Source organism: Dama dama, chromosome 17 (genome assembly GCF_033118175.1).
Source record: "Dama dama isolate Ldn47 chromosome 17, ASM3311817v1, whole genome shotgun sequence".
NCBI classification, from domain to species: Eukaryota; Metazoa; Chordata; class Mammalia; order Artiodactyla; family Cervidae; genus Dama; species Dama dama.
This window is the reverse complement of record NC_083697.1, coordinates 9478413-9766770: the sequence shown is the minus strand read 5'-3', so window position 1 is coordinate 9766770 and position 288358 is coordinate 9478413. Positions and strand designations below refer to the sequence as shown.

The window sequence follows — 288358 nt, the reverse complement described above, 5'->3', positions numbered from 1 at the left end:
GCAGGAGGAGAAGGGGAGGACAGAAGATGGCTGGATGGCATCACTGACTCAATGGACATGAGTTTGAGTGAACTCCGGGAGTTGCTGATGGACAGTGAGGTCTGGCATGCTGCAGTCCATGGGGTCGCAGAGTCAGACACGACTGAGCAACTGAACTGAACTGAACATGCCAATGAAACTGAAGCAGAGAAAATTGTATGACTGACAAATCTCCCCAAAGTAGCAAATGAATACAGAAACAATTTTCACAAAGTGTATTTGCCTTGACATTGAAAAATGTGGCAGAGGCTGCTGGAGGTCCATTAAAACACTGTCCTCTCCTCTTGGCAAGAATAAGACTCCATTTCCCTGAAGTCAGCTTTGGCTGTGTGAGCTGGGTTCTACCCAATGGGACATGATTAGAGGTTGCACATTCTTTTCTCAGAGAGAGCTCATAAATTCTCCCACATATGGTGGGCCATGTCCCTTTCGCCTCTGATAAGGATGGCAGTGCCCTGTGTGACCTTGGTTGTAACATTTCAAAAGTGGCAGAGGGGCTGTCAGCTGGTCAGTGAATAATCACATAAAAGTAAAGCACTCTGCTGACCTTGATACCAACATGTATTGTTAGAGAGAAAAGTAGTTGGTCTTCTTATTCTCTAAACCATGGAATTTAGGGGACTATTCCTTATTTTAGCCAAGTCTACCCTAACTAATCTTAACCTCAGACGTGGTGTGAGATAAATGTGTCTATGAGGATCTCATGCAGTCCTAATCATAAATTGAGAAGAAATCTAATGATTATAACGGTTCGGTGCAGTTCAGTCACTCAGTCGTGTCCAACTCTTTGTAACCCCGTGGACTGCAGCATGCCAGACTTCCCTGTCCATCTCCAACTCCTGGAGTTTACTCAAACTCATGTTCATCATGACAGTAATGCCATCCAACCATCTCATCCTCTGTCATCCCCTTCTCCTCTTGCCTTTAATCTTTCCCAACATCAGGGCCTTTTCAAATGAGTCATCTCTTCACATCAGGTGGCCAAAATATTGAAGCTTCAGCTTCAACATCAGTCCTACAAATGAACACCCAGGACTAATCTCCTTTAAAATGGACTGGTTGGATCTCCTTGCAGTCCAAGGGACTCTCACGAGTCTTCTTCAACAACACAGTTCAAAAGCATCAATTCTTCAGCACTCAGCTTTCTTTATGGTCCAACTCTCACATCCATACATGACCACTGGAGAAATCATAGCCTTGACTAGATGAACTTTTGTCAGCAAAGTAATGTGTCTGTTTTTTACCATGCTGTCTAGGTTTGTCATAACTTTTCTTCTAAGGAGCAGCATCTTTTAGTTTCATGGCTGCAGTCAACATCCACAGTGATTTTTGAGACCAAGAAAATAAAATCTATCACTGTTTCCATTTTTTCCCCTTCTATTTGCCATGAAGTAATGAGACCAGATGTTACTATCTTAGTTTTTTGATTGTTTAGTTTCAAGCTAGTTTTTTCACTCTCCTCTTTCACCTTCATCAAGAGGCTCTTTAGTTTCTCTTCACTTTCTGCCATTAGAGTGGTATTATCTGCATATCTGAGGTTATTGATATTTCTCCCAGAAATCTTGATTCTAGCTTGTGCTTCACCCATCCTGGCATTTCACACGATACACCCTGCATTTAAGTTAAATAAGCAGGGTGACAATATACAGCCTTGATGTACTCCTTTCCCTATTTGGAACCAGTCTGTTCCATGTCTAGTTCTAACTGTTTCTTCTTGACCTGCATACAGATTTCTCAGGAGGCAGGTTAGGTGGTCTGATAGTTTCATCTCTTGAAGAATTTCCACAGTTTGTTGTGACCCACACAGTCAAAGGCTTTGGTATAAAGTGAAAGTAGATGTTTTTCTGGAGCTCTCTTGCTTTTTCAATGCTCCAGAAGATGTTGGCAATTTGATTTCTTGTTCCTCTGCCTTTTCTAAATCTAGGTTGAACATCTGGAATTTCATGGTTCACATACTGTTTAAGCCTGACTTGGAGAATTTTGAGCATTACTTTAATAGCATGTGACATGAGTGCAATTGTGCAGTAGTTTGAACATTCTTTGGCATTGCTTTTCTTTGGGATTGGGTTCAAAACTGACATTTTCCAGTCTTATGGCCACTGCTGCATTCTCCAGATTTGCTGGCATATTGAGGGAAGCACTTTCACAGCATCATCTTTTGGATTTGAAATAGCTCAACTGGAATTCCATCACCTCCACTAGCTCTGTTCATAGTGATGCTTCCTAAGACCCACTTGACTTTGCATTCCAGGATATCTGGCTCTAGGTGAGTGATCACACCATCGTGGTTATCTGGGTCATGAAGATAATTTTTGTAAAATTCTTTTGTGTATTTTCCCACCTCCTCTTAATATCTTCTGCTCCTGTTAGGTCCATACAATTTCTGTCCTTTATTGTGCTCATCTTTGCATGAAATTTTCCCTTGGTATCTCTAATTTTCTTGAATCTCTAGTCTTTCCCATTTTTCCCTCTATTGTTTTCCTCTATTTCTTTGCATTGATTACGTAGGAAGACTTTCTTATATCTCCTTGCTATTCTTTGGAACTCTACATTCAGAAGGTATATGGGTATATACATGGGTATATCTTTCCTTTTCTCCTTTGTCTTTAGCTTTTCTTCTTTTCTCAGCTATTTGTAAGGCCTCCTCAGACAACCATTTTGCCTTTTTGCATTTCTTTTTCTTGGGGATGGTCTTGATCACTGCCTCCTGTACAATGTCACAAACTTCCATCCATAATTCTTCAGGCACTCTGTCTATCAGATCTAATCTCTTGAATCTATTTGTCACTTCCACTGTGTAATCATATGGGATTTGATTTAGGTCATACCTGAATCATCTAGTGGTTTTCCCTACTTTCTTCAATTTAAGTCTGAATATGGAAATAAGGAGTTCATGATTTGAGCCACAGTCAGCTCCCGGTCTTGTTTTTGCTGACTGTATAGAGCTTGTCCATAATTGGCTTCACAGAATATAATCAATCTGATTTCAGTATTGACCATCTGGTGATGTCCATGTGTTGTTGGAAAAGGGTGTTTGCTATGACCAGTGCATTCTCTTGGAAAAACTCTGTTAGCCTTTGCCCTGCTTCATTCTGTACTCCAAGGCCAAATTTGCCTGTACTCCAGGTATTTCTTGGCTTACTACTTTTGCATTCCAGTCCCCTATAATGAAGAGGATATCTTTTTTGAGTGTTAGTTCTAGAAGGTCTTGTAATCTTCATGGAGCCAATTTCAGCTTCTTCAGCATTACTGGTCAGGGCATAGACTTGGATTATTGTGATATTGAATTGTTAACCTTGGAAATGAACAGAGAGACCATTTTGTCATTTTTGAGATTGCATCCAAGTACTGCATTTTGGACTCTTTTGTTGACTACGAGGGCCACTCCATTTATTCTAAGAGATTCCTGCCCACAGTAGTAGATATAATGGTCATCTGAGTTAACTTCACCCTTTCCAGTCCATTTTAGTACACTGATTCCTAAAATGTCAATGTTCACTCTTGCCATCTCCTGTTTGACCACTTCCAATTTACCTTGATTAATGGACCTAACATTCCAGGTTCCTATGAAGTATTGTTCTTTACCGCATCAGACTTTACTTCCATCACCCATCACATCCACAACTGGGTGTTGTTTTTGCTTTGTCTCCGTCTTGTCATTCTTTCTGGAGCTATTTCTCCACTCTTCTCCAGTAGCTTATTGGGCGCCTACCAACCCGGGGAGTTCAAATTTCAGTGTTACAATAATAGGAACTTAAAATGTAAGATCCAGAAAAAGAGAAATTACCTACTCTAACAAATTATTTAGTCTTACATAACAATTAGAAATAACAAAAAGTGTGGCTTATAGTTGTATGTTTTGCTTAGCATAAACTAATCTAGCTGCTGCTGCTAAGTCGCTCCAGTCATGTCCAACTCTGTGCGGCCCCATAGACGGCAGCCTATCAGGCTCCTCTGTCTCTGGAATTCTCTAGGCAAGAACACTGGAGTGGGTTGCCATTCCCTTTTCCAATGCATGAAAGTGAAAAGTGAAAGTGAAGTTGCTCAGTCGTGTCCGACTCTGTGCGACCCCATAGATGGCAGCCTATCAGGCTCCTCTGTCCATGGCATTTTCCAGGCAAGAATACTGGAGTGGGCTGCCATTGCCTTCTCCAAAACTAATCTAACAAAGGTCTAAATTAAAGGTTTTAGGAATTAATCACAAATTCTCTAAACTGTACCTAGACATTTCTAAGAAATTTCAGGTTTTTATCATTATTTGGAGTTCTCTGTTTTCTTCCTATTATGGATCCATTAAATGTGGCAACTGGCCAATATTTGATTACCATGACTATATCTCACACAGGCTCAAGTAAGAACGTTTTGACTTACTACCAATTCCAAATGAGTAAATTTGCCATTAGGTAATAATGATAGTGATAATGATAATGTTAAGAACAGCAGTTGGAACTTCTTTGGTGGTCTAGTGCTTAAGACTCTGCACTTTCAATGCAAGAGTGCAAGTTCAATCCCTGACTGTGGAACTAAGATCCCACATGATACAGCCAAAAAATGATAAAAAAATAAATTAAAATAAAATAAAATTAGGCTTTAAAAAAAAAAACTGTCATTGTTCTCAGTACTTACTGTAATATAAATTTAATCTTTACATCAGATTTGCAGTTGGTATTATTATCTACATGCTATGGATGAAAAGCTGAGACTCAAAAAGAGTTAAATAACTTGCCCAAAGCACTGAAAAATACAAGCTGCTGGAAGCCGGATCTGGACCCAGTTTTTGACGCTAGTGTTTGTGCTTTTTGCTCCCCACCGAACCATCTTAAAAAAAAAAAAAACAAAAAAAAGCAGAGTACTCAGCTCAATAGCTTTCTGATTTTCCTTGGGTGTTACTGTTTTACAAACAAGTTCATATACTAGGAAGACACAGAGACAATTCTGTACTGTAGCTCAGAACCAACTCCTTAAATCCTAGCTTTGTATATAGAACAACTCTTTTGAATCAAGCACTGAATCACATAATTTAAAAACAATGGAAAAACATTGTCTTCAGAACTAAAATAATTACATCTCTCAAAATGTTAGCATTGTATAGTAACATCTTTAGTCCTTCTATGTCTACAACAGATACCACAACTGATATCATACCCATTTTCATTCTTACAAAAACAGTCTGAAATGTGACCTTAACTCCTTATTCTGACTTGGGTTTCATAGCATAATTCCAAGTATTTAAAAGACAATTCTCCTTGGACTTTATATTGAAATGTTTAACTCAACAGTTAAACACAGTGCACAATTCCCTGCAGAACTTAGCTGCCCATAGTACATTCCTATTTTGTCTCCAGTGAAGGAATTCTTTTCTCACTGCTTTGTGCCTCTATATTACTTAGCTTGTACTGTATGTCACCATTTATCAAAATCATGAATTATAACTATTTTTCTACATGATCTACCTGCCCTAACTGCTTGTAATACAAGCTATTTTACAGATAGATCATCTGTTTAGAAGAAACTGATTCGAAGTTCAGTGGTTTATTAATTCAACCACACATTTAAGAGATAGTGTCCTTTGAACTAAATGGGAACCATACCTTTATAGTCATTTTTGTGCTTCCAAAAAGATCTGCTGTAATGCCCTTATTTTGACTGGTCATGACAAATATGTGAGTAATACATCACACATAAATACATTAATATAGAACTTTAGTTCTAACAGATAAAATAAGTTCTGAAACATGAAAGGGCAATTATCTGAGACTACAGAAATGCCCAGTGGACAGGGAATAAATAAAATCTAACTTACATCATGATTCAGAGAAATCTCTATTTATACTACTGAGGTGATGAATAAGCATCTACCAAAAACATAGCTAATGTACACAAGAACATCTGTGGTGGCTCAGACAGTAAAGAATCTGTCTCCAATGGGGGAGACCTGGGTTTGATCCCTGGATCAGGAAGATCCCTTGGAGAAGGGAATGGCAACCCACTCCACTATTCTTGCTGGAGGATTCCATGGACAGAAGAGCCTTGGCGGACTACAGTCCAGCAGCTGCAGAGTCAAACAGGACTGAGTAACTATCACATCATAATGTACACAAAGATGCAATCTTGGGAACTGTAACATTCTACAAACATGATATTTTGTAATGAAAGGAGTTTTGGGAAATTAACAAGGAATAGTGAAAATGATGTTGCTCCTGCTGCTAAGTCGCTTCAGTCATTTCCGACTCTGTGTGACCCCATAGACGGCAGCCCACCAGGCTCCTCTGTCCCTGGGATTCTCCAGGCAAGAATACTGGAGTGGGTTGCCATTTCCTTCTCCCATGGTGAAAATGAGAACACTCAAATAAGTGTTTGTCAATGTTTATCCAGAAGCAGGAACAAGAGACACTCTGACTTATTTGACAGACATGAGTATTCAAGTCATTTTTAGAAAATATTCTCTAAAGAGGAGTAAGACCAATTGTCCAGACTCAAACAGGTGAGATTACTCACATCCTTTAGCCCAACTCTCTCATCCTATCTTCTTTCATTTGCCAGAGACATGAATGTTGAGAATTAGGTATTGTAGTCAGTGAATTTGAATATTAGGATCACTGGAAACATAAAAGTTATCATCTTTAATTTATTATTTTTTTGAAGGAGTGCAATAAGCTTTTTATTGAGAAGATGTGCAACGGAATCACAATTTATGTGAAATCCTGATTTTATCACTAAGAAACCTAGAGACTGCCATACAGTGAAGTAAGTCATAAAAATAAAAACAAATATCACATTTTAACACATATTTATCATGCATTATCACAAGTGTGATAATGTTTACACAAATGTGATAACATTAACACAAACATGTTAATGTTTATCACACATTAACACAAATATGTGGAATCTAGAAAAATGGTATAGCTGATCTTATTTGTAAAACAGAAATAGGGACACAGATTTAGAGAACAAGTGTATGGACATCAATGGGGAAAAGGGGATGGAATGAACTGAGAGATTTGGATTAACATATACACATTAACACTATGTACAAAATAGAAGACTAATGAGAACCTACTCTATAGCACAGGGAACCCTCCTCAGTGCCCTGTGGTGGCCTAAATGGGAAGGAAATCCAAAAGAGAGGAGATTATATGTACATGTATGGCTAATTCACCTTGCTGTACAGCAGAAACTAGCACAACACTATAAACCAATCAGACAATAATAAAATTAATTTTTTAAAAAAGAGAAAAGCTAAAAAAAAAAAATAAAGGGAAAAAATTTAGGAGGTTTATTTTAAGGCTTTACAGTATAGTTAAATAGAGAATTCAGCATAGGAAAAGGTATCCATCTGGGAGATCTTTTCAAGTTAAAATCTAGAAGATTTTTTTAAGTTAAGAATTAGGAGACCTTCCATGTCCAACCAAAATATCTGCTCTGAGTGAACTCAAGAAAATTTAAAAAAAAAAAAAAAAAACCTGAATAATAAGTTTTCAGTAAACTACGGAAAAGAATATTTAAAACTATATAATTTTTGCAAGTTCCTTAACTTCTCTGGTTTCCACTTTTTTAAACACCCACAAAGTGAAGACACGGGATTAATACTGTTCTTTATTGGTTTAAAAAAATCTGTGATTAGAAAAGACTGTGCCATTACGTACTGTTATTACCCCCACCAGTCAAGATCTCTGGAAAACCACATCTTTATGGTGATGAGAAATTTCCATGGGAAAACTGAACATTTCTTAACAGGAACTTTTCCTTAAAAAATTTCAACCACTTGTCTCTTGTTTACATGGACTTAATTTGATGCTTACAGTCAGGGAACATATTTCATCAAATTAAGTTTTCATTCAAAATATTAATTTTGAATGATAATTAATTAATAATTTTAATAATTAATTAATCAAATTAATTAATTTTCATTCAAAATTAATATTAGTTAATTAATATTAATAACATAGCAAATGTCCATCAGAATTTAAGACATGAATGGTGGTTATAAGGAATTGTTAACAGCTGCCAAAGCTGTGGTTTTGTCTTTTTTCCACATACTTCTCTTAAAGAAAAATCAGGAAGATCCCATTCATTTTTAATGGAGTCAGAAATCTGGTTCTGAATCTGACTTAGTGTAAAGTCTAGCTCTATTCCAGTATTTCCCTTGAATTTAGGGTAATCCAGAGTTCATTTTAGGACTTTTGGATCTATCGTACTTTAAAATAAACCTGAATTTCCAGGAATTCCCAAACTAAGAACCAGATGATGGCAAAAAAACATCACAATATTGTAAAGTAACTATCTTCCAATTAAAATAAGTAAGTCAATTTTTTAAAATGAATAAAAAAAAATAAAAAAACAGATGAAATTGAATTACACAATATGAATTTCCCTTTTTTTCAGACCACTTCTTAACTAAGTTTGTTGCTACAGATTTCATACCAGAGTAGCTCGTTTCTTGGGTTATTCCACCTATTATAAAGGGAAAATAAGGAAGACCAAACTTAAGTATGGAAAAGGGGGAACCTCAAGGCAGTTATAACCAACCTAAGAAGTTCCCTAAAGAGGAGACTTCCTAATCATTGTTTCTTTTTGATGAGCAAAGGCAATTTAACTGTATTTATAACTATTAAAACTGGCAAGAAGATTCCTCTGTATCTTCCTCTATTTTTAACTGAGACCAACATTATCTTTCATGCCAGTTTACCCCAAAATATAACAACATCACTATAAATCCAGCAAAATTGAGTTCCTACATTATGAGCCAAATATGTCTCAATACAAATGGAAGCTCCCAAATCTGTTAGCTACACGTAGCTAGTTTCTCATGAAGATGTGTAGTTGAAAATGGCAAATGTGAGTAACTTAAGAAAGCTATTCATCAAAGAAAGGTACAATTGGCACCATTAAATTACTCCTTTGTCAGTGAAGAATCTTTTAGGGGATATTTAAATTAGAATTTCCTGTAGTGAATCATAAGGAGTGTTTGAACAAAACTGTCTGTGCTTTAATAGCTATTCATCACAATTTTTAAAACATTTTTATGATACGTATTATGTAACTACCCTGTATCTGTATGAGATGAACCAGTAATACCAAATGATTCTAGAGAATATTTCATTGAAATCAATTTAGAATCATTTCTTCTCTTCCTCCAGTCATAAAATTATACACTTTGAGCATTTGCTTTCCGCTTTCCTTATAAAGGGACAATATGTAAAGATATATCTGAATTTTCCTTTAGAGACAGACAATTTTCCAAGTTACAGACAAGATAAACATACTCAAAACTCCAATCTTAGTTTCTCAGTTCTTTAGTGTGGATCTCAGCTCTGGTTTGAATTCCTTGCAATTCAGGAGATCAAACCAATAAATCCTAAGGAAAAAAACTCTGAATATTCATTGGAAGGACTGATGCTAAAACTGAAGCTTCAGTAGTTTGGCTACCTGATGTGAAGAGCTAGCTTATTGGAAAAGACCCTGATGCTGGGAAAGATCGAAGGCAAAAGGAAAAGGGGGTAGCAGAGGATGAGATGATTAGATAGCATCACTGCTATCTAATGACTCAATGGACATGAATTTGAGCAAACTCCAGGACATAGTCATACCAAAGGTATACCAAAGAAGTTCTCACACTTTTTCAAAAGACCCCCACAAGATTTCCCAACTTAGGGGGGTGGCAAAGGGACTGAAAAGCCCAGGAAATTTGACTTTGAAGGCCAGCAGGATTTCATCACAGAATTGCACAGGACTTGGAAACAGACTCTTGGAGGGATCAAACAAAACCTTGTGTGCGCCAGGATAAAGGAGCAGTGACCCCACAAAAGACTGGGCCAGACTTGCCTGTGAGTGTCAAGATGTCTCTGGCAGAGGCCTGGGTCAACAGTCAGGGACACTGAATACAACAGTCCTGGGAGGTGCAGCTTGCTGGCATAAGTCCTTTTGAAGGAGTTATCATCATTATCACCATTATATCACTACCACAGTTTGACCTCAGGCCAAACTAAAGGGAAAGAACACAGCCACAAGTATAAGCAGAAAATGGATTAAAGATGAACTGAACATGGCCACACCCACCAGAGCAAGACCCTGTTTACCCCACAGCCAGTCCCTCCCATCAGGAAGTTTCCACAAGACTCATATCCTCATCCATCAGAGGGCATTTCTGTTCAGTTCAGTTCAGTTGCTCAGTCATGTCCGACTCTTTGCAACCCCATGGACTTCAGCACACCAGGCCTCCCTGTCCATCACCAACTCCTGGAGTTTACTCAAACTCATGTCCATTGAGTCAGAGATGCCATCCAACCATCTCATCCTCTGGCATCCCCTTCTCCTGCCCTCAATCTTTCCCAGCATCAGGGTCTTTTCAAATAACTCAGTTTTCCACATCAGGAAGCCAAAGTATTGGAGTTTCCGCTTCAGCATTAGACCTTCCAATGAATATTCAGGACTGATTTCCTTTAGGATGGATTGGTTGGATCTCCTTGCAGTCCAAGGGACTCTCAAGAGTCTTCTCCAACACCACAATTCAAAAGCATCAACTCTTTGGCACTCAGCTTTCTTTTATAGCCCAACTCTCACATTCATGCATAACTACTGGAAAAACCATAGCTTTGACTAGATGGACTTTTGTTGCAAAGTAGTGTCTTTGCTTTTTAACAAGCTGTCTAACTTGTTGGTCATAACTTCTCTTCCAAGGAGAAAGCATCTTTCAATTTCATGGCTGCAGTCACATCTGCAGTGATTTTGGAGCTCAAAAAAATAAAGTCTCTGGCTGTTTCCACTGTTTCCCCATCTATTTGCCATGAAGTGATAGGACCAGATGCCATGATGTTAGTTTTCTGAATGTTTAATTTTAAACCAACTTTTTCACTCTCTTCTTTCACTTTCATCAAGAGGCTCTTTAGTTCTTCTTTGCTTTCTGCCATAAGGGTGGTGTCATCTGCATATCTGAGGTTATTGATATTTCTCCTGACAATCTTGATTCCAACTTGTGCTTCATCCAGTCCAGCATTTCTCGTGATGTACTCTGCATATAAGTTAAATAAGCAGAGAGCAGACAGTATGAAAACCACAATCACAGAAAACTAATCAAACTGATCACGTGGATCACAGCCTTGTCTAACTCAATGGAACTATGAGCCGTGCCATGTAGGGCCACCCAAGATGGGCAGGTCATGGTGAGAGTTCTGACAAAACCTGGTCCACTGGAGAAGAGAAAGGCGAGCCATTTCAGCATTCTTGCCTTGAGAACCCCATGAACAGTATGAAAAGATAAAAAGATATGACACTGAAAGATGAACTCCCCAGGTCGGTCGGTGCCCAACATGTTACTTTAAGAAAGCAGAGAAATAGCTCCAGAAGGAATGAAGAGGCTGAGTTAAAGCAGAAACAACACCCAGGTGTGAATGTGTCTGGTGGTGAAAGCAAAGTCCGATGCTATAAAGAATAATATTGCATAGGAACCTGGCATGTTAGGTACATGAATCAGGGTAAATTGGAAGTGGTCAAACAGGAGATGGCAAGAGTGAACATCAGTATTTTAGGAATCAGTGAACTAAAATGGATCAGAATAGGTGAATTTAATTCAGATGACCATTTTATCTACTACTGTGAGCAAGAATCCCATAGAAGAAATGGAGAAGCTCTCATAGTCAATGGAAAAGTCCAAAATGCCACACTTGAGTGGAATTTCAAGAACAACAGAATGATCTCTGTTCGTTTCCAAGGCAAACTATTCAATATCATAGTAATCCAAGTCTATACCCTAACGACAAATGCTGAAGAAGTTGAAGTTGGACTGTTCTGTGAAGATCTACATGACCTTCTAGAACCAACACCAAAAAAAGGATGTCCTTCTCATCATAAGAGACTGGAGTGCAAGAGTATGGAGTCAAGAGACATCTGGAGAAATAGGCAAACTTGACCTTGGATTACAAAAAGAAGCAAAGCAAAGGGTAACAGAGTTTTCCCAAGAGAACGCACTGGTCACAGCAAACACCCTCCTCCAAAAACACAAAAGGAGACTCTACACATGGGCATCACCAGATGGTCAATGCCAAAATCAGATTGATTATATTCTTTGTGGCCAAAATGGAGAAGTTCTATACAGTCAGCAAAAACAAGACCAGGAGTTGACTGTGGCTCAGATCATGAATTCCTTATTGCCAAATTCAGACTTAAATTGAAGAAAGTAGGGAAAACCACTAGACCATTCAGGTATGACCTAAATCAAATCCCTTCTGATTATACAGTGGAAGTGAGAAATAGATTTAAGGGATTAGATCTGATAGACAAAGTATCTGAAATATATGAATGGAAATTTGTAACACAGTATAGGAGGCAGTGATCAAAACCATCCCCAAGAAAAAGAAATGCAAAAAGTCAAAATGGTTGTCTGAGGAGGTCTTACAAAGATCTGAAAAGAGAAGAGAAGCAAAAGGTAAAGGAGAAATGGTAAGATATATCCAACTGAATGCAGAGTTCCAAAGAGTAGCAAGGAGAGATAAGAAAGCCTTCCTAAGTGATCAATGCAAAGAAATAGAGGAAAACAATAGAATGGGAATGACTAGAGAGCTCTTCAAGAAAATCAGAGATACCAAGGGAACATTTCATGCAAAGATGGGCACAATAAAGGACAGAAATGATGTGGACCTAATAAAAGCAGAAGATATTAAGAAGTAGTAAGAGTACACAGAAGAACTGTACAAATAAGGTCTTAATGACCCAGATAACCACGGTGATGTGATCATTTACCTAGAGCCAAACATTTTGCAGTACAAAATCAAGTGCGCCTTAGGAAATATCACTATGAACAGAGCTAGTGGAGGTGATGGAATTCCAGTTGAGTTATTTCAAATCCTAAAAGATGATGCTGCGAAAGTGCTGCACTCAATATGCCAGCAAATTTGGAAAACTCAGCAGTGGCCACAGGACTGGAAAAGGTCAGTTTTCATTCCAATCCCAAAGAAAGGCAATGTCAAACAATGTTCAAACTACTACACAATTGCATTTATCTCACATGCTAGCAAAGTAATGCTCAAAATTTTCCAAGCTAGGCTTCAATAGTACTTGAACTGAGAACTTCCAGATGTTCAAGCTGGATTTAGAAAAGGAAGAAGAACCAGAGATCAAGTTGCCCACATCCACTGTATCATAGAAAAAGGAAGAGAGTTCCAGAAAAACATCTACTTTGCTTCATTAACTATGCCAAAGTCTGTGACTGTGTGGATCACAACAAATGGTGGAAAATTCTTAAAGAGATGGGAATACCAGAACACCTTACCTACCTCCTGAGAAATCTGTATGTAGGTCAAGAAGAAACAGTTAGAACCACACATGGAATAATGGGCTGGTTCCAAATTCGGAAAGGAGTATGATAAGAGTGTATATTGTCACCCTACTTATTTAACTTTTACTCAGAATACATCATGAGAAATGCCAGGCTGGATAAAGCACAAGCTGAAATCAAGATTGCTGGGAGAAATATCAATAATCTCAAACATGCAGATGACACCACCCTTATGGCAGAAAGCAAAAAGTAAATAAAAAGCCTTTTGTTGATGGTGAAAGAAGAGAGTGAATAAAAACTGGCTTAAAACTCAACATTCAAAAAACTAAGATCATGGCCTCTGGACCAATCATTTCATGACAAATAGATGGGAAACAATGGAAATAGTGACAGAGTTTACTTTCTTGGGCTCTAAGATCACTGCAGATGGTGACTTCAGTCATGAAATTAAAAGACACTTGCTCCTTGGAAGAAAAGCTATGACAGGCCTAGACAGTATATTAAAAAGCAGACATTAGTTTGCCAAAAAATTTCCATATAGCCAAAGCTATGGTTTTTCCAGTAGTCTTGTATGGATGTGAGAATTGGACAATAAAGAAGGCTGAGCACCAAAGAATTGATGCTTTTGAACTGTGGTGTTGGAGAAGATTCTTGAGAGTCCCTTGGACTGCAAGGAGATCAAACCATTCAATCATAAAAGAAATCAATTATAAATATTCATTGGGAGTATGATGCTGTAGCTTAAGCTCCAATACTTTGGCCACCTGATGCGAAGAGTCACATCTTTAGAAAAGACCCTGATGCTGGGAAAGACTGAAGGCAGGAGGAGAAGGGGATGACAGAAAATGAGATGGTTGAATGGCATCACCGATTCAATGGACATGAGTTTGAGCAAACTCCAGGAGATGGTGAAGGAAAGGAAAGCCTGGCGTGCTGCAGTCCATGGGGTCGCAATGAGTCAGATACAACTGAGCAACTGAACAACAGCAACCAGGAGATAGCGGAGGAAAGAGGAACCTGGCATACTGCTGTCCATGGGGTTGCAAAGAGTTGGACATGACTTAGCGACTGAACAACAATAGCTCTGGTGGAAGGGTGAGATAAGACCCGTGTCAAGCAGGTCTTGTCCCTGCACTTTCTGTCTAAAGTCAGTTTTAAGTGCTTGCTCCAAGTTTCTGAATCATATTACTGTGTGCAGATCTTCTGACCATAACATGACTTATATACTAAACTCCACTTTACTTATTTCAAATGGAGGGGAAGCTAATATTACCCTGACCTGATAATCAGAGACAATTTTCTGAAGAGGTCAGTCCTTTCCTGATGGTTCTGGAAAATAGATGTTATAGAAAAATGTTGTTTACTGAGTTTATTATTATAACCCACAGATGTTCCAAAGGCACATCCCCCAAGCTTTGGTTCTCTCCTAAATTGATTTTCTGTATTTTAGAGATTTTCTGTATTTTGGTTATATGCAACCAACCAGAACTAAATGTTTAGGATCACAGTCCCTTTCTCTCGTCCAATTTCCACTCTCCTCATTGCCTTCTTGAGCTTATCAGTTACTAACATTTTGTCATTTTAACATTCTTTCATGATCAGGTTAACCTTTCTAAGATTAAACTTTATCTTCAGTTTCCAGGATTCATGTCTCCCTGGCTTGTTGATTTAATCAATGAATTATTTCATAAGCATGACCCAGGATAAATTATTTCTGGTAAGTTTCCTAAAAATAATTAAATCTATCTGTAGTTTGTTGGCTCTGGTACTTTTTATGGAGAGTACATATTTTCTTGACTTTTATCTGTTGACTTCAGCTTCTATCTGTATTGTTAACCAATATTTTTAATGCTATGAAATACAAAATAAGCTAGATTCATAAATATGTATGTGCAGCATGAAATAATCATCTGTCATCTAATATTTGAGAAATTTTGGCATTAGTACCTGTTTTTTAAAAAATGACAAGATTTTTATGTTGTTAGATGAAAGAACTATTATAAGAATACAGTAATTTGGGCCTGCTAGTATTATTTCAATGAATGATAGACATGATTCTCTTTCAAAGTGCCTGTGTTATGTTCTTTCCTATCTAGTTCATTTTCCCACCTATTTTAAACATCATCAAAATGCTTAATATAAATAATATAGACAGTACAGCAAAAGAAACAAAATATTGAACCTCAACTACTGACTTCCTCTCTACTATATCAGAAAAAAAATACCTGTTGATTTTGTTTAACATATATTTGTACACATTAAGCATATATATCAGTATATGATTATATCATATAGTTTTAAATTCCATGAAATAAAGATGAAGAAAGTATGGAGAAAATTTCAGAGACTTTGAAATCATACCCCACTAGCTTACAATAGTTACTTTTGTTTTCACTGGGTCAGTCTTTGACAAATCCTTCTGAGCCTTAATACTTGGCTTCCATGTAAATAGTGGCTGCCTTGATAAGTCATTTGGGGATTGGAGATGATGTATACAAATACAGTAATCCCAATTGATTTTATGAGATTAAATTGTAATAATGTTTAGCATATTATAGGTGTTTAATGGGTAGCATCAGTCATTATTCTTGAGAGAAATTAACCTGAAAGCATATAGACAGGCAGACTCTTACTGTAGACTATCAACAATAAAGACGATAGTTTTGGACAGATAACTGTAAGTGAACAAATTATTGCATAAAATTGGACTGGATAGAAAGAAATTAAGACCAAAATTTGGAAATTATATTAATATATGCTGGTGTCATGTTTCTAACTTTTCAAATAATATGCAGATCAATGGTAAGAAGGAACTTAGTCATTAGGAACTAAACTTTCAACTCATGCCCAGCATCAAATAATGATAGAGTGTGATAAAAAGACATATATGGTATAATTCTTGCCTTTTTATTACTTGCAGACATGCTAGGAGACATTTTTTTGAATGGAGACATTTTAAACTCTAAGGAGAAAATATAATGAAGAACAAAAATAATCATAAAAGTAGTAGATGTGAAAGGAATTTAGGAAAGCAACACATCATAAAGTAGTCAGAGAAAGAAGCAGGGAGAGATGACCATGAAGGTAGGTGAGATGTGACTATGGATAAAGTGGTGTGGTAGGGAGCCCTGAGCACAACCACTGTGGCAGAAGGAGCACTGTAGGTGTAGGGAAGATTAAATGTAGGAGGGGATGAGTGGAGATAATCAGGGTCAGAATTAACATCATGATGAAACCAAACTGTGGAACCTCAGTGCTCATAAGACACATCTTGTTTAGAGCTGATAAGCAATAAAAACAAAGAAACAAAAGCAACAATTTCAAGTTAGATCTGAGTTCAGATGCTTGCTCTGATATTTCTGGACTGTATGACTTTTGAAATGTAGACAGACCTCTCTGACCTTCTTTTCTTCATTCATCAAATGTGGAAAAGATTCTTAAGTCAGAAGATTGCTATAGATACAATGCTAGTATAAAGCCCAGAAAACTATGGTTCACAAAAAAGTTCTTAAAAGGAAGCCAGGGACCAAAAATTTTAAATCATAAGCCTCATTTCACAAAGCAAACTTGAAAATCAAGAAAGCAAATTGAAATGGAGCAGGACTTTATAAAAGTAGTAGATGTGAAAGAAATTTAGGAAAGCAATACGTTGTGAAGTAGTCAGAGAAAAAAGTGGGGAGAGGTAACTGTACTGTTTCTACATGTGGCTTCCTCCCTCTGTCTATAAAAGTTCTTGCCCACTGGTTGTCAGCTGTGGGGTCGGGTGCTGTGGGAGTCAGCCTGGAGTCCACCCTCCCCTCATCTCAGTTGCTGGCATCCAAAATATAGCAAATTTTCCTTTCCATCAACCTCGCCTCTTTACTGGCTTTGAGTGGAAAACACCCAGACTGAACATTCAGTCATGAAATAACTGAAGAAACTCTTAAAGTTGAGTGATTGCCACTGGCTCTCATGGCTCTCAGCCCTGTGTCCCTTCATTAAGCTACATTTATTTTCCAATTTGTAAAGTCCCAAGTATCCATGGAGCAACTTAGAAATCACTGACCTAGTAGGAGATTACACTGAAAATAATTAAAACTTTTATTATCCACTATTTTATATACTATGATTATATTATATGTTATTAATAATGTGTATAAAGACTCACAAACCAAGATAAGAACTTGAACATATGAACAGTAAATTAGGTAAGAGTATTATGTCAATGATACATTTACTGAAGCTGGAAACTGTCCTATGATTGTATAAAAATATAGTATCTTATTCTTAGGGAATCACACTGAAATATGTAGAGATAAAGGAAGATAATGATATCTGCAACTTACTCTCAAAAGATTCTAAGAATACATATATATATTAACTCTCTTCCTCTCCAACATATGTGTATGTATGTAAATATGTATATAAATATAAGTATATATAAGCATATAGGTGTTCTTTGCACTATTCTTGCAAGTTTTACTTTATATAATAATTTATATTAATAATTTAAACTTCCAAATTAAAATTTAAGAAAAAAAGCTGGGGAACGAGAAACACAAAATCTAGCCAATATGAATAAGGTAGAGAAATGGGAAGGAGGGCTTGGTAAAGTGTTCATGTTCTCATGGCTGTTCCTCTAATCATCACACTTTTGAATTACATATATGTTACACACACACTTGTGTACATAAAATGTTATATGAGAAAGGAGATTAAAGGAAAAATAAGTCTCTCTAAAAAATAAGGACTTCAGCAAGAGGAAACACAGAATAATTCTGCCCATAATCTTGGACAAATGACGTAATGACATACAAAGAATATACTTAGAAAACTCAAGGCAATTAATGTGGGATGATTGAATATTTGAGAGAGAATTTTCAAGCCACCTGAGCTGTAAATAGATTTTCAAGGTTAAGGCTGGTATTTATCACGTCAGAGGTCTGGCTAAGTCAAAGAGAACTGAGGAACTCATTTGCTTCACAATGACGAATTCCAAGACCTTGAAAGATAACGCTGTACTGAACTGAGATTTGCACTGTTCTGAGAAAAAATATATATATATTTTAGGAGTTAAAGGCTTTCATATTCATCTGATTCTCAAAACAAAAAAAAAATGTAGATTGACCAGCATTCAGGGAATGATTACTTTATGAGAAGAACTGTATTAGGAGATATGGGAAATAAATAAAGACAAAGTCAGCATGATTAAGGAACTTGCATTATAAACAGAAATAACTGTGTCATGAGGGAGAACATGAGATGTCATAAAAGAATAAACTCCATAAAGATTTCTTAGGAGGGAAAAGTATTTGAGGGTCCTAAAAATCAGTGGGTCAATAAAGGATGATGAAAGTTGCTTATGAGTAGAGATTGAAGGTTAGGCAGATACGCTTTACTGCAAAAAGTTCATAGCAAACAGTAGGATCAACATTAAAATGATGAAGTTAAACCACAGATGGATGAGAAATTGTCCAGCTGATTTAGAAAAGCCACATGCTTAGAGTTCACTGCTGGTGGGTTGAGTGAGGAGGATTTCCCAAATGTGGATGGCATAGACTCCAGCAGGACAGGCAGACAACTCAAGGGTGAGATGTGAAGTGCTCTCCTTCTGCATGACATAAATCACCCCTGCTCAACACTGCAGAAATAGAGGTGAAGAAGAGTTTCTCCATTCCAAGCAACACCCACATCCGCTACCCAGACTTCTTCCAGCATGGCTCTCAGTGGGGTCTTTCATGAACTTCCTCATTTCCATCTGGTTGCTCTGGACTCAGAATTAGAGATCTACATCGTATCTCAAAGCTGTATTCCACTTTGGTCCTTATTATTTTGTATAATAACAATTATAATTATATAATTGTTAATAATTATTATTTGTATAATAGAGGCAGATTTTTTTTAAGATGTACATATGAAATTGCAGTTGTTCATTAATTTCAGTATAGAAAAAGTTTATTTTCCAGTTGTCTTTTCTTTTTCTTCCTTTTTTTTTTTATTTTGTTTACTTTTGTTCAGTTTTTGTTTTACTTTATTTGCATGTGGGATTTTTTTATTTGAATTTAAAGTTCAGCTAAAGGAGTTGAACAAACATGCATGCACTACTTTCCCACCTTACCTGGAAGTCACCTATCTTCTTCTTTGATTAAACATCATAAGAGTCTGAGAAATCTTCTTAGTAAACCTCTGGCTAAAATTTAATTCTATCAGTTCCAGAGCATAAAAGACAATTTCCTTCTTGGTGTGTTACTGGGTGTGGAATGAGGCATTCCCAGAGTTTCTAATTTAAATCAAGCATTCTTTTCTCCCCCTGCATTAGGCTAAGGGTGTTTAATAGATTGCCTGTTGATCCAGACAGGAACTACTCCAACCTTTAGTTATCCAAATCCTATCTTCACAATTTAGAATACCCTAATTCCCACCAAAAGTACAGGACTTAACAGAACATCTCAATTTAGGGTAGGACTCTCCTTTAAAGAAAAGGAAGTGATATTTCATTAGTCCTGATAGCATTTTGCAAGGTTTTGTGATTGTCCCAGCATGAAAATCTCTTGGTAGCAACCCCAGCAACTGGGTCAAAAGAAAATACTCACACTTTGCTTAAAGTAAATTTCCTGCTGAAGCAGGCCTCAAGCACCATTACTAAAACTGTTGCTGAGTTATAATCATAAAATGGTATGTAAGAGGGGCCACGCAGATAATCATCTGGTTTAACTTTTGTTTAGCTTAACTCAAGAGAAATTGAATAAACAGACCAAGGTTAACCAGAGCTAAAGTAAAGAGATAAGACTCAAAATCAGGCTGCCTAATTTCCTAACCATTTTACTTCACCATCACAACTTCTGAGAGGAAATCTCCTGTTCCTTGGTGAGTTCCTAAAAAAGACTAAAAATCAATTTTTAAAAAGTCAACCATTTTTTAATTGAAGTGTAGTTGATTTACAATGTTGTGTTAGTTTCAGGTGTATAACAAAGTGATTCAAATATAAATAATCTAAATTCATAGATATATGGATATATTCTTTTTCAGATTATCTTCCCTTACAGATTATTACAAAATATTGAATATAGTTCCCTGTACCATACAGTAGGGCCACATTGTATATCTATTTTATATGTAGTAGTGTGTATCTGTTAATCCCAAACTCCTAATTTATCCCTCTCCCACTTCTTTGGTAGCCATAAATTCACTCTCTAAGTCTGTGAGTCTGTTTCTGCTTTGTAAATAAGTTCATTTGTATCACTGTCCACACATAAGTGATATCTTATTATATCCAAGATTCAAAAATCAAACATCTTTCACGAACTCAGTAAGTGATAGAGTCAGAATTCCAATCTTGCTATATGCTTCAATGAAATGTAATTCTATCTTGAAAGGTTTTGTAAATATTTTAAAATTAAAACTATGCTTCACTCTCTGCTTTCAAAACACTTTATATGTGTATCTACTTTGCTGCTTTATGGAAGATATCATGGCTTTGGTTGGTTCATTTGTAACCTTCTTTACCAAACTATGAGTTTGGAGAATTGTGGCGTGTTCATCTTTTCCTTACCTAGGCCCAGCATAACGAATATTTGGAAAATGAACACTAAATGCAGCAAATAAAAATAAGTATATTGTCATGTCTGTAATTTTTTAGGCCTGTAATTTCTGACTCTTCAAATCATACTGTGTGTGCGCACTTGGTTGCTCAGTTGTATCCGACTCTTGCAACCCCATAGACTCCCAGGCTCCTTTGTCCACGGGATTCTCCAGACAAGAATACTGGAGTGAGTTGCCACTTCCTTCACAAAATCATACTACTCAAATTTTATATTTTATTATATGCAATCACATTTGATATCTTTGGCAGATCACTGCCAAAATTTTTAATATTTAGTGGCAAATAATAAAAAAATGACATTTCTCAAGTTGTGCTCAGTTCCTTGATTCTAATCATAACATTCCACTTGGCAAATGTCACTTATGACTCCCAGAGTAGGAACTTGAATTTATCTCATTCTCTGATCAAAGGAACATATTATCTCATGTTTTTTTTCATAAGGACTTTCACAGCAGTTGGGATTTTGAATGCCTCAGCTATTCTGTGATAATTTAAAGCTGTAACTCATAAAAAATAAATAAAAAGAAAGATGTATAGAAAAAGATTTCAGTCAAAAAAAAGTAAAACATTGATTTAGCTGATCTTATTAGACTTTTTCAAATGTTCTCAAACTTGTCCATCATGACAATTTTCTGTTTTATGTAAATTGTACAGCACACAGATACACAACACAACACAGTCAGATACACTCAAAATTATAGAACTTGAGATCACAAAAAATGAAAGGGTTGACTCCCTGATAACTGGAGGAATGAAGTAGGGACCATGTAAGTGGGGACTTACACATTAATATGAAATGTTTCAGTGCTGTAACTTCTTATTCTTATTACTACTGCAGAACATTTCTTTTTCTCGAATTGCTTGCCATGTACACAAAAGCTATAATAATGTTTTAGAGGGATTTGACACTGAAAAATTCATCCCTGTGTGACCTTTTCTGCCTGTGAATCTGCTTTCTTGGTTAAACACTTGCACTTGGCCTACAGTTTCCTACTAACCAGAAAGATGTGCTCATTAGATAGTCAAAATATAAGCATGATTATTATAAAATAATCCATGATTAGAAATTGCAAGCAGGTTCCACAACTAAGTGGAACACGCTGATTATTTTAAAGTGAAGCTATAAAGAACTTTTAAAAACATTACAAGTCCAATTCTCAAATGTCCCCATATTAAGATAAGGCTTAATATTTTGGCCTAAATTTCTGAGACAGCAAATGCTGGAAGTATTAAAACTAACCATAATGCAAAGGAATAGGAAAAAAGGATATATATATATATATATATATATATGTGTGTGTGTGTGTGTGTATAATATTGTGTATAATATATATACATATATATAATTGAATCACATTGCTATACAACAGAAATTAACACAACATTGTAGATCAGCTGTACATCAATAAAATAAAATTTAAAAAACACATTTCAATCTTTCCTAGTTAGTCAGACATACATGTTTAGTAACTGTGTAACTGATCATATTATACTTATATATTAGGCCTTATTAAAAATGAAACATTAAGAAATAAAGCCAAGTAAAAAATGAAAGACTTTTGTTTTATTGGGCCAATCTTTTGAAAAAAAAATTGTTTTTGAAGGTAAACTTTCAGCCTTTATAGTGTATAACTCTCTTACTTTGCTTTGAATTGTGAGGACATAAGCTTGCTTATTATACACAAGTGTAGAGAAAATTTTATCTAAAAAAATTCATAAATGATTAAACCATAACACACATTTGGATAGTTTTCACATAGCAGAATATGTGTGTTTTATTATACTAAATTGAGTGCAAACTCCTAGACAACACAGAGATCTCATTGCTTAGTAAATATTAAAATCCCTCAGGATGACATATTGAAATTTGAATACATACAGAAGGATTTGCCATGTTTCTGAATACCTTAGTGTCTAATGTTGAACAGAAGGCAAATCTCATAGTATAGATTTCTAATAAAGAATTGTCCATAATTATTTTATTTGTCTGCTAGTAGCTGACTCATAGGTAAATGCAAACACAGTTGAAGAAATGTTGAACAATAGCATGCTTTTTGGCGCATACTTGTCTTGTCGGTGGGAATCATATGCACACACACACACATGAACATTAACAAGTCATAAATTCTTTCTGCTATGTGTATAAGGGTTCTTAACTTGCAGTCCAAGATTATGGGTAGAAATAAAAATTACATTTTTTGCCTTAACTTCTAATTGAAGCTGAATATTTCCTACAATTATTAGTGTACAGGGAAAAAAATTATAATCCCACTATTAGTAGTACAATAGAAGTTAGATATTTTCATATTACACAACAGTGGTTGCAAATATTATGTCCATTATTACTTTGAAATTATTAGAATTATTATTAGTTATTATTAGACATTAAAATAATGATGCAATAGCTTAAAAAGCACACATATTGCTATAGTACACATTTATTTTTTAAATATTTTGATTATTGCATTTTAGTATAATTTTTTCCATTGTGTAATTACAAATTTTACCTTTTGCCCTTAAAAATGTTATTCTGGGAAGGAAACCATAGACTTTATCAGATACAAAGAACTCTGTGTCAAAAAAAAAAGAAAAGAAAAATGTCACCTCAACGATCTCATGTCTTATCCCCAGAATCCTTGCACTGGGTACCTCACATGGTAAAAGGGACTTTGAAAACGCGGTTAAGGACACTGAGGTGGGGAGCTTATGCTGGAGAATTATCTGAATGGTCCAAATGTAACCATAGGATCCTTATAAGAGAAAAGTAAGCGTGAAAATCAGAGAGAGGAGGAGGGATGCTGGCGGCAGAGGCTGGAGTGATGTGCTTTGAAGGCAGAGAAAGGGGCCGTGAGCCCAGGAATGCAGCAGCCCCTGGGAGGTGGAGAAGGCACATGAAACCGATTCTCCGGAGCCTTCAGGAGTGCAGCTGGATGACAGCCTGACTGTCGCTCAGCCAGGCTCATCCTGGACTTCTGACTCCCACAACTACAAGAGTAGAATTTGTGTTGTTTAAAGCTCAGCATTCGGGAAACCCTGTTAGAGCAGCAGCGGGACACTCGCGCATTGTGGCATCAGAGTCAGGATACCTGAGGTGATGCTGATCACGTGTTCTGCTAGTAATACAGATGTTCCTGTAAGTAAGGGGAAGTGCTTTCCATTTTTCATATAGGAACATGGTCTTGGTAAACAGACTATCACTAAGAATGAGTCCTTTGCTTTCCTAGAAATAACCCAGTACTAAAATATTTTTAAGGTTTTGGCAGTTATATTGGCCTTACACCGAAAACAGGAGTGGACATGTTTTCTGTTATATGGAGAATAATAATCACTTTTCAAATCTCAAATTGAATATATTTGAGACCTAGTACTGACACAAATAACATTCTTCACTCAAAGGCAATTTATTTTTTTTTTTAACAGAAAGTAATTTTAAAAATCTTGATAGTTATTTGAATACAGTTATAGCAATTTTTTTCAGCTGGGAAAATTCCACAGTGTTTTGATTCTTTATACATGTCCACACAGAATTGCAATAATAACTTACTGGAGATCATAACCTGAACTGCCCTTGTCAGTCTTCACCAGAGCACATTAACCAATACAATGACCATGATCTAAGACTATATAATCAATATAAGTCAGCAGACACCCCTTTGAAATGACATATTCCTTGCCCTCACCACTGTGATGTACATGAGATAAATCCACACTGGTTGATAACACTGAATATTATTTGCATTTATAGATTATTTTGCACTAAATTATACTATTTCTATTCACCTACTAGTATCAAAAACTCAGCTATCTTTTACAAAAGCAGCTGGAGAAAATAGCATAATTTTGATAATGAGGCCTCATATTCTGAGTTAATGTAGCTCTTTGTTGCAACAGTTCAAAGGCAATTCAATCATTTGTAAACATCATCTTCATAATGTTAGAACCACTGTATTGCTTATGTAGCAATACATACTGAATTGCTTATGTAATTCATTTGAAATCATATTGTTTTGATAACTGGTTCCTGGCAGTCAGTTTTTTAATGCAATATGTGGAAAAGAGATTATTCTTTAATGACATGGTTTAATTGTATGTGTATAAGCTTTTAAGTCATTCCAGTAAATCACAGGTTCCAAACTGCCCTAACAATGTAATCCTTTTTAAATTCAACATAATGCAATGACTCCAAGTTCATTGCATGAATTCTATATAGATAAAAGCTTTATAAATTACACTACTGTTTGTTTTTAGGTCATTGTGAGAGATCTCATAGCTTTGGGAAGTGTTCAAGTGTTCATGGCCAAATATCCTAGTTAGCTCTTAGTGCTTGAGCAAAAGCCTTATTTCCAGTGATCACATTAACTTTCTGTGCCTAGGAATGCTGACTGCTGTTCATTAACTGATGAAAACTCAGTTAAAAAGGTCAAGCATAAGGAATATCAATCTGAATCACTGTAGTGATGCTGAAAGTGATGTTAGAGATTCAACCAATACCTTTAGTTTACACTTCAGGAAATGAAAATGTACAGAGGTTAAGAACATAGTGTATTCATTTGTACAAATAAATGTAGTCAGCACAGGTGGATCTGGAAGCTGGGGTTTCTACTTTCAGAAGCCATATTCACTCTATTAGATCACATTAGTTTATTTTCAAATCAACTCAGTATTTGATTCAGTATAATTAAATACCTTTATGTGTTATAAATTGTGCTATGTGATAGAGACAAAAGAATAAAAGATATTATGTAGGCTTAAAAAGAAAGAAATATGTAAACAAATAAATGGTATTAATTTGAGAGTGGTGCTGTAATAAAAATAGTAGGAGTTCAAAAGAGAAGTCAGTTTGAGTAGGAGATAGATAGGTCCCAGGCTGAACAGCTGTAATTGATTTTCTGCTGCCCTTTGACAGACTAAACATAGGCACAAGTGAAAGGATTGGCCAGAGACAACCTGGAAAACTGCCCCCATATAAGGAACTTAAGCCACCTCTCTTGCACACAACTCACCCTGAGTTCACCCATGTGATCTTCCACACACACTTGGCTTCTAATAAACGCTGTCTCTAGTTCACAATCTTGGTCTCTTTGCTGAATTCTTTCTTCAAAGCAGGCAAGGGCTGAAGTCCTTCTTCCACCATTACACCACTGGAATCAAGTTCAATTCAGGAGTCAGTGAAGCCCTCACCAAAGAGTTAATTTCTGAATTGTGTTTGAAAGGAGGTCAGTTACTTATTAACCAGGTAGGAGAGTATTCCTAGGAGAAAGAAAGAGAAAGAGCATGGGTGGTGAAAGCAGGAAAGAATACATCTTTTTCTATGAGCTTCCCCCAGCCACAACACTACCAGCAGAAGAAATTGTACAAGGAAAAGAGGAACTTCCTGTATTCCAGGTGAGACAGCCCCTTTCTGGCCTGTATGACTCAGTTGGCAGGAATTGAGTGGGCACCACAGAGTATTTGCTGTTGCAGAGTTAGAAGAGAGACCCACAGATAGGGGATCTAGGGAAGACTGGCCCCTCCCTGGCATCCACCTTGCTGTTAGACAGAGTGAACTGGGTACCACTGCTCTGCGTGCTTCTGGCAGGAGATGCCCCAGCCTCAAATCTCAAAGTCTTACTGCTATATTCTACTTGAGACAGGGTCAATCATGTCACAAATCTCATGTACTTTATCCCTGATTAGTTCACTTACTATACGTAGCCCAAGTTGTCCAGATCCACTCTCATCCCCCAGATCCTCATCCTCATAGAATTCTATACATTCTCCCTCTGGAACTCATGCTGAGTCTACAGCAAACTCTTCCTTGACCTAAAGAAAGCCATAGCCAAGTCATACTAAGAAAGTCATGCACTTTCTTAAAGGTACTCCTCCCTACCAGCCTGAGAGCACACAGTTTGGGTAAAGGAGCCCAGTCTGGATATTAGCCTCCCCTGCACCCTGTGCATAATCCCTTTGGCAGAATACAACCAACACAGCTATAAGCAGTGACTTGGATCCTCAGCTGTTTTTCCAAATATTCCCTTTGCCTTCTCCCCCTCAACCCTTTTTAAGATACTAGACACAAACTTCAATAATTATTTTCAACATGTTCCAAAAATTTTTAAATATATATATATGAGGAAAAAAACTGAGAATTACAAATATCAAATGGAAATTCTAGAACTGAGAAAAACCAATGGAAAAAATTGAACATTCATGGGTATATTTAACAGTAGGTGTTTGTTTGTTTGTTTAATAAATTGAAGTATAGTTGATTTACAATGTTGTGTTAGTTTTAGGTGTACAGTAAAATGAGTGAGTTATACATATCTAGAGAAAATCATAGTTCAAAAAGATACATGCACCCCAATGTTCATTGCAGCACTATTTTTTTTTCAGCACTATTTACAATAGCCAAGACATGGAAGCAACCTGAAAGTCCATCAAAAGAGGAATGGATAAAGAAAATGTAGTTCATATATACAATGGAATGTTACCTTCTCCCTTTAAGTGAAACCTATATCTGCCTTGGGGATACTGCTTCTCCTTTTAAGAGAATCTGTTTTTCTCTCCATTTTTAAATAATTGCCATAAAGGAGTGTAGATACTCACCAGCCAAAGACCAAAAGAAATAGCAGAATCAGAGTTTGGTTTACTTGTTGCAAGGGAGACAGAATGCCATAGGAAACAGTGAGATGTCTCAGCAAGAGAATATTATGATGGAATTGTTAAAGGACTGAGGCTTCGATCATATCATTTTGAAGAGGAATAGAGAAGTGCATTTTGCTCTGGATTCTATGATTTTTGTATCTTCATATTTATCTAGAAGGTAGTTGGGATGGAAGGAGTTAAATCTCTAATTGACCATAGAAATAGCAGAGGGAGATACTTGGCTGTTTTTGTGATTTGCACAGTGTTCTTCTATTTTCCTAAGCTCAGAAATGATTAAGGAATAGTCTTGGTTTTGCCCTCTTTACTACAGTCATTCACAGAGTGACCTTGGCAAATATGGATGTTCTATGAAATTGTTTTTACTAAGGAACAAAAAGTGTATCTTTGTCATGAGCATCAGGTCGGTACACAGCTGATAGCTGTCAGAATTTCTTCTTTGCTTTCTCGGTAGGCATCCTTGTCAGATATGTGTTCTTCCCTTAATGGAAATACTTTAATGCTTCATCATTAAGTATGATATTTCCTGTATTTTTCAGATACTTTTAAGAAGGTTAAGAAAATTGATTTTTATTCTTATTAAGAATTTTTATCTTAGATGGGTATCAAGCTAACTCATTACAAAGCATTTGTTGATGGACATGAGACTAGCATGAAGACCTAGTGACTATCTCTAACTTGTTCTACTTCCTAGGCCTCCCTATCTTCAGGCTCTTCACCTTCTAAACCATCCTCCACTTAACATTTGAATCATATTTCTAAAATATAAATCACTTTAAAGCTTATTCAATAATTCCCTGCTACCTACATAATGAATTCCAAAATCCTCTCCATAAAAATGCCTTCAGTTTATAAAGATATAAATCCCTTATTTATATCTTTAACTGCATCCCTTGCAATCCCTTCATAGACCTTTCAATTTACATATAAATATTAATTAAACAAATATTTAATCAAGTGCCAAGTAGAATTCTAAGTATAATGAATACAGCAATGAAAAAAATAAAACTCTTTGCCCTCATGGACCTTACAATGCCCAGGAAAGGGGAGATGATAAAAGATAACTCCCATCATATCTCTCTTTAATGTTTCTTTTAACCAATGTGAAAAACTTATGAGTACCAGAGAATGACAGTGGATGTAATGAGTTTAATCAGACAGTCACACTCCAACTGCTGCTGTCTTTATGGGGGCACAGAATCAGAGCCTCACACCTTTTACAAATGATTTTCTCTTAACTAAGAAGTAGAGAACTCTAGAAGTAATTTGCTCTTACCTGGAAGAAACAGCAGGATGTTGCAGCATTTTACGTCAAAATTGTCAATTCTGAATCTTTGTTGCCATTTAATAAATAGGAACATGAATCATCTCACAATTTCAGGGACATCACACTATACTAGTGACATCATATTAATTGGACCTGGAAAGAAAGCAATGTAAACATTTTAGATGCTTTAGTGAGATATAGAGGATGAAGGATAAATTCATGGAGAACACAGGGGTCTGTCACCTCACTGAAGTGTTTGGGTGAGGAGGTGGTGAAAGGGTCTACAATATATCAAATGAAGTACAAGTTTCTACTTTACTGAAGACCACAAAGCTTGGTATCATATTTACTAAATAAGCTAAGGATTTGTCAGCTTTTACTGGAGTCTAAAAGAGAAGACTTTCCAAATGATACAGGCTAAAATTTAAGCAATTAAAAAAATATATTTTTTAATTGGTAGAAAATTGCTTTACACTTTTGTGTTGGTTTCTGCCATACAACAACACTAATCAGACATAATTTTATATATATACACACACACACACATACACATACATACATGGGTTTCCCAGGTAGCTCAGATGGCAAAGAATCTGCCTGCAATGCAGGAGACCCAGGTTTGATCCCTGGGTTGGGAAGATCCCCTGGAGAAGCAAATGGAAATCCACTCTTGCCTGGAGAATTCCATGGACAGAGAAGCCTGGCACGCTACAGTCTTTGGGGCTGCAAAGAGTTGCACACAACTGAGCAACTAACACATAGATAGATAGATAGATAGATAGATAGATAGATAGACAGATAGATAGATAGATAGATATTCCTTCCCTTTTGAGCCTTCCTCCCTTCTCTCCATCACATTCCCTCTAGCATTCCCCCTAGGTCATCACAGACTGCCAGGCTGGGGTCCCTGTGTTATTTAGCCACTTCCCACTAACTACCTATTTTACACGTGATGGTGTATATATGTCAATGCAATTTTCTCAATTCATCCTATCTTCACTTTTCCCCACTGTGTCCATAAATCTGTTCTCTACTAGGTTCATGCATGTCATTTTCCTAGATAGATGGAAGAGGAGTAAGCAATTCATTTTTGCTCTATGATCCAACAGATCCAGTGATGATTCAATGCTCTATGGAGACTCTGACTGGTTAAGTTAGGAAAAAAATCACAACAATGTCTCAGAATTCTGGAGGAAATTCAAGCCATTTTGGAAATGTAATTCTTCTGAGAGACAGTTCTTGGCTTCAACATTTGATCACTGGACACTGGGGAACATTAAGAACTGAGAACTCATTAGCTGAGCTTTATGAGATTAATTGAAACCATAGATTATACACAGTAGCATTCAATGTTCACCTGGAATATATACTTATTCAGAGCATCTCCTGAAAACCCAAGGAAACTGCAAAAGCAGAATGCTCACACTTCAGTTGATCCTGCTTTTCCCTTATATCCAAGCCTTCATGGAAGTTCTTATGACCAATTTTTATGAGAGAGAAAATAATTGGAGTTTGGCTTACAAATGATACTGCATGATATGCTGGCATTAATTAGAAGCCAACAACTGTAACAGTGAAGATGTTGGTGGTATGAATAACAGTATCAACAGTGAATAACAGACATTTCTATTCTGCACCCAATAGAAAATACATTCTTTTCAGTTGCACATGAAGGATTCATCTGATTAGACCATAGAAAAGGTTATTCAAAAATCTCAAAAAATACCATAAAAACAAAGTATTAAAGTCAAATGTATGTTTTTTGATGAATAGGTATTAAATTAAAAATAATAGGACATATCTATAAATTTTTTTGATATTTGGAATTTTAGAATGCATGATATCAAAATCTGTAAGAAGTAACTGAAGTAATGCTCAAGGGGAAAAAAAGCTTATATTACATAAGTACTTACTACAAAAGATTATAAAACACTTAATATAAAGATGCAAAGTCAGCAATCTAAGCTAATACCTTAAACTATGAAATAAGAGCAAGTTAAAAGTATAGTATACAAATATATATATATATATATATATATATATATATATATAAGTATGAAAACAATGGAGAACACAAAGAAGAGAAAAATCAATAAAATTAAAGCTTGATGGTGGTACATATACACAATGGAATATTACTCAGCTATTAAAAAGAATGCATTTGAATCAGTTCTAATGAGGTGGATGAAACTGGAGCCTATTATACAGAGTGAAGTAAGTCAGAAAGAAAAACACCAATACAGTATATTAACTTATATATATTGAATTTAGAAAGATGGTAATGATGACCCTAGATGCAAGACAGCCAAAGAGACACAAATGTAAAGAACAGACTTTTGGACTGTGTTTGAGAAGGTGAGGGTGGGATGATTTGAGAGAATAGCACTGAAAGATGTATATTACCGCATGTGAAATAGATCTCCAGTCCAGGTTCAATGCATGAGACAGGGTACTCAGGGCCAGTGCACTGAGATGACCCTGAGGGATGGGATGGGGAGGGAGGGTCAGGATGGGGGACACATGTACACTCATGACTGATTCATATCAATGTATGGTAAAAACCATTAAAAGATTGTAAAGTAATTAGCCTTCAATTAAAATAAATTAATTAATTAAAAATAAAGATTCTTTGAAAAGATTAATAAAATTGATATATGTTAATAGCAAGATTGAATAAGAAAAAGATATATTATCTCTTTATTTGTATAAACACAAATAATAAATTTTAAACAGTCTAATTATATATTCTACATATGTTAAAAGGATGTTAAGGGTATATTGTATGCCAAGGCTGTGTATTGTCACACTGCTTATTTAACTTCTATGCAGAGTACATCATGCGAAATGCTGGGTTGACTGAATCACAAGCTGGAATCAAGATTGCTAGGAGAAATATCAACAACCTTAGATATGCAGATGATAACACCCTAATTACAGAAAGTGAAGAGGAACTAAACAGCCTCTTGATAAAGGTGAAGGAATAGAGTGAAAAGGGTGGCATAAAAATCAACATTCAAAAAATGAAGATCATGGCATCTGCTCCCATCACTTCATGGCAAATAGATGGGGGGAAAAAAATGGGAACAATGGCAGATTTTATTTTCTTGGGTTCCAAAATCAATGAGGATGGTGACAGCCATGAAATTAAAAGATGCTTGCTCCTTGGAAGGAAAGTTATGACAAACATAGTGTATTAAGAAGCAAAGACATCACTTTGCTGACGAAGGTCTGTATAGTCAAAGCCATGGTTTTTCCAGTAGTCATGTACAGATGTGAGGGTTGGACCATAAAGAAGGCTGAAAAGTGAAAGTGAAAGTTGCTCAGTCATGTCCGACTATTTGCAACCCAATGAACATATAGTCCTCCATCTCTGGCTGCAAAGAATATAATCAATCTGATTTCGGTGTTGACCATCTGGTGACATCCATGTGTAGACTCTTCTTGTGCTGTTGGAAGAGGGTGTTTGCTATGACCAGTGTGTTCTCTTGGCAAAACTCTATTAGCCTTTGTCCTGCTTCATTCTGTACTCCAAAGCCAAATTTGCCTGTTACTCCAGGTGTTTCTTCACTTCCTACTTTTGCATTCCAGTCCCCTATAATGAAAAGGATATCTTTTTTGGGTGTTAGTTCTAAAAGGTCTTGTAGGTCTTCATAGAACTGCTCCACTTCACCTTCTTCAGCATTACTGGTTGAGGCATAGACTTGGATTACCGTGATATTGAATGGTTTGCCTTGGAAATGAACAGAGATCATTCTGTCATTTTTGAGATTGCATCCAAGTACTGCATTTTGGACTCTTTTGTTGACCGTGATGGCTACTCTATTTCTTCTAAGGGATTCCTGCCCACAGTAGTAGATATAATGGTCATCTGAGTTAAATTCAACCATTCCAGTCCATTTTAGTTCACTGATTCCTAGAATGTTGACATTCACTCTTGCCATCTCCTATTTGACCACTTCCAATTTGCCTTGAATCCTGGACCTAACATTCCAGGCTCTTATGCAATATTTCTCTTTACAGTATCGGACCTTGCTTCTATCACCAGTCACATCTAAAACTGGGTATTGTTTTTGCTTTGGCTCCATCCCTTCATTCTTTCTGGAGTTATTTCTCCATTGATCTCCAGTAGCATATTGGCCACCTACTGACCTGGGGAGTTCCTCTTTCAGTATCCTATCATTTTGCCTTTTCATACATGGCAGAAAGTGAAGAGGAACTAAAAAGCCTCTTGATGAAAGTGAAAGAGGAGAGTGAAAAACTTGGCTTAAAGCTCAAAATTCAGAAAACTAAGATCATGGCATCTGGTCCCTTCACTTCATGGGAAATAGATGGGGAAACAATGGAAGCAGTGTCAGACTTTACTTTTTGGGCTCCAAAATCACTGCAAATGGTGATTGAAGCCATGAAATTAAAAGATGCTTACTCCTTGGAAGGAAAGTTATGACCAACCTAGATAGCATATTAAAAAGCAGAGACATTACTTTGCCAACAAAGGTCCATCTAGTCAAGGCTATGGTTTTTCCAGTGGTAAAGTATGGATGTGAGAGTTGGACTGTGAAGAAGGCTGAGCACTGAAAACTTGATGCTTTTGAACTATGGTGTTGGGGAAGACTCTTGAGAGTCACTTGGATTACAAGGAGATCCAACCAGTCCATCCTAAAGGAGATCAGTCCTCGATGTTCATTGGAAGGACTGATGCTGAAGCTGAAACTCCAATACTTTGGCCACCTCATGTAAAGAGTTGACTCATTGGAAAAGACCCTGATGCTGGGAGGGATTGGGGGCAGGAGGAGAAGGGGACGACAGAGGATGAGATGGCTGGATGGCATCACCGACTCGATGGACATGAGTTTGAGTAAACTCTAGGAGTTGGTGATGGACAGGGAGGCCTGGTGTGCTGTGATTCATGGGGTTGCAAAGAGTCGGACATGGCTGAGTGACTGAACCGAACTGATTACAAAATTACTTTTGCCCCAACCTAATACAAAAACCCTGAAGCTAACACTGTGCCTGATGTTAAACTATTAAACATTTCTTCCCCCAAGGTTAAGGACAAGGCTAATATGTTTATTCTTACCACTTCTATCCAACATTGTGGTGTTCATAGCCCATGCCATAAGATTAGAAAAATAAATAAAATACATAAATATTAGAAAAAGAAAAATGATAGTGTATATAAAAGCCCTTTGGAATTGACTAATTGTTAGAATTGTTATAATATTTAGCAAGACCTCAGGATACAAGGCGGAGAAGGCAATGGCAACCCACTCCAGTACTCTTGCCTGGAAAATCCCATGGATGGAGGAGCCTGATAGGCTGCAGTCCATGGGATCGCAAAGAGTCTGACATGACTGAGTGACTTCACTTTCACTTTTCCTTTTCATGCATTGGAGAAGGAAATGGCAACCCACTCCAGTGTTCTTGCCTGGAGAATCCCAGGGACGGCGGAGCCTGGTGGGCTGCCGTCTTTGGGGTTGCACAGAGTCGGACACAACTAAAGTGACTTTGCATCCACAGCAGCAGAAGCAGGATACAAGGAAAACATACTGGCAATAAATATGGACATAAAGCTTTAAAAAAATCTACATCATTTACAACAGTACCAAAAATATATCAAGTATCTGAAACAAAATCAAATGTACTTCTCAACTGGGAGCAATTTGCCCTGCAAGGACTTTTAACAAAGTCTGAAAATATTTTGACTGTCACAGTTTATGTGGTACTTCCGGTATCCAGTGTGTAGAGGCCAGGAAGCTACTAAGCATTCTACAATGCAAGATAGCACCCCATAACAATGAATCCTTAGGTCAAAATGTCAATAAAATGAGGTTAGAGAACCCTGATCTAGCATAAGATAAGAAAGATCTCTGCACAAAAAAACCTGTCAAGATTCAACTAAGAGAAAGTTTAAATTAAATAAGTTGAAAGCTATAACAGTTCATGCATCGTTATGATGAGCATTCTCCCTAAATTAATTCCTAAATTCAACATGAAAGTGAAAGTGAAAAGTGAAAGTTGCTCAGTTGTGTAGACTCTAGGACCCCATGGACTGTAGCATGCCAGGCTTCCTTCCTTGTCCTTCATTACCTCCCAGAGTTTGCTCAGAGTCACAGCTGTTGAATCAGTGATGTTATTTAACCTTCTTGTCCTCTGTCACCCTCTTCTCGTTTTGCCTTTAATCTTTCCAAGCAACAGGGTCCTTTTGAAATATAAAATAAGTTAAAAAAACAAAAAACAAACAAACAAAAAAAACGAAAGCTCTCTCCTCAACTGTAACTGTAACTGGCATTAGCTCAGTTTCAACATATTGTTGTTGTTGTTGTTCACTGGCCAAGTCATATCGGACTTTTCTCAACCGCCTGGACTGCAGCATGCCAGGCTTCCCTGTTCCTCATCATCTCCTGGAGTTTGCTCAAATTCATGTCCATTGAATTGGACAGTCAGTTGTTCGATACAAGGTTCTAACTGTTGCTTTTTGATCCGCATACAGGTTTAATCAGGAGAAAGGTAAGATGGCCTGGTAGTCCCACCTCTTTAAGAGTTTTCCAATTTTTTTTATGATCCATACAGTCAAAGGCTTTAGTATAGTCAATGAAACAGAGGTAGATGTTTTTCTGAAATTCTTTTTCTTTCTCTGTGATCTAGTCAGCAATTTGATCTCTGGTTCCTCTGTCTTTTCTAAACCCAGTTTGAGCATCTGGAATTTCTCAGTTCACATAATGCTGAAGCTTAGCTTGAAGGATTTTGAGCATAACCTTACTAGCATGGGAGATGAGTGCAATTGTCTGGTGGTTTAAACCTTCTTTAGTACTGCTCTTATTAGGAATTGGGATGAGAATTGAACTTTTCCATCCCTGTGACCACATTTATCAAGATATCTCTTTTGATAAATGTCATGTGTATACATAAAATCTTTTTAAAAATCGTGCTGATATTTTTTGCAACTCCTTTGGAAGAAATAAAGCTCAACCCCCATTTTAAATATTTTTAAAAATCCAGAGGGAGATCAAGATGATGGAGGATATGGAGCTCACCTTCCTCCATGAACACGTCAAAAATATATCTACATGTGGGACAATTACTACTGACAATTAACTGGAAACTGGGAGAGGACTCCTTGCAAGGCTGCAAGAAAGACCCAGGTACAATCAGGTAGAAAGGAAAGAAAAGTTATCAGTTAGAGACCTGTGTCCCTGAGAGAGGACTCAGAAGAGGAGGGGCATTAGATGGGGAGAGATCTTTTCTGGGGAGTGAGCAGTTCAACCTACGTATTGCGTGCTCCAGCTCTGGGGTCTGACACCAGGAAAGTGAGTCCACTTAGCTGATTAGAGAACCAGTGACTGGGTTCTCTAGAGATCTAGGGACTGACAGTATGTTTGTAAGAAACCTAGACTCCACTTGAGAATTGTACACATGCTTGCTTACTCCTGAACATGGTTGATGAAGCAGACTGAAACAGCCTGGGACTCTGACTAGCTTCCTGAAACCACCCCAGCATGAGACCCAGCTTGAGCTGAGCACCTGCTCTGGTCACATTTGCTTTCTGGAAGAGCAAATTTTTCATCCGAAACTTTACAGGCCAGAAGGGAGAGGTATGATATATTTAAAGTGCTGAAAGGAAAAAAACTTACAACCCAGGATATTATGCCCTATCACTCAGAACTGAAAGATAAGTAAAAACTAAAAGGTTTCATTACTAAATCACCTTAAAATAAATATTACAGGGATTTCTCTACATGGAAAAGAAGTATCAATAGGCAAGGAAAAAATCCCACTAGTAAAGGAAAATATATAGTAATGGTTGAGTACCATGTAAATAAGCTGATATTAAGAGTAAGTTCAGCTCGATCACTCAGTCATGTCCAACTCTTTGTGACCCCATGGACTGCAGTATGCCATGCTTCCCTGTCTATCACCAATACCCACAGGTTGTCCAAACTCATGTCCATCAAGTTGATGATGCCATTCAACCATCTCATCCTCTGTTGTTCCCTTCTCCTCCTGCCTTCAATCTTTCCCAGCATCAGGGTCTTTTCCAATAAGTCAGTTCTTTGCCTCAGCTGGCCAAAGTATTGGAGTTTCAGCTTCAGCATCAGTGCTTCCAATGAATATTCAGGACTGATTTCCTTTAGGATGGACTGGGTTGATCTCCTGCTGTCCAAGAGAAATTCAAAAGTCTTCTCCTAAGAAGAATGGAACTGGAGGAATCAACCTGCCTGACTTCAGACTATACTACAAAGCTACAGTCATCAAGACAGTATGGTACTGGCACAAAGACAGAAATATAGATCAATGGAACAAAATAGAAAGCCCAGAGATAAATCCACACACCCATGGACACCTTATCTCTGACAAAGGAGGCAAGAATATACAATGGAGAAAAGACAATCTCTTTAACAAGTGGTGTTTGGAAAACTGGCCAATCACTTGTAAAATAATGAAACGCAAGCACTTTCTAACACCATACACAAAAATAAACTCAAAATACATTAAAGGTCTAAATGTAAGACCAGAAACTAGAAAACTCATAGAGAAAAACATAGGCAAAGCACTCTCTGACATAAATCACAGAAGGGTCCTCTGTGACCCACCTCCCAGAGTAATAGAAATAAAAGCAAAAATAAACAAATGGGACCTAATTAAACTTAAAAGCTTTTGCACAATGAGGGAAACTATAAGCAAGGTGAAAAGACAGCCTTCAGATGGGAGAAAATAATAGCAAACAAAGCAACTGACAAAGAATTAATCTCAAAAATATACAAGCAGTTCATGCAGCTCAATTCCAGAAAAATAAATGACCCAATCAAAAAATGGGCCAAAGAACTAAACAGGCATTTCTCCAAAGAAGACCTACAGATGGATAACAAACACATGAAAATATGCTCAACATCACTCATTATCAGAGAAATGCAAATCAAAACCACAATGAGGTACCATCTCATGCTGGTCAGAATGGCTGCTATCAAAAAGTCTACAAACAATAAATGCTAGAGAGGGTGCAGAGAAAAGGGAACCCTCTTACACCGTTAGTGGGAATGCAAACTAGTACAGCCACTATGGAGAACAGCATGGAGATTCCTTAAAAAACTGGAACCAGAATTGTCATATGACCCAGCAATCCCACTGCTGGGCATACACACTGAGGAAACCAGAATTGAAAGACACATGTACCCCACCCTTCATCACAGCACTTTTTATAATAGCTAGGACATGGAAGCAACAGAGACGTCCACTGGCAGACAAATGGATAAGAAAGCTGTGGTACATTCACACAATGGAATATTACTCAGCTATTAAAAAGAACACATTTGAATCAGTTCTAATGAAGTGGATGAAACCGGAGCCTATTATACAGAGTGAAGTAAGTCAGAAAGAAAAACACCAATACAGTATATCAAAGCATCTATATGGAATTTAGAAAGATGCTGACGATGACCCTATATGTGAGACAGCGAAAGAGACACATATGTAAAGAACAGACTTTTGGACTCTGTGGGAAAAGGCAAGCGTGGGATGATTTGAGAGAATAGCATTGAAACATGTAACCATATGTGAAATAGATCGTCAGTCCAGGTTCGATGCATGAGACAGGGTACTCAGGGCTGGTGCACTGGGACGACCCTAAGAGATGGGATGAGGAGGGAGGTGGGAGGGGGGTTCAGGATGGGGAACACATGTACACACATGGCTTATTCATGCCAATGTATGGTAAAAACCACTAAAATATTGTAATTAGCCTCCAATTAAAATAAATTAATTAATTTTTAAAAAAGAGTCTTATCCTACACCACAGTTCAAAAGCATCAAATTTTTCAGTGCTCAGTTTTCTTTATATCCAGCTCTCACATCCATACATGACTACTGGAAAAACTATAGCTTTAACTAGACAGGCCTTTGTTGGCAAAGTAATGTCTCTGCTTTTTTAATATGATGTCTAGATTTATTACAGATTTTCTTCCAAGGAGCAAGTATCTTTTAATTACATGGCAGTCACCATCTGCAATGCCTTTGGAGCCCAAGAAAATAAAGTCACTGTTTCCATTGTTTTCCCATTGTCATGAAGTGATGGGACCAGATGCCATGATCTTAGTTTTTGTTTCGTTTCTTTTTTTAATTTGTTTATTGAAGGAAATTGCTTTACAGAATTTTGTTTTCTGTCAAACTTCAACATGAATCAGCCATAGGTATACATATATCCCCTCCCTTTTGAAACTGTCTTCCATACTCCACCCCATCCCACCCTTCTAGGTTGATACAGAGCCCCTGTTTGAGATTCCTGAGCCATACAGCAAATTCCCGTTGGCTATCTATTTGAATGTTGAGTTTTAAACCAGCTTTTTCACTCTCCTCTTTCACTTTCATCAAGAGGCTCTTCAGTTCCTCTTCTCTTTCTGCATAAGGGTGGTGTCATCTGCATATCTGAGGTTATTGATATTTCTCCCAGTAATCTTGATTGCAGCTTGTGTTTCATCCAGCCCATCGTTTCTCATGATGTACTCTGCACATTAGTTAAATAGGCAGGGTGACAATATACAGCCTTGACATACTCCTTTCCCTATTTGGAACCAGTCTGTTGTTCCATGTCCAGTTCTTCTTGACCTGCATACAGATTTCTCAGGAGGCAAGTAAGGTGGTCTGATTCCCATCTCTTTAAGGATTTTCCAATTTGTTGTGATCCACACAAAGGCTTTGGCATAGTCAATAAAGCAGAAGCAGATTTTTTTCTGGACCTCTCTTGCTCTTTTGATGAAGACTAAAATATGAAGAGTAAAAGGTAAAACAAATATAAGATAAACTATATAATAAGCAGTGATGGGATAAACATGAAGATAGAAAATATGACATCAAAAACACAAGTATAAAAAGGTAGATCTTTTAGAATGTGTTTGCCATTAAATGACTGCCAGTTTAAAACAAGTGGGTATATTTATAGGGCACTATATATGAAAGTGAAAATGTTAGTCATTCAGTCATGTCTGACTCTTTGTGACCCCATGGACTGTAGCCTACCAGGCTCCCCTGGGATTCTTCAGGCAAGAATACTGGAGTGGGTAGCAATTGCCTTCTCCAGAGGATCTTCCTGACCAGGGATCAAACCTGGGTCTCCTGCATTTCTGCAGGCAGATTCTTTACCATCTGAGACACTGGGGAATGTGCTTGCATTTAAATGACTGCCAGTTTAAAACAAGCAGATACAGCTATAGGTCAGTATATATGAACCCCATTGTAAACACAAATCAAAAGCCTATAATAGATATCCAAAGCCTAGAGAGAAAGGAACATAAGCACACTGAGAGAGTCAATTCTTAGGCAGGTTGATAAGAAGTCTAAGGGTCCCCAAGGAGAGAAGGGTTTGGAATTCTCAAGGAGGAAGAAAGGACAAACTACATTCCTTAGGATTATTATATAGCATATAATAATAATTATTATTGTATAATATTAATATATATTATTTACTTATTTATTATATTTAATATATTTATATATAATTATTTATAATAATTAATATATTTAATTTTTACAATTACTTATTGTATTATAGTTAATATTTATTATTACTATATATTATATAATATTATATATTATATATAATATATTATATATATATATATATATAAGGATATATAATGTATCCTGCTTGAGGACAGTCTCTGAAAAAACCTTCTGGCTAATTCTGTTATCTCAAAATGTAAATTATGGGAGTAGGTCTGGTGAGGTCTTTACAACCTCTAGACATTCTTTTGATTCACTGTAATAACTAATTTGAGAGTATATAATTCCAGTGCTAAGACTAGCAAGGGGGTACTCTTTCTACTCCCTTCTGATGTATATGTCAAAAGCTTTCTCTATCTCCTTTATACTTTAATAAAACTATTTCACAAAAGCTCTGAGCGATCTAGCCTCGTCTCTGGCCCCAGATTGAATTCTTCTCCTCCAGAGGCCAAGAACCGCAGCGTCTTCGTGTGATTCAGCAACAACCTTTCATCTTGGGGGCTCCTCCTGGATCCTTCAGGACAAGGTAAGGATGCTTGGAGCTCTAGTTCTTTGTTCTCTGAGCGAACACATTTTCCACTGTACTTTACTAACTCTACGGTGTGGTTGTGTGAATGAATGAAATGCTCTGCATGAAGCAAGTGAGGAGCCCTGCTCTGCGGTTCTGCAGCGACCTCACACGGCTTATGGCAGAAACCTGTCGGGGGTTTATACTGACCTGCCAATGCCAAGAGGCACCCAACATCTCCTTCAGGAAGCGACCAGAAACAGGCAAAGTGTGTGGACCGAACTCTCCTTTTTCCGTCAAACGTTTTGGTCTCTTTGACCATTTCATACCTCTTTGGGAATTAGAAGTACAACCTAATCTATCGGATCATAGACTTTCAAGGGACTTGTAATCTATGTTGCTAATGTGTACTGTGGCCTAGGTCCCAAACTTGGATTGGTAGTCAGGAAGCGCCTAGCCTCGCTAGGCGTGGAAAGCTAGGAAGCTAGATGGAGCTCTAACTCCAAGAGCATCTCTGAGGTTAAAGGTTACTCAGATTGGAACTACAAGGGATTTTTTTTTTTCCCCTTTGGTAACGCTGGCTCTTAGTGGATAAGAGGAGGCTCATACTGGTGTGGTGACGCTTAGAAGAAACATCTCAGTTTCATGTTTGTATCGGTCTTACTGTGGTCAGGAATATACTCCGGGTCGTGCACAGGCACTCAGGTGACGAATGTTTCCCCCAGCCGTTTAGCTTGGGAGGCATTCCGGAAGGTTACTCTGGTTGCACCCCGGGTGGCATCAGAGGTAAGCGAGATAAAGAGCTGGACATCAGTCAGGGATGCCGTCAGGTCTACCCCTGGTGCATCCCCACCCCATCTTGGTGGTAGAACCAGGAGGGACGAGTGTGACGCCTGCATCGGTAAGGGACAGACTAAGTCCGACCAGGAAGGAAAAGCTTTTGGTGTAAGGTCTGTCTACACTCCCATCTAGAGCAGGGAGGGACGCCTCTGGTAGAAAAGCAGCGCTGGTCGCTTTTTTTCTCTCTTACAGATGGGAGCTAACAATTCCAGCCTCACTCCTTTGAACTGTATCCTGAAAAACTGAGATAGATTTGATCCCCAGGGCTTAAAGAAGGCACACCTGGTCTTCCTATGTGATACTGCATGGCCGCGGTACCCACTGGAAGACGGTGAACGGTGGCCACTTGGAGGGTCTCTTAAGTATAATACTGTTTTACAGTTAGACCAGTTCTGTAGAAAACAAGGGAAATGGGTGGAAGTAGCATATGTGTTGCCCTTTTTCACTCTGCGAAGTATGCCAGACTTACATCCTAAGGGTATAGATTTGGGTGTGAAACTTTCAGCTCCCCCCTGCCCTCCTACTTTGCCCGCGTACCCGGGGCTCCAAACGGATTCAAACTGCCTCAGTCTCAGTGGAAACCCAAATTGAGATTCGAACTGTCCACGTAGAGGCTCAAACAACTCCTGTCTCAGTAAGACTTCAGACTACTCTGGTTTCAATAGAAACTGAGACCATCGAAGTAAGAGATGAGATGGAGGACAGGAGACAAAGAGATAAAGAAAAGCAGGTTTCTCCAATCTATCCCTGGGATGTGCGCAGAGCAGCCAGAGAGACTGAGGGACAGCAACACAAGCTGTTGCCTCTTCATGAAGTACCCACCGGGAGAAATAATCAGTCTATGAGAGTTAATAAGCCTTTTTCTTATCAAGAAATACAAAGAATCAAGGAGGATCTGGGAGACTATTTAGAGGACCCAGAAAAGTATATTAGAGCTTTTAAAGGTGTTACTCTGCATTATGACCTTACTTGGAAGGTTGTGATGTATATCTTGGGACAAACGCTGACTCTCGACTCAAAAAGTCGAGTTTTGGGAAAAGCAGTTGCTTATGGAGATGGATGGCTGGTAATGAATCAATAGGAAAGAGGGAGGACGAGATAACCATCCTCCCCACTGGGAATCAGGCGGTCCCAGCTACAGAACCAGACTGGGACTATAACACAGCGAAAGGAAGATGGGATCAGAGTCATTTTGTCAGATGTATTCTTGAAGGACTCAGGCAGGCGCGTTCTAAGCCTTTAAAATATGGCAAACTGGCAGACATAGAACAGGAAGAGAAGGAAGCTCCTGGTAAATTCCTAGACAGACTGAGAGAAGCCCTTCGCAGATTCACTGAGATTGATCCCGAAAGTGAGGAGGGAAAAGTGATCTTAAAGGATAGATTTCTCACTCAGTCGGCTCCAGATATTCACCATAAGTTGTCAAAACGGGCATATGGACCAAATCAGTCTTTAGATAATCTGTTACAACTGGCTCAGACAGTCTATTATGGAATGGAATATGAGGAAAAGAAATAAAGGCAGAGAAAGACAAAGGAACAGGTGGAAGCCTTCGCAATGGCTATGAAAACCCTTCTTAAACAGCCTGAGAAAAATGTCCAGAGGGACCCAGGTGGAAAGGGATGGGCTTGCTATTACTGTGGAAAGGAGGGGCACCTCAAGGGGGATTGCCCTCAGGCATCTAAGCCTCCTCTGGCTCCATGTCCCATCTGCAAAGGACCACACTGGAGGAGAGACTGCCCCCAGAGGGGTAGGTCTCAGGGTTCAGACTCTCAAGACCATCAGGACTGAAGGTGCCTGGGGGTCCCCACACAAGCTCCCATCCTAATTACACCTGAGGAACACCGGGTACTGATAACGGCGGGAGGCCAACATGTCAATTTCCTTTTAGATACTGGGGCAACTTACTCCGTGCTTACTGAAGCCCCTGGCCCACTTTCTTCCCGATCCGCTTCCGTAATGGGACTGTCTGGACGAGCCAAAAGGTATTATTTCAGTTATTCTCTACCTTGCAACCGGGATTCTGTGCTATTTTCACACAAGTTCCTGATTGTGCCAGAATCACCCCCACCCCTTTTGGGGAGGGATATACTGAGCAAGATCCACGCCTCTGTTTTCATGAATATGGAGCCCTCCCTTTCCCTCTCTTTAGTTGAACAAAATGTAAATCTTAGAGTATGAGCTGATAGAAAATCTGTGGGTTGAGCACAAAATACTATTCCTGTAGTTGTCAAACTCAAAGACCCAGACTTATTCCCACATAAGAAGCAGTATCCACTGAAACCTGAGGTTAGGGAAGGGTTAAAACCCATCATTGAGAATTTAAAGGAGCAGGGACTGTTAGTTCCCTGTAACAGTCCATGCAATAAATACTCCTATTTTGCGTAAAGAAATCAGATGGTAAATGGAGACTAGTTCAAGATTTACAAATAATAAATGACGCTGTAGTTCCTTTACACCCGTGGTGCCTAATCCTTTTACTCTATTTTTTGAAGTTCCTGAACGAGCCAAATATTTCTCATTAATTGATTTGAAAGATGCCTTCTATTCAGTGCCTTTGGCGGAAGAAAGTCAATTTCTATTTGCCTTTGAAGACCCTGCTCAACTAGCTTCCCAGTTAACCTGGACAGTTTTGCCCCAGGGATTTCGTAACAGTCCTCACTTATTTGGACAAAATTTGTCATGGGATCTACAAACTTTAATAGCTCTAAAGCGGTGGTGTTACAATATGTAGATGATATTTTGCTCTGTGCTGAGACAGAGGAAGCTTGTTCACGAGCCTCAGAAGGTTTCTTAAACTTTCTGGCAGGCTGCGGTTACAAAGCATCAAGAGAGAAGGCTCAGCTTTGTCAAAAATCTGTAAGATATCTGGGCCTAATCATATCACAAGGGACTAGGGCCACAGGCCCTGAGAGAATTAAACCTATACTAAACCATCCCCTACCTATGACTTTAAGACAATTGAAAGGATTTTTGGGAATCACAGGCTACTGTCGTATTTGGATTCCAGACTATGGGGAACGTGCCCGGCCTTTATATAAACTTTTGGCTGAAGCTCAGCAGGCCCAAACCGACAAACTGGTTTGGTCTCCAGATACTCAAAAGTCTTTTAAGGTTCTTCAGACTGCTCTCCTGCAAGCTCTCGCTCTGAGCTTGCCCACAGGGTCAGAATTTAATTTGTTCATCACTGAAAGAAAATGTATGTCCTTGGGAGTTTTAACACAACCCCGAGGGCTTCACCAGCAACCTATTGCTTATCTAAGCAGAAAATTAGATGTAATTGCACATGCGTGGCCCCACTGCCTAAGACTAATTGGGGCAAGGGCTTTATTAGCACCTGAAGCTTTAAAAATAATTAATGGAGGAAACCTTACTGTACTGACTTCTCATGACGTGAGTGGAATCTTAAATTCTAAGGTTAATATTTGGATGACAGACAGTAGACTTCTTAAATACCAATCATTGTTAGAAGGGCCAGTAACTAAGCTCAAAGTTTGTGGAAATTTAAATCCTGCCACTTTCCTTCCTGAGAAGGAAAATGAAACACCTGATCACGATTGTTCCCAATTCCTAACTTTAAACTATGCAGCTCAGGAGGATCTAATGGATCACCATTAGACAACCCTGACATGGAAATATTTACAGATGTCAGTTCTTTTGTTCGGGATGGAAAGCGTAAGGCAGGTTACACAGTTGTGACTACTGAACAGGTTTTAGAAGCAAAATCTCTCCCCTAGGGAACCAGAGCTCAGTTAGCGGAGCTTGTGACTCTGACCAGAGCTCTAGAGTTAAGAAAAGGGCAGCGAGTAAATATCTACACTGGTTCTAAGTATGCTTATTTGACTTTACATGCTCATGCTGCAATGTGGAAGGAAAGACAGTTTGAAACAACAACAGGAGAACCTATTAAACATTTCAGAGAAATTGAAAGACTTTTAACTGCTACCTATTGTCCTAAAGAAGTAACCATTATGCATTGCAAAGGGCACAGCAGGAATGGGAGTAAAGTAGCCTCAAGTAACCTGTTAGCTGACTCTCAAGCCAAAAAAGCTGCACTTTACCAAAACCCCTCACTACAGACAACTTTGATATGGACAGGTCCTGTGGAACAGAAAAATCCACAACATACTGAGGAAGAATTAGAAAGATATAAGAAAAGAAGAGCAAAGATTACTGATAAATGATGGTTACAGTCCGAGGATGGACGATTAATAATTCCTGAAAATGCTCAGTGGAAAATTCTTGAGGGTTTACACCAGAGTTTGCTTTTGGGTGCAGAAAGTAATTACCAGATGGCTTCTCATTTGTTTGAAGGTAAAAAAATGTAAAGAAAACTTTAAAGAACATTATATCAAAAGGTGTGAGATTTGTCAGAAAAATAACCCAAAGACTGAAAAGCTAGCAAAATCTGGATTACAACGACGTGGAAAATATCCTGCAGAGGCCTGGGAAATTGATTTCACTCATATGCCAAAAGCTAATGGGTATTCTTGCTTACAAGTTTGGGTAGATACTTTTACTGGATGGATTGAGGCTTCCCCCTGCTGTAGTGAACAAGCTAAAGAGGTTATAAAAATTTTAATCCATGAAATCATCCCTAGGTTTGGGCTGCCACTGAGGCTTCAGAGTGACAATGGCTCCTCCTTTAAAGCTGCTGTAACCCAGGGGGTGTCTAAAGCTCTAGGAATATAGTATCACTTACACTGTTCCTGGAGACCCCAATCCTCAGGAAAGGTTGAAAAAGCTAATGACATTATCAAAAGACATCTGCGCAAATTAACTCAAGAGACACAAGACAACTGGATTAAAGGGCTACCCATAGCTTTAATGAGGGCTCGAACTGCCCCCCAAAAAAGGAGGGACTGTCCCCCTTTGAATGTATTTATGGAAGGCCTTTCTTATGCATCGACATTGTTATAGACCCTGAAGCCTTGGAATTAACTAATTATGTAACTCAGCTCTCAGCTTTTCGAAAGGCATTAACAGAACTCCAGGAGACGACTCCTGACCCAGCCTCTGAGTCAAGCAAGCCTCTATTTGAGCCAGGAACTGAGGTCCTCATAAAAACATTGGGGCCTGGGGGGCCCATCCCTTGAGCCCCTCTGGGAAGGCCCTTACCAGGTTATTCTTTCTTCTCCCACAGCTGTCAAAGTCCCAGGAATTGATTCGTGGGTACATCACACTTGAGTTAAGAGGTGGCACCCTGACCAGAACTAAGTGATGTCATTTTATGTCTTTTTCTATGCTCTGACTTTGTACATTTCAGATGAGCCTGATAATCTATGTGAGTTTACTTCTGCTGACTCCAAAGATCCTGAGTCTGCCATTTGATCCTCAAGACAATGCCTTCCTGTCCTGGGCTCACCCCTATGCTGCATTCCACAATCGGTCTAACTGCTGGGTCTGTGGAGCACTCCCCTCTTCATCGGTGGAAGGCTTCCCGTGGTGGACATCTCCACTTCAAGAAAGGACTTTCTCCAAGTCTGCGAATGCCTTCAACAACAATCGCATGTGATGCCTCTTCTTCATCTGACAGCTGCTCAAGGAGGAACATATGCCATTATTCATACCCAATGCTGTACTTATATACCTGATCTGAGCACTAATGTTACTCATTTTACTAAACATATGACCAAGATGACTGTGGCTATGGCTACTCCTGAAGCCTCAACTGCCTCACTTTGGGAGACGTTAACTAGTTCCCCATGGTAGAAAACTATCTTAATTACAATAATTCTGATTGTTCTATTTTTGCTGTTACAGATGCTCCCTGCATCTGTAACTGTGTAATTGGATTTGTTTCTAGTCGCATGAAGTCTTTTAAGTTACAAATGGTTGTCCAAGCTCCTATGAGTGCCACAGCCTCCTCCAACTATTATTACATGGGACCCCTGGATCAGAGACCCTCAATATGAGGGTTAGGAGAATATGTTGCCTTAACAATTTAGGGACCACTCCCCTAAACAGCAGGAAGTAGTTATGGAATGAAAACAATGCCCCTTTCCCTTGGCAACATAATTCTCCTAAAAGAAAAGGGGGGAATGAGAGAGTCAATTCCTAGGCAGGTTGATAAGAAATCTAGGGGTCCCCAAAGAGAGAGGGGTTTGGAATTCTCAAGGAGGAAGAAAGGACAAACTTTTTTTCCCCTCTACATTCCTTAGGATTATGTAACAATAATGTATCCTGCTTGAGGACAGTCTCTGAAAAAGCCTTCTGGCTAATTCTGTTATCTCAAAATGTAAATTATGGGAGTAGGTCTGGTGAGATCTTTACAACCTCTAGACATTCTTTTGATTCACTGTAATAACTAATCTGAGAGTATATAATTCCAGTGCTAAGACTAGCAAGGGGGTACTCTTTCTACCCCCTTCTGATGTCTATGTCAGAAACTTTCTCTATCTCCTTTATACTTTTTTTTTTTTTTTTTTCTTTTTTTTTTTTCTCATGTAATCCCATGGACTTCAGCCCGCCAGACTCCTCTGTCCATGGACTTTTCCAGGCAAGAATACTGGAGTGGGTTGCCATGTCCTTCTCCTCTCCTTTATACTTTAATAAAACTTTATTACACAAAAGCTCTGAGCAATCCAGTCTCGTCTCTGGCCCCGGATTGAATTCTTCTCCTCTGGAGGTCAAGAACTGCATCGTCTTTGCGTGATTCAGCAACAACCTTTCAATACCACTAAAGAAAATCATCAAACCACAAGGGAAGAAACTAAAAGAAGAAAAAAAAAAAAAAAATACAGAAGAACTACAAAAACAACCAGAAAATAAGTAGCAAAATGGCAGTAAGTATACATCTATCTATTATCACTATGTGCTAATTTACTAAGTGCTCCAATCAAAAGACATAGTGTGGTTGACTGGGTTAAAAATATATATCTGTATGTATGCTGCTTATAAGAGACTCACTTCAGAGTCTCTCAGTGTATACAGATTGAAAGTGAGGAGATGAAAAAGATATTTTCTTGTGAATAGAAATGACAATAAAACAGGGATAACAATACTTAAATTAGAAAAAAAGTAGACTTTAAAATGAGCTATAAAACAAAAGACAAAGAAGGGCATTGTATAATTTAAAGGGATTATTGCAAAAAGAGGTTATATCACTCATTAACATATGTGCACCTAATAGAGGACCACTTAAATATGTAAAGCAAATATTAAGAGACATAAAGGGAGAATTAACAAGAAAATACTCCCAATTAAAATTTCATCAAAAACAACATCTAGGTATAAACTTACCAAGAATTAAAGACTTATACTTTAAAAACTATAAAACATTGATGAAATTTAAGGTGGTACAAAGAAATGGAAACATAGCCAATGTTCTTGGATTATAAGAATTAATATGGTTAAGATATAAATCCACGGGCTTCCCTGGTAGCTCCCATGGTAAAGAGTCTGCCTGACACTCAGGAGACCCAGGTACAATCCCTGGGTTGGGAAGATCCCCTGGAGAAGGAAATCGCTACCCACTCCAGTATTCTTGCCTGGAGAATCCCAGGGGAGCCTGGTAGGCTACAGTCCATGGGGTCACAAAGAGTCAGACACAACATCCATACTACCTACCCAAATCAATCTACAGACTTAATGCAATCTCTATCAAAACACACAAGATATGTTTCACAGAACTAGAACAAATACTTGTAAAATTTATATGAAATCACAAAAGACTCTGAATTGCCAAAGCAATCTTGAGAAAAAAAAAAAAAAAGAACAAAGCTGGAGGTATCATGATCCCTGACTTCAAACTACACTACAAAGCTATGGTAATCAAAACAATACAGTAATGGCACAAAAACAGACACATAGATCAATGGAAAAAAAATGGAGGGTCCCAAAATAAACCCACACATCTATGGTCAATTAATCTACAACAAAGAAGGAAAACATAAACAATGGAAAAAAGACAGTATCTTCAACAAGTAGTGTTGGAAAAGCTGGAAAGCTACATATAAAGAATGAAATTACAATATCCCCTTATGCTACATATAAAAATAAACTCAAGTGGATTAAAGACATAAATGTAAAACCAGAAATCATAAAATTCCTAGAAGCAAACAAAGGCAGAACACTTTTTGACATCAATATAGCAATATTTTTGGATATGTTCTCTAAGGCAAGAGAAACAAAAGCAAAAATAAACAAATGGGACCTAATTCAATTTAAAATCTAAAAAATTTAAAAATTAAAAAAAAAAATTATTTATGAAAGAAAACCATCAACACAGTGAAAAGACAACGTACTGCATGTGAAATATATTTTCAAATTGTATGACCAATAAAGGATTAATATCCAAAATATATAAACAGCTTATATGAACAATATGAAAAATCAACCCAACTGAAAAATGGGCAGAAGAGCTGAATTGAAATATTTCTGAAAACCACATGCTGATGGCCAACAGGCATATGAAAAGATACTCAACATCACTAATTATAAGAGAAATGCAAGTCAAAACCACAACTACACTTCACTTCAGACTTGTCAGAATGGCTAAGATAAAAAATATCACAAAAAACAATATTGGTGAGGATGTGGAGAAACGGAAACCCTTGTACACTATCGGTGGGAATTTAAATTGGTGAAGCCTCTGCGGAAAACTGTATGGAAGTTCCTTGAAAAAGCTAAAAAAAAAAAAAAAAAAGAAAGAATTGCTGTATGATCCAACAATTCCACTCCTGGATCTATATCCAAATAAAATAAATAGACAAACACCCCAATGCTCATAGCAGCAACATTTACAATAATCAAAATATGGAAGCAACCTAAGTGTCCATCAACAGATTAAATGGATAAAAAATATGTGGTGTATATATATATATATATAATGGAATATTGCTCAGCCATAAAATAGAATGAAATTCTGCTATTTGCAACAACTTGCATAGACCTAGAAAGTATCATGCTTAGTGAAATCAGTCAGATTAAGAAAGACTTTAAATACTCTATATTATCAGTTATATGTGGAATCTAAAAAGTAAGACAAATAAATGAGTATACCAAAACAGAAACAGACTCACAGAAACAAACTAGTGATTACCAGTGGGGAGAGGGAAGTGAGGATATGGGATTGAGAGACACAAATTACTATCTATAAAATAAATAAGCAACAAGGATATATTGTATAGCATAAAGAAATGTAGCCAATATTTTGTAATAACTTTAAATGGAGTATAATCTATAAAAATATTGATGTTTACATTGTACACATGAAACATATATTATAAATAAACTATAGATCAATTTTAAAAATCTAAATTAATTAAGGTCTGGTATAGAAATAAAATGACCAAATTATTGGAGACAATCTTGAGGAGTATTTGTATAGCCTTAGATTTGACAATAGATGTGGGGAAAGTGGAGTTTCTTAAGTAAGACAGCACACCCAGAAGCTATAAACATATTTGATGGCATTATTACGTTCAACAACACATTGTTTTCTATACACCCAGTGGTGCTAATGTAACCAAATATGCACTGTAAATATATTCTGACTCTATTGTTCTTCTTTTAATTTTATTTTAATACTTAGTATTTCTAATATACAATGAGTTTTTATTGTTGTTCAGACACTCAGTTGTGTCCAACTCTTAGCTCTTGCCAATTAATAAAAATACAAATAATTGAAGAAAATAAGAAGCAAACTAGATATTCACAGAAGATAAAGTTTAAGCACTGACAAGCATGCGAAATGATCTTCAATGTTTCTAAGTAGTAAGGGAAATGCAAAATATAACCATAACAAGGTATTTTTAACTCATCAGACTGGCAATAATTAAGAGCGAAAACATCTCCTGCTGCTGCTAATGTTTCTGATAAACAAGAGGGAGACTTACTAAAATCGTTCATGGAAAGTACTCTGTCAATAACTGTTAATGTAAAAAGACTCACAACCTGTGACTCAGCAGCCCCATTTTTAAAGATCTCATTGTCTGAAGTTTAAAAATTAAAAAAAAAAAAAAAAACTTACTTTAAAAAAATGAATACAAAAGCTATTTTTTATAATATGGAAGCACCAGTTGGGGAATGTTGAATAAAAAATTATGTTTACACCCATGCCCTGAAGCATCTATGTTAGCTCTATTTCCATTGGCCTGAAGAGATGTTTATAGTACACTGTTAGTGAAAACAGAAAGTTTGAGAATATTGGGTAGCAAATGGTTCCATTTTAGTTTAAAAAAACCCAAAATTTAAACATTTACATGTGTTAAATATCCAAATGAGAGTATCCTAGGACAAGACCATTTGTCTGAGTGTGGAGAAGGGCCAAAGGAGCTAAAGGGTTGTACATGTGGCTCTTAATACCGGTTCCCATGATGAGTGAGATAAGAGATGGGTTGATAAGCAAGTGTGGGATTATTCATTTTTACCAAACACTATTATTCTTCCCATTAAAATAAGTATTCATTTTTTTTATAATTTAAAATCTAAGAGATAAAGACTTTAAAAAACTGAAGCTGTAGTAACGATATAAGGTTAAGGTCATATGGAAAAGTCCTGATGTGAAGCATCTCACTCATGAATGAGTGACATGTTGTGACTTCAGAGTGGGTCACAGAAGAGGCTCCCAGCCCCGCAAAGCTGCCCTGTGGATGGGCCTTTGGCAAATGCACAGCATTCAGATTTGACAACCTTGGAGTGGAGCTCTCTGTCCACTCACCTTCAGCTGGGGTCAGCACAAGGCCTCCTCAGTGAAGAGAGAGTGTTAGTTTCCTTAGCAAGATGCAGAGCACTTGAAAGAGAGAAAATTGATGAAGTCAAGTTTTGGAGTCACATCAAGAGATGATGCGATCAGATACTTTTGAAATCAAGTAGGACACTATGGCCCTTCCCTCCTATGTCCTCGCCCTGCCTTTTGTCTGTGGAAAAACTTTAGCCAGAGAGGAAGTTTAATCAGAGAGATGAGAAAATGCAGAAGCAAAGAAAAGCAGTCGGACAATAATAGTTTAGTCATTAAGCATAGTTAAGGACATCCAGTTCCTTCTCTGGGTCTTTAGATAATATTCTGAACCATGTCCTCTGATCTGTCTTGTAGATTCTGAAACCCCCAGCAGGTGGAGGAAGATAACCACATGATGTCCAGACGGTAGCCATGACATAAGCTGCCACAATTCTGAGAACTGGCCTCAAGGAAATGGAAACAAACCAGCCCTGGAACTGAAGACTAATTGTACCTAAAACAATCACCACATGACCAACTTCAAAAAGACTGCTGGAGCTGACTTCTGTCTGCATGAAGCCCCCTTTGTCTATAAAAGCTCTTGCCCACTGGTTGTCAGTGGCAGGGTGTCAGCCTTTGGATTAGAGTCTGCCCTTTCCCCCACCTCAGTTGCCAGCATCTGAAATAAAGTAAACTTACCTTTCCACAGAATTTGCCTTGCTATTGGCTTTAGAGGAGTGAGTAGCCAGACCTCCACTTTTGGTTACACTTCCTACAGGGACAGCGTTAGAAAGGAGGCTTCAGAAATGCAAATGAAGGAGGGAAGGGCTCTTCAATCTTCGCCCTTCTACAGTAACAACTGACATGGACAGAGGACTGTCTTTTTCCAGACACCATCCTGAGAGCCTCAACATGTAACCCATATAACTCTCCAACAACTAGATGAAGCTGGTCCTAATATTACCTTTATTCTCCAAATAAAGTAACTGGAAGACAGAAAAATTAATAGCTTACGGCCTTATGGCCATATGGCAAGTCAGTGGTGGAGTGAAATTTAAACCGAAACAGTTTGGATACTTATCTCTCAACAACTGTCTTCATATGCTTCCTGGAATATGCCAAGTTCCTTGACACTTTCAAGTCTAAAGTTTTCTCCTTTGTATGGAAAATACTTATTTCCTCATCCAATAATAGCATCTCCTTTCCTGATCTCTTTCCTGCCTGACACCTGATACCTGTCATTTTTCACAGTATCTTAAGCGATACTTTCAAAATCTATATCAACACATTATAGTATTGTCTCAAGGTTGACCAATATGGACCTACAAAAAATGACAATTTCATATGTTTTGATGTAGTATCTACCTGTGTTTTATGAATATTATTTACGGATATTTCTTTCCCACTAAGGAGGGACCCATCTCAGAGTCCAAATTTTTTAATCACTGTTTCTTCAACAGCTATCAGAATATATGCCAATACTATATACTTATTTAACGATTACAGAATATAAAAGTAAATGATGATGCAGAGAAATCCTGAAGTAAAAAAGGCAGATAAGGTGATGAATAATAGATGATAAAGCAAAAAACTTTGAGGACATTAAATAGATGGTGCAGAACTCATAATTTAGCCACCTCTTGAGCATAGTTATCCATGCTGTTCATGAAATGTATCTTTCTATTGCACTATTAGTTAAGGCACTTTCACATCTGTTGATTAACTGATAGATTTCCTATTTCAGTTCCATAATATATAATCATGTTGAAGGATACAAGTCCAGCAGAAGCAGAAATTCTAAGTGTTTTGGAAATATGTTACCATAAAATCTGATTCAAGTAATTCTTTAAAAATGGAAGATAATATGAGTCAGTATTATGACTGATTGAAAAGTGCACTTAAAATCAAAGAGACGATAACTAATGGAAGCTTTCATCAGAAGGCTCTCAGGATGAAGCCTGTACCCTAGAGCACTGTTCTTTCTCCACTAAATACGTGTGGGCTAGAGAAACAGACTTTAAAAATATGGGATGTGGCTAAACTAAGTAAAATTTTTAAAGATAAATATAAATATAAGCCAGAACCAATAACTATAATCTATTTTATGAGGAAAGAAATGAATTTTTAAGATATATTGAATACTAAGTGCAAAGCTATTGAATAGAAAGGCTCTAAGGGAAGAAATGAATCTTTAAGATATATACTAAGTACAAGGCTATAAAGGGTTTAAAATAAGGATGACTGATATCATGGGCATAGGTGACAAACTGTTCTTGCAACTGTGATTTGCAGATTCTATAGTTCATGAATAAATCGATGTGATCTACCACAGACTCTGGAAAAACATGGCTTTTTACACACCTGAGATCAATACTATCTTCTGCTGCTTTCCTTTTTTAAATTCAAATACCATGATCACTTTTCTCCTTGCTACCTCAAAGTTTCTGTGAAGTTCATCCTTCATTTCTTCTTAATTCAAAGCCACTCCTTCCTTCAGTGCTCTGGACTTACTTTATTTCTGCCTTCATCTTTAAAATTTTAAAGCATTTTTTCTCGATTGATTTCTAAGCATCAGCTTATGTCTGTTTCACTAATCTTAAAATACATGAACCTGTTAGTGGCAGAAATTCTCAAAAGACTCGTCATGTCATTGGCTTAACTTTCTCACAACCTATTTGATTCTTTCTTGTTTTCATCTGGCTTCCACCTTCCTCCTTGTACTGCACCTTTTTTCTGCAAAGTTTCAGAAACAAAGAACATAATAGTTGATGCAGAGGTCCCAGAGACCATAAGAAAGGGAAGCAAAACAAACAAACAAACAAAAAAAGGTACAAGTAAGCCTTGGAAATGGGAAACACTGTCAAAATTATAGGAAATGTCCTGGAGAACATCATGGAGAGAAGGGCTTAGTCGAGCCCTGTCCACCAAGGTGGGTTACAGTCAGTCTGCGGGGATATCACATGGGGAAACAGTGCCTAGAAGAATCTGATCTTCATGAATGTGGAGGACACGGGTTCAATCCCTGGTGTGAGAAGATCCCACACACCATGGAACAACTAAGCCGGTGCCCATAACTACCGAGCCCACACTCTAGAGCCTATGCTCCACAAGAGAAGCCGCCACAGTGGGAAGGCGCGCACCACAACTAGAAGACAGCCCCCACGCGCCACAACTAGAGAGCCCACATGCCGCGAGAAGGACCCAGTGCAGCCAGACAAATCATTGTTTAACTGATGTAGAGAGCCCACATGCCGCGAGAAGGACCCAGTGCAGCCAAAGACAGACAAATCATTGTTTAACTGATGCAGAAAGCCCATATACCGTGAGAAGGACCCAGTGCAGCCAGAAGTAAATAGATCACTGTTTAACTGATGGAAAAAAGCTAATAATGCAGGTTAAATGTTGACATGTTTGTGAGTAGCACACACACACACACACACACACACACACACGCACACGCGTGCGCGCGCGCAAAGGGAAAGATTAAAAAAAGAAGAAGAAGAAAGCCTCTGTGGTTTGCTATTCTGAGGCTAAGAATTCAAATCCAAGAAAAACTCTCTCTGCTAGTTTGCACCATAGTATCTAAAACCTTGTATGGCTTTAGTATCTAAAACCTTGTATTGTCTTCTTTTCTCTAGGACTCTGGATTTAACTGCCTTTCCATTCATTCCAGGCCAGGGTTCGGAGAGGTCTTTGTGGGCATTGGTCCCACAGAGCATCAGAGTTAATTCCTTGAAATGTCTTGTCACACCCCCATTACTGACCACCACCCTCAAGACTCTGCAGGCAAAGGCTTGGTTGCACAATACAACCAGCTATAACTTGGTAAGAAGGAGGACAGCTTCTTAGAGAAACTCAGCTTCTTAGGACGTGGGTCTTCTTAGAGTTAACCCAAGATAACTGCCACAAAACATAGGCAGATCCTGTAAGCTTTCCAGTTCTGGAGAGAAGGGGATCCTGAGAGTCAGACATTAAAATTTTTTCATGTAAGTTACAAAAGCAGAATTTATGAAATCATTTTTGGTTAAGAAGTAGCTGTCTTATATATCCAGAAAAATATAACATAAAGAGACAAAATCATAAATACTTCAAAGAGGTAACCACTATAAATTTCCCCTCATCAGTTAATTCAGTGATTAATTGCTGTCCTTCTGGATCTTGGGTTGCTAGTCACAACTGAAAGTGAGTTCTGGATATGCTGACTCAGTCCAGTGTTATGGTCTGAGCATTGTCTAAATGATGTCTACCAGAAGTCTGAACTCAGAGTCTATTATCTGAATTGTCAACATCAGTTTAAGGTTTTAGGTTACCTAAAAATCTTGGAAATTATCCTCAAGCTGACTTAAATTACCCTCAAGTTATTTTCAAGATGATCCTGACTTGAGAAAAGCTAGTCAGAATAATGATTCAATTAAAGTGAATAAAATCTAATTTTTTATAACCATAAACATGTAAGAGTAAAGTTAGCCTAGTTGATCAGTAAATTTACTTAAGTTTAGAAAAAGCAAACTCAAATGAAATAAAATATAAGCTTGTTTTATTCTTAACAGTGATGAATCTGAAGACGTAGCTTTGTTTTGTTTTGTTTTTTTTACTAAACTAAAATGATTAAACTCATCTTGTTTGCTACAGAGTTATCTTAATTATGTCAGCCTGGACTTTCAAAACATATTCAGTTTTTGTAAGAAAACACATTCTAGATTTATTTCAACCTTGGGCTGGAATAGGATGACCTTTGTGGGCTGGATTCATCCCTCAGGTCAAGAATTTGTTATGTCTGTCTGGTATAAATGAGTCCTCATTAATTAAAACCAGTGGTCTTGAAATTTCTTCCTCATCTACTACCAGAAAATTTAAAGTTACACCTACTTTTTTGTTATTATATTAAGGATGTAGTTTCTGTCATATTAATATTACCTTTTAAATAAAATTATTATTGTAATACATCCAATGGAATTAAAATGATATATCAAACCTGAAAGGGATAAATTAACCCTGACTAAATGAAACAAGTTCTCTAAAGTTCAGGGCACCATGCCCTAGGTTGTCCTAGATTGCAACAGGGATACATTTAGTTCTGCAGCTGCTTTTAATATGTTCTATAAAGAGCAAAGTTTTTAATTTGTGGAAATTAGCATCAAAAATAAAAGAACGTATTGGACCAAAAGTAAACATAAGCTTTGCAACAGGTAATTAATGGCTGTCTCTTAAATGAGCTCTTTATAAAGTAGAATTCACGATATCCCGAATTTTAGGTTAATTTAAATTTAGTAAATACATGGTAGCAACGGGCACTCATAGATAAACAAGAATATCAAAGATGAAAAAGCAGAGAAATGGTCTATCGGTGACAACAAGCACAAGTTTTACATCTAAAGAAAACAATGCACAAGCATTATCCAGGAATCTTGTCACACACACACACACACACACACACACACACACACAAATTTCATCTGTGGTTCTAAACAATTAGCACACAAGAAATTAAACAGTAATTTGGCCCATCAGAAGCAAACATGGAACATCTCACTTCCTCTGCCTTGAAATCGTTGTTGTTGTTCAGTCGCCACGTCATGTCCAACTTTTCATGACCCCATGGACTGCAGCATGCCCAGCTTCCCGGGCCCTCACCATCACCTGCAATTTGCTCAAGTTCAAGTTCATTGCATCAGTGATGCCATCCAACCATCTCATCCTCTGTCACCCTCTTCTCCTTCCGCCTTCAATCTTTCCCAGCATCAGGGTCTTTTCCAATGAGTCAGCTCTTTGCATCAGATGACCAAAATATCGGAGCTTCAGCTTCAGCATCAGTCCTTCCAATGAGTATTCAGGGTTGATTTCCTTTAGGATGGACTCGTTTGATCTCCTTGCTGTCCAAGGGACTCTCAGGAGTCTTCTCCGGAACCACAGTTGGAAAGCATCGATTCTTTGGCACTCTGCCTTCTTTATGGTCCAGCTCTCATAATCGGACATGACTACTGGAAAGACCATAGCCTTGACTATATGGACCTTTGTCAGCAAAGTGATGTCTTTGCTTTTTACCACATGGTCTATGTTTGTCATAGCTTTCCTGCCGAGAAGCAATTTCTAATTTCATGGCTACAATCAATCATGCAGAGTATCATTTCATACCATAGACATAAGTGAATGAGAGACTTTGCTTTCTTCTTAATGAGGAGACTGAAAATGCTTTTTGTAAATCTTTAATAGTCCATTTCTAAAATTCATAGATAAGGCATAACAACTTGTCAGGATGTTTGGGCTGGATAAAATGAAGTGCTACCATCTTCAGTAATTTTTACCATTGTTTGGTTTTGCTTTCCTGAGACTCTAAGCATCAATGCTTTGACAGTAACTGAGAGATAGGAGGAAAGGACTTGTCCATAAAATGTTACCACTGCCACCAGTCCAATCTGTAATGTATCTTGAGTTGAGAGTATACACACATAGGTTAAAATGACTTTCTAACTCCAGGCTTTAACTTTACCAAAGTTAACAGTGAGGCAAGAAAAGGCACAATGACTTATGGCTGACTCATGGGAACTTCAGTAAAGGTGGCTTTGCCAGAATCAATACTTTGAAATGTTTCTTTGACACTTTGAAAATTTCACAACCAGTAATGCATGATAACAATAAGGCTAGGTGAAAAAACAGATTTCTCCTGAAAAGTAGAAGAGAGTCAATTATGAAAGAGAATACTGGAAAAAAATCACAGATATATTCTCAAGCAGATTAATTTTAGGAACAAAAGATGGACTTAAGGATCTGGAAATAGATTTGTTCAAATCTTTCGTGTTTACAAGTCACTTTCAAAGTCTTCAGGACCTACCTCCAACCTCTCCCAAGATACATCAAAGTTTGAAGATTGTAAACCTAATTTGCTAAAATTACTTTAATGATATCTGTTTAACTTTCTAAAGGACTTTTAATAATGTAATCTCTTGAAATGGAATAGTAAAAGGGAATATAACATAGATATAATTGTATGAAGATGCAATTGAAATTTTGTGTAAATAGACAGCCTATTTCTTAAATGTATCCAGAAATTCAAAGGACTGAGAAGAGCCAAGGTAACCTTGAAAACAAAAACTGGAGGAAATAAGAGGACTTAAAATGTTGAATATAAGACTTATGAAAAAAACAATGACAATTAAGACAGTGTAGCATGGGCACAAGAATAAACAGGCCAGTGGGACAGAAGCACATCCATACATGCACAGCTGCGTGATGTACAACCTGGTACAGAGAGGAAAAGGATGGGCTTTTTGAAATGATGCTGTGCAATTGTGTCAATAAGGACAAACATTGTATCTTGACCCCTAACCTCAAACCACATATAACAATCAATTCCACATGAATTGTACGTCTCTGGTTGGATGGCATCACTGACTCAGAGGACATGAAGTTGAGCAAACTGTGGGAGATAGTGAAGGACAGGGAATCCTGGCATGCTGTAGTTCATGGGGTTGTAAACAGTCAGACACAGACATGATTGAGTGACTGAACAACAAGTGAAAGATAAAAATATAAAATTTGCAGAAGAAAACATAAGAAAATATCTTTAATAACCTTGGCGAAACTAAAGATTTTTTTTAAACACAATACCTAGAGAGGAAACATGATGGTAAGTAGGACTACATTAAAACGAATGTTTCTGTTTATTAGAAGAATTCTTAAGGGAGTGAAATGGCAGTTCACAGAGTGAGAGCAGATATTTGAAATACATGTGTACAACAAATGCGTGTATGCACAATACATAAAGCACCCATAAAATCAAAATATAAAGGCAAAGAACCTCCATGCAAAACAATTGAATAGACACTTTCGCATGACCAGTGAACATACTAAGATGCCCAACTGCATTAGCCATAAGGAAATACAAATTAAAATCACGATGCAATGCCATTTAAACAACAAACTCCAAGACTAAAATTAAAAAAAAAAAGTAGAATCATGGACATAACAAACTGTTGATTGCCATGGAGGAGGGCTGTTGGGGGAGGGATGGACTGGGAGGCTGGGATTAAGAGATGCAAACTATTATATATAGGATGGAAAAGCAACAAGGTCCTACTGTATAGCACAGGGAATGACACTCAATATTCTGTGATAAACCATAATGGAAAAGAATATAAAAATGTCTATATATGTATCACTTTGCTGCACAGCAGTAATTAATACAAAATTGTAAATAAACTATACTTCAATAAAAAATATAGATTAAAGCAGATGTTGACAAAAATGGGATGCAACCTGAACTTTCATATTCTGATGTGAGTGTGTAAATTAGTATGATCACTATGGAGTGGGTTTCAAGACTTAACAAATAAAAATTCCCCTTGTAGAGAAATACTTGGAAGTTTCTACTAAAGGTGGACATAGTATAACAAAGTGACAAAGCAATGACTCCTGATTTCTATAACCAATAAAAATAAACCTGTGTGTTCATCATGATAGTGTATAATAATATTCATAGCAACACTATTTGTTATAGCTCCAAACTGAAAACAATGTTCATTATTCATTTAAATGGACATGCACATTGCAGTATATTCATGATCTGAAATACTATACAGCAGAGAAATTTAATGAACATTAAGGAAATTGCAACCCACTCCAGTACTCTTGGTTGAAAAATCCCGTGGATGGAGGAGCCTGCTAGGCTACAGTCCATGGGTCGCAAAGAGTCGGATATGACTGAACGACTTCAATCCACTTTCACTTTAAGTACAGGTAACCACATGGAAAATTCTGTAAACCCAATGTTGAGTAAATGAAGCTAGATACAAAATAGTACACACTATATCATTCCATGTATATAAAGTTTAAAAACCGGTAAAGGTAATCAATGGAGTTAGACATTAAAATAGCAGTTACTTGGAGGATAAAGGAGGAAATAATCAATCCATGGGAAGGGGACAGAAAGCAGCTTTGGGACCGCTATTGTAATTGTTGATTCAATATGAGTTAGAAGAGTGTTTCCACTTTGTGAAAACTCAGTGAACTGTGCACTTTGTGTTTGGATGATATACATCAAAATGATTTATTAGCTTTTAAACTAAAATTATGTATGGAAGGACTTAAAATACATGAAAATAACAGCATTTATGTGAGGGTGGGTTGGTATAAACAGAGTTAAAATAGTCTAACATCCTTGTATTCCCCAGAAACAGTAAAACTGCCAATTAACCAAACCAACCTATTTCTAACAAATAAACTTGACTTGTACAGCTGATTGGGTTAGGTGACTTTTTGTTGTAATTAATATATATTACATAGTCATCATGAATCTGTCACCTAGAAAGTAGAAGTTATTTGCATAAACAGTTCAGGGAAAGATGTTTAGGTGAAAAGAGAAAATAAAAATATGTTTTTTAGGGTTCCAGAAATAGATTACTACATACCACTGTAATTTTAGGACTACATTAAGAAGACAGCTAACTTAAGCCAAAGTTAATTTTCCCATCCATGCTTTCAAGTCTTCTGTGTATAAACAGAATTTTAACTCCAGTGGTGCCCCAGGAACAGAGTAGCAGACTTGATTCTAAAGAGGCAAATCTATAAGGCCAAGGGCAGAGAGACAAGAGATGAGTTTAGCAGCATCTGGGTGCTCTGGGAAGTTTTCATTAATATGTCTCAGACGTGTGTGTTCTAAGTTGCTTCAGTTGTGTCTGACGCTTTGTGACCCTATGAACTGTAGGGAAAGATGGAGGGCAGGAGGACAGGGGGAGAGAGGATGAGATGGTTAGATGGCATTGCTTGCTCAATTAACATGAGTTTGAGCAAACTCAGGAAGATAGTGAAGGACAGGGAAGCCTGGCATGCTGCAGTCCATGGGGTCTCAAAGAGACATGAATTAGTGACTGATTAATAGCATTATTCATCTAGCAATGTTCTTTTAAACACATGGCATAAATCATGTGATGCACACATGTGCATGAACATACAGGTCTGTATATGTGTGTGTCAGTTAATCTTCATCTACCTGTGTGGGATACTTAGTCTGCTTTTGAAATATACTAATCTATTAATCCCCCTGGAGGAGGACATGGCAAGCTACTCCAGTATTCTTGCCTGGAGAATCCCATGGACAGAGGGGCCTGCAATCTATTAATTAGCATATTACTGGTAAAATAATTTTTCATTGGGAAACTATACTGTGTTCAAGAAATTTTATGCATGTTGTTCTCCTTTTGAAGGTATGAGATGTAAGAATCTGGAAAACTTGGCAGTCTGCCTTTTGGAGGAAAACACTCCAACTCCAGAACGCTATGTGGTCCTGTGTCTTTCACTCCACAGAGCCCCTGGACCCAACTAAATGGTTGGCCACCTTTCCCTCGGGGATGTCAGAGGGTTCTTTGCTTTACTGTTCAGTTCTCCTGGCAATATACCTTCTGATAGGTCAACATTCATTCTTGGTAGGAGGCGCCCCTGCCATGCTGAATGTTGATTTTGAACTTTACCTCCATGGTGCCCAACTTAGAGCAGACATCCTTTCACAGTGCTTGTAAAAGTGACTGAGTTGCAGTGGACACTCGGCTAGCCTTGCAGCACCCTGCATAACTGCCTTTCTGCCTTCGTCAAATTAACACGTGTATGTATGCTAAGTCTCTTCAGTTGTGTAAGACTCTGTGACCCTATGGACTGTAGCCCACCAGGCTCCTCTGTCCATGGGATTCTCCAGGGAAGAATACTGGAGTGGGTTGTCACGCCCTCCTCCCGGGGATCTTCGAAACCCAGGGATGGAAATTGCGGCTCCTGCAACTCCTGCATTACAGGCGGATTCTTTACTGCTGAGCCACTGAGGAAGCCCAAATTAACATGTATTAGCTATATTTTGGGCTTCTCTAGTGGTTCGGCAGTAAAGAATCTGCCTGCCAATGCAGGAGACTTGGGTTTGATCCCTGTTTGGGAAGATCCCTGGAGAAGGAAATGGTAACATTTTCTCCGCAGTTCCTTCAGTGAGAGTTGAAAGAAAGGGAAGTATGTTTTCTTATACTTTTCTTTCATCCAAATTTCCAAAGTTTTCTCCAAATACATTGTCATCGCCTCTGCTGAAAATCACTACCAACAATGTCTTTGCACATAAATTCAGCAACATTGGGACCAATAGATGGGGGATTTAATAGCAAGTAGGGACTGTAATCACTGGTGGTCCCTTTCTAAGTGAGATTACACCTTCCTATCTTCCCAAATTCACTTCCTATGTTCCCAGACTGTCACGCATCACATAGAACCTCTTTGATGCGTGTGTGTCTTTTCTCCTCAAAGTGGTGGCCTGTGGTAAACCTGAAACCTCCAATCTTACCAACACTTTGTAGCCAAAGATAAAGGTAGCCACGAAGCCTGAACCTCCACAGGCCATCCTTATCACCTCCACCCTCACCTCACTCCAATGCTTTACCTCAGGATTTGCAAACTTCTACTGTAACAATCCAGAGAGTAAATATTTTAGGCTTTGTACACCACAATGTGTAACAATTATGACAAATGTCAACAACAGATGTCAATTCTGCTGTGGGAGCTCCCAGGCAGCCACAGATAATATATAAATGAAGGAGTGTGGCTGTGTTACCATCAAATTTCATTCATGGACATTTGAATTTCATAGTTTTCATGAAATGCTGCTCATGACACTTTTTTTAACCATCTAAAAGTATAAAGCGATACATAGCTTTTTGCTTGTTTGTTTAGTTGCTAAGTCACGTCCTACTCTCTTGTGACCCTATGGATTGTAGCTTGCCAGGATTATCTGCCCACTGGATTTTTCTGAGCTTGCAGTTGCACAAAGATGGAAGGCAAATAGATTTTGCCTGATGGTGTTTGTCAACTCCTGCCCTTTCCCATCTTTGGTCTTTGTTAACTGAAAGATAAGTCAGGGGGCAGATATACTCACAGCTGTCCCTGGGATGTCATCAAGCTTTCTCAATTGAGATAACCCTCTTCTAGGCAAAACAATGACTAGAAGACGTGAGTTAAACCAGTGGCCAGGTGTTCATCCAAGTCAAAATTGCATATATACAAGATTTAGGGGTCAAGATTAGTATCATTCAGGATGATTCTCTGATTTCCATGGGCAGTTACACGATCTCCAGACATATTCAAAGCTGGAGAATATTTAATATAACACAACTGGATTTTATTCCATCTTACATGAATAACTGTAGACACAAGATAGAAGTCTCATCTCCCATTTCTTCCTTCTGGACCTGCCCTGTGGGACAGAATCTTTACAGGAGAGATTAATGCCTTCTTCATCCTCCTACAAAACTACTTTTGATCATTTCTGAAATTCCACCCTGAACTGCTGGTCATTATTACAGTTGTGTTTATGCATGGTTGATTGGAAGCAAAGTATTTTGCATCCCATAGTCAAGTTAAAAGCCACGCAAACTGAACCCCTTTCCTACTATACACACTCAAATTAGGACAAGTAATTTTGTGCTGGTACTTTATCTGTTTTAATCTGTTTCTAAATCAATAGCAGTGAGATGGTAACAGGCAGGAAGGCCAGGGGTCTCCAAATAGCAGAAATAGGCTGCAAGTGTCAGGCTTTTTTTTTTTTTTTTCTCTTTCTCTTAAGCGGCAGGGGGAAACAAAGTAGCGTTACATTTTTTTTCCCTTCTCTATATTTATGGCCCAGGATGACTCACCTGGTGCCAAGATTATCTCAAAATGCTTCTTGTGGGTGAGGTCTGGTGCCATTCTCTGAGTTTTGAGACATTTCCTTTCTTTAATTAGCAGACTACTAGTATTTATATAATATCCAGCTTTTAAAATGTGAGAAATAGACTTATGGGGCTAGATATGACAGAAAGAGTGCCTGATGAACTATGGATGGAGGTTCGTGACACTGTACAGGAGACAGGAATCAAGACTATCTCCAAGAAAAAGAATGCAAAAAAGCAAAATGGCTGTCTGAAGAGGCTTTACAAATAGCTGTGAAAAGAAGAGAAGCGAAAAGCAAAGGAGAAAAGGAAAGATATACCCATTTGAATGCAGAGTTCCAAAGATTAGCAAGGAAAGATGAGAAAGCCTTCCTTAGCGATCAGTGCAAAGAAATAGAGGAAAACAATAGAATGGGAAAGACTAGAGATCTCTACAAGAAAATTAGAGATACCAAGGGAATATTTCATGCAAAGATGGGTTCGATAAAGGACAAAAATGATAAGGACCTAACAGAAGCAGAAGATATTAGGAAGAGGTGGCAAGAATATACAGAAGAACTGTACAAAAAAGATCTTCAGGACCCAGATAATTACAATGGTGTGATCACTCACCTAAAGCCAGACTTCCTGGAATGTAAAGTCAAGTGGGCCTTAGGAAGCATCATTACGAACAAAGCTAGTGGAGGTGATGGAATACCAGTTGAGCTATTTCAAAACCTGAAAGATGATGCTGTGAAAGTGCTGCTCTCAATATGCCAGCAAATTTGGAAAGCTCAGCAGTGGCCACAAGACTGGAAAAGGTCAGTTTTCATTCCAATCCCAAAGAAAGGCAATACCAAAGAACCCTCAAACTACTGCACAATTGCCCTCATCTCACAAGCTAGTAAAGTAATGCTTAAACTTCTCCAAGCCAGGGTTCAGCAATATGTGAACCATGAACTTCCAGATGTTCAGCTGGTTTTAGAAAAGGCAGAGGAACCAGAGATCAAATTGCCAACATCCACTGGATCATTGAACAAACAAGAGAGTTCCAGAAAAACATCTATTTCTGCTTTATTGACTATGCCAAATCCTTTGACTGTGTGGATCACAATAAACTGTGGAAAATTCTGAAAGAGATGGGAATACCAGACTACCTGACCTGTCTCGTGAGAAACCTGTATGCAGGTCAGGAAGCAACAGTTAGAACTGGACATTGAACAACAGACTGGTTCCAAATAGGAAAAGGGGTACATCAAGGCTGTATATTGTCACTCTGCTTATTTAACTTATATGCAGAGTACATCATGAGAAACCCTGAGCTGGAGGAAGCACAAGCTGGAATCAAGATTGCTAGGAGAAATATAACCTCAGATATGCAGATGACACCACCCTTATGGCAGAAAGTGAAGAACTAAAGAGCCTCCTGATGAAAGTGAAAGAGGAGAATGAAAAAGTTGGCTTAAAGCCCAACATTCAGAAAACTAAGATCATGGTATCCAGTCCTATCACTTCATGGCAAATAGATGGGGAAACAGTGGAAACAGTGGCTAACTTTATTTTTCTGGGGTCCAAAATCACTGCAGATCATGATTGCAGCCATGAAATTAAGACACTTGCTCTTGGAAGGAAAGTTATGACCAACCTAGATAGCACATTAAAAAGCAGAGACATTATTTGCCAACAAAGGTCCATCTAGTCAACGCTATGGTTTTCCCAGTGGTCATGTATGGATGTGAGAGTTGGACTATAAAGAAAGCTGAGGGCTGAAGAATCAATGCTTTTTAGCTGTGATGTTGGAGATGACTCTTGAGAGTCCTTTGGACTACAAGGAGATCCAACCAGTCCATTCTAAAGGAGATCAGTCCTGGTTGTTCATTGGAAGGACTGATGTTGAAGCTGAAACTCCAATACTTTGGCCACCTGATGAGAAGAGCTGACTCATTTGAAAAGACCCTGATGCTGAGAAAGATTGAGGGCAGGAGGAGAAGGTGACAACTGAGTATGAGATGGTTGGATGGCATCACCAACTCAATGGACATTGGTTTGAGAGGACTCCAGGAGTTGGTGATGGACAGGGAGGCCTGGCATGCCGTGGTTCATGGGGTTGCAAAGAGTTGGACACGACTGAGCGACTGAACTGAACTGAACTGAAAGACTAGCAGGGGCGTGGGTACTGTTTCTGCTGCCTTCTGATGTCTATGTCAGAAGCTTTCTCTTTTATACTTTAATAAAACTTTACTACATTAAAACTCTGAGTGATCAACCCTCGTCTCTGGCCCCGGACTGAATTCTTCTCCTCCAGAGGCCAAGAATCAAGGCATCTTTCATGATTCAGCAACAACCTTTCAGTAGGGTTTGTAAACTTTAAGGATAAAGACATTTATTTAATAGCACCCCATCCATGGATACATCTGATTGATGTTACTACATGGGAATGACCAGGCTTTTAAGCGCTACAGTTATATATGCCTACTATAAACGGATTTTTCTATGGTGAGACAAATGAGCTAAATTTGTCGTGTATCTGCATTTACTAAATTCATACAATAATCCTATAGCAACTGTTTTTATTTTTACAAAATGATTTTTAAATCTTAGGAAATAAATAGAGCAATTATCATCAATTTTCAAAAGAAGAAACCAGAACTAGCTCAGAGATAAAGTGCAGAGACTATTACTACTGTCCTGAGCAGGCCCCAATTTTTCTGATTCCCAGGTTAGTGATTTTTGGTTTCTATACCTTCTAGAACAACCCTCAGACAAACTGGGTAATGTGTCTAATGAACTTAATGATGACACTTAATGAAAGTAATAAAACTAGGGAATTACCTGACAAAAAGTCATTTTAATTTTACTTTCGAACCTTGGGTCTGGCTGTGATTTACCAGACTAGTACTTCATTCTTCCAGCCATGTAATCTATGTACTCACAGCAAAATGTGTAGGGTGTGCTTCAGTCCACACATTGCTTTCCAGTGATCTGTCTCCAGCTGGGACAGTTTCCTCTACTGAGGGAACATGCCTCTTCCTGTTTAGATAGAAGTTGGGTTTTTTTTTGTTATCAGAGAGAAACCAAGTCACACATACATGACACAAACTGAATAAAGTTATTGGTTTTTAAATACTTTATTACATTAATTTTAGTTTCCTGAGTAGATGAATACAATCAAGTTAGCAAATTGGTTTGGTCACTGAGAAAATGAAACATTTCTGAAACCTCACAAAACATTGTAGTGTCCAAACCAGAAGTAGTCAGGTTTTCATTTCTTCACAGAACAGTCACTGAAGCAATGTGGTACATCATAAGAGCTTTCACTGCTACCTTCCAGTCTCTAAACTGCACAGGAGAGAAGACAAACTTTGAAGGGAATTTCCAGGCAACTGTAGTCAAAAATTATCCAGGAAGCTGCAGGTGGGATGGCATTACATGAAACCTCATACTTGCCTCAAAAGTCTGAGGCTACTGAAGTCTACAATAAAATTCACATTTTCTTTACAAATAAATTACATTTACAAAAATTACCTCTACATTAATTCCCAAACTAGTCAATTATTTGTAGTCTTATCAGCAAACTTCGCATTAGGTTGTTGTATTCTATTACTTAAAGTACTTATGATTCAACACTGAGTGACATTTGTACATACAGTCACAGTTTAAGAGACAAGTAGTTGGCTTGAATTTCTGAATTAGGAATGAAACAAGCTCTTAAATGGCTTTGTTTAAATAATAAACACAAAGGCCCAACAGGGTTTTAAAACCAACACAAAGAGACTGACATTTTAAAAAATTGGCTATTTTAGTTCATTAAAGTATATTTCACAGCTGCTATGATGTGTCTAGCACTGACACCAAACATACTCAGTAATTCACTAGGTTTCCTGTTTCTTTCAGACACTCCTGACACCGACAGCTGATGAACATGGATGTCAGGCTCCCCAGACACTACTGCACACACAGCTTCACCAATGCCACCTTCTTGGTAATGATCTTCCACTGTGACAACCCGGCCACCAGTAGCTTTTGCACAGGAGATGATGGTGGCAGCATCCAGGGGTTTAATGGTAAACAGGTCAATAACACAGATAGAAATATCTTGCTGAGAAAGAACATCAGCAGCTGCTAACGCTTCATGCAGAGTAATTCCAGCTCCAATTACTGTGACTTTGTCATTATTACTGTAGCGGATGACCTTGGCCCTTCCAATCTCAAAATTTTCTTGTGGGGTATAAATAACTGCAGTTTCTGATTGGCATGTCCGAATGAAGCACATTCCTTTGGTATTGGCAGCCAGATAAACAGCATGCTCTGTTGAGACAGCATCACTTGGGAGGAAAACAGTGCAATTTGGAATGCTTCTGAACATGGCTAGATCTTCCAAGGCCATCTGGGACGGGCCATCTTCACCAACAGACACTCCACAGTGAGAACCAATAAGATTTATATTAGTTTGAGATATGGCTCCCATCCGGATCTGATCAAATGCTCTAGTCAAAAAGGCAGCTAAAGTAGTAACAAAAGTAATGGTTCGACCTCGTGTGGCACAGCCCAGTGCCACACTCACCATGTTTTGTTCTGCAGCAAAACACTCAATAAAACGCTCAGGATGTTCTTTCTTGAATATTTCAAAAAAGGTGGAGTTCTTTGGGTCACCATCCAGAACAACAACTCTTTCATTTGCAAGGCCCAGTTTAGCCAGAGCCAAACCATATGCTTTCTGAGTAGCTACCTTGTCACCAACTTTATAATCAGGCAAACAGGTCATTTTTATATTTGTGATGCTGACTGGAGGTGAACCTTCAACAGGAGGTTTTGGTAGGAGATTCCTGTTGGTCTGTATCTGACTTTGAATTAGTCTAATGATTTCATCTGCTTTTTCTTTTGGCATTGGCTTTCCATGCCAATTTTCTGCATCCTCAACATTTGGAATACCCCGTCCCTTGAAGGTCTTTGCAATTATAGCAGTGGGCTTGTTCTTCCCTTGAGCAGCTTGAGAAAAGGCCTGGCACAAAGCTTCCACATCATGGCCATCCACTAAGTAAGTATTCCATCCAAAGGCCTCGCAGCGATTCCGATAGATGTCTGTGCAGTGCTTCAGTGGCGCAACGCCACTTTGCCCCAAGCGGTTCACGTCAAACACTGCCACGAGATTGTCCAAACCGTAGCGGGAAGCAAAGGCCAAAGCTTCCCAGACGGAGCCTTCTGAGGACTCACCGTCACCCAGAAGGCAGAATACTCGGTAGCTGGCTTTGTCCAAGTACTTGCCAGTATAAGCCATTCCACACGCAGCCCCCAATCCTTGCCCGAGCGATCCTGTCGCCACATCCACAAATGACAGCCTGGGGGTGGGATGTCCCTCAAGGTCACAATGAATTGTCCTCAAGTTCAGCAGGTCGGTTTCACTGATGCCGCCCGCCTCCGCCCAGGCAGCATAGAGCAGTGGAGCTGCATGACCCTTGGAAAGGACGAATCTGTCGTTGTCAGGGTGAGCGGGCTCAGTCTGTCTGTACCTCATCGTGTGGAAGAAAAGCACCGACACGATCTCTGCCGCGCTGCAACACGATGTGGGGTGGCCGGAGCCAGAGGCACACGTAGCCCTGATGGAATGGACGCGCAGGCGGTTGGCCAGGTCCCGCAGCACTTGCACTGTGGTCGCGTCCGGTAACGCGCTGTCCGCCATGTTGGCACCTTCCCAGGTTCCTGTGCGGGGCAGACGGGGCGGTGCCACGGCGGTTGCTTCACGTGACGTCGTGCCTGGCCTCGCCTCGGGGAAACGCGCTCTGGAGGTTCTGTCAGTTAATGGTGACCCCAGCGGCCAGAGCCGCCGGCCCTGGAAACAGCAGTGCGGCTTCATCTTGTGACGGGAGTCCTGGTCCCACTTCCGGAAGGAGCCTGCTTACCACCCGGGCCTAGGTCCTCGCAGTGCTCCGCAGGCTCCTTTCAGTCCTTTATATGCTTAAGATTATTAAAAATAATGAAGCTTCTTTATACTTTTCCTCGTTATAAATTCAAAAGGGCTTTCTTTTATCCCGGTATTATGGGATGCTGTTTGTTGAGGTCCTGCTGCTTTTTCCTGCTTTGAGGCTGCCTGAGACATCCGCACTGTTCTGTGCCTGGGTGCTCGGTTGCAAAGTCCAGTCAGACTCCTCATTCCTGAGGACTGTAGTACTCCAGGCTACTCTGTTCATAGAATTTTCCAGGCAAGAATATTGGCGTGTGTTGCCATTTCCTCTTTCAAGGGCTCTTGCCTGACCCAGGGATAGAACCCAAGTGTCCTACATCTCCTGCATCGGGAAATGAATTCTTTACCACTGAGCCACCTGGGAAGCCTGTGCACTGTTCTGTAGCCCGGCATTAATGGAAATAATCCAGTTAGTCAGTCTAATGGATATGGCAACACCGTGTCAATGAGACTTTTCAGAGCAGCTGAAAATTTTTTATTTATTTTTAATTCCAGGATAATTGCTCTTCAGCTTTGTGTTGGTGAAAATTCTGACTCTGACTCGCAGATAGAAATACGAAAATTTGACCAAAATTTTCACGAGGATCAAATTTAGAGCTGCTGAATGGTAAGTTACCTAGAACTGCAATTTCCCCTACATATCCTAAAATACAGTTACTAATAATACTTTTTAAACATAATTAACTTACTTGCTTTAGTTATATAACTAAACTTATGCCACTGAGTGCTTCTACCAGTCCAAGGTTTTATATAGCATGTTATCTAAAAACACAAAAACACAATGACAGTGCCTCTCCCATGCTGTGGTATTAAATAGCTTGATTCTTGAGTAATAATACTTAGTTTTAACTTCACATTAAAATCATCACACTGGAAACAAACAGACTTATCTCCTGGACTCCACCTCAAGAGAAGCTAAATTCTAATCTATGGGACTACAGTTTCAGACACTATAGTTTTAATGTACCTGTTAATTCTCTGGGAGGAAAATAAAACAAATTTAGTGTTGCCAAGAGAGATCTCCAAAATGGAGCTGGAAGGCTATGGAGAAAGTGATTCTGGATGGACTCTGAACTTCTAATCACTTACGGTCTTAACTCAGGCATCCAGAACTCTGCCCTGTGTTTCAAAAATTTAAGATGCTTGTTGGACCCTTACCCTAAATAGCTCCAACAGCATATCCCTTAAGAACAAATATAAGAACAAATATCTTCTTCCTGCACAAGGATCAGTGATAATTCTTTCCAGAGAGCTTTAACAAACTTGACTTTTGTCTTTATAAGTCCCTGGCTCTTTATTTCCTTGAAAACTCTTTCAGCTTCACCCCAATTGGTGCTTCCAGGATGGCAATTCCTAAGACCCCAAATAAAGCTCTTTGCCCGTGGCAGCATTGATATGGGTTATTGTTTGACTGATCATTGAAAAAGCAAGAGAGTTGCAGAAAAACATCTATTTCTGCTTTATTGACTACGCCAAAGCCTTCGACTCTGTGGATCATAATAAACTGTGGAAAATTCTGAAAGAGATGGGAATACCAGACTACCTGACCTGCCTCTTGAGAAACCTGTATGCAGGTCAGGAAGCAACAGTTAGAACTGGACATGGAACAACAGACTGGTTCCAAATAGGAAAAGGAGTACATCAAGGCTGTATATTGTCACCCCTGCTTATTTAACTTATATGCAGAGTACATCATGAGAAACGCTGTCTGGAAGAAGCACAAGCTGAAATCAAGATTGCTGGGAGAAATATCAACAACCTCGATATGCAGATGACACCATCCTTATGGCAGAGAGTGAAGAGGAACTAAAAAGCCTCTTGATGAAAGTGAAAGAGGAGAGTGAAAAAGTTGGGTTAAAGCTTAACATTCAGAAAACTAAGATCATGGCATCTGGTCCCATCACCTCATGGGAAGTAGATGTGGAGACAGTGGAAACAGTATCAGACTTTATTTTGGGGGGGGGCTCCAAAATCACTGCAGGTGGTGACTGCAGCCATGAAATTAAAAGACACTTACTCCTTGGAAAGGAAGTTATGACCAACCTAGATAGCCTATTAAAAAGCAGAGACATTACTTTGCCAACAAAGGTCCATCTAGTCAAGGCTATGGTTTTTCCAGTGGTCATGTATGGATATGAGAGTTGGACTGTGAAGAAAGTTGAGCGCCGAAAAATTGATGCTTTTGAACTATGGTGTTGGGGAAGACTCTTGAGAGTCCGTTGGACTGCAAGGAGATCCAACCAGTCCATCGTAAAGGAGATCAGTCCTGGGTGTTCATTGGAAGGACTGATGCTGAAGCTGAAACTCCAATACTTTGGCCACCTCATGCGAAGAGTTGACTCATTGGAAAAGACCCTGATGCTGGGAGGGATTGGGGGCAGGAGAAGGTGACAACAGAGGATGAGATGGCTGGATGGCATCACCAACTCGATGGGCATGAGTTTGAGTAAACTCCAGGAGTTTGTGATGGACAGGGAGGCCTGGCCTGCTGCAATTCATGGGGTTGCAAAGAGTCAGACACGACTGAGCGACTGAACTGAACTGAACTGAATTGTCTACTGCTTAGTCAAAGTTAAGAACCAGTAATCTGCAGATAGATTTAGTTCAGTGGTTTTCAACATTGGTTGTACTTTAAGAGTTATCGGAGGAGTTAAACAAACAAATCTTGTGTCCAGGCTGCACTTCAAAGCAGCCAAATCAGAATTTCTGGGTAAAGGATCTAAGCATCAGTAATTTTTAAAACCCCCATGATAATTTCAATGTTCAGTTGGGTTGTAAACAAACTAAGGGGGTCTTACTGTTCTTTATATGTCTCTTACATTATATCTCAGATAAATTTTACATATTACATGCAATTTACCATTTTTATTTTTGAAAATATGTATTAGAATAAACCATAATGGTATGATATGGCAAACATTTTAAGACTTGCTGGAGAAATGCTAGCATCAGAAAAATCCTTAGAAGTTCATCTTATATTAGTCTACATTCCTTTTACAAATTAATGCTGCCTTATCTTTTTATACTACAAAGGAAGACAAAATAAAAATATACCAAACTAGATGTGAGTAAGATGGAAGTTAGAAAAACAAACAAACAAAAAAACCCATTATATCAAAACAGCAAACTATTAGGGGCTGACAGGAAAGCAGTTAACATAAATGTAGGCAATTCACTATTGCTCTAATTAACCCTAAAAATTGGAAGCTAAACGTGACAGTGTAAAAATGGTCTATGAGGCAGTGCTTACCTGAAAAAAAATGGGAGAAATAAGTACTTAACATTTCTTTTAAATTTCCAAAATTCTTCCATTTGTTTAAAGTATTGCACAATTATCTCCTAAAGTAATTAACAGAAAGTTCTTAACATAAGTAAAGGTCAATTTTGTTAAGAAAATAATGTAGTCTTGGAGATTTAATGCCTTAGATAATGAGTGAATTTCCCTCTGTTGCTTTGTGAGACAGTGTGGAATTTTTTCTTTGACCACATAGAAAAGAATCCTTTGTAAATTATCTCTAAGATATGTTTAAGTGTTCTGAGATTTTTTAAGGAAAGAAATGGAAATTTAAATATTATAAAAATTATTAATACTCTTTGTAGGCATTTTAGTCTTTAAAAATATATTTTCAAATATGCAATTGAAAATAACCATATAAGTGGGCTCCCCTGGTGGTCCAATCATTAAGAATCTGCCTAGCAATGCAGGAAATATGGGTTCAATCCCTGGTCTGGGCAGGAAGATCCCACAGGCTGCCTGAAAACTAAGCCGGTGCATCACGATTACTGAGCCTGAGAGCCACAACAAAAGAAAGCCATGTGTACAGCTACAGAGATCTAGCACAGCCAAAAATGAATACATAAATAAAATTATAAAAGAAAGAATAAAGCTTCCTTTTTAAAAAAAAAAAACATATAAATATAACGTACACATAACTTGATAATACAAGTCATCCAATGTGGCTGTGAACACAACTTACTCAAATAAGTCAAAGACGTGTTCCCACATTCTATTTTCTCTATTTAGAAGAGACTATTACTGACAAAAGGCCAGCCCCCAATTTTTAAGCCAAACGCCAAAAGAAAAGTCCATTACTCATTTTAGAAATCATTTTGGAAGACAGTCAAAAGTTTTCTGCAAATGGGAAGAAATTATTCATTTATTAATCTTGGTTTATGCACTTAAAGTAGGGATTGGAAGATTCAAGCACCTACTGGATTAGGAAGTTAAATGAGTAAACATATGTAAAATATGATGTAAGAGGGTTGGAGGAGCCTCTGACAGATATTGGAGAATACAAGCCCACCTAAAGGCATGCAAAATTGGGAGATTTGTGAACATTTTGTTGGGGGAAAAAAGCATTTCTTCAGGCTGCTAGTTTTTGTCTGTGACTTATTTGTTTTTACCCCTGATTTTACCCCAGTTTTTGCCCCCAATTTGTTTATAAATAAATATTTATTTTTACCTTTGTTTACATTTTTCACTTTAATTTTTTTCCTCATAGTAAGAAAATATATTATCGTAATATGTACTTGAAATGAAAATAAAACCCAGCAGGAACACTAATACATATAGCTGTGGAAGGAAAAATGGAAATAGCAGGAATTAGTAAGTGCAATTTCTGAGGAAACAAAATACACCTACTACTCAGGAGGTCTACATTAATTTGTAAGATATACACTTCCACTATGTGAGAGTGAGTTACCTTTAGACTGAGAAAACTGAAGTTTCACTGCTATTTTAACTATTGAATTTTGTTAAAATGGAATTTTGTCAAAGAAAGACACAGATAATGAATTCATCCTTTTTCTTACTTTGTTTAAATTTGGCTAATTTAGTGAACTGAATATGGAGCTAGTGAGAGTAAGATTCTTGTGTAGGACAATAAGTTTCTTGCAGGGGGATAAAGGTATTCTACTTTCTTGATATTGCTTTGAAATTTATGGCAGATGCTATTACTGACAGTCCTACTTTTTCCATAAAGTTTTAATTTTGGTGAGAGGAGGGTTGGAGGGTTGGAGAGTAACATACTAAGAAAGTTAGGCCTACTCTTTAAAGTGCTTCTCAGATGAATAAGTCCTGGAAATGTAATTTACAGCCTAGTGACTAGAGTTCAAAACACTATATTAAATATTTGAAAGTTGTTAGGAGAGTAGATTTTAAAAGGTCTCACCACACATACATAAAAATTATAATTATGTATGGATGTGTTAACTAACCTTATTGTGGTAATTATTTTGCAATATAAACATGGATCAAATCATATTTTATGCCTTAAAATTACACAATATTATATGTTAATTATATCTCAATAAGCTGGGGAAAAAATAAACTGCTTCTATTTCAGTCCATTATTTCTAAGTTTGCCTCTATTGACTGTTTCTCTTTGGACAAGGAGTTACACAGTTCTGCTTTTTGAAATAGTAATTAAAAAAAATTAAATGATGAACATTGTTTAGAGGTGCTATATTTTATTTTGTTAACTTCTTGTAAAGAGTATTGGACTTCATTCGAGCAGACAGCTTGGTGCTTTAAAATTGTTTAAGTTTGTTAAGATGGGTATAAAAGATGCTTCACTCTGGTACTGCTGCAAAAGCATATTTTCTCTGGGGTCTCCACTGAAGCTCCCAAGTGTTCAACAAGGACCCTCCCCTCTGGTTGAATCCCCAAGATTCAGTTGTGCCAGTGAGCTCTATGTGAACTCTGGGGACTGTTTCATATGCTGCCCCCCAAGTTGTCCTTTGCCTGGCCTAGTAGAGGCCTTCACTATTCTGCAGTGCTCTGTGTAAGACAGCCTCCTCCTTAGCACTGTTTGCAAAGTCCCTCCAGGAAGGAAACCATGAAGATGATGTGGCTTACCTTGTTTATTTTTCTTCTTTAAGGATTACAGTTACATGATGCTTGTTTTCCAGCATTTGAACACTGTTGCTTTGTATAATGTCTCTAATTTTGTTATTGTTTATGGGTAGAGGGGAAATCTCGTTCTAGTTACTCTATCATAGCCTTAGAACAGTATTTTAAAATGTTTTGAACCTTGATACCTTCCATGGGGCGTATATTCTCTCTACAACTATAGCCCAAACTGCACTAGTCTCCATCAACCTTGACACCACCACAGATTGGTACACTACAACTCTGACCCCACAAGACTCTGGAGTTCAGAATTTCTAACTACATCAATTATTGATAACCTTTTTGGTGTCATTTAAAATATATGTCCCCTAAGGTACAATCTGTATGCTAAGTTACTTCAGTCAAGTCTGACTCTTTGGGACCCTATGAACTATAGTCCACCAGGCTGCTCTGTCCATGGGATTCTCCAGACAAGAATGCTGGAGTGGGTTGCCATTTCCTTCTCCAGGGGATCTTCCCAATCCAGGGATTGAACCTGCATCTCTTACATCTCCTGCATTAGCAGGCAGGTTCTTTATCACTAGTGCCACTGAGTCATTTTGCTGTATAGCAGAAATTAACATGACATTGTAAATCAACTATACTTCAGTGAAAAATAATAATAAAAAATTTTAATTGGAGATTTTAACACAACTTTGTAGAGAACTTAAAAATAAATCTGCCTTATGTATTTTTAATAATCCCATTGTTATGGTTAGTTGAATTTTCTAGAGAGATTTAATACTGCTCTGTAAAATGCAAAAACCTTTTGCTTGTGAATGATCTTAAATTAACCCCACTGAAACATACCAAATATCTACCTTTCTTTTTAGAAAGGGGACGTGAAGTTGTAATCCTTTATTTTTGATGAATATAGGTCATCATTATGAACACTGGCTATTACATCCTATTGAAATTCAATAAGAAAATCCAAATAATTATCTAAAATGATATTAAGGGAGGTTATTCCAATATCTTCAGAATAATGTTCAGGATAAATATTCAAAAATTCTTATTACTGTACTATAGTATAATTTTCAGGTTATATGTCTGTGGTAACAAAATGACCCCCTACAAGAAAAAAATCGGAAGTGGCCCAAGCAAAGTTTAAGTTCATTTCTCCTTCATGTAAAAATTCAGAAGAGGGTGGAAGGTCCAGACTTGTCAGACAGTTCTATTCAACAGGGTCTCTCCAGGGCCAAAGTTCTTTCTGTCTTGTTGCTCACTCGTTCCTCAAGTGTTGCCTCATCTGCAGAGCTGAAGCTGAAAATTATCTTGTCCTCTTTTTACCCCCACATGAAGGAACAAAAAGGATGGAAGGGAGGTAAGAAATTAATTTTTCAGGAAGTGTCCCAGAAATTGTAAATATTATGTCTCATATTCCATTGGTAAGAACTTATTTGCCTAATCACACCCAATATTATGGGAGATGGGGAAATGTAAGAGTATGTTAAATTATCATGTAGGAGCTTATAATTATCAGGTTGGTGCAAAACTATTTGCAGTTTCAGACCATGAGTTTTAAATCATTGTAACTAGGCTCAAACATATCTTTATTCATCAAAATAGGAACCATTACAATCAACATAGTTTGCCAATGAGAAATAAGTTTGTTTATTCCTGTAGCACAAAAATCATGCTTCAGGATTCGATGAATTTTGGAAAGCATTTTGTGCATCCTGCTGATGGTGGAAGTGTTTTCCCTGCAAAAAAAAAATTGTTAAGATGCTTGAAGAAGTGGTACTCAGTCAGAGAGAGGTCAGGTGGATATGGCAGATGAGGCAAAACTTCGTAGTCCAATTCGTTCAACTTTTGAAGTGTTGGTTATGCAATATGTGGTCAAGCATTGTCATTGAAAAGAATTGAGTCCTTTCTGTTGAGCAATGCTGGCTGCACACATTGCAGTTTTTGGTGCATCTCACTGATTTGCTGAACATTCTTGGATGTAGTGTTTTTTATTTCCAGTCAGCTCATGGAGCACCCACTTACTGAGCTTTTTCACCTTTTCAATTTACTTCAAATGCCAAATGACCATAGAATGGTTGATATTGAGTTCTGCAGCAGCTTCTCATGTAGTTGTAAGAGGATCGGTTTTGATGATTGTTCTCATTGGTTGTCAACTTCGTATGGACAGTCACTGCATTCCTCATCTTCAAGGCGCTCATCTCTGCAAAACTTTTTGAACCACCACTGCACTGTATGTTCATTAGCAGTTTCTAGACCAAAAGAGTTTTTGACGTTATGAGTTGTCTGTGCTGCTTTATGACCCATTTTGAACTCAGATAAGAAAACTGCTTGAATTTGTTTCTGTCTAACATTATTTCTATAGTCTAAAAATTAAATAGAAAATAATCAGCAAGTAATGTCATTAGCAAAAAAAGAAACAAACATAAAGTGAGAACTGTGCATTATAATTTATCAGGAATGTGTTACAATATCAAATGGCAAATTTCAGCAATATGAAAACCACAATTATGTTTGCACCAACCTAATACTAAAAACAAAAGTAAAAATCAATGCTGGTATATAATTCATAATCTCCACCACACATTAATATTTAACTTTTGGTTATGTACACAGTCTTGCAACACCTTTTACATATATTGTTTTCAATTTCCAAACAGTTCACCTTCAGAGCAATGTTTTGTATGCTTAAGAATCAAAGCAGATTTTTTTCATTAAACAATAATAATTGATTCATTTCTTTATTGCATGCTTGATAGATTCAAAGCTAATATAGATGCTAATGCTAAGCTAATGCTCTACTGATGAATCAAAGTTAGTTCTTGCCCTCCAGATAATGGACTTAAATTTAGTAGGGAAAATGCACATGATTACAGCAAATGCCCCTTAGTGCCCAGTGTGGTACCAGGGCAGAGAAACAAATACTCTTAGCTATTTAACAGCAACTATGGAATGCAAGAGGTCATCTTTGACCTAGGTTTTGTAGAATGGGAATGATTTTCATTAGTGTAAATATGACCGGAAGTCAAGAGGAAAGTTATAAAAGTAGAAAAAGAGAATTTCTAATCTGACAGGAAAAAAAAAAGATTCATGATGAGAACAGTGAAGGAAAGGAGGAAGTCAGATTTTGAAAAGGCCTTGAAATAAAGCCAAATGGGTTATTTTTTAGTTTTGCTTTGTTCTCTTGCTTTTGGGTTGGGGGTGAAGTGCAACACAAGGGTTTTCATCATCTGAACGTCTTGATCATGGAAATCATTTTGATTATATTTAGTTCAGTCATTCAGTCATGTCCGGCTCTTTGTGATCACATGGAATGCAGAATGGCAGACTTTCCTGATTATCACCAACTCCTGGAGCTTGCTCAAACTCATGTCCATTGAGTCAGTGATGCCATCCAATTATCTCATCCTCTGTTGTCCTCTTCTCCTTCTGTTTGCAATCTTTCCCAGCATCAGGGTCTTTTCCAGTGAGTTCTTCGCATCAGATGGCCAAACTATTGGAGCTTCAGCTTCAGCATCAGTCCTTCCAATGAATATTCAGGACTGATTTCCTTTAAAACTGACTGATTTGATCTCCTTGCTGTCCAAGAGACTTTCAAGAGTCTTCTCCAACACCACAATTCAAAAGCATCAATTCTTTGCTACTCAGCTTTCTTTATGGTCCAACTCTCACATCCATACACGACTACAAGAAAAACCATAGCTTTGACTAGATGCACCTTTGTTGGCAAAGTAATGTCTCTGCTTTTTAATATGCTATCTAGATTGGTCATAGCTTTCCATCCAAGGAGCAAGCATCTTTTAATTACATGGCTGCAGTCACCATCTGCAGCGATTTGGAGTCCAAGAAAATAAAGTCTCTCACTGTTTCCATTGTTTCCTCATCTATTTGCCATGAAGTGATGGGACTGGATGCCATGATCTTAGTTTTTTGAACACTGAGGGTTTTTTTTTTTTTTTTTTAACACTGAGTTTTAAGCCAGCTTTTTCACTCATCTCTTTCACCTTCATCAAGAGGCTCTTTAATTCACTTTCTGCTATAAGAGTGGTGTCATCTGCATATTTGAGGCTATTGATATTTCTCCCTGAAGTCTTGATTCCAGCTTGTGCTTCATCCAGTCCGGCATTTCACTTGATGTACTCTGCATATAAGTTAAATAAGCAGGGTGACAATATACAGCCTTGACATACTCCTTTCCCAATTTGGAACCAGTTGCTGTTCCACATCTGGTTCTAACTGTTGCTTCCTGTCCTGCATACAGATTTCTCAGGAGACAGGTAAGGTGGTCTGGTATTCCCATCTCTTTCAGAATTTTCCACAGTTTGCTGTGATCCACACAGTCAAAGGCTTTAGCGTAGTCAATGAAGCAGAAGTAGATTTTTTTTTTCAATATCTTGATTTTTCTGATATAACCAGTGTAAGCAATTTGATCTCTGGTTCCTCTGCCTTATCTAAATCCAGCTTGAACATCTGATAATTCTTGGTTCATGTACAGTTGAAGTATAGCTTGGAGAATTCTGAGCATTACTTTGCCAGCGTGTGAGATGAGTGCAATTATGTGGTAGTTTGGCATTCTTTGGCATTACCTTTCTTTGTGATTGGAATGAAAGCTGACTTTTTCCAGTCCTGTGACCACTGCTGAGTTTTCCACACTTGCTGGCATATTGAGTGCAGCACTTTCACAGCATCATCTTTTAGGATTTGAAATAGCTCAACTGGAATTCCATCACCTGCACTATCTTCGTTTGTAGTGATGCTTCCTAAGGCCCACTTGACTTTGCACTCCAGGATGTGTGACTTTGGGTGAGTGATCACACCATTATGGTTATCTGGGTCATGAATATCTTTTTTGTATAGTTCTTCTGTGTATTCTTGCCACCTCTTCTTAATATCTTCTGCTTCTGTTAGGTCCATACATTTTCTGTCCTTAATTGTGCCAATCTTTGCATGAAATGTTCCCTTGGTATCTCTGATTTTCTTGAAGAGATCTCTAGTCTTTCCCACTCTAGTGTTTTCCTCTATTTCTCTGCATTGATCACTTACGAAGGCTTTCTCATCTTTCATGCTACTCTTTAGGAGAGATAAAATAAATGTGGGGAAGACGAAGCTTTGCGTTTGTACCTGGGTCAGATAATACAGGTTTAACTAGGGAGCTCTTCCTTTTGTTACCTCCACAAAAAAATATAGTTCTGAGAGTTTGTCCTTGGGTGAATTTAGACACTCCCAGTTCCCAGTCCTCTGATGAATACTGAGCAAGGCAAATTAAACTTTGACTATAGAAACACTGGAAGAAAATTTCTCCGCACACATAGGAACTTTTCTGTTTGCTACACATGATACAAAACTGTTGCAGAAAATTATAAGACAATTCATGAATCATAAATACAAACAATAATAAGGAAAATTACATTCCCAGGATTATTTAGTGTTACAGTTTCCTTTAGGATCTATTTCTATTCCAATTATTATGTTCTTTCTTTCAGATCAATTTTCAAATGTTCAGCTTTAATTTCCTGTAAATTTAACTTAGTGTGCAATGGAGGTTATAAACTAAATAAACTTCACTTGTGACTCCAAACAATTTTTATATACATACATAGAGTTCTGAACATCAAATTTAATGCAAGTAAGTGGAATTCTCTGACAAGATTGAGAACAAGAAGTGGGGAAAACAGGTCTGCTGTAACAAAGGATCCCACACTGGGGGTTGAGGGTGGGAAGCTAAAACAACAGATGGTCTCACAGCTCTGCAGGCTGGAGGTCCACAATTGAGGTTTGAGCAGGCTGTCCTTCTGGGGACCATGAGGAACGGATCCATGCCAGGCCCCTCTCCTTGGCTTGCTGTTGCCGGTCTTCCCTCTGTGCATGACTCTGTATTCGAACCTCCCCTTTTCATAAGGATTTTGGTTCCTTTGGATTAGAGCCCACCTTAGTGATTTCCTTTTAATTTGACTACTTCCAGAAAGACTACTGTAACTCCTAACAAGGCCACACTTCTGAAGTAGGGACTCCTAGACATCTTTTGAGGGGGTAGGGGTTGTAGTTCAAACTGTAACACTTGTTTTGTGGTCATATAAGTCCATATTTACATACTGGAGTTTTTCCCTTATGCTTGTCTACATCCAAATCTTTTTTTCCTTTTTTTTTTTAAACCAAGTTTTATTTATTTACTTATTTTAATTTTGGGCCACACCCTGAGGCGCGTGGTATCTCAGTTCCCTGCCCAGGGATCAAACTTGCATCCCTTGCGTTGAAAGGCAGAGTCTGAACCACTGGCCCACTGGAGAAGTCCTCAAATTTCCTCTTTTTGTCAGAATATTAGACATATTGGAATAGAGGCCCACCCTTCTCCAGTAGTGACCTCATCTTAACTAATTACATCTGCAATGGCCCTAGTTGCAAATAAGGTCACATTCTGAGGTGCTACAGGCTAGGAACTTGCCCACTTGTACCCTAAGCTTGATCACCAGCCCTTATATTTTTGTTTGTGTTAACACGTCTCCAATGACACCACAGTCTTTGAGAACTTCAATCAAGTTCAACTGTTCTCAGTCCTTTTTTCAACTGGCAAATTTATATATATATATAAAAATTTATATATATATATAAAAATTGTTAAAGCTATATATATACATATATAATGCTTTAAAAATTCAAACACTCTAGAAGAATACAGTGCAATTATTTTCCAATCTTCCTCCATCTCAATCCTCATCTTGTAAACTATTAACAGTTGATTGTTATCCTTCCTGATATCTTCCGAGCTGTCTTCCTTCCACATTTTGTTGTGAGATCTCTTATGCATACTGTCTTATAGCTCACTTTTCTACTTAACAAGCCTACTACATTGCCCACATTGATACATAACAGATTTTAAACCATTTTAAAAAAAAGCAGCAGCAAATAACCGTGACATATTGGAGCAGCGATATTGAAAATGTGACCACGAGATGGCGCTAGCACACAACCAACTTTATATGGAAACCACTGCAACAAATTTTAGGGCTTGCCTGGTGGCTCAGAAGATAACCAATCTGCCTGCAATGCAGAAGACCTGGGTTCAATCCCTGGGTCGCAAAGATTCCCCTGGAAGAGCAAATGGCAACCCACTCCAGTATCTTGCTTGGAGAATTCCATAGACAAAGGATCCTGGCAGGTACAGTACATAGGGTTGCAAAGAGTTGGCCACGATGAGAGACTAACAATTCTGACAGATGTGCTGGGGGCCAGGGAATGCCCCTCAGCACTAATCCCCTCCCAAAAGCAGGGTAGAGCCACTATGCTGCAGGGGAGAAGGACGAGTGGGGTCAGAGAGGGGAGACCAGATACCTCTGAAGAGCAGCAGTGGCTTTGGGTCTTTTAGAGCCCCAGGGTTGATCTCACCTAAGGCTAGAAGATGCTGGGTGATGCTGGGTGATGTTTGGCTGGGTGGTGTTTTACAAGGTATACAAAGCAGGGAGACTGAAAGGTTAAACACCTGCTCTTTGGAACTGTATTTAGAACAACTAACTAGACGTGTACATTTTAACACCAATCAGGCTTTTGAGTTACTGGGTCCCAGACTTCTGTGAGGAACAAAATAAGAGATAACTTTACGCCAGAGCACCTTTAACTCCCTTGTATAACAACTGACTCCATATCTGAAGACACTTTACAAATTCTCTGTAGCAAAAAATTATCACAGATTGGTCAAAAGAAAAATTAGCAACCAATTTACATCATATGTGACAAAAGGCTAATCAAGGCTACTAACAATAAGTAGGGTAAAATGGTAAAACAGAGTAAAATGGTAAAGAAGCACAGGATCCTCCAAATCAACTGTGACAATGACAGAAGCCGGAAGGAACTGGTGGTTAGAGGTGAGACTGCAACTGTGAACTCCCTGGGAGCATGGGTGGAGGCAGTGGCCCGGGAGGGAGGTGTCTGGCAGCCAGGGAGGGATCTGGAGAGGCTGTACCCGGAGCTCCTGTCTCTCTTCCTCCACCCGGGAAGGGAGAGCGTCCCTGCTGTCCCGGTGGTGTGGGGCACCACCCGCAGAGACGGAGCCCAGCTAAGCGAGGAGAGATGCAGACAGGCTCAGAGGGCGACAGGCGCCCGGAGCGCTCCCGCCTCCTGCTCTCCTGTCAGCAGCTGGCCTCTGCAGTCTGTGCTCTGACATCTGACCCTCCACACTCTCAGACTTTCAAAAACAGACTCGGTCGAGAGGGTGACTTTTAGCACGTTCCCAGGACACATTACATGGCGAGAACTGACTACATCAGTGAGGTATGATGTTACAGGTTCAAGGAAAATACCTACCTGAGGGCTGCAACTTCTCAAAAAGAAAGTTAAAAAGATAATGAAATTGAACAGCACACGCCACCTTAAGCACATTATTGGAACAGATGAACCAGTAACTTAAGTTACGACATATTCAAAAGAGTTGAAGTAATATGGTAATAAAGCAAAGGGATAAGAAATTACTTTAGAAAACCAGTGATACATGAGAGATATATAAATGTGTGTGTGTGTGAGTTAGAAATAAGATACTTAAAATGAAGTTATAAGATGGAATATCTAGCAGGATGATTATATCAATGAACAAAAGAATAAACTGGGAGATCAAGTTAGGAGCCTTCCAAGGGGCAACAGAAATGAATAAAGATATAGAAAATATAAAAGAAAGGCTAAAAAATCAGGAGAACAGAATTATCAATATCTAGATAATACAAATCCCCAAAAGGAATTGAAGGGCCATATAGTGCAGGACACATAAAGGAAATATCTAGACACACTATATTAAAATTACAGAAGAGAAAATGCAAGAGAAATCATGAAACGATGCCACACAAAAAGTAAACCACCCACAAAGGGACAAAAATTAGTCCAACGTGAGACTTCTCAACAGTAATACTGGATCCAGGAGACAATATGCTTGTGCTTAACATTTTTTAAGCAACTTTTACTGTGAAGTATACCCTATAAACATAATAAGTGTGCATAAAACACAAATATGACACATGAAGAAAATTAAAGAGCAAAGAGCAAGGTAACCATTACTCAGGTTACGAACATTGCTGTTCACTTATGAAAGTATCTGTAGAAATCACAGTTGATTTTGCCTTTTTTGAACTCTCTAAATGAACCTATACTGTATGCATCCTTTTGTCTATTATTTCTCTTATATTATGATTAAAAATTATCAATGCTTATCATATTGTAGTTTCTTTTGCTATATAGAATTTATCACACTTATTTTTCTATCTTTTGTTGATGGACAATTAGATTTTTTTCTAGTTTGAGCTATTACAAATAATACTGTTAGGGATGTTTTCATATATAAATCTTGAGAGACATGGGCTGGAGTTCCTAGGGATTATGTCCAGGAATGACACTGCTGAATTAGGAGAATTACACATTTCGACATTTCTGATAATGCCAGAGTGGTTTCCCAAAGTGAATAAAGAAACAGAAGCTTGCTCTTTGAGGTCAGGAATAAAACAATGATGTCTACCAGTTCATACTTTTAACATATTAAAGAGTACTGTTCTATTCCTATTTACACATATTTATAAAATCTAAAAAATCTGGGTTTATAATTTTAACATTAGCAGATATTTGAGTAAGCATTTTAAAAGATAATGATTTGAATCGTTGTTTTCTATTCCTCTGTATCGGTTTTAAGATATATTTTTTCTAAAAATATGTCCATTTTATTTAAATTTATTTGGTCATAATATCCTCTTATGCTTGCATCATCTGAAGTGATATCATCTGTTTCAGTTTTGATATTGTATAATTGGGTCTTCTTTAAGTTTTTTGAGTAGCCCTGTAGGAATGCATCAATATTACTGTTTTTTGGAAGGAAATAAATGTTTACATTCATGTTCACATTATGTATATTTTTTCAATTTCTATAATTTCTGCTCTTCATTCTCTTCCACCTTTCTTTTGAATTTCTCTTGTTGCCTTTTGCTTGTTTCTAATCAGCATTTCCTCTTCTCTAACATTTATGTGTGTGTAATAAGTTGTTTCAGTCGTGTCTGAAACTTTTGGAACCCTATGGATTGTAGCCTGCCAGGCTCCTTTGTCCATAGCATTCTCCAGGCAAGTATACTGGAGTGAGTTGCTTCTTCCTTCTCCAGGAGATGTTCCCAAGCTGGGATTGAACTTGTGTCCCTTACATCTCCTGCACTGGCAGGAAGGTTCTCTATTGCTAGCACCACCTTAGGTTGAAGCTCTAATGCTTACATTAAAAAAGCTAATTGCTACCTCAGATGTATCTCACAAATCTGGATAAGTAGTACTTTTGTTATCTTTCAGCCCCCAATATTTTTTAATTTACGTATGATTTCTTGCCATCTCCTGTCTGACCACTTCCAATTTACCTAGATTTATGGACCTAACAGGCAATGGCAAGAATGAACATCAACATTTTAGGAGTCAATGAACTAAAATGGACAAGAACGGGCAAATTTAATTCAGATGATCATTTTATCTACTACTGTGGGCAAGAATCCCTTAGAAGAAATGGAGTAGCCCTCACAGTCATCAAAAGAGTCTGAAATGCAGTTCTTGGGTACAATCTCAAAAACAACAGAATGATCTCCGTTTGTTTACAAGACAAATCATTCAATATCACAGTAACCCAGGTCTATGCCCCACACACTAATGCCAAAGAAGCTGAAGTTGAACAGTTCTATGAAGACCTATAAGACCTTCTAGAACTAACACCAAAAAGAGATGTGCTTTTCAACATAGGGGACTGGAATGCAAAAGTAGGAAGTCAAGAAACACCTGGAGAAACAGGCAAATTTGGCCTTAGAGTATGGAATGAAGCAGGCCAAAGGCTAATAGAGTTTCGCCAAGAGAATGCGCTTGTCAGAGCAAACACCCTCTTCCAACAACACGAGAGATGACTCTACACGGGGACATCACCAGATAGTCAATACTGAAATCAGACTGATTATATTCTTTGCAGCCAAAGATAAAGAACCTCTGTACGGTCAACAAAAACAAGACCGGGACATGACTGTGGCTCAGATCAGGAACTCCTTACTGCCAAATTCAGACTTCAATTGAAGAGAAAAAACAACTAGGCCACTGAGGTATGACCTAAATCAAATCCCTTATGATTATACAGTGGAAGTGACACATAGATTCAAGGTATTAGATCTGATAGAGTGCCTGAAGAACTATGGACAGAGGTTCATGACATTGTACAGGAGACAGGGATGAAGACCATCCCCAAGAAAAAGAAATGCAAAAAGGCAAAATGGCTGTCTTGAGGAGGCCTTAACCAAATAGCTGAGAAAAGAAGAGAAGTGAAACGCAAAGGAAAGATATTCCCATCTGAATGCAGAGTTCCAGAGAATAGCAAGGAGAGATAAGAAAGCCTTCAAAGTGATCAATGCAAAGAAATAGAGGAAAACACTAGAATGGGAAAGACTAGAGATCTCTTCAAGAAAATCAGAGATACCAAGGGAACATTTCATGCAAAGATCACTACAATTAAGGACAGAAATGGTATGGACCTAACAGAAGCAGAAGATATTAAGAAGAGGCGGCAAGAATACACAGAACTATACAAAAAAGATCTTTATGACCCAGATAACCATAATGGTGTGATCAATCACCTAAAGTCATACATCCTGGAGTGTATGCAAAGTCAAGTGGTCCTTAGGAAGCATCACTACGAACAAAGATAGTGGAGGTGATGGAATTCCAGTTGAGCTATTTCAAATCCTAAAAGATGATGCTGTGAAAGTGCTGCACTCAATATGCCAGCAAATTTGGAAAACTCAGCAGTGGCCACAGGACTGGAAAAAGCCAGCTTTCATTCCAACCCCAAAGAAAAGCAATGTCAAAGAATGTTCAAACTACCACACAATTGCACTCATTTCACATGCTAGCGATGGAGAAGGAAATGACAACCCACTCCAGTATTCTTGCCTGGAGAATCCCAGGGACAGAGGAGTCTGGTGGGCTGCCGTCCATGGGGTCACACGGGGTCACACAGAGTCAGACAAGACTGACGTGACTTAGCAGCATCAGCAGCACATACTAGTGAAGTAATGCTCAAAATCCTTCAAGCCAGGCTTCAACAGTATGTGAGCTGAGAACTTCCAGATGTACCAGTTCTGGATTTATAAAAGGCAGAGGAACCAGAGATAAAATTGCCCACATCTGTTGGATAAGAGAAAAAACTAGAGAATTCCAGAAAAACTTCTTCATTGACTACACTAAAGCCTTTGACTGTGTGGATCACAACAAACTGTGGAAAATTCTTAAAGAGATGGGAATACCAGACCACCTGACCTGCCTCCTGAGAAACCTGTTTGCAGGTCAGGAAGCAACAGTTAGAACTGGACATAGAACATTGGACTGGTTCCAAATAGGAAAGGAGAATGTCAAGGCTGTATATTGTCATCCTTCTTATTTAACTTCTGTGCAGAGTAAATCATGGGAAATGCTGGACTGGATGAAGTTGGAATCAAGATTTTTGGGAAAAATATCAATAACCTCAGATATGCAGATGACACCACCCTTATAGCAGAAAGTGAATTAAAGATCCTCCTGATAAAGGTGAAAGAGAAGAGTGAAAAAGCTGGCTGAAAACTCAACATTCAAAAAATGAAAATCATGGCATCTGATCCTATTCAATTCAGTTCAGTCGCTCAGTCGTGTCTGACTCTTTGCGACCCCATGAACCACAGCACACCAGGCCTCCCTGTCCATCACCAGCTCCCAGAGTTCACCCAAACCCATGTCCATTGAGTCAATGATGCCATCCAACCATCTCATCCTCTGTTGTCACCTTCTCCTCCCGCCTTCAATCTTTCCCAGCATCAGGGTCTTTTCAAATGAATCAGCTCTTTGCATCAGGTGGCCAAACTATTGGAGTTTCAGCTTCAACATCTCTTCCAATGAACACCCAGGACTGATCTCCTTTAGGATGAACTGGTTGGATCTCCTTGCAGTCCAAGGGACTCTCAAGAGTCTTCTCCAACACCACAGTTCAAAAAGTATCAATTCTTCAGTGCTCAACTTTCTTTACAGTCCAACTCTCACATCCATACATGACCACTGGAAAATGCACAGCCTTGACTAGATGGACCTTGTTGACAAAGTAATGTCTCTGCGTTTTAATATGCTGTCTAGGTTGGTCATAACTTCCCATCCAAGGAGTAAGCATCTTTTAATTTCATGGCTGCAATCACTATCTGCACTGATTTTGGACCCCAGAAAAATAAAGTTAGCCACTGTTTCCACTGTTTCCCCATCTATTTGCCATGAAATGATGGGACCAGATGCCATGATCTTAGTTTTCTGAATGTTGAGCTTTAAGCCAACTTTTTCACTCTCCTCTTTTACTTTCATCAAGGGTCTCTTTAGTTCTTCTTCACTTTCTGCCATAAGGGTGGTGTCATCTGCATATCTGAGGTTATTGATATTTCTCCTGGCAATCTTGACTCCAGCTTGTGCTTCCTCCAGCTCAGCATTTCTCATGATGTACTCTGCATATAAGTTAAATAAGCAGGATGACAATATACAGCCTTGACATACTCCTTTTCCTATTTGGAACCAGTCTGTTGTTCCATGTCCAGTTCTAGCTGTTGCTTCCTGACCTGCATACAGGTTTCTCAAGAGGCAGGTCAGGTGGTCTGGTATTCCCATCTCTTTCAGAATTTTCCACAGTTTATTGGTTCTATTACTTCATGGCAAATAGATGGAAACAATGGAAGCAGTGAGAAAATTTACTTTTGCTTCAAAATCACTGAGATGGTGACTGCAGTCATGATATTAGAAGACGCTAGCTCCTGGAAGAAAAGCAGTGACAAACCTAGACAGCGTGTTAAAAAGCAGAGATGTTACTTTGCCTACAAATGTCCGTCTAGTCAAAGTTATGGTTTCTCCAGCAGTCATGTACTGATATGAGAGCTGTACAATGAAGGCTGAGCACCAGTGAATTGAGTCTCTCAAACTGTAGTGCTGGAGAAGACTCTTGAGGGTCGCTTGCACAGCAAGGAGATCAAACCAATCAATCCTAAAGGAAATCACCGCTGAATATTGATTGGAAGGACTGATGCTAAAGCATCAATACTTTGGCCACCTGATGCAAAGAGCCGAATCACTGGAAAAGAACTGATGCTGGGAAAGATTAAAGGCAGGAGTAGAAGGGGATGACAAGATGAGACAGTTGGATGGCATCATTGACTCAACAGACACGATTTTGAGCAAACTCTGGGAGATGGTGAAGGACTGAGAAGCCTGGCATGCTGCAGTCCATGGGGTCACAGAGAGTTGGATACAACTGAGTGACTAAATGACAGTGTGATTTCTTCTTTAACTCATGACTTAAAGTATAATTCTTAATTTCTAATATACGGGAATTGTTCCTCTATCTTCTTGTTGTTGATTTCTAGTCTATTTGCACAGTGGTTAGAAGACACATTCCGTAGGATTTCCATCCTTTCGAATTTGTTTGGATTCCCTCTCTGGCCCAGTGAATGATCATTTTTGGCAACTATTCCATATATGTTGGAAAACATACGTATTTTCTCAAGCACTGGAAGCAGTATTGATCCATTAGGTCAAACTCTTTTGGTGGTATAATATTCCAAATCATTGTGACTATTTTATCAGCTTGAGGAACTCTCTGGTGGCCCAATGGTTAGAACTTCATGCTTTTACTGCCAAGGGCCCAGGTGAGAGAACTAAGATCCCACAAGCCACATGGCACGGCACATATATGTGTGTATATACATATGTGTGTGTATACACACACACACACACACACACACACACACACACACATTGGTGGTTGTACTAATTACAAAAAAAGATGATTTTCTTCCAAGTCTGTTCATTTTCTACTATTTAAATTTTATCAGTTTTTCCACTATATATTTGGGCCTACATTACTAGGTGAATATAAATAAATACTGGAGTATTTATTTTACTAGGTGAATATACTAGTATTTATTTTACTAGTATTTATTACTAGGTGAGTATAAATAAATATTGGAGTAGGAAATGGCAACCCACTCCAGTATTCTTGCCTGGAAAATCCCATGGACAGAGGAGCCTGACGGGCTACATGGGGTCACAAGAGTCAGACATGACTGAGTGACTTTTACTTTCACATAAATAAATACAGTGGAAAGTTTTTACTAACATCAAGTGACCTTTTGTAACTACCATAATACTCTTTGACCTACAGTCTATTTTCTATAATATTAATATATCTATATTATCATTCTTTTGCTTGGTATTTGGTTAGCATCCTTCTTTCCATCTTTAACTTTTCTGTTTCTTTATATTTAGATGTGTCTCAATAAATAGAACACAGTTGTATATTTTAAGCCCAATGTTAAATACTCATTTTTAAATTGGGGCAGTTCATCCATAATTATTATTATATGGATTTAAATCTATTACCATATTTTAAAATGTTCTCTACAGTTCTTTTTCTTTTTCATTTCACTGCTCTGAATGATCTTGATGTTTAAAATTATCCCATTTTCTCCACTTGTTTGTATCCTATTCAAAATCATATATCCTGTTTCTATTCTTTTAGTGGTAACCCTAGAAATCTGACATGTATTATTATATCAATATCTAATGTTAATCAGTACTTTACTGTTACACACACATACACATACACACCTCAGTACATTTGTGAAAGCACAGGGAAATAGCTCTAAAGATAATGATATCTCCCAACTTTTCACAGTTTTTACAGGGTGGCAGGGGTACAAGGGTGTGATACTGCGGGGGTGGGGGGAAACTTAGGATTCATCCCGCTTTTCACTGTGGTGCATGTATACATTAAATTATGACCAAATACTAGCCTTCACTATTTTACTTATATATATAGTATGTTATTGTACTCTTACTTTGTGTAACTCCTTTTGCATTTACTACAGTATATTTTGAATATGATGCCTTGCCTATAATCAATATTATTTAGAATTGAATCTGAATGGTGAAAATACAAAATCTTTTTTCCAACCCAAATTAAAATGAAAAAAGAATTTAGGATATATTGTTGGCAATTTGAAATTAAGAATGAGGTTGGTACAGGTAGGGAATTTTGTCATCAGTAGAGCAGTTAGGAACAGCTTAAATGGACAGAATAAGAATTTTTTAAATTTATTTTTATTGAAGTATAGTTTATTGACAATGTTGTATTTATTTCTGCTGTAGAGCAAAGTGACTCGGTTATAAACATATATTCACTCTTTTTTAATATTCTTTTCCATTATGGTTTATCATAGGATATTGAATACAGTTTCCCATACTGTACAGTAGGATCTTGTTGTTTATCCAGTCTATATATGATAGTTTACATCTACTAACTCCAAACTCCTAGTCCATCCCTCCCTCCCTGTCTTCCTCCTTGGTAATCACAAGTCTGTCCTCTATGTTTGTGTGTATTTGTTTCATAGGTAAGTTCATCTGTGCCTTATTTTAGATTCCACATATAAGTGATATCATATGGTATTTGTCTTTCTTACTTCACTTAGTATGATAATCTTCAGTTGCACCCATGTTGCTTCAAATGGCATTATTCCTTTCTTTTTTATGTCTGAGTAATATTCCATTGTATATATGTACCACATCTTCTTTATCCATTCATCAATGGATGGACATTTAGGCCGTTCCCAAGTCTTGGCTACTGGGCATTGTGCTGCTATGAACATAGGGGTGCACACATCTTTTTGAATTATAGTTTTGTCTAGACACCTGCATAGGGGTAGGATTGCTGGATCATATGGTAATTCTATTTTTAGTTAGTTTTTTTTTTTTTTTGGAACCTCCATACTATTTTCTAGAGTAGCTGCACCAGCTTACATTCCTACCAGCCATATAGGTTTTCCTTTTCTCCACAGCCTCTCCAGCAATTGCTACTTGTAAACTTTTAAAATGATGGCCACAGAATAATAATTTCATGCTTACTAGATCTGCAGTAGCATAGAACTCAGAACAATGATGTGCCCTGAGCCAGATTCAGGGAAAAGGCTTGGGTGCGTGTCAGACGGCTTCACAAGAAATAATGAGAGCACAGAAGTAGGGTGTAAACATTATGGGTTAACTGTTCTCAACAGAGTAATACTTCCAGAGTACAGACTGCAAGGCTGCCCTTTACTGTGTAGCTTCACACACAGTGCTCTTTCACACACTTAAAAGCACTGCCCCAAGATTCAGGGATCCTGTGGTCACCCATTCTTGGTTACAGTTTAGTTTTAGATGGCTATATCTGTTGATGAAATACATGAACCTGCACACACATACCTAACACACCCAACTTCACTGTGTCTGTAGCTCCTTCCCATTGTCTTGTTTTCTCCTTTAATTCAGGTGACAAAGAGTCTCTCCTTGACCAAACTCTACTTAGGCTCCTCTGAACTCATTTTCCAACTAGGCCTGGAATTTTGGACTTCCTGTTCTTACCTGATGGTTCAGTTTTAGTAGGGAAGTCAGTTTAGAGAGTCCCCATTCCTCCATATCTGGTCAACCTCTGTATCTATTACTACAGGTGATGGCTCATTACACCAGCCTGCCTATTTCCAGGTTGGGCTTCCCAGATGGCGCTAGTGGTAAAGAACTCTCCTGCCAATGCAGGTTAGACGTAAGAGACCTCGGTTCCTTCCCTGGGTTGGGATGATCCTCTGGAGGAGGCTGCAACCCACTCCAGTATTTTTGCCTGGAGAATCCCAAGGACAGAGGAGCATGGCGGACTGCAGTATATAGGGTCACACAGAGTTGGAAACGACTGGAGCAACTTAGCACCTACGCATTAGGTTGGTGGAGCCAGAACACACCGTTACCCTTAATATTTCCTCACAGTACTTTCCATCCACCAACCCCGACTCTGCTGCTTGGTTATAAATTCCCACTAGTCCACGTATATTCCAAGTAGATCTCTCCCCCATTGTGGTGGTCCTCACACAGAGGAGGAACCTCTTGAATAAAGTTTGTCTTAACTTCCCTTGGGCTTCCCTGGTGGTTCAGCTGGCAAAGAACCCGCCTGCAATGTGGGAGACCTGGATTCGATACCTGGGTTGGGAAGATTTCCCCTGGAGAAGGGAAAGGCAACCCACTCTAGTATTCTGGCCTGGAGAATCCCACGGACTGTTTAGTCCATGGGGTCGCAAAGAGTCAGATACGACTGAACGACTTTCACTTCACTTCCCTTCCCTTAATAAGTGCCTTGAAAATTTTGCCTTTAACATAGGTCTGCTCAACTCTTTCAAAAATGAATTTCAGAGACCACCACGCCTAAAACAACTTCCCTGCCTTCCAGTCAACTTTGTTTTTCAGAATACTTATACTACCGGAAACACATTAATTGATACGGTTTTGTTTTTTGTTTTTCCTCCACATTCTGCCTTGGAATATGAGCTGAGTGAGGGCATGGAAATAGTTTGCCCGTTCCCAAAGCCTTGAATATAATGTCCATGGAATCCTAAGAAGTACAGATGGAACGAAGACACATCCTGAGAACGCAGAAAAAGCAGGTGGGAAGAAGCCGCGAGTGTGCAGCCTGGGCTTTCACGGGTGAGGGCACAGCCTCGGGGGAGCCTCACTCAGGCAGCCAGGAGGCGCAGAGGGCAGGCCTGCGTTGGGCGAGAGCCTAGAGCCGCCTCGTCTGAAGAGGCTGCGTGGTCCTGGATCTGAGCGCAGGGCAGACGCCAGAGAGCCCAAGTTTCCCCAGGCACCGGAGAGCGCCCGGCTGACCGTCAGTCTCCTGCGGCTCACAAAGACCAGGTCTTGTTTCCCGGGACGTTTCAGGAATGAGCACTCGCCCCCCCCCCACTTCCGGTCGGGTTGCCTGGCTTCTTCCGCCCCTCGTGTGTTTGGCGGGTCCACCTCGAGACGGGCCGCTGCTGCAGGCAGTCAGTTGCTGGCGTGTGGAATCGAAGTTCCGGAGGCCCGGGCTGTGAGAACGTCGCCATGGTGGGTTCCCCTAGGTTCCTAGAAGGCCCCGGTCAGTGCCCCGGGTCGGGGAGGCGGGCCGGCGCCGGGCGGCGGGGAGCGCGTAGGGAGTGAGAACGGGGGGCGGGGCGGGCGACGGCTCCGCGTGTTCGGGCTCTGGTCCGGCCTCTGCGTGGCCCCGCCCCCCTCCCGTGGGAATGCGGGAGGCTCCGCCTGTTCGCTCCTCAGCGGGTGGGGGCGGGGCCGGAGGGGACGGGGCTGAATTGAGAGCGGCAGACGTGGCGCGGTCGCCGAGCCTCGGGTCTGCTCCGCGTCTTCCCTCCAGTGACCACTCCCACCCCAGACCCCGCCTCCGCGCCTCCCGCGAAAGAGCGCCTATATAGTACGTTTAAATATAAAGGTCAACTGTTTAAGGAAATCTCGTTTATTACTCACTCTAAGAAATCCCCGTTCTCCTTGAATCTGTATCTCCAGGAGCCACTTAGAGGTAACCAGTATCTAAATTCTGCTTGCTTGTCTTTATACTCACCGCTTGTTTGTATTCCAAAGCTGCTCTTTCTGGCCTTTTTCGCTTCTGTTCTTGAGAATAATTCTTGAATACGAACATGGTTTTTAAATATTCATTTTGCAGTTAGTTTCTAACGAAAACACGACATAGAAAGTTTCAGTACAGTTCAGTCGCTCAGTCATGTCTGACTATTTGCGACCTCATGAACCGCAGCACGCCAGGCCTTCCTGTCCATCACCAACTCCAGGAGTCCACACAAACCCATGTCCATCAAGTCGGTGATGCCATCCAACCATCTCATCCTCTGTCGTCCCCTTCTCCTCCTGCCCCCAATCCCTCCTAGCATCTTTTCATCCCAGGGTCTTTTCAAATGAGTCAGCCCTTCGCATCAGGTGGCCAAAGTATTGGAGCTTCAGCTTCAACATCAGTCCTTCCAATGAACACCCAGGACTCATCTGCTTTAGGATGGGTTGGTTGAACCTCCTTGCAGTCCAAGGGACTCTCAAGAGTTTTCTCCAACACCACAGTTCAAAAGCATCAATTTTTCGGCGCTCAACTTTCTTTATAGTCCAACTCTCACATCCATACATGACCACTGGAAAAACCATAGCCTTGACGAGACGGACCTTTGTTGACAAAGTAATGTCTCTACTTTTTAATATGCTGTCTAGGTTGGTCATAACTTTTCTTCCAAGGAGTTAAGCGCTTTCTAATTCCCTGGCCGCATCACCATCTGCAGAAAGTTTATAGTGTGGCAGAAAGGCATGTGGTCTCAGTGTCATTAGTCCCTTTTTACTTTCTTTTTATCATTTTCATTGTATTTTTATTTTTCACATCAGTTTTTACTTCAGGCTATATACGTTTGTTGGAGAAGGCAATGGCATCCCACTCCAGTACTCTTGCCTGGAAAATCCCATGGACCGAGGAGCCTGGTGGGCTGCAGTCCATGGGGTCACTGAGAGTTGGACAGGACTGAGCGACTTCACTTTCACTTTTGACTTTCATGCATTGAAGAAGGAAATGGCAACCCACTCCAGTGTTCTTACCTGGAGAATCCCAGGGACGGGGAAGCCTGGTGGCCTGCTGTCTCTGGGGTTGCACAGAGTCGGACAAGACTGAAGTGACTTAGCAGCATACACGTTTGTGTAAATTCAGTCTTTTTTACGTATCAGTATATGCAGTTGTCAGCTCTTCATAATTTTCTACCCTAACTACTGTTAGTAGTTGGATTCTGTGTTTGTGATTGGGGGGTGTTCATTAACATTTGACTGTAGTTGAACTTAACTTTTGTCAGGCTGTACAGTAGGAGTATTTTGCCTTATCATGAGTCAAGGAATATAAATCTGTTCTCATTGGCACATTTCCTGCCCTGTCATTTTTCTGGTGTTCAGTAGTGTCTCTGTTGCATCCTGTCTTGAATTTAAACTCAGCTTGGAGCTGGAGGTTTTTCCATCTAGACATTTGTATCAGTTACTCTATAAACTTCTTTCCAAACTTCTTTCCTGCAGCTCAGAATGTGGGCAGTAGAGTCTTGGGGGATGTTTGGCACCTGTCTTTGCTAAATTATGGTCTTGATGAAGTTACCTAACCCCTCTAAAACTCAGTTATTCTGTTAAGTTGGAATAATCATAGTGCCTACCTCATAGAATTATGAAAATTAAATGTGAACAGCTTAGCCCAGTGTCTGGTGCTTAGTAAATGTTAGTTATTGCAATTACCTTTAATAATAGTAGAGGTACCTGATGGTCATTTGTATATATTCTTTGGAAAAGTGTCTATTCATATCCTTTGCCCAGTTTTTAATTAGATTTTTGTTGTTGTTATTGAATTGTATGAATTCCGTTTATATTTTGGATACTAACTCCTTATCATGTAGGTGATTTTGCCAGTATTTTCTTCCAACTTCTGTAGGTGCCTTTTATTTTGTTGATCATTTCTTTCGCTCTGCAGAAGCTTTATCATTTGATGTAGTCCCACTTGCTTATTTTTGGTTTTGTTGCTTGTGCCTTTGGTTTCATAACCAGTCATTGCTGAGGTCAATGTCAAGGAACTTTTCTCCCTATGTTTTCTACTAAGAGTTTTACAATTTAGGCCTTACATTTATATCTTTCATCTATTTTGAGTAAATTTTTGCAAGTGTTGTAAGGGAGGGGACCGGTTTCATTCTTTTGCATGTAAATGTCCAGTTTCCCAGCGTCATTTGTGGAAGAGACTGTCTTTCTCCCACTGAGTCTTCTTGGCTCCCTTGCCAAGTTGGCTCTATATGCCTGAGTTTGTTTCTGAACTTTCAATTCTGTTTCATTTGTCTTATGGCTATAAGTATAGTAAATATTAAAGAGGTTACCTGCTAGTAAAAACTTGCTCCTAAAAGTTAGTAAAATTAAAGAAAAACATTAATGAAAATCTACCTAGTATACTAACCTTTTTTGGAGTAGTGTTACATGTATGTGGTTTAAAAAAAAAAGTAAAATATGGTTGTCCGTGAAAAGTGCACTAATTTCCTGTTACTTCTGTGAAAAATTAATACAGATGTAATGGCTTAAAACAACACATCCGTTCTCTTACATTTCTGGATATCAGAGTCCAAAAATGAGTCTTTTAAGCTAAAATCCAGGTATTGCTGGGGCTGTCTTCCTTCAAGAGGCTCTAATGGAGAATCTCTTTCCTTTTTCCAGTGTCTAGAACTCCTTACATTCCTTGATTCTGGCTCCTTCCTTCATCTTCAAAGCCAGCAGTGTAACATCTTCAAATTTACCTTAAGAGGAGGCCACATCTCTTTCTTTCCAGTAATCCTCATGCCTCTCTCTTATAAAGACCCTTGCAGTTATTTTGGACCCATGTGGATAATCCAGGATAATCGTCCCATCTCAAGATCTTTGATGGTATCTGTAAAGTTCTTTTTGTTATGTATGGTAATACATTCATGAATATGGGAGAATTAGGGCATGGACATCTTTGGAAGGGAGTACATTATTCTATATACAACAGAAAGTAAGTCTGCCTCCAACTCTGTTACCTAATTCCCAAGCTCAACTGAGAAACAGCCATTATAGAACCCAGTTTCTAGATAACTGTTCCTATATTTCATGTGAATATGCCAGCATACATGTCTTCTAATCCCACCCATCTTTAATAGAAACAGTATGCTAGACACAGTCCTATGCCACTTACTTTTTTGTTGTACCTGATCTTAGACCAATCTGTGTACATGCATATAAATCTACTTGTCTTTTTAACAGCTGACATCCTATTTGCTTTTATGGTGCTTTATTTGTCAGGTCTCTGATGGGAACACTTAAGCTGTTTGCATTCTTTTGCTACTACAAACAAACTGATATATTGATTATTCTTTTTTGTTTTGTACATATGTGAATGTATGTACACTAAATAAATAGAAATAAGATTTCTTGATCAAAAGATGTGCAACATTTTCATTTTTTATTTTATTTTAGTTTTTTGGCCACACCTCATAGCTTGTGGAATCTTAGTTCCCCAACCAAGGATCTAAACCGATGCCCTTAGTAGTGAAAGGGCAGAGTCCTAACCGCTGGACCACCAGGGAAGACATGTGATTTTTATCTTGATAAGAATTGCCTTCCAGAAGATTCTACCAATTTATTGATACATCCCACTTATTAGTGAGACTGCTAACTCACCAACAGTGTTAATAATTTTTAAAATCATTTTTATACATTAAAAATTGCAGTTTATTTACACTTTTTTTAAAAATAGATTTTATTTATTTAAATTCGGCTTCACTGCATCTTCATTGCTGTATGTGAACTTTCTCTAGTTGCAGTGAAGCAGAGCTACCCTCTAGTTGTGGTGCACAGGATTCTCTTTGCAATGGCTTCTTTTGTTGCAGAGCACAGGCTCTAGGTACAGGCACATAAGTAGTTGTGATGTATGGGCATAGTTGCCCTGCAGCTTGTGGAATCTTCTTAGTGCAGAGATTGTACCTGTGTCTCTGCATTGGCAGGTGAATTCTCAACTGCTGAACCACAAAGGAAGTTCTGAAGTTTCGATTTACATTTCTTTTAAGGTAGAGCACACATCTTTTGAAAACTTTAAAAGCACTTAATATATACTCTTTCTTGTGACCTTTTTTTTATTTTAGGTTACTAAATTTTTTTCTCGTTGATTTTATGTTGGTGCCTGTTACCCTGTAGGTGCTTACTAAACATCTGTTCATCTGAGCTTAGCCTCAAGCCCTTTATTCTTCTCAGGGGAGTCTTACCTGTGTATCATTAAAGTATCACTTTGTGCGGCATTAAAGTATCACATGTAACCCCAAATTTCTATCTTTAGCCCAGGCCTTTTTTTTTTTTTTTTTTTTTGGTGCCAGACTAATAAATTTATTCATTTACTTCACATCTCTACTTAGTTGTCTTCAGAACATCTAAACCAGAGTCTAAAAGTGAGTTCTTGATATTCTCTGTCTCTATGTGCCATTCCTATTTTAGTAAGTGGGAGTTCTGATCACTTGGTTGCTTTCTTGCAAACCTGGGACATACTCTAGGAGGTGGGTCAAAAAGATCTTGCTATAATTTATGTCAGAGTGTTCTGCCTATGTTTTCTAAGAGCTTTAAAGGGTCCAGCCTTATGTTTCAGTCTTTAATGCATTTTGAGTATATTTTTGTGTATGGTATTAGAGAGTGTTCTGATTTCATTCTTTTACATGTAACTGTCCAATTTTCTCGGCACCACTTATTGAAGAGACTATCTTTTCTCTATTGTATATTCTAGCCTCTTTTGTCAAAGATTAGGTGTGTGGGTTTATCTTGGGTTTCTATCCTGTTCCATTGATTTATATTTGTTTTGTGCCAGAACCATACTGTATTGATTATAATAGCTTTGCAGTATAGTCTGAAGTCAGGGAACCTGATTCCTCCAGCTCTGCTTTTCTTTCTTAAGGTTGTTTTAGCTGTTCAGGGTCTTTGCTTCCCTGGTGGCTCATATGGTAAAGTGTTTGCCTTCAATGCAGCAGACCTGGGTTCGATCTGCAGGTTGGGAAGAACCCCTGGAGTAGGAAGTGGCAACCCACTCAAGTATTCTTTTTTTTTTTTAATTAATTTATTTATTTTAATTGGGGGCTAATTACTTTACAATATTGTGGGGGGTTTGCCATGAATCAGCCACGAGTGCACATGTGTCCCCCCATCCTGAATCCCCCTCCCACTCCTCTCCCCACCCCATCCCTCTGGGTCGTCCCAAAGCACTGGCTTTGAATACCCTGCTTCATGCATTGAACCTATACTGGTCATCTATTTTACATGTGGTAATATACATGTTTCAGTGCTGTTCTCTCAAATTATCCTACCCTCACCTTCTCACACATAGTACAAAAGTCTGTTGGTTGTATCTGTGTCTCTTTTGCTGTCTTGAATATAGGGTCATTGTTACTGTCTTTGTAAATTCCATGTATATGCATTAATAGACTATTGGTGTTTCTTTTTCTCACTTACTTCACTCTGTATACTAGGCCTCCATCCACCTCATTAGAACTGACTCAAATCTGTTCTTTTTTATAGCTGAGTAATATTCCATTGTGTATATGTACCACAACTTAGTTATGTATTTGTCTGCTGATAGACATCTAGGTTACTTCCATGTCCTAGTTATTGTAAACAGTGCTGCAGTGAATATTGGGGTACATGTGTCTCTTTCAATTCTCGTTTCCTTGCTGTGTATGCCCAGCAGTGGGATTGCTGGGTCTTATGGCAGTTCTATTTCCAGTGTTTTAAGGAATCTCCACACTCTTCTCCATAGTGGCTGTACTAGTTTGCATTCCCATCAACAGTGTAAGAGGGTTCCCTTTTCTCCACACCCTCTCCAGCATTTATTGTTTGTAGACTTTTTGATGCCAGCCATTCTGACCAGTGTGAGATGGTACCTCATTGTGGTTTTGATTTGCATTTCTCTGATAAAGAATGATGTTGAGCGTCTTTTCATGTGTTTGTTATCCATCTGTAGGTCTTCTTTGGAGAAATGTCTGTTTAGTTCTTTGGTCTACTTTTTATAGGGTCATTTATTTTTCTGGTATTGAGCTGCTTATATATTTTGGAGATGAATTCTTTGTCAGTTGTTTCATTTGCTGTTCTCCCATTCTGAAGGCTGTCTTTTCACCTTGCTTATAGTTTCCATTGTTGTGCAAAAGCCTTTTAAGTTTGATTTGGTCCCATTTGTTTATTTTTGTTTTTATTTCCATTACTCTGGGAGGTGGGTCACACAGAATCTTGCTTTGATTTATGTTGGAGAGTCTTTTGCCTATGTTTTCCTCTAAGAGTTTTATAGTTTCTGGTCTTACGTTTAGATCTTTAATCCATTTTGAGTTTATTTTTGTGTATGGTGTTAGAAAATGTTCTCGTTTCATTCTTTTACAAGTGGTTGACCAGTTTTCCCAGCACCACTTGTTAAAGAGGTTGTCTTTTCTCTGTTGTATATTTCTGCCTCCTTTGTCAAAGACAAGGTGCCCATAGGTGCATGGATTTATCTCTGGGCTTTCTATTTTGTTCTGTTGATCTATATTTCTGTCTTTGTGCCAGTACCATACTGTCTTGATGACTGTAGCTTTGTAGCATAGTCTGAAGTCAGGCATATTGATTCCTCCAGTTCCATTCTTCTTTCTCAAGATCACTTTGGCTCTTCGAGGTTTTTTGTGTTTCCATACAAAATGTGTGATTATCTGTTCCAGTTCTGTGGAAAATACTGTTGATAGTTTGATAGGGAATGTGTTGAATCTGTAGATTGCTTTGGGTAGTACACTTGTTTTCATTATATTGATTCTTCCAATCCATGAACATGGTATATTTCTCCTTCTATTTGCATCATCTTTTATTTCTTTCATCAGTGTCTTAAAGGTTTCTATATATAGGTCTTGTTTCTTTAGATAAATTTATTCATAAGTATTTTGTTCTTTTTGTTGCAGCAGTGAATAGGATTGTTTCCTTAATTTCTCTTTCTGTTTTTTCCTTGTTAAAGTGTATAGGAATGCAAGGAATTTTTGTGTATTAATTTTATATCTTGCAACTTTACTATATTCATTGATTAGCTCTAATAATTTTCTGTGGTGGTATCTTTAGGGTTTTCTATGTAGAGGATCATGTCATCTGCAAACAGTGAGAGTTACTTCTTCTTTTCCATTCTGGATTCCTTTTATTTCTTTCTCTTCTCTGATCGCTGTGGCTAGGACTTCCAAAACTATGTTGAGTAGTAATGGTGAGAGTGGGCACCAGCACCCTTGTCTTATTCCTGGTTTTAGAGGAAATGTTTTCAGGTTTTCAGTATTGAGGAAACGTTTGCTGTGGGTTTGTAATATATATGGTTTTTATCATGTTGCCACTCCAGTATTTATTCTTGCCTGGAGAGTCCAATGGACAGAGGAGCCTTGTGGGCTACAGTCCATGGGGTCGGGAAGAATCATACGTGACTGAGCAACTAAAACACTTTGTGTTTCCATACACATTGGAAATTTTTTCGCTCTAATTCTGTGAAAAATACCATTGGTAATTTGATAGGGATTGCACTGAATCTGTAGATTGCTTTGGGTAGTATAGTCATTTTCAGAATATTGAGTCTTCCAATCCTGGAACATGGTATATATATATCGCTGTCTGTTTGCGTCTTCTTTGATTTGTTTCATCAATATCTTACAGTTTTCTGCATACAGATGTATTGCCTGAAAAAAAAAAAAAAGATGTATTGCCTGCTCAGGAAAGTTTATTCCTAGGTATTTTATTCTATATGCTGCAATGGTAAATGGGATTGTTTCCTTAATTTCTCTTTCTGATCTTTCCTGTTAGTTACAGGAATGCAAGAGATTTCTGTGTATTAATTTTGTATCTGGCAACTTTATTAAATTCATTGATTGGCTCTAGAAGTTTTCTGGTGGCATCTTTAGAATTTTCTATATATAGTATCATGTTATCTGCAAACAATGACAGTTTTAGACTTTCTTTTTTACAATTTAAATTCCTTTTATTTCTTTTTCTTGTCCGACTGCCATGGCTAGAAATTCCAAAACTTTGTTGAATAATAGTGGAGAGTGTTTTGTTTCTGATCTTAGAGGAAATGCTTTCAGGTTTTTGCCATTGAGAATGATGTTTGCTATGGGTTTATCATATATGGCCTTTATTATGTTGAAGTAGGTTCCCTATATCTCACTTTCTGGAGAGTTTTTATCATAAACAGGTGTTGAATTTTGTCAAAATTTTTTTCTCCATCTACTCAAATGATCATATAATTTGTAATCTTCAGCTTGTCAATGTGGTGTATCATGTTATCTGTTTTGTGTACATTGAGGAATCCTTGTATCCCTGGGATAGATCCCACTGGATCATAGTGTATGATCCTTTTACTGTGTTGTTGGATGTGCTTTTGCTAGTATTTTGTTGAGGATTTTTGTTTCAGTGTTCATCAGTGATATTGGTCTGTAACTTTCCTGTTTGTGTGTGATTGTCTGGTTTTGGTATCAGAGTGAATGGTAGTGACCTTGTAGAATGAGCTTGGGAATTTTCCTTTCTTTGTGTTTTTATGGAAGAGTTTGAGAAGGATAGGTGTTAGTTTTTCTTTTAAGTGTTTGATAAATTTGCCTGTGAAGCCATCTTGTCTGGCTTTATATTTGACAGAAGCTTTTTAATTGCAGTTTCAATTCTATTACCTGTGATTGGTCTGTTTATATTTTCTATTTTTTCCTGTTTCAGTCTTGGAAGGTTGTTCCTTTCTAAGAATTTATCCATTTCTTCCAGTTTGTCCACTTAATTGGCATATATTTGCTTGTAGTAGTTTCTTGAGGTCATTTGTGTTTCTGCAGTGTCATTACTTCTCCTTCATTTCTAATGTTATTGATTTGTGTTCTCCCTTTTTTTCTTGTAGAGTTTGGTTGAAGATTTATCGATTGTTTATTTTCTCAAAGAACCAGCTTTTAGTTTCATTGATCTTTGTGAATGCTTCTCTCCATTTCATTTATTTCTGCTCTGATTTTTAACATTTCTTTACTTGTACTCACTTTAGATTTTGTTTGTTCTTTTTCTAACTAGAAAAAGCTTAGGTAAGCTTAGGTTGTTTACTTGAGATTTTTCTTGCTTCTTGAGGTAGAATTGTATTGCTATAAACTTCCATCTTAGAACTGCTTTTGCTGAGTTCCCTGGGTTTTGGGTTGTCTTGTTATTGTTGCCATTTGTTTCTAGGTATTTTTTTTGTTTGTTTCTATGGTGACCTCTTGCTTATGTACTAGTATATTGTTTAGCATCCGTGTGTTTGTGCTTTTCTGCAGTTTTTTTTTTTCCCCCCTGTAATTGATTTCTCATCTCATAGTCTTGGGGTTGGAAAAGATGCTTGATATGATTTCAGTTTCTAAAATTTACTGATACGGAGGCTTGGTTTGTAACTTAAGATGTGCTCTATCCTGGAGAGTGTTCTGTGCACTTGAGAAAAAAGTGTATTCTTCTGCTTTCAGAAGGAATATCCTATAAGTATAAATTAAGGCTCTCTGATCTAGTGTGTAATTTAAGGCTTGACTTTCCTCGTTAATTTTCTCTGGTTGATCTGTTCATTGGTATGAGGTGTTCAGTATTACTGTGTTACTTTCGATTCCCCTTTTGTGGCTCATAGCATTTGCTGTATGTATTGAGGTTCTCTTATGTTGGATGTGTAAATATTTACAATTGTATTTTCATCTTGGATTGGTCCCTTGATCATTACATAGTGTCCTTCCTTGTCTTTTGTAACCATCTTAATTTTAAAGTCTATTTTATTTGATGTGAGTATTGCTACTCCAGCTTTCTTTTGATTTCCATTTGCATGAAATATCTTTTTCCAGCCTCTCACTTTGTATGTTTCCCTAGGTCTAAAGTGGGTCTCTTGTAGACAACATATATAGGAGTTTTGTTTTTGTATTCATTTCGCCAGTCTCTGTCTTTTGGTTGAGGCATTTAATACATTTCCATTTAAGTTAATTGTTGATATGTATACTGCAAGTGTAAGCTTAGGTTGTTTATTTGAGATTTTTCATTACCATTTCCTTTACTGTTTGGAGTTTTTTTATAGGTCTTTTTTCATGTGTTTCCCCTCCCCCTATGCCCCTAATTTCCTTTAGTATTTGTTGTAAAGCTGGTTTGGTAGTGCTGAATTCTCTCAACTTTTTTCCTTGTTTGTAAAGCTTTTAATTTCTCTGTTGAATCTGGGTGAGATCTTTGGTGGATAGAGTAATCTTGGTTGTAGGATTTTCCCTTTCATCCCTTTAAATAGATCCTACCACTCCCTTCTGGCTTGCAGAATTTCTGCTGAAAAATCAATTGATAACCTTATGTGGGGGTTCCCTGTATCTTACTTGTTGCTTTTAGTTTTTGTGTATTGAAATTTTGTTAGTTACTGTGTGTCTCAGCCTGTTTCCCCTTGGTTTTATCCTGTATGGGACTGTCAGACTCTCTGTGCTTCCTGAACTTGGGTGACTATTTCCTTTCCCATGTTAGGGAGATTTTTGACTAATTTCTTCTAAGTTTTTTCAAGCTATTTCTTTGTTTTTCTTTCTTCTTCTGGGATCCCTATAATTCGAGTGTTGGTGAGTTTAATGTGGTCCAAAGGGTCTTTGATATTATCCTCATTTCTTTTCATTCTTTTTTCTTTATTCTGCTCCATGATAGTCATTTCCATCATTCTATCTTACAGCTCGCTTACTTATTCTTCTGTCTCAGTTATTCTGTTATTGATGCCTTCTAGTGTATTTTTCATTTCAGTTATGTTTTTCATCATTATTTGTTTTTTATTTCTTTTAGGTCCTTGTTAAATATTTATTGTATTTTCCCCATTCTGTTGTGCCTCTATTCTATTTCTGAGATCCGGGTCATGTTTACTATTATTATTTTGTATTCTTTTTCAGGTAGATTGCCTATTTCTTCTTTATTTATTTGGTTTTGTGGATTTTTACGTTGCTCCATCTGCAACATATTTCTCCATGTTCTCATTTTGTCTAACTCACTGTGTTTGAGGTCTCCTTTCTGCAGTCTTAGCTCCTCTTGCTGCTGGTGTCTGCCCCTTGTGGGTGAGTTTGGTCCCATCTTTTGTGTTGGCTTCCTGGTGGGAGGGCCTGGTGCCTGTGCTCTGGTAGATTATGCTAGATCTTGTCCTTCTGATGGGCAGTGCCACATCAGGCGGTGTGTTTTGGGGTGTTTCTGGGCTTAGTACAACTTCAGGCTGTCTGTCTGCTGGTGGGTGGTCTGTGTTCCTGTCTTGCTTGTCGTTTGGCATGAGGGATCTAGTGCTGGGGACTGAAGGCCCTTGGGTGGAGCCAGGTCTTGGAGTTGAGAAGGATACCTCTGGGAGAACTGTCACAGATTAATATTCCCTAGGACTGGGCATTCTCTGCTGGTGCAGCATCCTGGGCTTAGCACTCCCACCCCAAAGGCTCAGGCTCAACCCCTGGCTGGGGAGCCAAGATCTTGCAAGTCATACAGTGTGGCAAAAGAAAGAGAAAAAGTAAGGCAGGTGGTGGAATCAAAGAAAACTCAAGACAAATGGCGAAGAGATAAACAAGTAGTAGCAACAACAACAACAAAAGAGAAATGAAGAAACAAAGCCCGAGACAAACAGTAAAACCAAAACTGAACAAATACCCAGTGTACTCACGCACGCGTAAGGAACAAAGCAGAGAAATTGGAGAGCAGAACTACCACAGCAAAGTGACCCAGAGGTCAAGTCAAATAAAGTTAGCAAAAACAAAAAATAAAAGAAAGAGTGCAGGAAAAAAGCAAAGAAAGCTAAAACACAGAAAAATAAAAAGCGATAAAAACAAACTGAACAAAGGGAGAACAGGAAGAAACAGAAAACAGTGAAAAGTATATAAAAATAGAGAAAAATGTAAAACATGTTTTAAAAATTAAAGAAAAATTTTAAAAGATAGGGCTCCCTCAGTGGCTCAGACAGTAAAGAATCTGCCTGCAGTGCAGGAGACCCAGGTTCAATCCCTGGGTCAGGAAGATGAGCTTGGAAAGAGAATGGTACCCACTCCAGTGTTCTTGTCTGGAGAATCCCATGGATAGAGGAGCCTGGTGGGCTATAGTCCATGAGGTCACAAAGAGCTGGACACAACTGAGTGACTAACACTTTCACAGTTTCAGCTAAACAGTGGTAATTATGAGAGAAAGAACGACAGAACAGAATATAGGGTAATGATAGTAATAGTAACATTTTCCTGGGGTCTCATCTGTTAGTGTTCTTGCCCCTACTGTGAATCACAGCCAACCTCTGCCTCCCCAGCAGACCCTCCGTCACCTCTGACTGGGTCTCTGGGCCTGCCGTGGGCACTGGGGGAACTCTCAGACTCTGACCTGGCACAACTCCCACGTGTACTTGGTGCAGAGTCCACAGCTGCTACAGCTGGACCAGCCTCATTGTGGGAACCGTCATTGTCTGTTTGGATATTCCATCGACTCTGGGCTTAGCAAGCTGGCAGCACAGATTTAATCTACACCTTGTGCAGCTGCACAGAGAGAGTTTTACTCCTTAGTCACCAGACCCCTGGGGCTCAGCTGTGGTTTTCGCCCCACCTCTGCATGTTGGCCACACACAGGAGTTGCTCCCGAGGTTGCCTGAGAGCTCTTGGGTCTGGCCTGGTGAGGACAGGGTGTGAAGGTGGCACAGCTGCTGGGATCCATGTCTCAGCATCAAGTGAGCGGAGGAGTTGGTGGCCACGAGATAGCCAGTCCTTCAGTGATGAGAAGAGCAGGGAAGCTTACAGTCGTGGGTGTGACAGATGGCTGGCGTTAAGATCAGCCCTAGTGAGAGCCCTTCCTGGCATTTGGCTGTGGGCATGCGTGGGCCCACTGTTGGGGGCCTTTCCGAGTGGCCAGCAAGAGGTGCACTAGGGCCTGCCCTGGCTGGGACCCTTCCCAACCCATTGGCAGGCAGGGGCCAGCACACGGGGAAAGGGAGGGTGTGCTGGCGGCTCCCACCCCTGCCTACCACTCAGCAGTGGTGCCTTGCACCTGTGGCAGTCTGAGTTGCTTTCCCAGGGACAGATCTCCTCCCTCCGTCCCCTCAGGCTGTCTCCTCAGAGCCAACAGCAGTCCTCTCCCCAGCTTTGCTGTCTTGTCTCCACGTTCCAGCTGTCAGCCCCTGCGCACACTGATGGGGACACATCCCAGTCTGGGTGCACAGGGCTGTAGCACCAGCCGTCTGTGTGGTCTCTGTCTGTCTGCCACAGACCAGCTGTTTCCCCCTTCTCCACACCTCTGATGCTCCACCTGTGTCTGTTGTCCTGGCAGTTAGGGGGCATCCCCAGATGAGACTTCTGCCTGTCTTCACCTCCCCACCAGGGCACAGGTCCTGTCCCATGTCCTCTCCTCTTTTTCCCATCTTTTTTCATCCTACCTGGTAACACAGTGATCCCTCTTGTCCTTTCCAGTATCCAAGGTCTTCTGCTAGTGATCAGCTGGTGCTCTGCCTGTAGATGTAGATAACTGATCCACCTGTTGATGTATTCTTGATGTGTTCGTGGAGCAAAATGAGCTCCAGGTAGAACTCCTTCACCATCTTGGAAACCTCTTTTTATTTCTTTTGAACTTATTTTTCAACCCAATAGGACATATTTGTAGTCTTCAGGGAGTTGCAATGGAGGAAATAAGCACAAGTGTGAAATTAAAGGACTGGTCAGTACAGTATGTTAAGTGCTGTGTGGAAAATGCTCCCCAGAGAGCAAGATTATTGAGAATGAAATGGTTACATGTTAGTGGATAGCTTCAAGGAGGAGGTGAACTTAAACTGGAAATGGTTGTTGAAAATTGAATGGGGTTTAACACAGCTTATGTGTCCTTTCTGGATGCTCTAACAAGGTATTTGTTATTGACACTTGTCATCATATTTATCTGCTAAGCAAGGGAAGTGTCCTAGAATTCTTCAGGATAGAGTCACTGCAAAAAAAAGAAAAAAAAGGTCAGATTCTCTTAATTAGTTCATTATAGTCCTGTCATATCTTTGATATTAAGTGACTTAGTTTATCATATTCTAGGATTTATCTTTGTGATTACAGTTACTTGTGGTTCAAGGTATTATATACTGTAAGCTTTCTCAGTTGTAGGCATGGCATTACTCCTCTACTTTGGAAAAAAACATTTATGTGTATCTGTGTATCTTAAGTGTGTTGGTGAAATGATCATTCTTTTAGATTTCTAGTTATATTGGGCAGTTGAAATGATGTTTCTTTCTCTAGTTGTGCCTAGATTCTTTGATGGCTTTGATTGTCTTTTAGGAAAAGCTCTATTTTGTCATTTATGGTTTTTATAGAAACATTTAAAGTGTATTGGCCCTGAAAACCTCTCTCTGTTGCTGTGTTTGAATGAACTGATTTGTGTTTTCTTTGTTACTCTCAAGTATGAATCCAAAGACTGGTCTATAAGGAATTTTCTGAAGTGATCACTAAAGATTGTATGTAAGAGAGACTCTTAATACCAGTTTTCTTAAATAGAATATTTCTGTGATGCTAGAAACTTTTCAGAAGTTTCTGTTTTTTAGAGTAGTGTTTTATGCATATGAAAACAATGCATTTTTGCTATATCTTTGAAAGTTAAATTTGTTGCTTTTTGAAACAAAATACTAAATTTGAATTGAAAACACAGCGTAAACATTTCCCCTCCAATATATAGAATGTTTCTATACTATCTTATGAATTGTCAGATGTTTTATAAAATAAAATTTGAAGAATCCCTGACTAATGAAGATTGATTGCTTTTTAATTAAGAAGTATTTAGTTTGAATAGAATGTAATTAATAGATTAATTTTTATTGATAAGTTGTTACTTCATTTTTCTCCTGTTGAAGCATTTTGTTGGTTTTTTTGTAAAAAAAATTAATATATTGACAGAATTGTTTTGAAATTTATTATTTTATGGTACATATTTCTGTGCCTTATTTTATATTTATAACCTGCCTTGAGGCAACTTTTTCATGAATAAATTATTATAAGGAATCATAGTCCATAGTTGAGTCAGAATGTAAGTTTGGTTTCTTTGTACTTTCTTTGAACTAAGTCTTAGAGGTTCTTTAAAATGAAGTCTTCTAAAGCTGTGCGGGTATTTTTGTACTCCACGGGTTATCAAACTATTTCTTGTTCTAAAGAAAGTTTTTAAATCTTTAAAGGAAATTTTCTGTAGACTTGAGCTTTACTGCTAAAACAATGTTACACAAGTCTGTAGCTTCAGTTAAGTTTTACAGCTTCAGAGACCATCTTTTTTTCTTGAGAATTTTGTGATCTTGTTCCATTTTTTGAAAGCACTTTATTTGTTGGAATGTGTGAAATAAAAATACCTTTGCAAAGATATCTTTGCTTTATTTTTTTGATTTTGCATCAGTTAACTCTTTAACAAGCTATCCCACAATTCATTATCTTGAAAAAACAGAGTTTATTATCTCACAGACCAGGCATATTTTATCTGGGTCCTCTCCATCAAGGGTTCTCACAAGATTGCAAAGTATAAGCTGAGGCTCTGGCTTCGTCTCAGGGCACAGCTTGGGGAGGGTCCACTTTGCAGCTCCCTCACATGGTTCTTGGTGGAGTTCAGCTTCTTGTGGGCTCTTGGACTGAGGGCCTCAGTTCCTCACTCCCTGAGGCTTCCCTCAGTCACCTGTCCCACTGGTCTCTGTGTAGGGCAGCTCACCACAAGACAGCTAGTCTCCATCGGAGGCAGCCAGAGAGGGCAGAGTGGAGTGGGCAAGACACAGCCAGGGTCCTTTCGTAACCTATCTCTGGACTGATACGGTATCAGTTTCCCAAATGTTAGTCCGCAAAGTAAGCCAGAGGTCCTGCCCACACTCAAGGGAATGGACGGACGCATATAGGCCTCAGGAGGTGGGGTCATTGGGGACCATCTTAGAGGCAGCCTGCCTTGAGTTCTGAAAGTTTTACTTGATCTGTGTTTGCTAGCTAACCTTCATGCACAGAAGTTCCTGTTACACCTTCCTGTCTCCTCCCTCCACACGCGCAGAGAGACACATGGAAGAACGCACGCACACACTCTGATGATGGTTTCACACTATACTCCTGTACCTATGACCAGCTCCTAGGGGCAGCCTGGGTTTCCCACTTGGAGTTAATCTTCTCTGGTCATGTTTATCAAGAAGGCAATAGTAAATATTTATTGAGTATTTTAGTTAATAATTGTTGAGGAAATGAATACATATGTGAGGTGGTCATTTTGATTAATTCTACTTGGACAGTTTTATAAAGGAAGTGACTGAGCTGCATTTTATCAGAGGACAAGTAAAGATTTTACTGGCAGAGGTAACAAGTTCAGTCTCCAGAAGTTAAAGAAAAAAAAGCAAAACAGCATGATATGTTCTGGGAATGGTGAGAAGTTAGTAAGAATGTGATGAAGAGTCTTTTGAGTGGGGTGTAATGCTGAAGAGTAAGTGGGAGAAGTTTGTTTCTCGTGTTAAGGTTTTAGGCCTAACCGAGTTAGTGAAGCCCTTTACAGGGCAGAAGGACTTGACTCGTTAGTGTTCTAGGCAGGTGCACTCTGAGTCTTCCGATGAAAAAGGAGTAGCAGTGAGAACCTAAAGGCCACCTTAATCATGAAAGACTGTGAGGCTGCATTAAAGCAGTGACAGGAGTTTTGGAGAGAATATTCTAAATATGTGACCTTTTTGAAGATTAGATGTGTTAGACTCCCAGCTGTCCCCTAAAGAGCCTCTTTTTCTTCTATAATCATGTATTTTTTTCTGGGAATAAAGACTATATTTACTAATCAGTTATATAATCCTCCTTTAATATTGAAGGAACATGCCTGTTGATTTTCTCTTCTGCCTCTCACTGGCTGGACTGAAGGCCTGGTGTTCCATCTGAGGACAGCAGCAAGAAGGAGTGGGTCTCAGGGCTCCATAGGGCAGAGCCTCCAGCTTCTGCTTTCTGTGGGAGAGAGCTAACTTCATCTGGGTTAGGCCACTCTTATTTTGGCTTTCTATTACAGGGAGCCAAAGTTCCTGAGTAATTTAGGTCAGGTATAAGATAACAGAAGTATGTAGGAATAAAACAGCACTGAAATGCTAGACAGCTAGTTTAGAGGACCTGGTTAAGTGTTGAATGGGAAAACAATTTGTTTCTTTTGGAGTGGGCTGATTTGAGATGGCTTGTATTATTCCCTCTCTTCTTATTTCCTGTGCATCCAGCTTTGATTTTGCTGTATTCACTGCCCACTCTCTTCTACAGCTTCTTGTGCAGCTTCTACAGTCAGGCTCCTGTTAACATCTTGGGTTCCTTCTACCCTCTCTTAATTTTAACTTTTACACAGATGACCACCTATGACCCTCCTCACTATCTGCGTTTTCTGTATCTGCTTTGAAGATGGAACAGTTGAAAACCTGGGTTATTGACTCTCTGCCTTTATTTTCTTGCATCACTGGAGCATAGTTCTGAATACAGTTAACTCTTGGACGGTGCAGGGGTTAGGGGCACCGACTCTCCGCTCAGTCAGAAGTCTGCGTATAGTTTATAGTCAGCCCTCCATATATACAGTTCCTCCATAAACATAGATAATGTAACACTGTAGTACTTACTGTGGGAAACAATCAATCTATGTTCAAGTGGACCCACACATTCCATACCTGTGTTGTTCAGAGGTCAACTGTATATCATTTCTGTTAGGACCATGGAAACAAAGACTGAGTCTGGCATATCTTCTAATTTCTAGTGACGTATTTCCAGCTCACGGTATTTCTGTTATACTACTGTTTAAAATTTTTATTTCTAAAGAAAATTTTTTGACAGAAGTCATTTATTATCTGGCTATGTGTGTCATATACTTCTCTACATTTCAGCCTAAAGCACCAAAGGGAAAAACTGTAGGACAAGAAAAAAAAGTCATCCATCCATACAGTAGAAAAGCAGCTCAAATTACAAGAGAGGCCCACAAACAAGAAAAAAAGGAAAAGTAAGTATCTTCATTGTATGTTTTATGTATTGGTTAAAAAGTCTTTTATACATTTATTCCTAATCAGTATTCCCTTTCTCTTCCTTTGATAAATATTCAGGTATGTTCTGTGCACTAAGGTAAAGCAGTGAACAAGGATTCAGCACTTAGAACTTAACCTAAAACATATGTAAATATAAACAGGTTGGGATGACTGCCATGAAGAAAAATTTTAAAAAATTTTGGGATAGAGAGTGTGAGGTAGAGAGTCTGTTTGACATAGGATAGTCATGGAAAGTTTCTCTGAAGACTTGACATTTGAGCAGTGAGCCATGCAGACATTTATTAGGCATTTAGGTGGAAGTACCTGTTAAATTTGATCTCTGGTTCCTCTGCCTTTTCTAAAACCAGCTTGAACATCTGGAAGTTCATGGTTCATGTATTGCTGAAGCTTGGCTTGGAGAATTTTGAGCATTACTTCACTAGCGTGTGAGATGAATGCAATTGTGTAGTAGTTTGAGCATTCTTTGGGATTGCCTTTCTTTGGGATTGGAATGAAAACTGACCTTTTCCAGTCCTGTGGCCACTGCTGAGTTTTCCAAATTTGCTGGCATATTGCATGCAGCACTTTCACAGCATCATCTTTTAGGATTTGAAATAGCTCAAATGGAATTCCATCACCTCCACTAGCTTTGTTCATAGTGATGCTTTCTAAGGCCCACTTGACTTCACATTCCAGGATGTCAGGCTCTAGGTGAGTGCTCACACCATCGTGATTATCTGGGTCGGGAAGATCTTTTTTGTACAGTTCTTCTGTGTATTCTTGACACCTCTTCTTAATATCTTCTGCTTCTGTTAGGTCCATGCCATTTCTGTCCTTTATTGAATCCATTTTTGCATGAAATGTTCCCTTGGTATCTCTAATTTTCTTGAAGAGATCTCTAGTCTTTCCCATTCTGTTGTTTTCCTCTATTTGCATTGATCTCTGAGGAAGGCTTTCTTGTCTCTCCTTGCTATTCTTTGGAACTCTACATTCAAATGGGAATATCTTCCCTTTTCTCCTTTGCTTTTCGCTTCTCTTCTTTTCACAGCTATTTGTAAGGCCTCCTCAGACAACCATTTTGCCTTTTGCATTTCTTTTTCTTGGGGATGATCTTGATCCCTGTCTCCTGTACAGTGTCACGAACCTCCGTCCATAGTTCATCAGGCACTCTATCAGATCTAGTCCCTTAAATCTATTTCTCACTTCCACTCTATAGTCATAAGGGATTTGATTTATACCATACCTGAATGGTCTAGTGGTTTTGCCTACTTTCTTCAGTTTAAATCTGAATTTGCCAACAAGGAGTTCGTGATCTGAGCCACAGTCAGCTCCCAGTCTTGTTTTTGCTGACTGTATAGAGTTTCACCATCTTTGGCTGCAAAGAATATAATCAATCTGATTTCGGTGTTGATCATCGGGTCATGTCCATGTGTAGAGTCTTCTCTTGTGTTGTTGGAAGAGGGTGTTTGCTATGACGAGTGCATTCTCTTGGCAAAACTCTATTAGCCTTTGCCCTGCTTCATTCTGTACTCCAAGGCCAAATTTGCCTGTTACTCCAGGTGTTTCTTCACTTCCTACTTTTGCATTCCAGTCCCCTATAATGAAAAGGACATCTTTTTTTGATATTACTTCTAAAAGGTCTTGTCGGTCTTGATAGAACTGTTCAACTTCAACTTCTTCAGCGTTGCTGGTTGAGGCATAGGCTTGGATTACCATGGTATTGAATGGTTTGCCTTGGAAACGAACAGAGATCATTCTGTCATTTTTGAGATTGCATCCAAGTACTGCATTTCCGACTCTTTTGTTGACCATGATGGCTACTCTATTTCTTCTAAGGGATTCCTGCCCACAGTAGTAGATACAATGGTCATCTGAGTTACTTCACCCATTCCAGTCCATTTTACTTCACTGATTCCTAGAATGTCAACATTCCCTCTTGCCATCTCCTGTTTGACCACTTCCAGTTTGCCTTGATTCATGGACCTAACATTCCAGGTTCCTATGCAATATTGCTCTTTACAGCATCAGACCTTGCTTCTATCACCAGTCACAACCACAACCACGTATTGTTTTTGCCTTGGCTCCATCCAGATGTTCAAGCTGGTTTTAGAAAAGGCAGAGGAACCAGATATCAAATTGCCAACATCCTCTGGATCATCAAAAAAGCAAGAGAGTTCCAGAAAAACATCTATTTCTGCTTTATTGACTATGCCAAAGCCTTTGACTGTGTGGATCACAATAAACTGTGGAAAATTCTGAAAGAGATGGGCATACCAGACCATCTGACCTGCCTCTTGAGAAACCTATATGAAGGTCAGGAAGCAACAGTTAGAGCTGGACATGGAACAACAGACTGGTTCCAAATTGGGAAAGGAGTACGTCAGGCCTGTATATTGTCACCCTGCTTATTTAACTTATATGCAGAGTACATCATGAGAAACGCTGGGCTGGATGAAGCACAACCTGGAATCAAGATTGCTGGGAGAAATATCAATAATCTCAGATATTCAGATGACACCATCCTTATGGCAGAAAGTGAAGAAGAACTAAAAAGCCTCTTGATGAAAGTGAAAGAGGAGAGTGAAAAAGGGAAAAGCTTAACATTCAGAAAACTAAGATCATGGCATCTGGTCCCATCACTTCATGGGAAATAGACGGGGAAACAGTGGAAACAGTGTCAGACTTTATTTTGGGGGGGCTCCAAAATCACTGCAGATGGTGATTGCAGCCATTAAATTAAAAGACACTTACTCCTTAGAAGGAAAGTTATGACTAACCTAGACAGCATATTAAAAAGCAGAGACATTACTTTGCCAACAAAGGTCCATCTAGTCAAAGCTATGGTTTTCCCAGTTGTCATGTATGGATATGAGAGTTGGACTGTGAAAAAAGCTGAGCACTGAAAAATTGATGCTTTTGAACTGTGGTGTTGGAGAAGACTGTTGAGAGTCCCTTGGACTGCAGGGAGATCCAACCAGTCCATCCTAAAGGAGATCAGTCCTCGGTGTTCATTGGAAGGACTGATGCTGAAGCTGAAACTTCAGTACTTTGGCCACCTCATTCGAAGAGCTGACTCGCTTGAAAAGATCCTGATGCTGGGAGGGATTGGGGGCAGGGGGAGAAGGGGTCGACAGAGGATGAGATAGCTGGATGGCATCATCAGCTCGATGGACATGTGTTTGAGTAAACTCTGGGAGTTTGTGATGGACAGGGAGGCCTGGCATGCTGCGATTCTTGGGGTCACAAAGAGTCGGACACGACTGAGTGACTGAACTGAACTGAACTGAACCTATTAGATGTAAAAGGGGAGATACGGAATGGGCTGTTGGATGTGCTGGCTCTGGTGCTCAGAGGATAGGTTAGGGATATAGATACACATTTCAGAGCCATCAGTATCTAGCTGATATTAGGAGTCCTAAGACTGGGTAAGATCACCTAACAAGTAAATGAAGACAGGATAGAGAAGGACATCAAGGATTGAGTCCAGAGCCCCTCAGCCATTTAGAGATTGGAGAAAGGAGGAGATTCCAACAAGTGAGACTTAGGAGAAAAAAACGTGTTTCAAAGAGAAAATAGTGATCATCCTGTGTCGTTTGTTACAAGATTAGGGCTGAGAATTGATTTAGTAAAGTGGAGATCACTATATTTTTTTTTTCTTTAGTTGTTTCATTAGTTGTTGGTCCAGAAATTTCAGCTAACATCTTAAAACAATCTAATTCAGATTAACGTCAAGTTCATTTGAATAGTATACAAAGAATTTGCTCCACTGTAACTCCATTGTGAGCCCCTTCTCTGTACTGTTACTGTCAGATGTGCTTTGCAGGCCTTCACTCAGTCACGTGGAACTCTGCAGCCCCGTGGACTGCAGCCCGCCAGGCTCCTCTGTCCTCTCATGGGGTTTCCTAGGCAAGAATACTGGAGTGGGTAGCCATTCCCTCCTCAAGGGGATCTTCCTGACCCAGGTATGAAACCCATGTCTCCTGCATTTGCAGGCAGATTTTTTACCACTGAGCCACCTGGAAGCCTTACTGTCAGATAAGTTACACATTTATACATAGTAAGCTCATAAATAGAGTTTCATGATTATTGTTTTTATGCAGTTGTCTTAAGTTAGGACAAGAAAAGTGTTACAAATTAAAACACATTTATACTGTCTTTTATATTTATCTGTGTAATTACCTTCTATCATTGGTGCTTCTTACTTTTGCATGTGGATTCAAATTAGTCACTATTGTCCTTTCCTTTCGGTCAGAGGAACTCCCTTTAGTGTTACGTGTAGGGAGAGTGAAAATGACAGATGCTCTCATTTTCATCTGAGAACATCTTGAATCTTTCCTTAGTTTTTCTGTTGGACTGTGCTTCATTTTGACGTTTCAATATGTATGGAATTCCTGGTTGATAGTCTTCCTATTCAACACTTGAAATGTCACATCTTGGTCTTCACGCCTGCAGCGTTCAGATAAGAAGTCAGCTGTTCATCTTATTGAGGGTCACTTGTATGTGAGGAGTCACTTTTTTCCTGATGCTTTCAAGATACCCACTTTGTCTGTCAGTAGCTTGACTAGTGTGTGGATATGCCTAGGTGTGGATCTCTGAGTTTATCCTACATGAAGTTTACTAAGCTGGGTTATGTAGGTTAAGGTTTTTCATCAACTTGGGAAGCTTGGAGCCGTTATTTTCTCAAATACCCTTTCTTTCCTCCTGCCCCTCTCCTGTGACTCCCACATGCATGTATTGGTATGCTTGATGGTATCCCCACAGGTCTCTGAGACATCTTAATTTTTATTCTTTGTTTTTGCTCAGATTGGATAATTTCCACTGGCTTCTTATGTTTGCTTGTCTGTCTGCAGGTCTTACAGTTTCTACTGTATGGTATTTTAAACTGAGTATAGGCCATACTTTCTTGTTTCTTTGTGAGTCTCCTCCTTTTGTGTTCAGAACTGAGCGTTTTAAATAATACAGGGTGATACAATTGTTAGTCAGACATATCCTGAGATAGGAGCGAGATCAAAGCCCCCAATTAAAGGAACAACCTTTTGTTTTTCCTTCCTTTATCTTGTTTTAATAGCTGCTGCTCATCAGTCACAGCTTCCGCTTCTGTGATCTTGCTTGCTCACCTTGCTTGCTCTTTGCATCTTCGGGAACTCAGGCTACCTGGGGAGGGGAGGGATCTGAGCTGTTTCAGCGAGACGTTTATGGTGTATAAAAGATGCCCAAAACAAAGCTGGGGCACTGAGCCTTTGGAGGCGCCCGCACAGCCCGCACAGGCCTGAATGACCCTGCCACCCTGCGTTTTCCCGTGCTGCGCGTCTCTCTCTCCGTCTCCACGGTCTCCGTAACAGTCCTGTCCGCACGGTCAGTTAGGTTCACTGTGGTTGCTGTTTGCTTTCTGACTTTCCTGGACTGATTTTCTGAAAGCCTGTTTGTCATGTGCAGTTTTTGCAGTTTCTGCTTAATTAGTGGTCAGCTCATGTTTGGACAGGGATTTCTTTAATTACTTCTGACTGTTAAGCCAGCCTTTGTTGAGGGGCTGTGTAGGTCTGTTGGACATACTTTCAGTGCTCCAGGAGGCAGTTTGTGTAGACTTCATTTAGCGTTTGCACAGAGCCTCAGGATTATCCAGAAGTGAGAGAGTAGGATCTTCTCGGGTCTTTTTTTGGCATGAACAGTGTCCTAAATGTACACCTGGAATTCTAGATTCCCAGGAATATCTTGGAGCAAGCTTTTCAGAGCCCTGTATTGACCTCCCATTCCTTAGATTTTGCTTTTAAATTGTTTTGGTCAGCCTTTTGTTAGGCCTCAAGTGGTGATATCACTCAGGCAGCTGTTGTGGTAGATAGTTGCTACTGAGATTGTTTCTGAGAAACAGCCTGGGGGTTGGGCTGCTTCCACAGAGAGCTCTGCGTTAGATTACAAAGTAACTCTGCTGCTGCTGCTAAGTCACTTCAGTAGGGTCCGAGTCTGTGCGACCCCGTAGACGCAAGGGAGCACTTAGGTCTGCTGCCATGTCAAATGGTGACAGTGCTCAGGATGAAGCTTTGGGGAATTCCAAACCTAACTGTTCTAGTGACTGCTAGGAACACATTGGGTTATGAGACTACTGCAGAGCTGGGAAGAGGGGGATGGGATTGAAACACCACAGAGCTTGCTGTTCTTACTGAGATTGAGTCATTTTTCTTGAGTAAATGCTCCTTTGATTGTTGCATGCCTTTGGTTAATTTTTATACTTCTGAAAAAATTGATTTTGACAAGTTTTGTCAGTGCTCTCTATAGATTTCTGTAAGTTGTTCTTCTGCCATTCTGAGAGTAGCTCTGTATTCTTGATGAGAAGGAATTCATAAGAAGGTTTTCTTCCTCGGAAGATGGAACATTGAAACATGTATGCTGCCTCTTCTTTTCTCCCCTCTTGTCTCTTAGGCTCTCTTTGATCAGCCTCGCACACTGTAATCTGCCTGTTCTTCCCTGCATCTCTGGGCTGAGAGTCCCCAGGAACTGCTGTGAAAGTAAAAAGTGAAAGTTGCTCAGTTGTGTCCAACTTTGCGACCCCATGGGCTGTAGTCCCTGGAATTCTCCAGGCCAGAATACTGGAGTGGGTAGCCTTTCTCTTCTCCAGGGGATCTTCCCAACCCAGGGATCAAACCCACATCTCCTGCATTGCAGGCAGATTCTTTACAGCTGAGCCACAAGGGAACTGCTATAGGAACAAATAAAAAATTCCTTAAAATGAAGTTATAAAATCAAAAGAGATATGATTTTGATTATTTTAGAATGGCCTTAGCAGTTTGATGAATGCTAAATACATTTGCATAGTAGCTGATAAAAACCAGGTGTTTCATTGTTAAATTTCTTGCCCAAGACCAGTTGGGTTAGCAGTTTTCTTGAAAAGAATAGTCAAGTGCTATGATAATATAGTCAAATTTTCTTTTCTCTTTGTAAAGGAGGGTCTTTGTTTTGTGCATTAAAGGTTACTATAATGATATTGCTTTAAGACAGTAATTTTTGAACAGCAGTTATTTGTGTATCACTTTCATGCATTTTTTTCTGTATCTTTTTGACATGATTTACTACTTTCATGATTTTGCTATCACCTATACCAGTATTTCACTAACTTTAGTGTACATGAGATACACCCCTAAAGTGTATTAAAACAGTTTTTTGGTCAATGTATGACAAAACCCACTGGGAAAAAAAAAAAAAAAAACTATAAAAATAAATAAATAAATAAACCAAAGGAAAAACATCTGAAAAAAAAAAACAAGTTTTTTGGGCTGCCCCACTAGGGGTTTCCTGATACAGGACTTCCCTGATAGCTCAGTTGGTGAAGAATCCACCTGCAATGCAGTCGACTCCAGTCGGGAAGATCCGCTGGAGAAGGGATGGGCTACCCACTCCAGTGTTCTTGGGCTTCCCTTGTCAGAGGGAGTCAGAGGAAGAGGGGTGACCTCTTTCTCTGGATGGAAGACAGTGTTTGTACTGTCATTTTCAGATGACATCCATCCCAGTATGCACTGTCTTGGTGTTTAAAAGTGAGCCATGAGGTCCAGCCACACTCAGGGAGGACAAGGGTGTGAATGTCAAAACAGCAGGAATCTACACTGGGGACCCTCTTAGGTATTACCACATCCTGCCTAGCACAGATCCTTGATTTTATAAGGAAGAAAGATAGTCAACAGCTGGAGGATTCTTTGTACTACTTCCTAAGATTTATTTTTACAGAGGTAGGGGAAGTTTGGGGTGGGTATCGTTAGGGTGCAGTGCCCTTGAGCAGAGGGAGAGGGTACAGACACGAGCTGCTGGGTTCATCAGGTGGACTCTGAATACCTGAAGATACTGAAGGCTTGAATAGTGGTATAGAATAGGAGTCAGACACTGTTTATCTTCAGCATTTGAATGCTCTGATTTAGGACTATATGAAATACCTCTTCTATTCCTATTAAAGAAATTAGTGCAGTTTGAGAACTAGTGCATTTCAAGTGATGCTCAATTTATAGGCAGGAAATAGTTACTATTCTATTTCATTCTATATCATTTGTTTTATGAATTCTCAGCATAGCAACATTTTGTATACTGTCATATTTTGTCCCATAGAGTATGTAGCAAAGAACTATAGATATCAAATGAAAATAATTTCACTTAACAAACATAATGGGTAAGAATCTAGGTAACAACTTGGAGAATTTAGTCTCAAATCTCTCTCTTTCATTCCAGCTTCACTCCCTTGTAGTTCAGACCCCCAGTGTATTCATTCAGAACCATAGCAAACTTGACTTCTAACTAAACTGTTCCCTCTAGGCTGATTTGAAAGGAATGAATTCTTCTCAGAGTCATTCTCAGCCTTATTAAATCGTGTTCTGTACTTCTTTTTAAAAATGATCTTTGAGGTTTAAATAACATATGACAAAACAGACATAATTTAAGTGTGCAGCATTTGAGTTTTGACAGTACATGGTGCAACCCCCCATGATCAGTATGCTGGAGTGTGTTTTCATCCTCCCCAAAATCTTCCCAGTCAGGTCTTAGCCCTCCACCCCTAGCCTTGGGCACCTGTTGTTTTGTTGTTTAATAGATGTAACTCCATGGCTGATTCATGTCAATGTATGACAAAACCCACTACAATGTTGTGAAGTAATTAGCCTCCAACTAATAAAAATAAATGGAAAAAAAAAATAGATGATATCTATCTTTCCTAGTGTTTCATGTAAGTGAAATCATACTCTATGCAGTTTTTTGTGCCAGTCTTTTTCATTTAGCATGAAACTTATCCACGCAATTGCATATATTAGTTGTCTTTCATTGGGGAAGGACTGATGTAAAGCTGAAGGTCCAATACTTAGGCTATCTGATGCGAAGTGCCAACTCATTGGAAAAGCCCCTGATGCTGGGAAAGATTGAGGGCAAAAGGAGAAGTGGATGGCAGAGGATGAGGTGGTTGGATGGCGTCACCGACTCGATGGACGTGAATTTGAGCAAGCTCTGAGAGCTGGTGGAGGAAAGGGAAGCCTAGCATGCTGTTGTCCACGGGGTTGCAAAGTCAGACACGACTTAGTGACGAACAACAGGTTGTCTTTCTTTTTTATTACTGAGTAGGATTTCATTGTATGGATATGTAGGTTTTATCCATTTACCTGTTGATAGTCACTTGGATTGTTTATACTTTTGGGCTTTTCTCAGGGTCTGCAAACTTGAGTGACCATCTATCCATTTTTATAAAAGCAGTTTGTTTTATTGGAAGGCAGCTCTGCCTATTCCTTTCATGTTTGTGGCTGTGATGGCAGAGATGAGTAGTTATGAGTTTGTTTTATTGGAAGGCAGCTTTGCCTATTCCTTTCATGTTTGTGGCTGTGATGGCAGAGATGAGTAGTTACGACAGACCAGCCACATGGTCCTCAAAGCCTTACTTGTTACTGGTGGACGTTTAAGTGAAAAGGATCAACCCTGCTGTCGCATACAGATAAAACTGTCATAAACATGTACGGGTATTTTCGTGGACATCAAACATTTTTCTCTCAGTTCTTAGAACTGGAATTGCTGGACTATATAGTAGATATGGGCTTCCCAGGTGGTGCTAGCGGTAAAGGAAATGCCTGCCAGTGCAAGAGACACAGAGACTCGAGTTCAAAAAAAACAAAAAGAGAGAGACTCGAGTTCAGTCCCTGGGTCAGGAAGATCCCCTGGAGGAGGGCATGGCAACCCCCTCCATATTCTTGCCTAGAGAATCCTATGGACAGGGGAGCCTGGAGAACTACAATCCATAGGGTCGCAAAGAGTCTGACGTGACTGAAGCAGCACACACATGCACAGCAGATGTGTGTTTTAAGTAAATAAGAAGTTGAATTTTTAAAAAACTTATTGAAAAGAATGAAGTCATGTGGGAGGTGTAATGTTTAAGTATGTATAATAAAAAAATTACCTTATCTGAAGTGATAATGCCATTTTATTTTTTTCACCACTGCTGTATAAGAGTTGGGCTTCCCAGGTGGTGCTAATGGTAATCTGCCTGCCAATGCAGGAGACACAAGAGTTGCCGGTTCAACCTCTGGGTCTGGAAGATTGTCTGGAGGAGGAAATGGCAACCCACTCCAGAATTCTTGCCTGGGAAATCCCAGGGGCAGAGGAGCCTGGCTGGCTACAGTCCACGGAGTGGCAAAGAGTTGGACACGACTGAAGGGACTTAGCCTCTGTTTCCTCTCAGACATGTATTATCATTTTTAAAACAGATTTGAGCCAATCTAGTGGGTGTACAGTAATGTCTCAGTGTGGTTTTAATTTATATTTCTTTATGACTAATTATATATTTGTATGTGTTTATTGTTTGCTTTTATGTCTCTGATTTGATGAAAAATCTGTTAAAATCTTTTCCCTTTTGATTTTGAGTTGTTTGTCCATTGTTAAGTAGTAAAAACTTTTTATATATTCTTAATGCAAGTCTTGTATGTTATTTATATTGTGAATATTTTCTCCCATTCTGTGGCTGAAATATTTTTGTTAAAAAGGCTTCATTTTATTTCTCTGGTTTTCTAGTTGTTTAAAGTGGGAGGGTAAATCTGATCTGCTTTGTTAGTGCAGGGACAGTGGGTTTTTTTTTCCTTCATTGCTGTATCCCTAGTTGGTAGCATTAAACATTGAAAAAAAGCTAGTGAAAGGTTATTGCTGAGCCATTAAAGACGCTGGGATTCTTGGCCTCCAGAGCAGAGGAATTCAACCTGGGGCCAGTGACAGGGCTTGATCTCTCAGAGCTTTTCTGTATTAAAGTTTTATTAAAGTGTAAAAGAGATAGAGAAAGCTTCTGACATATACATCAGAAGGGGGCAGAAAGAGTGCCCCCCTGCTAGTCTTTAGCAGTAAGTTATATACCTGTTAGCAGGCAGCTAATTAGAGGAAGGAAGTGTCTCAGAACTCAGAGAGTGGCACCAGGCCCCTCACCCACAACATGTATTTTGAGATAACATTGGAGTCATCCCAGGCCATAACATGATTGCCATGAATCTTGAAGAAAGGCAGGTTTCCAAGCAAATTTGTAGTCTCATTAACATAGCTTAAGAGAACATTTGGCAGAGTAAAACATACTGGTTTGTCAAGTCCGTTCTGAGTCTTAGCTGGAACCGACTTGAAGAAAGACAGAGTCTAAGGTAAGTACATTGTGCATTAACATAACTTAAGAAAAAACATTTCTGTGAGAAAAACACATTGGTTAGCTCAAGGGCTGAGAAAAGTTAAGTTCAAGTGGAACCAGGTGTCATCATCACAGCACAATTTTAAAGGAAACCTCCTTTTAATTTTGTATAGAGAAGGAAAAAAAATCTGACAATTTTAGTCTGTTTCCTCCTGACATACAGAGAGGAAAAACTTGTGATGATTGCAGCCTATTGCCTCCATTTGGAGATCCCTAGCCTTCCTGCCCGGAGAAGGCAATAGTACCCCACTGCATTACTCTCACCTGGAAAATCCCATGGACAGAGGAGCCTGGTGGGCTGCCGTCTGTGGGGTCGCTAAGAGTTGGACACGACTGAGCGACTTCACTTTCACTTTTCACTTTCATGCATTGGAGAAGGAAATGGCCACCCACTCTAGTGCTCTTGCCTGGAAAATCCCACGGACGGAGGAACCTGGTGGGCTGCAGTCCATGGGATTGTGATGAGTCGGACACGACTGAGTGACTTCACTTTCACTTTTCACTTTCATGCATTGGAGAAGGAAATGGCAACCCACTCCAGTGTTCTTGCCTGGAGAATCCCAGGGATGGCAGAGCTGCCGTCTATGGGGCTGCACAGAGTCGGACACGACTGAAGTGACTTAGCAGCAGCAGCAGCCTTCCTGCCTGTTACCCTGTCACTAGCGTCGCTCTTTTCTGAATGGAAAAGAGTTTTTTCTTTTCTTTTCTTGTCCTCCTGTGGGATCTTAGTTCCCTGACCAGAGAGAAACCCATGCCCCCTGCGATGGAAGCTCAGACATAACCACTGGACTGCCAGGGAAGTCCCTGAATGGATTAGAATTCAAAATAGCAACAGTGGGAGGCACATGATCATGTAGGCCATTTTCTGAGAGTAAATGAGTTCTTTTTCTTTGTTCTAATTTGTATCAAATTAATGAAAAGTAAACATTTTGTTTTATTCCTGTTGAAGTTTAAAAGATGACAGTGATGCATTTTGGTCTTTATGTTTTCTAGAAGGTCCTCCTTACTCTTCTGTGCACAAGCATACTGCATATTACAGAATTCAGACAAGCTTTCCTTTGTGTTTTCAAAACCAGTTTTATAGGTATCCTTTAGTCACTGCAGAGCAGAAAAAAATTTCTAGTAACATTTTGTTTCAGTGATTTAAAAGAGAAGCATGGTGTCAGTGTTTCTTCTTTAAGAAAATTAATTTCATATGCATAAAAGTGATCTTTGAATTAAGGTTCTTTGGGTAGTTTTTGTTGTTTTTTTCAGATTTTTAAAACTTGTTATGCACGTTTTCTAACACACATGCACTTTTTCTCCCGAGATTGAAGAATGAAAAGGCGTTGCGTCTCAGCCTTATTGGTAAGTGGATTTACTTGTTTGAAGTTCTTCCCTTACTTATTTTCTCTTGACTCTCTTAGTGAAATACTGTTTTTATCTCTACCAGATAAAAGTGATTTTGTCAGATTAAGTGATTTTTTTCTACCAGACTTGATTAAAATAAAGTCAGTCATTAAGCTGTTAGAACAGTGTTAATATCTAGCTCAGGTTTTTAGAAATTGTTTAGTATCTACCTTTATCCATCCCTCTCTCTCTCCAGTTTAATTCTAGCTTCCTAACCATTAGAATTATGAAGGGTTTTGGAAACAGGAATTCATGTGTAATGATGTGAATATATCCTCAGTCTATATCTCAGTGTCACGGTCCTTTTATGTGTGTGTGTGGGTGTGTGATCAGATTTATTATTGGCAAGGTTATCTGATAAGTCTGAGATTTCAAAAGAGTAGCTACTAGGCTTTATAACTAAAATGAAAGATATTCAAACCATTCACTCTACTGTCTTATCAGACAGCAGAATCGTATTTGTAAATGGTTTATCAGTAATCCTGGGTAGGGCCATTTCTTGATTTGTAATACTGAGAAATCTTACTGAAAGAGGCACCGCTATGGTCAGATCGACTCATTAGCACGAAGTCTGCTACCTCTTTGATAGTACATGTCAGTTATTCTGCATAGTATACAGCAGATCTTGTATGCTTAGTGTATTTACTGACTTTGAGGCCCTGAACAGGTTACTTAACCTTTCTCTTCTAAATGGAGGTGGTAATAATAATCCTCATAGGATTGTAAAAGTCAAGACCTGTGCCTGGACATAGTGCCTGCTGCTCTTTAAAAGTTCAGCACATACCATGCTCTTCATTAATCTAATCAAACTCTCCTTTTGTTATTTCGGACAAGTTCTATCCTTTGCTTTATAAATACTCGGAACTTCATGTTCTTTTAGCGTATTCTTTCTTTTAAAAAATGTTTTGTATCCTTACTGCATAAGAAATACATACAGAAAAGCATCCTTCCTACCTTTGTCTCTTCCCCAAATTAAAATTTGACAGTTCAGTTTCTGACAGGCTGGTTTAGTTAGCTTTGAGCCCACACAAAACTTTATATTTAACTTTGAAATAAATGTTGATACTGTTTTAAACACATTGATGTTGAAAATTATAATGAATACCTCTGCTTAAATGATGACTTATGGTGTTAAACTGTTTTGGTACTTGTTGTTATAGGTGAAAAACTGCAGTGGTTTCAAAATCACCTTGATCCCAAAAAAGTAGGATATTCAAAAAGAGATGCTTGTGAATTAATTGAAAGGTAAACACTGGGCACGTAAATGAGCCAAGGGTCAGTAAGAAGAATTCCCCAACTTGGTTCTGCAAGATGCAGAGTTCTGTTCTGGATTTATAGACAAGCAGATAGACTTTGTTATAAAGACTTTGGATTTGTATACTAGCTTAGTCATTTTAGTAGGCTCATCACCTTTCTGAGCCTCAGAATGGTAGGTAACCCAGTTTCTTGACTTCCTTGAGAAGTGACATCAGAACTCACATCTGAAGATGGAGGTGAGGTAGTTTGAAGAGTGTCTAGGCAGAGAGAACAAGATCTGAAAGACGGGATGGGAGCAGCGTATTTAGTGATCTGCCAGGCATTTACTATCACTGAGATAATAGCTTCCGGGAGGGAACTGTGACAGTTTGAATAAACAACCAACACATAAAGATCTCAGATATCATTGTAAGAGTTTGAACTTTACCCAAGGACAGTGGGAGTCGTAGGAGACTTTGAATAGCAAGTAGCTGCGATGCTCACATTTAAGCTTTTGAGAGTGAGGAAAGTGGACGAGGGGACAGACTATTAAGAGGCTGATGAAGCCGTCCAGGCAAGAGGTGGTGTGGGAGCAGTGTGGTAAAGAGAAATGGAAATGTCTAGAGAGTTTAAGTGGGGGTAAAAGTCTCAATCTTCAGTGAAGATTTAAATGTGGCATAAAGGGAAGAGAGAGGAGTCAGGGTGATCCAGTCTTCATCTGCATGAGTGAGGGTGGGGGCCAGGGCAGAGGTGGAGCAGGTTCGGAGGGGACCAGGGGCAGGGCGGAGGGCGCGTTAAGATGTCACCTGTTAAGCCAGATGGAGACATCCAGGAGGTTTGGAGTGTGAGGACCTGGAGTTTAATAGACACTGTAATGGCAGGCTTTGATTTGTTCACAGAAGTTTTGAAAGTGGTTGAGTTATCAAGAGAAGGTCTGAGGTCTGAGAACTTGAAGGAGTCTAGAGGAAAATGAAAACTTGAGAAGGACAGGCAGTGGCTGGGGATTATGTTTTAAATGAAGTAATGTACGCCAAACACATTGTAAGTCAGACCCTCTTGTTTTTCAGGTATTTGAATCGATTCAGCAGCGAGCTGGAGCAAATTGAATTGCGGAACAGCTTCAAGGACAGGCAGGGCCGGAGGCACTGCTCTCGGGAGGCGGCCATCAGGCAGACCCTGGAGCGGGAGCAGCGGCAGTACCAGGCCCACGGCCTCGGTGCGTCCGCGCCGTCTTGTCACTGTCACTTGTCCTGTTTATTTAGTTTACTTCGGTTTTCCTTTTCTTTCTTTTTGAATATTTGGAATTTTTTAATTCTTTCTTTTTTTCTCCTACATTCCCAAAACTGTCAGTTTTGACAGTGATATTTTTCTGCTGTGATAGTAATGTTTTCCTCTCCCTTCAGGCATGTGCTTAACCTGCTCTGGTCTAGGGTTATTACTTGCCTGTCTCCAGTCACATTAAAGAGCTATACTTGTTGCAGCCATTCTTCAGAAATTACAGAAATCAAATTTTCTTTCTTAGCAGTGTAACATTTCTTACAGTTCCTGAAGACAAGTGTGTTGTTCGTTTAGCAGCACTGTCTGAAGAAAAGTGCGTAGGAGGAGGGGAGAGGGCACTTGCAAGGGCTTGCAAAGCCCACCAGCTGAGAACAACCCAAAGGCTGCTCATGGCCTGCAAGTAATGTTTGATTGGCGTATGAATTGTCAGTATAGAAAGATCTGCTGATTTCACATGAAAAATGCAGATTTCTGGATGCCCGTTAAACATACGGTCTGACAGCATTGTCTGCTACAGCAGAACAGCGGCCATCACTTTTAGACTTAGCATTCCCGGGTCCCTGGCCTTCCTTCATTTGTGTTCCCTGCCTGGTCCCTGTAGGCACTCATGTGTGGATTGGCTTGGAGAGTACAGTAAATGAAATGTTTAATAGGAAAATAAGGTTTTTTTAGCTTTAATAATAACAGTGGGAGCCTGAAGGTGTTATCCTGCTGACTCCTGCTGTGTAGGTCCCAGCCCTGGCAATAGCAACACTTGATCCCGGAAAACCTGGGGCGGCCCCCGCAGGCATTCTCCCCTCAGGCCAAGCCTCCCTGGTGGTTTCTTACTATGACTGCAGGGTGCACTTCAGCAACACCCAGCAGGGAGCTTTGAAAAACACAAAATTTAGTGCTTGCAGGTCCCAGAGGTACCCTGAGGGGCACACGGTGAGGGCTCCAGTAGAGAACGAGGGGGCAAGCAGGGGCCCTGCCATTGTAAGGGTCACAGGTGGAATGCCCAGGGTTTCAGGGGCTCCCTCTTTATGAAGATGCCAGAAAGGAGAGTGGGTTCCCTCCAGTGATCAGTTAACCTGGGGTGTTCTGACTGGGTGGGGCAGTTGTTTTCTGCAGCTGCGTCAGAAGCTGGCAGTAGGTTCACTGAGTTGGACGTCTTCGCAGTCAGAAGGTTAACTTATCACCTTCACTTATCACCTTCAGTAACTTTAGGAACCCTGAGTAGATGGCAGTTCCTCTTCAGCATTCCTAAGAAATGAGTTTTTTTACTGGAAAAAAAAAGAAAAAAAAAAAAAACAGAATAGCTTTAGAACAGGTTAGATCTGTACTGAGACCCTTGCAGCTTACTGTATAACAGGACAAGTTACTTCTTACCCACTCCCCAGCCTTGTTACCTTCCATTTAAAAATAGAGATGGATCGTACACCTCCCCTTCCCAGGTCGTTTAAAAGTTAAACGAGATTGCATGTGACATGTAGGGATTGAGGGAAAGCTTCAACCACTCCTGTGTCCTTTCACTTAAATTTGTCTGTGCTTATAGTCTCCATTTCTTCATCTTCCATTTTCTTTGAAAGCCCTTAAATTAGGCTTTTGTAGCCACCACTCAAAGTCCTCACCGCTGATGAACTGTTTAAGTTGCTAAGACAGAGGTAGTGTACTGGGTACCGACTCTCATGGTCAGCTTCTGTGCAGCCTTTGCTACAGATGATCCCTTCGTTTTTTGTCACACTTTTTATTTGGGGTAGTAGCCGCTGTCCTTCCCCAGTTTTCCTCCTAGTTCAGTGGCCATAATGTCAGTTTCCTAAGTTAACTCTTTCTCATAACCTCACAAACTAAATAATTGGCCCAGATGTCTGTCCTTGGGCCTCTTGTCTTTCCAGTGTATACCAGGTCCTGCATTTATCTCATTTAATCCTGTGCTTTTAAATACCATCTAAATGTCATGACTTCCAAATTTATGTTGTCAATCCTAACTTGTCCCTAGAACTCCAGACTCAAACTTGAGTTTCTTAAAATCTCTGCTTGAATGTCTTCTAGACAGCTCCAATTTGGCATGTCCCAAAGCAAAGCCCAGCTTTTCTCCTAAAACTGGCTCCTTCTGTACAGTCCGTGTTTCAGTCAGTGACATCACCACTTGCCCGTCATCCGGCAGACATTTCAGATCCCACGTCCAGCTCATCAGCCAGGTACACCTGGAGTCTGATGACTTGCACGGCCGCTCTGCTCTCCGTGGCTCGAGCCGCCTGAATCTCAGCTCCGTCCTTGTGATGGCCTCTCAGGTGGCTCTGTGCTCAGTCTCGACCTGAAGCCACCAGGCTGAGTAGCAGTAATTGACAGCACATCCCAGGTCAGGCATCCTACTGGTGGTGAAGCCAGTGCTAAATCTCAGACTTTGTGTTCTGGTTATGCCTCAGCCCAGGGAATGGGGTGACACAAGTCTACAGGCGTCTAGAAACATGGGCAAATGGTCAGAGATGCTGTCCGTAACATTCAGTGAAGACTACGTACTAACATCTCTCCGTCTTGCCCCTGTTTGGTATAGCCATTCCTCACTCACATTCTTATTTTCTGAAGCTGTTGTAAAGGTCAAACATTTTTGTTGTAGATTCATTTCATTTTATAGATTCTATTTTAGAATGCATTATTTAATAGTGTTTTTTTTTAATCACCTTCTTATTAAACTAAGTCCTTTATACTTTTGAAACTTCTTTTCATTGTAGCTTTGTAATCATGCTTTGAAAGTTTGTTTTGCTTTGGGCATTCTTCTGTCTGTCAGTTATTTCTTTTTCTTCCTGAGATAATAAAGGAAGAAACTATAAATACTGTAATAGAAGACTTTACCTAATAAATATATTTTCTTTTCCAGAGATTCCAGACATTTTAAATGCAGATAATCTGAAAACTTTTAGGTGAGTTTGTTGCATTTTTTTTCTTTATAGCTGCATGTAAAATACATGATAGATAAACTTTCTTCCCTTTTGAGTATTCAGAGGTTCTTTTTAACCTCTCTTTCATCAGATAAGTAAGAATTTTCCTAAGTTACATTTGTTAGAAATGCCTGAAATGATAGTGTCCTAGTGCTTTTGTTTTACAAAATACTTCAAAATTCTTCAATATAGTATTTAAAAGAACATGATGTCACTGTTCCTCTCTGTTATGTAAAAAAAAACAAAAAACTGTCAGCAGCAGACTTGATGGCTCAGAGACCCATTCCCAGACTGTTTGCAGCACCTCCTTCTGGAGAAGTTGGTGGGAAGGGAATCATGAAGAACCAGGTGACCCAGTGATCTCTCTAATAGTACTCTGACCAGAAAGACCAGTGAGTAGGATTTCCAGTTTTTAGTTTTCAAACATAAATTATTTTTCTTTAGAAAATAATTTTTATTAATCACTTTGACCTTAGGTAGGTCATGTTGATCAGCCTGAAATTTTAACTGAAATTAGATAAATTAAGTCCATATTATTTAAAACCTTTATTTTATATTATTATACTTCTGAATTTATAGAAAATATTTAATATTCATAAAATCTCAGCTCATAAAATTTATCAGTCATATTTAAGAAGTGGTTCACTTTTTAACTCATTTACATGTAGTTATAATGTAAGTACATGCAGCTCAAGATTTTCTCAGATGTTAATTTTTTTGCCTGTAATATTAAGTAGTCAGATATATAAGTATTCCCTTTATTCAGTAAAACGGTATAGATTCTGCCTCCTCCAAAGAAAGCCAAAAATGAGAAAAAATTAGCATAGACTGTTAGTATTTTTATCTAGCTAGAGTTTAGTTCTTTTTTGCTCCCAAAGTAACTGAACATAGGATTGTCACAGAAATGCTGAGGTTGAGAAACTGGAAGTTTTCTGTTATAAGAATTGTTTGGTTGCTGAAACTTAATTGTGACTTACCATTGTGTGTGAAGAGAAAAACCTTTCTGACTCTGCATTTTGGAGATTTCCCAGTGTGGTATAGTTCCTGCTTTTGAGATTTCCTGATACTGTATGTCCCGATAGAGGGAAGTGTTCAGGTTAAGAATCATAAAAGAAAGGAACAGCCTCCTTGTAACTTCTACCTAATGTTTTCCTGCATTGTTTTGAAAATCTTGAATATGTGAAATTCCCTGGGCAGTTAACTGCTATTATAGATTAATGGGGCTTCCCTGGTGGCTCAGATGGTAAAGAATCTGCTTGCAGTGCTGGAGACCTGGGTTCGATCCCTGGGTCAGGAAGATCCCCTGGAGAAGGGAATGGCAACCCACTCCAGTATTCTTGCCTGGGAGATCCCATGGACAGAGGAACTTAGCGGGCTACAGTCCATGGGGTCGCAGTGTCAGACGTGAGTGAGCAACTATAACATACTATAGATGAATGAGAAAGTACGGTAAGTGTGGAAAATGCAAACCTTAGTTTTGGGGACATTTTTTTTTTTTTTCCTGGTGCATTTATATTGTTTCCGTCTAGCACATTTGAGTCTGCTGTAAATTTATAAACTTTTTTCTGCATAGTTTTGAATATTGACTTCATTCCCCACCTCACCAACTCTCTGCATTCTCTCTTTTTTCTAGGGAATGGGATTTTGATCTGAAGAAATTGCCAAACATTAAAATGAGAAAAGTCTGTGCTAGTGATGCGGTGCCCAAGAAGTGTAAGAAGAAAGCTGTAACCGCTGTAGACAGAGATTTAGGGGAATTGGAACTGAAAGATGAGTCAAGTGACACAGACGAGGAAATGACTGCGGTGGCCTAAGTGTCTTTGCTTGAGTTGAAAATAAATAATTTGAGAACCTCCAAGTTATACTTGAATTGATTATGGTAAATAATTGTCTCAACACATGAATTTGCTGTTTTACCTTACTGTTATATTTTCAGTTTCAAAAACAGTGTGGCAATTTTTACTTAAAAAGGAATGTTGCTTTTCATTTATATTAAGCATGTTTACTTAGAATCACCTATCACATTTTGGGTCATAGGCAGTAGCTGTTTTGCTAGAAGGTTAATGTGGGTACTTCTTGAGTAAGCAGTGATGACAGCGAAACTGCCTTTTAGCAGTGTTTTTCATTGTTCTTCCTCTTACACATCAAACCTATTTTCTTATAAAATAGGGAAAATGTGATACAGAATTTATATACACTTATGGATTGTACATTGCTGTTATTTATTATCTTTGACCCAGAGTTAGGTAAGTGTTTAAAGAAGAATCACCAACATATTCTTCTGTGGATCTCCTGTTATTAACCTGTTATCTGGATAAAGGGGATAAATGATTTCAGGTTGGCTAGTTTTGTTTTTATATTATTTTTTACTTTCTCATTGTGAAAAGTGTTAGATTTTATTTGTGGAAACAGAACTAAAGATTAGAGAACTATTTGTTTCAGTTGTCTTATTTCTTCTTCTGAGAGATAGGTTAAATTGACATGTAACTCAGTGTTTCCAACATCATGAAAAACATGAATGTGGTAGAATGTTCTTAACAGAACTTGTTAAATGCAAGTTTCTTCTGGCCTGTTTCCTAAAGAGTGCAGTGAAAGTGCATTTTCAAGGGAAAAAAAAATTCTGTATGAGGTAACCAGGTGTCAACTGTGTTGTTAACAGCTTTTTTACTTCAGAAGGTTAGAAATAAAACTTATTTCTATAATTTTACTTAAGGTTCTTATTATTTAATATTTAGTGATTTAACTAATGCTGACTTGCTTTGGCTTTAGGTAATCCATGCAGAAGTATGGTTTTATGGTTATATAGTAAGTTCTTATCTCTTTGGTCATTGGAAAATTTTCTTCTTGGGGGAAGGGAATTCATTTTTTGTTTCAAAACGACTATAAAAACTGAGTCATAAATTACAGTAAAGAGAATAAAAACTGCTTTATCCAGTCTGGTATTTAAAAAGCATTACTGTTAGATGAATAACTTGTGAAAATGGCAGAACATTCTCCTCCAAGATTTATTTCTAGTTTTCCCTGCACTATCAAAGCAGAAAATATAACAGGCTGTACTGCTTGGAACCAGAACAGATGAGTGCTTGTTGAATGAATTTAGGACTGTAATTGTCATGTCACTCCTGGCTAGACCAGAGTAACCTAAGAGATCATTTGTCTTTAGAGTAATCCTTCTAAATGGTCCCCTTAACCATTGTCTATGGAACATGTTCTTTCTGCAGTGATGCTTGTCCCATCCCCTTTTCTGTCAGTATTAAACCTTTGAGAGATAGCTTCTCTAGTCCACAGCCATGGAACCAAGTAAAAGTAACACTTTGTTGGCAATTCTTTGTAAACTCGCGGTGGACAGATAATAAAATGGCAGATAGTAAATATTTTAGATATTGCAGGCCAAATGTAGTGTCTGTTGCGTATTCTTATATATGTATGTGTGTTTTACCACCCTTTAAAAATGTGAAACCCATCATGGCCATACCCAGATAGGCTACAGGCTAGGTTTGACCTGCTTGCCAGAGTTTGCCAATCCCTGGTCTAAATCAGCAAGCTGAAGTCCACGGACTTGGGCTTAGGATACATTTCTAAACTCAGCCACTAACTGCTATCTGTAGCCGCTATTCCTAATACCTAGCCACTTCCTTGCCTTGCAGGCATTGGTCTCTCTCTGGGACTCTGTTCACCTTAAATAGCATTTTCTGCTCTTGTAATCCTTATGCTTCAGGACAGAAGATTGAATAGGTGTCCTCTTTGGCATGTTTATTTGATAGGGTGTGATTTTATTCTTGACCCCTTTTTTAAAAGATCTTATTTTTTAAAAAATAATTTTAGGTTCACATTAAAATCAAGAGGAAAGTAAAGAGATTTCCCTTATACTCCCTAGCCCCACATGCATAGCCTCCCGCTTACCAATATCCACCACCAGATGGTACACGTGTTATAACTGATGAACCTACATTGACATCCAGCATGTTTGGAATGAAATTTACCTTCTGTACCACGGCCAGACTAAACATGGTCAGAGAGGCCTGAGGTGCTCTGATTGCTGACGTCCTCTCCACATGCCCTGGGCTGGCCTCATTTCAGACATACTGTCTGCCTGTCCTGCCCCAGGGTGGTCAAGCCATGTCCCGGGTGGGGACAGCTTGGTGCTGGCCCCCTGATGGGCGTGTGTGTCCTCTGAGGCCAGGCTGGGCCGCGGCGTTCCTGGGCCTCAGAAGAGTGCCATGTGGTCTTCCTAGAGCAGGAAGACGTGGGGTGCTGTGCGGAGCTTCCACGGGGCACTGCGTGTTTGCCTCCCTGTTTTCTGGGGGAACAAGTGGACAGCTTGTCACCGCCTGCAGGTTCTGATAAAGTGTGAGACCTCCTTCTCAGCCCGCTGTGGCTGCAGGCTGCAAAAGGGCCTAGCTGCACTGTGGTCCTGCCTTCTCAGCAAGAGGGCGCCCCCGCCTCGTGCAGTGTTACTGATCACATGCCCCTTTCTTCCTGTGCCTGCCCTCTGGGGCAGGACTACCGAGGAGCCGGCGCCTCTTCCTCTTTCCTTGCATGCCTCTGTAAGGAGTGAACTGGCTTAAACTCCAGCGCAGACTGTCCCCTCCTGGCTGGATCTTGCTGATGTGCCTTGTTCAAGACTCTGCTTCCTGCCCTGCCACTTCCCTGGGTCAAAGAGTCTACCCCACCCTTGGTGTCTCTGTCACAGCTCCCGGTTTTGGTCACTGGCTAAACACACAGTAACAATGACTTATGATCTCGGTTTGTTTGTTGTAATTTGGGAGGCTAAGAAGACAAATGCACATGTTCCGTTTGGACAGAAGAATGATCACATCAAGTTAGACCCTGAATTCAGGCTTCAAAGCTGGGGCTTCAGTTGGGGCGTTTTCTTCACTGATCACCAACCCGCTTAGGTTTGAATTAGATTCCCTCTTTTAGTTTTTATTACCTCTGGGTAGGAAAATACTGTTACATTCTTTTGTATATCCAAACCTTATTCATCAGAGAATCTTTTTCTGGATTGCATTCTGATTTTTCTTAATTTTTTTTTCTTTAAAACAGAGTTTGAAAGTCTGTGTAGATTATTTTCATTGATTTTCCCTTGTTAACACACCTATTTAATCCTTCCTAAAATGCCATGTGTTAATCAACCTATGTTGACCTTAAAATATGTTCAGACCCTGCTTAAAAACCCAGACCATTGCAGAATCTTAAGAACTCAAGGCTGTTTGAATGTTGCAGATACAAATCTGAAGAAATTCAGGTAAGTTAGGCAAAAAATAAAGAAATGACAACAAAAGTTTGGGTCACTTATTTAATATACAAAGTCTTTTTTCACAGGGAATTATTGGTTTCCTTAATTTGTCTTAGTACACATAATTCACAAAACAGTAAATTGTTAATGCAAGAGAATTAGGAAAAACCAAAAAAGTACAAATGCTCAATCCCCAAAATTGCACACAGTTAAAATTTTTCTTTTGTCTTAATGCAGTTTCAAATGGGCTTTCTTCAGATGTGGAGGAAACACTGCAGCCCAAAATAACAGTACTTCCTCTCAACTGTATTGATATGTAAAATAGCACCTTTGGGCTGACGTAAAAGGGGAGAAAATTGGTTTCCATCTTTCTTAATTAAAGTGTAAGTCCTACACAACTATATGACAACTACAGTAATGACAGTGTTAAGTTTGGAGAGCTCTACTTTGTTCCAAAATACTAACTGGCATGAAAGGAAAGGAGAACTGTGTCAGGCAAGTGAAACACTCTTCCCACCTCACCTCCATGACAACGAGAATGTGTCAGTGAGGCCATTGCTCTGATGGGCTAATTTCCACCTCACCTCTGTGACAGAATGTGTTAGTGACGCCATTGCTGTAATGGGCTGGTTTTCCAGCCAAACTATACAGGTGGGTTCAGGGACCTTTTGAAAACAGATTAACTATGCAGCTATCTCTCTGGGACTATAATCACATGAGCAGCAGCTCAGAATGAGATTTAATCCTGTGGCATTTGAAAGACTCCTTTACTGTATACACCTGTCTTCCTTCAGTTTCTCCATTGTTTTATATCCCAAGCTGATGGTAACATTTTTGTTTCATTTGTACTTAAGCTTGATTGCCTTTTTGGCTTCACGTAAAAAATATATATATATGAATTTAATTTTTTTACAACTTAATATTTGAGCTTATACAATAAAAGTGACAGTTCTTTAAAAAAAAATTACAGTGTAAATGGTAATACCACAGAGTTGTGATTATAAAAAGCCAAGGTTTTAGTAGAACTATAAATTTATTCTTCAATTTAAGTCCTTTGTTTCAATTCCATTTTATTTCTTAAATAAGCAGGTAAACATGCTTCAAAAAATTGAAGAGCATTCCAGAGAGCAGTTTTTCTTTTTGAAGGGTATATCCAGTCCACGAAAGTATTTTCACAAAGCCACACCCAGTCATTGAAAGGTCAGAAACCATTGCCACACAGTATAAAAGAAAACAATCAACACTAGGTTTTAAATACACATAGTTATTTCAGTTGTTTGAGACTTCAACAGCCATTATGGGAAAACTTTTTAATGATTTAAATTCGAGAGTTCAGGTTTTAAAAAAGAATAGCAGAATAATGCTGACTTTTAACATGTTAGAGAGCTCTATATTTTCTCAGTTCAAGAAAGACAAAGCCTACTCAAGTTAATTTTGAGAGTTTATGTGTGGTTTTAAAACACCATGTCCTCTTTTATCGTTAATACAGTAAAGATTATCTTCATTTTTCATTCTAGTGTTCAGTGTGCGCCTTAATAAACCAGGCCTTATGTCAGCCAATCATCTTCCACTGTGAAATGAGCCATAGAGTTACCTATCTTTCTGAAGTTTGGACAGAATTGAAATGGTGTTTTTGGTGTAAATAATCCTTTTCCTTACAGAGCAGACAACAGAGAGATCAACAGTTCTTTGCTGGTGATGATTTTGTTCCCTCAGGAACTTGTGGAAATGTTGCCATTGCTAAACCTCAGGAGACATGGATTAGTAAACTGCTTAGGAAAGTTATCAGAAGAAATGAATCACGTTTAGTCCCTTGGGTGAAGTGCCATGGTTAAGTCACCCAAAGCTTCATTATCCGTGAATGTATGTGTCTTAAACCTTGAAGATGGAAATTAAGAAGTTAATACAAAGTCCAGTTTAAGGTTCATATATTTTAATTGTGCAGAAATTTTGGTCCAGTTTAGTTGCCTCAAGTGTTTTTTTTTTTTTTTTTTTTCCTGTGCCTTCATTCAACAAGTTTTAAGAAAGATGAGCTTTAAAAAACCTCTTGTTTGCTGCCTGACTGAACACGTTAACTTTTTCTCATGTATATACAGGAACACACACACCCCACATGCACACAAAGTTGATGCTGTTGACCTTTGCTCTATTTCTAAGAACTGGGACTATTTGGACTCAGTGTCAGCCACTACTAGTATCATAGCATCCTTCTCAGTGAAAGGTTATCTCTTTCTTTTTCTATGGTAACCTGTGAGGAACAAGCACACTGACAGTTACAAAGTACATCAGTGATGTGACACCCAGATTTGTGCAGTGCAAAACCCATGCTTTGGTTCTATGGCCATCATGGTTGCCTTTTCACAATAATAAATAACAACAGCTAGCAAAAGTAAATCACCTTGTTTTATGTAAGACATCTCCTTTGACAGGCCACTATATTTATAATCATTAGTCTAGCTCACTGCAGTATTGTTCACGCTTCAGGTTCACATGAATATGCAAAGAATACAATAATCAACTCATCTGTCAAACCTAAACAACTCAATTTATTACTTATCACAGAATCTTGAATGTTTTTACTTCCCAGTTGAGCAAGGGAAATAATTGTCAGCTCTTTAAAATACAGTCTAAATGCTTGGTCATAACTACTCACTACTCATCTGTCAAGTTGACACCTTATGTGGATTTTAAAAAGTACATTTGACTTAAAAAATTTATTTTTTATTTCTCCTATTTTAAGTGCTTCATAGTAGCAAATAAGTTAATTTTGAAACTTTGTCACAGGCAGCTTGCTTTATAGTTTTGTTTTTTTACCCATTAAAAAATAGTAACTTTGTCTAACTCTTATTAAGATACTTCATTTGATTAGTGCTTTGTAAAATAACATTTGTGATACTTTGAAAAAAAGAATGAAGTGCTGTTTTGAAAGATTCAACTGTTAAAACAGGTTTTGTGTCTAATTTTAGGGCTGCTATATCCAATACAGTGGATTTGAATTGAGATTCCCTGTAAGGATGAAATGCATACTGGAATTTGAAGACTTGGTTCATAAAAGGAGATGTAAAATAACTCAATAATTTTTTATCATGATGACATTGAAATGATAATGGGTATATAATGCTAAATAAAACATTGTCGAAATTCACCTGTTTATTTTTACTTTTTCTAATGGTGCTACTAGAAAATTTTAAATTTGCGTATGTAAGCCAGCCTTTGTGGCTCACATTACATTTCTGTTGGACAGTGCTGTTTCAGAGGGTCCAAGTGGAGTATACAAGGCTTCTGGGTATTTAACAGAGCTAATTAAATCCCAAAATCTTTCAAAAGCTACTCTTCATGATTTAAACATAATTCCAAGTATTAATATCTTCAAATGTGTCTTGCATTTATTTTAAAAACATGCACCGGTCAAAACAAACTGGACTCCACTATAGCCATAAAAACCTGTTAGCTGTCAAAGTATGAATATCAAAATATGTGTCTAATGTGCCTTAGGGATAATGCAGACAATTTCAAGCTTAAACCCAAATACCTTTGTCATTTCCAGATGAGAGAGTTAGCATCATGAGGCCCTAGAAGAAACACATGTTCAACTCAAGTCCTTACTCTGGAACTTTCCCTGGTACTGTGAGGACTCACAGGTTTGTCCACTCAGGCTTTCCTCATTGTCTAAAATCATCCCTTGCTCCAGTGGTGAATTGTCTCAGAAATCCTTTTCCAGCTAACTTCCACATTTCCTCTTTACACTTGAGACTGTTTCATGGGATCCTGGTCATTTGGTGTTTTCTTCTTTCCTTTTGAGCAAAGTAAGAACAAATGAGTCAGAAAGCGGAGAGAAGATAGAGGGCGACTATTCAGGATCGCTTCTGTCGTCTGTAGTGACAGGCTGGACTCTGCTCTGGGTGACAGGCCCCCGCTGGCCCCGTCACACGGGTATGAGCTCGGTGGGCCCGGCCTCCGCGGGTGGCCGTGCAGTGGTCCCCGTCTGCAAGGCGGGCACCGCCCCAGCGTCCTTGGTGTCCATGCTTACGGTGCAAGAGCGGTTCTTCTCCGCCTTCTTGGCTGCGTCCGGGCAGTTCTGCACAAAGATCACGCGGTTGTAGGCCTTCAGCCTGCGCCATAGCTGCACGTAGACCTTGCACTGGACGTACATGAAGACCAGACCTCCAGTGAAGCCGATGGCCACCACAACCAGCTTTGTCCAAAATGGCCATTCGAGGACACCTTTCAAATAAAAGAGAATGTTATCACCGAGTCATTATTGATAGATTAGGTGATTTTCCCCCTATGGTTCCTTCAAAGGACCATGCATGCTGTTGTTTAGTTGCTAAGTTGTGTCCGACTCTTTTGGTGACCCCATGGACTATAGCCCACCAGGCTCTTCTATCCATGGGATTTCCCAGGCAATACTAGAGTTGGCTGCCATTTCCTTCTCCAGGGGATCTTCCCAACCCAGGGATCGAACCCGTGTCTCCTACATTGCTGGTGGATTCCTTACCACTGAGCCACTAGGAAGCCCTTAAAGGATTATGCCCACTTGTTAACATAAATCAGGAATATATTGTTAACAACTAGTAATAATTACAACCAAAATTGCTTAATTGCTTTAAGTATTCTCAAAGTATTGCTAAAATTGTACATGACTTCTCTCACCTACCACTGTACTGTGTCTCATTCCTCTTACCATCAAGAACCACTGTGATCATCAGATACTACACTATATTTTGATACTTGACTTCAGCATTTATTGTTTACAGTGAAATCTTTAAGGAAGGATAGTGTACATACTGAGTGAAAGAATCAGACTTAACCCTCTTAAGGTAAGAGAAGCTATGTGTGTGGGGTTGTACCTACAGGTCCCCACCCCCACCTGCATTACCTTTAAATTAAAAAAAAAAAAAAAAAAAGTGAGAGACGCAGAAGCTGCTACATCTCACCAGAGAGAAAAAAATTCCTGGGTACAGACATGCATAAGATTTAGGGTTTCAGTCACTTGTTTTATCCATCTTAGATTTTGTAACTGAGAACCATCTCTTTTTTACGCATCAGTGTTTTCTCTTAATTTCCATCATTATAACTAGAAAGGGACTTCATTTCACGAAGAGTTTGCTGTAACAGTATTTAGGCCAGGCATGATTATAAGTGTGTAATAAATGATGGCCAAGAGACCACATCTTGCCAACATTAGAATGCTGAGAAGGATACACCTGCCTTCAGTCATGTGAGAGGCTGTCAAACAGAAGGCTGGCTGGAAACCACAGTGTAGGGGAGTTGAATTTCGTTTACTGACAACAGTGAGTAGAGTTACACATCCCACTGATAACAGTGGCATTTACTCTACTCTGACAGCAAAACGGACACTGCTTTGCTTGCCTCACGCGGAGGGTTCGCCTTGCTCTTCACTCGTGTCTGTGCAAGGAGAACAGACTTGAGTCAGTGCACCTGGGCACCAGCAGCTCCCCGCTGGGCAGGGGAGGGTGTAACTGTGTTCCCTGGGCCACCGGGCAGTGTCTGGAGATGATCGTTCCACCCGGTAACACTTGGGCAGGTGCTACTGACTCAGCAAGCCGAGGTCTGTAACGCTGCTCTGTCAACATCCTGCAGCGTGTAGGACAGCAGGAAGTTTACCTAGTCCAAAATGCCAATGCTGCTGAGGTTGAGAAGCCCTGTTGCAGAAGACGACCACTTAAGCTTCTTTATTTAGAAACTTGCAGGGAAGATTCAGTATACAAATTAAACATCTTGGAGTTCTTTAAATTTGGCAGGATTTTTGCTCTCAGCTGTTCCATTGAGCAATCGTCTCCTTGTTTAGAAAAATTTTAACCACAGGCAAGCAGGAGATGAAGTGTGCTTTGTCTCATTTTTTGGGAAATCCCCATGCATGACATCTCACTTTCCCTCTGATTTCTATTCACACTGAAAGTTAAAAGTGCCTGGATAATTTCCCTTCTGAGCGTCTGCCCATGATATTTCCTCTCTCAGGATTTTGCTTCTCCATTTCTGTGTATCTACCTGTCCCACAAAACTGAGTGGGAAATCATTTCCACCCAGAAATAGATGTGCTCACCCTTTCACGTTATTTCTTACACATGTGGCCTGAGTCACTCTGACACGAGTTATTCTCTGCGATGCCATCATCCTGACAAGTGCAAGATCTGCATCTTCTTGGTCTGTGCTTTTCACACTGCCTTGCTCAGTAGACATTTCAAGGGTGAATGAACATTCTAATGATCAAAGTTCTGACTTTGACTGCTGTGCCTCAGTCTTTCCAATATAACCAGAAGTGACAGCCTTTCTTCCCTTGCAAGTGAAGCTCCACTATTGATGCACAGGCTGAAGAAGACTCTTTTCTTGCCCCACCTCTCCTCCCAGACCCAGTGGTCAAAGTCCATGACATGCCTAAGAGTCGGGGTCAGGAGTAGTCAGCTGCCAGACCTTGGAGACCCTGACCCGGGTACTTTTCTTCCATAAGGTATCTCGAATTCATTTCCTCTGCTCAGGTCATTCTTCCTTTTTACTTTCCTGGGGAGTCAAAGCTCCCATGATTTCTCTAGACAAAGTTTCGAGTACAGAGTATCCCCCACCCCAGAGCCAAAGCCATTTGAGTGCAAACTCATTGTTCAGATGACCATCTTCTTTCAGAGACAGCTGATTTTTCTCTTTCCCTTTGACTAAGTGGGCAGGATTTTTGTTTCCTTTAGAAATTATTGATATTATTGAGCAGTTATAGGATTTTACTTTGGAAAACTCATGATAAGGATATCTTAAAAGAAGATGCCAAAATGTGGCTAAATGGATTTTCAATGTTGTTTTCATTGGTGAGATGCATTTGCTTCTTTTTATTGAGAGATAGCATGTTGTCTTCCCATTCAGTTGTGTTGGACTAGTCAGTTCTATGCTGTTTTCCGTGAAGAGGAAAGAATGTACACAGTAAGGAAGGGTGGAGGTGAAGAAGGGAAGCTCAGAGTGGACCCCTTGTGTAACCCAAAGAATTCTTTGAAGCTGGAGGATGTACTCAAAATTGCTAAGAGCACAAAGTTGACCCTACTTGCCAGTTCAGAAGAGGAATTTGGAAAATCCAACTTCAAATAATTCAACCATCTCTTCTTTTCTCTGAAGTTCAAGGATTTATTATTTATCTCTACTTCTGCCTTTGTGCTTGAGATCTTTCTTCAGGAGTTTCTGAAGACTTAGAAATCAACTCTCTGCCCATCTTGACCTCTTAAGTACTGATAAGAGATGATGCCTGGAAATTCTTGAGCAAGGATTGGAGGAGCAGATATTCTGTGAACCATCATTTTCTAAGGAAATGGGAATCTTCTCTTGCCCTTCAGATATCTTCAATCAGTTCATTCACTTTTCATATCATCATGTCAATCCTACAAGAATGGGCAATAAATTTTCAAGTCATATCAATAAACAGTTGCCAAAATAACTTCTTCCCCCATTTTGATAATTGTGTATATGTGATACGATACCTGAAGGTTGCAACAACATCCACACCATCCCAAAACAATAGACATGCCAATAGGTTTTCCAGGAAAGGCTTTAGATTTGTCCTGTGATATGGCATTGAAGACTTCACAAATTAGACTTAGATGAATCAAAATGCTGCATTCCATCTGCCTGAAAGTGCAGTGCTACCAGAACCACAGAAATCAGTACACAATTTTGTAAAGAAACTGGTATTTGAAGAGCAAGTAAAAGCACTTCAGACAAAGAGAAGTACATTGACCATTCAGCTCATCATATGCTCTGTATCTAAGGTGAGATTTTTCTAGCAAGCCAGAGAGGGAAAGTAGGAAGTCTAGGTAAAAGTAACTGTATTTACAGACCTTGAATGAAGGAATAAACATGATGGAAGAGTAAAATCTGTATTTTTTTTTTTTTTGGCATAAAAAAATTGCCCAGATCTTCCTCACTGCATCTCACATTGAGGCAGGATCAGAAGACAGGTTGGGTTGAAGGGCATTTACCCTCAGGAACCTGAGCCTAGAGTTTTCCACCAACAGGATCACTGCCGCCAACTTGACAGTCACTGTTTCCTTATTTTCACTCTCAGAAGCCTCTCTTTTCCTGGCTAAGAAAGAGCCAGATTCCAAATGACTTAGACTCATATTCAATTTCTTCACAAATCAGACCTTACTAAGATTTCCTTTCTTATGGTTAACAGCTTCACAAGGGGTATTTCCAAGAATGAAGGGATTTTGCACAGGGAAATAGCCCATTTCACATATTTACAGTCTTCTCCTTAACTAGTTTTAATGGTAATATTGACTGTGAGTAAACATGGATGATACATGTGCAGTATTTGTATAAACACTTTGTTTCAATTTATCTGATGCAAGGTCAAGCTCATTGTGCTTTTGAGAAACCAATCCTAGAAAGAAATTTCGGAGGATGATCAGTCCGACTTAATCAACAAATGAGAAAAAGTAAGCTTTGGAGTGATTATTTTATTCAAGATGACTACTCCATGACCAAGGCACAACTAGACATGTGGTGGGCCTTCCAATCATTAGCCCAAGTCGGCGTTTACCACTTTGAGGTCATTAACAAAACAGCATGTATAGTTATGTTAAAAAGGAATGTTTAAACAACAGTGCTGAAAAGGAAAATATTATATGGATGGCAGGGAAGTGATTTTTAAGATGCTCTCAAAGCAGATGTTAACAGCCAGCAGGGAGGTACAATCCAACCCTGGATGTGCTTGGAGGCTTGTGAGGGAGTCAGGTGTGAACAAAATCAATTTGCTATACTAGTCCTTCATTTCCATGGTCCTTGGGCAGCCTTAACTCTGCACCTACAGTCTCTTTCATAGATTGCATGAATTGCTTCATTTTCTTGGCCTTATATTTGTGATTTGTTTCCAGCACACAGATAGTACCCTGGAGCATTCTTCTAAAATATGTAAAGATAAGGCAGGGGGAGTAACTGTTCCCCCAAATTAGAGTTGACAACATGGATAATTTAGGATGTTAAAGTTTCAAGTACCATGTATTTTTGATTTTGCTTTTTTCATCACAGGAAATAGAAAGAGAGGAATCTGGGGCATGATGCATATTTAAGCTAAAAGGACAGTCACTCAACATACAAAGGACTTTTTCCTGACAGTCTTGTTATTACAGCTCAGAAGATGTTGCTATTTTATATTCAACTTCCATTCTGGTTAAAGAAGGGCAATTTGTTCCTCTTCAAGGATTTTTGAAGGTTTTCAAGATGGATTTTAAATATTTTGACTTTTAAATTATGCAGTTTTCCCCCCAAAACTTTAAAAGCCAGTTCAGGATCAGTTCTCACAGTTCCAATGCCAAAGGAAGATTAGTAACAACTCACAAGGATGCCTACACCACCTGATAATGTGCACTTTGGGAAGTCAGGCATTACATACAATTTGAACACAAATACAGAGAGCCTTTTACAAAAAAAAAAAAAGTTTTACAAAAAATCACCTCTGTCCCACTCAAAATTACCCAAGTCAGAAGCTGTCCCTCTAGCCAGTGACTCTGTAGGAATAACTACAGAGTCTGCTTCATGATAAAGATCTTGCTTCCTAATTCAAAAAATCTGAACACCAAAGATAAAAGCTATCTCATTTTCACTTGCTTTTAAGAAACTGAAAATAATGTTTAAAAGTATATGGTAGAAAACTGACCTTATATAACATTGGAAATGTTATATCTATCTATCTATCTATAAATCTATCTATAAATATTGATAGATAGATACAGGTATTGGAAAGCTGATCTTTGATTACCATGCAGCATATTCTGTTGGGAAATATGGCTGATAACCCTGGGTGATAGTCCACTGGAGACTGTGGTTTGAAATTCTGCATCTACCCAGAACTGAGAAAGGGAAAAAATATTTTGCAGAAAAAGTCTAAAGAAAAGAAAAAACTAGAAAAGCTTGCATACAGAGAACTCACCCTCCTACATTGACTGGGTCCCTTGCTGGGTTCCAGATACAGCGCTCAGCACCTAGGATGTGCTGGTGAACAAGAGAGACACCTGATCCGTCAAAACTCAGACAATGAAGCGAGCAATCACAATAGCGTGTGGCAAGTCTCCTGGCAGGGCAGAGCCTCTCAGCCTGAGCACAAGAGGCTCGTGTAAGGGCTAGTTACACGTAAACCCCTGGGAATACAGCTCGATGCCTTGTGGTGGTGCAGATGCTGCCCAGGATGCGATGGGCCACGCGGGGTGGGACAGGACACGCAGGAGCATGTGTGCCCAGTGCCCAGACAGTGCCGGCTGCACCCACCATGCGGGGCTCCACCCTCAGAACCTCTGAGCCACAGGTCCAGGGCAGAGAGAGGCAGGAGTCTGCCTTTCTAGCAAGCACTCCTGACCTTCGTGCTGTAGGCCTGGGGACCACATTTGAGAGTTGCTGCAGTAGTAGCAGTTATTCTGTCTCAGGGAGCTGATCTGGGTTTCTGGGAAGCAGTGAAATTTAAGGTCAACTTAAGGGACAAGGAAGTGTGTGATGACACATGAGCATGAGAGCTGGTGTGCAGGGTGGACACGGAAAGCTGGCAGGAAATATGTCCCCGAGACAGAGAAGTGGAACAGGGTCTGGAAGCAGGTCTGCGGGCTGAACCAGTGTTCAGCACAACTGGGTTTGGCCAGGCCATGGGGTCAGTATAACTCCTTCCCAGAGTCCAGGGTATATTTTTTAAGAGTCATGAATAAGCAGGGACAGAATGTGGTCAGATTTATGTTTTGAACTTGATGTGATTATGTTTCTGGATGTGTGTTGAAGGTGGGCAAACTAGAGAAAGTCTCGCAAGGGGCAGTTGCAGTCTTGGAGTAAAAGAGATGTTAACTACATGGGTGATAGCAGTGGGGAGGGAGAGAAACTGATAGATTTCAGAGGCTTGTGGGGCAGACTAAATAAATAGGACTTGGTGATTGATGAAAGCTGGAAGTGAAGGGGAGGAGACAACAATGAAAGCTGGGTTGCGTTTTGTTACTGGGGATTAGCAATATCTTTGCCAGAGTGGTCAGAGTGGGAAGTGGTGGAAGGGTTAGGAGTTTGGACACACTAGTCTGGGTGCCTGGGAGACCTTTAAATGGAGAGGCCGGGAAGCAGTCAGATGTCTGGTTGGCGATCAGGGGAAGGGCGTTACCAGCATAGAAACAACATCTGAGGACATAAGGACACCCGGGAGGACTCAAGAGGGACAGAAACAGGAGACACGTGTCACGGGTTTCACAGCCGAAGCCAACAGCCAAATCCAATGTGAAATAAACAAACGCTATCTGCTCATGTGTGTCAGAAGGGACTGAGTAAATGAGTTAGGAGAGAACTTTTGAGCAATCTGCATGTGGATGACATGAGAGTCGTCCTCTTGTTCTGTCTGGCCGAGGTGCCCTTCATCTCCTTCCCCTTCCTTGTGGCTGGGGGACCCCAGGGGGAGCCCCGCAGGCTGCGGCAGCAGACCCGAGCGGGGTGACCACTGGGCGAGAAGAAGGCGTCGCCGGGACCCTGAGTCAGACTTCAGGCCAGATTTGGTCCAGCTGCAGGTCTGCTCTGGCTCCTGAGGAAGCACTCCATCCCTGAGGCCATAGGCTGGGGGCAGGGAGGTGATGTAGGGAACGGGGCGTCTCTTTGTTCTCGCACAGACAGACGACTGCAGGGCTTGCAGCATGCCTTTTGTCACCTGGCTTGAGCCAGTACTGGCGACCGTAGAGGATGTGGGCTTAAACAAATTTTCTCTGAGGGGAGCAATGGGGAGAAGGGATACTTAGGGAGTTTGGGAAGGTCATCTACACACTGCTACATTTAAAATGGATAACCAACAAGGTCTCACTGTATATCACAGGGAACTCTGTTCAGTGTTTTGTGGCAACCTGGGTGGGAGGGGAATTTAGGGCAGAATGGATACATGTATATGTATGGCTGAGTACCTTTTCTGTCCACCTGAAACCATCACAACATTGTCAATCATCTGTATATCCCCAATATAAAATGAAAAGTTAAAAGAAACGTCTGAGGCTTCCCAGGTGGTGGTAGTGGTAGAGAACGTGCCTTCCAATGCAGGAAACATAAGAGATACGGGTTCCATCTCTGGTTTGGGAAGATCTCCTGGAGAAGGAAACGGCAACCCACTCCAATATTCTTGCTTGGAGAATCCCAGGAGCAGAGGAGCCTGGTGGGTATAGTCCATGGAGTCACAAAGAGTCGGTCACAACTGAAGTGACTAAACACACCAAAAAAAGGTCTACTCTGAAGGAACTTAGTAAGGATGTGATAGATGTTTTAAAGTCTGACATCTCTGAAACAATACAGCTCTAAACAACATGGTTGAATATAAATTGTGTACACATGAGTTAACACTGATGTACAAAACACCCCCCAACTTGTCTTCTGACCCAGCATACCCCTGCCCGCCCCCTGCCCTGCCAATTCCCAGCTACACACCGTCTCCTGGGGGCTCTGGGGTCCTGATCCTTTCGATCCCAGCCCTGTTCTGATGAGAACCAGCACCAGGAGCACAAGAATGGGACTCCTTCTCCCCTTTGGTCCAGACAGAGAAACACAGAAGAAAGAAACCTCTCCTTTTAAAGATTCTTCTCTTCCTTCCTTCCTACTCTGACTGCCTCTCATCTTTTTCTCTTTCACTTCTTTTTTTGAAGGAGGCTCAAACTTACAGTGCTATCATCTGAACACCTTCTCCTTCCAAATTCACCCCTGGTTTTGCATATGATATACGTATCTCCCCCTGGAGGAGGCTGGGGAGTCTCCCTCACTGTTTTACCAGCTATGATTTAGGCTACTGGCTAAAGCCAGCAGAGCCTGTTGAGAAACAGAACTGGGTCCCTTCAGAGGTGAAGATAAGCAAGTTATTTCTGTTCCAGTTTTGAGTGGCCTATCCATTTAAAATGTTAGACTGTGCTGCAAAGATTTTAAAACATCTTTCTTCAGACTTGATACCACCCTTCACTATCAAACTTCAGTCAGTTCAGTTCAGTCGCTCAGTCGTGTCCGACTCTTTGTGACCCCATGAATTGCAGCACGCCAGGCCTCCCTGTGCATCACCAACTCCCGGAGTTGACTCAAACTCATGCCCATCGAGTCGGTGATGCCATCCAGCCATCTCATCCTCTGTCGTCCCCTCCTCCTTCTGCCCCCAATCCCTCCCAGCATCAGGGTCTTTTCCAATGAGTCAACTCTTCGCATGAGGTGTCCAAAGTACTGGAGTTTCAGCTTCAGCATCAGTCCTTCCAATGAACACCCAGGACTTATCTCCTTTAGGATGGACTGGTTGGATCTCCTTGCAGTCCAAGGGACTCTCAAGAGTCTTCTCCAACACCACAGTTCAAAAGCATCAATTTTTCAGTGCTCAGCTTTCTTCACAGTCCAACTCTCACATCCATACATGACCACTGGAAAAACTATAGCCTTGACTAGACAGACCTTTGTTGGCAAAGTAATGTCTCTGCTTTTTAATATGCTGTCTAGGTTGGTCATAACTTTCCTTCTAAGGAGTAAGTGTCTTTTAATTTCATGGCTGCAGTCACCATCTGCAGTGATTTTGGAGCCCAAGAAAATAAAGTCTGACACTGTTTCCACTGTCTCCCCATCTATTTCCCATGAGGTGATGGGACCAGATGCCATGATCTTAGTTTTCTGAATGTTAAGCTTTAGGCCAACTTTTTCACTCTACTCTTTCACTTTCATTAAGAGGCTTTTTAGTTCCTCTTCACTGTCTGCCATAAGGGTGGTGTCATCTGCACTATCAAACTTAGCGTGGTGAAAATTTCAAACTGTAGTGTTAACGCACTCTATAAGATTATAGTGTGCTAATTAACAGGCTGTAACACAGTCTGTACTAACTGCCCTTTTATTCATGTGTTACAGGAAGCCATGAATAAAGTGAGTTAAATAAACGGAAAAAGCATTCTATTTTTACAGTTGTCTTTTCACATGGGGCAGAACCTGATCTTCATTAGCTCCTGAATAGCTTAAAGTGGTGTGTGGCATCTGTGGGTTTCTGCCCCGCTAAGGTGGGCTTGATGAACCTCGCTTTGGTCAGCACTTTACGGTCAGAGTGCTCATCGCTGAGGGAGCCGGAGGCGCCTCAGCTGCCGGTGCGGGGTGCTGCTGGGAGACAGCTCTGCTGTGTGGGGATGATGTCGCAGGACTCAAGCCACAGAGAGAAAGGAGACAAACGCTTACCATTATCATTGCCCTGCTTGATCTCCTCTGCCGTCCGATCTATCAACACGTACAAGGACCAGACCACACAGGTGATGGCAATAACGTGGAAGGTGACCGAGCAGAAGATTTTCCTCCTTTCGCTGGTGGTCATCTGCAGTTTCTCCCACTGCAATCACAAACCAATTACACACAGTTGAGTCTCCAGCCAGGAAATCTTGCTCCCCATTTATATCCCAGGCCTAGGTCATAAATGGAGAGAAAACATTACATACCTGCCATTTTAGATGACACTACAATATTCAAACACGTCTTCATGTTTTAAAAGAACTACAATCATAAACTGTGGAGTTATAACTTAAAAAGTACATAGTAAAACAAAAACAAAAATATTTTCCTATTCTCCAAATAAGTAGTTCCTTGTAGTTTCCTTTTCTGTAACATGAAGGGGACAGTTTTAATAGTATACAATTTTCAGAATCATTTTGGCTCAGGTTCCTACATATTACTTCTCTGTGGCCCTAGGTTATAAGCAGTCATACATAGTCTCTCCTGGATTGATACATACCCTGACACAGCGTTGCATTCTCTTTTTTAAATGGGAGCATAGTTGCTTTACAATGTTAGTTTCTGCTGCATGGGGAAGGTTATATGTATACATAGATCCCTCCCTCTGGGGCCTCTCTCCCCCTTCCCTGCTCCTCCCACCCCCCTAGGTCATCACAGAGCACTGAGTTGAGCTCCCACCAGCTATTTCACACAGGCAGTGTATATGTGTCAATTCTGGACTCCCCATCCACCCCCACCCTCCACCATGTCCACAGTTCCGTTCTGAACGTCTGTGTCTCTATTCCTGCCCTGCAAATAGGTTCATCTGTACCCTTTTTCTAGATTCCACATGCACCCCAACGTTCATTGCAGCACTATTTACAATAGCCAGGACATGGAAGCAACCTAAATGTCCACAGACAGATGAATGGATAAAGAAGATGTGGTACATCTATACAATGAAATATGACTCAGCCGTACCAAGGAATCAAATTGGGTCATTTGTAGAGACATGGACCTAGACTCTGTTATACAAAGGGAAGTAAGTCAGAAACAGAAGAACAAATATCGTATATTAATGCATGTGAGTGTTGCATTCTTAAATGTGTAAATTTACCAAGTATTTGAATGGCCGAATTTTATCTGAGAAAGAGTCGATGTGAGTCACAACTCTCCTCTGAGAAGACACGTTTTATCCTCCAGGCAACAGAAGAGAGTCAGCGGCAGCCCCGTTGGGCGCAGTCTTGCCTTCAGCTGCCACCTCTGTCACAGTCGCCATGCCCGAGGCGCCCTCCTCAGAAAGCCCAGGGCCGTGTCTCAGTCGGGGAGAGGAGGCGGGCAGCCCCTGTGTAGCCGGAAGGGAGCCGGGCGTACATGAGGAAACGTGTCCATGGGTTATTCTGCAGTAACAGGCTTTCAGATGAAATTTTTACTATCAAACAACATTTTAATGCCTTGACAATTACAGTGTCACTTCATTACATTGTTAGGATTTGATCTTTACTTTTCTTCACATGTTTCTATAGGAAAATCAAATCATTATGATCTTACTAGATCATGAATTTTTTTCGGCAATTCATGATTGTTTGCATTCTTTTTTAAAAAATTGTAGTTGATTTACATTGTTGTGTTAGTTTCAAGTATAAGCAAACTACATAGTAGCTTCCCACTAGCTACTATGTAGCTTCTGCATTACAGGCATATATATATATATATATATATATGTGTGTGTGTGTGTGTGTGTGTGTGTGTGTATATATATAATTATATATATTTAATATATATTCTTTTTCAGATTCTCTCCATTATAGGTTATTGCAAGATACTGAGTATAGTTCCCTATGCTTCCCAACAGTAAGTCCTTGTTGATTATTTATTGTATATATAGTAGTGTGTATATGTTACTCCCAAACTCCTAATTTATTCCCTCTTCCTCTTTCCTCTTTGGTAACTATGAAATTAATTTCTATGTCTATGAGTCTATTGCTGTTTGTAAATAGGTTCATTTGTATCACATTTTAGATACCACATATAAGTGGTATCATATGGTATTTATCTTTCTCTGACTTCACTTAGTATGATAATTTCTAGTTCCATGTGTGTTACTGCAAATGGTGTTACGGCACTCTTTTTATGGCTGAGTAGTATTCCATGTATACATAATACTTCCACATATGTATCTATGTGTATATTTATGTCACATCTTTATCCATCCGTCTGCAGATGACCATTTACGTTGTTTGCATATCTTGGCTATTGCAAATAGTGCTGCTATGAGTCTTTACATTTTTTATTTATTATGTTCTTGCTAAAGCAGAATCCTTAGACCTTCACAGTCCCACTCCTTGCCCAGCCCACCTCACACGTCATAAATCCCCATAAAGGCCTGAATCTGCCACCAGCTCTGAGACACAAGTGAGCCTCAATCTCTCCAGGCCCAGGTGCCTCATCCCCCTCAGAGGCAGAGACGGGTGTTGAGACACAATCTTCTCCTTTCCCTCACTAACACACTAAGCCGTGAGGTCTGGCACCATGCCAGGTAAAGCTGCTTTCCCACCTTCCTGGCAGAGGTGACATGGACTCTTCCCTATGAGTGAGATGTGAGTAGCTATCTACTGGGATGCTGTTTTTACCCTCCTGACACAGGAATTGCCCCTTTCTCCTTCATTTTCTTTTCTTTGCTGCCTGGAATTTCCTATTAATGGTAGAAGTCCTAATAGTCATCTTGCAACCTTGAGGAAAATTCTTGAGAATTAGAGAGACCTCAGCCCTTCAGTCACAGCTCACCTCTGGCCGCCATGCATATGTGAGGGAAAAAAAGTCCTATCTGACATTTCTCCAAAGAAGACATACAGATGGCTAACAAACACATGAAAAGATGCCCAACATCACTATTATCAGAGAAATGCAAATCAAAAACACAATGAGGTACCATTACACGCCAGTCAGGATGGCTGCTATCCAAAAGTCTACAAGCAGCAAATGCTGGAGAGGGTGTAGAGAAAAGGGAACCCTCTTACACTGTTGGTGGGTATGCAAATTAGTACAGCCACTATGGAGAACAGTGTGGAGATTCCTTAAAAAACTGGAAATAGAACTGCCATATGACCCAGCAATACCACTCCTGGGCATACACACTGAGGAAACCAGATCTGAAAGAGACACGTGCACCCCAATGTTCATCGCAGCACTGTTTATAATAGCCAGGACATGGAAGCAACCTAGATGCCCATCAGCAGACGAATGGACAAGGAAGCTGTGGTACATATACACCATGGAGTATTACTCAGCCATTAAAAAGAATTCATTTGAATCAGTTCTAATGAGATGGATGAAACTGGAGCCCATTATACAGAGTGAAGTAAGCCAGAAAAATAAAGATCATTACAGCATACTAACACATATATATTGAATTTAGAAATTGGTAATGATAACCCTATATGCAAAACAGAAAAAGAGACACAGAAGTACAGAACAGACCTTTGAACTCTGTGGGAGAAGGTGAGGGTGGGATGTTTTGAAAGAACAGCATGTATACTATCTATGGTGAAACAGATCACCAGCCCAGGTGGGATGCATGAGACAAGTGCTCCGGCCTGGTGCACTGGGAAGACCCAGAGGAATCGGGTGGAGAGGGAGGTGGGAGCGGGGATCGGGATTGGGAATACATGTAAATCCATGGCTGATTCATATCAATGTATGACAAAACCCACTGAAATGTTTGAAGTAATTAGCCTCCAACAACAACCACAAAAAAAGACTAAAACAACAACAACAACAACAACAAAAAGTCCTGTCTGAGCCACTGCTTCTCAGGACCCTGCTCCCCACTGTCAAGGGCAATTCCTGGTAGAAGGAAATGAAACCTCCTGACTTCCCTACCAGCATGAACGTTAGTGTCATATGACCACACGTTTGTGAACACATGAACTGTAGCCCGCCAGGCTCTTCTGCCTGTGGGATTTTTCAGGCAAGAATACCGGAGTGAGTTGCCCTTTCCTTCTCCAGGGGAATCTTCCCAAGCCGGGCACTGAACTGAAGTCTTCTGCATCACAGGCAGTCTTTACCATCAGCCACCCCGGAAGCCCGTTCCGCTCTTACTGGCCAGTCAGTCATCACAGCATTTCCCATTCAGGGTCCGTTAGAGCCGGTTCACCTAATCTTGGACTCCTTCTCATCAAACTATATTTTCTCTATTATTCTAAGCAAGTAATGGAGAAATCTTTGTAACGAAACTAGGGGAAAACCAAACGCTTCAGTCTATCTATAGAATCTATTTTTAATTAATCAACATTGAAATGAGAAGATTTCAGGGCTTTTTATCACAACTTCACATCACAGGTGTGAAAGATTGTTTTTGAAATTTCATTGTGTTATTGTATTTATTTATTGTGATATTAGTCTAAATACTGTGTGATTATGGACTAGACCATTATTCATTTGGCAACAGCATTTCGTGATTTAGTAACTGTTTCTTGGATTACCTCAGTATTTAATATAAAAAGATAAAAAGTGCAGGATGGTGCACAAGGGAAGCTTTACATGTTCAAATTTCCTAAAGGTTCTAACTGTTACAATACCTTCAGTAACAAAATATTCATAACAAATCAACCCTCCCTTGTAAAGTTGGCTTTGAGAGGGGGAAAAAGCGCTTAAAAAGTGGGTCTTTTTTTAATCTAAAGAGCGTTCTGATGAAGTGGTTGAAACATATTCTTTAAAACTCATCAACCTCAATAGAAAAATATCAGAGGGCTGACAGGTATCAACCAAACTCCTTTTAGTTCTAGACAATAGTAGTTCTGAAGCTGTCACTTCCTAATCGCAGCAGCGTTTTAAGGAGAAGTGGAGCGTAAAAGGACCATCAGACGTTGCTGTTAGTTTCCTTTATAAATCCCCACAGGGGCCGCCCGGGAATCCCCGGCAGCACACGGCTAAACGCGATACCGCGGCGCCCTCTTCCGGACGGTCACGTCACTGCATGTGGCTCCCCGCACGCGGCGTCAACAAAATTGAAACCATTTCATGAAATGTTCATCCATCCACATCTTTGAATTTTCAAGTTTAAAGACTGAATACGTTTTGCAAGCCGCCACAGTGAGAAGTGGACCAAGAAGGCAAGGATATAAATCTTATGTTAACAAACTTGTCATGAAAGGGCAAATACTAACTTATTATTTAAGAAGCTGAAATTCAGTACCAGTTCACAAAAGATTTGACAGCAAAGGACTATATGCACAAATGCACAGAGCATCAGAGCTCCCCTTCCAATTTAATAAAATAATGTGTGCTTATGCCCACAGGCACGTGTCCTGTGCGAGGCCCACGTCCCCGCCACACCCTGGAAGATTAGGAGGCGCCCTCTAGGTGCTGCTTTAAGGAGATGCGTCTCTCCAGGGGGTCTCAGGGGAGCTGGTGGAAGGGACCAGAAACAGGAAGGCGGGAGGGGAGCCCGCATATTCGCTCAAGTCCGGGCAAGTCCCTGCCCTCCTCGGTCCGTGCGCTTTACTTCACCTGCAAAACCAGCTGCACAGTCTTAGCGCCTCAGACCTCGCTTCCCTCTATAGGATCCCTGGGCCTCTGGCACCTGTTTTTACTGTCCTTCGCCTTTGGTCCCTTAGCCAGAGCCTTCAACGACAGAAAGAATTGAGCAGAACTCCTTTATTCAACTTAGAAAGACACAATTAGATTATTCTGAAAATATTTCCAAATTGGAGTCTAAATTGATGCAGACACGATTTCTGTAAAATTCTCCGTTTGTTTTAGCGAGATGAAACTGAGCGTTTTCTAATTTAAATTACTTGTATTTTCAGCCTGTCCTGATATATAAATTTAAAACAACAACAACAAACACTGCCTAGGAAGAGTGCTTTTAAAATTTTTGTACCAGTGAAAAATAAGGGCTGCTTATTTGTATGATATTAACACACACGAGATGGGTGCTACTTTACCAAGTCCATTTTTTTTTTTCCGTCCTTGACTCAGCCCCACTGCTTTTTTTCAAGTTTCCTAAGGGAGCTTCCTAGTTTCCTAAGCTTCCAAGTTTCCTAAGGGAGTTTCCTAAAGGAGCCAGAATTTCAGCGTCTGTGTCATGATAAAGCAAAAGCCACCACCAGAGGGCGTCGGCCCACCAAGCTCCTGGTTCCAAAGTGATTTTCCAGGGTCCCAGAGATTCCAGAGTCCCCACCAGCGGCTGGCAGGCTCTTCTCGGTCATTTCAGCAACCCAGACTAAATGCAAAGGCACGTTTTAGCCCTTTAAAAATTCCCAACCCTGCTTATCATGTTATGGTGATAACATGAATGAAAATAATATTTGGAACAGCAGGTTTAGTTTGTTACATTATCTACAGGCCCAGTGGGCCTCCCTCCTGGCTCAGTGGTGGGTAAACAATCTGCCTGCCAATGAAGGAGATGCGAGTTCAATCCCTGGGCAAGGAAGATCCCTTGGAAAGGAAATAGCAATCAACGTCAGTATTCTTTCCTGGGAAATCCCATGGACAGAGGAGCCTGGCAGACTACAGTCCACGGGTGGCAAAAGAGTCGGAGGCAACTTGACAAGCAAGCACCACCACCACCAGCACACCCGTGTGACTCATTGTGCAGGCCAGCCTGGAACAGGAGGGAGTCTGGGACTGAAAGACTGACCAGATTCCTAGAGGCCCCCTTGGTCTAGGACAGTGGTTCTTTTAAAAATTATTGGTTGTTTTTTTAAAAAAATTGAAGTATAGCTGATTTACAATGTTGTGTTAATATCTGTTATATAGCAAAGTGAGTCAGTTATGCACACACACACTTATTCTTTTAAAAATACTCTTTTCTATTATGGTTTCTCATAGGCTGCTGAATATGGTTCGGTGCTATATAGTAGGACCTTCTTGTTTATCCACGGGCTAGTGTTTTTTAAAGAGATTCTTCAGGTGCATCACCACCAGCGTGGAACTTGGTCACTGCTACACTAATCAAAGAAGGAGGCCATTTGGCTGAGGTGCCTCACTGCCCCAGTGCCCATGTAAACAAACCAAAATCTAAGCCTTTAAATGCCTCAAGGTTGGAAAATAGAAACTTGAGGACAACTAATCCCAATCAGCCAACTAGGCTTTAATCATGAGCCACCCCTAATCTTCTTGCTTGGCTTCTGCACTTTCTTCTTCGGCTCCTGTAGGTGGCGTCTCCTAACCACTTCCGGTGCACCGTTGCCCAATTCAGATGAAATGTTGTTCAAATGAATTCTTAAATCTTTAAATAAGCCCCAGTTTATCTTTTACCATTAGAAATGAAATATTCGCATATGGTGTTTCACCTGGGCTTCAGGTGATTCTGCGATTGTGGTTTTCATTCTGTCTGCCCTCTGCTGGAGAAGGATAAGAGGCTTATGAAAGCTTCCTGATGGGAGAGACTGACTGAGGGGGAAACTGGGTCTTGTTCTGATGGGCGGGCACATGTTCTGTATCTTTAATCCAATTTTCTATTGATGAGTGGGGCTGTGTTTGATCTGAGACCAAACTATGCTGGAGGTAATGAAGATAATGGCGACCTCCTTCAAAAGGTCCTGTGCACACACTGCCACACGCAGCGACCCCAACCCTGCAGCAGGCCACAGGGAACCCATGCCTCCACCAGAGACTCCTGGACACTCGCAGGCAAGTCTGCGTCAGTTTCTTGTGGGGTCACTGTTCCTTGGGGTCACTGACCTGGAAAAGGTCAGTTTCCATTCCAGTCCCAAAGAAGGGCAATGGCAAAGAATGTTCAAACTAGCCCACAATTGCACTCATCTCACACACTAGCAAAGGAATGCTCAAAATTCTCCAAGCCAGGCTTCAGCAGTATGTGAACTGTGAACTTCCAGATGTTCAAGCAGGATTTAGAAAAGGCAGAGGAACTAGAGATCAAATTGCCAACATCTGCTGGATCATAGGCAAGAGAATTCCAGAAAAACATCTACTTCTGCTTTATTGATTATGCCAAAGCCTCTGACTGTGTAGATCACAACAAACTGTGGAAAATTCTTCAAGAGTTGTGAATACCAGACCACCTGACCTGCCTCCTGAGAAATCTGTATGCAGGTCAAGAAACAACTATTAGAACTGGACACGGAACAACAGACTTATTCCAAACTGGGAAAAGAGTCCATCAAGGCTGTATTATTGTCACCCTGCTTATTTAACTTATGTGCAGAGTACATCATGAGAAATGCTGGGCTGGATCAAGCACGAGCTGGAATCAAGATTGCCAGGAGAAATATCAATAACCTCAGGTACGCAGATGACACCACCCTTATGGCAGAAAGTGAAGAACTAAAGAGGCTCTTGATGAAAGAGGAGAGTGAAAAAGTTGGCTTAAAGCTCAACATTCAGGAAACTAAGATCATGGCATCTGGTCCCATCTCTTCGTGGCAAATAGATGGGGAAACAATGGAAAGAGTGAGAGACATTGTTTTCTTGGGCTCCAAAATTACTGCAGATGGTGACTGCAGCCATGAAATTAATAGAAGCTTGCTCCTTGGAAGAAAAGTTATGACCAACCTAGATAGCATATTAAAAAGCAGAGACATTACCTTGCTGACAAAGGTCCATCTAGTCAAAGCTATGGTTTTTCCAGTAGTCATGTATGGATGTGAGAGTTGGACTATAAAGAAAGCTGAGTACCAAAGAATTGATGCTTTTGAATGGTGGCGTTGGAGAAGACTCTTGAGAGTCCCTTGGACTGCAAGGAGATCAAACCAGTCAACCCTGAAGTAAATCAGTCCTGAATATTCAGTCGAAGGACTGATGCTGAAGCTGAAAGTCCAATACTTTGGCCATTTCATGCGAAGAACTGACTCATTGGAAAAGACCCTGATGCTGGCAAAAATTGAAGGCAGGAGGAGAAGGGGATGACAGAGGATGAGATGGTTGGATGGAATCACCAACTCAATGGACATGAGTTTGAGAAGCTTCAGGAGTTGGTGATGGGCAGGGAAGTCTGGTGTGCTGTAGTCCATGGGGTCACAAAGAGCCAGACATGACTGAGTCACTATACTGACTGATCTTTCATGCATACTCATGAGAGAGTCAATTCCTAGGTAGGCTGATAAGAAGTCCAGCATTCCCGAGAAGGAAAAGGGTGTCTGGAGCTCTTGAGAAGGAGAAAGGGGTCTGGAGCTCTCAAGGAGAAAAGGACAAACGTTCTTTTCTACATTGCTTTGTCTTAGTCAATATAACAGTGTATCTTGCTCAAGGATATGTTTCTCCTTAACAAGAATCTTCTGACTAATCTTGTCATCTTAAAATGTATATTATGGGAGTGGATCTGGTCAGATCTTTCTATTGCTCATCCTAATCTTGTTAATTTAAGATGTATGTTGTGGGAGTAGGTCTGAAAAAGTATATAAGGCCTTGATAAGATTAGCTAGGAGGGTGTTCTGTATCCCCCTTCTGATGTCTGTGTCAGAGGCTTTCTTTGTCCCTTCTCTTACTTTAATAAAACTCTGCTACACAAAAGCTCTTGAGTCATCAAACCTGGTCCCTGGTCCCGAAGCTAAATCTTCTTCTTCTGAGATCACGAATCTAATGTCGTTCACTGTAAACTATCATCTTGGGGGGCTCATCTGGGATCTTCAGGACAAGGTAAGATCACTCAGGACTCTAGCCTCTCTGCTTTCGCAGTATTCATGTTTTCTGCCTTACTTTACCAACTCTACAGTGTGCTTGTGTGAATGAATGACACATCCTACGCAAAGCAAGTGATGATCCCTGCTCTGTGGTTTCACAGTGCCTTGAAATGACTGAAGGCAGCCTCCAAAAAGGGGCGCCTTGCTGGGTCTTTATGCTGACCTGCCAATGCCAAGAGATACCCAGTGTCCCTCCGAGGGGATCAGCCAGAGATGGGCAAAGCATGTGGACCGAACTTCCCCTTCTTGGTCACATTTTCCTGGTCTCTTTGACCACTTTGTAATTGCCTGGGGAATTAGAACTACTAAGATAATCTGCTGAATCATAGACTTTCAAGGGTCTTGTGATCTATGCTGTTACTGTGTACTTTTACTTAGACACCCTGTATGGGAGCACTTAGCCTTGCTAGACCAGGCAAGGCTTGCTATAAAGTTAAGGAGCATGTTTGGGAGTGAGGCAAAACTGTAGCTCCAGGAACATGTCTCAGGCTAGAGGTCACTCTCTGACTGCCTGTCTCAGGGGCCAGAGACCTGAAAGTGAGTGTTTGTCACAGCTATGCCTCTGATCTATGTGGGTAGAAGCATTGCTGGTGACCATGAGGCTTTTGAGGACACAGATCAGGAATTGCAGGATCTGGTCTGATTGGAAGTGCAATGGGCTTCTTCCTTTGGTAGTGCTAGCTCTTAGCAGAACAGAGGAGGCTCTCTGATGGCTTCTGTCTCAACTGCTTAGATATTTCTTTTGTGAAGCTGTGGAAATGAACTGGAAGGATTGGCCCTAGTAGCTTGAGGACAAAAATCACTTTTTCCTCACTGATGAACCCTCCACAACCTCTTTTGCTATCACATATACTGGTGTGGTGACAGTCAGAAGAGACATTTTGGTTGTTGTTCATCCCTTTGTGACTCACCATTCCTACTGCAGTCAGGACTGTACCCAGGAATGTGCATGGGCACAGGTAAGATGGATGCTCCCCCTCATAGCACTGACTTGGGAAACATTCCGAAAAGCTAGTCTGCTCCACCCCGGGTGGCATCAGAGGAACGGGGGAAATCAAACAAAGGTGTTGATGGTAAGGAACTAAATCAATCTGGGATGCCATCAGGTCTGTCCCTGGTGCATCTCCACCCCACCTCGGTGGTAGAACCAGGAGGGATGAGTATGGAGCTTGCATTGGTAAGGGATAGACTAAGTCCGACCAGGGAAGGAAAGCTTTGGTGGAGAGTCTGTCTACACCCCCATCTACAGCAGGGAAGGAAACTTCAGGTGGAAAAAAGCCATAGCTGTGGATGCCACTTTTTTCTCTCTTACAGATGGGAGCTAGCAGTTCCAAAGCCACTCCTTTAAAATATATTTAAAAAAAAAAAAAAAAATGCTGGGACAAGTTTGATACTCAGAGTTTAAAAAGACATTCCTGATCTTCTTTTGTGATACTGAATGACCACAGTATCCTTTGGAAGATGGGGAATGCTGGCCAATTGAAGGATCTCAATTATTACTGTTTTACAACTAGACTGGGTCTGTAGAAAATAAGGGAAATGGATAGAAGTGCCTTTTGAATTGTTCTTTATCTCTCTGTGAGACATGCCAGACTTATGTCCTAAGGGTACAGATATGGGTGTGAAACCTTTAACGCCCTCCTATTCTCTTACTTTGCCTCTATATCTGGGGGTCCCAACTGAACAGGCTGAGAATCAGCGCACCCTTCTAGGAGGGGTTGCCTCAGTCTTGGTAGAATTTCAAACAGTCCCAATTGCAGTTGGGACTATTTAGAGGATCCAAAAAGTACATAGAAGACTTTACAGGACTAACTTTATCTTATGACCTTACTTGGTGAGATGCAATGTATGTCTTGGAACAGACACTGACTCCTGGCTCAAAGACTTGAGTTTTGGGGGAAGCTACTACTTTTTGAGATGAATGACCTGAACGTGAGACAAGGGGAAAGAGGGAACACAAAATAACTCTCTTTCCTACTGGGAACCAAGTGGTTCCAATAACAGAGCCGCTTTGCTGGATGTATTCTTGAACTTAAGCAAGCACACACTAAGACTTTAGACTATGCTCAGTTGGCTGATATAGAACAGGGGCAGAAGGAAGCTCCTGGTAAATTTCTAGATAGACTGTGGGAGGGTGTCCACAAGTTTACTGATGTTGATCTTGAAAGTGCAGAAGGAGGAATGGCCTCAAAAGATAGACTTCTCACTCAATCAGTTCCAGATATCAGCCATAAGTTATAAAAACAGGTGTTTGGACCAAATCAGTCTTTAGAAAAAGTGTTACAGCTGGCTCAGATGGTATATTATGGTAGAGAATATAAAGAGCAAAATAAGAGGCTAAAAAGAACCAGGCAAAAGACTGAACCCCCAACAATGGCTGTTAGATCTGCTCTGAAACAGCCTGAGGAAAAGTGCCTGGAGGAACCCAGGTGAAAAGGGACGGACTTATCATTACTGTGGAAAGGAGGGGCATCTCAAGCGGGATTGCCCTCAGGCATCTAAGCTGCCCAAGTCTGGTCTGCCAAGGACCACACTGGAGAAGAGACTGCCCTCCGACGTGTAGGCCCCAGAGGTCAGACTCTCAAGACAATCCGGATTGAAGGTAACTGAGGGTCCCCACACAAGCTCCCATTCAAATTACACCTGAGGAAACCCAGGTATTAATAACTGTGGGGGGTCAATCAGTTTATTTCTTTTGGACACTGGGGCGACTTTCTCTGTGCTCACTGAAGCCCCTGGCCTGCTTTCTTCCCAATCTATTACCACAATGAGACTGTCTGGATGAGCCAGACGTTATTATTTCAGTCATCCTTTAAGCTGCAACTGGGGCTCTGTGCTATTTTCTCAAGAGTTTCTGATTGTGGCGGAGTCTTCTTCACCCCTTCTGGGGAGGGATATACTGAGCAAGGCCCAGGACTGCTTTCATGAATATGGAGCCTGTTCTTTCTCTCCCATTAAATGAACAAAATGTAAATCCTAAAGTGTGGGCTAATGGAAAAACTGTGGGTTGAGAACAAAATGCTGTTCTTGTCTTTATCAAGCTCGAAGACCCTCACCTATTTTCACATCAAAAGCAGTATCCATTAAATCCTGAGGTGTTAAGGAAGGGTTAAAACCTATCACTGAGAATTTAAAGGAGCAGAGGCTATTAATTCCCTGTAACAGTCCATACAACACTCCTATTTTGGGTGTAAAAAAGTCAAATGATAAATGGAGACTTGTTCAAGATATACGAATAATAAGTGTCTAATCCTTATACCTTATTGTCTGAGGATTCCTAAACAAACCAAATATGACTTTAAGACAACTGAAAGAATTCTTGGGCATTACAGGCTATTGCTGCATTTGAATTCCAGGTTATGGGGAACTTGCCCAGCCTTTATATAAACTTATAACTGAGCCTCAGTAGACCCAAACCAACAAGCTGATTTGGCCCTCAGAGACTTAAAAGACTTAAGGCTGTTAACCTGCTGTCTTACAGGCTCCAGCTTTGAGTTTGCCCACAGGATCAGAATTTAGTTTGTTGCTGAAAAAAGGCTATGGCCACATTGCTTAAGGGTAATTGTTACTATAGTTTTGCTAATGCCTAAAGGTCATAAGTTTACTAATGGGTGAAATTTTACTGTAGTGACTTCTCATGATGTAAGTGGGATCTTAAACTCTAAAGTTCAAAGTGACAATGGCTTCATCTTTAAAGCTGCTGTAACTCAAGGGGTGTCAAAAACTCTAGGATTAGAATATCATACTGTTCCTGGAGACCCCAATCTTCAGAAAAAGTTGAAAAGGCAGTTGGTTTACAGTTCTACCCATAGCTTTAATGAGGGTTCAAACTGCCCCTAAGAAGAAGGGACTGTCTCTATGACAGACTGTTTTTGTGCACAAATATTGTCATAGACACAACTGAAGTGACTTAGCAGCAGCAGCAGCATTGTCATAGATCCTGAAGCCTTAAAATTAACTATGTGACTCAGCTTTTACCTTTTCAACAGACATTATTGTGAGGTTAACTCCTGACCCAGCCTTTGAGTCAAACAAGCCGCTGTTTGAGCCAGGAATGGAGATGGGTCTGAGAATCCATGTGGGCTTGCTTCTGCTGACTCCAAAAGTCCTGAGTCTGCCGTTTGACCCTCAAGAAAACACCTTCCTGTCCTGGGCTCCTTCCTACGCCGCATTCCACAATCGACATAATTGCTGGATCTGCAGAGCACTCATCAGGTGAAGACTTCCTCTGGTGGGTTTCTCTGCTTCAAGGAAAAGACTTTCCTCAACTCTGTGATGACATCACACAATGCTAAGATGGACTGATATAACTATGGACATAATGTAACTTTTAATTTTGATTAGGTTTTAACTTGGCTTAATGACTATTTTGCCTTACATCTGTAACTGTAAAATGGGGTTTGTTTCTAACTGAAAGCTTTTAAGTTACAAATGGTTGCCCAGGCTCCTATGAGTGCCACAGATTCCTCCAACTATTACTTGGGGCCCCCGGGGGCCCCAAGTAGTTGTGGAATGAAAATGACACCCTTTCCCTTGGCAATATAATTCTAAAAGAAAAGGGGGGATGAGAGAGTCAGTTCCTAGGTAGGTTGATAAGAAGTCCAGAGTTCTTGAGAAGGAGAAAGGGGTCTGGAGCTCTCAAGGAGGAAAGGACAAATGTTCTTTTCTACATTGCTGTGTCTTCGTCAATATAACAGTGTATCTTGCTTAAGGATATGCTTCTCCTTAACAAGAACCTTCTGGCTAATCCTGTCATCTTAAAATGTATATTATGGGAGTGGGTCTGGTCAGATCTTTCTATTGTTCATCCTAGTCTTGTTAATTTAAGATGTATCTTGTAGGAGTGGGTCTGAAAAAGTATATAAGGCCTTGATAAAACAAGCTAGGGGGGCACTCTCTGTCCCCCTTCTGATGTCTGTGTCAGAGGCTTTCTTTGTCCTTTCTCTTACTTTAAAACTCTGCTACACAAAAGCTCTTGAGTGATCAAGGCTGGCCCCTGGTCCCGAAGCTAAATCTTCTTCAGTGATCATGGATCCGACATTGTTCACTGTAAGCTATCAGCTCCATGTGAAGTAGTATTATACATTTCTTCTTTTTATTATTTTGTTTTCTGTTGGAGTATAGTTGCTTTACAATATAGTGTTAGTTTCTGTTGTACAACAAAGTGAATCAGCTCTATGTACACATATATCCCTTCTTTTTTGGATTTCCTTCCCATTTAGGTCACCACAGAGCAGAGTCCCCATGGTATACAGTCATTTCTCATTGTTACTTATTTTATAGATAGTAGTATACATATATCAAACTCAGTCTGTCAGTCCATCCTTCCCTGAAGGGATATTATACATATTATATGCATTTAAGAGGAAATGTCCTCACACCGCAGCAGGGCATGGGACCCACAGCCAAAGCACTTGCATGCAGAGACAGTGAGGTTGGACCAAAGGCACTAGACCTGGAAAGTCTCTGCTGAAATGTAATTATGGGATAGACAGCTCCCATTGTAGGACAGTTGGAGCACATGTTGATTTGGAGTTGGGGGAAGTAGTTACTGACATTCAGGTCAGGAAAGATGGCACTGCGTGCTAGTGGCAGCCTTAATATAAAGAAGAGAAACATTCGGGAACACAGGATAAATGGCTTCATTTGCACCACCTTTGGTATGTGGAACTACTGAGCAATGGCTATTACCTGGACATAGAGAGACTAATCAGATTATTCAGATCTGGGAATCTTTATAAGAAGTAGTTTTCAGCCTCGACTCTCAAGCAGAATCCTGTGTTAAGATAAATTCCAGCATACACACCAGGCCTGCTGACTCTATCACTAAGAGAATATTCCGTCAGGGGTTGCGTAGATGCCTGCTAGAAATGAGGGCTCTGCCACTAAGAGCTGTGTGCCTTGGGCTGGGCTAGTGTAATCCTATGCCCTTCCATTCCCTTACCTGTAAAGTCGTGATACGAATGGTACCTAGAGCAGGTACAATGGAGAACATATGGAGTTTCTTCAGAAAACTAAAAATAGGGCTACTATGGGATCCAGCAATCCCACTCCTGGGCATATATCTGGAGAAAACAGTAATTTGAAAAGATCTCATGCACTGCAATGCTCATAGCAGTATTATTTACTATAGCCAAGATATGGAAGTAACCTAAGCGTCCTGCAACAGATAAAGAAGATAAGGTATAAAGAGAATGAAATAATGCCATTTGCAGCAACATAGACAAACCTAGAGATTGTTATGCTGAGTGAAGTAAGTCAGAAAGAGAAAGATAAACATCCTATATAAAATATAGAATATGATATAAATATCCATATATAAATATGAAATCTAAAAATGATACCAATGAATTTATACAGAAAACAGAAACAGACTCAGTCATAGAGAACAAATTATGGTTACCAAAGGGGAGGGTGGGGAGAGATAAATTAGGAGTTTGGGATTAACAGATACAAACTACATCTGTAAAATAGATAAACAACAAGGCCCTACTGTATAGTGCAAGAAACTATTCAGTATCCTGTAATAAACCATAGTGGAAAAGAATATGAAAAACATGTCTATTATGTGTAACTGGATCAGTGTACTGTACACCAGAAATTAACACAGCACTATAAATCAATTACACTCCAGTAAAAGACAGAATGGTACCTATGTTACACAGTTAAGTATAGGTGAGTTAGTGCACATAGTGGGAAGGCTATCTGGCACTTAGAAAGAACTTAATGAACAGTTGTCATAACTTGGATCTTGTCTCACCACAACCAGTTAGTTATTTTTACTTTCACCACAGACTTCAGTTATTTTTACTTTCATGTTGATACTACCACTGGAGGATGAGGAAGGGATAAGTTGGGATTTTGTTACTTTCCAAAATTAAGGCAGTGGAATCCTCCCACCCCCATTTATTTTCCAAGTACAAATAGATTTTTCTGAATAGTGACTCTCATAACAGAGAAATAGTCTGTTTTTGTTAATTACTAATACAAAGAAGGGCAAGCAGATGATTTATTGTGCATATCCTAGTTGGGCTCTCCTAGAAGACTGTACAATGATACACTCTTTAATGTTAGGACTTGAGAACATGCCACAGGTCACAATGTATGTCCCAGGATCTTTCCATCCTTTTTGTATGAAAATTCAATTTAAAATGTTATATTAAAGCCACCCAAAGAAATACTGTATTGGGTAACAATTTTTATTAATGGTAAAGGGACACAAATATTCCACATAAAATGAAGTGCTGGTGCGAGTGTGTGGTTATAACTACCTCTTTCCCAAGGAATGCAGTCCACGAGAGGCAGTCTGGTCAGCAGCAAGCCCAGGGCTGCCACTGTGTCTCAGGGATCACAGATACCCCAGCTGCCACCTGCAAAAGGTAATTCACTGTGGTTTCTGTACACAGTGGCCTTTTGGGTTGTTTGTTTGCTTGTTTCCTTGGGGCACAGTTGGTTTACAATGTTGCGCTGGTTTCTGTTGTGCAGTGACGTGAACCAGCCACGCGCGTACGGTGACGTGAACCAGCCACGTGTGTACGGTGATGTGAACCACCCACCCGTGTGCAGTGACGTGAACCAGCCACACTCATGTGCAGTGACGTGAACCAGCCACGCGCGTACGGTGACGTGAACCAGCCACGTGTGTACGGTGATGTGAACCAGCCACACACGTACGGTGACGTGAACCAGCCACACTCGTGTGCAGTGACGTGAACCAGCCACGCGTGTACAGTGACGTGAAGCAGCCACGCGTGTACGGTGACGTGAACCAGCCACGCGCGTACGGTGACGTGAACCACCCACCCGTGTGCAGTGACGTGAACCAGCCACGCGCGTACAGTGACGTGAACCAGCCCCGTGTGTACGGTGACGTGAACCAGCCACGCGCGTACAGTGACGTGAACCAGCCCCGTGTGTATGGTGACGTGAACCACCCACCCGTGTGCAGTGACGTGAACCAGCCACGCGCGTACGGTGACGTGAACCAACCACGCGCGTACAGTGACGTGAACCAGCCACGCGCGTACGGTGACGTGAACCACCCACCCGTGTGCGGTGACGTGAACCAGCCACGCGCGTACAGTGACGTGAACCAGCCACACGTGTACAGTGACGTGAACCAGCCACGCGCGTACGGTGACGTGAACCAACCATGCGCGTACAGTGACGTGAACCAGCCACGCGCGTACGGTGACGTGAACCACCCACCCGTGTGCAGTGACGTGAACCAGCCCCGTGTGTATGGTGACGTGAACCACCCACCCGTGTGCAGTGACGTGAACCAGCCACACTCGTGTGCAGTGACGTGAACCAGCCACGCGTGTACAGTGACGTGAACCAGCCACCCGTGTGCAGTGACGTGAACCAGCCACGCGTGTACGGTGACGTGAACTAGCCACGCGCGTACACAGACCCCCTCTGTCCTGAGCCCCCCTGCCAGCCCCGCCCCCCGGGTCAGCACAGAGCTCTGAGTTCAGCGCCGTGTGCTGTACAGCAGCTTCTCACTAGCTGTCTAATTCAGAATTTGCTTTTCAAAAAAACATGTTTTGAGGCCAATTAATACCATAGGCCTTTACCCAGAGAGCGCCCATCACTTTACAGTGTTCACAGTAGTACTTGGAACAATCTAGTTGAGTAGAAACAGAGGTGTTTTAATAGGGCCAGTTCTACTTATAACAAAAATCTTATTTTTGCTGAAATATCATCTTAAAGCTTGCGTAGAAGATGCACTTGCTTAAAACTACAGCTGTAAAAGAATATTATACGATGTACTTGTCATATTCACTTGCAATGGGAGCAATAAGTTACCAAGAGTTGTAGCCAGCCCAGTATTGGTGCAGAGAGCTGTCGGCTACCAGATGAGAAACTGTCTAGATGAAAAGACACTATTGCAATCAGAGGTCACGTGATCAGAAGACGTTGTGAAGAGTCAGGGGAGCAGGGGGCCTGGGGTGGTGGGTGGGGAGAGGAGCACGTGTGGTCAGACAGGTGGGGAGGCTGGAAGTCCCCTGCTCAGAGAGGCCCTGGAGAAAGTGACAGACTCTGGGGTCAGGCATGTGGATTAGCCCCAGGCAGGGAAAATCACCTGTCTGACTTGCAGTAAGGAAACTACCACCTGAGTCCTACTTTCCTGTTTAGTATAGTTGGGATGCTGAAACTATCCCTTGTATAGGGTTGTTGTTAGATTTATGAGATAATATCCATACACAGTTAGCAATTTGTTAAGTCCTCAAGTAAATCAGGGATGCTTAGCTGGTTTATGAAACAAAATTTCTTCCAGTTCACAGATGTCTAATTAGGCACATAGTGGGCTTGTAGTAGAATTATAATTATTTATGAATTCCTTGAAATGTAATGAAGTCACCTACCACTGTCTTTGGTTCCTACTCTGCCCACTCCACTCATTTATGTCACTGATTGGTCTTTGTGGACTGCTAAATTTGTGACTCTTGAAGTGGTAGCACCAGTAAGCAGAATTTTTCAGTGGGATAGAAGCCACAATGTGCAAAATACATCCAGAGATTTCAGGATCTTAAAAAGAGTTGTCGATCTCAGAAGCCAATATGAGAGGTATCAGAAAGAAGATCCAGATCATAGTACTGATTGGTGAAAAGGAGTTTATTAGGAAACTGGTGTGTGGGAATATTAACCTTACAGGTATAAATAATCTAAAATTATTGTGGCAAGTAAATCCGAGGCTTCTAAAATATTTGTACAAAACAGGTTAGTCATATTCAGCTGACTTGATCACAATTAAAATTTTCTCTATATAAAATGTATGTATATTGCATATTAAACATATGTCTAAATATATATGAATCTCATGTTACTTGAAGCAATTTTTCTTATAAGCCTTTTCCTGATTTCCTATTGTTTCAAGAAGTTCTTGAGAGATGGAATTCCTAAAAATTTTGAGCAAGGCATTTGTAATAGAAAAAAACAATTTGCTGAGTGAAATCATCCACTAGAGGGTGCAACCATATCACACGTGAAGGTGATTTGGGACAAAAATAGAGAAGAAAGGGATGCATGCTTGTATGATGGGTCTCTTTAGAGGGGAGATATACTATGTGGTTCTAAGGTAGTGTGCACTGGAGTTGCTCCAGGTAACAGCTAAAAGGCAATTCCTAGACTGTCCAGATCCATATCTGGGGGCCAGGTCTAGGAATCTGCATTCTTAATAAGCCCTCCAAGTGATCTTTATGACTGAGACTTTTCTAAGTTTCACCCTTGCCACACACACACACATACATACTTCCTACCCACATCTGGGTTGATTAACATATGTATTGAAGACGAATACAAATTACTTAAGGAATTAATAGGTGTGTTGCTTTACTAATTTACTTTAACAATATTTAACCAATACTTGGTTGTATGTTTCCCTTGAAGATTATGGTGAAAATGTATGGGGTGTTCTGGTAGCACTTTGAATGTGTTCCTGCTTCAGCTATGTTGAACCAGTGGGGAAACCTGGGACTGTGTGTCCAGGGAATATTTAATTATGGGCTGAGGCTTGGAAACAAGAGGGACTCCGTCTCACAAGATGGCACGTTACCTCTTCCCCACAGATTCAAGCCTCGCCAGGGACTCTGAAACTCGCCCTGCTGTTCACGGTGTCCCAAGAGGGGTCTACATAGGCCAGGCAGCAACTTGTGCCTGAATGATCATAGCCTTGAGCTTGAGGAGAAATGGTCTATGTGCTAAGCAGAACCGGAGACTAGGAAATTAAGAGACTTAAAAAAACCTAGACGAGATGGAGTATTAAAAATAAAGACTTCGCTTTGCTGACCAAGGCCCATACAGTCAAGGCCATGATCTTCCCAGTGGTCATGTGTGCATGTGAGAGTTTGACTATAAAGAAAGCTGAGCACCGAAGAATTGATGCTTTTGAACTGTGGTGTTGGAGAAGACTCTTGAGAGTCCCTTGGACTGCAAGGAGATCCAACCAGTCCATCCTAAAGGAGATCAGTCCTGGGTGTTCATTAAAAGGACTGATACTGAAGCTGAAACTACAATACTTTTGCCACCTGATGCAAAGAGCTGGCTTACTAGAAAAGACCCTGATGCTGGGAAAATTGAAGGCAGGAGAAGAGGGTGACAGAGGATGAGATGGTTGGATGGCATCACTGACTCAATGGACATGCACTTGGGCAAACTGGGAGATGGTGAGGGACAGGGAGGCCTGGCGTGCCTGCAGTTTCTTGGAGTCACAAAGAGTCAGACACGACTTGGCAACTGAACAACAAAAACAACAGCAGAAACAACAAAAGACCTAGTTTTGAAATTGAGATTATTATTATTATTTATTTTATAAATGAAATAGATAAACAACAAGGACCTACCATAGCACAGAGACTCACGCTCAATATCTTGTCACAACCTATAAGTGAAAAGAATCTGAAAAAGAATATATATATTTACATATATATATATATATATATACACACACACATATGTACACAGATATAATTGAATCACTTTGCTGTACATAAGAAATATGATAACTCAATTATACTTCAATAAAAAATATATGTGTGCATATATATTTATATAGATAGATAATATAGGTTGTTGTTGTTTAATTGCTAAGTCATCTAACTCTTGCGATCCCACGGACTAGAGCCCACCAGGTTCCTCTTTCCATGGGACTTTCCTGGCAAGAATACTGGAGTGGGCCATCTCCTTCTCCAGGGGATCTTCCCGGCCCAGGGATCAAACCTGTGTCTCCTGCACTGCAGGCAGGTTCTCTACCACTGAGCCACCTGGTCTGCCCAGATACCCTTCATTTCATAGATGAAGAAACAGGCCTGGAGAACTGAGTTGATTTGCCCAGTGAAAATTATTAAATGCCTTATTGAGTAGTAGATTTTTTTTCATTCAGGAGCTAATTGTTGAAGCATCACAAGTTATCAGATATTTATTCTAGGTGCCAGGGAACAAGGTAGCCAAGCCTACTGCTTTTATGAAGGTTACATAAATGTCATAATTGTGGAATATTTTGTATTTTTTGGAACAGAGGATTGTATAACTGCCCTTCAATCAGATACAATGTGCTTTTGTTTCATAAGCGCTTCTTTCCCAACTGTCTTTAACTGTGTATTTGTGTGCGAGTGTGTGTTTTCTGTATTTATTGTTCTAAAACATTCTTTTGGGTGGCAGCAAAGAAAAAGAGAAGTTTCTCTCTGGAATTGCTATTGTACAGGAGGGCCAGCCCAATTCTACTGACAGCCCATTGTCAGCGCTTGTTTTCTTTTCTTTTTTTTTTTTTAGCGCTTGTTTTCATGTGTGAATGTTGTATATAATGTGATTGGGTTGAGTTTTGTTGTCTTTGTTTTCATTGCTATCGTTTTCAGTCTCAAACAGTCACATACCAATTTGAATACATCAGATATATATGACAGTCAAAGAAGTTTTAATCTCTCTCAATACTGAGTCAGATTTTGGATATAATAATATAAATAAAGCAAATAGTGTTTTAAACAATATGTTTTAAAATCAGCTTTATTAGTACTTTGACATCAAGCATAATTAATTGGCTCAATATATTACCTTTGGATTTGTTTTGGCATTTTAGAGACTCAGCTTTTGCTAAGAATTTTGTCCTAGAACTGATGACTTTGTATTAAAGAGCTCTTTGGCCTTTCCAGGGGTACAGACACATCTTAGAGGTATTGTAGATTTGGTTCCAAACCATCACAACTAAGTGAATATTACAATATGGAGTCACACAAGTTTTTCTGCTTCCCAGTGCTTACCAAAGGTATGTTCACACTATACTGCAGGCTATTTATGTGTGCAATAGCATTACATCTAAGAAGCAATGTACATACTTGAATTAGATAATACACTGTTCCTAAGAGTGCTAATCATCATCTGAACCTTCAGGGAGTTTTAATTTTTCCACAATAGTTACATCAAAGATCATTGATCATCACAGGAATATAATAATAATGAAAAGTTGTGAAATGCTGTGAGAATTTCCAAAATGTGACACAGTGTCAGGAAGTGAGGAAATGCTGTTGGAAAAATACATTTTTTTCCAACACAGGGTTGCTACAGTCTGCCAATTTGTAAAAAAGGCGATATCTTTAGTGTAAAATTAAATGAAACACAATAAAATGGTTTGCCTATGTGTAAATTTCTTAAATTGCATGTGAACTGTGTATTTCCTTTTTCTGGGAAGAAGTCAAAAGCTTGCGTTGATTCTCAGAGAAGTTTGAGACACTTTCTGGATTAAAACCCCTTACTTTAAAACTGCTCTCTCTTAATTGGTTTAATATTACTGAGCACATCCACTTCTTACAAAATAAGGAAGCCCTGGATGAGGGAAGGGTGAGGTACATGAAATCTCTACAGACTGGAACTGAAACTTGTGGTCTGGGGGTTTGACAAATTTGGGAAACAAAGAGTAACTCTGCAACCACAATTGGCCAGATTTCCTCATCTGCAGAACCTAGAATGGGTAGCAATCCTAAATGCTGCTTCTTAGCCTCCTGGGAAGAGGGTGGGAAAGAACGTGTGGTAATTGCTCCTGTTGTCATGGAGATGCTCAGAGAAGATCTGTATAAGAAAGGCAACCCTTCTCCTTTCAGTCCCACATCTAGTTTTCCTCCTTTTACAAAGAAATCGCTTTGACCAGGCAAAGGATTGGGTTAGCTGAGCATCTCATTTCAGTTCCAAGGATACCAGAATGCTTTGTTCAGGTCCTGGCCAAGTTTTCGGCTTCCTGCATGATCCCTTAGGTCTAATTGCAGTCTGCATGGAATTTCTTAGGATACATGTGAAAATTGTTCACATTGTAGAACAGATTCCATTTTTCTTTCTGGAGCATAAGAGTGAGAAGTGAATATGAAAAGAGCTCTTACTCAAAGGTTCTTATGTAATATGGTGGTTTAGTCACTAAGTCATGTCTGACTCTTTGCAACCCCACGGACTGTAGCCCGCCAGGCTCCTCTGTCCATGGGATTTTCCAGACAAGAATACTGGAATGGGCTGCCATTTCCTTCTCCAGGGGATCTTCCCCATCCAGGAATTGAACCTGGGTCTCCTGCATTGCAGGTGGATTCTTTACCAACTGAGCCACCAGGAAGACCCTCATGTAATATCTAGTAGTCTTATGTAATAGTATGTCATTATTTGCCTTTTTGGAAATCAAATAAAAATGGATTTTTTTCTATGCTTCTTTTTCTGCTTCTTTTTCTATGTCCTTCATTCCCAGTTATTAAAATTCTGAAAATAAATACCTTTCTCTGCAGCAGATTTGCTAGTCAATTTCTCTAACACCACTGAACCCCTGCAAGGGGCTGTGAATTAAGACAATCTAATATAATTCTAATAATTTGTTCTTATAAAAATAATGAAGTGAAGCTCTGTTATCCACATTGAAAAGGAAGAAGGAAGGTTTAATAGCCTCATTTAAATATCTGTTCTATCAAGGATCATAAAAGCCTTCTGGTGCTTGAATTGACTGTGATACAAGGGGAAAGAGGACAAGGTGAATTTGGGGTTATGTGACACTTTAGAGCGGTGTGGGGTGGATTTGTCTGAGGAAACTGCAAAAATTCAGTGTGAGCCTCAGGTGGGGTGACTGAGCGAGACCAAGTAATGAGCAGCCTTGAGTACCAACCCAAAGCGAGAGGATAGAGGGTGTCAGATTGACATGGGTGGGTTAATATGCAGGGAGAAGATACAGGGCATCAGACTGGCATGGGTGGGTTAATACGCAAGAGGTAGAAAATATTCTCGGATTTCCTTCATAGAATTTTCTGGAAATAAATTTCTTCATGACTAGTTGGAGTGAAAAACAAGACACATGGGATATCAGTCTGGACTGCTGTCTTTGAGAGAGATGGCAAAGTGTTGCCTGTCCGACCGAGGGGATGCAGGGATGGGGAGAGTGGGGGAGTGGCCAAAAGGATGGAATTCCTTTCCTGCTATGAACTCACCAAATGCCCAGTGTATCTGGGGACAAAAGTCCACAAAATGGGTGATTTTTGAGATCAGATGTACACGAACAGAAGTGAAACAGCCAATATGGACAGAGCAGATAGAAATAGAGAAAACGAGCTGCAGGTACCTGCAGAAAGCAGGCGGGAGATGAGGATTAAGACTGTGGATTTGAAATTAGGGCCAAGTTTAAGCAAATTTCGAAAGGATAATGTGGGACAGGATTTTAGGGTTTGCAGTTAGCAGAGTTTTACAAAGTCCAATTTTGTGCTGTAAGGAGGATGAATTGAATGGAGGGTGATGACTTAGCAGACCCTGCTACTCATTTCCTCCCCTCTGGATAGACTGATGGTGCCAACGTTTGGGTCTTATTAACTATGATTTCTACTTTGGAGAACACCAGTTCTCACATGTGTAAACTTCCTTGCTTCCTTCTTCAGACTAAAGGCATTTTTATAACTGCATCACACGCTTTTTACTTCCTTTCCTCTTATTTAAATGGACAAAATGTCCCTTCAGACATTCCAACACCCTTCACCTTTTGATTATATCTTTTCCTTTATTTTTAACTTCTCTTTTTGTACACCTTTTCCATTCAATATGAAAACCTGCTTTTATGTCTCACTCAGATTTTATTTCACAGTAGTTTATTATTTATATTAACTGCATGTTCATTATAGAAAATGTATAAAATTCAGGAAAATAAATCAGAAATAGAATCATTCATAATCTCATCTGCCATGTGTAATCTCAATATTGTGAAGAGGTCGATTCTCTTCCAGTTTCTTTTCTTTTTTAAAAAAAATTTTATTGGGGTGTAGTTGACTTTCAATTTTATATTAGTTTCAGGGTACAGCAAGGTGAATCAGTTATATATATACATACACTTGTTTCCTGAGAAATCTGTATGCAGGACAAGAAGCAACAGTTAGAACTGGACATGGAACAACTGAGTCATTCCAAATAGGGAAAGGAGTCCGTCAAGGCTGTATATTGTCACCCTGCTTATTTAACTTATATGCAGAGTACATCATGAGAAACGCTGGGTTGGAAGAAGCACAAGCTGGAATCAAGTTTGCCGGGAGAAATATCAATAACCTCAGGTACGCAAATAACACCACCCTTATGGCAGAAAGTGAAGAGGAACTTCACTCTTGATGAAAGTGAAAGAGGAGAGTGAAAGAGTTGTTGGCTTAAAGCTCAACATTCAGAAAACTAAGATCATGGCATCTGGTTCCATCACTTCATGGCAAATAGGTAAGCAAACAACAGAAGCAGTAACAGACTTTATTTTCTTGGGCTGGATGAAGCATAACCTGGAATTAAGATTGCCAGGAGAAATATCAACAATCTGAGATATGTAGATGGTATCACTCTAATGGCAGAAATTGAAGAGGAAGCTCTCAATGAGGGTGAAAGAGGAGAGTGAAAAAGCTGACTTAAAACTCAACACTCAAAAACCCCCCAAAACTCAGCATTTAAAAAACTAAGATCATGGCATCCAGTCTCATCGTTTCATCACAGATAGGTGGGGAAAAAGTGGAAACAGTGACAGATTTTATTTTCTTGGGCTCCAAAATCACATGGATGGTGACTGCGGCCATGAAATTAAAAGATACTTGCTCCTTGAAAGAAAAGCTATGATGAACCTTGACAATGTATTAAAAAGCAGAGACATCACTTTGCTGAAAAAGGTCTGTATAGTCAAAGCTATGGTTTTTCCAGTGGTCATGTATGGATATAAGACTGGGACCATAAAGAAGGCTGAACACCAAAGAACCAACGCTTTTGAATTGTGGTGCTGAAGGAGACTCTTGAGAGTCCCTTGGACAGCAAGATCAAACCAGTCAATGCTAAAAAGGAAATCAGTCCTGAATATTCATTGGATGGACTGATGCTGAAGCTGAGGTTCCCATACTTTGGCCACCTGATGTGAAGAGCTGACTCATTCGACAAGATCCTGATGCTGGGAAAGATTGAGGGCAGGAGGAGAAGAGGGTGGCAGAAAATGAAATGGCTAGATAGCATAACTGATTCAATGGACATGAATTTTAGCAAACTCTGGGAGATAGTGGAGGTCAGAGAAGCCTGATGCGCTACAGTCCACAGGGTCACAATAAGTTGGACATGACTTAGCAACTGAAGAGCAGCAAGCACTTTTCCCATTGTTTTCCCATATAGGTTACTACAGAATATTGAGTAGCGTTCCCTGTCCTATATAGTAGGTCCTTAGTAGTTAACTATTTTATTTTTTAATTGGAGGATAACTGCTGTACAATATTGCTTTAGATTCTGCTGTACAACGATGTGAATCAGTTATAACTGTACGTATATCACCTCCCTCGTGAGCACAGCTTCACATCCCACCCGTATAGGTCATCACAGAGCACTGAGCTTAGCTCGCTGTGTTACACAGATGCCTCCCACTAGCTACCTGTTTTACACAAGTTAGTGTGTATATTATGTCAATGCTACTCTCTCAGTTCGCCCCCTTTCCCCTCCTGCTGTGTTCACAAGTCCATTCTCCAAGTGTGTAGTTTCTTTTAAAACTTTTGTTTCAAAAGCATCACTCTTCCCTGGTCTTGTGCCTCCTTCCGGCTGCTGCTGTTTGTTTCTGCCGGAGAAGTCATGATGACTGCTTCCTACACCTTTCTGCATCCAGACTCAAACTCTCAGAATTACCTCCTACTCTTGACTAAGCACAGGCATCTCAAACTCATGTGTCCTGCCTGGAGCTCTTATGTTATATCCCCGGATTTGTTTACCTGCATGTATATTCTTCTCCAGTGAATAACCAGACTCTTTACCCAGTCACCCAAGGCAGAGAGCTGACGGCCATTTCCCACACCGTGTCCTTCATCTTCAGCCCTTGCAGTAGTTCAGGAACCAAACCCCACCGTATGACTTCCTCTCTATGCCCTCAGCTGGTGCTGTTTTGAATCATTTTATTTCCTAGCTTGCATGTTTTATCGTGCTTGCTCACTCACATGAGCAATTCATCTTCCACATATGGCTGCAGCACAATCTTGCAAAAATGCAAATATGTTAATTCCTTATTTAATATCCTTAAATGTCTTTTCATTTCCTTCTGGATAAAGTTGAAATCCTTTAGCAAAGCATCCTATATTGCCTGGCACTTGCTTTCTGTTTAACCTCATCTAGTATCTGTCTTAACAGAAATATTAATATTAATAGCTTTATATTGTTAATTCTCACAACTGTTCTGTGATGGATAGCTTATTTTTACTTTCATTGTAGGTGAGGATGGGAGATTAAGAAACTTCCCTATGGTCATCCTTCTCTCCGGAAAAGCCAGCTGCTTTCAACTTGTGAATCATTCACACTCTGCATTTAAATGCCCCGTTTTCTTAGCTAGAGTGTCCTTACCTCTCTAGATCTCACTGGAGATGTCTAGTCATCATTCAGCAACAGTTTCAGGTTCCCTTTCTCATTGGAAGCATTTCCTAACCATCCAGCAAACTCCTCTGAATGACAGAGGCAGGGTGGGCTACCTAAAATCATACATGTGGGCATAACATTGATTTAAGTCTGAATCCCAAGTCCACCATGTAAAACCCGAGACCTTAAACAGTTTGTTTAACCTCCACTGGCCTCAGTTTGTGAGGTCACTTGTGACTCTGTGATAGGAACACATAGTTCATGTTTCTCGAGAGGGTTACTGGAGGTTAGGTGTATAACAAAGCATGCCCACAGTCAGCAACCAGCAAACTCTGACTGATTATAGAGACCACTAACTTAATGCATCTTAATGTATCATTACTGTAGATGACCTAGACTCTACCAAATTACCTTAACAGCAATCCAGGAGGACAATTTCCCTCAGACCTCAGTGACCTAGTAATCTGTGTACTGGCTGAAATATTTCTATGTGTATTTAATATTTATGTGTATTTAATATTTGATTGACCACATTTCTCTCTTTGCTTTGGCTTCTATAATGTTGGAAGCACACAGCTCTACCATATAAGCAGCCTACAGACTGTGGTACGAATTTCCCTTATGTTTGCTTTCTTTTCTTACAACTTCCTTAACCTTGTGTCTTATGTTTTGGGATGTAGCTCAAATTCTTTTTGCATTGTGATGGAGTGTTAATAATCATGGAAGTCTACAAGAGGGCTGCTGAGTGCCCTGAAAGGCTCTGTAGATTGAGTGACAGGTGAATACTTGATCTGTCATGTCTTGATAATGGGAAGAAAATAACACCAATGCTGCAATTGCAGATATGATAATTTGTAATATTTTATGTAGATAAAACTTGATTGAAATAAGAATGACAGTTCAAAGGAGCTGAGGTGTGCTTTATCTAATATATGTGCAACATGAAAATGCTCTGAGCCAGTAAGGCCCATGCAGAAACTTCATTTTAGCCTTATTTGTGTCTCAAAGCTCTGGGAATTGTGAAAAGAAATATGGCTCCCTTTGATGTGATGAACTTTTGAGAAAAAATGTAAGGGATGGAAAATCTTACGAATATTTGAAAACTAACTGGAAACACACACCAGCAGTACTGGATAGTGACTCAGAATTGCTTCCAATCATTTACTTAATTAAAGGTGGCCTATGAGTTGTATTGCCAAGATTAGGTTAAAAACAAAGTCTTCAAATGCAGTACATATATACAATGGACTACTACTCAGCAATAAAAAGAATGAAATAATGCCATTTGCAGCAACATGAATGGACCTGGAGATTATTAAACTAAGTGAAGTAAGTCAGAAAGAGAAAGACAAAGACCCTATGATATCACTTACATGTGAAATCTAAAATATGACACAAGTGTACTTATTTACAAAGCAGAAACAGACTCAGACATAGAGAACAAACTCATGGTTGCCAAAGGGGAGGGAAATGGGGAGGATTGGATTGGAAGTTTGGGGTTAACAGATGCAAACTATTATTTAGATTTGATAAACAACAAGGTCTTACTGTATAGTATAAGAAACTGTATTCAATAACCTTGGAGGAACACATGGCAACCTACTGCAGTATTCTTTCGTGGAGAATTTCCATGGACAGAGGAGCTCGGTGGGCAATAGCCCATGGGGTCACAAAGAGTCGGATATGACTGAAGCAACTAAGCATATTCAGTAACCTATGATAAACCATAATGGAAAAGAATGTGGAAAAGAATGTATATTCATGAATAACTGCATCACTTTGCTGACACCTGAAACTAACATAACATTTTTAAATCGACTGTATTTCAATAAAATAAATTAAAAAATTAAGTCTTCATATCTTTAAATCTCAGTAAGACTCTTATCTCAGTTTTCTTGTTAATAATGAGCTAGCAGAAAGAGTAAAATGACCTCCGCTCTTCTTTCAGTGGGATTGTTCTTTTGACCAAACACTCAGGAATCCAGATCTCTGGGAAGACACTTTCCCTCTGGATGTCAGTATCTGAATTTAAGCACGATGCTGTCATTGCTTCTCAGGGAATCATGGAATTATCCCATTTACAGGGAAAGGACTCTCAGAACTGAGCCTTGCTTCTTAAAAAGGGGGAAATATACAACAGGTGGGTCCCATTAACCCCAGGAAATACTTTATCTTTTATGTGATTTGATTTCACAAACCATGAAAAAGCTGTTGATTGGATTAATTTACATAGAAATTAGTCTAAATATTACCTGTTACCAAGGCTCCAAAAATGTAACCACATTTAGTAAACAACCTTGTCTCCTGGGAATGCAGAGACAGGACACAAATGCTATGAGATTAATGTTGATGCTTTAATATACACATTTCCTCAAGTAACATTCTTTCACTGTAACCAAGCAATATCTTGTAAAAAAGTAAATAGCTTTGTGCATTCAGGGACATATTTGATCCTGTGTATTGCAAGAGATGATTGAGATTTCGGGTTTGCAACATTGTAAATGGTTTTCTAGAGGGGAGAAAGCAGCGAAGTGGGTTGCCTTGACAGCATGGGTTAGTTGCATAAAGAAATCCATGGCAATGCAGGATGTGTGGTATGCCAAGATTGTAAACTATCTCACAAATTAGGTTAAAATAAAATGAATCCTACTACAAGGCAGTGTTACCTGACCTATGAAATATTGGTTCTTACTTTTTTAACATGAACCTTGTTAGAAAATAGATGAAAAATCTTGGTGAGTAAGATAGGAGAGGGGAAAGAAAGCTGAAAGAACAAGGGTTCTATGAGAGTCTTTCCGACCCTCCTCACACCTCCACACCTCCAACAGGGCCCCAGGAGTCCTGCGTGCTCTCTGAAAGTTGATTCTCCTAAGAAAATATGTCTCACCCTGCTTCTGTTCATTTCCCAAGCAGTACCCTACAATGCTTTTCTGTGGGGACTATCCCATGTCCCTACAGCATTTTTGTAAATAATGAGCATAGTAAGGATTGTCACAACAGAGCTGGTTATTAGTGGAAGAGAAAAGAAAACCGGTTAACACGAGAGTCCTCTAGCCCAATTCTCCTGGCAGGGCTGAGGAGAGATTTATCATAGAGCATCAAGCCTCAAAGACAGAGCCTGTGACTGAAAACAAATTTAATACCCTCCCCCCAGCAAGTTCCCTTTCTGGCACTGTTCTAAGTATACAATTTTGATACACTGCTTCCAAAATCATCATCAAGCAATTTTGAATGAGGAGCTTGGATTTTTTCAGAAATGTTCTCCTCCCCCCCCCCCCCCCAAATAAACGTAATCTGAACTATGCTTTTCCTTGGTTAAACTCAACTTGAGTTTTGCTTTCAACATGGTCTCAAGCTGTAATTCACTTGATACTATCCAAGCTGAGCCCTGAAGGAAGAAAATATACACTGTGCTCGGGCTTTTGTACCTGGCATGGCTGGGCTGACCATCCCTTCTGTATTTCCTGACTTTTGGGTCATGGAAGGGAATTGGGACAGGAGGGCCCATATTAGGAGCTGTCAGACAGACTGACTTGGTAGTAGCAAAGTTGAGAAGCACTACCCCAAACTCGGAGAGCACAAAAAGGCAGATGTTGGCAGATCCCACAACTGGGGCCTAGGTAACCAGCAGAGTGAGCCATTGAGCATGAAGGCTTTTTGTCCCAAGTGTCATTTCTTTTCACTCTCCTGCAAAATGGACAGGAAGCCCTCATAAGTGGACCCATCACCTACACTGGGGCGTCCCTGGTGGCTCAGGCAGGAAAGAATCTGCCTGCAATGCAGGAGACCCGGGTTTGATCCCTGGATCGGGAAGATACCTTGGAGATGGGAATGTTAACCCACTCCAGTATTCTTGCCTGGAGAAGTCCATGGACAGAGGAGCCTGAGACTGGCGGGCTACAGTTCATGGGGTTGCAAACAGTCGGACACTTTCACTTTCATCACCTACATTAAACGCCAGTGTTATTCATGAACTTTATGTCCCTTGGAGGCAAAGTCCATCACTCCAACCCTATGAATAATTTAAAGGATGTCAAAGGAAGAAGGGAAACATTGCTCTTTAGATGTATCTTTAGAAGTGACAGATGAACATCAACACCATCAACAGCAACTTCACTGGCAAGATGCCAGGTAGAAAAATAAACATATTTTTGGGCCGTATGCCAAAGAAGGAGTCCTGAACAGCTTCTGATTCAATCCTAAACGTTAGGATTTCTCAATCAAGATAAGAATACAGGGAATCAAAGCAAATATTCAACTATAATTTGTTCACTTAGCTAAGTCCTTTAACCTCAATCTTTAATCAACAATCTAACCAGTACAACTTCCATGCAAAAACTCTTATAAGACCACAGGAAACAAGAATTTCAACCAAGAAGACAGACCTTCATCTTTCTCCTGACTTCTTTCTCAAGGTAAATGGCTCACCTGTCCTGTGGTCTTCTTAGTGTGACCACACATGGGTCAGTCTCACACGAGGACTATTTGGGTAAAATTTGGAGTCTATCTTTGTAGTCATGATGAAGAAAACCTCTAATTTAGAGCAAAAAGTAGACATAACTAAATAAAATCTATAGTTGGTAAACAGCAAAAATGAAACAGAAGGAAATCTCACCTTCTGATCCTCATTTTATACAAATATATAAGCCACATTATATTCTTTGGGTTGCATGTCTTTCTCTCCCTTAGAATGTAAGAAGTTAGATTTGGTTTCCAGTCTTTCTTCTTTAGAGGCCAAGAATTTTGCAGAATCCCAGGGGACAGAGACCAGGAAGGATCTGTGTTTCCCTTCATTATATTTTCTCTTGAGTCTAAGCAAAGTATTTCAGCTTTTATCCTTTGCTATTCACTATTTTATTTAATATTTTGATAAACTTAAAACCTGTTTATTTATTTGGCTGCTCTTGGTTTTAGTTGCAGCATGTGGGATCTAGTTCCCTGATTAGAGATAGAACCTGGGCCCTCTGCATTGGGAGTGCAGGGTCATAGCTACTGGACCACCAGGGAAGTATCTTAAGATAAACTTTCTAATTTTTCAATACTGTTAGGTTTATGGAAGTTTATATGTGCCCCTCACCCAGTTTCCTCTAATGTTAAGATCTCATGTTACTGGAATATATTTGTCAAAGAAAACAATACCAGTTTCCCCACTTATTTCCTTTTAACCTTTAGCTAGATACGGTTCCCTGAAAAAAGTTTGGAAATAATTTTTCAGAGTTTAAACAGTATGGAAGAACTGTAAGGGACAGTTTAGTACCTAAGTCAGGATTTCTCTCTGCTGGCATTAGGATGTCTTAAAGATCTGAGTTAGGATCTCCTTAATGGCTCCATTATGTTAGATCTCCTTATTGACTCATGCTATAGAGAGAATGATCTTTCATTTCCATCACCTGGGAGCTTATTAGTTACACAGAATCTCATGCCTCACCCAGATCTACTGAACGATCAAAACTTGATACACTTCTTGAGATTTATTTCCATAAACCTATAGAAAAGTTCATTTTAAAGACCACATAGAATTTCATCTCATGACAATCTCCTGATCTACATTACTACAACCTTCTTTACCTTTATCTAAAGGCAATCACGTCTAGTGGTTTTCCCTACTTTCTTCAATTTAAGTCTGAATTTGGCAATAAGGATTTCATGATCTGAGCCACAGTCAGCTCCTGGTCTTGCCTTTGCTGACTGTATAGATCTTCTCTGTGTTTGGCAGCAAAGAATATAATCAATCTGATTTCAGTATTGACCATCTGGTGATGTCCATGTGTAGACTCCTCTTGTGCTGTTAGAAAAGGGTGTTTGCTATGACCAGTGTGTTCTCTTGGCAAAACTCTATTAACCTTTACCCTGCTTCATTCTGTACTCCAAGGCCAAATTTGCCTGTTACTTCAGGTGTTTCTTGACTTCTTACTTTTGCATTCTAGTCCCCTATAATGAAGAGGACATCTTTTTTGGGTGTTAGTTCTAGAAGGTCTTGTAGGTCTTCATAGACCCATTAAACTTTAGCTTCTTCAGCATTACAGGTCGGGGCATAGACTTGGATTACTGTGATATTGAATGGTTTACCTTGGAGATGAACAGAGATCATTCTGACATTTTTGAGATTGCATCCAAATACTGCATTTCAAACTCTTTTGTTGACTATGTGGGCTACTCCATTTCTTCTAAGGGTTTCCTGCCCACAGTAGTAGATACAATAGTCATCTGAGTTAAATTCACCCATTCCAGTCCAGTTTAGCTCACTGATTTCTAAAATGTCGACGTTCACTCTTATTATTTCATTTGACCACTTCCGATTTGCCTTGATTCATGGACCTAACATTCCAGGTTCCTATGCAATATTGCTCTTTACAGCATCAGACTTTGCTTCTATCACCAGTCACATCCACAACTGGGTGTTGTTTTTACTTTGGCTCCTTATTGCCAAATTCAGATTTAAGTTGAAGAAAGTGGGGAAAACCACTAGATCATTCAGGTATGATCTAAATCCCTTACAATTATATAGTGGAATGAGAAATAGATTCAAGGGATTAGATCGGATAGACAGAGTGCCTGAAGAACTACGGACAGTGGTTCATGACATTGTACAGGAGACAGGGATCAAGACCATCCCCAAGAAAAAGAAATGCAAAAAACAAAATGGCTGTCAGAGGAGGCCTTACAAAGAGCTGTGAAAAGAAGGGAAGCAAAAAGCAAAGGAGAAAAGGAAAGATATACCCATCTGAATGCAGAGTTCCAAAGAAAAGCAAAGAGAGATAAGAAAGCTTCCTCAGTGATCAGTGCAAAGAAACAGAAGAAAACAATAGAATGGGAAAGACTAGAGATCTATTCAAGAAACTAGAGATACCAAGGGAAGGTTTCATGCAAAGATAAGCTCAATAAAGGACAGAATTGGTATGGACTGAACAGAAGCAGAAGACATTAAGAAGAGGTGGCAAGAATACACAGAAGAACTATACAAAAAAGATCTTCACAAGCCAGATAATCACGATGGTATGATCACTCACCTAGAGCCAGACATCCTGGAATGCAAAGTCAAGTGGGCCTTAGGAAGCATCACTATAAACAAAGCTGGTGGAGATGATGGAATTCCCGTTAAGCTGTTGAAAATCCTTAAAACAATGATGCTATGAAAGGGCTTCACTCAATATGTCAGCAAATTTGGAAAACTCAGCAGTGGCCACAGGACTGGAAAAGGTCAGTTTTCATTCCAATCCCAAAGAAAGGCAATGACACAGAATGCTCAAACTACTGCACAATTGCACTCATCTCACATGCTAGTAAAGTAATGCTCAAAATTCTCCAAGCCAGGCTTCAACAATATGTGAACGGTGAACTTTCATATGTTCAAGCTGTATTTAGAAAAGGTAGAGAACCAGAGATCAAATTGCCAACATCTGTTGGATCATCAAAAAAGCAAGAGAGTTCCAGAAAAACATCTGTTTCTGTTTTATTGACTATGCCAAAGCCTTTAACTCTGTGGATCATGACAAACTGTGGAAAATTCTGAACGAGATGGGAAAACCAGACCACCTGACCTGCCTCTTGAGAAACCTGTATGCAGGTCAGGAAGCAACAGTTAGAAATGTACATGGAACAAGAGACTGCTTCCAAATCGGGAAAGGAGTACATCAAGGTTGTATTATTGTCACCTTACTTATTTAACTTATATGCAGAGTACATCATGAGAAATGCTAGGCTGGATGAAACACAAGCTGGAATCAGGATTGCTGGGAGAAATATCAATAACCTCAGACATGCTGATGACACCACCCTTATGGCAGAAAGTGAAGAGGAACTAAAGAGCTTCTTGATGAAACTGAAACAAGAGAGTGAAAAAGTTGGCTTAAAACTGAATATTCAGAAAACTAAGATCATGGCATCTGGTCCTGTCACTTACTTCATGGGAAATAGATGGGGAAACAGTGGAAATAGTGACAGACTTTATTTTTGGGGCTTCAAAATCACTGCAGATGGTGACCTCAGCCATGATATTAAAAGACCCTTACTCCTTGGAAGAAAAGCTATGACCAACCTAGACAGCATATTAAAAAGCAGAGACATTACTTTGCCAACAAAGGTTCATCTAGTCAAACATATGTTTTTTCTGGTGGTCATGTATGGATGTGAGAGATGGACTATAAAGAAAGCTGAGTGCTGAAGAACTGATGCTTTTGAACTGTGGTGTTGGAGAAGACTCTTGTGAGTCCCTTGGACTGCAAGGAGATCCAATCAGTCCATCCTAAAGGAAATCAGTCCTGAATATTCATTGGAAGAACTGATGCTGAAGCTGAAACTCCAATACTTTGGCCATCTCATGCGAAGAAATGACTCATTGGAAAAGACCCTGATGCTGGAAAAGATTGAGGGCAGGAGGAGAAGGGGATGACAGAGGATGAGATGGTTGGATGGAATCACCAACTCAATGGACATGAGTTTGAGCAGGCTCCAGGAGTTGGTGATGGACAGGGAGGCCTGGAGTGCTACAGTCCATGGGATCGCAAAGAGGTGGACATGACTGAGTGACTGAACTGAACTGAACTGAACTGAACTGAAAGGCAGTCACTTTTAAATACGGTAGGTGCTGCTTCTTTTTTTCTTCAAATTTAAAATACTAAAAAAAATTATTTTATTAAAGTATAATTGATTTAAAGTGTGGTAATTTCTGCTGTATAGCAAAGTGATTCAGTTATACACACACAAACACATACACACACACACATATATATATATATATATATATATATATATATATATATACATATAAGATATATATATATATCTTTTTCATAGCCTTTACCATTGTGGTTTCTTAGAGAATGTTGAACATAATTCCTTGTGTATATGGTAAGATCTTGTTGTTTATCTATTCTATATATAATAATTTGTGTTCACTAATCCCAAACTTCCAATCCATCCCTCCCCAACCTCCCTCATTGTTAACAACTACAAGTCTGTTTTCTGTGTCTCTGAGTCTGTTTTTTCTATTTTGTAGATAAGTTCACTTGTGTCATATGTTAGATTCTATATTTAAAGGGTATCATATGCTATTTGTCTTTCCCTTTGTGACTTAGTTCACTTAGTATGATCATCTCTAGGTCCATCTGAGTGTGTGTGTGTGTGCTAAGTCATTTTAGTTATGTCTAACTTTTGCAACCTCATGGATGGTAGCCCTCCAGGTTCCTCTGTTCATGGGATTCTCTAGGCAACGGTACTGGGGTTGGTTGCCACGCCGTCTTCCAGGTACTCTCCTGACCCAGGGATGGAACCCACAGTTCCTACGTCTCCTGCATTGGCAGGTGGGTTTCTTCACCACTGGTGCAAACTGGGAAGCCCTTAGGTCCATCTGTGTTGCTGCAAATGGCACTATTTCATTTTTTATGGCTGAGTAATATTCCATTGTATATGCGTACTGCATCTTTATTCATTCATCTGTCAATGGACATAGCTGTTTCCAAATGCTTTGGCTATTGTCAGTAGTGCTGGATGAACATTGGAGTGTGTGTATCTCTTTGAATTATAGTTTTTTTTCTGGATATATGCCCAGCAATCCATACTGGGATTGCTAGATCATATGTATGGCAACTCTATTTTAATCTTCTGAGAAATCTCCATACTGTTTTCCATAGTGGCTGCACCAGGCTTCCCTGGTGGCTCAGATGGTAAAGAGTCTGCCTAAAATGCAAGAGACCTGGGTTTGATCCCTGGTTCAGGAAGATCCCCTTGGAGAAGAGCATGGCAACCCACTCCAGTATTCTTGCCTGGAGAATTCCATGAGGCACCTGTCCATGGGGTCGCAAAGAGTTGGACACAACTGAGCGATTAACAGCACTTGCACCAGTTTACATTCCCACCAACAGTGTAGGAGGGTTCCCTTTTCCTAACACCCTCTCCAGCATTTATTATTTGCAAGTCTTTTAATGCTGGCCATTTGACCAGTGTGGGCTGGTATGGTATGTGCCGCTTCTGATATTTACCTCCTTCATTTTCTGTAACATACTTCTACTATTATTGACAACTCATTGATATTACACATTATCTATTGGTTTCTTATTCTTGTTGAGTGCCTAGCGAAAGCCCCCTTCACTCACGTCCATCTTCCCAGTATAACTATGGTTATATTGATTATATCAATATAAAAAATTACAACTATATAAATGGCATTCACTAGAGAAATCAAGTGTTACTTGAGAGCAGTGTTTTTCAAAGTGTCATTTGGGAATCTTTTCAAAGGATCTGTGTGGTCAATACTATTTTGATAATAATTCTTAAAGATTTTTGTATGGTGGGACTGTCCAGAAGCTAGATGATGTATGGCACCACAGCAGACTGAGTGCAGAAGCAGATGCACGATTTCAGCTGTCTTCTGTTAGACTGTGAGAAACAAGGCAACTCTTCTCATTAATTTTTTTTTGTTGTTGTTTTGGAAACATAATTTTTCATAAAATATATCACTTAACATGCAAACATTTCTTGTAGTTTTAAAATTATTTAATATGTGCCTATTTGAACATTTCTCAGTTTCAATTCCTAACCTGGTAAATATTGGTAGAAATAACCCACATATACCAAAGCCTTTTGGTGTCTTCAAGAATTTGTAAAAGGGTCTAGAGATCGAAAGTTTGAGAACTGTCACTCTAGGGTAATAATTGAGTTTCTGAATAAATATATGTTGCACTTTAAAGATAATTCCTTTTGAATTATTTGCTTAAATATACCTATTTTTTTCTGTATCTTTCATTGCATCTATCCAAAGCCCCTTAATCCTACTTCTGAAACAAGTCAGATATTCTGCCAAATAGAGTTTCCCACAGGCCTTTGACCCTGAGGCTTCCATGCTGTTTCCCGTTCTGAGCAGGTCACTGTCCTGCAGGCTGCTTTTTTTCTGCTCCTCTGCATCCTCCCTGGGGGCAGTCCCTCTCAAGTAGTTTAGAAGCCCTGAATGCCCAGCCCTTGTTTTGGGAGCATCTATGCTCCTCCTTTATGTTGCCTCCTGTGCTTTTCCATCCTAACTTTTTTTCTGGTGTCAAGACCCTTATTTTGCTTATGTATTCCCTGGAAAAGTTTCCTAAGACAGCATGGGATGTAAATTTTTAGAATCTTTGTCTTACTCTTACATTTTATTGGTAGATTTGCTAAGTATTAAAGTGATAGTTGAATATTACTTTAGAGTATGTCAGTTCTTACTAAACCACTTTTTAAGCATATATTGTTGAGATCACCATAATTCTGATTACAATGGAGTTCATCAGAAGCCCTTTGAAAGTTTTCTGAATTTCCTATTTATTTTTATTTCTTCCTGGCATTCTGAATTTTTACAGTAGCATATACTTATCTAAATCTTTATTCATTTATGCTGAATAATCAACCCTGACATTTTTCAGAAGCACTCTTGCATTATTTCTTTGCTAGTTTTCTCTGCCTTTTTGTCTATTCTCAGTATCTGCAAATTTTTTAAATCTAATTTTAGACTCTTTTACTTTAACTTAAAAAAATTGTTTTACTCCTTTTGCTCTTTTATTTTAGTTTCTGGAATATTTATTCAACTTTCTTTTTCAAATCTTCCATTGAGTGCTTTTTAGCTACTTGATTTCTAAGGGAAAATTAAGTTGTTTTTATTTTTTTTTACTTTTCTTAATTCATGAGTTCCTGAAACATAAATATGCAATTTAATAAATTAAGCTTTCTTTGTGAAGTTCTAAAAACTGCCAATGCTATGGCATCTTCCTGAAAAATACTGGAAAAGCCATTCTCTCCCTCCTCACTGGACATGTTTAAATAACACTGGTGTTTTACAAGTTACAGGCCCTGACATCCTACAGTTTCCACAAACATTAAAATGTTTTATGAGGGAGAAAAATGCTGGCCCATGAAGGACTGGAATTCTTAAGTTGTCCTGACTTTGGTTGGATTATTTCTTTGAGTTAAACTGAAAGGGTAAATTGGGAGCTTAGTTTCTGCTATTTCCTCAAAATCTCCTGACATCTCTCTGTGATTCAGAAATTTGGAAGAGGAAATGCCCAAAGGGAGGATGGAAGATGTGGGCTGTGAGAAAGGGTGGGGGGTTACTTTTCTTCCAGAAGCAGATTAATCCCTGAGCTTGGTCTCTTTCAACTCAAATAAGTCCACCCATTAAATGTGCTTGGAATTCTTGGTGACATTAGCCCTTGGACACAGACCTTCCTCAAGAGCTGAGAAGCTAAGGCAGAAGAAGACCAGTGCTGGGCAGCCCCTCCCCTGCTGGGGCATCCAGAAGAGGAGACGTGTATCTAGGCTGTTGGGACCATCTTCCCCAGGTAAGTCAGATAGTTGCACAAACTGATCTATGACTGTCTCAGAGGACAGTGCCCAAGGAAGAGTTTCAGACATGCTTCTTGGGCATCATGATGCTAAGAAGTCTGTGATAAATGCCAACCAGAGGCACCTCTGCTCAAGGTTGCTCATTGCCAGAGGCTCAGGTGAATCAGGTGCAGAGGGATCTGAATTCTGGGACCTTCAGGCAAAGTGTTTTCAGCAGTGGTGGGTGAGGGCTTGCCCCTTCTCCACTGAAATGGTATGCTTTGATGTTCCTGGTGATACCTGTTGCTGAGTTTCCCCACTGCTCTTTCTTCTATTTGACACCACGGTTCTTGAACCAAAACATTAGCAAGTAGCTGAGACAGGTTGAGGGTTGAAGTGAAGCACCCAATCTGTGCTATGGTCTTTCTACATGTCTATGGAACCCACCTTCCCACCCTCTAAACTGTTCCAGGCCAGGTTGTGTGGCTTCAGTGAGCATGCCTTTGCTCTGCTGATCCCTTGAACATGTCTCTGTTCAATGAGGGGGGCACTTCTGAGTCACATTCTAGTGTCTCCATTTACCCTATGACCTCTTACCTGTTAGATTTTTGAATTATAAAAGGTGGTGGTGGTTTAGTCACTCAGACTTATCTGACTCTTAAGACCCCATGGACTATAGCTCGCCAGGTTCCTCTGTCCATGGGATTTCTCAGGTAAGAATACTAGAGTGGGCTGCCATTTCCTTCTCCACTGAATTATAAATAGAATTACATTAAAAAAGAGGGGCAGTTCTACAGCTTTAAACAGCTTTAGAAACCAATTGTTATAACTTCAAAAGACAGTTCTCACTTAAAAAATTCTAGGACCATAAAAAATACTGAAAAGTTGAAATTAAAGTCATTCAAAATTTACATGTACTAATAGTTAATATTTATTCTCATCATGTTCCAGATGCAATGCTGAGTGCTTTTCATGTATTATCTCATTCAGAATGCCTAACAACCATATCGGGTGGTGCATACTTTTATTATCTTCATTTTACACATGTGGAAATACAGGCATGGAGAAATTGAATAATTTGCCCAAAGCTCTAAAGCTACAATGACTACTTCAAGGAGCAAACACTGGAAGGCTGACTCCGGAGCTCAAGCCCTAATCGTTACACAGTCAGATAGAAAAAAATAAAAATAACCACAGTATTGGGTTACTTTGTATCAGAAGTTTTTAAAAGGAATATTTAATGCATCAATAATAATTATCAATAGCTAAGTTAGGTGTTTATATGTAAATGACTGCCTGGTACACTTAGTGGTCATCCTTTGGAAAGTAAGTGCAAAATAAATTTTGGTCAAACGTGTCAGGCAAGGCTAATTATTTTTCAGAACATTTTTATGAAATGCTGAAAAGGTTTCAGTGTGTTAATCATTTTCGTGTCTTAACTTCGCTCATGTTATTAATTTGCTTAGCAAATTCTTTATAGAACTAAGTTGCAACTTAAACCAACATAACTCTTATGAAAGTGAAAGCGAAAGTTGTTCAGGCATGTCCAACTCTTTACAACTCCATGGTCTATATAGTTCATGGAATTCTCCAGGCCAGAATACTGGAGTGGGTAGCCTTTCCCTTCTTCAGGGGATCTTCCCAACCCAGGGATCAAACCCAGGTCTCCCACATTGCAGGCAGATTCTTTATCAGCTGAACCACAAGGGAAGCACAACATGACTCTTATATGTATGACTAAATACCCTGAATCCCTGAACAAATTAATCAATGCATGTACCCTTATTTAGTCTCTTCTGATTTTTTTCAAAAATAATCATAACAAATCAAACTCAATAACTATTGGGGCAAAGCAAAATATATCTGAAGGTTAGATTCAGCCCACAGACCTATGTCCTCTGCAGGGTAGAAATGCCCTGCAAATATGTCTTTGCAAATATCTCCCCAGTGGAGGGAATCCATCTGCAATGTGGGAGACTGGGCTTCCCTGGTGGCTCAATTGGTAAAGAATCCTCTTGCAATGCTGGAAAACACGGGTTCAATCCCTGGGTCAGGAAGATCCCCTGGAGAAGGAAATGGCAAACCACTCCAGTGTTCTTGCCTGGGAAATCACATGGACAGTGGAGACTGGTGGGCTGCAGTCCATGGGGTGACAAAGAGTGGGACATGACTGAGCCTCTGGGGAAGCCCTATCCCTCCCTCCCAAAAATGTAAATTCTGAGGTCAGAGAACTTTGCTTGTTTATCACTCTAACCTTAATACCAGGGACAGCGGTTGGTACGTGGTAAGTGCTCAGTAAATGTTTGTAGACTGACTGAATGAAAGTGGGAGTAGAGAATCAGAAGTGGGCATTCCCGGGACCCTCTCAGTGTGGTCCTTCAGACACAACTGGCCCTTATCTATGGTGTGGGCTTATTTATGCAGAGAATTTGGTGGGAGATTATCAGTCTCTTGGGAGATAAGTCATTTCCTGGAGGCAGAAAAGATCTAGCTGAAAAATTTGTTAGCTTTGTTTATTGATAGAACTCATCAAAATATTGCCACTTCCCAGGTGGCGCTAGTGGTAAAGAACCCATTTGCCAATGCAGGAGACATTACAGATGTTGGTTTGATTTCTGAGTCAGGAAGATCCCTTGGAGAAGGAAATGGCAACCCATTCCAGTATTCTTGCCTGGAGAATTCCATGGCGGGCTATAGTCCATGGGGTCGCAAAGAGTCAGACATGACTGAAGCAACTTAGCATCAAAATATCAACTTTTACATTAAGCTAGTTCTACATTTACAGAAACACTAGCCTTAAAGAATACAGAATCTTTCTTAGGCTCAGAAACCTCATTTGCTTAGACCCTCAGTTTACACTGACTTTCTTGGCTGTGCCAAGGGGAAGGTGGCTGCCAGCCCATCTTCCTGCCTCTTTTCTCAGGGCTGGAGTCTTCTGTGTGTCTCGGGCTGCAGCGCCTCTTGCAGTCAAGAGCCACTTGCTTGGCTTTTTTAAGCTTTTAATGACCTGCTTACAACTTATAAGAAAAAAAAAAAGCGTGTGGCCCGGACCCTCTAGCTTCCAGTCACCTCCCAGGACAACCCCTTTCCCCTCTCTGCTTCTTTCCGCCTCCTCTTCCTTCTCCCTTCCTTCTCTCCTTTCTTCTTTCCTGTCTTCCTTTAGTCATGCTTTTTAGTGGCTTTCATTTTTGAATGTGGAGTGTGTCTTGTTTTTTCCACCGTGGTTTGCTTTAAAGGGAAACAAGGTGGAGGAAACACACACATTACTTCTTCAGGACTTGTGACTTGTGCTCTGTTACAAGTTAACAGGATGCTGTAACCTGTCCTGTATAACCTGAGCTACTGTGGGTGTGAAGGATTCTCTCTATACATGTTTTCTTTTTTCTTCTAAATATTAAAAAAAAAAAAAAATTCTTTTGAATGAGAAGTCCCTTCTTTCCTTCCTTCTTTCTTCCCTCCCTCCCTCCTTCCTTCCTTCCTTCCATTTTCTTTCTTTCTCTCTTTCCCTCTCTCTCTTTCAGATTCCTCACTTTCGCTTTTCATGAAATTACATAATTTTATGTTGGAAGAAACTTAAATGATAATCTTGTCCAGACTTTCTGTTTTACAGATGAAGAAACTGAGGTAAAACTCAGAGGTATTAAGTTTCAGAACCAGAATTAAAACCTGATTTTCTGGCTTGTAGCTCTTTCCTTTACTATTTGAATTATTTGTCTTTTTAATTTTATCTCCTCTTCTTACATTTCGTTAAAAGAGGCTTTAAAAGTAGCAACTATTCCCGGACTTTAGGGCTCTCCACGTGTTGGGAGTGGCGTCCCCTGGGGAGAGGTCCTATGGCAGGAGCATCGCTGACTCCTAAGGAAGCCGCCTCTGTTTGCTTCATGTTCCCGTGTGGGGAGCTCCCTGAGAGGAGAGCAGTTTGCCTCCCTCTGCCCGTCATTGACTTCACTGGAGAGCACGGAGCAGAGAACGTGGCACGGATAGCCCAACCTCTCTTTTCCTGACCCACCGCGCCCCATTTTATAATGTGGGGTACATTTCACAGAGGCAGGTGACGCCATACCTGACAGACTGGGTAAATCAGCCTCACTTGGGGCAAAGCGTTCATTTGCAAGGTGATGATGTTGGTATGATGAGGCTGTGGGTGGTGCATCTATGTGGGAAACAAGAAAAGAGGAGCCAAGTAATGGTACCAGTGAAAGAAGCGCGGAAACTGGAAGGAAGGTGAGCTGTGAGGGAAAAGTCCTCTTTTGGAGTGAAATCTTCCAGCCATGGACCTCAGATAACATTGATAGCATCCCACACATGTGGTGATCCAGGGCAAGCTGGGGCTAGACCCCATCCTCCCATACACCTCATATCAAGGGCTCCCTCATTGCTCCTCTTAATTGTCAATCCAGAAGGAAAGGGATTTGATTTGTTTAAATTGTCTTTCAAAAGGCCATGTTGATTCCCAATACCTTATGTTTCAAAAATTAAAGCAAAAAATTAGGGAAACTTTTTTCTTATATTTTATGCCAAGATTTGAGACCCTGGGATAATAAATTAAGAAAAAAATCCCAGATAACATAGAAAAATCTTTAGCTGGAGGAAAACTTAAATATGAAAGTAATTTAAAATCCAATCATTCCTCCATCCCAAGAAAAATTCACAAAATTAAGATCATGGCATCTGGTCCCATCACTTCATGGCAAATAGATGGGGAAACAGTGGAAACAGTGACGGACTTTATTTTGGAGGGCTCCAAAATCACTGCAGATTGTGACTTGCCGCCATGAAATTAAAAGATGCTTGCTCTTTGGAAGAAAAGTTATGACCAACCTAGACAGCATATTAAAAAGCAGAGACATCACTTTGCCAACAAATGTCCACCTAGTCAAAGATATGGTTTTCCAGCAGTCAGGTTTGGATGTGAGAGTTGAACTATAAAGAAAGCTGAGCACCGAAGAATTGATGCTTTTGAACTGTGGTGTTGGAGAAGACTCTTGAGAGTCCCTTGGACTGCAAGGAGATCCAACCAGTCCATCCTAAAGGAGATCAGTCCTGGGTGTTCATTGGAAGGACTGATGCTGAAGCTGAAACTCCAATACTTTGGCCACCTGATGCGAAGAGTTGACTCATTTGAAAAGACCTTGTTGCTGGGCAAGACTGAGGGCAGGAGGAGAAGGGGATGTCAGAGGATGAGATGGTTGGATGGCATCACTGACTCAATGGACATGAGTTTGAGCAAACTCCAGAAGTTGGTGATGGACAGGGAGGCTTGGCATGCTGCAGTCCATGGGGTTGCAAAGAGTCAGACATGACTGAATGACTGAACTAACTGAACTCAAGGAAAATGAAAATTAAAGATGAATATAAATATACTTATTTCTCATAAAAAATTCTCAATCATAAGATAATACTTGGGGAAAACTATTTGTAAATGTGTATGTGTGCACAGATGTACATTTGTTTCTGCAGATTCTGATTTGATGCTTTTAGGTTTCCATATGGATCACTGTAACACTGATTCCATCATCTTCACCATAGTTTATGTATCAAATATCAAAAATCATGGCATATAAAGAAGCTCCATTCTATGTGTCCCTTCCTGAGGCAGAGGGTGGAGGGACTGTTCAGTTAAAAACTTCAACAGAAAATGTGGTGTAAGTTAAGTATTTCTTTTCATATCTGGAATACTAACACCAGGTGATGTTCTAACAAACCCAATGAGGCTATTTTCAAGGGATAAGTTTCACAAAGAGAAACTGAACTAAATTAGTATACAGTTGGGACTTTTAATAAGGAAGTACAGAAGAGAAATGGCCCAACTGACAATGATCAATCAGGGACTGCTTACTTAAGTCTTTTTGGGAGACATAGCAAATCCCTGCTGTGTTTTCCCATGTTCAACTGATGAATATCTTATTGATTAGTCCAGGTTATGGGAAGCATGGAGAACAAAAGAAAAGAGAAAAATCACTTCGCTATGTGTCTTCAGTTATAGCAAAAAAAAAAAAAAAAAAAAAAAATCCACCTCTTGATATGATGGTCTCACAATAAATAACAAATCTATGGTGGTTTGCTTTCTCTGAATGGCCTTTCCCATCCCAACAGAAAATTCCTGATCCCCACACCCCCACCCAACAACTACCAGTCCTTTCAAACTTGGTGGTTGTTTGGTCACTAAATCATGTCCAACTCTTTTGCGACACCATGGACTGTAGCCTGCCAGACTCCTCTGTCCATGGAATTTTCCAGGCAAGAATACTAGAATGAGCTGCCATTTCCTTGTCCAGGGGTTCTTCCTGTTCCAGGGATCCACATGAGCAGGCAGATTCTACTCTAAGTTATTCACCCTTTTCCATCCTTCTTTTGGGGGAGTCTACGCTCTCTGAGAGCAGGGGTTTTCTGTCTAGTTCTCTACTGAGCACCACTGACACATGGTGAATACTACAGGGAGTTGAGTAGATGAGTGAATTGCATCCATTGGTGTCTTCTCTGAACAACCATTTAGAACACAATTGGCCACTGTGGGTTCTCGTCTGCCTAGGAGGAAGAGTGTGTTTATGGATAGAAGCTTCACAAAAGAAGATCTGCTGCCAAGAGAAGCACATTTCTGTTTTGAACTAATTATTCTATAATACTGATTTCAGTTCACTACATGGTTATTTTTTTGTTTCTGAAATTTTAACGACTAATCAACCCAGGAGTGTTTCATCAAAAGACAAAAGGATGAAGCCATGTGATAACTCCCAGGTACTTATCAAAAAAATTTGTGAGATGCTTATATTTTCCATATGTGACACAGATATGCTGGCATTGTTATCTACTCACCCTGGAATATTATTTTAATTGAAATATCAACTGCAGTTCACCTGAGAGCATGAATGTAAGGCAATAAAACAAATAAACATAAACAACAAGAAATTAAACAAGAAAAATATTTTAGTGGGGAAGATGATGCTCCAATTGAAATACTTTTCTTTTAGTGAGGGACTTTCCTCATGGCTCATATGGTAAAGAATCTGCCTGCAAGGCAGGAGATCTACCTTCTTTTTGTTATTTTGTGGTTTACTTACACCCTCCCACCCCACAGTAATCAGCCAAACACCTCTGGCCCCTCCTTCTCACTGAAGGTAAGGGGAGTGCTGGGGTGGAGGAATGCCACCACTGAATATGAGAAATCTGTGTGAAAGACTTACTGGATCATTTAGAGACTGTGAGTTGAAAGCAGAATTGCTTCCTAAGAGTTACTGAGGGCTCATATGCTAATGGGACCGAAACTCAGCAATAATATGGAACAAGCATGCATTGCAAATTATGGGTATGGATATTCTCCAAGAAGTACTAGAAAGTCTTGTCTAGCCCTATATTAAGGCAGATATTTTCATTGCTTCCAAGTTTCCATGCTTATGAAAAAATAAAATAGCAAACCTACTCCCCAGAACTGGGCCCTGGAGACATCAAAACTTCATTTGTTGAGGGCTTGAGCATGTAATCCCAAGTAATTTGTCAATTGAGAATTAAGAAGCATGCTATGGAGAACTCCAAGAACCTAGAATGATGCCAGCATGACACACCTACTAAAATCCTTGCCAGCAATCAAAGAGAATTGTGCAGAAGTTCATCCAGAAGTGGCTTCAGCCTTTTATGGACTCAATTCTATAACTTTTGACTTCGTTGTTTTTGTTGTTTAAAGCAAAAAAGTGGTAGCTATGTGATACGTGGGATAACAGCTACTGGAGGAGCAGACAAGTGAAGCAGATGCTCTGAGAGCAGGGAAGAAAAAGAAACAGTAAAAAGCAAATAGAAAGGGTTCCAAAGCACAACAGGCTGTCAAAGCAGAGAGAAGGAAAACAGCCTTAGATGTGTTTCAAGTTACTGAGGCTTTCTGTCTGCAAAATATTTGATGTTTATAAAATGATGTAACCAAGTATTAGGAAAATATAATGGGTAAAAAAGCATATTTCAAAAGAAGGTTTTGCAACTATGGTTACCGAAGGAGGAGGTGGGGGGGGGGGGGGATAAATTAGGAGTTTGGGATTAACATACAGAAATGTTGTTGTTTAGTTGCTAAGCCGTGTCTGACTCTTTTGCAACCCCATGGACTGTAGCCTGCCAGGCTTCTCTGTTCATGAGATTTCCCAGGCAAGAATACTAGAATAGGTTGACATTTCTTTCTCCAGGAAATCTTCCTGACTCAGGGATCGAACCCGCCTCTCGTGTCTTCTGCCTGCATTGGCAGGCAGATTCTTTACCACTGAGCCACCAGGGTGTATACATTACTGTATATAAAATAGATAATCAACAAGGACCTACTGTATAGCACAGGGAACTACACTCAATATATTGTAATAACCTATAGGGGAAAATAATCTGAAAAGTTTTGTTTGTGTGTGTATGTATATATATATATATATATATATATATACATGTATATATACATACACACATATAAAATGAATATATAAGCTGAATATAAAACTGAATCACTTTGTTGTATACCTGAAACTAACACAACACTGTAAATCAATTGTATTTCAACAAAAACTAAAATTAAAAAGGAAGATTTTAGAAACAATTTTATTTTAGAAAGTTTTAATTTGAAAGATTTCCACTAAATAGTTTAAATAAAAATTTAAGTTTTGATCTTAAAGGGTGAGGTTCCTGGTGAAGCCAGATGCCATGTAGAGAGCATGGACTATAGACCCAGGGACCCCAGGGTGTGAATCATACTTGGCTCGTGTCCTCACCTGCAAAATGGGCCTCATGCACCTGCAAAATGGGCCTCATGCACCTGCATGCAATGGGGCTACAATGAGGATTAAGTTAATTAAATGACAGATTCTAAAGGCCTGGCACAGAATAGAAAATCCAGTCTGTGGTAGCTGCACTAGTGAAACTGCAAATCACCCATAATGGTAAGTAAATGATGCACTTTGAATTTCTTTTGTGTAGATTTTGTATGATTATTCAGAAATTGCTAGCTAGGAATGTGACCACATTCCTGCCTGGTCCAATTTTAAGGCTACAAGCTCCAGCTCAGCAGAGAATTAATAGCACTCTTTGGTTGGTTTATTTGCTATGGTGACTTGCATTGGCTCTTGGTTGTTCAGAAGATGGATGCTATATCAAATTAAGAAAAGGAAAAAATTAACACAGTAGTTGTTAAATACAATTCTTTATTTTTTAAAATAGGTATTTCAACTAAAGCATTGTAAGTCATTATGGTAGAAATGTAGAAACATGAAAATGCTGTATAATATAGGGAACTATTTGGAGAAGGAAATGGCAACCTGCTCCAGTATTCTTGCCTGGAGAATCCCAGGGACGGGGGAGCCTGGTGGGCTGCTGTCTATGGGATCGCACAGAGTCGTACATGACTGAAGTGACTTGGCAGTAGCAGCAGCATAGGAAACTATATTCAATATCCTGTGATAAACCATAATGGAAAAGAATATACATATATATCTGAATCAATTTGCTGTACAGCAGAAATTATCATAGCATTGTAAATCACCTATACTCTGATAAATTTAAAAAGACATCAAAATTTTTATTCCTTTTTATTTAGCATCATAAGTTCATACAGAATTTATATTTAGGAACTTTCCAATTTTCAACTGTATTGACCTACAAAAATGATAATGCATATGGTTCTACCTAATTGTTACTAAAGTAAAGGTAATTTAATGAAATTGATTCATTGCCTCATTTTGTTTATAGAAATGAGACAGGGAATAAAAGGATGCACAGACTTGAATATTTTGTGTTATGTATTTGCCAAATAGTTTGTAAATAGGAAACTATGTAGGGGACTCTTTTAGGGGAGGACACACAGAGTTAGGAGCTTTTGCTGTCTTCATGAGCTTAGCTTTCTGTCCAGCACTGGTTTCTCATATTCAGGAGGGATTCGAATCTGAGTCCTGTGCAGTTCTTCAGCTTCAGAACAGATTAGTTGACTTTTCTCAACCAAGATTGTCATGCTGTCCCAGATTGTACTGAGTCATCACTGTGCTTTCTATATTTTTACTTTCCTGGGCCCTGAGACTTATTTCTGATTCTTGGTAACTCAGTAGATTAATGAGACTTCTATTGAGGGTTATAAGAGTAGCTGAGCTAAGGACTTAAGGTGATGAAAACTGCTTTTTCTCAAATAAGCCCTTGATTTTATTTAGACTTTAGAGATTTTCTTCTGGAAACATTAGTGTACCTTGATGAGTTCCCTAACTGTAGATCTTGGTGTAGTAATAGTAGCAATTAATGGAGTAAAGTTTCACTGATATCTTTAGAGGCTATCACACCTCAAGGTTCATCAGAGTATGAAGATTTGCACCTTTCTACTTTAAGAAATCATTTCATCTCAACGGAATCGCCTGTCTCCATCAGCTAATGATAGACATTCAGAGTCATTAGCTAAATTAATTGTTTCATGTGGCTGGTCTTTAGAATGTAATAAAATTGTAATAGAATTACTGAGTTGAAAGCAGTTAATTAGATGTACTTTGAATATATTCTAATTAAATGCTATACCTGTCATTCTTAATGACCACTTAAAAACTACCAAAAGAAAACTGTTGATGAATCTTAGTGCCATGAAAATAAACCACCCAGAACCATTTAAATATGCCTCATGTCTGTTCACATCATTTCAAAATCTGAAAAGTCATTTCAGATACTGCCATTGAAGTATTATCCCAGGGCCACATAATTTTAAGGGAGAAAATGAAATTGTGGAGTCTTTCTTTTCCCCCTAGGTTCTTAAAGCCCATAAATCATAAAAGCAGGAATAGCATGCTTGTTTCTCATGTTTAGGACTGTGTTAGACCATGAGTTGAAAATTCAGATCCATACACCAGAGTCACAGAGATGCTCAGATGAAAGGGGATCTCTTAGGATCAGAAAAAGGGCAAGATTGAGAGATACAGGGTCCTTGAGGGCAAACAACCTCTCAAAGCGGCTAGCCACTCACTGGCTACACTGATTGTTGTCTTATGGAAATGTGGTTCCAGTCAAGCCAGATATAGTGGTTTTCAAACAAATACAGATGTATGGGATTTTACATGAAATAATAACCAATTCGGATTTTCAGCCCTGTGGGTCAAGTGAAACACATCTGTGGGCTGTAGTGCAGCAGCATCTGCATTAGACTCTGACATCCTCTGTAGACACACAACAGCTATCAGAGATGAAGGATGTGGACATGCTGCCCTCCATTAATACTTATGACCAATCACTGAAACATTTGAAACAAGTAACCAGGGCATTTTGTTAACAGACAGACAGGTTGGTGCAATATGTTTATTATGAAGATGAAAAAGGCAGATTTATTCACTGCCTTTCTCTGATTTATAAACAGGTTGGTTGAGGGGGAGAAAGATCTCTTGAAAGGATTTTAACTTATTGGGAATAGAATATGAAGAAAGGGTTCTAGAAAAGCTGAAGGTAGAAGAGGACTTTTGAAGGTCCACACAGCACCATGTATTTGGTTGTGATACAAAAATGGGGAGGAGTAGACATAGTGACCCAAGGACAAAAAGAACAGATAAAACCAAGGAGGGTCTTGGAATGTAGGAACAGAAAAACCAGACCCTTATTGCCTTTCCCTCTCCCATATTTTTTTAACTATTAACAGATTTCAGGTCCTCCTGGGCAGTATAACCTGTCTCCCCCCGCCCCCCCCCCCGCCCCCAATAGGGAGAAGGTATTTGCCTTACTCTTCCCCCACTCATTATACGTGCCTCATCCAATCCGCAAAGGACCCACAAGACCCTTATCCCAGTCCTTGTACCCTGGGTACAAAAGTGGACTAAGGACCCCTGTTCAGTGTTGGTTCTCCCTTGAGCTGGCCCGCTGTCCTAATAGCATCTCCCATTCTAATAAACTTCTAATTTCCCTCTCATTCTGTCTCAGGTCTGGAGATTGTTTTCCAACCTGTGCCTGGACCACGACATTTTTGGTGGCCAGTACCGGGAGCTTGGGGTCTCTTTCCCACCTCCTCACTTCTCCCTTTTCACAGGGACCCTCTGCGAACAGACAGGTGCTGTGGAAACAACTGAGGAACTCTGGGCAGGGTTCCCCTCTGGTGTGTTCCGAAGGCCCCACTGCCCACCGAGCCCTGGGACTGCTACCTGAACAGGTGAGGGTCTCTCTTTTGTCTTCTTTCCAACAGAGGACCAAGCCAGCCGCTACTGTGTGGGCATGGGTCAGGCACATAGTGGTTGAAGCAAAACAGAGACCTTTGTCCCCTGGCCACCGCCTCCCTGGTAGGATTGTAAGGCGGATTCCTCAGTCTTCTTCCTGTCACTTTCACTTCTTCCCCTTTTGGTCTAGATTAATTTACTGGAGTCTAGGTGTTGCCTCTGGGCCATCCCAAGAGTGCCTTCCATGTTTCAGGGAATCGCCAAATGGTGAGTTCCCTGGTTGCTCCCCAGGATCTCTGTCTTTCTCTGCCCGGGTCACAGGGTGCCTAAGCTGCACAGTTCTCAGGGGTCACCTCTCACTGTCGGATGCGACTGTTGGGATAGTCGGCCCTTTTGTGCTGTTAGTCGGATGGAGAGATCACTGGGGCAAAAGGGAAGCCTTTCTGTCGTCCGAGAGCTGATGACACTTAGTACCCCATTCTATGGTAGGTAGGCTAAGAGTGGGTTCTGGTATGTCCTGGAAGCCTCTCTCAGACTCACCCCTTGGCTACATTCTCAGAAATTTGAAAATTTTGACCCTGCCAAAGGTCAGGCCCCAATACAAACTGGGGGACCCCCCAAAAATGGTCTCTGAGTGGCACACTTGCTTTTGCCAAAAGCAGGGAAAAAACTCAGAATTTCCTTAAATTCTGTTGCCTCCCTGTGTCCTGTCCCCCTCTGTCTCTCTCCATCAGATTTCCTAGATGACCCCTACTCGACATTTCATATCCACATGATCTCTAGGAAAGAATTCTGAGGTTACCTTTGGTCCAGGTCTTTCTGCTATATTCAAAAGCCGGAAGGATAAAAAACATTTTAAAGAATCCCCTTCTGACTACACTTATCTCTTAGGTGGGGAGGGAACCAAATAGTGTTTGGTTCTATATATATATAGACTAAACGGTTCATTGAGTTCTCAAGGCAAGAATACTGAAGTGGTTTGCCATTCTTTTCTCCAGTGGACCACATTCTGTCAGTTTTCATTCCAATCCCAAAGAAAGGCAATGCCAAAGAATGCTCAAACTACACACAATTGCATTTATCTTACACGCTAGTAAAATAATGCTTAAAATTCTCGAAGCCAAGCTTCAGCAATATGTGAACCATGAACCTCCAGATGTTCAAGCTGGTTTTAGAAAAGGCAGAGGAACCAGAGATCAAATTGTCAATATCCGCTGGATCATCGAAAAAGCAAGAGAGTTCCAGAAAAACATCTATTTCTGCTTTATTGACTATGCCAAAGCCTTTGACTGTGTGGATCACAATAAACTGTGGAAAATTCTGAAAGAGATGGGAATACCAGACCACCTGACCTGCCTCTTGAGAAACCTGTATGCAGGTCAGGAAGCAACAGTTAGAACTGGACATGGAACAACAGACTGGTTCCAAACCAGGAAAGGAGTATGTCAAGGCTGTATTATTGTCACCCTACTTTTTTAACTTATATACAGAGTACATCATGAGAAATGCTGGGCTGGAAGAAGCACAAGCTTGAATCAAGATTGCTGGGAGAAATATCAATAACCTCAGATATGCAGATGACACCACCCTTATGGCAGACAGTGAAGAGGAACTAAAAAGCCTCTTGATGAAAGTGAAAGAGGAGAGTGAAAAAGTTGGCTTAAAGCTCAACATTCAGAAAACTAAGATCATGGCATCCGGTCCCATCACTTCATGGGAAATAGATGGGGAAACAGTGGAAACAGTGGCTGACTTTATTTTTTGGGTTCCAAAATCACTGTAAATGGTGACCTCAGCCATGAAATTAAAAGACGCTTGCTCCTTGGAAGGAAACTTATGACCAACCTAGACAGTATATTGAAAAGCAGAGACATTACTTTTTCAACAAAGGTCCATCTAGTCAAGGCTATGGTTTTCCCAGTGGTCATGTATGGATGTGAGAGTTGGACTGTAAAGAAACTGAGCACCGAAGAATGGATGCTTTTGAACTGTGGTGTTGGAGAAGCCTCTTGAGAGTCCCTTGGACTGCAAGGAGGTCCAACCAGTCCAGCCTGAAGGAGATCAGTCCTGGGTGTTCATTGGAAGGACTGATGCTGAAGCTGAAACTCCAATACTTTGGCCACCTGATGCGAAGAGCTGACTCATCTGAGAAGACCCTTATGCTGGGAAAGATTGAGGACAGGAGGAGAAGGCGAAGACAAAGGATGAGATGGTTGGATGGCATCATTGACTCAATGGACATGGGTTTGGGTAGACTTTGGGAGTTGGTGATGGACTGGGAGGTCTGGAGTGTTGAGGTTCATGGGTTTGCAAACAGTCGGACACGACTGAGTGACTGAACTGAACTGGTCTATATTTTAGCTATAAAACTATGACTACAGAAAGGAAAGATGACTTTTCGATACAGGATGGCCATGATATTTTTTAGACTCTAGAGAAAACTGGTTAAAATTAAATTCTTTTTTTTCTTGGAAACTGCAAAACTGGTCCTTTTTGCATATGCAATTAAGAACAACTAGCTTGTTAAAAGGCCTGCCTAGGGAAAAGCTTGAAGTTAACCCTTCCCATGTCCTTGAAATACACTGCCCACTTTGCCTGAGACCTCAGCCTTTGGCAGCTAGAACTTTAAGCCAAAAAAAAAAAAAAAAGGGGTCAAAGAGATGTGTTAAATTTCAGGCAGGAAACTATGAGATCTCTGTCTGTCTGGATTTATGTATGTCTTAGTGTGTGTCTTTTTTTTTTTTTTTAATATTGCTGAAGTTGTAAATGAGTTCTAATTTAATTGGCCTAAAGAAAAGTAAGCACTTACAAGTCAGGCAATTCTAAATACAAGGAAAATTAATCTAAACGAATTTCAGATCCATGTGAACTGGGAAATATTCAATATTAAATAACTAGTATTAATGTTTGTTTGCTAATCTAGTATAGACATATCTAAGAGCCATTAAGCATAGGATTTTCATTTTGTGCTTTGGTTTATTATAAGCTAGATATTGTTATATTGCTGTATCAGTTACAAGTTTATCATCAAGGAAAGTACCTCTAGGAAAAAAAAAAAAAGAACAAAACTCCTTAAAAAAAGTAAATGAGATATGAGTTTTTAGATAAACTATTAAGAATAATTACACTTTAGAAATGTTTGTCTGAAATAGTCTTTCCAGATTTTGGTAACCTGAATTTCTAGGGTTGTGCTAAGCTAAGTGACAGTAGCCAAGTCATTTCCAAATAAAATAAGATTCTGAAACATTCATTACTGAACACTAACCTCCTCTTACAGACAGAGAAGCTAGAGATTTTGGACTATTAATGAATAATGTTTGATGCCATCCTGAGATGTTCTCTAGAATTTTTTTTTTAGAAATTATTACTGGTATTTATGTTCACCAATCTATAGAATGCTAATATAAAAGTCAGTTCTTGGTTGTTTAAGGAAAGTAGGATGTGTGTTTTCTGTAAAGAAGGTATGAGGAATGAAATTACATTTTATGAAGGGAAAAGGAACTAGGTCTGACTTACAGGTGGCTGTTTCAGGATGGGAGAACAAAGTAATGGGTACAGAAAGTGATAAGGTTTTATGGAAAGTGAACCCCAAGGGAAGAGTTTTGTGCATAAATACAAGTTTTCTTGAGATGTTGAATTGTTTTTGATAATGAAGTTTAGGTTTCTTTACCTCTGAAGTGATCTCGTCTATGTTTACTTTGAAATTTTCTTTGTTACTTTGGTTAAGTGAATATAATGTTTCACAGTGATCTATATGATTCTATCTAACAGTGTTATAAACCCTTTTGATATTTATCGGCAAAACTTCTTAAATAACTTGACTTCTAGCTGACCCTGGGATGCTTCAGAGGGCCCCTGAGACATCCCAAAGAGCTATTAAACTACCTGGGTTCATTGGACATGTTAAATTACATGGAAAGTGCTGTTGAAGGGGTGATAAATCTTCTCAGATTTTACTGTATGGTTGATGTTACTAAAATAGATATCCTAAAATTATGTGGAATTCATATAGATCTGATATGCCCTGATAAAATGTGGTCAATTATAATTCTAGTTATCATGTTAAAGTGTTACAAGTTTTGTTTGTTTGTTATCTGGTAAACTGGTAACAGACTGGAATTTAGTTTACTCTCTATGTTAAGGGAACAAAGTTTTCTTAGAATACAGCTTTTAATAACAATTTGCCTTTAAGTTGTTTATATTTGTTTTTAAAATCTTTTGTTACTTTGGTAAAGAAGCATTATTTAAGATTATTGTACGTGTAGACAAAGTTCATTCTGCTTCTACAAAAAATAAGCCCTCACGGTTAGACTTCTGCTATCCAGATGTCTTTAAAACATGGCAACAGCCTACTACTAAATCAGGAAATTAAAAATGGGTGAACAATAGCTGTAAATCAGAGTCAGTGCTATGGGAAATCCAAGATGGCCACTTGGAATTTCCCAGCTCCCTGACAAACCTCATTTTTATTTGATGAGTTAAATGCTTTCACAATGACAAAAATATACATATATTTCACTTATTAAGTTCTAGTTTTGTTAATTAAGGTCTGTGTTTACTACCACTCACTTCTGAGCTAGTTCCTTGTTGTTATGTTATATTGTTAAAAGGTTTGATTAATTGTTATTAAAGAGAACACTCTAAGTTTGTTTCTAAAGCTTATCTCAATAACCAATCTTTGGATAAAGGTCAGATGCTCCATGATGCACAACCAGGAGATTCACACCTGGCTATATTCATTTAAGTAAGTCAGATAACCTGGGTATACTGGGCTATACCTAATGAAAGTTCTTGACTTAAATTCTGGCTTGTGACCTTACTAATAACTGCTAGCTGTATTATTTTCTATGTCACTTGTTTCAGAAGATTGTTTCTTATGTTATTCCATATGAGATCAATGATTGTAATAACATAACTTTAGATAAGGGAAGAAGCAACAAGAGGGAATATTTTCCTGGACCACGAGGGTAGTGGGACAGGTATGGTGCAGAGACTTGTTACTCACAAGGCCTGGTCCAGTGATAGGCACACAGAGTGGGCCTATCAATGGGATCTTCCCTAGACCTGGAAATGTGCCTTCCCAGCACTGTGGGACACAAATGGCCATGAAATGCCCCCAAAGCATGGCCAAATATGTGGCTGTGAAGGGACCCTGCATACTGAAAGTTGGCACTTGCCAGCTGCCTCTGCAAAGATTACATCATGACCACTGCAAGCTGCTGACATGCCCTGAGACGAGTTCAGGGTGGAGATCAGAAATAAGGTGCTCTGTGCTCTGGGAAAAGCCCAGAAGAATTGCCTGCAGAGAGTCAGATGTTTCCAGGTAAAGATTTTATGAACCCAAATTCTTACATTTTCTCCTATCTAGAGAAATACTAGCATCACGAACCAAAGTCTTTGTCTACTCCTGGTTCTCCTGGTTCTAACCAGCAGTTTTTCTACTTCTATTAATCTTTGGGCCATATATCTTTAACTCAAAAGTTTGTTTCTTCTAGAATACAACAAATCTCCAAGTGATAGTATAACAAGAATATTCCCTGGCCAACACCCAGACAATGTGGAAACAAACTGCCTTATCATTCCATGGACTCTCATCTCCCTCTGTAAATGCACCCTGACAGACAGCAGGCATAGGGAACCCACAGCCCCACGATGCCCCCGTACAGCCTGAAGTCAGAGTGGCCGTTGCCCCCTTTCCCCTGAGACTGGGTTCCCAAATGCCTGAGAAGGGAAATAGGTAGATAGTTAGACATGAGCAGAGTATCAAAAGGGGCCAAAGAATTGGCCCTAAAAATAAAGACAGGGAAGATTGTAGTGACTCAAGGATGAAAAGACCAGATAAATGCAGGGATAAATGCAGGATCAGAAAAACCATACACTTATCATCTTTCCTTTTCCCACGTTGTAACTATTAACAGATTTCAGGTCCTCCTGAGAAGTATAACCTCTCTCCCCCCTACCCCATGGGGAGAAGGTATTTGACTTACTCTTCCCCCACTCAGTATATGTGCCTCATCCAATTTGCAAAGGAACCACAAGACCCCTATCCCAGTCCTTGTACCCCATGTATGAAGTGGACTAAGGACCCCTTGTTTAGCAACGGTTCTCCATTGAACTGGCATGCTGTTCTAACAGTGTCTCCCATTCTAATAAACTTTATTTCCCTCTCATTCTGTCTCATGTCTGGAAATTCTTTTCCAACTCATGCCCAGACCATGACAGTAGATGGTATGAAGAAGAGGAAATTAGAATATTTTATTCTAGATTGTTCTCAAATTGAAATATTGTTTTTGACAGAGTTGAAATGAAAACTTTGTACAGATGTATGTTGAAAAAAATGGAGAACTATACAGATGTCATGAAACAATTGGTACTTCCCTGAGGGGTAAGAGGAAAAATGTACAGAATCACAGAGCATGATGTGTCATTTAGCAGCTCCAGACAGCACACAGCATCTTTCAGCAGATAGAGCAAAGGGCAAGGAGGAAGGGTGCACGTCTATTTCTGGCATTGATTGCTTTGGGACCTGGAGGAGCAGAGTCTCACCTTTTTGAACTCAGGTCACCCCATATGCTAAGAAAATAAAAAAAAAAAGAAGAAGAAAAAGAAAATCCATAACTCAAAGATATGTTGTGCATCAATTTTGACATCTATAACCACAGGCAGATGTCAAAAATCAAGGCTACTGCAAAGCAGTGGCTGTTTATTCTGTTTCTCCATAATTTACAGAATTAATAAAGAATTGCAATAGCCAGCCACCAATTGGATGCCTATTGGAAAATTTTTGTTTGCTCTACACTTTGCTTGCCCTGGAACCCGTCACTCTTGTCCACTTTTTCTTTGCATGAAATTTAAATAAAATGCAATCCTAGCTAGATTTGTTATTTAAATTGCAGTCTCCATACTCTCCTTTGGAAGCTGAAGTATCTAAATAGGTAAGACTGGAGTTAGGCCAAAAAATAAGATGGGGATCAAACCCGTGTCTGTTACATCTCCTGCACTGGCAGGCATGTTCTTTACCACGAGCACCACCCACCACCTGTGAGCCCAAAATTCAGGGTCACAGTATCACACCTGATGTGAAGAGCTGATTCATTGGAAAAGACCCTAATGCTGAGCAAGATTGAGTGCAAAAGCAGAAGAGGGTGGCACAGGATGAGATCGTTAGATAGCATCACCTGCTCAATGGACATGAGTTTGAGCAAACTCCGGGAGATATTGAAGAACAGAGGAGCCTAGCGTGCTGCAGTCATGGGGGTCACAAAGAGTCAGACACAACTTAGCAACTGAACAACAATGACAAAACTGTTACACATGAATTAGGTAAAGTTCATTGTCTTCATTTGCTCCTTTACAATCTATCCTTTTCCAGCATTGAGCTAGATGCTAACTTCATACTTATCTCAATTATTATCTTCATTATTTAGAAAAATATAGCACAAATGAGAAATTTGAAGATTAAGTTTATAGTTAAAAACACTACCTCTGTCTTACAGCTTGGTGCACAATATGGAAAATGATACTTTTCTTACATGAACCATCAAACTGCTGGGTAGTTGGAATAGGAAACAGGAGTCCAGAATGGTGGTGGCTAAAAGACAAGGAAGGGAAAAGCCCATGACAATAGAACAAAGGAAGTTCCAAGGACCAGAGTGAGGACCTCAGGTAGAACAAATAGCACTCCTGGCTAGCCCAATTTACATAGGTCAGGCCCAGAGGAGGAGGAAAAACATAAAAAGAGGAGCCAAAGGGCCAAGGTTCTCTCTCTCTCTCTTCTCTTTGCATCTTTTGGGTTGGCATGCCATCACGCCTCAAGGATGTATTTTGCTTTATTTTCTAAATAAAACTGAGCTGTAACTCGGAGCCGTAACACTGATCTGTCCTACAGCTGTGACACAGTCTGTCCAAGGGCTTTAATGTCCGTCACTTCAAATTTTTGTTGTGATGAGACAGAATTGAGGAAATTACACACTCCCAGAACAAAACCAAATCCCCAGATAAAGGCAAACACAAGAAAGTCTCCACACCTTATAGAAGAGATCATTCTCTTTCTTACCAAATGCTTGGTTTTCAAAACATTATGTGACTTCACATTGTTTAATCTTTGTGGTCTATTATCTAACCTTCTTGAGAATTGACTTAGTAAGTACAATGTTCTCACAGTCCCCTTCCATCAGTTCAGTTACATTGACCCATAGGTATATTTTGGATACACTCACAAGCACATTCACACATGCATACACATGCACATGGCTTTTTTACTTTGAAGAGTGATACAAAAATCAGAGGCCCCAGAACCTCAGACAGAAGTATGGAGAATTATCTGGGAAAACTTGGTTGCATTTTCCATATTGAGCCCAACACATGATGTATAGTCTTAGTGGATATTAGCACATTAGCAAAATCTTATTGTGGAAATGTGCTTTTAATATGTATGCATCACTGAATCACCTTGGTGTACACCTGAAAGTAACATAACACTGTACATTTTTGCTGAATTCAGCTATACTTCAATTAAAAAAGAGAAGCCTGTCTTGCCAGCTCTCTTGAACTGGTCCAGGCAACACGGTACCTTCCGCAGGGGCTTGAGCTTGGTCTCCATGATGAAGTCATATTTGCACAGCTCACAGCAGCGTGTGTCAGAGCTCTTGATCCACTGGTGCAGGCAGGCCTGGTGCACGAAGCGTAGGGTGCCTGTGCAGCGGCAGGGCGTGATGAGTGGGCTCTCCTCGTCCCCTTCGCAGTGACAGATCCTGGGGAGGACACAGCAAGCAGGTGAGATCTCCCAGGGTGCACACCATATCCTCCTCCTTGAGCATCCTAGGCTTATTGGAATCTACAACCTCACATTTGGAACCACAAATGTTTCAATTCAACTTAAAGCTGGAGCTAAATAAGTGGTCAGTATTAATTTCCTTTCACTTGCCTTAGTCATTGCTGGACTCTTAGGTCATATCCTGGGGCTTTACACACCTGTACATCAAAAATGCACAATCATTCCTCCAGGGAAATAAATTTTAATAGACTAACTATTGAGCTGTGCCCCCACTTTTATCTATCAAAAGTCAGTGTCCCAACAGAAAGAGACTCACAGACTTAGAAAACAAACTTACAGCTGTTTGTTTGGATGGATAGTTAGGGAGTTTGGGAAGGTCATGTACACACTGCTTTATTTAAAATTGATGACCAACAAGAACCTATCATATAGCACATGGGACTCTATTCAGTGTTTTGTGGCAGCCTGGATAGGAGTGGTGTTTGAGGGAGAATGGATACATGTCTATGCATGGCTGAGTCCCTTCACTATTCACTTGAAACTACCACAACATTGTTAATCAGTTATACTCCAATACAAAATAAAAAGTTCAAAAAAATAAAAGTCAGTGTACTATTGTAAAGGAATTATACTCCAAAAAAAAAAAAAAAAAAAAAAAGTCAGTGTCCACAGACACAAGCTTTCTTTCATATATTAAAGTTACAGTTTAGTATTCTAAGGAATGTTGGAATCTGATAATCTCATTGTTTTATTTTGACAATAGTTTCAGAGGGTGTGTAATTTAGTACATATGATATTCTACCAATGTGAAAGAATTCTGAAAAAATTTAGTGTGTTGCCATGGAATAAAGTGAATATAGACAGTATCAGCTTGGAAATATTATAAAAATTTTCCTGGGAAGATGCACACATTTGTTCACAACAAATGGGTTAAACTTTAATAATCATCATTGTCATGAAAGTCTTTGGTTACAGAAAGTTTAGCTACAGTAAACAGTAAAGTTCAGCTACTGTTTTAAAATGTTAATTACTATGTCTTCCTAAAAGTTCTTATTTCAAGCAGCTTACTGAATTACTATGATTTCTAATGTCATAGATTCAGTCTATAAAATCTCCATTATTCTCATCTTCAAATTTTAAAAACGAACTTGTTTTCCTCATTGGATGAGATAAGCTTTTCATGACATGAGGTCACAAATTCAAATCTTACAACTTCAATAATTCTTATTATCTAGAAGCTATAGAAGTTGTTCCTAAATTTGATTAGAAATATTGCTTGAAATCTGTTAGAAATATGAATGGAATGTTCCCAGAACACTTGTATAGTTATTTTTTGGAGCTGAGTCATAGTGACAGGCTGGAAGAATGTTTGAATTACTACTGCTGTTCTTTCCTTTCAGCCATCTTCACCAGAAGCAGTGCTTTTTAAAAAAGTGGATTTTAAAGTATGTTTATCTAGCTCAACTGTCTCCCAGGGGAAATGCAGTGGTTGGTTGGTCAGATTGTTACTTCAATGAGATAACAGGAATTGAAACTTAACCCTCCCCTAACTTCAAAATAAAGAAGTATGACACAGTACACTAATATTCTGAATCTCTTTTTCTTCAGTAAAGACAAAGTAAGCAAACAGCAACACTGACTTCAAAAGTTCTTTGGGTGGAGTGAAAAGATAGAACAAGGGAAAGTTCAAAACTAGTGTCTGCCTTCCCCTGGATGGAATTACAAAGTAGCAGTGTTGGGGGTAGCTGTCAAAGGCTGGCTCAGTGCGGAAAAGCTAAAAATTGAGATTGACATATATAGACTATTGACTGGGCTTCCTTTGTGGCTCGCATGATAAAGAATCTGTCTGCAATGCAGGAGACCAGGTTCAGTCCTTGGGATGGGAAGACCCCCCGGAGAAGGGAGTGGCTACCCATTCCAGTATTCTTGCTTGGAGAACTCCGTGGACAGAGGAGCCTGGCTGGCTAGAGTTCATAGGGTCACAAAGAGTCAAACACACTTGTGTGACTAACACTTTTCCTTTATTTCACAAAATAGATGACCAACGAGAATCTACTGTATATCTCAGGAAACTCTACTCAGTGCTCTGTGGTGACCTAGATAGGAAGGAAATCCAAAAAAGAGGAGATGTATGTATATGTTATAGCTGATTCCCTTTGCTGTACAGGAGAAACTAATACAACTTTGTAAAGCAACTATATTCCAATGAAAATTTATAAAAAGATAAAACTAAAAATTATCTCAGAGCCTATTTAATATGAAACTGAAATATGTCCTCTCTCCAAACCTGTAGATCCTAGGATCAAAGCTTAGTATAATTTATATCATACCTGTTGCTGACAGAGTATTGATCAGTAGATGCTCGTTGAGTCAAGAAATTGTTCAATCAACAAACTCTAACTTATTATAAAAGTGACTAACGAAAGCAAATCTGGGTTTCTAAAACACATCATTTTTTTAGCTGTACATCTCCAATTAAAAAAATTATTTTTAATTCAAGGATAATTACAATATTGTATTGGTTTCTGCCATATGTTAACATGGATCAGCCATAGGTACAATATATCCCCTCCCTCTTGAAACTTCCTTCCACTCCCCACCCCATCTCACCCTTCCAGGTTGTCACAGAGCCCTGGTTTGAGTTCCCTGTGTCATAGAGCAAATTCACACTGGTTATCTCTTTTACATGTGTTAATGTATATGTTTCCATTAAAGCACATCATTTTTATGTAATATTTATTTTTGGAACAACTGAACCCTAACAAATTGTACATTATGAGTGGCTAATATTTCTGAAGTCCTTTGAACCTGTTCTCTCACTGACTTCACACAGAGATCCTCCCTTAGATCAGGGGCCAGCATATTGTGGTGTGATACTTCCTTATGCATGTTTTGGCAGATAATGTTTCTTTCTTTTTTTTTTTTGGACCACACCCACACACATATGAAGAAGGCAATGGCAACCCACTCCAGTACTCTTGCCTGGAACATCCCATGGCCAGAGGAGCCTGGTGGGCTGCAGTCCATGGGGTTGCTAAGAGTCGGACACGACTGAGCGACTTCACTTTCACTTTTCACTTTCATGCATCGAAGGAAGTGGCAACCCACTCCAATGTTCTTGCCTGGAGAATCCTGGGGATGGGGGAGCCTAGTGGGCTGCCGTCTATGGGGTCACACAGAGTCAGACACGACTGAGCGATTTAGTAGCAGCAGCACACACGTATATGTATTGTTAAGAGCTGTGTTCATACTATAACTCTAGGCCTGAAGAAGATGCATGTGGCCACAAAGACTTCACTATCTGACCCTTTGCAGGAAACATTTACATTATGGTGATTCTGAGTTAAAGACAATGTCTGACTGTTATCAACAATGATGAAAACAAAATTTATAAAATAAATCACCCCAACTTCTGCAAGTAACAAAAATTGAATTAAAAGTTCCAAGGAGAAGCATATGATAAAACCAAAAGCTCCTCCCTGGCCTGTCACTGATGCCCGTTGACCCATAACAAGTCTGTAGGGATGGGGGAAAGTTTCTTATTTGAAAAAGAAAAATGTGCAGTTAATCCCATCTGATAATTTATGACCAAAAAATGGGTCAAATGCTGCACAGCTTCCGAGATGGTTCTGAGACTCTGAATTTTTGCAAACTTGAAAAAGTAATTCATCATAAGTGGATGGAAACAGGGACCTTGTTGATTCTAGACTGACCAGAACTGAACCTGACTGTTGTCAAGACTTCTTATGTCTTAAACACATTCTTTTAAAAAATTTCTCCTGAAAATTACCTGAAGCATCACCAACAATATTATTTTTTTTTCATAAAGTTAAGATTCTTTGCTGACAAAGGTCCGTCTAGTCAAAGCTATGGGTTTTCCAGCAGTCAAGTATGGATGTGAGAGTTGGACTATAAACAAAGCTGAGTGCTAAAGAACTGATGCGTTTGAATTGAGGTATGGGAGAAGACTATTGAGAGTCCCTTGGACAACAAGAAGACCAAACCAGTCAATCCTAAAGGAAATCAGTTCTGAATATTCATTGGAAAGACTGGTGCTGAAGCTGAAACTCCAAAAGATCCTGATTCTGGGCAAAATTAAAGGTGCGAGGATAAGGGGATGACAGAGGATGAGATGGTTGGATGACATCATCAACTTAATGCACATGAGTTTGAGCAAGTTCTGAGAGATGGTGATGGACATGGAAGCCTTGTGTGCTGCAGTCCATGGGGTCACAAAGAGTTGGACATGGCTGAGAGGCTGAACTGAACTGAAGATTATTTCCCATCAGGAAAATCAAAAGTTTGGTTCATTTTCATTTCTGTTGCACAAGATTTCTTTTTACATGGTGTTAGCATTTTGAAAATTTTTTTCCCATTTATTTTTATTAGTTGGAGGCTAATTACTTTATAATATTGTAGTGGTTTTTGCCATACATTGACATGAATCAGCCATGGATTTGCATGTATTCCCCATCCTGAACTCCCCTCCCACCTCCCTCCCCACCCCATCCCTCTGGGTCTTCCCAGTGCACCAATCCTGAGCACTTGTCTCATGCATCCAACCTGGGCTGGTGATCTGTTTGACCCTTGATAATATACATGTTTTGACGCTGTTCTCTCAAAAAAAAAAAAAGAAAGAAAATTTTCTAAGTTATCCAACTCATGTTGGTTCCCAAGAGTCTTTTTCAAACCATGTTGAGACTGTTCTAAATGGATTTGAAAGCTAAATATCAATTTCAAATATCTACTAGAAACGAAAAGTAAAGTGATAGTGCAATTACAGAAAGAATTAAACAATTCTTAAATTGACACTTCACACAAGCCATAATTGCTAAATTTTAAATGAAAACATAGTAATAAAAATATAAACATGATTTTTCCAATATAATAATCATATAGAGAAAATGAGTTCAATAATAAAAATGCATTATAAAATAATCATAATTTTGATGTACTTTCACTTTATAGGAAATTGAGACTTGGAATTAAGTGATTTTTAAAATCATTGGTGATCTACATTGGTGTCTGTCACCTGGTGGAAGGAACAGGTTGAATTCATAGATTTTATTGGCATTTTAGTATTTTAACTGGCTGTTTATAGTCCAATCAACACGTGTTAGGTTTTCACCATTTATAACTTGAATGGTTATCTACTTTTATATAATTTCTAGCTTTTTGTAAAGAGTGGACCACAAAATACTATTTAGCAAATTAAATTTTACAAAGTGTGTGTGTTTGAAGCTTCAAGCCCCCCTTTAATGTTTAAGTTTTTTTTTTTTTTTTCATGTTTCTATCTTTTTTTTTTTTTTATTAGTTGGAGGCTAATTACTTCACAACATTTCAGTGGGTTTTGTCATACATTGATATGAATCAGCCATAGAGTTACACGCATTCCTCATCCTGATCCCTCCTCCCACCTCCCTCTCCACCCCATCCCTCTGGGTTTTCCCAGTGCACCAGGCCCGAGCACTTGTCTCATGCATCCCACCTGGGCTGGTGATCTGTTTCATCATAGATAATTAATGTTTAAGTTTTAAGAAAAGTAGGCTTCTTTTTTTTTTTTTTCACAGTCTTATATACCTTAAAATGACCTCCATTTCCTGTTCCCTATCCATTTGTAAAGACACCTTGGTTCAGGTAAAATAATATTTTTTATGCAAAAGTTTTTTTTTTAAATAATTTATCTTTGTGAGGGCCATAGTGACTAGGCAACTTTAGAATTCTTTTCATTCACTCATTCATTATTTCATTTGGTCACATTTTCTTAGTTCTTGCTACATGGAAAGAAAATCAGATACTAGCATCAACATGTGGGGTGACTGGAGAGAGAGAGAAAAGAATCTGGAGGCAGGGACCTCATTTGGGCAATGATTATAAGCATCTAGGTATTAAGAATCTACAAAGAGGAATCACCTCACACTGGCCAGAATGGTCATCATAAAAAAATCTATAAACACTAAATACTGGGGAGGATGTGGAAAAAAAGGAAGCCTTCTTACACTGTTTGTGAGAATGCAAGTTGGTACAGCCACTATGGAGAACAGTACAGAAGTTATTTCAAAACTAAAAAGATTTACCATATGACCTAGCAATCCCACTCCTGGGCATCTACCTGGAGAAAACCCTAATTTGAAAAGATATGTGTATTCTAATGTTCATCACAACACCATTTACAATAGCCATGATATGGAAGTAATCTAAATATCTATCAACAGAAGAATGGATAAAGAAGATATGGCACATATATACATTGCAATATTGTTGTTTAATGTTACTAGGTTGTGTCCAACTCTTTTGTGACCCTATGGACTGTAACCTGCCAGGCTCCTCTCTCCATGGGATTTTCCAGGCAGAATACTGGAGTGGGTTGCCATTTCCTTCTCCAGGGGATCTTCCCAACCCTGGGGATTCAACCAGTATCCTGCATTGGCAGGCAGATCCTTAACATTGAGCAATTTATCCATTAAAAAAGAACAAAATAATGCCATTTTCAGCAATGTGGATGGACATAGAGATTGTCATACTGAGTGAAGTAAGTTAGACAGAGAAAGACAAATATAGAATATCACTTGTATGTGGAATCAAAAAAAGGGTACAGATGAATTTATCTATGAAACATAAATCTAATAAGGACCTACTGTATAGCATAGTGAACTCTACTCAAAACTCTATAATGGAAAAAATATTTTAAAAAAAGAGTGGAGATCTATCTATCTATCTATCTATCTATCATCTGTCTATCTATCTATCTATCTATCTATCTATCTATCTATCTATCTATCATCTATCTATCTATCTATAACTGATTCACTTTGATGTACACCTGCAATTGAACACAGCATTGTAAATCAAGTATACTCCAATAAAAACTGAAAAATAAAAGAATCTGAAGCAATATGGTGACACTGGGGAAGAGATGGGAGACAGCCTACAGAATGTGCCAAGTTCTCCAAGGACCCCAGCTTGGTTTCCATGACTACAAGCTTTGGAGACAAAGCATTTCTATAACATGGGACTCTTAAAGTCAATCATCCCCGTAACCTTCAAACAGCTTCTCAATTCTCTTCCCATATTCCATGTCACCTTCTCATTTGCTATTTTCTCATTTCCCTACTTATATTTCCCCCCATACTTCATTTCCAAGCTTTGAGCACAGTATCTATGGACACTGCTGTGTTTGTAATGATTTAATTTGGATGTTATCTTTCCTCAAAGCTAGTCATCATTCTTCAGAGTTTGGCACCTATTTGGTGCCCATTTTTAGCCTTTCAAAGGACTAACTCTTGCTTTTATTATTTTTTAAATTGCTTTTTAATCTCTATTTTATTTATTTCCTCTGATCTTTATTATTTCCTTCCTTCTGCTGACTTTAGATTTTGTTTGTTCTGTTTCCAACTCTTTTAGGTGGTAGGTTAGGTTGTTTATTTGATATTTTTCTTATTTTTTTGAGGGCGGTCTCTATTGTTATTAACATCCCTCTAAGAGCTGCTTTAGAGGAGCCTAGCGCTCTCCAGTCCATGGGTTGCAAGAGTCGGTCACAACTTAGTAACTAAAGCACATAGATTTGGCATGGCTGCATTTTGGAGCACCCATTCTTAGAATTCACTTTTCTAAGCTAAAAATGATTAGACTGTATGGTGGGCAGAAGCCATGTTGAAAGGTAGTAAGCAGCGTATGAGAAATTAGTGCTCAAATAAATGAGTAAGGAGATATGATCTCTCTTTGTGAGAAATACAGCAACACAGTGAAAGGATAGCAGACTATTTTAGCAGAAAATTTTAGTTTTTATTTGCATTTCATTTTGTTTTCACAGTAAAAGTGAACGTGTTCATAAGCAGAAGTGAAGGTGTCACAGAGAGGGAGACATTTAAAGAAATAATCAAGCAAGAGAATGACCCATGGTCAGACGAAGTTTCTTGAGAAGTTAGGGGAGTGTGGGTAAAGAAAGGATGGCAGAGGAATATCTTTGGACAAGTGCAAGGATACCCAGGAGGGAAGCCAACAGTTTCCCATGAGCAAAAGGCAGAGGAGGAACGTTGGTGAAGACAGAGAGGAGGTGGGGGACGGGGAGGTGCAGCAGTTGAGCCTAAAGGGTGGTCTTACTATCTTCCCTGACACAACAGACAACAGGTAATGAAAGGGAAGGCAGGGAGGCATGGCGCTTAAGGTCTCACAGAGGCTCTAAATGATTAAAGAAAGCCACTGGGAGAATGTGATGGAAAATTAAGCAAGCATGAATATCACAATTGTGGAGCAGCTGTGAGGTCCCAGATCAGATGAGATATATGGGTTTATGGTGGACATTCTCTGACTCTGTATATGCTCATTAGTCAGTGTGATCCCACAGCGGGTAACACAACCTCACTGTCTCCAGATCACCAGGTCAGAATAGGGAAGGCCAGAAGTGAAGGATTCCGGCACATTAGAGAAGATGGTATGAAAATAGCTGTCACAGAGTCTAGATGAACTGAGCAGGGAAGCCAGTGAAACCATCCCATGGACCCTGTGCTCTCAGAGGCCAAAAGACACAGTGATGCTGAAGAACTGATATTGACAATGGGAGGAAACAGGACAAAAATTGTCTCTATGTAGAGGATGCATTCATCTCTCTTAAGGATTAGTTCACCTCCCTTTTGTTGTATTTTTCCACTGTCACAGAAAAAATAAAAATAAAGTTTATAGAATTATTTGGTGTTTGAAGTTCACAAACAAATCTTATCTTGACTCACATCTTTGTTCTCTACTCTAGTAAACTGGAGAATATCTCCATTTAGTCATGTGTAGAATTAAGCTAAAAATAACTCTTAGGGTGTCAGTAAGATTAAGCAAAAGAGTACGTACCTGGCATATAGTATTCAACCAAATATTTGTTCATTTTTTTATGGCTAAATTGGTTAATTTTAGCATGCAATCTACTGCTACTATTAATTTGGTTTATCAATGTTATTGCTTCCAGTGCGTTGGACTAAGAGCTTTTTAGCAGTTAGTTTGTTAAGATGCTTAGAGCAAGCACTTGTAAGGTCAAGGTTATGAATTTGACTTCATTCAGGTGAGTTGTTATGACACATTGGAATCCCCAGGTTAGTTGTATCACAGACACATCTCAAAGAAATCTTAGCATGGGAGTACGTTTAGGTATGTGTAGAGGAAAACTAGGATTGGGTTTAGCTTCACTCTTCTGTATGTTGGTGACCTCAGACAAGTTTCCAGATAGTTGATTTTTTTTTTAATCTGTAAAATTTATATGGTTATCACAGGTTCCAATAAGATATATGAGAAAATACTGCAAAATATAAATATTGTCCCAAAGCAGATCATTACTGCCAAAGTCAATGAAATAAACAAATGTGCTTCTAGGTAGTAAATGCAATGCACTGTATGCTTTTTATAAAAGCAACTCATTATTTAATGTCTGTGTTTTACTTCATGAGACTGTCATTTTTCACCTCTAGGACCATGATGTAAGTAAGGCAGATATTTCCAAATCTACTGTACTAATGAAATTACTTTTCTCCTAAGCTACCAGCACCCTCCCCACAGTCAAGTCTAAGGAACTTCTCTAGTTTTTCATCTTTCCTGATGTCCCTTTGAAGTGTGGACTAACCCCTCCTTCTTAAAGCTTCTTCCCTTTTTGGCTTATGTGACACTGTTTTTATATCACTACCCCAAAATCACTGCAGATGATGATTGCAGCCATGAAATTAAAAGACTCTTACTCCTTGGAAGGAAAGTTATGACCAACCTAGACAGCATATTAAAAAGCAGAGACATTATTTTGCCAACAAAGGTCCGTCTAGTCAAGGCTATGGTTTTTCCAGTAGTCATGTGAGAGTTGGACTATAAAGAAAGCTGAGTGCTGAAGAATTGACACTTTTGAACTGTGGTGTTGGGGAAGACTCCTGAGAGTCGTTTGGACTGCAAGGAGATCCAACCAGTCCATCCTAAAGGAGATCAGTCCTGGGTGTTCATTGGAAGGACTGATGCTGAAGCTGAAACTCCCATACTTTGGCCACCTTATGTGAAGAACTGATTCATTTGAAAAGACCCCGATGCTGGGAAAGGTTGACGGCAGGAGGAGAAGGGGATGACAGAGAATGAGATGGTTGGATGGCATCACTGACTCAATGGACATGAGTTGGGCAAACTCTGGGAGTTGGTGATCGACAGGGAGTGCTGCGGTTCATGGGGTTGCAGAGTCAGACACGACTGAGCAACTGAACTGAACTGAACCCTTAAACTTGGGAAAAGTGGAATCAGAAGAGCATATAAGGTGATTGTAGGGACTGAAAGAGTGACTACTTATGGAAGACAGACCCAAAATATTTGGGGCTTAGAAATTTGAGATATGATGCTTGAGATGATCCTGTGCTAAGACATGACAGGTGAGTTACTATGTCGGGAATAATATGTTGATACTTTTCAGCATATCTAATTTTTTGGCTAAGTTTTGTCTACCTAATATTGTGGGCATCCCTGGTGACTCAGATGGTAAAGAATTTGTCTGTAATACAGGAGACCCAGGTTCAATCAGGTCGCAAAAGCCACCTCTTAAAGTATGACTGTACTCATTTTGGTACCAAAAAAAAAAAAATACTGAGTTTTATGTTTAACATCTTGGAGAGGAAAAAAAGGCACGGAAGGGGCCATTAGACTGCAACTGTCTTTAGATATGTGACAAGCTATCATGTGAAAGGCAGCTAGTTTATTCTGTCCCACAACTGGATCCAGAGAGTACAAGTTAAAGAATATATCTATATATCTATACACGGAACTTTCCAAAGTTGAACTGGGCTTGCTGAGGAGATGTGGATTTCCCATCATGAAAAGAACTCAAACATCAAACATAAGTAGGATCATACATGGCACGCATTAGTGTAAAAGAACTCAAGCATGGACATTTAAACTACGTGACTTCAGATTTCTAGTGTTGCCAGTATGTTTTTTCCTTTCCCACAGGCCAAAGTCCTTGCTCCACCCCTGACATTTTTTTTGTCAGCATTTCCCCTCTGCTTATCCTGTGAGTTTTATACTTAACCCTTTGATTTTTCCTTTCTACACTGACTGCTCCAGGGAGGCCATCCAGGCCCACCAAGTTCAAATATTGCTCCTGGACTTGTGACTTTAAAACATTTGTCTCCAAACCAACCGCTGCCCCTTCAATAGCAAGAAGTCTCAGCCAGTTCTTACTGGTTCCTACATATCACCATCTCCAAATTAGCTTCTCTTCCCAAAGATGCCATTCCATCAATATCTCATTCTCTTGTTTGCCTTTGTTTTTGAGGCTTTGGGTAATTTGAATTCTAAATTCAAATTGTTATCAATATGGCAATACTTTTTATGCCTTAGTGATTTTTCCTTCCTCTCAAAAAAATTATTTTCCTCCTTCTCATCCACACTGTGATTGCTCTGGTAGTTTTGAATTGTCAACAGATACACAAACTGTCTTTAAGACTTTGTTCCTTCCAAATTATTAGTTTTAAAAATACTTTATTTATGTATTTATTTAGCTTCACCAGGTCATATTTGCAGCATGTGCGATCTGGTTCCCTGACCAGGAATTGAACACAGGCCCCCTCTATTGGGAGTGTGGGGTCTTAGCCACTGGATCATCAGGGAAGTCCTCCAAATCATTCTTTAAACATGCAGTTAGTTATTCAGATCCTCTTAAAATAATGCCATTCTTCAAGAACCCTATCATCAACCAAATAAAATCCAAATTATCTCACCTGGCTTTCAGCTAACCCTCTGTAATTTGAATTTTCCTTACCCATTCTACTGTATTTCCTCTTAATTCCTAACACACAGGCATAGCAGCATGCTACAGAATTTACCTATAGGATAGCTGAGAAGCTTTGAGTTATGATACAAATAAGTTACCACTGTGCCAAGATCTTGATTCCTCAGTCTAGAGGGCAGTTTCAGGGTCCTGGGTGTGTGGTCTATTAATCCCAGAACACAAATTTTGTGTTCTGCATGTGTCATTACCTGGAAAATGTTGGGGAAAATGATGTGGTTGCTAACAGTAGCATCAGTTTTGCTGGTCATGTCTGTTAATTCACTTAATCTCTGGTGCTTTCAAGTTCTTCATGAATAAAATAGGAAAATAGCATTGTCTACTTCATAGGGTTGTTTATAAGAATAAGTTAATTAAGTATTGATAAAGATCAAACAATATATATTTTTTTTCAATTCATGCTTAGGTGTTTATTTCCTCAGCCTATTGCCTTCTGAGACTAGTTGCCTCCGGGAATTTTCTCAAATGTGATCTCAGCCCCCTGAGACCCTCTTATTTCATCTAAACTTAAGCTGCCTTTAAGACTCACATCCTTCTTGAAATAGACTCTATACCTTCTTTGCTTATGAGTTTTGAGGTATCATTGTTCTTAATACAGATTTGGTGTTTGTGGTTTGTTTTTTCACCTATGCAAGTTCTGCTATTATAAGCAGAATAAATTCTTATATATTAATTTTGAGGAGTAGGATTTTCTTTATATGGAAAGAATAGCAGGATATTAATAGCAATTTAAATGATGACAGTGTTAAAAAGTCAATGTAAAGATGGTCCACAAATGGACCAGTGATACTATATTTTAAAGTGTTGTTTAAACAAGTACAGACCAAAAGAGATAGCCTAGTTTAGTGAGATGATTTAGTAATTCTCAGAAGATGTCTCCAATTACCAGTGTTCTGTTTATGTTTCGGGAAAGCTCGCTTATAATGAAAGTGAGAAATGTATGACCCTTACACATACCATGTAATCTTTATTTGCATTTGAGGAAGTAAGCTGAGATGTACCAATTTTATACCCTATCCGAGCATCAGAGGAAGTCAAGCAAACTGATCTTCTGTAGAAAGGAGAAGTAACTCTTATTAAAAAAGCAGAGAAGAAGATGGACAGTATTTAGTATTATTCTTACCAACAGTTGTTTCCAGCAACTCTAAGTGATATGGAGCCAAAATATATTTTGGAGTTAAAAGAAAAAAACCTTGCAAATCAGATTTCTAAGATTTCCCCACAAAGATGAAGTATTATAAGCTCAGACCATTCAGTCTGAGATTTAAAATATTTTGTAAATTTTAATTAAAAATACAATTATGACATAAAACAAAAATATGTTATAGAGAGTGATACAATATTTGTAATCAGAAGTTTCATCATTCTGAATCTTCAATCTTTTTAACATCTACAGATGAGTGACAACTCTTCACACACAAATGACTTTTTAACATGTTTTGTTTTCTCAAGAGTATTTTCAACTTGAAAAACCTGGCACATACCATGACTTCCTGAGTTTAATTTCATGCCCTAATTTGTCACCACTGACTTGGTCCCAACCTCAAACCATCTGCACAGAGCTGCAGGGAAGGACCAACCACAAAGGCAGGGAGATAGCAGCACCCCTGGCTCCTCACTGGATCCTGGAGCGAGTCCAGAGTCCTTCCCATCGGACAGTAGACAATGGAAAAGAAGAAGACAAGTGATCGATCACTTATGTCGATAATGGAAGCAGAGGCAGCCAAAGCCTATTTGAATTTACAGGTATTTTAGATCAGTGAGCTGCAATGGACTGGTAAGATGATATTTGAATTGCTCCTCTTGTAGCCTTATTGCCTCCTGTCAACCTGTTGATCCCAGGAGTTTACATTCTGATAGGGATCAGGGGTTGTCACAGGGACTCCTTCATTATTGGCTAGCCTAGTGATTCGGTCTCATAGTGGGCTACGCCCTCTTGGAGGGATTTCCGAGAAGTCTCCATGGAAGTGGAGTGCATGCGATGTCTTCCCCTTTGTGCTGGCATGTGTAGCCTAGGAGTCCCATTCCCAGGCACATTCAACAGCAGGATAGATCTCTCTCATTAGCCTTATGTCAGCTCAAACTATCCAAATCCTCCAAGTCAGGAGATATCAAAAGATGGACTGTGCCCTTTGGGATAATCCCTTTCTTGCAAACCATGGCTTTGCTGCCCTATCCACAATGTGTTGGTGGCTCCAGGCAGAGCATGGTCCATTTCTGAGTAAAGGAATGGATTTTTCCCAATGTGCTTACCTTTCCAGATCCTACCTTATTATTTTGGTGATATTAAGATGAATTAATAGATAATAAACATTGAATAAATACCCTGATGTAGTGATTTTTCTCTACACTCACACATCACAAATATTCATTTTATGTCAACTTTGAGATGTTTTTGCATGCATTTGCAAGATGAACAAAACTGAACTAGAGATATTTCTAAGCAGGGATTATTAAAGTTATCAGGCTCAATTTTTATTAGCTGCTTGCATTGATGTGAAAAGGAAAAACAAAAGCACAAATAAAACACACTCATTTGCTTTCTGTGTAGATATGATGAAACAAATATATTTGATCAGATGCAGAATAGGGCTTTGGTATGTACATAATAGCAGAGCTATCAGTTAACTTATCACTGTAACTATTTAGTCCTTTTACTTTTCTGCATGTGGCAGAGATTCTTAATTCAAATTGATTTTGTGACAGAGCTTTTTTGTAATTGCTAAGTATTTGAATCCTTATAACCTTATCGTCCACCACTACTTCCTTCCAGCTTTGTCCAGTCATTAGCCGTATCTGGCTAAGCATTACTTCTAAGGAAGTCTCAAGTTGCCATGGATAATTGACAAGGCACTTACTTTATTTACAGGTAACCAAGAATGCACTGAATGAATTAGAAATATGCTTTTGCATATAAATTCCCCTACATAGCTAAGTGAGTGTCTTGACAAAATATTAATGTTATACAGCAGCTTCAGCCACTTTGAGTGAACACTGGTCTCTCTTCATTCACTTATTCACATATTCCTTCATTTGTCCATTTATTTACTTAATCATTCTCTCACCAAATAATCTGTTGTGTGTGTGCAAGGTTATATAAGGTGCTGTGATAAACGCAAAGATGAGTAAGTCTCAGTCTTTTCCCTTCAAGGATGTTATACTTTGACACTTTATACGTTGGACAGTAGTATAACTAGTTGGAATTCAAGTTACCTTGTGATGTGTGTGAAATTAGGTACTTTGCAAGGAAGAGAAAGAGAATGTATTGATTAGGGGTGAGAAGGTGGTTAGAGCCTAATGGAAAATGTTTATAGAAATTAGAATTGGAGCCTGGGGAGAATTTTTGCCAGGTGGAGGGGAAAGTTCATAGAGTACTCCAGACATAGAAGAGCCTTTCAGTGACTGTCTAGCAGTAGGAATCACCAGGTAATCAGGTCAGGTACGTGGCTGTTTGGAAGGAACATGAGGTTTGGATAGGATTATATTGGGATGTCAAGTTGAAAAATTAGGATTGTGGAGAGCCTAAAAAAATTGCCTTCATCTAGCACTGACATTTACACACACACATACAGGCACACACAAAAAAAAGCTTTAACTATATTCAGTTGGAGGGGGAACTCAATAAAGAATCTGAGTGAGAAAGTAGATTGTTAGAAAGATTAATCTGTCTATGTTACCGCAGAGATTGGAAAGAAAAGATATTACAATCACCAAAGTCAATAGCAATGAGGACAAGCACTAGTGTAATAGTCATGACAATAAAAAAAGATAATAGGAGATCCTGCAAAAGTAAAGTTGTGGAATGTAGACATGAATTTGATAAGAGGAGACCAGGAAGATGGACAATGAGGGGAAGGACTGATTACACTGATTCTAGTGTTTTAACTAAAACTATTGTATATAGGATGGATGAACAACAAGGTCCTATTGTATAGCACAGGGAACTATAGTCAATATCCTATGATCAGCCATAATGGAAAAGAATATGAAAAATAATATATATCTATGTATAACTGAATAACTTTTCCTGACAACTGAATCTAAAACAACATTGTAAATCAATTGTGTGTGTGTGTCTTCAGTCATTTCTGACTCTTTGCAACCCTTTGGCTCCTCTGTCCATAGGATTCTCCAGGCAAGAATACTGTAGTGGGTTGCCATGCCCTCCTCCAGGGGATCTTCCTGACCCAGGGATAAATTTTAAAAAAAGCTTTTCGGGACAGAGGCTCAAAATTAACCTACTTATAAGGCCTCTAAGCATTTGTTTGTCACCAGGAGCACCACTTGGAAATGACAACACTGATAATCTAATTTTTAACTTAGTTATGGCGAGGATAACTGTATGGAGAGGATCATTTTGAAAAGCAGAAGGAAATAGTTCCACACTTTCACTTAGATGCTATTTTCTTGTGTTTGACATATTTCAAACAATAAACATTTTTGAAAATAATTGAAAAATATTTTCCCAAGTGGCAACAAAAATACCTATACCAAATAATTATTTCAAACAATAAGTCTATTAAATAGACTTTTCCAATTAGCAGTAGAATTACAGAAGATGGTTTAGTCACTAAGTTGTGTCCGACTCTTGGGACACCATGGACTGTAGACCACCAGGCTCCTCTGTCCATGAGATTCTCCAGGCAAGAATACATTTCCTTCTTCGGGGGATCTTGCCAACCCAGGAGTCAAATCTGGGTGTCCTGCATTGCAGGCAGATTCTTTACTGACTGAGCTATGAGGAAAGCCCAGAATTACAGATACCTAATTAATAATGTGGTTCTTTATTTCCTCTTTCTAATTCATATTTTCCCTAGTGTGTAGTCTACCTAGAAAGATTTTTTTTTTTTGTAGAGATATCGATGGACCTAGAGACTGTAGTATAGAGTGAAGTAAGTTATAAAGAGAAAAGCAAATTATATATTAACAAATATATGTGCAGTCTAGAAAAATGGGATTGATGATATTACTTGCAAAACAGAAATAGAGACACAGATGTAGAGAACAAACATATGGATACCAAGAGGGGAAAGGGAATGACCTGGGAGATTGGAATTCACATATATACACTACTATGTATAAAACATAACTAATGAGAACCTATTGTTCAGCACAGGGAACTCTGCTGGAAATCCAGAAAACAGGCGATATGTGTATATGTATAGCTGATTCACTTTACTGTACAGCAGAAACTAACAGCATTGTAAAGCAACTATACTCCAATAAAAATTAATTTAAAGAAGATTCTTATACTCTTTTATTATCCCTATCCTTGTTTCTCAATCATAGAACAGAATATATATGCATATATATGGAATTTAGAAAGATGGTAATGATAACCCTGTATGTGAGACAGCAAGAGAGACACAGATGTATAGAACAGTCTTTTGGACTCTGTGGGAGAGGGTGAGGGTGGGGTGATTTGGGAGAATGACGTTGAAACATGTAAATTATCATATGTGAAATGAATCACCAGTCCAGGCTCGATGCATGATACAGGATGCTCGAGGCTGGTGCACTGGGATGACCTAGAGGGATGGGATGGGGAGGGAGGTGGGAGGGGGGGGTTCAGGATGGGGAATACATGTACACCCATGGCGGATTCAAGTCAATGTATGGCAAAACCAACACAATGTTGTAAAGTATAATAAATAAATAAATAAATAGGAAAAAAAATAAAAAAAAATGCAAGTAGGAGAAGAGGTGAAAAGTTGACTTTTGTCTTTCAGTGTCCAAAATCAATTTTTTCAAATGTGATCTTAGGTATATACTAAATAGAGTTGTGTGTTTTCTTAAGAAGCTGTAAGTTAGGGCCCTTAGCAGACTATAGGTCCTTGGGCCAAATTCTTCCTGCCATCTGTTTTTTTTTTTGTTAATAAAGTTTTATTGGTACACAATCACATCCATTTATTTATCTATTTCCTGTGACTGTGATTGCACTTCTGTGGGAGAATTTGAGTAACTGTGAACAGAAAACCACATGATTTGCAAAGCCTAAAATATTAACCATCAGGCCCTTTTCAGAAACAATTGGCTGATCCCTGTTCTAAGCCAATGAGAATTTCATACAGCTGGGCAAAGGTAAATTCACTTTCATGCTCATCCTTGTTTTGAAGGACCATCTAGGCTCTTCATCTCCTCTCAGCCTTCCTTAGTTTTAGGTGAGAGATTTTGGACTGTGTGAAAACTCCTTATGTTAAGTGAACCCCAAGAGTTGAACTTGACAATTTTGGATATGGTTTTTAATAAGCATGCATTTAATAAATTCTCTATGTGTGCTTTGGGGAATTTTAAAAGCTGAATTAAATCATTTTCAAAGATTAAAAAAAAAATGCAACTGAAAAACCAGAACAACCCTATTAAAGTTATATGCATTAAAATAGTATAAGGTAATATTTAAAAATTTAAATGTTGATTATCTAGGTAAAAGTATAAATTAAAGCAATCATTTATTTTTAATTTCCTTTACAATAACCATAACTACTGTAAAAAATCACTAAAAGAAATACTGAAATAAACTGAAAAATAAAAAGATCTAAGAATACTTCTCCAATTTACTCCAGTTTCTTTTCTCTCATTTGCTAGTAAGTTAACAAATTCATGAATATTTGATGGATTTATATATTTGAGCAGTTTGGAAAAGTACTGTGTCTTATTATCAGTAAGTGTGAGTTGCTTCCTGGGCAGCTTCTGGAGCAGCCTGGTCAGTGAGAATCTTCTAGAGAATAGGAGAGTGTTAAGAATTATTTGCCTCCCCCCTCCACCCCACATGCATACACAAATGCCAGGGATGTCTTTGTACTCTTTGAAGTCTAACCATATAAAACATAACATTTCATGCCAGGTATGGTGTACATCTCTGATCTCTGCAATGTATATTCAGACATTCCATTTAGCTTTATGATAATTCTGCTTCAGTTTCCTAGAAGATAAAGTCAACTTACGCTCTGGTTTCCTAGTAAACCACAGAAAGGAGTCTCTCTTCAGCTGTCATTGGCATTTTCCATTGCTCAGATTTGTGGATGTGTTTGAACCTTTTCAACATTGTTCATTGAGGCTTTTTTCAATGTCTGCTCTATATTTTGTATTCCTGTTCAAACCTCCCTTGAATTTTTGATCTTTCTCTTTGGAGGGCAAAATTTTTCCCTATGGCATAATCTAAATGATACATTGATGTCATTTTTCCTGCACATCAAGTATGAATGAATTTCATTAATTATATATACCAGATACAATTGCTTTATCTCTTTCCAGTTACCTTTACCTTTTTGTTAAGTCTTTGAAGCAGCTGTCTTAATGTAAAGATAGAAACAATTAAATTTTTTAAATGTATAACACAGAAGGTTTAATGAAAGATAAAATAGAACATTTCTTTTTTCATGCACAAACTGCAAAAATGAGAAATGCAAGTGCAGAATGATGACTTCAGGCATGGTGTTGCACTACACGTCATGTAAGCTAAATAAAGAGTAGATGACTGTCATGATAAATTCCCAGTTTATTTTGTTTTCTGATGATGCTGGGAAAGATTGAGGGCAGGAGGAGAAGGGGATGACAGAGGGTGAGATGGCTGGATGGCATCACCGACTCGATAGACATGGGTTTGAGTAAACTCCGGGAGTTGGTGATGGACAGGGAGGCCTGGCGTGCTGCGGTTCATGGGGTCACAGAGAGTCGGACACGACTGAGCAACTGAACTGAACTGAACTGACGAGCTATAGCTGATATATAATATGAACAACAGTAATATTCCTCCACTTTCTTGATATTGATGCAGCTATGTCTTTTTCTTTAAGGCACAGAGAAGAGAGAAGGTAAAATTCTGGGCTTAATATTTAAAAACCTCTTGACTGTTACTATAATGAAACTGCCTTTTATTTTTAAATCATTTTACTTTTCAAATAGCATCTTAATGTGTATATTCTCTAAGGAAGTACATGGTGAATATAAACTGCTAATAGATTCAGTTTGATTTCAAACAAATAGCATTTTACTTGAGTCTAATTATAATACCTTTAACTATTTTAAGATATTATATATCTATTGTATATATACATACACATATGTATGTTATAGACATAAATGCATATATTTTACCCCGTGCAGAATATTCACATTATATTCATGAATCACTGGAGCAAAATTTGCTGATTCTCACACTTGATCCCTTAATGGCATTTGACAAAATGTAGAGGAATTAAACAGTTGCAAATAGAACTGTAGTTGTCTGTCTTTATAGCTGCAATATATCATTGTGATAACCACATGAGAATTAATCTGCGTGCTAACTCACCACTGGGAAAGGTATGAAGTAAGTACAGAAGCTAAATTCATTTCTGAGCTTTGTTTCTGCACAGAGTAGAATTTGGGCTAAGATATCTCCCAAAGGATGGTGGAAATGTGGCTTCATTTGTAGAAAATCAGTATGAGTGTGAATACTTTTAACTGGGTGGCCTCAACCTATAGTTGTATTTTGTCACATTGGCTCAGTGTGGCAAAGGTGGAGGGGGATGGTGAAGAAGAAGAAGAAGAAGAAGAAGAAGAAGAAGCATATTCTCTTTTTTTTTTTCTATTCTTTAAAGACACTTTCTAAGTAAACCTAAGATAAATTTACCCCAACCTTTTCTCTTCTTCACAAATGGCTTATTGTATACAGTCAATCATACAAAACAATAAAAAATATATATAAGCTGTGACTTTCAGGATACATTTTTGTGTTTCTTATAAAATCAATAGGCTCTTGCAATGGCATGTTTTATTTAATATTGAAATAAAAATAAAACAAGGCATGATATCATTTTAAAATCTCCCTTGAAAGAATGTGCAAGTTATTATATATAATCATGGGAAATTAAAGTGGTTATACAACAGAGTATTGATCTTGAGTTATTTCTCAAGAAAAAGTACAGGCCTCCAGTGGACACAGGCATTTGTTTCTTTGATGTTTTTTCCCACAAATATTGAGTGTCCAGGGAGTTTTGGAGCTGGAGAAACATCCTTTTAAGTGCTCATCTTGAGGTAGCTCTCCAACTTCTTGATATGGACCTTAACCCTGTCCTCTGCCAAACCTTGACTGTCAAAGAAAGTGGCACAAGTTGCTTACACCAGGTAGCCAAGGAGCAACTCAGTCTATTGAGATGGCCTCAATCATTATAAGGAGAGAAATTTGCTCAGTTATTTTTCATTACTAGAAAAAAAACATATTTCATTTGAACACTTGATTTGCTTTTCTCTGAATCCTATTTCTTTCTTTGCTTTGACCACTATACCTATGAAAATTAAAACTTGTAGTAGATCTCCATGTTTGCATTTTTCTGTGGATTTAGTAGATTTCTACCCTTGTTTTCCTGTGTCTTGAATTTCTCAATAATCCTTTTGGTGTGTGTGTGTGTGTGCATGCACATGCATGTGTATACACACATATATGTATACATATATGTCTGGGTGTGTATATATGTGTTCAGTTTAGTTCAGTTGCTCATTCGTGTCTGATTCTTTGCGACACCATGAATTGCAGCATGCCAGGCCTCTCTGTCCATCACCAGCTCCCAGAGTTTACTCAAACTTATGTCCATCAAGTCGGTAATGCCATCCAGCCATTTCATCCTCTGTCGTCCCCTTCTCTTCCTGCCCCCAACCCCTCCCAGCATTAGGGTCTTTTCCAATAAGTCAACTCTTCACATGAGTTGGCCAAAGTTCTGGAGTTTCAGCTTCAGCATCAATCCTTCCAATGAACACCCAGGACTGATCTCCTTTAGGATGGACTGGTTGGATCTCCTTGCAGTCCAAGGGACTCTCAAGAGTCTTCTCCAACACCACACTTCACAAGCATCAATTCTTCAGTGCTCAGTCTTCTTCACAGTCCAACTCTCACATCCATACATGACTACTGGAAGAACCATAGCCTTGACTAGATGGAACTTTGTTGGCAAAGTAATGTCTCTGCTTTTTAATATGCTATCTAGGTTGGTCATAACTTTCCTTCCAAGGAACAAGCGTCTTAATTTCCTGGCTACAATCACCATCTGCAGTGATTTTGGAGCTCCCCAAAATAAAGTCTGACACTGTTTCCACTGTTTCCCCATCTATTTCCCATGAAGTGATGGGACAGGATGCCATGATCTTAGTTTTCTGAATGTTGAGCTTTAAGCCAACTTTTTCACTCTCCTCTTTCACTTTCATCAAGAAGCTTTTTAGTTCCTCTTCACTTTCTGCCATAAGGGTGGTGTCATCTGCATGTCTGAGGTTATTGATATTTCTCCCTATGTGTATATGTGTGTGTGTGTGTGTGTGTGTGTGTGTGTGTGTGTGTATGCATCTCTCATAGCTCATTTGATTAAGAATCCACCTGCAATGGAAGAGACCTCTGTTGGATTCCTAGGTCAGGAAGATCTGATGGAGAAGGGAAGGTCTACCCACTCCAGTATTCTTGGACTTTCCTTGTGGCTCAGCTGGTAAAGAATCCGCCTGCAATGTGGGAGACCTGAGTTCGATCCCTGGGTTAAGAAGATCCCCTGGAGAAGGGAAAGGCTACCCACTCCAGTATTCTGGCCTGGAGAATTCCATGGACTGTATAGTCTATGAGGTCACAAAAGAGTCAGACAGGACTGAGCAACTTTCACTTTCATATACATATATATACACATGTCATAGTGGTTTAGTCACTAAGCTGTATCGAACGTTTGTGACCCCAAGGACTGACTCCCAAACTCCTCTGTCCATGGGATTTCCCATGTTGCCATTTCCTACTCCAGGGATCTTCTCAACCAAGGGATTGAACCTGTGACTTCTACATTGCAGGTGAATTCTACATTGCCACAAGGGAAACTTTATATATACATGTATATAGGACTATATACACATGCTTGGGTATGTGTACCATATATGTATACATGTGCTTCCCAACTGGCACATGTGCTTCCCAACTGGCACAGTGGTAAAGAATATCTGCCTACTAATGCAGGAGACACCAGAGACATGTTTTTGATCCCTGGTTGGAAAGAGACCCTGGAGAAGGAAATGGCAACCGGCTCCAGTACTCTTGCCTGGAAAATTCCGTGGACAAAGAATCCCAACAGTCTATGGGGTTGCAAAGAGTCAGACACGACTGACAGAGTGACTAAGTATGTACACATGCATCAGTTCAGTTCAGTCACTCAGTCGTGTCCAACTCTTTGCGACCCCATGGCCTGCAGCATGCCAGACCTCCCTGTCCATCATGAAATCCTGGAGTTTACCCAAACTCATGTCCATTGAGTCAGTGATGCCATCCAACCATCTCATCCTCTGTCGTCCCCATCTCCTCCCAATCTTTTCCAGCATCAGGGTCTTTTCAAATGAGTCAGTTCTTCACATTAGGGGGCCAAAGTGTTGGAGTTTCAGCTTCAACATCAGTCCTTCCAATGAACACCCAGGACTGATCTCCTTTAGGATAGACTGGTTGGATCTCCTTGCAGTCCAAGGGACTCTCAAGAATCTGCTCCAACACCACAGTTCAAAAGTGTCAATTCTTCGGTGTTCAGCTTTCTTTATAGTCCAACTCACACATCCATACATGACTACTGGAAAAATCATGGCTTCGACTAGACAGGCTTTTGTTGGCGAAGTAATGTCTCTGCTTTTTAATATGCTGTCTAGGTTGGTCATAGCTTTCCTTCCAAGGAGCAAGCATCTTTTAATTACATGGCTGCAGTCACCATCTGCAGTGATTTTGGAGCCCAAGAAGATAAAGTCTCTTACTGTTTCCACTGTTTCCCCATCTATTTGCCATTAAGTGATGGGACCGGATGCCATGATCTTAATTTTCTGAATGTTGAGCTTTAAGCCAACTTTTTCACTCTCCTATTTCACTTTCATCAAGAGGCTCTTTAGTTCTTTTTCACTTTCTGCCATAAAGGTGGTGTCATCTGCATATCTGAGGTTATTGATATTTCTCCCAACAATCTTGATTTCAGCTTGCAATTCATCTATCAATATATATATTCATACACAACACCACATATTTATATATACATATATATGTGAAAAAAGTGTTAAATAATTTTAAAAGGACATAGAAAGTTACCAAATACAAACATGTATCATCCTCTTTACTTGCTTTGTGCAGATTTGCATCAGACTTCTTTTCCTGACCTTCTCCAGAACCCTATGCTTACCCCATGAAGGTGTGAACACATTCTATTCAACTGTTTTCTTCTCTGCAGTCTCTGCTTCAGTGGGTCCCAAATGTAAGCATGCCTCAGACTCACACAGAGGACTAGGGTCAGTCAAACTAGGGGCCGGGTCCCGCTCCCAGGGTTTCTGATTCAGTAGGTCTAGGTTGGGACCCAATGGTCTGTATGCCTAACAACTTCCCACACGATTCTGATGCTCTAGTGAAGGGATTATCCTTTGCAAACTATGGATTCAGTTGGGTTTTATTTCCTATCATGTCATCTGAAAGTAAGTTGCAACTAGATGAGAAATTTAAGGTTTCATCCAAGATAAAAACTGTGAAAGGAGATTGTATCTTGTATGTCCTCCAATTGAGTTGTCACATTTGGGAACCCCTGTCCCAAATGGTTTCAAGAGCTGAGAGGAAATTATCTGTACTTGTTTCTCATCCCAGACTCTGTCCTACTGTAACCAGATCACAGACAGGCTGCCAACTGGGCTTCTGTCCTAAGTCGGGTTTTTACCACATGTGTATCTTCTGGGAGCCAATTAGGTCACCCTGGCTGCACATTAAAATCATCTGGAAGTTTTAATTTTTTAGTGTATTTATTTTGGCTGTTCTGAGTCTTTGTTTCAGTCTGTGAGTTTTCTCCAGTTGCACTTCTCAGGCTCACTTGCTCTCAGTATGTGAGATCTTAGTCCCCTGACTAAGATCGAACCTGTGTCCCCTGCATTCTTAACCACTGGATCACCAGGGAAGTTCCCATCTGGGAGATTTTTAAAGTTGTGCTGTTGCTGAGACATCACTTTTAAAGGGATCTGCATGAAGCCCTGGTAGCAACACTTGAAAAAAAAAAAAATTCCCCCATGACTCTAACCAGAAGCCCAGATTGAGAACTACAGGGTGAGGTGAGCTCTCTGGTTCTTTCCATCACTACTTGGTAGAATTTTGAGCCTTTTAAGTGCTGATTGGAACCAGGGTTCCTCCAATCATGGAAATTTTGATAGTGTTTATGACCTCTATTTCATTCTAGTTACTATTTTTTTCTTTCTTTATTCCTCATTTTCTCCCTTGTTATTGTCTGAGACTGTGGCAAAACACTTTAGTTAACACTCTCAGAGAGTTGCAAGCTAGCCTAAACCCCCAAATCTCTAAAATACAGGCACCAGAATTTGTTAAGGTGAGGCATAGAGGGAGAGACAAGCACAAAATGGTGCAACTAAGGCAGAAAATAGAGAGGTTTTGATGATAACTTGTTAGATAATCACGAAGGGAAGAGGAAAGTCTTGAGTATAATGTCTAAGGTTAAAGCCCCCTCCAAGAAGCTTCTTAAACCAGGAACTCTGGCATCTTCGGTTATGCATAAACCTGCAAGTTAGTGGAAGAGTACTGAGTCCTCTGGAGCCCTTACTGCCTCTGACAGAGGTGGTAGGGAGGTCATGGCTCTGAGTTTGATAGTCAGAGTTCTATAAACAGAAGGCAACTCACTGGTGCTGCTCCAGGGGCATCTTAACTTCTGAACCGAATTAGACACTGTATTTAAATTTACATATGTCTGAGGTGATTGCAGAAATTTAAAATGAATGTAGAACTACTCTGCAATGGCTACAAAGAAGATAAGAACTCAAATATGGTAATTAGGAATGCAGAAAATGCTCAAGCTAAATACATTCTCAGATACAAATCATGATTTGGTAGCAACAAGTACTGTACCCAATATTTACCTAGTGTTCATTTTCTGTTTGCATAAATATCTAAATACATAGGACTAAAACGGAATTTGTGTGATTGAAAGAAGAGAAAGGGTGTTTTTCTTTTCTGTTCTTTTTGCATATTGCCAAACAGATATAAATTCATTAAAAAAAGGACATAGTTCAAGTTAACTGTAAATTCTAAATATATATTATCCTTAAATAAGAAGTAGATAAACTTGATCTAACTGATATTCCTGCTCATTCAGTATTTTGCACTTTGGTATAATTGGTTATTTAACAATCATGGAAATTGCCAACAAAAAGATAAGCATAGTAAAGTGTAAACTGCTTCATAATACATAGATACTGACTTTTACCTCTGAAGGAACATCATACTTCTATCTACTTTTGCCTGAAACTTTCCAAAGTTGGAAAATTCCTGCTTGATTCAAATTTACTCTAAGACATATTTATAGGCAGAAAATTTCTATTTTATTTTTTTTATTTCTAAAATCACTACTTGTTAAATAATTCACTTACAGAATACATGTTCTTTTCAAAAATCAGAGTGGCTTCATTAGCCAAATTGAAGGCAATGAATCAATTCACTTGATTTTGGTCATGTAAGATAATTTACTAGTCAAGACAATTAGTATTATTGTTGATACTGTCACTTTGTTTCTGAAAAGATTATTTCCTAAATTCAGAACAATTAGAAATAAAAAAAGCCTGCTAAGATAATATGTATCATTGAAAGACAGAAAAAAAAAAAAAAACCTGCCATTTCTGCTAGCTTTTCAAGTTTTTTTCCATATGTTTCACACACACACACACACACACACACACACACACACACACACACATATTTCAGTGTCTTCATTGTTCTTGTTTATTCAAAATAGAAATTACTGAAATAAATGCTGAAATTCTATGTGAAATCACATCAAATATTAAAATGTGATGTCATAAACAGTTTTGTTTTTGAGAACTTTTACTCTGTAAAATAAAGAAACATCATGTATGTCTTAATTTTTTCTGAGGACTGCAAAGAATTCAATTATTCACTTCTAGGAAAGAAATCAGTTCTAAAACATGTATTAGACTAGCAATGAATCTATTTGAAAAATATATTGGTTTTTCTCCTCTTTTTATCATATAAATGAAGAGAAGGCCACTTCACCTTTTGTAGCCTGCCTGCTCCAAGTAAAGAGAAAGCAAGAATTGAAAGTGAGACCTCATGACTCTGTGGAGTCATCCTGAGTAGCTAATCTCTGGAGGCACTATTTGTGCCTGCATTTCCTACTAACTCAGCCATAATTTAGAATGAACAGGAGAAAAGTTGTTATTTAATGCCTACAAGACTCAGCAAACCAAAGCAAAGGCTTACGGAAGACAATAAATTCTGTTAACTCTTGGAAATCAATGTTTCTCTTTAGGCCACTCCAAATAAACTTTCTCACCTGAATGTTGAAGATGGTGAACAACTTATCTTTCATTCACGGAATGGACATTGACAACTAAATGTTGGTCTCATTGTTTGTACAGAATGACTGATGGAAAGAAGTAATGAAATATGCAGCAAAAGTAAAAAAAAAAAAAATCTATGGAGTGAATATAAATCTAGGACTAACAGAAAATAGAAGGACACAGGCTATTAACTATTACAAAGAATGCTTTCATAATTACAGGCTTTGGAAGAAAGAGACTCCCAGGAAATGATATGTCCAAGGAAGATATAGTATAACTGAGCAGGACCCTATGTGAAGTGAAGTGAAAGTCGCTCAGTTGTGTCTGACTCCAGGCCAGAATACTGGAGTGGGTAACCTTTCCCTTCTCTAGGGAGGACCCTATGGGGCCTTCCCAATTCAGACCCCTCCCCATACCCTCTGCCTTAGCTCCTCCATGAAGTATCTGGATTAGAAGTATCTGATACACATTAGCTGAGTGGTTTTACAGATGCTACAACCTCCATCGAATGGAAGAAATTAACCACCTGATGTCCATGAACATGTCGTCCCCAGACTTACTGGCATCTGATGACTGACAATGTTAACCCCATGATCCCACCCTGTTAGCTCATCATCAACCAATCAGAGAATTGTGCACAAGCTGATTGTATTCCCTGTGACTCTCTTCCTCACCTGGCCTTTGAAAATGCTTTACTGACACCCATCAAGGAGTTTGGGTGTTTTGAGTACTAGCTGCCCTGGACTCGTTGCTTGGCGCCTGCAATAAACGGTGTAATTTTTCTTTACCACAACCCAAATTTGGTTTGGTAACAATAGAGTGAAAAAGTTGACTTCAAGCTTAACATTCAGAAAAATAAGATCATGGCATCTGGTCCCATCACCTCATGGGAAATAGATGGGGAGACAGTGGAAACAGTGTAGGCTTTATTTTTTTGGGCTCCAAAATCACTGTGAATGGTGACTGCAGCCATGAAATTAAAAGACGCTTACTCCTTGGAAGGAAAGTGATGACCAACCTAGATAGCATATTAAAAAACAGAGACATTACTTTGCCAACAAAGGTCCATCTGGTCAAGGCTATGGTTTTTCCAGTAGTCATGCATGGATGTGAGAGTTGGACTGTGAAGAAAGCTGAGTGCCGAAAAATTGATGCTTGTGAAGTGTGGTGTTGGAGAAGACTCTTGAGAGTCCCTTGGACAGCAAGGAGATCCAACCAGTCCATTCTGAAGGAGATCAGTCCTGGGTGTTCATTGGATGGACTGATGCTGAAGCTGAAACTCCAAAACTTTGGCTACCTCATACGAAGAGTTGACTCATTGGAAAAGACCCTGATGCTGGGAGGGATTGGGGGCAGGAGGGGAAGGGGATGCCAGAGAGTGAGATGGCTGGATGGCATCACCAACTCGATGGGCATGAGTTTGAGTCAACTCCGGGAGTTTGTGATGGACAGGGAGGCCTGGCGTGCTGTGATTCATGGAGCCACAAAGAGTCGGACACGACTGAGTGACTGAACTGAACTGAACTGAACTGAACTGAACAATAGATAATAAGTGTGCTGATATTCAAGGGTCCTCAAAGAACAGACTAGAAAGTGACCTGGATGGAGCATGAATCTATGATCCTAGCCTTCCCGATGACCATCAAAACTGCTTAAAAGGGAAGGTAAAGAGCAGTATTTTTTAAATTTTTTTCTGCTAAAAAATTATTGAGAGAAAAACTGCTCAGTGGAATGTTACTTTGCTTTAAGTATCTTAGTTGTAAAGCATATTTGTCTTAGTTTTAAAATTTCAGCTTTTTTCTGGGGACACGTATGGATAAATCTATGACGCTGTGCTAAGTGTGGAGCCTGGCTATTTCATGATGTCACTCCTGTAGGTCCCTGTCCAATTGCCTCCTTTGGTGGTATCTGCGTTTAAATGATGAGCTGCAAAGGGAAATTGCACTTCCTGCAGCTGCAGTTCCACAAACTTAGTTATGAGTCTCAGCAGCGCTTTCAGTGTGCTTTTTCTCTCTTGCTATTCTTAGCACTGCTGGACTTAGAAAAAAAGATATCCGCATGCCCAGTGAAATTTGAATTTCAGATAAACAACAAATACTTTTTACATTATGAGTGTGCCCCCATGAGAAACTACTTGTTTATTTGAAACTCAAATTTCCATGGATGTTCAACCCTGCAAACGCCCCTCATTCTTTAAATGAAAAGAATTTTTAAAAGAAATTTTATAATCAGTAGATCAGCATTTGTTCATATCTACCATTTCCTCATTCACTTCTATTGGAAAGAAAGACACACCTATTTTCTTTACCATAACCACCCTTCTATTTTGTTCTTTGGGCTCCATCCTTTTCTCCCTTCTCTGTGGTGCCTCAACACATAAGCAATCCTCCCAGTTTTCTGTATCTTCATCCTCTTGCTCTCTCTGAGCTCAAGGGTTCTCTAAATGCAGGAGCAGGCCCCCAGTTGCCCTCTGTCTCCACCTCCATCCATTCTGTTTCCTTCACACACTCCTTGGTTTTCACCTGCTGCTTGCCTTATCCCAGGACCATTAAATGCTGCTGTTCCATGGGGTTCTCCATGCCCGAATCTTCTCAGTTTACAGTTTCCTATGGGAGAGCTCTCCAGTTGCCACCTATTGGCCCAAGACCTCCTAATCTTCATCTAAAGTTGCAATGCCTCTTCTGACCTCCAGACCTGTATATGTCTCTTCAACATCTCTCTTTGGAGGTCTATTTTGTGCCTCAGGCTATTGTGTCCAAAATTGAATTCCTCTTCTTTTCTATCTGCCTCCTAAACAGTGTGTTCTGTCTATAGTAAACGGTAATAAAATCTACCCAGTTATCTAAATCAGAAACATGAGATCAGCTCCATAGATACTTAATCATCGAGTTCTACTTGATTTACTTTCAAAATACTTAAAAAATCTATCTACTTTTTCTTTTCTTTTCTTTTTTAATAGTTCCTGTGCTATACAGCAAATCTTTGCTGCTTACCTATTTTATTTATTTTATTTTTTCGTTATACCACAAGGCATGTGGAATCTTAGTTCCTTGACCAGGGATTGAAGCTGCATCCCCTAGCATTGGAAATGCAGATTCCTAAATATCGGACTGCCAGGCAAGTCTCTCATCTACTTCTTTTTATTCTTTCAGCCTCTATCACCTTCTTTCACAGAACACAGCACTGATTTTCTAACAGGGTTTCTTTGGCTTCTGTCTTGTCTTTCCTATCTGTTTTCCAAAAGAAACTTGAGTGTTTTTCCAAAACACAAAAGTGACAATGTCGTTCTTTTACTTGAAAGTTTATAGAAATTTCCCCTTGGATATCTTCCAAACTCCTAACTGTGGCTGGTAAAGAGCTCACGGTTGGCTCCCACCCCCTCCTCCTGCTCCCTGCTGGGCCACAAGGAAATCCTCTTCCTTCAAATCTTGCTCATCTTTATGTGTTCACTTGTGCCGTATCTTTTTTCTAAAGTAGGGTATCTCTTGTTTTTACTTCTTTGGATTGTTCTTTAATTATTAGTTCCTCAGGGAAACCTGCTTTGTTCTACTAGATGTATGTTCCTTTAGCTTTGTTTATTCATGGATTTAAAAAATAAAACAAAACATTTGCCTGTTTGGTTATTTGTATTATCACATGGAATATAAATTCATTCGGGATGAAACCATTACTGCATTTTCCACTGTATTTCCAGCTTCTAAGAACTTGCTTTGATATAGAGTAAATTTCTAAGAAATAGTTGCTCTTTGTGTGAGTAAATGAGTAAGCAGGCATACAGGATGACAGGGAGAGAAAATTGTGCTTAAAGTGGGTCACAAATAGTCAGACATGACTGAAATGACTTAGCCCATTCACTGCATAGGCAGAAAAACAGGTATGAGACAAGATTCCTACTTTCAAGTGGCTTGCTGTGTACAGAAAAGGGAACCAATACACATGAAACTACTAACAAATGACAATACTAAACACGTGATACTGACTATAAAGATTGTGGAAATTGCAAGAAGGAAAAGGTCACCATGGTCCAGAACAGTTTGGAAAAGCTTCATGGAAGAGGATAAAAATAAGGAAACATATCTAAATATGGACATTTGGAAAAGATGACAAATATTTAGGAAGGGAAGAATTGCATTTGATGGTAGTTGAACACTACTTTTAAAAAAATTGAGGTATAGTTGATTTACAGTGTTGTTTAATTTCTGCTATATAACCAGATGACTCTATGGCTTTTCCAGGAGTCATGTATGGATGCGAGAGTTGGACCATAAAGAAGGCTGAGTGCTGAATAATTGATGCTTTGTGGTGCTGGAGAAGACTCTTGAGAGTCCCTTGGACAACAAGGAGATCAAACCAGTCAATCCTAAAGGAAATCAACCATCAACATTTCATTGGAAGGATTGATGCTGAAACTGAAGCTCCAACACTTTGGCCACCTGATGCGAAGACTGACTCATTATAAAAGATCCTAATGCTGGGAAGGATTGAGGGCAGGAGGAGAATGGGGTGACAGAGCATGAAATGGTTGGATGATATCATCGACTCAATGGACATGAGTTTGAGCAAACTCCAGAAAATAGTGAAGGACAGGGAAGCCTGGTGTGCTGTAGTCCATGGGTCACAAAGAGTTGGACATCACTGAATGACTGAAAAACAAATATATATATGTTTATATAAATATTTTGGTGGTTTAGTTGCTAAGCCATACCCAACTCTTGGCAACCCCATGGACTGTAGCCTGCCAGGCTCCTTGTCCAAGGGATTTTCTAGGCAAGAATATTGGAGTGGGTTGCCATTTACTTCTCCAGGGTATCTTCCCCATCCAGGGATCGAACCTGGGTCTCCTGCATTGCAGGCAGATTCTTCACCAACTGAATTACCAGGAACTATTCCTGGAGGAGGGCATGGCAATGTACTCCAGTATTCTTGCCTGGAGAATCCCCATAGACAGAGGAGCCTGGCGGACTTCAGTCCCTGGGGTTGCAAAGAGCCAGACATGACTGAGAAGCTATGTGTGCACGCGTGCACACACACACACACATTCTTTTTTATATTCTTTCCAATATGGTTTATCATTTGAATATAGTTCCCTGTGCTGTACAGTGGGACCTTGTACTGTTTGTTTTTTTGCTTTTTCCTGCTCATAATTCTTTTCCCACTTCTTCTGGTACTGATGCTATTTTTTTTTTTTTTTTTTTTTTTGGTGTTATAATATTCATTCTCCAATTCATAAGTTTCTGAAGGGGTTGTCAGCAGCTACATTTTAAATCCAACCTTCTCACTCAAGGACATAGTCCAAGCATAGTGACCTGCTGACAATGATTAGCCTATGGATGTGACCTAAAAAAAAGGCTAATTCTATTCCTTCTCTGGGATTTCATGAAACTGCTTGAAAAGAACATTTCCCTTTCCTGTGAAGCCACTGTTAGTAAAATGTAAGGCTACCACTGTTTCTGTCCAAAATGCTTATTCTCTCTGCTGTACAGAGGAAGCTTGACTGCAGTCAGAGAAAATAAAAACCACAGAGAGAAGGCATGGAAGCAAGGGAACCACATTGCCTGACTCTCTGAAGGTCCTGAGGCCATCTGTATACCTGAATTTTCAATTTCTGTGGCTAATATATCAAGCTAATTTTAACTAGTTTCAGCCAATTTTAACCTGGTAGATGAGTCCAGACCAAAACGGGGTAAAGGGTGGATGAAGAGGGAGGACAGACAGGTAGAAGAGAATCATAAGGGTATGGTGGTAATGGGGAAGAGGACCCAGATCAAAGCAGCATCCAGAAGAAGAAGTGACAGGACTTGGTTGGGACCAGATATACTCAATGAGAAGAAAAATTTTGCAAAAACAGGAAATTTTTGGCAAGAAGGGGCAGCTAGGATGGGGAAGTGGATATGAAGGGAAATAATAGTCAAATGATGACAGCTGAGTTCCTGGTAAAGCTGGGACTTTGTCAGTCTATGGTTTCAGTTTGAGGACCCACCCTACACTGGGATGACAGTGTGAAATCAGGAAATTGATCTGATTTTGTGTTTTGTGTCAGTGCTCAGTAGAGGATGACAGAAAACTCTAATTATGCTTCCCAAACTCTGTCTTTACCAGGGAGAATTTGTAGCATCAAACAGAGGATTTTGAATTGTGGTCCCTAGATCAGCAGCATCTGTATCACTTGGGAATGTATTAGAAGTGCAGAGTCATGGCCCAACCCCAGAGGAAGTCATCAGAGACTCTGGGGGTGGGGGCAGGGTCTCCCTCTGAATAGGCCCTGTGGGTGACATTGATATCCACTGGCGAAGAATATGCTCTACATGGGGCTCTACCACAGGTGAGGCAACACACCACTGACTACTATAATTTCACACAGGAAGAATGACTCCCTTTGAAAAATTCATTTTCCCTGAAAAACTGTATATTGAATATGTGCTATCTGTAGGCACTTTGGACACTGCAGAAAACAAACCTGATATAGTCAATCATGAAAATACATAGATGTTGGCAATTAAAAATTAGGCTATGTTCAGGGGAGAACAAGATGGCAGAGGAGCAGGTGGACGTGGAGTCCACCTCTCTCCATGGATACATCAGGAATACACCTTCAGACACAGAAGTGCATGCAGAACACCAGCTGAGAGCAGACAGGAGTACCTGACCACTGGAAAAGAATATATAGAAGCACGCAAAACTCAGTAGGACAAAGGAACTAGGGGGAAAAACAGAAGTGTTAGTAGGACTGGACCTGCCCTCAGTGGGTTGGGGAACTGAAGCAGGGGTCTGATCCCCACATCTGGGCAGTTGTCTGTGTCAGAGAAGAAACATTTAAGGCTGGGAGTGAAACAACTGACCTGTGACAGCCTAAATGAAATGAGAATCAGACAGTTCTTGCCACAGCCATACATACCCCAGATAGGGATGCAGGTCCCCTGGAAGGCACAGCAGCTGGGAGCTGCAGTTTAGGGACTGTGGAGTGATCCCAGGGTGAGGGCTGCTATTAACTGCAGAGAGATGGATCAAGGGGATGTGAGAGAGGAGATTGTGCTGTGAAATGCCTGTGGATGAAAGCCAGGCAGCCAAGGAAACAAGGCGATACTGCTGAGTCATGCGTAGGAGGTGGAGCCATCATCATAGTCTCTCTTTCCCCACACGCTAGCACTGGCAGCTAAACAATAGAGAGGCTGGCCCATCAAACACCTGATGCTCTGAATTACAGAGTAGGACCCCACCCAGGATGCTCCTTTAAGAGATTGATGTGCCTGAACTATACAGTAGGACACCACCCACGGTGTCCCTTCAAGTGCCTGACATGCTGATCTACAGAGTAGAAACCCAGCCACAGGGCCCCCTCTATGTGCTTGAAGCACCAACAACAGACAATGACCCCAGGCAAGGGATCCCTCTAAGTGCCTGACGGGGCAGAGCTACAGAGAAAGACTGGCGAAAGAAGCCTTCTCATTTCCAGCTATGAGAAAAACGACTCAGATATGGCCATAACTCCTGGGGCAGAAGAGTTATGTCCGTGTCCTGCACACTTTGGGCAAACCAGGGTCCCCAGAAGCCAAGCAACTTCACCACCTTCACACTCAACTCTCACTGGGGCAGAGCTGCCACAGGCAAAAAAAATCTTGTCTATACATGCAGGGTCACTTTGATAGTGTCCAACTCTTTGTGACTCTGTAGACTATAGCCTGCCAGTCTTCTCTGTCAGCGGGGTTCTCTAGACAAGAATACTGGAGTGTATTGGCCAATACTGGTTGCCATACCCTTCTGTGTGTGTGTGTGTGTGTGTGTGTGTGTGTGTGTTAGTTGCTTAGTCGTGTCTAACTCTTTGCAACCCCATAGACTGCAGCCCACCAGGCCCCTCCATGCATGGGATTCTCTAGGCAAGAACAGTGGAGTGGGTTGCCATTTCCTCCTCCAAAAGAAACTATAGAAAGAAAGAAAGTGAAGTCGCTCAGTCGTGTCCAACTCTTTGAGACCCCATGGCCTGTAGCCTACCAGGCTTCTCCATCCATGGAATTTTCCAGGCAAGTTTACTGGAGTGGGTTGCCATTTCCTTCTCCAGCAGTATATTTCCTGCTGCCCTAGCCACCAACTCCCTTGCATACCTGGTGCTGCCAGAAACACTGTGACCCAAGCAGCTGCACCATCTCCACCTCCTGGCCCTCACAGGGGCAAGCCCAAGTCCTCCAGGGCAGCCTCAGAAACAAACCCCAGTGGACCATCCACATGCAGAGGTGGAAATAAAACCACACTTGAAACTCAGGGGCAGTCTGGCTAAGGAGGAAGACCCAAAACCTTCCCACCAGCTGTACAAGCTGCAGATTAAATCCATATGATCAGCTAGGCAGACACTATGTCTATGGAATATATAAAAGGACATTGAGAGATCCCACACAAGAAAAGGCACTAGTTCTGATAGCTGTGGACATTGGAGGCAAGAACACACAGGAGTAGGACCAGATTAGAATCTGAGCTGCCCCCAGAGCAGGCCCAGTGAACAGCATAGTGTTGGAGGGCATCCTAGGGTGGACTGTGACTCCCAGTGAGGGAAAGGATTCTGACAGCAGTGACCCAAGAAAAACACTTATTTGGCTATTCGAGGTTTTTTGTATTTCCATACAAATTGTGAAATTATTTGTTCTAGTTCTGTGAAGAATACCGTTGGTAGCTTGATAGGGAGTGCATTGAATCTATAGATTGCTTTGGGTAGTATACTCATTTTCACAATATTGATTCTTCCAATCATGAACACGGTATATTTCTCCATCTGTTTGTGTCCTCTGTGATTTCTTTCATCAGTGTTTTATAGTTTTCTATGTATAGGTCTTTTGTTTCTTTAGGTAAATAACTCCTAAGTATTTTATTCTCTTTTTTTATTTGAATCAGTTCTAATGAAATGGGTAAAACTAGAGCCCATTATATGGAGTGAAGTAAGCCAGAAAGATAAACACCAATACAGTATACTAATGCATCTATATGGAATTTAGAAAGATGGTAATGATAACCTTATATACCAGACAGAAAAAGAGACACAGATATATAGAACAGACTTTTGGACTCTATGGGAGAAGGCAAGGGTGGGATGATCTGAGAGAACAGTATTGAAACATGTATATTATCAAGTGTGAAACAGATTGCCAGTCCAGGTTGGATGCATGAGACAAGTGCTCGGGGCTGGTGCACTGGGATGACCCAGAGGGATGGGATGGGGTGGGAGGTGGGAGGGGGGTTCAGGATGGGGAACACATGTAAATCCATGGCTGATTCATGTCAATGTATGGCAAAAACCACTACAATATTGTAAAGTAATTAGCCTCCAACTAATAAAAATATTTGGGGGGGGGGGAAGAAAAACACTTATTCTTACGTTTTCACTTGTTCTGTAGTTTCTTTGGATTTTTGTTTGTTTGTTTGTTTCCTCCCCCCTGTTGTAATTGTTGATTTTATTGGCACTATGAAATTTAATTAAACTTTTGAGTTTTTTTTTCTCTAAATCACATTTTTTATTGTCATAAACCTCTGCCTCTACTTTGGGCTTTTGCAGTTCTGTGGAGTTTTCCTTCTTCTTTTTTTTTTAAATCTTTTTTAAATTTTAATTTTTTAAGCCTATTATTATTTTCTATATTTATACCTTTGTTTGCTTTCCTTACTATTCTTTTCCCCATGCAGCTAATCTTCAATGTATATAAATCTTTTTTATCTATCTCTATCTAACTTTGCATATGTATTCTTTCTTTCTATTTTTTCTCTCCTTTCCTCTCAACATATTTGTTAGTTTTATTTTCATTGCTTTATTCCCCAATTTGCACCTTGCTTTTAGTTTTATTTTCCAGTTTGTTTTAGTTAGTTTTGTCCTTAGCTGGTAGACATAATTTTTGGTTTCCTTTGTTCATCAGGTCAATCTATTGTACTTTATTTTTGTTGGACTGTTTTGATTTTGCTTATAGGTGTGTGTGTGTGTGTGTGAGTGTGTGTGTGTGTGTGTGTGCATGTGTGTGTATATTCAGTCATACTTTTTATTGTTATAAACCTCTGCCTCTACATTGGGCTGTTGCAGTTGTGTGGAGTTTTCTTTTTTCTTTCTTTCTTCTTCCTTTTTTTCTTTTCTCTTTTTTATAATTATAATTTTTAATTTTTTTAAACCTATTATATTTTTTATACATTTATTCCTTTGGTTTCCTTTCCTACTGTTCTTTTCCCCTTGAAGTTGATCTTTAATGTATATACATCTTCATCTACCTCTATTTAACTTTGCATATCTGTTCTTGCTTTCTTTTCTTTATTTCCTTTCCTCTCAACATATTTGTTAGTCTTGTTTTCATTGCTTTATTCCCCACTTGGCACCTTGCTTTAGTTTTGTTTTACAGTTTGTGCTTTAGTTAGTTTTGTTCTTAACTGATAAACATAATTTTTGATTTCCTTTGTTTGCTGGGTCAATAGACTGTACTTTATTTTTGTTGGACTGTTTTGACTATGCTTATGGGTGTATATTTGTATGTGTATATTCCATTATTTTAGTTATTATTTGCCTGATTTTGTAATTGCCATTTGTCTGGGATTCCTCCTTGGTTTCTCATTTTGGGGTATTTGTTTTAATCTCACTTAATGCCATAACAAACCACTTGTGAAATCTTCATTCATGACCAGATATCAAGTCCTGAGCCTTTGGAGTAGGAGCAGACTCCAAGAGCCTAGACTACCAGAGAACTAACCCTAGGGAGTATCAAATAGTGAAAACTCACACACAGGAAACCACTGGAATACAAGACCGAACATCACCCAAACACCAGTAGCAGCTTGTGTAGGATGCCTCATCTAAACAACAAACAAAACAAAAATACAAACCCAATCATCAGCAGAAAGTATTACCACCTCAGTCAGCCTTTCTCATCAGAGGAAAAACAAACAAACAAACAAAAAACTCAGCACAAATATCACCCTATATGAAGGTTACACAAACCACTCGGCCAACCTTAGGAGGGCAGAAACCAAAAGGAAGAAAGAATTTAACCTTGAATCTCGGGAAGAGGAGACCTCAAACACAATAAATTTAAAAAATAATAAAAAGGCAGAGAAATACTACACAAATGAAGGAATAAATTAGAAACACAGAAGTCCAAATAAATGAAAAGGAAATAGGCAAACTACCTCAAAAAGAATTCAGAATAATGATAGTAAAGATGATAAAAAAAGAAAAATAACCTTGAAAACAAAATGGAGAAAAAGCAAGAATCAATTAATAAAGACCTAGAAGAATTAAAGAATAAACATACAGAGACATACAACACAATTAATGAAATTAAAAATACTCTGGAAGGAATCAATAGCAGAATATCTGAAGCAGAAGAATGAATCAGTGAGCTGGAAGATAAAATGGTGTAAATAACTTCTGAAGAGCAGAATAAAGTAAAAAAAAAAAAAAAAAAAATGAAAAGAATTGATGATGGTCTCAGAGACCTCTGGGACAATATCAAATGCACCAACATTCGAATTATAGGGGTCCCAGAAGAAGACAAGAAAAAGAAAGGGTATGAGAAAAGTTTTGAAGAGATTGTAGTTGAAAATTTCCCCAACATGGAAAACGAAATAGTCAATCAAGTCCAAGAGGCACAGAGTCCCATATAGGATAAACCCAAGGAGAAACACACTGAGACATATACTAATCAAACTAACAAAGACTAAACACAAAGAAAGAATATTAAAAGGAGCAAGGGAGAAGCAACAAGTAACATAAAAGGGAAACCTTTTATGCAAATGGGAAGCAAAGGAAAGCTGGAGTAGCAATTCTCATATCAGACAAAATAGGCCTTAAAATAAAGAAGATTACAAGAGATAAGGAAGAACACTATATAATAAACAAGGGATCAGTCCAAGAGGAAGACATAACAATTGTAAATATCTATGCACCTAACATAGTAGCACCTCAATACATAAGACAGACACTAACATTCATAAAAGGAGAAATTGATGGTAGCACAACCACTTTAACACTCCACTCACACCAATGGCAGACCATCAAAACAGAAAATTAATAAGGAAACACAAGTCTTAAATGATACATTAGATAAGATGGATCTCATTGATATTTTTAGTACATTCCATCCAAATACAGAAGAATACACCTTCTCAAGTGCATATGGAACATTCTCTAGGATAGATCACATCTTGGGTCACAAGTCAAACCTCAGTAAATTTAAGAAAATTGAAATCATATCAAGCATCTTTTCTGACTACAGCGTTATGAGACTATATGTCAATTACAAGAAAAAATTGTAAGAAACACAAACACATGGACATTAAACAATACACTTCTAAATAACCAACAGGTTACTGAAGAAATCAAAAGGGAAATAAAAAAACGTCTAGACAAAAATGACAATGAAAACACAACAACTCAAAACCTACAGAATGCAGCAAAAGCAGTTCTAAGAGGGAATTTTATAGCAATACAATCCTACCTCAAGGAACAAGAAAAACATTGAATAGAAAATCTAACTTTACACCTAGAACAACTGGAAAAATAAGATGAAACAGCTCCCTAAATTAGCAGAAGGAAAGAAATCATAAAGATCCAAGCAGAAATAAATGAAAAAGAAATGAGAGAAACAATAGTAAAGATTAGTAAAACTAAAAGCTGGTTATTTGAGAAGATAAACAAAATTGACAAATCTTTGGTCAGACTCATCAAGAAAAAAAGAAAGAAGAATCAAATCAACAAAATTATAAAGGAAAAAGGAGAGGTTACAACAGACAATGCAGAAATACAAAGGATTATAAGAGACTATTATGAACAACTATATGGAAATAAAATGGATAACCTGGAAGAAATGGACAGATTCTTAGAAAAGTTCAATCTTCCAACACTGAACCAGGAAGAAATAGAAATTATGAACAACCCAAATAAAAGCACTTAAATTGAAGCTGTGATTAAAAATCTCCCAAAAAACAAAATCCCAGGACCAGATGGCTTCATAGGAGAATTTTATCAAATATTTAGAGAAGAGCCAATGCCTATCCTTCTAAAACTCTTTCAAAAAATTGCAGAGGAAAGAACACTTCCAAACTCATTCTATAAGGCATCTATCAACCTGATACCAAAATCAGACAAAGATAACACACAAAGAGAAAACTACAGGCCAATATCACTGATGAACATAGATGCAAAAATCCTCAACAAAATTTTAGCAAACAGAATTCAGCAACACATCAAAAAGCTCTTACACCATGATCAAGTTGCATTTATTTCAGGGATGCAAGGATTCTTCAATATATGCAAATCAACCAATGTGATACACCATATTAACAAATTGAAAGGTAAACACCATACGAAAATATCAATAGATGCAGAAAAAGCCTTTGACAAAATCCAGCACCCATCTATGATTAAAACTCTTCAAAAAATGGACATAGAAGGAATCTACCTCAACATAATAAAGGCCATATATGATAAGCCTACAGCAAACATTATTCTCAATGGTGAAAAACTGAAAGCATTTCCCCTAAGATCAGGAATAAGACAAGGGTGTCCACTTCCACCCATATTATTCAACATAGTTCCAGAAGTCCAAGCACAGCAATCAGAGAAGAAAAAGAAATAAAAGGAATCTAGAATGGAAAAAAAAAGAAGTAAAGCTCTCACTGTTTGCAGATGACATGATACTCTACATAGAAAACCCAAAGATAGTATCAGAAAGTTATTAGAGCTAATCAGTGAATTTAGCAAAGTTGCAGGATACAAAACCAATACACAGAAATCACACTTGCATTTCTATACACTAACAATGAAAAATCAGAAAGATAAATGAAGGAATCAATCCCATTCACCATTGCAACAAAACTAATTAAATGTCTAGGGATAAAGTTACCTAAGGAGACACAAGAACTGTACACAGAAAATTATAAGACAGTAGTAAAAAAAAATCAAAGATGACATAAACAGATTGAGAGACATTCCACATTCCTGGGTAGGAAGAATCAGTATTATGAAAATGACTATACTACCAAATGCAATCTACAGATTCAATGTGATCCCTTTAAAATTACCAATGACATTTTTCACAGAACTAGAATAAAAAATTTCACAATTCATATGGAAACACAAAAGACCCTGAATAGCCAAAGCTGTCTTGAGAAAGAAGAATGGAGTTGGAGGAATCAACTTCCCTGACTTCAGATTATACTACAAAACTACAGTCATCAAGACAGTGTGGTACTGGAACAAAAATAGAAATATAGACCAACAGACAAGATAGAAAACCCAGAAATAAACCCACTCACCTATAGGTACCTTATTTTTGACAAAGGAGGCAAGAATATATAATGGGGCAAAGACAGCCTCTTCAATAAATGGTGCTGGGAAAACTGGACAGCTACATGTAAAAGAATAAAATTAGAACACTTCCTAACACTATACACAAAAATGAACTCAAAATGGATTAAAGACCTAAATGTAAGACCAGAAACTATAAAACTCTTAGAGGAAAACAAAGGCAGAACACTCGATGACATAAATCAAAGCAAGATCCTCTATGACCCACTTTCTAGGGTAATGGAAATAAAAACAAAAGTAAGCAAGTGGGACCTGATTAAACTTTAAATCTTTTGCACAGCAAAGGAAACTATAAGCAAGGTGAAAAGACAACCCTCAGAATGGGAAAAATTAATAGCAAATTAAACAACTGACAAAGGATTAATTTCCAAAATATATAAGCAGATCATACAACTCAATACCAGAAAAACAACCCAATCAAAAAGTTGGAAGAAGACCTAAACAGACATTTCTCCAAAGAAGACATACAGATGGCTAACAAACACATGAAAAATGCTCAACACCGCTTATTATTAGAGAAATGAAAATCAAAACTACAATGAGATATCACCTCACACCAGTCAGAATAGCCATCATCAAAAGTCTACAAACAATAAATGCTGGAAAGGGTGTGGAGAAAAGGGAACACTCTTGCAATGTTGCTGCTGCTGTTGTTAAGTCTCTTCAGTTGTGTCTGACTCTGTGCGACCCCATAGACGGCAGCCCACCAGGCTCCACCGTCCCTGGGGTTCTCCAGGCAAGAACACTGGAGTGTGTTGCCATTTCCTTCTCCCTTGCAGTGTTGATGGGAATGTAAATTGATATAGCCACTATGGAAGACAGTATGGAGATTCCTTAAAAAACTAGGGATAAAACCATCAAATGACCCATCAATCCCACTCCTAGGCATATACCCTGAGGAAACCAAAATGGAAAGAGGCACATGTATCCCATTGTTCACTGCAGCACTATTTACAATAGCTAGAACATGGAAGCAAGCTAGATGTCCAACAACAGATGAATGGATAAAGAAGTTGTGGTACATATACACAATGGAATATTACTCAGCAATAAAAAGGAATACCTTTGAGTCAGTTCTAATGAGGTGGATGAACCTAGAACCTATTATACAGAGTGAAGTAAGTCAGAAAGAGAAAGATAAATATTGTATTCTAATGCATATATACAGAATCTATAAAAATGGTATTAAAGAATTTACTTACAAGGTACCAATAGAGAAACAGACATAGAGAATAGACTTACAGACATGGGGAGAGGGGAGGAGAGGGTGAGAGTAACATGGAAACTTACATTACCAGATGTGAAATAGATAGCCAACAGGAATTTGCTGTATGGCTAAAGAGACTCAAACAGGGACTCTGTATCATGCTAGAGGGGTGGGGTGGGGGGGGGGAGATGGGAGGGAACTTCAAAAGGGGGGGGATATATGTATACCTGTGGCTGATTCATGTTGAGGTTTGACAGAATACAACAAAATTCTGTAAAGCAATTATCCTCCAATAAAACATAGATAAATTAAAAAAAATAGGCTGTGTTGACTGAATTACTATTCTGTATACCTGAAACTAATACAATATAATAAATGAACAATATTGCAATAAAAGTTTTAAAAGATGATATGGAAGTGAAGGGGACCTGAGTGTTGGTTGGGGAATCACAAAGTTTTCCCCAAAGGAATGACATCTAAATTAAGAAAAAATGGTTAGAATTAATCTGGTGAAGTGAAGATCAGATAAGATGAAGGCATTCCTGAGAGGTGAGAGCCTGGCTCTTTCAGAGGCCTGAAGACAGACCAGCACAAGTAGGTCATTGTTAACAGTGCTGTTGAAGCAGAGGAGGCTGGCCTGACGGATCATTCAGACCCTTGTAAATTCTATTCAATACAGTATACTAACGCATATATATGGGATTTAGAAAGATGGTAACCATAACCCTATATGCAAAACAGAAAAAGAGACACAGATGTACAGAACAGAATTTTGGACTCTGTGGGAGGAGGTGAGGGTGGGATGTTTTGAGAGAACAGCATCGAAACATGTATATTATCTAGGGTGAAACAGATCGCCAGCCCAGGTTGGATGCATGAGACAAGTGCTCGGGGCTGGTGCACTGGAAGACCCAGAGGAATCGGGTGGAGACAGAGGTGGGAGGGGGATCGGGATGGGGAATACATGTAAATCCATGGCTGATTCATGTCAATGTATGACAAAAACCACTACAATATTGTAAAGTAATTAGCCTCCAACTAATAAAAATAAATGGGAAGAAAAAAAAAAAAGATCTTGAACTCACCACAGACAGCAACTAAGAGGCTATTGAAAAGTTTCAAGGGTAAGCTAACATAATTTTTAAATGTAAATTTTCTATATAAAAAAGGCAAAGTCTTTCCCATTCCACAAGTGTGGGTATGATGCCATGATGATTTAAATTTCCTCTAAGTTGTAGGATACTAATAGAGACACTTTCTCTGCATGAGGCTTTGATGCTGGTGCATAGAGTGGGTAGTGGGTAGAGTGTCCTTGTGGGACTAAATACCAGGAAGAAACAAGGAAGAAGGGGCTTAGAAGCTGCTTCTGCTTTGTGGTTCTGGCTGAGATGGGTCCTACTTGTTCATGTCTGAAGCAGCAGGAGTGCAAGTTCATCTTCCTGTCCTACAAGGGACCCTGGTGCTCAAGCTGGTCCATCTGCAGCCTTTAGAGATGTCATTCACTTTCCAAGTATCTCAGTCACCCCCTTGAGAACAGTATCCAGATCCTCTCTTCCCTTGAGAAGACTTTCACTGTTAATGTCTTGGTGTGACTGTCCTGTGCTCAGACATCATGTGACTGACCAATGGAAATATGCAGCTATTTAATGTTAGTCTGTGGATAGTCTACTAATGCTTGACAGGACACTCAAGACTGAGCCTGGACTGCCCTCCCACATTTCGGCGATGTGACTCAAGCTGTCTGCTCAATAGCTGATCCAGAGCCACCACAAACAGCCTGCCTGTAATTGAACTCATTGTCTTTCCCAGTTTAGCTGGCTTCTGACCCTTCTGTTTCTGTCAGTAACACCAGCTTTTGCTCCCTCCCAAGGCCCAAGATCTGGAATCATCCTTGACTCCTGTAGGGTCTGCCCTTACCAATGCCAAGCATTGAGTTGCTCCTGATGATCTGGTGGTGGGGGATCCTGCCTACCTGAGGGGATCCTGCCCACCCTGCCCCCAGGGCCTGGATGCCCACCAGGCCTCTCTGCCAGGCTAGCTTCTCCTTTCCTCAGTCCCAGCCCCAGCTCTTAAGGGGTTCCCAGGTTGTGGCAGCTCCCAGCAATTTCCCTTTTTTCAAATTCCTGCAGTATTCCTCTTCTAAAACTCACCATCTTGAACTCCCATCTTTTCAAGTGTACATTCAACTTCTGTCATTAGTTAATAGGTCACTTAGGTGAAGAATCAAGTCTTTCTGTCACGTTGTATGCTCAGCTCCCAGTATAATATACGGCCATAGGATTTGCTTAATGGGTGTATTTTGACAATAACCCACAGCCAGAAATAACTATAGGCCCATTGATCTCACTTTATTAATAGGAGTCTATGTTAAATATTCTTTTTCTCCAGAGCAGTGCTTTTAACTTTGGAGAACCAGCCACTACGACTCTAATTATAAGCATTCCTTTTTTCTCCAATTACCATTAAGTCTACAGCTAGCTTCTTTAAATTACATCAGAAGTAGATTTGGGGAATGACCACAGATGTTTGCTAATGAGGAGTTCTTAGTCTAGACTAGAAATAGTGTTTTATTCCGTCCCCAGACATTGCAGCGAAGCCACACTTAAATCATAGTCAAAAGATTACGAGAAACTTGCTTGCTTCAGTATATGGGTCAAACCGGTGTCACTTCTCCTTTAACACCCTTAGCGTGATTTGCACGGCCCTCCCCACCCCTCTGACCTCATCCCCACCAGCGCCCCCCCGGCCCCATACCCCGGCAGCAGCAGCAGCTTTCGGTTCCCCAGACCCCAGCGGCATGCTGTCTGCACACCCTTCCCTGTTCCTTCCTTGGTTAGTTCCCGTCGTGCCTGGGCCACAGGCAGTTCGTCACTTCCTTAAGACAGTCCTTCTCTGATCTCCAGCACAGATCTCCTTTCCTCATTATACACTCCTACATCACTTATCACAACTGCAATTAACTGTGAAATAGTTTGTGCTCATCTCCACCAGATAGTAAGCTCTCAGATGTCAAATGCCTGCCATAAAAGCCTGACGCATTGTAACCAATAAATGCCTGAGTGAATAAGTAAATGAGCATTTTTTGAACGACCCATAAAATTTTCAGAGAAACAAGCTATTATAATATTATTTACATCTAGAGATTAATTCTCCTTCTTGTCCTGCCCTGAATGAACATAGGAAGCTTTCTCTGGGTCATGTGATTCACATGGAAACACACACATATTTTATAAAGTACGACTTTTGTAAAAGCAAGCCCCCAAACCGGAAAAAAAAAAACAAAAACAAAAACAAAACACTTGACTTGCTCCCAAACAGAACCCACGTAACTTAAATGATTGGGTAGTAGGAACATTCAAAATATTTGTTTTGTTTCAAATTGTCTCATTGGTGCAAACTAACCTGGGTAGTCACATCTTTTTTTTTTTAAACTTTAAATTATTCTGAAAATTCTATCCAATTGGGTAAAAAGTGCAAGCAAGCAGTCTCATAGATATTAATATGAATTATCTACATGTTGAAACTTTTCAGTACATGGTTATCACCAAAGTTAATGTGGTCTCCTTCTCAGAAGGTCCCAGCAACCCCGCTGGTGTGTCTGTGACCTGTTTCTGTGTCCTTTCTTGAATTACCTGCTGAGTCAGACAACTGGAGAACAAATTGGCAGCAACCGCAGAGGAGACTTTTCTGATACAAAAATTTGACCTTAATCCCCCCAAGCCTTGAATATCCTCTGTCAGGGTGCTAAAAGTTCACCAGATTTGCACTAAGATCTCACACTCTCATTCATGTTTCCTCCACAATTCTTGTCTTTACTGAGAGAGGGGACAGGACTCATTTTGTCAATTCTTTGACCAGGATTAATCATCTTTCAGTTAAAAGAAGGGAGAAGGGGAAAGCTAACTATTTTGGAACAGCTTTCAAACCCACGGATACTTGTGCATCATTCTCCCCATCCCTTTGCTCATTTTATCACCTTATATCCCCTCGGCAAATAACAGTATGGATAAATGTTATGTTTTGAGGGCAGGGGACACACACACACATGTAACTCACAGCAGGAGGAGGTATATTTGGGGGGCATCAAATCTTTCTCTGGAGAGACTGACCTGCATGCATGTAAATGATCAGACCCGTCACGGGCCATGGCAGGAGGCTCCTGGAACCCCGCATCACCAGCAGGCTTGCCACCTTTGACCGCCAGCATTTCAGTGCTGGAATCTGTCCCTGAAAATCTTCTCTTGATTGTTCTTTCATTTTGCCCACAGCGATGTAAGAGCTGAGGATCCCCGCGGGGGTCCCCGCCTCCGCTCTCCTGCTGCTTCCTTGAGGGTCTTTTACTCTCAGAGGACCTCGACAGGGAGACACCACATCCTTCGTAGGTTGTGTCTTCTGCTCCGAGCAGTTTTAAAGAGCAGCTTTCACAGCTGGTCAGCTCCGCGTGCTTTTTATCTTCGGATCCCAAGTGTACTGGATTGCTTTCCCTAGGAGCAGAAGACTCACCCAGGTTTCCGCTTGGTTTGTTATTTCTCCTTCTTCTCCGCGACAGGCGGAACTTCACTTGGGCTCTTCTCTTTGCCTGAATCCAGTGATTCTCGCGGGTGGAAGATGAGTCCGAGGAGTCTGTGCCGGTCTCGCTGCATCGGGGGCTGGGGACGTGGAGGTGCAAGTCGCTTCTTCTCCCACTCCCCTTCTCCCGGGCATGCTCGTCCCTCTGAGCGGCCCGCCTCCGCCTCCTAGGCTTCTGTGTTACTGGGTTCTTACCCGGCTCCTGCCTAGCAGGGCTCAGCGCTGTGACAGGGGCGCAGGGCTCAAGGGAGGCTCCTGACATGCCATGTGAGATGGCAGATCTGGACAAAGCGGCAGGCAAAGGATGAGGGATTGCGGTGGGGAGGAAAGCCATGGGAATCGGAAAGGAGAGGACAGCCATGGGAAACAGAAAGAGAGAGAGATGAAAACAACAGCGTGGATCCAAAGTTGGCAAAGGTCAAATGAGGGGGATGCACTAAAGGAAAAAAAAAAAATCAGGCTGATATAAATTATCCACAGGCAAGATAAGACAGCAACGAGAGTCACACAGTCTCATCGTATACAGCAAGAGTACAAAACACTGGTCTAAAAACCCCAAACGGGCTCGTTTGCTGCACACTTACCTGCAGATGTCCTGAGTGGATGGACAGACAGACAACCTTGACTGGCTCCGGGGAGCTGTCCCAGTTGTTGGACTGCTGGCCTGGAGAAACAAGTTAGACAATTTGGCATCTTGGTTAAGGTAGTACATGGTCGATATCTTGCTTTTTTTCCACATATTTAAAAAATTACAACAAACGTGGCTGCCGGTCATGTTGTTCGTAAGGCAGCTCACAGGATATAGGAAGTCGGAGGGCAGGTTTTGCAAAAGTAAAACTGATTTGAGGAACTTGGAACAGCTGAGACGCTGTACCACTGTGCTGTTGCTTCATTTGTGATAGAGGAAGATGATTCCACAAGTTTCTATTCTATTTACTGTAAACTTTTGAGTGGAATGGCTCAATTTGCCTTGGAAACAAATATGTAACTCTTGCATAGCCTGTGATATAAAGGACACAATGGCTAGTATGTGACAAAGATGATACTAATTCAGGAAGCTTCAAGAATCAAATAGCCATTAGACTGCCAGATACTGCCTGGAGTTGTCACATTATCATTAAGTCACTTTAAGGCCCCGTGAGATGATATATTTAAAAACACTTTGCAATATTTAAAAGCCTGCAGAGATTATTATTATTTCATCATGGAGGCTAATAAAAATCTATCCTTCACAACATTATTAACCTTCATAACTTTTAACTTCGTGACCAGACTAAACCTGAGAATAAGAAAGCCTGAAATTATGCAGATTGGCATAAATTTCAGTCTGTTTCATGAGACTCCTATGTTTGAAACACAGCATTTTCTTCACTACTTTGAATTTTCTAACCATTGTATTTAGTACATGTGATGATGATAAATAAAAAACTAGACTGTGTGAAGAATTACTATGTGCTAGGCATGGTACTGTGGTTTATCCACCATCTGTTTAATCCTTATAATAATCTCACAAATGGGAAATAATAATAACTAATAGTTTTGAGGGAATATTATGTGCCAGTCACAGTTCTAAGTAATTTTTGTATGTTCATTCATTAGTACAAGAAACACATGTGGCAAGTACTGTACTTTTTTCCATGTTACAGATGAGGAGACTGAGAAATCAGTGCTGCTCCTTGCTGGTAGATGGTAGAGCAGAGTTTCATGTGAGAAATTCTGCTCCTTGATCTGCTCCCATACTCAACTCTCAAGGCAACGCCCTCCTGTACACAGAGGAAACCAGGGAGTTCAAGGCCCAGATTTAAACTAGTCTGACTGCACAGATGAAATTGCCAGCAAGAAAAATAACAGTAAATGTAGTAAGATTAACCCTAAATTTCAAAGTTCTAAAAATCCCCATATTAAAGACACATACATATAAATCAACTGTAAGAAAAAAACTGCAAAAAAGCATCAGCGTGTGAAAGCTGCACAATATGCTACTGAACAACCAATGTGTCACTGAAAAAAATCAAAGAAGATATAAAAAATATCTGGAGGCAAATGAAAATGGAAACAACCTATGCAACTCAGCAAAGATACTTCTAAGAGGAAGGTTTATTGCAATACAAGCTTACCTAGGGAAACAATTAAAAAATCTCAAATAAACAACTTAACTTTACACCTAAGGGAACTAGAAGAGGAAGAACAAGCACAACCCAACACTGGCAGGAGGAAAGACATAATAAAGATCAGAGCAGAAATAAAGGAGGTAGAGGCTTAAAAAGCAATAGAAAAGATTAAACAAAAACAGTAGAAAAGATTAAACTAAGAGCTGGTTCTTTGAAATCTTTTCAAAATTGATAAACCTTTAGCCAGGATCATCAAGAAAAAAAGAGAGAGAGCACAAATCAATAAAACCAGAGAGGGAAAAGTAAAACTACAATCAACACCACAGAAATACAGAGGATCATTAGAGACTACTAAGAAATGGACAACTTCTTAGAAATGTATAATCTAACAAACTAGTGAATATAACAAAAAATAAACAGACTCACAGACATAGGAAACAAACTAGTGGTTATCAATGGGGGAAGGGAACAGGGGAGAGATAAAATAAGAGTAGGGGATTAACAAGTAAAAGCTGTTATGTATAAAATAAGTAAGTTGCAAGAATATACTGCACAACACATGAAATACAGCCAATATTTTATAAGAACTATAAATGGAGTGTAACTTTAAAAAATTGTGAGTCACTATGCTGTACATCTGTAACTTATATAATATTGTACATCAAATATACTTCAGTTAAAAAAACAATTTAAAAAAAAAGAAAGAAAACAATAAATATACCTGATTGTGGGATCCAGAGGAAAGGAAACTAATTCTAAGTTAAAAGATTAGAAGAACTTCAAGAGGAGGTATGGAAGGCTGAATAATACTGCCCCTTACTCCTAGTCAAGATGTCAACATTTTAATTTCTGGAATTTGTGAATCTGTTTCCTTACGTAACAAAAGTGACTTTACACAGGTGATTAAGTTAAGGACCTTGAGATGGAGAGATAGTCCTGCATTATCCAGGTGGGCCAGGTATAAGCATGAGGATCCCTCTAAGAGGGAGGTGGTAGCATTACAGTCAGAGAGAGAAGATGAAAGGATGGGAACAGAGGTCAGAGAGAAGGGGAGATGCTCCACTTCTGCCACTGAAGATAGACGGAGGAGACCCTGAACAGAGGAATGCAGGCAGCCTCTAGAAGCAGGAAAATACTGGAAAATGAGCTCTCCTCTACAGGTTCCGGAAGGAATGAGGTCCTGCTAACATCTGCAGTGTATCCCTGTGACACCCATGTTTGACTTCTGACCTCTAGAACTACAGGATGATACATTTGTGTGGTAATTTGTTTTAGCAGTCATAGGAAACTAACATAGGAGTAATACTCAACTAAGCTAAAAAGGAAAGTAGGAGTTATTAAAGAAGATATTAAAAATATTCTGAGGCAGAAGAAGCCACGTCCCCACAGGGGAGTATGGAACCCTCTACATGTTCCAATAGACTTATCTGCACACTTTGTTCTTATTAAGTTTATTTTATTGAAGTATAGGGGCTTCCCTGGTGACTCAGTGGTAAAGAATCTGCCTGCAATGCAGGAGACCTGGGTTTGATCCCTGGATCGGGAAGATCCCCTGAGGAGGGAATGGCAACCCACTTCAGTATTCTTGCCTGGAGAATTCCATGGACAGAGGAACGTGGCAGTCTACAGTCCATGGGGTTGCAAAGAGTCAGACACAACTGACTGACTAATACACACACTGAAGTATCAGTTTAGTTCAGTTCAGTCGCTCAGTCGTGTCCGTCTCTTTGCGACCCCATGGACTGCAGCACACCAGGCTTCCATGTCCATCACCAACTCCCAGAGCTTGCTCAGACTCCTGTACATTGAGTCGGTGATGCCGTCCAACCATCTCATCCTCTGTTGTTGCCTTCTCCTCTTGCCTTCAATCTTTCCCAGCATCAGGGTCTTTTCCAATGAGTCAGTTCTTTTCATTAGGTGGCTGAAGTATTGGAGCTTCAGCTTCAGCATCAGTCTTTCCAGTGTATATTCAGGGCTGATCTCCTTTAGGATGGACTGGTTGGATCTCCTTGCAATCCAAGGGACTCTCAAGAGTCTTCTCCAACACCACAGCTCAAAAGCATCAATTCTTCAGCGCTCAGCTTTCTTTATAGTCCAACTCTCACATCCACACATGACTACTGGAAAAACCATGACTTTGACTAGACAGACCTTTGTTATCAAGGTAATGTCTCTGCTTTTTAGCATGCTGTCTAGGTTAGTCATAGCTTTTCTTCCAAGGAGCAAGCATCTTTTAGCTTCATGGCTGCAGTTACCATCTGCAGTGATTTTGGAGCCCAAGAAAATAAAGTCTGTCACTGTTTCTGTTGTTTGCCTACCTATTTGCCATGAAGTGATGGAACTGGATGCCATGATCTTAGTTTTTTGAATTTTAAGTCAGCTTTTTCATTCTCCTCTTTCACTCTCATCAAGAGGCTCTTTAGCTCCTCTTCACTTTCTGCCATAAGGGTGGTGTGATCTGCATATTTGAGGCTATTGATATTTCTCTTGGCAATCTTGATTCCAGCTTGTGCTTCATCCAGCCCAGCATTTTGCATGATGTTCTTTGCATATAAGTTAAATAAGCAGGGTGACAATATACAGTCTTGATGTATTCTTCTCTCAATTTGGAACCAGTTCGTTGTTTCATTTCTGGTTCTGACTGTTGCTTCTTGACCTGCACACAGATTTCTCAGGAGGCAGATAAAATGGTGTGGTGTTCCAATCTCTTTATGAATTTTCCAGTTTGTTGTGATTTACACAGTCCAACATTGTGTGTGATCCACACAAACAAACATTGAAGTATAGTTGATTTATAAGGTGTTAATTTCTGCTGTACAGCAAAGTGATTCATATTATATAAAATTCTTTTCCTTTATGGTTTATTGTAGGATGTTGAATATAGTTCCCTACTATATGGTAGGACCTTGTTGTTTATCCATTCTATAAATAATAGTTTGCATCTGTTAATCCCAGGCTCTCGGTCCTTCCCTCTTCCACCCCTCCTCTTCTTGGTAACCACAGGTTTGTTCTCTATGTCTGTGAGCTGGTTTCTGTTTCATGGATAAGTTCATTTGTGTCATATCTTAGGTTTCACATGTAAGTGATATCATATGGCATTTGTTTTTCTCTTTCTAGAAAGAGATTTACTTCACTTAGTATGATCATCTCTCCGTCTATCCATGTTGCTGTAAATGGCATTATTTCATTCTTTTTTATGGCTGAGTACTAGTCTATTGTGAATACCAATGTATTTCATTCTTTTTTAAGGTTGAGTAGTATTCCAGTGTGTATACTTCTCTGTCCATTTATCTGTCAATGGACAATTTGGTTGTTTCCATGTCTTGGCTATTGTGAATAGTTCTGTTCTGAAAATAGAGCATCATGTATCTTTTTGAATTAGGATTTTGTCTGGATACATGCCCAGAAGTGGGGCTACTGGATCATATGGCAACTCTATTTTTAGTTTTTTTTGGGGGAACTTCTATACATTTTTCCATAGTAGCTGCACCAATTTACATTCCCACCAACAGTGTATGAGGGCTCCATTTTCTCCACACCCTCTTTAACATTTGTCATTTGTAGCATCTGCATACTTTTGACTTTTAATTTTCTGAGTCTTTTCTATCAATTCATGGACACTGTGTATTTTTAAAGTCTTTGAATGTCATCTTTGGACACCAGTCCATGTTCAGTGATCTCCTTCAATATTTGTATCAAAACTAACTTATTTCAAGTTTTTAATTTAGATCAACTTCATATCTGTACCCATCGAAAGCATAAGCAGTTTTTGTAAAATATAAGCATTTTTCTGTACTTGAAGCAGTAAATTTTGTTCGAATGTGTACGGTTTATTCCACATACACCAAATGAGTTTAGTAGGAATCTCTGCATAGAGCAGACACTGAATAAAGACCACATATGTGAACTTTGCTCCTCATTCTCTTTCAAAAACAGCAACACAACCCCAAAGTGACTCCCAATCTTTGATAATGTGACTATAAATGTGGATCACAATATGATTACCATCATAATGGGTATCCATGGCTACTTAATGGTATGTTAAAGCCAATTCCATGAGACTGCACAGACAAAGATCCTGAAATAGACATCATCATGAAAAAACACATTTTATAAACTCACAGGTCTGGGCAAATGCATATTCTGCAGTGTGAAAGTGATTTATCAACAAATAATAACACAGAACATTAAAAAGATACAGCTTTCCTTTGGAGAGGTTTTGCTTCACCATGATACTGATTCAAATAGCATTCATGTCTATAATGCTGAAGGATTTTGAAGAGCACTAAAATCATTCTTGTTGGCCCTCAGGAGTCTTTGAATAGCTCACATCTGGTTTTAGTTTATACGTTCAGTGGACCAGCGTCTCCTGTGGGAGCAGATGCTGCCATGACTCCCAGGACCCTTACCCTACCTTGAGTTCACTTGCCTGTGGACTGCTTCCCACTTGCACTCTGTGCCCTGGATTTTCCCTGGTAGCACGTACACTTGCTGGGTGGCACACGGGCATAGCCTGGGAGTGTGGAATAAGTTAAACTGATGGAGGACAGCTCTCAGATTGGTGTCAATGCACAAATGCCCTACTTTTCCATCTTCCCAGGGGCAGTGCTGAAGTGACTTCCAGAGTATCTCAAAACGTTCCAAGCTGGATGAAAACTCACTTGTCCCAAGCTCATCAACACACTCTTTATTGGCATTTCCCCTTTCTCTGTCTTACTTTTCTCATGCATTATGTACTTTCCAGAATCCCCTCCTCCCAAAACTTCCTGAACCCAACAAAGACACCATCTAAATTGACTGGAATCTATTTGACCAGCTAATTGGTATGAAATTAATATCAGCTTGTGTCACTTTTGATTCATTTGCTCAGCAAAAATGAATAAAAATCTATCAAGTAATAAACATGACGGTGAGTTCTGGGATTAAGAAACAGATGGTATTCTGACAGGGCTTCTTATTTGGTGGGAAAGATGTGTAAGTGAACAGGTCATTATAATATAGTATACACCCAAAAAAGATGTCCTCTTCATTATAGGGGACTGGAATGCAAAAGTAGGAACTCAAGAAACACCTGGAGTAACAGGCAAATTTGGCCTTGGAATACAGAATGAAGCAGGGCAAAGGCTAACAGAGCTTTGCCAAGAGAACGCATTGTTCATAGCAAACACCTTCTTCAAACACAAGAGAAAACTCTACACATGGACATCACCAGATGGTCAACACTGAAATCAGATTGATTATATTCTTTGCAGCCAAAGATGGAGAAGCTCTATACAGTCAGCAAAAACAAGACCGGGAACTGACTGTGGCTCAGATCATGAACTTCTTACTGCGAAATTCAGACTTAAATTGAAGAAAGTAGAGAAAAACACTAGACCATTCAGGTATGACCTAAATCAAATCCCTTATGACTATACAGTGGAAGTGAGAAATACATTTAAGGGACGAGATCTGACAGACAGAGTGCTTGATGAACTATGGATGGAGGTTCGTGACATTGTACTGGAGACAGGGATCAAGACCATGCCCATGGAAAAGAAATGCAAAAAGGCAAATGATTGTCTGAGGAGGCCTTACAAATAGATGTGAAAAGAAGAGAAGTAAAAAGAAAGGGGAAAAGGAAAGATATTCCCATTTGAATGCAGAGTTCCAAAGAATAGCCAGGAGAGATAAGAAAGCCTTCCTCAGTGATCAATGCAAAGAAATAGAGGAAAACAACAGAATGGGAAAGACTAGAGATCTCTTCAAGAAAATTAGAGGTACCAAGGGAACATTTCATGCAAAGATGGGTTTGATAAAGGACAGAAATTGTATGGACCTAACAGAAGCAGAAGATATTAAGAAGAGGGGGCAGGAAGACACAGAAGAACTGTACAAAAAAGATCTTCATGACTCAGATAATCGTGATGGTGTGATCACTCACCTAGAGCCATACATCCTGGAATGTAAAGTCAAGTGGGCCTTAGAAAGCATCACTACGAACAACTCTAGTGGAGGTGATGGGATACCAGTTGAGCTATTTCAAATCTTGAAATATGATGCTGTGAAAGTTCTGCACTCAATATGCCAGCAAATTTGGAAAACTCAGCAGTGGCCACAGGACTGGAAAAGGTCAGTTTTCATTCCAATCCCTAAGAAAGTCAATCACAAAGAATGCTCAAACTACCACACAAATGCACTCATCTCACACGCTAGTAAAGTAATGCTCAAAATTCTCCAAGCCAGGCTTCAGCAATACGTGAACCATTAACTTCCAAATGTTCAAGCTGGTTTTAGAAAAGGCAGAGGAACCAGAGATCAAGTTGCCAACATCTGCTGGATCATCGAACAAGCAAGAGAGTTCCAGAAAAACATCTATTTCTGCTTTATTGACCATGCCAAAGCCTTCGACTGTGTGGATCACAATAAACTGTGGAAAATTCTGAAAGAGATGGGAATACCAGACCACCTGACCTGCCTCTTGAGAAACCTATATGCAGGTCAGGAAGCAACAGTTAGAACTGGACATGGAACAACAGACTGGTTCCAAATAGGAAAAGGAGTACGTAAAGGCTGTATATTATCACCCTGCTTATTTAGCTTATATGCAGGGTACATCATGAGAAATGCTGGGCTGGAGGAAGCACAAGCTGGAATCAAGATAGAAGGGAGAAATATCAATAACCTCAGATACGCAGATGATGCCACCCTTATGGCAGAAAGTGAAGAGGAACTGAAAAGCCTCTTCATGAAAATGAAAGAGGAGAGTGAAAAAGTTGGCTTAAAGCTCAACATTCAGAAAACCAAGATCATTGCATCTGGTCCCATCACTTCATGGAAAATAGATGGGGAAACAGTGGAAACAGTGTCAGACTTTATTTTTTTGGGCTCCAAAATCACTGCAGATGGTGATTGCAGCCATGAAATTAAAAGATGCTTACTCCTTGGAAGGAAAGTTATGATCAACCTAGATAGCATATTAAAAAGCAGAGACATTACTTTGCCAACAAAGATCCATCTAGTCAAGGCTATGGTTTTTCCAGTGGTCATGTATGGATGTGAGAGTTGGACTGTGAAGAAAGCTGAGCACAGAAGAATTGATGCTTTTGAACTGTGGTGTTGGAGAAGACTCTCGAGAGTCCCTTGGACTGCAAGGAGATCAACCAGTCCATCCTAAAGGAGATCAGTCCTGGGTGTTCATTGGAAGGACTGATGCTGAAGCTGAAACTCCAATACTTTGGCCACCTCATGTGAAGAGTTGAGTCATTGGAAAAGACCCTGACGCTGGGAGGGATTGGGGGCAGGAGGAGAAGGGGACGACAGAGGATGAGATGGCTGGATGGCATCATCGTCTCGATGGGCATGAGTTTGAGTAAACTCCGGGAGTTGATGATGGACAGGGATGCCTGGCGTTCTGTGATTCATGGGGTCGCAAAGAGTCAGACATGACTGAGCGACTGAACTGAACTGAACTGAACTGAGTGTATCCTGAGAGTGGTAGTGTGAGTTTTGGTGAAGGAAGGGTCCGGATGCAAGACAGAACAGAGATTTAGAGTAAGTGCCCCAGAGGAGATGACAGTTTACCTCATAAGGCAATAGTTGGTGATGGGGGGGGAAGCGGCCCAAACAGGGAGAAATGTGCATTAGAGCAGAGTAGGGAGATCATGGAACCACAGAAAGTTTGGTGGTGGTTAGAAGGAGGGTGGTGAGTGATACAAGAAGTGATAAAATTCAGGAGAAAAGAGCAGAGAGATGTCCCACACACCACATTGAAATGCTTGAATTGTACCCTTAAATAAATGGAAGATCACTGAGAGATGGTCAGCAACAAATGGAAACAATTATATTGGGGCACTAGAAAGCTCACTATGGCAGCTGCGAACTGGAATGTCCAGAACTGATCATCAACAGGCAGAAGAATTAGGATTCAATATATCCAAGATATGACTGGGAAAGAGGAGAGGAGAATCTTAAGAAATACCTTCCAACTAGATGCTTTATTTTTAAACATAATAAAATTATTTGAAAGATCAGCTGAACAAAGTAACATTGGGCAACATCTAGGAATATACTTTTAAAAAAGCTACATGAAATCAGAAGACATTTACCAAATATCAAAACACAGTATGAATCTTCAGAAATAAGAATATGTGGGTGGCAAAGATACATCATAAAAATAGAAATCTATCTACCTATCATCATCATCTGTCAATTATCTATTTACTATATACCTATCTATCATCATCACCTGTCTTAGGAAGTCAAAAGAGACCTAGAGTAACAGGCAAGTTTGGCCTGGGAGTACAAAATGAAGCCTGGCAAAGGCTAACACAGTTTTGACAAGAGAATGCGCTCGTCATAGCAAACACCCTTTTCCAATGACACAAAAAATGAATCTACATATGGATACCACCAGATGGTAAATACTGAAATCAGAATGATTATGTTATTTGTAGCAAAAGATGGAGAAGTTCTATACAGTCAGAAAAAAAAACAAGACCTGGAACTGATTGTGGCTCAGATAATGAGGGCCTTATTGCAAAATTCAGGCTTAAATTGAAGAAAGTAGGGAAAACCACAAGACCATTCAGGTATGAACTAAATCAAAGCCCTTATGATTAAACAGTGAAAGTGAGAAATAGATTCAAGGGATTAGACCTGATAGACAGAGTGCCTGAAGATCTAGGGACAGAGGTTCATGACACTGTACAGGAGGCAGTGACAAAAACCATGCCCAAGAAGGAAAAATGCAAGAAGGCAAAGTGGTATCTGAGGAGTCCTTGCAGATACTGAGAAAAGAGGAATAAAAGGTAAAGGAGAAAGGAAGAGACATGCTGAACTAAATGCAGAGTTCCAAAGGATAACAAGGAGAGATAAGAAGGCCTTCCTATATGAGCAATGCAAACAGAGGGAAAGGAAAAAATGGGAAAGACTAGAGTTCTCTTCAAGAAAACTGGAGATTCCAAGGGACACTTTCATGCAAAGATGGACACAATAAAGGACAGGAACAGCAAGAAACTAGTAGAAGAAGAGATTAAGAAGAAGTGGCAAGAACACACAGAAGAACTGTACAGAAAAGGTCTTAATGACCCAGATAATCACAGTGGTATTGTCACTCACCTAGAGCCAGACATCCTGAAATGTGAAGTCAAGTGGACCTTAGGAAGCATTAGAATGAAGAAAACTAGTGGAGGTGATGGAATCCCAGCTGAGCTATTTCAAATCCTGAAAGATGATGCTGTTAAAGTGCTGCACTCAATATGTCAGCAAACTTGGAAAACTCAGCAGAGACCACAGAACTGGAAAAGATCTGTTTTCATTCCAATCCCTAAGAAGGGCAATGCCAAACAATGTTTAAGCTACCATACAAATGTGTTCATTTCACATGCTAGCAAAGTAATCCTAAAAATCCTTCAAGCTAGGCTTCAACAGCATGTGATCCAAGAAATTCCAATGCACAAGCTGGAGTTAGAAAAGTCAGAGAAACCAGAGATCAAATGAATGCAACATCTGCTGGATCATAGAAAAACCAAGAGAATTAAAAAAAAAAAAAAAAAAAAGTCTACTTCTGTTTAATTGACTACGCTAAAATCTAGAACTAACACTAAAAAAAGATGTGCTTTTCATCAGAGGGGACTGGAATGCAAAAGTAGGAAGTCAAGAGATACCTGGAATGACAGACAAGTTTGGCCTTGGAGTACAAAATGAAGCAGGGCAAAGGCTAGCAGAATTTTGCCAAGAGAACACACTCTTCATAGCAAATACACTCTTCCAACAACATGAGAGATGACTCTACACATGGATGTCACCAAATGGTCAATATGGAAATCAAATTGATTATATGCTTTGCAGTCAAAGATGCAGAAGCTCTATACAGTCAGCAAAAAGAAGATTGAGAGATGACTGAGGCTCAGATCGTGAAATTCTTATTGCAAAATTCAGACTTAAACTGAAGAAAGTAGGGAAAGCCACAAGACCATTCAGGTATGACCTAAATCAAATCCCTTTCAATAATAGAGAGGAAGAGACAAATGGATTCAAGGGATTAGATCTGATAGACAGAGGACTATGTCTATCTAAGTACTATGGATGGAGGTTCATAACACTGTACAGAAGGCAGTGATTGAAACTATTGCCAAGAAGAAGAAATGCAAAAAGGCAAATGGTTGTCTGAGGAGGCCTTACAAATAGCTGTGAAAAGAAGAGAAGAGAAAAGCAAAGGAGAAAAGGAAAGATATTCCCATTTGAATGCGAAGTTCCAAAGAATAGCAAGGAGAGATAAGAAAGCTTTCCTCAGCGATCAATGCAAAGAAATAGAGGAAAACAACAGAATGGGTAAGACTAGAGATGTCTTCAAGAAAATTAGAGATACCAGGGGAACATTTCATGCAAAGATGGGCTCAATAAAGGACAGAAATGGTATGGACCTAACAGAAGCAGAAGATATTAGGAAGAGGTGGCAAAAATACACAGAATAATTCTACAAAAAAGATCTTCATGACACAGATAACCACGATGGTGTGATCACTCACCTAGAGCCAGACATCCTGGAATGTGAATTCAGGTGGGCCTTAGGAAGCAGAACTAGAAACAAAGCTAGCAGAGGTGATGGAACTCCAGCTGAGCTATTTCAAATCCTAAAAGATGATGCTGTTAAAGTGATGCACTCAATATGTCAGCAAATCTGGAAAACTCAGCAGTGGCCACAGGACTGGAAAAGGTCAGTTTCCATTCCCATTCCAAAGAAAGGCAATGCCAAAGAAAGTTCAAACTACCACACAATTGCACTCATCTCACATGCTAGCAAAGTAACGCTCAAAATTCTCCAAGCCAGGCTTCAAGAGTATGTGGATGGTGAACTTCCAGATTCAAGTTGGATTTAGAGTAGGCAGAGGAACCAGAGATCAAATTGCCAGCATCCATTGTATCATAGCAAAAGCAAGAGAATTCCAGAAGAATATCTACTTCTGCTTCACTGATTACGCTAAAGCCTTTGGCTGTGTGGATCACAACAAACTGGGACATTTTTAAAGAGATGGGAATACCTTAACATATACCTCCTGAGAAATCTGTATGCAGGACAAGAAGCAACAGTTAGAACTGGACATGGAACAACAGACTGGTTCCATATTGGGAAAGGAGTACATCAAGGCTGTATATTGTCACCCTGCTTATTTAATTTATATGCAGAGTACATCATGTGAAATGCTGGACTGGATGAAGCACAAGCTGGAATCAAGATTGCTAGGAGAAATGTCAATAACCTCAGATACATAGATGAAACTACCCTTAATGGCAGAAAGTAAAGAAGAACTAAAGAGTCTCTTGATGAAAGTGAAAGAGGAGAGTGAAAAAGTTATCTTAAAACTCAACATTCAAAAAACTAAGATCATGGCTTCTGGTCCCATCACTTCATGGCAAATAGGTGGGGAAACAATAGAAACAGTGACAGACTCAGGGACTGAATTACAACAAGATTCCCATTAGAATCAAGCCCCCCAAACAGACTTCAAAATACACCTTTAACTTGACTTTCTACCTGTCCTGTCTTATGTGCCCAGATCCCTCATTTATGATTCTTGGAATGATGTCTGAAATACACCACCTGCACTGAACATCTTGTTACTAGTACTGCTTTGAAGGAAACCCAAACTGAGAGAGAGTTTGTACCAGAGATAGTGCTGGAAAGGAGAACCACAGGGTAGAATTTAGGAGCTGGGTCACTATGGCCGGACATAAGAGGGAACCTTCTGCTGGGAGTGAGTGGTGTGGTGCTGATGCCCAGTGCACTAAGCATCATGATTCCTCCAGGAAGCTGAGGTGCAGGTAGTGGGGAGCATGCAGAAGCCCAAGCATTTGCGCAGAAAGAGCCAATGGTAATTAGAAGGATACGCAGTTGCGTGGCTTGGTTTCCTGCTTTGGAAGCTTCTATGAAAAACAACGGGAGGTTCAGCTGGGCCAGATATCAACCTAAGGTGCTTTGTGTATATCCCCAAGGTGCATCAACCCCTAATCATTCAGGTGTGTAATTCTAGGCAACATTCTTTTTTTTTTTTTTTGAAATCTCATACACTAGATTTACTTTGTCCTGGAAGAATTTAAAAGTAAACAGTTCTTTGGATGCCTAAAGGTAATGCTATGTTTACCGAGGCTTGTTTTCAGATATTTAAGCTAGACATAGAAAACAAACTTGTGTTTATCAAAGGGGAAAGAGAAACTGGATATATCAGGACTTTGGGATTAACATATACACATTACTATATATAAAATAGATAATCAACAAGGACAAACTAGAGAGCACAGATAACTCAATATTTATAATAACCTATAAGGGAAAAGAATTATATATATAAAATCTTTGTGACCCCATGGACTGCAGCACAAGGACATGAGGCCTCCCTGTTCCTCACCATCTCCTAGAGTTCACCCAAGTTCATGTCCATTGAATTGGTGATGCCATCCAACCATCTCATCTTCTGCTTCCTTCCTCTCCTTTTGCCTTCAGTCTTTCCCAGAATCAGAGTCTTTTCCAATGAGTCAACTGGTCGCATCAGGGGGGCAAAGCATTGGGGCTTCAGCTTCAGCATCAGTCCTTCCAATGAGTACTCAGGGTTGATTTCCCTTAAAATTGACTGGTTTGATCTTCTTGCTTTCCAAGGGAATCTCAAGAGTCTTCTCTTGAGAGTATATATGTATGTATATGTACATATATGTATACATATGTATGTATATATATATATATATATATGTAGTATACCTCCCTTGCTCCCCACCACCCTCTCCACAAACCTTGCTGGGGGTATATAAATGGGGAGGGAAACCCTGGAATGTCATCCCTGTTCTCCTCTCCTTGTCCTGCCCTTCGGTACAAGTAGTGGCAAGCAAAGTGGGATTCCTATTCCTGTGAACTGTAAATTTCCTTTTAGTCATTCCCTTATCTCCCTACACTATTTGTTATTGTTCATTCACTAAGTTGTGTCTTGAAACTAACACAACTTTGTAAATTAACTATACTTCAATAAAAAAAAAAAATATATATATATATATCAGAGAGGAGTTAGGCAGAGAGTGGCCTCTTGGAAGACCACAGAGCTTGTCAGATTCAATTCCATGGGTAGTAGTGACAATAATAATTATAGCAACACTAGTAATAATCAGATATAGTAAATATTGGCTTATTTACCCAAGTCTGATAACATGCTTTACTTATATATATGTATCCAACATATACAACCTTGGAAAGTATGGATTATTATACTCCTTTAACAGAATGCGAAATAGCAAGTCTTAAAGAATTCAGAGAGTTTGGCAGAGTTCTTTCCATTTCATAGGGGACTGTAGGGATTCAGGTCCATCATCCCACCACTGGCCTCTTTCCCACACCTTTCTATCGGCTGCTTCCCCTTTTCTGTCTTACTCCCCTCCTCCCTCATTCCTGCTGCCTAGGAAGCATTTCCCAAACAGGGTGCCCATACAAGTCCTTGTCCAACATCCTGCCTTTGTGTGAACATCAGCTCCGTCCCTGGGTGTCTAGGGTGGGCTGTATGCCAGGTGAATGGATTGGCTGCTGCCTTTGCCCTGTCAGCCTGGACCTCCTCCCACATTCCCATAGTTTTATGTATTCCCCATCACTGAGCCCTCGAGCTGTGGGTCTGCTGCCCTGCAACCAAGTCTATTTACAAGAAGATCAATTTCCAAAATCCTGGCCCTTCCTTTAACATGGTGCAATTACTTGTTCAGAGAGAAGATAAATATTCTTCTCATAGTTCTCACTGCCTGTCATTTTTCTTCATTTTATCAGTATTACATGAGCTTTAAGATGTGCCTTAAGGGAGATTCCCCAGTCATTTCCTCCAAGTTATTAAAAAGGCTTCAGTGGTTCCTGATTGTCTAATAAATTAAATACAAAGAGACTTTGTTGTTGGTTAGTTGCTAAGTTGTATCTGACTTTTGCAACTCCGTGGACTCTCGCCATGTGATTTCCCAGGCAAGAATACTGGAGTGGGTTGCCATTTCCTTCTTCAGGGGATTTTCCCAACCCAGGACTCAAACCTCAGTTTGCATTGGCAGGAGGATTCTTTACCACTGAGCCACCAAGGATTTAGGGCCTTGGGTTCTGCATCCCATCTACTTTTCTGGTATTTACTTTCATCAGTCTTTTTAATTTCCAGCTTCTAGAAAAGCATAGCTTATTTGTTATTATTATCAAATATGTCCCATACTCGAATTTATATATCTTTTTCCTTAGAGAAGAATAAAAGTGAAGGCTTGGGATTTTCCTCAAGGCCCACTTAATTTTTCCAGCTTTATGCCAGCCATTTCCTTTGAACTCCAAGCCCTTTTTAACTTCCTTTACGGGATCCAGCTTGCTCTGATTTATATTTTATCATCTGTGTTCCTGTCTAGCCATTTCCAAATTGCCACAAGGTTCTATGGTTAATCTTTTTGGCTTCTGTACCAGATTGAGAAAAGAGGCCACATCTTACTAATTTTAGGAAACTTCATAATGTCTTGTATGCAGCAGGTATCTAATAAACAGTTTTGGGGTTGAATCGACCTTGGCAAGTCTCATCCTGATTCTAGTGGAGATAAAAGATGACAATCACATCACAGTGCTCCAAGAAGAAAGGACTTCACTCTCTTCTAGCAAGGAGCCACTTTTGTTTTGTAACAAAATAAATGAACTGAGGTCTAAGTGTTATATGGTTCTTAAGACTATTTCCATGGACTTTGGAGTAAAAAGCATATCAAATGCAAGATGTATGTCCTATTTTCTTTTAAAGATAGAGGTTTCTATTTAGGAAAAGACATAACTATATTGTAAAGAAGAGTATGTCTTCCAACAATTTGTAAGCTGGTAGGGTCTGTTTAAAAAGAAAACATGGTAATTGTGAATAAAAATGAATTAAAATCTTTAAAATGGATGGCCCTATTCAACATCAATGAATTGTTTTAATTTGCTAGTTGGTACATTATGAGAGCTTGGTAATTTATTCATCCCTTTAATAGGTGCAAGGTGGAAATGAATTGGGGAGGGGAACGTAACAATTGGCTGGATGAGCAGAATAACATGTCCTTCGAAATGAAGCATTCTTTGTAATGGAGTTTATTTCAGATGATTATATTGTACAGCACATTCAAATGGGAAAAACAAATAGGAGGCCAGCTGCACTAATTTTATCAAAGTTATTTATATCAAAAGTATAATTAAAGGCAGTGAGCTTAAATTAGGTTTTCTGGGAATCTGTTTATAGGCAATGCAAGACAATTTTTCTCAGTGGCATCTAGGCCATGATTGTAATCTGGGGGCAATGTTAACTATTGCCAATTGGCCTTGGCATTTTGAAAATTAATTATTGTTTCAAAAGATGTTGAAACAGTTGCCTCCTGCTGCCTTGACAGGTTTAGGTCCACTCCACTGGAAGAGCCTGACAGATAATTTATGGATGTGCCAAATAATGATCATGCATAACCATTTACAAATGGCTTCTCTTATCCAGTAATACATTAAGAATACCTTGTGAAGAGTGATTCTAGAACTTCCAACAGGAGGTGATGTTGTAGAAGCTGGTTTGTAAAAAAAAGCCTCTACCATATTACTCAGCCATTAAGGAGAATGAAGTAATGCCAATTACAGCAACATGGATGGGTCTAGAAATTGTCATGCCAAGACAGACAGAGAAGGAGAAATATTGTATGACATCCCTCATGTGCAGAATCTAAAAAGACATAAATGAACTTATTTACAGAACAGAAAGAGACTCCAGACTTAGAAAACAAAATTATTGCTGTCGGACTGAAGGAATGAAGGGATAGACATGGGATGGACATGTACACAATGCAGTATTTAGGGTGGATAACCAATAATGTCTTACTGTGCAGCACAGGGAACTCTGCTCAGCGTTATGTGCCAGCGGGGGTGGGAGGAGGGATTTGGGGAAGAATGGATACAGGTATACATATGGCTGAGGCCCTTCACCGTTCACCTGCAACATTGTCAATCAGCTATACTCCAACATGAAACAGAAAATTAAAGAGAAAATCTTAACCTCTTCCCCCCAAAATAAGCCTTCACTAATTTCAGCAGTAGTTCATGAATAACATGTTCAAAAATTAAATATTAGAGGAAATATTAAACTGGCTGTAGGAAATACAAGGGCTTGCCAGGTGGTTCAGCCCTGGGAAGTAAAGAACCGCCTACCAATGCAGAGAATGCAAGAAATCAGAGTGTGATCCCTGGGTCAGGAATATTCCCTGGAGTAGAAAATGGCAATCCATTTCAGTATTTCTTGCCTGGAAAGTTCTATGGACATAGGATCCTGGTGAGCTACAGGTCACTGGGTCCCAAAGAGTTGGATGTGACTAAGCGACTGAGCACACACATTCACAAGGAATACAAATAGTCCAAAAGCTGCCCCAAAGACTCCTTTTGGTGGTGAAATGATATTTAAAGGTTAAAAATAAATTTAGAGAATTGCGAGCTCAGCACCTGGGGTATCTTTCAAAGGTGGCCTGATTAAAGCCACACGTGACACTGATTATTCCTTTGGTAACATTCTCAGTAGGTGGTCATCCGGTACCTGCTTGGCCAGTAACAGAATTAACTGCCTCCTGCGAAAGTCCCTTTCATTTGTCTAAGTATATCTTCTGACCGTATCTTCCTACTATTACATTGAAGTCAGTTTCTCTGCAGTTTCCAGCACTAATTCTTGTTTTACCCTCCAAAGCAACATAGAATTTGCTTAATCTCTGAGTCTCTCTTCTATATCAGGGCACTTTTCCACTTACTGATCTTTGCATATTCTGTATTCCTGCATCCTTGATCCTCTTATGCAAGTTTAGCATATACATATACAGTTTTATATGTAAGTTTGGAGTATATGTTTGGATCAGTGAGTAATTTTATTGGAAATAGCATGCTGGTGATAAAATCTTGTAAAGAAAGGTTTTAGATGGTGATGAGACTTCATCGTTTGATATGTAATCAATGTAGGTATTGATCAGGAGATAAAGATGATGACAACTCTTATAAAATTTAGACTATTGAAAATTGACATTTAAAAAATTCCATTTACAATAGCACCAAAACCATAAAGTACCTACAAAGTCATCAGTGGGACAGAACAGAGTCCAAAAACAGATTCACAAATGTAATCAATTGATTTATATCAAAAGTGCCAAAGCAATTCAATGAAGAAAAGAATGTCTTTCAAACAAATGGTGATGGAACAAATGGGTATCCACATGGAAGAAATGAATCTCAGTCCTTACCTTATAACATGTTAGAAAATTATGTAAAATGATTTATTCAAAGCAAAGAAACTAAAGCTATGCCACTTTGAGAAGAAAATATGAAAAAAACTTTAAGTGGGAAAAGATTTTCTAGATGAGACTCAAAAAACACAAATCATGAAGTAAATTTTTGTAAATTAGACTTTATATAAAAACTTCTGGGCTTCCCAGGTGGTGCTAAGTGGTAAAGAACCTGCCTGCAAGTTCAGGACGTGCAAGCGATGTGGATTCATTCCCTGGGTCCTGGAAGATCTCCTGGAGGAGGGCATGGCAACCCAGTCCAGTATTCTTGCCCAGAGAATCCCCAGGGATAGAGGAGCCTGGTGGGCTACAATCCATAGGGTTGAAAGAGTCAGACACAACTGAAGTGACTTAGCATGCATGCACTCATGCAAAAAAGTTTTGTTCTAAGAAAGGCTTTATAAAGAAAGAGAAAATTCAAAGTGCATATTGGATCAAGTATGTATAGAATTCTTAGACTCCTATAACTCAAAAATAAACAAATAATAAAGATGGGTCAAAGATTTGATCAACCACTTACAAAAAAAAATATAAATTAGTTTCCAGTAAATATTTGAAAAGATGCTACTAAATCATTAATCATCGGTGAAATGAACATTAAAGCACAAAGACAGGCCACTAGATACCTATTAGAAGGGCTACAGTGAAAAATACTGACAATATCAAGTATGGGCAAGGATGTGAAGCAACAGGAACTTTTGTACATTTCTGGAGGAAATGTAAAAAGGAAAACCATTTAGTAATTTTACATAAAGTTAAATATAACCTAGCTATTCTACTTATAAGGAGTTACCCCAGGGAAATGAAATCACATGTTCCTCCCCGCCCCAAGACTTATACACTAATGTTTATAGCAGTTTTATTCATAACAGGCTCAAACTCAAACTGAACCTCCGTTAACAGGTGAATGGATAAACAAAATATGGTATATCCATGTCTCAGAATAGTACTCAGCAATAAAAAAGGAAGAAACTGCTGATATAGTCAATAAGCCTAGTGAATAATTAGGCTGAGTGAAAGAAATCAGTTACAAGACTGTTTCATGTCAATGTATGGCAAAAACAACTACAGTATTGTAAGGTAATTAACCTCCAATTATAATAAATAAATTAATATAAAAAAAAGAAAAAAGAAAGACTGTTTCCAAAAGAGTCCATTTACAAAGTGCCAACTAATCTTTGTGAAATAAAGCATATTAGTGGTTACTGAGGGCAGAGGTAAAAGAAGGGATTGACGAACTAAAGAGGAGCCTAAAGAATCTGGGAATTTGATAGAAATATTCTGTATTTTGGCAGGTTCTAATGTCAAAACTCCTTTCATGGATCACAGCCTTGTCGTGCTAAAGGGGTTTGTGAAGCTATGAGCCATGCCATGCAGTGCCACCCCAGACAGATGGCTCGTAGTGGAGAGTTCTGACAAAACATGGTCCACTGGAGGAGGAAATGACAACCTACTCCGGTATTCTTACCGTGAAAACCCCGTGAACACTATGAAAAGGCAAAAGGATATAACACTGGAAGATGAGCCCCCAAAGTTGGAAGGTGTCCAATATGTTACATGGAAGATCAGAGGGCAATTATTAATGGCTCCAGAAAGAATGCAACAGCTGAGTCAAAGCAGAAATGACACTTGATTTTGGATCTGTCTGGTGGTACAAGTTAAGTCTGTTGTAAAGAGCAACATTGCATAGGACACTGGAATGTTCAGTCCATGAATCCAGGTAGATTGGGTGTGGTCAAGCAGGAGATGGCAAGATTGAATGCCACCATCTTAGGAATCAGTGAACTAAAATAGATGGGAATGGACAAATTTAATTCACATGACCACTATATCTACTACTGTGGGTAAGAATCCCTTAGAAGAAATGGAGTAGCCCTCATAGTCAACAGAAGAGTCTGAAATGCAGTACTTGGGTGCAGTCTCAAAAATTGTGGAATGATCTTGGTTCGTTTCCATGTCAAATCATCCAACATCACAGTGATCCAAGTCTATGCACCAACCACTGATGCCGAAGAAGCTGAAGTTGACAGGTTCTCTGAAGATTTACAACACCTTCTAGAACTAACACCAAAACAATGTATTTTTCATCATAGGAGATTGAAATGCAAAAGTAGAAAGTCAAGAGATAGCCAGAATAACAGACAAGTTTGGCCTTGTGGTACAAAATGAAGCAAGGCAAAGGTTAACAGAATTTTGTCAAGAGAACATGCTGGTCATAGCAAACACCCATTTCCAACAACCCAAAAGATAACTCTACACATGTACATCAGCAGATGGTCAACACTGAAATCAGATTATTGTGTTGCTTGCAGCCTAGATAGAGAAACTCTGCACAGTCAGCAAAGGAACACTGGAGCTGACTGTGGCTCAGATCACACTCTCCTGATGGCAAAACTCAGGAAGATTTCAGGGCAAAACGACCAAGCAACTCAGGTGTGCCCCAAATCAAACCCCTTATGATTATGCAGTGGAAGTGATGAATAGCTTCAAGGGATTAGATATGGTAGACAGATGGCTTGAAGAACTATGGACAGAGGTTCATAACACTGCATAGGAAGCAGTGATCAAAACCATTCCAAAGAAAAGGAAATGCAAGAAGGCAAAGTGGTTGTCTGAGGAGGCCTTACAGATAGCCAAAGAAAGTAGAGAAGTGAGTCAAGGGATAAAGGGAAAGATATACCCAACTGAATACAGAGTTCCAGAGAAGAGCAAGGAGCAATAAGGCCTTCTTAAGTGAACAATGCAAATAAATAGACAGAAAAAATAGAATGGAAAGACTAGAGATCTCTTCAAGAAAATTGGAGGGAATATGTCATGCAAGCATGGACATGATAAAGAATAGAAAAGGTAAGGACGTAACAAAACCAAAGAGATTAAGAAGAGATGACAAGAATACACAGAAGAACTATACAAAAAACCTTTTAATGACATGGATAACCATGATGGTGTGATAACTCACCTAGAACAGGACATCCTGGAGTGTGAAATCAAGTGGGGCTTAGGAAGCATTACTGCAGACAAAGCTAGTGGAAGAGATGGAATTCTAGCTGTGTTATTTAAAATCCTAAAAGATGATGTTGGTAAAGTGCTGTTCTCAATATATCAGCAAATTTGGAAAACTTAGCAATGACTGTAGGACTGGAAAATGTCAGTTTTCATTCCAATCACAAAGAAAGGCAATGCCAATGAATGTTCAAAGTACCATACAATTGCGTTCATTTCACATGCTAGTAAGGTTATGCTCAAAATCCTTCAAGCTAGGCTTCAACAGTACATGAACTGAGAACTTCCAGATGTACAAGCTGGGTTTTCTAGAGGCAGAGGAACCAGAGATCATATTGGCAATACCCAATGGATCATGGAGAAACCAAGGTAATTCCAGGAAAACACCTACGTGTGCTTCATTGACTATGCTAAAGCCTTAGTGTGGATCCCAACAAACTGTGGAAAACAGATCTCTATAAGAGGTTGGAATACCAGACCACCTTACCTGTCTCCTGAGAAACCTGTATGTGGGTCAAGAAGCAACAGTTAGAACCAGGCATGGAACTACTGACTGGTTCATAATTGGGAAAGGAGTATGGTAAGGCTGTATATTGTCACCCTGCCTATTTAACTTATGTGCAGAGGACATCATGAGAAATGCTGGGATGGATGAATCACAAGCTGGAATCAAGATTTCTGGGAGAAATATCAACAACCTCAGATATGCAGATGATATCTTTCAAATGGCAGAAAGTGAAGAGGAATTAGTCTCTTGATGAGGGTGAAAAAGGAGAGTGAAAGAGCTGTCTTGAAAATCAACATTCAAAAAGCTAAGATCACGGCATCAGGTCCCGTCACGTCATGGCAAATAAAAATGGGAAAACTGGAAACAGTGACAGATTATCTTTTCTTGGGCTCCAAAATCACTACAGATGGCAACTGTAGTCTTGAAATTAAAAGACTCATGCTCCTTGGAAGGAAAATTATGACAAACCTAGATGGCAAATGAAAAAAGGAAAGAGGTTCCTTTGCTGATAAAGTTCCAAATAGTCAAAAGTATGGTTTTTCCAGTAGTCAAGTACAGATGTGAGAGCTGGACAATAAAGAAGGCTACGTGCTGAATAATCGATGCTTTCCAATTGTGGTGGTGGAGGAATCTTGAGAGTCCCTTGGACTGTAAAGAGTTCAAACCAGTCATTCCTAAAGGAAATCGACGCTGAATGTTCTTTGGGAGGACTGATGCTGAAGCTCCAATACTTTGACCAGTTGATGCCAAGAGCCAACTCACTGGGAAAGATTCCAATGCTGGAAAAAATTGACGGCAAAAGGAGAAGGGGTGGCAGAGGATGAGATAATTAGATAGTATCATGGACTCGATGGACATGAATTTGAACAAATTTGGGGAGACAGAAGAGGACAGAGAGTCCTTGTGTGCTACGGCCCATGGGATCACAAAAGGTTGGGCGAAGCAACTGAAAAATAATGTGAAAACTCTGTGAACTGAGAAATGCAAAGGGATGCAGTCTATTGTTTTATCTGAGCTACAATAATATAAATTCAATTAATTAGACAATTTAATTGTCTAGTTTAAATAGACAATATTGGGAAAAGTGAATTGTGGTGGGAAAATTGAGAACAGATTTATAAAGGTAAGAATATTTATTTGCTCAATGTAAGACATTTTTTATATCAGATATAGAGTATAATTAGAGGAATGCACTTAAAAGCAGGAGTCTTTTAAAAATAAATAGGGAAAAGAGATGAAGAGAAGGTTAAAAATAAGGAAGAAGAGTAAAATTGTGAAGAAAAGGGAATTGGAAAGAAGAAAGCTGAGAATATAAAAAAAGGAGCAGAGAAAAAGGGGAAAAAAGAACTAAAATAATAAAAAAGAGAGATAAAAAAGATATATATATATATATATATATATATATATATATATATATATATATATATATAACATGCTGTGGAGAAGAGGCTGACTGTCTATGGTTTTGAAAATTTATTACTCTAGCCACTATTTCACAGCTTTGCAGGAAATCAATTTTATTAACTTGGCTATTTTATTTAGCTATTATTCCTAACTAGATCTTCTGAGGCATGAAGCATTTTAGGCATATCTTAGTGGAATAAACAGATGTGCATAAAGATTCAAATGCATAATATAGAATCAATTGCAAGACTGTTTAAAATATATAGCACAGTTGCCAATTAGCTTGGAGAGGGTTTAAGGAATTAAAAGAGTTAAATAATATAAAAGTGTTATCTTATATCTATTCATATATCTCTTGCTCAAAAATTAATTTAAGGTAATTTATACAATCTAAATATAAAGAAAAATACAAAAATATAGTTTTAGATATGATTAAAATTAAATGTAAAAAATTTTTAGAAGAAAACATATAAGGAATATTTCATGACATTGATTTCGATAATGACTTCTTGGATATGACATGGAAAGCACAGGCAAAAAAGGGAAAAATAGATAAACTGGATGACATGAAAACTTCTGGGCACATAATCAATACAGGGAAAAGGCAGTCTACTGAATGGAAGACAGTGTTTGCAAGTCATGTATCATAGAAGGGTTTAACATACAGAATACATAACAACCATCTACCATTCAGTGATATCCAAAAACAAATAATCGATTTTTAAAAAATGGGCAAAAGACTTGAATAGACATTTCTCCAAAGAGGATATACATGCAACTAATAAGCACATGTAAAGATGCTCAACATCCTTAACCATGGGAAAAACGTAAGTCAAAACCACAATTGAGACTCCACTTGACCCCATTAGTTAGGCTGTGCTCCGTTGCTTCATCGTGTCCCACATTTTGAGACCCACCAGGCGCCTCTGTCCATGGGATTCTCCAGGCAAGAATACTGGAGGGGGTTGCCATGCCCTCCTCCAGGGGATCTTCCTGACCCAGGGATCAAATCTGCATCTTCTGTACTGCAGGCAGATTCTTTACTCACTGAGCCACCTGGGAAGCCCATTAAGTAGGTTGGTTACTATTAAAACACACTCACACACACACACACACAAAAAAAAACAAAACAGAAAATAAGTTTTGGCAAGGCAAGGATGTGGAGAAATTGGAACCCTTGCACATTGTTGGTGTTAATGTAAAATAGTAAAGCCACTGTGGAAAATCATATGCTAGCTCCTCAAAAAAAAATAAAAATAAAATTACCATATGATCCAGAAATTCTACTTCTGTGTATATACACAAAGTAATTAAAAGCAGGGTCTTGAAGACATATTTGTATATCCATGTTCATAGTAGCATTATTCAAAACAGCCACAAGGAGGAAACAACTCATGTGTCTACTGATATATGAATAGATAAGCAATATATGGTCTATACACACAAAGGAATATGTTCAGCCTTAAAAAGGAAGGAGATTATGATATATTTTGCAACACAAATAAACCTTGAGAACATTATGCTGAATAAAATAAGCTAGTCAGCAAAAGACAAATATTGTTTGGTTCCACTTACATGAGACTCTTATATGTAGTCAAAATCATAGAGTTAAAAAGTACAATGGTGGTTGCCAGGGGTGGTGGGGAAGGGGAAAACATTGTCCAGTAACTGTCGTGACCTACCCTTTATGACCGTGTGGACTGCAGCATGCCAGGCTTCCCTGTCCTTCACTCTCTCAGAATTTGCTCAGATTCATATCCATTAAGTTGGTGATACTATCTAACCATCTCATCCTCTGCCACCTTCTCCTTTTGCCTTCAATCTTTCCCAGCATCAGGGTCTCTTCAAATGAGTGTGGCCCTTTGCATCAGGTGGCCAGAATATTGGAGATTCAGCTTCAGCATCAGTTCTTCCAGTGAATATTCATGGTTGATCTCCTTTAGGATGGACTGGTTGGATCTCCTTGCAGTCCAAGGGACTCTCAAGAGTCTTCTCCAACACCACATTTCAAAAGGCATCAATTCTTTGGCACTCAACTTTCTTTATGGTCCAACTCTCATATCCATACATAAATACTGGAAAAAGCATAGCTTTAAATGTACAGACCTTTGTTGGCAAAGTGATGCCTTTACTTTTTAATATACTGTTTAGGTTTGTCATAACTTTGCTTCCAAGGAGCAAGAGGTTTTTTTTTTTTTTCCTTTTAGTTTCATGGCTTCAGTCAGCATCTGCAGTGATTTTGGAGCCCAAGAAAATAAAGTCTGTCACTACTTCCACTTTTCCCCCATTTATTTGACATGAAGTGCTGGGACTGGACACCATGATCCTAGTTCTTTGAATATTGATTTTTGAGACAGCTTTTTCACCCTCATCAAGAGGCATTAGAGAGCTATCATCTGCATATCTCAGGTTGTTGTTATTTCTCTCAGCAATTTTTAAAAATTAATTTTATTTGTTTATTCTTGGCTGTGCTGGTCCTTTGTTGTTGCAGGAACTTTTCTCTGCTTGTGGTGTACGGGTTCCTGTCGTGGTGGCTTCAATAAGTCTGTGGAGCACAGACTCTAGGCACATGGGCTCCAGGAGTTGTGGATCTCAGGTTCTGGGGCACAGGTTCGGTAGTTGTAGCACACAGGCTGAGTTACTCCAGGGCATGTGGGATCTTCCTGGATCAGGAAATGAACCTGTGTCTCCTGCACTGGCAGGTGTTTTTTTTTTTTGGTTTGTTTTTTTACTGCTGAGTCAGCAGTTAAGTTTCTCTCCCAGCAATCTTGATTCCAGCTTGTGATTTATCCAGCCCAGCATTTTGCATGATGTCTTCTATATAGAAGTTAAATAAACAGGGTGACAATAGACAGGCATGTCTTATTCCTTTCCAAATTTTAAACCAATCAGTTGTTCCATATAAGGTTCTAATGATTGCTTCTTGCCCTACATACTGGTTTCTCACCACATACAGGTTTACCAGGAGATGGATAATGTGATCTGGTATTTCCATCTCTTTAAGAATTTCCCACAGTTTGTTGTGATCCACACAGACAAATTCTTTAGTGTAGTCAGTGAAGCAAAAGTAAATGATTTTCTGGAATCCCTTTGCTTTCTCTATGATCCAATGAATGTTGGCAGTTTGATCTCTGTACAAGTTGTCTAAAGCCAGCTTGTACATTTGGAAGTTTTTGGTTCACATACTGCTGAAACCTAGCTTGAAGAATTTCGAGCATAATCTTACTAGCATGAGAATTGAGCACTACTGTATGGTAGTTTTTTGTTTGTTTTTTTTTTTTTTTTTATTCTGAGCTCAGATCAAGTGTAGAAACCTTCATAGTTATATAAAGTTCTGCAGTAAAAACTTTTCATCATTGCTCAGAACTGATCAGCCTTTCATACATGTACACCCACAACCAACTCTCACTTACCCACCAATAAGCCCCTTAATTATCCAGTCACCTTTACACACACACCCCCAAACACACACACACACACACACACACACACACCCCTTATTTTAAATTATTTTGCTTCTCAGAACTACAGAGATCATGCATCAGGTACACTGGGTGGTCGTCTGATGCTCAGATTTGGCTACTGTATGGTAGTTTTTGAACATTCTTTGGCATTGCACTTCTTTGGTATTAGAATGAAAACAGACATTTTCTAGTTCTGTGCCACTGCTGCGTTTTTAAAATTTGCTGACATATTGAGTGCAGCACTTTAGCAGTATCATCTTTTAGGATTTTAAATAGCCAGCTGGAATTCCATCACATTCACTGGCATTCTTTGTAGTAATGCTTCCTAAGTTCCACTTGACTTCAGACTCCAGGAAGTCAAGTTCTAGGTGAGTGACCATACCATCGTAATTATCTGGGTCATTGTTTTTGTTCAGTCACTCAATCGTGTCTGATTACCTGCATGGATTGCAGGGAACCAGGCTTCCCTGTCCTTCATCATCCCCTGGAGTTTATTCAAGTTCAAGCCCATTGATTCAGCAATGCTATCTAACCAATTCATTCTCTGTTGCCCCCTTCTCCTCCTGCCCTCAATCTTTCCCAGAATCAGTCTTTTCCAAAC

At 39.5% G+C, this 288358-nt stretch overlaps 3 protein-coding genes, 1 non-coding gene and 1 pseudogene across 4 annotated transcripts; 1 reads left to right on the top strand and 4 right to left on the bottom strand.

Annotated features, from left to right (window-relative positions):
- Window positions 1-68759: 68759 nt before the first annotated feature.
- Window positions 68760-70640, bottom strand: TKTL2 (transketolase like 2). The gene has a single exon (XM_061164713.1). The coding sequence runs from the start codon at window positions 70638-70640 to the stop codon at window positions 68760-68762; it is 1881 nt and encodes a 626-aa protein (XP_061020696.1).
- Window positions 70641-95315: 24675 nt separating this feature from the next.
- On the top strand, window positions 95316-134012 carry TMA16 (translation machinery associated 16 homolog). The gene is made up of 7 exons (XM_061164093.1): window positions 95316-95718; window positions 114011-114123; window positions 126628-126665; window positions 127868-127952; window positions 129011-129159; window positions 132082-132124; window positions 133776-134012. The coding sequence occupies exons 1-7, from the start codon at window positions 95716-95718 to the stop codon at window positions 133954-133956; spliced, it is 612 nt and encodes a 203-aa protein (XP_061020076.1). The 5' UTR covers window positions 95316-95715; the 3' UTR covers window positions 133957-134012.
- A 5340-nt stretch (window positions 134013-139352) lies between these two features.
- Window positions 139353-260784, bottom strand: MARCHF1 (membrane associated ring-CH-type finger 1). The gene is made up of 4 exons (XM_061164092.1): window positions 260560-260784; window positions 212564-212744; window positions 151563-151710; window positions 139353-141605 (listed from the first exon to the last, which is right to left on the bottom strand). The coding sequence occupies exons 1-4, from the start codon at window positions 260748-260750 to the stop codon at window positions 141307-141309; spliced, it is 819 nt and encodes a 272-aa protein (XP_061020075.1). The 5' UTR covers window positions 260751-260784; the 3' UTR covers window positions 139353-141306.
- Window positions 260785-287583: 26799 nt separating this feature from the next.
- Window positions 287584-287655, bottom strand: LOC133071950 (small nucleolar RNA U2-30). The gene has a single exon (XR_009696572.1). It is a non-coding gene; the product is annotated as a small nucleolar RNA U2-30 (small nucleolar RNA).
- A 155-nt stretch (window positions 287656-287810) lies between these two features.
- LOC133071951 (small nucleolar RNA U2-19) lies at window positions 287811-287895 on the bottom strand (annotated as a pseudogene).
- Window positions 287896-288358: the final 463 nt, after the last annotated feature.

Bases quoted from the DNA above. Each gene is read 5' to 3' on its own strand.
- MARCHF1 (XM_061164092.1), bottom strand. From the start codon at position 260,750: ATGACCGGCAGCCACGTTTGTTGTAATTTTTTAAATATGTGGAAAAAA. The intron at 212,745-260,559 runs GTAAGTGTGCAG...TGTCCTCCCCAG, and splicing joins TCCACTCAGGACATCTGCAG to GATCTGTCACTGCGAAGGGG. The intron at 151,711-212,563 runs GTACCGTGTTGC...TTGTGATTGCAG, and splicing joins AGCTCAAGCCCCTGCGGAAG to TGGGAGAAACTGCAGATGAC.
- TMA16 (XM_061164093.1), top strand. The intron at 127,953-129,010 runs GTAAACACTGGG...CTTGTTTTTCAG, and splicing joins GCTTGTGAATTAATTGAAAG to GTATTTGAATCGATTCAGCA. The intron at 129,160-132,081 runs GTGCGTCCGCGC...TTTCTTTTCCAG, and splicing joins GTACCAGGCCCACGGCCTCG to AGATTCCAGACATTTTAAAT.
- TKTL2 (XM_061164713.1), bottom strand. From the start codon at position 70,640: ATGGCGGACAGCGCGTTACCGGACGCGACCACAGTGCAAGTGCTGCGG.